The 229,683-nt window shown below is 43.6% G+C and overlaps 3 protein-coding genes across 4 annotated transcripts; 2 read left to right on the top strand and 1 right to left on the bottom strand.

The window, feature by feature from the left end:
- The first annotated feature begins 27,408 nt into the window (after nt 1–27,408).
- Nucleotides 27,409–151,754, top strand: LTBP2 (latent transforming growth factor beta binding protein 2). Its single transcript, XM_033142668.1, has 34 exons — nt 27,409–28,367; nt 35,843–35,913; nt 52,466–52,709; nt 75,999–76,186; nt 78,233–78,403; nt 79,480–79,674; nt 80,510–80,790; nt 83,327–83,429; nt 101,386–101,460; nt 111,056–111,178; nt 112,368–112,532; nt 114,902–115,132; nt 117,912–117,931; nt 121,369–121,408; nt 123,182–123,280; nt 125,834–125,959; nt 126,213–126,341; nt 127,519–127,638; nt 131,382–131,507; nt 132,820–132,945; nt 136,834–136,956; nt 137,880–138,005; nt 138,676–138,798; nt 138,902–139,033; nt 140,386–140,511; nt 141,522–141,665; nt 142,384–142,575; nt 142,780–142,863; nt 145,809–145,937; nt 146,186–146,326; nt 146,414–146,581; nt 148,024–148,299; nt 149,372–149,524; nt 150,514–151,754. The coding sequence occupies exons 1-34, from the start codon at nt 27,844–27,846 to the stop codon at nt 150,678–150,680; spliced, it is 5,241 nt and encodes a 1,746-aa protein (XP_032998559.1). The 5' UTR covers nt 27,409–27,843; the 3' UTR covers nt 150,681–151,754.
- A 767-nt stretch (nt 151,755–152,521) lies between these two features.
- Nucleotides 152,522–160,087, bottom strand: NPC2 (NPC intracellular cholesterol transporter 2). Its single transcript, XM_033142669.1, has 4 exons — nt 159,994–160,087; nt 155,198–155,305; nt 153,944–154,116; nt 152,522–153,292 (listed from the first exon to the last, which is right to left on the bottom strand). The coding sequence occupies exons 1-4, from the start codon at nt 160,070–160,072 to the stop codon at nt 153,206–153,208; spliced, it is 447 nt and encodes a 148-aa protein (XP_032998560.1). The 5' UTR covers nt 160,073–160,087; the 3' UTR covers nt 152,522–153,205.
- A 5,730-nt stretch (nt 160,088–165,817) lies between these two features.
- On the top strand, nt 165,818–171,842 carry ISCA2 (iron-sulfur cluster assembly 2). 2 transcript variants are annotated; one of them, XM_033142670.1, is made up of 4 exons: nt 165,818–165,944; nt 168,769–168,934; nt 169,546–169,661; nt 170,748–171,842. In XM_033142670.1, the coding sequence occupies exons 1-4, from the start codon at nt 165,886–165,888 to the stop codon at nt 170,920–170,922; spliced, it is 516 nt and encodes a 171-aa protein (XP_032998561.1). In that variant the 5' UTR covers nt 165,818–165,885; the 3' UTR covers nt 170,923–171,842. The 2 variants fall into 2 exon arrangements, with proteins under 2 accessions (XP_032998561.1, XP_032998567.1); XM_033142676.1 differs by having other exon boundaries at nt 165,915–166,031.
- Nucleotides 171,843–229,683: the final 57,841 nt, after the last annotated feature.

Below are 229,683 nucleotides of genomic sequence, written 5' to 3' on the forward strand. Positions count from 1 at the left end.
CAAGTTCTCTCTGGGCTGCAGGCTTAAAGTCTCTGTTCTCAGCTGGGGTCCTTGATGCAGTCACTTCCCTTGCCGTTACACAACACCCCATTAGGAGGAATGGCACAAACATGCTTGAAAGGGGGCCCTCCTCCTGCCCAGCAAAGCCACAGCCCCAAGGTTCACAGAATGGAATGGATTTTAAGTTAGGAAGAAAGCTGCTTTCTTAAGCATTTCTGTTCCTTCTCCCATCTCAGTTTTGTCATCGTTTATCAGCAACACGCTGCGGCTCTGTGTCCTTGGGAAGCAACCTGCCTCTCCCTTACCTGCCTAGTCTGTACCAATGCCTAACAGTGATGTGGGGCCTGCAGGAAACATGCCATGAAATTGGGGGTTTCTGTTGGAAGGTAAAATAACAACAACAACAACCAGGATTCTGCTTGAATATTTGGGTATTAAAATACAATTGCAATTTATTACCAGGGTCCATTGTGCTTTATTGGCCACGGCCATGTAAATGTACAGTTTCATGAGCAAGAAAGAAAAAAAGCTTACATTTCTGTCAACAGCAAAAAAGAACACGGGGAGAGAGAAACAAGGGCAGCATTCATTACTAAGGTCATGCCCAGCAGCCCATGTAAAACTGGATTTTTCTCTTAGTCAATGTAGAGTCCAGTGGTTCAGCAGCAGTTGTGGACATTGTGCAACCTGGGTAGCACATTCCTACCCGCATATTTTGTGGTCAGGATGATTCATTATGACGATTATACAGAGGAAACAGCTCTTGGGAGACTTCACTCAATATGATCCCCAGAACTGGCAATGGGTATGCTGTAGCAAAGGCCATAAAGAGCCAGTTCCCTTTTGGAAAATTCAAGTTTCAGACAAAACAAACAGTTTTAGGAGAGTCTGGAGGGGTCATGAATACTACAAAGTGCTGTCATATTTTGCTGGACTGTAGCATTGACAAGACTTGTATGTTTGTGTTGGCTGTCGCTTGATTGAGCTTACAGCAAGCCTAAACATCCATGTGCTAGAATGTTACTGTACAATATTACTTCAACTTCCAAAAATTAGGTGCACTTCCTCCCTCCCCTTTACTCTTGCTTCTCCCATGGTACCTCATCCTATGCAACATCTGTACATGCATTTGGTTCTCTTTCACATTGGTGGTTTGCAGAGTAGACAAATTATGGGGCATGACAATCTCATTTCCAGAAACAAAGACAACCCACAAGTGTGTAGAGTAGAAAGGGGAGCTTTTGGTCCTCCAGCTATTGCTAGACTACAGTTCCTATCATCCCTGATCATTAACCATGGGCCTGACAGGAGTTGGAGTCTAATAGCATGTGGAGTCTAATAGCATGTCTAATAGCATGAGTTTGGCTAAACTGCGGGAGGCAGTGGAGGATAGGGGTGCCTGGCGTGCTCTGGTCCATGGGGTCACGAAGAGTCGGACACAACTGAACAACAACAACAGCATGTGGAGAGCCATAAGTTCTTCAACCCTACTGTAAAGAATCCGGCTAGTTTTTAATATTTCCTACCTTCAAGAATCTCTTTAACATCTGCTGTTGAACCTTTTGTGTGCTGCAGGTGATGGGAGTATGTTCTAGGGTGCTCCCCCCCCCGCCATGTGGATCACTGGCCTCACCATTGCTGCGTATAAGCTGGGAATGTATCCAGAAACACAAACAACATCTTGCAGTAGCTATGCATTGCCGGAAAATTGATAGGTATAGGAAATAAATGTTTCAGGAAGGCTTGTCTGCTTTTGCTGATCTTGTTGAGGTTGATAAACTCAAGGAACTGCAGTGTTCAAAACAGTTTTGAAACCGCCAATTTAAGGCATATGTTGTTCCAGCAGTAGTAGCTAAAGTTGCAGGAAAGCAGTATAAGGGGCCCACAGCCACTATCAAAGTTAATACTGATGCATATGTGCAAGTTCTTAAGTTCTCCCTTTCCATGATTCATCTATTAATCAAGGGTAGTGTGGCAGTGGTTTCAATGATATTTTGATATGTGTTGAGGGGGTTTGTACTTTAAGAGTATGCATGTGGCTTAAACCCTGTGTGCTTCTAGTGCAAATGATTATTAGCAACAGAAATCTCACACTGCTGCCGCCCATGCTATTTTCTGACCTTCAAAAGTGATTTGCTGGGGGAGCACTCCTCCTCTGCATACAAGCCCATTTGTTGGCATCTGTTTTGTCTCGAGAGACAATGGACAAGTGTGCCTTCAGGGGTAAAGTCAAACCATTGGAGAGTTACAGCTGTAGAGGCCACATGCAAACATATGTGCATGGCGTGCACAAGCTGTCATGGTCAGTAGTAGCGTTCTGTGCTTCATCCAGTGCACAATCTCCCATGGCTTATGCACCCCGGTTCTCTGTCAATGGAGCACAGCCCTACAGCTTGTTTGAAAGAGTGTGGATTGTCCTTTTGTTGCATGGCTACTTCCCCCACCTCATGTGCAGGCTGAATACTGTGCAATTAAGGGCTTAACTACTACGTTACAACTTGTAAAATGTGGTCAGGCATGCATTGATTCCTCATGTAGTCTTAAGTCAGGCTCCCCATGTATCTATCTTATTTCCTTGTACTGTATGTAGCACAGATTGAGACCAAGGCCTTTTGGGGTGCTGGAGGCTAATCCCTGAAGGAGAATGGAGGCAACTGATAATGATGTGGATATTATTTTAAAGTCGAGTGGTCTTTCCATGTACAGGGAAGCAGGTTTGGAAAAGTTTACTGGATTTAACAGGGATGCTACCCTCGCATAGGATTCTTTGCCACCAACCTCCTTTCCTCATTGGTTTCTCTTTTGTGTGAAGGGAAGCTGTGCAAGCAGGAGGCCTGCACATACCCAGTGATACAAGTATGCCACAGATGGGATCATATCAATGTTTTTGCAAGTGAAGGCAAGCCTGACTGAGGTTTGTTTGGACATACAATTCTTTCTGGCTTCACAAAAATCTGGACACGCTCCATCCATAATCTCATGTTTACTTTTAATGGACAAAGCTCCCAAAATATGAACAAAGCTGAATGGGTGACAAACCTAGCCAGTACCCTGAATATTATTTTAGCGACAGTGCCAGGCACAGATGTTCTCTCTTTTGATGGGATCTGCAGCTAGAAGAGGAAACGAGGGTATCAGCTACGATGAATTCTTGGACATTCCATTCTGCTCTTGGGAAGAAGGAAAAAAGTCCCAAATTAACCAGCACTGACTCATGTGGTGGGTGTTTCTCTTACTTGCCATTATGATAATGGCTCTTAATTGACATTGTTGCTGTGAGGGATGGGGGTGAATATTTGGATTGTATTGAATGTCTGAAATGCAAAAGACAACTCTGGTTTTGCAACTACCTCTGGAAGCGAATTAATATGTCAAGGATCTGATCGCATTGATTCTTGCATTTGTTTAATCAGGAAAGAATGAAAGTCCATGCAGCCAGATGATCATTATACTTCCCACCACACATTTGCACAGTGTCTGCTGCTTCGTAGAGCAATAGACCCTTAAGTCCTTTGGCCTCGTGGTCACATCCACACCATATATTTAAGGCACTCTTAAACCAATTGTAACAGTCATGACTTCCCCCAAATAATTCTGAGAACTGTGGTTTGTTAAAGGTGCTGAGAGTTATTAGGAGACCTCTCACAGAGCTAAAATTCTCAAGAGTGCCTTAACTGTATGGGACTAGAGTGTACGGGTATCAGAGCTGCTTGGCAGTGGAACAGTTGCCCACGAGAGGTGGTGGACTCTCCTTCCTTGGAGGTTTTTAAACAGAGATTGGATTGCCATCTGTCTTGGATGTTTTAGTTAAGATTCCTGCATTGCAGGGGGGTGGCTTAGATGACCCTTGGGTCCCTTCCCACTCTATGATTCTAAGAGTGGCTTAAATGTATGGGGAGGATGGGTCCTGTATGTTGACGTAGATAGTATTAAGAAGAGGCAGTGTTAGGTTTGAGTCATTGCATATCCCTCAACTGTCGAGATTTGAGCAGAACATCCCAGAATTACAGAAGCCACCCTGGCTTCTGATTGGATCCTGGAACGTCTCTCTTTTTGGTCTTGTGCAAATCAGCTGGCTCCCACTAGAGCTCAGGACCAAAAAAATGAACATCCTGATTTTGATCAGTGGGATGTTGGAGCGTATATCATTGTTCTTGAAAGAGAAGATATATGATGCTATGCCTGCCACATCCATGTATAATACTTACCCGGTACTCTGCCAGCAGTATCTAAGACTGGGCGTCCTTTAAGCTTTTCTAGATGTATTGATTAATTGCTAGGGAAACTGACTGCACAATTAAGAATTACAAAATGCAAAACTTCCTGACAAGAAAATTAGATAAGGTAGCAATGCATGTAAACAGATTTTTATAAGGGACTTAACAGGATATTTGAACAAAGAGGGAAGCAAATGCAGCATTTCAAAGTCTCTTTTTGTTTAAATTCCATAAGCAGCATCCAATAACTATTTTAAGACCCACACAGCTCATAGATTTATGTCAGTAAAACACATTGATACGTTTATAATTTTTTTCACATGGACCGCAATCAGTCTTCACTCATGCTAAATTTGTGAGTTCGGAGGTCGAATAATGCCCCCCCCCCTCCGAGTTGTAATTTTGTGAGACTCTTCTGGACCAGTTTCCCATCAGGCCCAGCTGTCATTTCCCCACAGTCTTTGTGGGATCCTGACAAAGTGGGTTCACATATGGGTTTTCTGTGGTCCATTGAGGCTACAGTGGCCTTCATCATTCGGTTGCCACTTGTTGTTAGGGTCAGGCCTCTCTTTCTGCACATGAAAGGGAACTACAATCGTGCATTGTGTGAGACTCTATTGTATTAAATATGGTCTCCCCTTTCCCAGCAGCATAGTGGGATAGAACTTCTTTCGAAGCCAGGAGGGGAGTTGCTCCCAGGGCCACCTAGATTTAAAAAAAAAAGTGTACAGAAAATAAATCCATACAAAAGCTCTCAGGAGCCCACATTCCTCTCATAACCTCTTCAGGATGGATTGTTTTCAGGGTTTTCCCCAGCAGACAGACAGTTTCCTAGGACAATACACTTTCCAACAGTGTAGGCAGCTTTTTCCTTACAAGAGGAGACGTGTCCCTACGGTTTGCTGCATTGTCTCCGAGGGGCTCAGTACTCCACCCCCTTCTTTGTATTCTTCTCCATGCCCCAGGCACAGAACACGGAGGCCCTTTGTCCCAGGGAACAGAACTGGGAAAACTTGCACAACCTTGGAAATAGCTATTTTCTATAATTTTAAACAGAGATAGGTTGGTGGAAATGCCAGCTCAAAATAAATCAGCGCCTTTGGAGATGGAACAAGATCTCATCAAATTCACTCCCCCTACCCCCCCAAAAGCAGGAGGAATATTGTTTATAATCTAGTTACTACTACTATTACTACTACTACTACTACTACTACTATTTTATTATTTTCTTTATTTCTTTCCCTACCACATCTCTGCTAACTCTTCTTTCCAGGCTGCTTAGGCAGGATTCACAGTATTATTATTATTGTTTTAAAAAAGCTTTATCAGAAACAAATCCGCTTCACTTTCTAATAATTGGGTAGGCTTCTTTCTTATCCCAAAGCATCTGGAAGTGTGGAAAAGATTACATATCTCACCAGTGGTTATACAACTGTCCACTGTGTCAAAGATGGACCACCTTGAAACTCTATATTTATCTCATGTGTTTTAAGCAAATGTCTGCGTGGTTTATATTCTGCTACTGGTCTGCAGATTTCAACCTCCTTTACTGACGATCCAAGAATTGTTTTATGTAGTATACAGCCATTGCCACTTTGATCTTTATTGTTAAAACACACAAAAAATGGCAGCTCTGTGAGGGGAATAGGGGTCTCCTAACACCCAGTATTCTTAAAAGGCTGCACTTCCAGGATTCTTTGAGAGAAGCCATGGCAGCTTTAAATGTATGCAAATGGGGCCTGTGTAACATACTTCTGAGGGGAAATGCCAGCAGAGAAAAGGAGGCCTCCACAAAACACGCAGTGGGCATGAAAAAGAAGGTGATCTGAGATGGTGGTGATGTTTTGGGGGCAGATTTTGCCATTCACCATTTGCCAGACCTTCCTCACAGATCAGCCTTATAAGTTCAACACCAAAACAACTGGCAAAAAAAAATGGCAACAATTTTTTTTTTTAAAGGCTCCTGCCATCCACCTGCCTTGCTACACGCGCCCTAATAGCCCTAGATTTAAAGCTCATTGTGTTCTTGGGTCAACACGCAGACATGCTCTGTAATATTGATCAATTCCCTTCTCCACAAAAATACGAATGAACCCTAAAGAACGCAAGTAATCTTCAAGAGTGATTTCTGGTAACTGCTTTGATTCTGAATTACAGGTCTGGAAATAAAGAGATAATTCAGGGTTTCCTTTAACTGTGATATATAGTGTGTGTACTGTTTAATCTTTGTAGCCATAGAACCAAAGGCTAGTTACTGACACCAAACCACACCCTAATAGGTCCTTTGAGGAAGGTTGTCATTAAGTAATATTTAGAAGTTGTTACAAATGCCCAGATCCATTCCTTACTGCTTTCGTGTGCTTCTAAAGTGTACAAAGCACAGGCATGGTTATTAAAATTTGAATCCACTCTGTATGAATACAGTGGTGCTTCAGGTTACAGACTCCACTAACCCAGAAATAACGCTTCAGATTAAGAACTTTGCTTCAGGATAAGAACAGAAATTGTGCTCTGGCGGCGCAGCGGCAGTGGGAGGCCCCATTAGCTAAAGTGGTTCTTCAGGTTAAGAACAGTTTCAGGTTAAGAACGGACCTCCAGAATGAATTAAATTCTTAACCTGAGGTACCACTATACTCCTTATGCAGGTCTTTACATGTGAAAGTATAAAAAATAGCTTGAATGGATAGGTTTGATTTTCTTGCAGTCCATGGGACTCTCAAGAGTCTCCTCCAGCACCATAATTCAAAAGCATCAATTCTTCGGCAATCAGCCTTCTTTATGGTCCAGCTATCACTTCCATACATTACTACTGGGAAAACCATAGCTTTAACTATACGGACCTTTGTCGGCAAGGTGATGTCTTTGCTTTTTAAGATGCTGTCTAGGTTTGTCATTGCTTTTCTCCCAAGAAGCAGGCGTCTTCTAATTTCGTGACTGCTGTCACCATCTGCAGTGATCATGGAACCCAAGAAAGTAAAATCTCACACTGCCTCCATTTCGTCCCCTTCTATTTGCCAGGAGGTGAATCCCCTTCATGGATCACTGCCTTGTCGTGGCGAAGGGGCTTGAATAACTCAGGGAAGCTATGGACAGGTCAAGATGGACAGGTCATAGTGGAGAGTTTTGACCAAATGTGATCCACCTGGAGGAGGAACTGGAAGCCACTCCAGTATCCCTGCCAAGAAAGCTCCATGGACAAAGACAACTCTGGGGCCTACCTTACCTAATGTTCTTCTGCTTAATACATTATTTTAAGGGAATACCCAAACTGGTAAGCTTTTACATTCACCGAATTCCTGGATTCTTAAAGAAGGTGGCACAATTTCTTCTTGTTTAGATCTACACTTCCAGATTTTTTTTAAAGATACATGTCATTAAAAAGTTCCCAAGCTTGATCTGTGGGTTGGAGTTCTGTGGTACTCCTCTTTCTTGCAATTATCTAATGCCTTCTTCATTACTGGGGCCACAGGACTCTTGTTTTCATTACTGGAATTTCAGTATTACCATTGCATCCTTGCACACATCAGCAGTAGACGTCTCACTGTTTTTTCCTGCTAAAAGTTGAGTAAAGCTATAACTGGAAGCCTCATTATGGTTTTTAATATTTGGGGCCCCTTTTACTAGTTTTGGCTTTGCCATTTGCTTTTTATTGTTTCTGCTGTTTTTCTGCTGTTTTATAGTTTTCATTATTACTGCTTTTATTATTTTTGTTTTTAATTTTAGGTACGGTAGGCTGCCTTGAGGCTACAGTGTACGTGACACAGCAGAGTTTATATATGATTCTGGAACCTTGTTAATCCTGAACACACTAAAACTTCATTTAAATGTATCATAGGTATTAAAGTTATAATACTCTTAAGAATGGTTCTTAATTGGATTTAAGATTTTGGTTGAGGCGGTATGTAAATAAGCAAGCAATTCCTACTGGAAGAACAAATGGTACACAAATGATTAATTTTAGTTTGTGTGTTTGTGTGTGTGTGTGGTGTGTGTGTGTGTGTGTGTAAACTGCTCAGAACAGTTGCTGAGTGCCTCCTCCGCAGCTGTATGTTTTCTTATCTCCCTATGATACATTTAACGTTTGGTTTTCCAATTTAACAAGACACCATTGGTCGAGACAATTGATAAGTGTGCCTTTGGAGATATAGTCATACCATTGGAAAGTAAGAGTGTCTCCTGTGGCTGTAGCACTGGAAGAGGAAGAGGGGGGCAGGGGGAGAGCACCCCCCTGCCACCACGATCCCAGTGGGATGCCATCATAGCTGCCCCCCGCGCTGGGCGCCACACCCCCAGGACGTGTGCCACACCCCCACCTACTCTCCACCCCCAGTGCCAGAACATGAAGCTCCGCCACTGGGCTGTAGAGACCAATACAGGAGAGACATGTTTTGTTGCTGCTGGGGCAGATGAAGGCATCTAATTGTGTTTATTCAGGTGTACCATGATGTTCCTTTATTTCTGCGCTCCTCCCAGCAGTCATGATGACATCAACTGCCATCCTATATTCCTCACAGCTTTCTTATTCGCAAATGAAGAAAATAAATTCCCTATGCTATTCAAGTATTGTCATGTTATGATTTTCAGCCTGAGGCATTTTTTATACATACTGTCTCTAACTTCTGTGTTGCTTGTGGACCTTGAGAGAGCTCAGTTGGTAAAGCACGAGACTCTTAATCTCAGTGTTATGGGTTTGAGCCCCGTGTTGGGCAAAAAGTTTCATGCATTGCAGGGGATTGGACTATGTGACCCTCATAGTTCCTTACAATTCTACAATTCTATTATTCTTAATGGCACAAGCAATTAGTCACAATTGCTTTTGACTCAGTTTGTAGTATGAAGTCTACAGTTGCTTAGTGTATTTCAGTCATTCATTGACCAGTTATTTCATACTTCCATCAGATCTCCTTGTCAAAGGCTTCAGCAGGAACACAACACTCATTTAGGTAAACAAGGTGCATGTAATTACAAAGAAAATGAACTAGTCAAAAACGTGTGCTTTGTTCCACCATTCATGGGAATTGAATAAAAGGAGAGAATTCTTCCTTCTGAAAATTGCAGAGAGATTTTAGATAATCCATTTTCTTTGAAAAGGTTGTGTGGGAACTGTGTTACATATTGAAAGGATGCTGACAACTTGCTAGATCAGAGGTGGATAAACTATGCCTTGTGGGCTGGCTCCAGCACAAAGCCTGCCTATCTAGGTGATGCCTAGATGCATGGAGAACGGCCACGGATCCTGTACCAGGTACTCCTTGCTTTCTCCCCCTGTGTGGACTGCTCCAGGTCTAATTTGAATGGAGGGAAAACTGCTAAATAATGTTCGAATGTGGACAAATTCTCAGTGACGAGATAGCCTATCCTTTGACATTTGTATGCATATTTTTAGGACCCTCCTATTTTCGTGATTGTATTTTAAATTCTTGTGACCTTAGGATGAAGGATGAGTAATAAATTATTATTCTTATTTAATAATAAGAATAGGCTGCAGCCGCATGTCAAATCCTGCTTCTCTTTCCCCACCTGAGATCTTGGAGCTGTAAGAAGTAACTGGCAGTGGAAGCAATGATGAGCTCAGGTTCCCTTCTCACTTCAGGTGTCCTGGTATATTTCAGCATCAATTCTTTTCTTTCCCTCACACTTTCATTATTGGGGGCAAAAGTGCGGAAGCTTTAGGATCTGGAGAAATTTTCCTCCTGGGATTTTGTTGTTGTTGTTGAGATGAGCAGATATTGCTTTTCACTCTGTCTTATATGTAGTTTGCCCTCTGACACCAGAACTTGGAAGGGACAATACAAGTGAGAAGAATGGCCTTTTCAGCCACAACTGCAGGGGCTACCCTGTCCTTTGACTTTGACGCCAGATGGACAGAGGTGTAAAAAGAGTTAGAGTAACTGCTGGCACCACTTCCCTGCAGCTCACTGTCCAGGAACTGCTGTCCTTGCTAAGGTTCTGCAGCTGGTCTAAGATGCTGAAAAAGTGAATAATAGAAAACGACAGAATCAAGTGGTAGACACAGCTAAATTATTCCCAGTGAGTTCCAGCTTCATAATGTGTGTTTGACAAGGGCAGTCAGGTGTCAATAGTAATGGCTGGGGTTGGAAAATAAACTCCCCCTTCTTGACTCCTGATGCTGTAGCCTACACCAAATTGGGGAGTGCTTCAGATTATACTGTCTGTTACAATATTTTACCTTGAGCTCTAAGGACCGTTAATTCTGAAATGGGGAATCATAAATCAACATCTAACTTGCATGGGATTTATTTATTGATAAGTAAGCCTTTTTTTGCTCATATAAACCTAATGGAACAAAGAAAGTGGAGTCTGTGAGCAAACAGAGTTGATTTTCTCCCTGGCCCACTTCACCAAATTATCTGTAGACGCATTTAATCTGCTGGACTGCTAAGTATAGAAGTTTGCAGCAAAGGATAACCTGTGGATGAGTTAGTGTTGCTACTTCACATCACTGTGGTTGGGCTGTTTTGTTTTTATAAAACAACATCATGTGGCCCCAGTGCACAGCTTTGTTATTAAGTCCATTGCATTAGGACTTGTATCCATCCATTCCACAAACTCTAGCCTGTGGCTCCTCTTGTTGATGTGTGCCACATGCCCAGTATGTTTTTGCCACTTGTAGCATCTATGCTTGCTGCAGATTGATCAGAACTAGAAATGGGAGTGGCTGGAAATGCCTGAGAGGTGCTTTTGTGCCAGTTATTAATATACTGTAAAGACTATGCACCTTGAGGCAAAGTGATGAGAGAGAGTTCAATTTAGCCCTCTGTTATCAGATATATTGTTTCTATGACTGAATTTTCCCAGACATTACTGGAATTTCAAAGGCAGAATTGACGTCCGTGGGGAAATTTCCAAAAGGTGGTGCTTTGTCCTGGATCTTAGGCAAGTGAATTGAAAAATCATGGGGGGTTTGGGGCTTTTTTTTCCTTTAAAAAGTTCAACTTTTATTCCTTTAAAAAGTTCAACAATTTCTGTGGGGTGTCCTGGTTTTTACTTTTTGAAATATGGCAATCCTATTTTTAGTTAGGCTGCATGTGCACCATGTATTTAAATGATGATTAAGTCATGGCTTCCTTCAAAGTATCCTGGGAATGATGACTTGATAAGTAAGGGTGCTAAGAGTTGTTAAGAGTTCCCTCATAGAGCTACAATTCTCAGAGCAGTTTAACAATCCATCCCTTTCCCCAGGAAACCAGATGTTGTAGCTCTGTGAGAGAGAAAGGGGTCTCTTAACAATTCTTAGCACCCTTAACATACTGCAGTTCACAATATCCTTTTAGAGTAGTCATGACTGTTAAAGTGGTATAATAGTGCTTTAAACACAAGAGGTGGAAGTGGCTTAGAACTGAAATACCTTGTTGGGATCTAAGCGCCCTTGTCCCTTAGTTTTCTGATGTTTGCTCCTGACTTCCAAAAGCAACGCAGGAAAGCAAAATTATTATTACTGTATTGTGTTTATTCAGATTTCCAGTGTGTTTTGGCCAAGATATTCTGAGCATATGCACTGTAATCCTATATTAAAAACAAATAACAAAATAATAAAATATGGTTTTTTAAAGTGTTAAAATCCCAGCCCACCCATAAATCTGAAGCATCAAATTAATTCTATAAGGTCTGTAGGGACTCATATTACAATTTGGGCACATGTACCTGAAAACAAAATATACAGTACACACATTTTATTGAATCTGAAGGGTGGGTTCATATAAAACCTGGACACATGCCACCTTGAAATTCTTGGAAAGGGTGAACAGGAAAGGACTGCACCCTTGCTTTCAAATTGTTTAAAGGGATACAAGCTAAAGTTTACACCCACGCACCCTTCACAAAAGGGCAAATGTGTGTGTGTGTGTGTGTGTGTGCGTGCGTGCGTGTGCATGCATACACACATGCATATATATATATGAAGAAAAATGCAAAGTGAAAATCACTTCAGAAAAATGCCTTGAGTTTACTTTGGAGAATCCCTAAGAATAGATGGGGCAGCCACAAAAATGCCTCTGTACATATTTTCAAAAAATGTAGCTTGGCACACTAATGGTATTGCTAGTTACAGGTAGGTAGCGTGTTGGTCTGCCATAGTCAAAACAAAATAAAAAATAAAAAAATTCCTTCCAGTAGTACCTTAGAGACCAACTAAGTTGTTCTTGGTATGAGCTTTCGTGTGCATGCACACTTCTTCAGATACACTGAAACAGAAGTCACCAGACCCTTATATATAGTGAGAGGGTGGGGAGGGGTATGACTCAAAAGGGTGGTGGGAATGGGTGATAGGTTGATAGCTAAGAGCCCAAATAGATGTGATCAATGAACAAAGAACAGCTTGAAAGTGCTGTTCAGAAACACTGAGCTCCCTTCAGTCCCAATGCTTCATACAGCTTTTGCATTCTCAGTCATAAATGTTTTCAAAAAAAGGTTTCCACTTTTATGCACCTGGGTTTCTCTCTAATTTGTATGCACCTGTTTACATGTAGAGTTGTGTGCCAACCTTCACAGTGTGTGGTCTGGGCCATTGTTAATATGAATGTACATGTTTAGACACCATCACCCCCATAGCGTCTGGCCTTGAGACACCCACAGGGCTGGCCTTTGCCTCTGTCCCTCCCCCTGTCTCAGAGGTGTTCTGTTTAAGTGAAAGCAGAAGAAATATTAAAGTAAACAAACACCAACTTGTAAACTGGGAGTTGCTGGACAGCTTTCTGCACTCCTTGTTTTGACAGCAGACCATCACTGACACACGTCTGGTTTTCTGGCTGAGCTACTTCCAAGGCTGGGGTTGTTGCCTCTGAGGATTTGTGCTGGATCTCACAGCGCTGATGAAGGTGGCCCGACATGAATGGATTGTCTGTGGAAACGTCTGTTGAATGCTATCCTGAGACTCTTCTGTGAATACGCCTTTGTTTTCAGCAGAAGAGTCTCAAATAACTACAAGTTCTTCCAGCCATGTATTTAACGACAAAGCTCAAGGTACGCATCATCTCCAGGATTTTTCCTTGCTGTCTTCTTGACTCTGCTTCTACTAATATACTGGCTCCCAGGGTCTTTTATCTTTCCATTTGGTTGTTCATCTTTTCCTAGTTTGTCGTCCTACTTGAAAGCCTGTGGCCAGTTCTGTTCCTCCCATTTCTAAAATATGATAGGGCTAGAGGGAATATAGAAAATGACAAATGATCAAGTGACAGAAGAACTTCATAGAAAGGCTGAAGTTTTGGGTGCTTTTTGTTGTTTTAAAAGGAGAGACTTGAGACAGATGATCATGAAAAATGTTGAGCTAGCAGAGAAGGATTTTTCACCCTTTCCAGGATTCAGCCACTAAATTTGGTTGCAAGTAGATTCAGAACAAACAAATGAAGTACTTCTTCACACAATGCACAATTAACTGATGGAATCCATTGCCATAAGATGGGTAAGATAGATTTGTTCTATTTTATTATATTTTTTACAAATTCACAAAATTAACAGTGAAATATTGTCCTAATGATAATAATAAACTGCCAAAAGAAGTTAATATGCATATTCCTGAAGAGCCCAAAATACCTGCCCCACCTCTTTCTGTCCCATCTCTACAGCCCCAACATTGGATAGATTTCCAACTAGCACCCTATGCTGCTGATCCTACCCAATATAACATTCCTGCCAACTCTGCCCCCCCAGCTCTACACATTTGGCAATAGGACTGAACAGAGAGCCTATATCTGAATGTACATGCATAGGCTCTCATTCAGACCCTCTAGTGAATGTTTGGAAGTGAATGAGGACCTGACAGCTCTGCTCTCCTATCCATGTGTTCAGTTAATGCATGGGGGCCTTTTTGTACAGAGCTGAACTATGCAGCAACCAGCACTTCAGCAATGTGTATCTCAAATAACAGGGTAGGCACTGCCGGGAATATCGCTCTGTCACCTTAGAGCACATAGGTGAGATCCTGGTTGATGAGATTGCTAGAAAAAAGGTGCTATGAACAAAAAGAGATCACTTGCCCATGCAAAAAGGTTTTATCCCTTTTGTTCATGGCTGTTGTGACTCCATGTTGTGTCTGTGTCTGTCAGTATCCTTGCGTCATCCTTTACTTGATCCTTTGGTGCTTGGAGTGCAGTTGGACATTTCTCCCAACAAGATGGCTGACAAGCAAACCACAGTCATGCTTCATTGGAACAACCCTCTTAACCTGGCATGAAACCCTGGGATGTCTGGATACTGACGAGAAAGGAAATGTGAGCCACACAGTAGAGTGAGTCATGTGGCTTTTATAGAATACAGAACCTCACCAGAATAGGAAACAAAAATTTGTCAGCTAAATTGGATTGTTTGATTGCATATTTTTATTATGGATGTTCATTTTTATTAAAGCTTAGGTCACTGGGTTTTTTGTTTTTTACTTCTAAGCAGCTTAGAAGGCCATTTTTTGGCATTAAATGATATTATTAACAGTATTGTTGTATTTGTTTGATTTATATTAAAATGTAATGATAAAACAACAAAGAACCACTTAGACACTCCTTAGTCAATACCATTAACAACTGAGAGCAAGGGTGCAGAACTTCCAACCCATAGGGCAAACTTAGCCTGCCAGGGGTTTAAATTTGGCCTGCAATAGCATTTTTTCCTAACCACACCCACCTGTCCCACACCTGATCTCACCTGTGATGCAAATAAAGATGTGGCTGCCAATGCACAATGGTGTCTTAAAGTGTGTTGCCAGTTGTGTGCAAGGGAAAGCAGGCTCCTCCTCTTTAAAGTGGCTCTTTTAAAGCTTCATGCACTTTAAAGCACCTATTTGCAAGCCTTGTGTGGCGCTTGAAGTCCCAACTTGGGACTTCAAAGTGCATAATTACCTGATCTCATTATTGTTGGCCTCACCCACCAGTCAAATTTGGCCCAAAAGGCCTGTGATCTGATAAAGATCTAGCTCAGAACCAAAAAGGTTCCCCAACAACTGCTGAAGGGGATCAAGTACAGCCTTTGATCCATGAGCTTCAAATTCATGGCTTCACCTCCTGGATACAGAGAAATGCCCCCCCCCACCCCCCTGGTCAGCGTCTCCCTTGCAGCAATCAGTTCCTAACGTCATGGAATGCATCCCATCTGCAGTGTATTAGGGAATGCGCTCAGTGACAGAGAGAAGCATATGTGGGGTTCTGAACCTTTTTTTAAGAGGGAAAAAAGGCTAATTAGCCGAAGGAACATGGCGCCAGGAGCCACATCTGGGAAGCAACTGCCATGCACACATGGAGTACTATCGTTTTAGCATGCTTGATATTACACAGTTTATGCTGTCACCAAAATGAGGAAGTAATGGGTAACGATTTATGACTAGTTCTCATGTCAAAAAAGACTTGAACCAGCTCTTGCCTGCAGAGCTTCTTTCCTCAGGTTAAAGAGAGAGAGATTAAAATCTCCAACTTATTGTGACTGAGTGTCTTGGATAGCAGAAGCTCTTGTCCACTGAAATGGGAACTTAGTGACGGTGCTTGAGTTCATACAAATACCTTCAAATGGGCAAGCCACATTTTTCAATCAAATTCGTGATAATTTCCCCCCATAGTGACAAAGTGGACATAGTCAACAAAAGAGTGGTGAAAGCTGTACTGGGATGCAATCTCAAAAATGATAGAATGATCTCAATACGAATCCAAGGCAGACCTTTTAAACATCACAGTAATCCAAGTTTATGCACCAACTACCGGTGCTGAAGAACTGAAATTGACCAATTCTATGAAGACTTACAACAACCGTATATAAATGACACCAAAGAGGATGTTCTCTCATTATAGGGGATGGAATGCTAAAGTAGGGAGTCAAGAGATAAAAGGAACAACTGGCAAGTTTGGCCTTGGAGTTCAAAACGAAGCAGGGCAAAGGCTAAATGGAGTTCTGTCAAGAGAACAAGCTGGTCATCATAAACACTCTTTCCAACAACACAAGAGACGACTCTACACATGGACACAGGGCCGTCTTAGAGGGATCGGCCGCTGTGGCATGGTGATCCCTTGGCGCCCCGGCGTGCCGCCTCTCCGCCCGCCTCCCTCCGCGCGTGGCTGCCCCTCGAGAGGGGGGTGGGCGAGGCGGGGGGTGAGGGGCGTGGTGCTGGAGCGGTGTGGGGCTTTGTGCGCCCTTCCAGCGCTCCAGCTGGGGCTCCGGGAGGCGAGGGCGGCTGGCTTGTAGGCCTGCGGGCACGCAAGCGCCCCGCCCGCCCGCCCGCGGGGCAGGGGCGGGTTGGGGAGGGGCGCCTGGCATGCCGGCGGGCTCGCGGGGCGCCCCTGGGGGGCCCGGCGCCCTGGTGTAGCGCGCCACCAGCCCCTATGGAGTGAGATGGCCCTTTATGGACATCACCAGATGGGCAGCATTGAAATCAGATTGATTATATTCTCTGCAGCCAAAGATGGAGAAGCTATATACAGTCAGCAAATAAGTATTATAGTATTTAGTGTTGCCTTAGGAAGTAGCTATAGCTTTTTGCTATTTCTTTTTTAAGATTTAGGTTTAAGAAGATGTTTATATGAAGTTTAATGGTTAAGTTATTGATATATTGTAACTGCTTGACAATGATATGATCCTGATATTCAGCTGGGGAGACTGAGGGAAGTCACCTAAATAATGTAAAAACAATTTATGAATGTAAGAACTTATTGTTCTTTTTTCTTTTCTTCTTTTTTTTCTCCCCCTAAAATTATCTTTTGTTTAAATGGTTTATGAAATTATCTTTGTTATAAATCTTACAAAACTAATAAAAATCACACACACACACACAATCAGCAAAAACAAGACCTGGAGCTGACTGTTGTGGCTCAGATCATCAGTTCTTATAGCAAAATTCCAGCTTAAACTGAAGAAAATAGGAAAAACCAATGGGCCAGTAAGACACAATCTAAATCAAATCCCTTATGAATACACAGTGGAAGTGAGGAACAGGTTTAAGGATTTAGATTTGGTGGACAAAGTGCCTGAAGAACTATGGATGGAGGCAGCAACAAAAACCATCCCAAAGAAAAGGAAATGCAAGAAAGCAAAGTGGCTGTCAATGAGGCCTTACAAATAGCAGGGGAGAGAAGGCAAACAAATGCGAGGGAGATCATGAAAGATACAGGAAACTGAATGCAGATTTCCAAAAAATAGCAAGGAGAGACAAGAGGGCCTTCTTAAATGAGCAATGCAAAGAAATAGAGGGAAACAACTGAATGGGAAAAACCAGAGATCTGTTTCAAGAAAATTGGAGATATGAAGGAACATTACGTACAAAGATTACCATATAAAGGACAAAAGTGGGAAAGGACCTAACAGAAGCAAGAAGACATCAAGAAGAGGTGGCAAGATACATAGAGGAATTATACCAGAAAGATATGGATGTCTTGTACACCCCAGGTAGTGTGGTTGCTGACCTTCAGCCAGACATCCTGGAGAGTGAAGTCAAATGGGCCTTAGAAAGCACTGCTAAAAACAAGGCCAGTGGAAGTGATGATATTACAGCTGAACTATTTAAATTTTAAAAGATGATGCTGTTAAGGTGCTACACTCAATATGCCAACAAGTTTGGAAAACTCAGCAGTGGCCAGAGGATTGGAGAAGATCAGTCTACATCCCAATACCAAAGAAGGGCAGTGCCAAAGAATGCTCCAACTACCGCACAATCGTGCTCATTTCACACTCTAGCAAGGTTATGCTTAAAATCCTACAAGGCAGGCTTAAGCAGTATGTGGACCGAGAACTCCCAGAAGTGCAAGCTGGATTTTCGAAGGGGCAGAGGAACCAGAGACCAAATTGCAAACATGTGCTGGATTATGGAGAAAGCTAGAGAATTCCAGAAAAACATCTACTTCTGCTTCATTGACTACGCAAAAGCATTTGACTGTGTCAACCACAGCAAACTATGGCAAGTTCTTAAAGAAATGGGAGTGCCTGATCATTTCATCTGTCTCATGAGAAATCTCTATGTGGGATAAGAAGCTACAGTTAGAACTGGATATGGAATAACTGATTGGTTCAAAATTGGGAAAGGAATACGACAAGGCTGTATATTGTCTCCCTGCTTATTTAACTTATATGCAGAATTCATCATGTGAAAGGCTGGACCGGATGAATCCCAAGCCGGAATTAAGATTGCCGGAAGAAATATCAACAACCTCAGATATGCTGATGACACAACCTTGATGACAGAAAGTAAGGAGGAATTAAAGAACCTTTTAATGAGGGTGAAAGAGGAGAGCACAAAATATGGTCTGAAGCTCAACATCAAAAAAACTAAGATCATGGCCACTGGTCCCATCACCTCCTGGCAAATAGAAGGGGAAGAAATGGAGGGCAGTGAGAGATTTTACTTTCTTGGGCTCAATGATCACTGCAGATGTTGACAGCAGTCACGAAATTAAAAGACGCCTGCTTCTTGGGAGAAAAGCAATGACAAACCTAGACAGCATCTTAAAAGCAGAGACATCACCTTGCCGACAAAGGTCTGTATAGTTAAAGCTATGGTTTCCCAGTAATGATGTATGGAAGTGAAAGCTGGACCATAAAGAAGGCTGATCGCCGTAGAATTGATGCTTTTGAATTATGGTGCTGGAGGAGACTCTTGAGAGTCCCATGGACTGCAAGAAGATCAAACCTATCCATTCTCAAAGAAATCAGCCTGAGTGCTCACTAGAAAGGACAGATCCTGAAGTTGAGGCTCCAGTACTTTGGCCACCTCATGAGAAGAGAAGACTCCCTGGAAAAGACCGTTATGTTGGGAAAGATGGAGGGCACAAGGAGAAGGGGACTACAGAGGATGAGATGGTTGGACAGTGTTCTCAAAGCTACTAACATGAGTTTGGCCAAACTGCAAGAGGCAGTGAAAGACAGGAGTGCCTGGCATGCTCTGGTCCATGGGTTACGAAGAGTCGGACAGGACTAACAACTAAACAACAACAACAACATAGTGACAAAATAATAACAGAGCATGCTTGCATAGATAATTTGGGGTTTTGTTGTTTGTTTTGCATTACACCAATAAATCAGTGTCTTTAAAATTAGCCGCCTCTTGTAGCTTACCCGTAACTAAGGTATTTGGAAATAATGTTGGCCATTTTAGAAGTTTTTTGAGCTATTTTTTTTTCCTTTGAAGATTCCTTAATAGCTGCAGATCTTGCCACAGACATCTCAGCTGATGCCAAGCAGGATTGTCCAATTTCCAAGCATATAAATTGTCAGGCTGTATAACACTCTCATCACAGATAATTTATTTTATTCTAGTGACGTTGGCTTCTTTCTTTCAACCCTCTGTAGTTAATCTCTTTTGGATGAAGTCTTGATTTTATAGTAGATTGTTCAACCTCTGCTTTATGTGTGAGTTCCAAAGAAATGAGATATTCTGTGCTTATCTACAGGACCTCTGCTGAGCAGTTTGTTGAAATCCAACTTGTATCACAGTCTCCCACAAACATTGCACTTCCTTATTTTGTGACAGATTTATTTCAAAGACTGATAAATATGGAATGAGATCCTGGATCTTGATTAACTTTAGGCATCTAAATACAACACATAGATCCCCCTGCTGAAAATTAGCTTGTCCTGGCAGTGCCATTTAAATATCTGGTGCCAGGAAGGATTTGTTTTAGGGGCAGGAAGGGGCTCATGCCAAGGTTCAAAGGTCAGGAACTTTCCACTGCTACAGAACAGATGCCTCCATTCCCTGGGTGGACTACCAGCTCTGCCCACAGAGGACGATGATGGGAAATGTAACACTTTCACCTGCACTGGGTGCTGAGCTGAAAGGGAGCTGCAGCGGGGGCACCGAATTTTGCTGTTGCACACCATTGAAATTTGAAAGCCCAAAATCTGTTCAGCTTCTTTTGGGAAGAGTTGTTGACTTATCAAATTGACAGCATGTCATGGATCTGATGAGCTGGATTCAGCCCAGTATACCTGAAGGAGCGTCTGTCTCCACCCCCATTGTTCAGCCCAGACACTGAGGTCCAGTGCCGAGCGCCTTCTGGCGGTTCCCTCACTGCAAGAAGTGAGGTTACAGGGAACCAGGCAGAGGGCCTTCTCAGTAGTGATAACGCCCTGCCATCAGATGTCAAGGAAATAAACAACTATCTGACTTTTAGAAGACATCTGAAAGTTTAGGGAAGTTTTTAATGTTTGATGTTTTATTGTGTTTTTAATATTCTGCTGGGAGCCGGCCAGAGTGGCTGGGGAAACCCAGCCAGATGGGCGGGGTACAAATAAATGATTATGATTATGATTATTATCTGGCTTATGAAGTTTTTTGCCACATTTGTTCATTGCTAAGGTGCCACAGGACTCTTTATTGTATAATGCACACTGATAATTATTATGACAAAAATGTATTCAGTTTTAAACTCAGTGTAAACTCAGACAAGAATATTTGGAACAGGATAGTGTTATAATATTATTAGGGACTTTCAATATGAGTTTAAATTATTAGAGCAGTTAGCTGGAGTTGTGATTGGGGTAATGTTCTTTTTGGAGGCAATGTTCCATTATACGTGACAGGATTAACTGATAATGTGACAGGATTAACTGAGATGAAAAGAGTCCATATTCTTGGAACTCTTTTCAAAAACTAGAAGAACAACGTTATCAAGAATATTGACAAGACCAGAAAAGACAGCTTTAAACTGTAAAACAGAGTTGGTTAACTTCTGGCCTGTTTCCCTTCCCCAAAGATTTTTGTGCGCCCCCTCAGTCCTCCCAAATTTATCATTTTAAAAAGATATTGTTTTTAGTCACTTTTTCAAAAATTGAGGGTTCCCATTGTTCCCCCTGTTTGGGGCGCCCTCAAAGTCCCCCCTATGCTGTTTATTTTTATTTTTTTAAAAAAAATATGACTGGCTACTCATGGGTGTTCCCCGCTTTTATAGAGTGATGCCAAAGGCTTTTGGTTGCCTCTCAAGACCCCTCCCCCAACATTTGTCCATTTAAAAAATAAGTTAGTTTAAAACCATTTTTTAAATGTAAAACTAAATTGCCAGCTGATCTTATGGGTACTTTATGATGCCAAAAGGTTTTTGTGACACCCCTCAAGACCCCCAAATTTGTCCCTTTAATTTTTAAAAACAAAAATCAATAAAGAATAATGGTTGATAAAAGTGATTTAAAATAGAATAGTTGATGGGAAAGCTTTTTGGGAGGCAGTCTGGAGTATCATGGTTCTCATCACACCAACGCTTTCACTTTGGCTGCAACTATGTTTACACTTTGGCCGCACTCACTTTGACATGCAGCCCTTTATCCCAAAAATGTTTCGCCACAAAGGGATTCAGACGACAAGGTTAAAAATGCTAGAGAGGTTTCAGGAGTGAACAAAGGAGAAATACTGGTAGCTTTTTCTCCAGCTCTGGCAAATCCCATCCTCCTTTTATATTTTTAGATTTTACACTGTTTTAGTTTTTAATTTTAGTTTTTAATGTATGTGTTGGAGAGCCAGTGTGGTGTAGTGGTTAAGAGTGGTAGACTCGTAATCTGGGGAACCGGGTTCGTGTCTCCACTCCTCCACATGCAGCTGCTGGGTGACCTTGGGCTAGTCACACTTCTTTGAGGTCTCTCAGCCCCACTCACCTCACAGAGTGTTTGTTGTGGGGGAGGAAGGGAAAGGAGAATGTTAGCCGCTTTGAGACTCCTTCGGGTAGTGAAAAGCGGGATATCAAATCCAAACTCTTCTTCTTCTTCTTGTTTCTTTTTTGTTTTAAGTCTCTTTGAGTTACTTTTTGTAAAAGAGCAACAAATAAGTTTAATAATAATAATAATAATAATAATAATAATAATAATACATTAGTTCTCCACACTGAGAGAATAGGTCCTTTTGTCTTGTAAATTGTGATCTGTGACATCTTGTTTTATCCAATGTTAGATCCATTGAAATCAATGAACATAGTGAACTTTTAATGGACCTACTCTGAGTAGAATTTAATTGGCAGTACCTGCTTTCTGTTTTACAAAATCTTCTTTGTATAATTTCTCATATTTGTTATATACAACTGTGCTGAAGCTTGGCAATGAAATATTATTTTTGTTGTGAGCCCATACCCCAGAAAATCCATAGCTTTCATTTGCACCGGTATTCTGCCATCACGCAACATGACCAATGTAAAATACTGTATCCAAGTTCCTCCAATAAAAATGGAATGGTCGTGTGGATTTTCATGTGACTGCATGTAATGGGGACAGAAAAGTATGGTTCCAGTTACAGGTAGGTAGCCGTGTTGGTCTGCTATACGGTAGTAAAATAATTTTTTTTAAAAAAAATCCTTCCTGTAGCACCTTAGAGACCAACTAAGTTTGTTCTTGGTATGAGCTTTCGTGTGCATGAACTTGTAAAGAGCCAATGATTTAAAACTTCCTGGGTCTCCCCCTCTGTTGATCTGAGTACCGGTAAGTTGCAGGTGCCACTGGCAAGTTTAGGGTGTTGGGAGGGCATTTCATTAATCCCTTACATTGTGGATTCTTTGCATTCTTTTCCTATGTTCTAAAGGAAAATTATATCCTTCCTCTTTCTCAGGCTCTTGCAGTCTCAATTATTGCTCCAAGAGCTAATTGGTTCTCGCTGTGTGTGGTTATCCAAAGAGGTTTAATTGGCTGTGTAGACAGCCAACTTCGTATTTGTTGCAAATAAGTGAAACAGTACCTCCTGTGAGGAAAATCTTCCACAGACGTAAGTAAATATTGTGTAATACAGAAAAATGCATAAAATAATTTCGGGGGGGGGGGGGGTCAGCAAAGTCTAGGCCTCTTGAGTGTTGGGTTTAGATACCAAATATTTTTTTTTGTTTTGTTCCAGGGCTACATAAGAAAGTAATTAAGAGGAGACTGGGAGGACATTTTGCTTTAGAACAAAACAAAAACAAAAATCAGTGATGACTTTTATCGAGCCACACTCTCTGGATTCAATAGCTATGCACATGCTATCACAAACTGATCTCTAGAAGGAGATGAGGACCGCATAGAGAATGGAGTGCTTAGCATGCAAACTTGGAATCCTAATGCACCCACTTAGAAGTGCCAAGCAAAAACCCTTCAATGGCAAATCAGCAACAGGATAGATAAAGCACAAAGCACCAGTTTGGCCACATCTTTCAGGGCTTATTCATTACACATGGTTAGTTACAGGTGTTTGCTTGTTTGCCTGTATAAAAAATGTTCGTATGCTACTTTTCCGTTTGAGGGTGGCTCACTATAATAATGTTAATTTCTTCAAAACTTAGCATGTCCCGTACTGTCACCCCACCCCACCTCATCTAGTCCCAAATGCACAACGTGATGTTCCACACTCAATCCTGTCTTACGAGAACCCAAGAGGAGATGTTCCAATTGGCACCTGTTCCCCTTTCCCACAACCAATTGCTGTTTACACAACCAATTGCTGTTAAGCTTATACCACCCTTTTCAGCCGTACTGTATCCACAGCTGCATTTGAATGGCTTGTGTTGCATGACTTTGAATTACTCTTTGCAGAAACAGATGTATTGGCTATAGGTCAGAAATCTATGAGTTCCCAAGGTTCCCACTACTGCTTATATGCATCCATCAAATTTTGCTATTCTGTATGACCTAAAAAATGGCAAAGTTTTATGGATAAAAAAAGAAAAGAAATGTCTCCCATGACCCTCGTTACATTCCATGGTTCACCTCTGGTAGTTTATAATTGTTAAAAACCTTCAAGAAATTAAGATGAAATTTCCAAAGCTTGGCTACTACTTGGATTTCACTTGAGCCCAATTAAACAGACTAATCTTGGGCTTCACATTTGTATCGTTTGTCCCTTCATGAAGATTCCATGGGTGGAAGTTTGGATTTAGAACAGGCCTAGCTCATACTGTAAAACTTCCAGTGCGTTCAGCAGGAAGCCCTGTGGAAGAATGTGCCAAGATGGCATTAGGTCAATAACTTACTTGTATTAAAATCTTTATTTATGTCAACTATTTATATACTGCTTAATATTGTAGTTTCTAAGCAGAGTACAATGAGGTTATAGAAGAGATGCAAAATATAAAATCAGTCAAAATTAATTAGAAAAGCTTACTAAAATGGCCTGCTTATTAAAAAAATGTCTTTACCGTGCATCTGAAGCTCAACAGGGACACTAGGCAAAAAGATTCCCCCTGCATTGGAGGGGATTGCACTAGATGACCCTTATGGTCCCTTCCAACTCTACAGTTCCATGATTCTATGATTCTAGTCTGATCACAGCTGGGAGGAGGTTCCACAGCATTGGACCCACAATACTGAACACACAGTTCCTGGTAGGTGTGAGCTGTGTATCTAAGCCATGAGGGAACAGTAATAGGTATTTCCTTGAAGACTTTTGTGATCAGACATATCAAGTGGTCCTGAAGGTATCCCAACAGAGCACCAGCATTTTGCATGAGGTAGAGCTGGAGCTTCTGGACCAGGCTTTGCAATATCGATGTCTTGTGGTTTCCAATGCATGAATCACTATGGCCCAGCTATCCCTGTCAAAGAATGGCAATAGTTGGTGTGTTGTTGTTGTTCAGTCGTTCAGTCGTGTCCGACTCTTCGTGACCCCATGGACCAGAGCACGCCAGGCACGCCTATCCTTCACTGCCTCTCGCAGTTTGGCCAAACTCATGTTAGTAGCTTCAAGAACACTGTCCAACCATCTCTTCCTCTGTCGTCCCCTTCTCCTTGTGCCCTCCATCTTTCCCAACATCAGGGTCTTTTCTAGGGAGTCTTCTCTTCTCATGAGGTGGCCAAAGTACTGGAGCCTCAACTTCAGGATCTGTCCTTCTAGTGAGCACTCAGGGCTGATTTCCTTGAGAATGGATAGGTTTGATCTTCTTGCAGTCCATGGGACTCTCAAGAGTCTCCTCCAGCACCATAATAGTTGGTGTACCAATTGAAATTGGTAAAAAGGCATTCCTAGCTACTGAGGCTACTTGATACTTCAGTAACAAAAAATGGGTGCAGAATCACTTCCCAATTACTTTCAGAGGGAGTGCAACCCCATTCAGAACAGACGACTGCCCAATATCTCAAACACAGGAACCACCTACCCAGTACCCACACTGCCTCCATCTTCCCGGGGTTCAGTTTATTGGCTCTCATATAATCCACTGTGTCCAGACATTGATCCAAATCATGCATAGCCTCTCCTGGCTCAGATGTTATGGAGAAATAGAGCTGTGTGTCACCAGTACACGGATAACACCTTGCCCCAGTACTCCCGGTGACTGCTCCCTATGGATAAAGATGCATTAAGGACAAGATCATGCCTGTGGCACACCATAGCACAAGGACCATGGGGCCAAAGCCTGAGGTGATCTGTTTCTCCCCCGATGGTGCCAAATGAACTCTACTTTTACCTGTATAGGTGTCAGAATACTGATCCTGTTCCATTTGAGCAGCAAGCAGGGCCAAATTAGATGTGACATTATTTACATATTTTGCCTTTGCATGATTTAAAATAAATAAATACATGCCGTATTCCAACCACACAAGAGCTAAAGACATGACTAATGCTCGAAGCTCAGTCTATTGGGTATTAGTATTAGTCTATTGGGTATTAGTCAGAAAAGTGTCAGATTCTTTAACATAAGGGAGCCCAAGCATTCAGTGAGCCTGGTTTGCATGTCATGCTAAGCCACAGTTAATGTTTTTCACTATGTTTTAACATAAGTGAGCAGCATGCTAGTTCATGCTGCCCAAAAGTCGCCACTGTACTCCTTCTCTGCTCCTGTCCTCTTTGTGCTGGCAGCAACCAACCCAAAAGCCTTGACTTCTCCTATCATCCAAACCTGGCTCACGGTTTGCTTCTCTGCTTATAGCTCATGGCTTATTTGGAAGAAACAAAGCAGATGTGGTTTGTTGCTCCCAGCAAGACATGGCCAGGAGCAGATGAAGCCTGAAGCAGGAATTTCAGAGCAGCATGCACTAGCATGCTGGTCATTCATGTTAAACCACAGTTTAACATTAGCTACAGTTCAATCGGATGTGCAAACATAGCCAGAGGCTAATTGCCCTCTGTCAAACATTCCTTAAAGCCAATATTAGAACCTTTAGCAAAAAAGAAATCAAAGTAATAATTAGGAGTTAGGTAAACCCAAAGCAGCACTGATGAAAAATAAATTAAAAGGTCCCTGTAGCTTCCACATACTAATTGCCATCTTCTTAACCCTTTTTGTCACTCACAGCCATTGTATGTACATTGTATGTGCTAGTCTGAGAAAAAGAAAATAATTCAAACTCGAATCTATTTGATGGAGACATGAGAATTGCAAATAGTACTGTATAAAGAAAGCACACACACGGATGCATGCCAGTGGTTCTTGTGCTTTGAGCTCTGCACTGAAATGGACATAGTATAGGCTATGTAGCTCAGTGCTTTACACATGGGCCAGGTTCATTCATTGGTATATGCAGTTAAAGGATCTCTGGGCCAAACAATATGTTATGTTAAATGTGTGGTTTGTTCTTGCGACTTTCTTTTTTTAAGGAGCTGTGGGATTGAGGTTTGATTCAGACTGGAGTGATGGCATTGTTGGGATTTAAGCACTTCCTCCTGTGCCACAGTCCCGATGAGACTCCTCACTACTTGCACAAAAGGAAGAACAGCGTACCTCCCAGTGCAAATAACCTTGGGGTGTTTTGATTGGGACCGTGGCACAGAGGATACTTCCCCCGCACGCACGCACCAGCTGCTCCTATTCAGAAAGAAAGGAAGCAAGTGAAACCACACAAAACATACTGTATAGTTCGGCCTTCATTAAACAGTGCTATTCCGGAGAGCAGAGAGACCCTGTGATCTGGGGATTCCTGTCACTTGTGTCTTGCATCTATTCATACCCACCTTTGCTCCACCTTCAGTAAAGAATTACAACTGCGCAGGAATTTTAGCTTGTGCTGCAAATTCAGGAAGCCGACTTGCAGATTTGTTCAGTATGATGGGTGTGTGTGTGTGTGTGAGAGAGAGCGTGTATGTGTGTTACACACACACACACACACACACACACACACACGCTTTAAGAGCAAACTTTTTTTTTGCATAAGCTTTGAATGGGCCTCTCCGGTTGCTCATGGGTTAATAGTTCTGTCTTGTAAATTGTTTCCCTTTGCCAAAGTGGGTGTTGCTGGAATGTCTCTTGTAAGGAGGGGGGCTGAGCTGTGTCCTCTGGAGAGGGGCGATGTCAGCATCAAAAAGGCACAAAAGGGGGAGGTTTCCAAAAATAAAACTGTCCATCCCCTCCAGAGCCAGCCAGTGCCAGAGGCAAGTGAGAAGGTGCTTGGAGCTGTCTTCAAGGAACACACGCTCTGACAGCCAGAGGGAGAGGGGACGGGGAGAGGAAAGACGGGGCGTTCTCATTCTTTCTAAGGTATGAGGACTGCAGCTGCAGCTTTGGGAAACCTGCACCGTTGGGCTTTCTCTGTGCTCCTGCCCCTCTGAGCATTCCTTCCCCTCCAGACAGCAGGTACTGATTAAGCCCTTTGCATACATGTACCTGAAGATGTGAATGGCTCCGAAACGTGCCTGAGGAATTTAGTCCAGCTGCCCTTTCTTCCTCCTCCTCCTCCTCTTCTTTTTTCTAAACTCCAGTTGCACTCTGAGTTATATGAAACTTCCAGTCCAACAACTGAGTTCTTTCCCTCTTGGACGGAAACCATGAAGGGATCCTGGAGGAGCCTTCTCCCATTTACTGTAGCTCTTTTTGTAGGGGTTGGCGAATGTCAGAGAGACTTTGCTGGGCAATTTGACCCAAGTCCTTCCTTCAGAGCTAACTCTGGAAGCAGAGAGACGACTCAGCTGAGATTCCGGAGCCAAGGGAGTTCAGGACCCGCAAACAAAGTGTTCAGTTTGTTCCAGGTACACAGTTCCCCTTCTCCCTTGGATCATGTTCCTGCCACCCCTAAGACGGATGTAGCCTCTAACGCCTGGGTGAGAAACTTGGCAGCGAGGGAAAACAGAAAGCCGCACACTGCTCCCACAGACCACAAGCTCCCTGCTCCCACCAATGTCAGATCCCAACCCATCAATCCCGGGACAAGAGCTGATGCTCCCGGCAGAAGCCCAAGCTGGACTCCACAGAGACAGAGAGTGGACACCTCGCACCAGTGGCTACGGAATGGGCCGAGGCCACAGACAGCGACACAGCCGAGGATGCAAAATTCCCGAAGCCGAATGGTAGGGTAAGTGCAGAAACCGCTTTCAAACTGTCAGGCAAGGTACTTGCAAGATTTGACAGCTGCTTCCTCACAGTCAGAGCAGAGCTATGATGGCAGTTTTGCCCTCAAACTTTAGTTTTCAGGGCATGGCAACTCACCCAGAATCTAGTTGCAATGATGTTGTCCCAGAAAATGCCCACCTTTTTAAAAGAAAGAGCGAACTAGCCAGATCTTGTATCACAAAAGAATCTTAAGACTGTGCAATGTACAGCAACAATGCACAGCACTGTCCCATGCCTAGCAACAATATGATCCATGGTCTGCTTAAGCTGTTCTGTCATCTGTACCTGAGGGAGATGTACCTAAAGGTGATTAGAAACGTCGCAACTGATAGTTTCAGTGTGGTATATATACACCGTATGCGTGCCTAAGGCCTATTCACTGTCTGTGCAATATGCATACACATTGAGACACTGAGTGCATTTAACACTCCCACCCACTGTCATTGTGGTGGATGTGCTTTTGCTCAAGATCTGCACAAAGTATTCATATGCCATTCGTGTGTACAAAAATAATAATATCCACTTTGATTTCCAGGCTGTGGGGTTTGCTGCATATGTCAAGGACTGTTTTCTGTGCATTATGATGCGTCTTTGTTACTGCCCTTTTGTTAATGATATGGATCTGTTGATTTTTTAAGAAGAGGGTGTTAAGTAACATGACCACCTATGTAAAACGAATGTAAACAAAGTACAGTTCCCACACATCTTTTTCTTGCATAAAAATCATGGTTCTGTGATGTCTACTTTATTAGTATTATTGCTTGCTTAACTGTGTTGATCTTACAGCCCCATGGAATATATCAGGCCATTTAGAATGTACTTGTAATATATTAAACGGGACTACTGGGGTTGCATTCTTTTTTCATTGGTGGTAGTGGGAATGTTATTTCAGTTGTCTGCATTATGTTCTTCATCAAGGTGTTCTCCAAGGAGCTTGTATAGTGCAGATGTTCTCGGTCTGTGGATCACTGATGGTCTGCAAGCTCCTTTCAGGTGGTTCATAGAAATGGTGCAGAGCAGGTGAGAATACCTGTATATGTATTTGGCGCTTTTTCTCTGAGAACAGAACCGGAGACTGCTTTAAACAGAATCAGATTTATCAAAATGGCTAACAAGGCTCTGGTCTAGGGCCTGTGATGTTCATGAGATTATTTTCGTTTTATTTTCACACTTTTATTATATTTTTCAAAAATCTTTTAAATGTTATAAACCACTTGGATATATTTTTGTGATATAGTTGCATATAAATATTTTTATATCAACAAATAAATAATATGGCACTGTTTTTTTAATGATGATGCCAGTAGGGAACAGATAATTAAATGGTTCACCAAGACCCCCAGCAATGTTCAAGTTGTCCACACACGCAAAGTTTGAGAACTGCTGTAGTAATGAATAGGGAGGCTTTTATGAACATCCCTCAAGCTGTGTTGCTATATTAAAATCTGCTCCTAGGGAGCGCTCTCTGTCTGAGTTAGGCTGGGTCCCTCTGCTGCTTTTAAGAGACTCTGGTGATTCATTGTGCTGCTATCATCCCAGCACTTGAACTTGTCTCCAGCATTTTGTGAGGTGCTGATGTCCCACATGTGCCCTTCCCAGTATTTCCTGTGTAGAAATGACAGGGCAGATATGGATCACGGCTAATGCCATGTGTACACTGATTCCCAAACTAGTGGTGAGAGTGCACTGGATGCAGAGTAAATGGGAGTGTGTATACAGCCCCCATTTACATCCGAGCAAGTCTTATTCCATATTTTCTAGTGCTTTTCCTTGTCACTTTCCTTATCACAAAACATATGACTTTGGGGGGAAGTGAATTTGTTGTGCAAGACCTCCCAATCAACTACAGTGGTACCTCAGTTTAAGAACTTAATTCGTTCTGGAGGTCCGTTCTTAACCTGATACTGTTCTTAACCTGAGGTACCACTTTAGCTAATGGGGCCTCCCACTGCCACCACACGATTTCTGTTCTCATTCTGAGGTAAAGTTCTTAACCCGAGGTACTATTTCTGCGCTAGTGGAGTCTGTAACCTGAAGCGTCTGTAACCTGAGGTACCACTGTATAACGGTGCAACCTGAATTTGCCAGCAATATGTGATTGAATCCCACCCAAAATAGTGACACTCTGGAAAAGGACTCTAGTGTAGGGAGAGAGGGTTAGCTCCTTCCTCCTCACATGTTTGGACTCTTTAATGTCCTCTGGCTCCGCTGGCTGCAAGAGAAGCAGACCTCAGGAAGGTCTTAGCTTGTACTACACTGCTTAAGGGTCAGACCAGATAAATTCACCCCAGCAAAGAGCTCTTACATGGACACTGGCCTAGAGAATGTCAACTTTACAGATGTCAAATATACGCTTCATTTTTTAAAAACTGAGTATTTGGCAATCCTTACTCTTGCTTCTACCTATATTCCCATGTAAATAAGGTTTCAAAAGGAGTGCAGTCAGCAAACTACTTTGCTGATGCACGCTGGATATTGACCTGCATGCAGAATTGGGTCTGTTGTTGAATCACTATAAAGCAGCTCCCAGGAGTGTAGGAATATCGGAAACTGATTAGTATGGCTTCCACTGGCTGGCAGAGTCTATTCAGGATTTAAGATAGGGAGTCTATTCCAGCCTTACCTGGAAATGCCAGGGATTGAAACTGGGGTCTTCTGCTGGAAAGCAGATGCTCTACCACTGAGCTATGGGCAATTTAATGTGCACTGTGGGTTGAGATGAGGGAGAAATTCAGTTCAGTTTGCAATTTATGTTAACAAGATGCAAACTGAAACACATGCACACTTCGGAATTTGCACTTCTCTGAATTTTGGCATGCAGCTCTCCAGCTACAGATTGTGTGTAAAAATGCATATGCTACTCAGTGTGTGTCTATAAATGTATATATTAGGGAACATAACACGGAAAAATGCATTCTGTTAGGAAAAGTTACTTTGCAAAAATGTGTACATTAGGTAAAATTGTGCGCACACAATGTGCATATTAGGAAAATTTTGCACTAAAATGCTGATCAACTTGCACAAGGACTTAAAAATAAATGAAAAATCCAAACTGGTGTGGAAATATGAACAACTGAACGTATGGTTGGGAAAAAAATGAGAAAGTGAGAGATATTGAAATTAACATATCCACCCATCCTTAACCAGGGGTCCTCAAACTAAGGCCCAGGGGCCAGATGCCGCCCAATCTAAATCCGGCCCACGGACGGTCAGGGAATCAGTGTGTTTTTACATGAGTAGAATGTGTCCTTTTATTTAAAATGCATCTCTGGGTTATTTGTGGGGCCTGCCTGGTGTTTTTACATGAGTAGAATGTGTGCTTTTATTTAAAATGCATCTCTGGGTTATTTGGGGGCATAGGAGTTCGTTCATTTTTTTCTTCAAAATATAGTCCGGCCCCCCACAAGGTCTGAGGGAGTTTGCTGACCCCTGTCCTTAAAAATGGGGTGGGGGGTTGAGAGAGGAGCAGAGCTCTTCCTCTGCCTATTTCCCCTGAAACCAAGGGTCTGTGGTTGGAAATTTCCCTTTCTGGAAAGAGAGAAAGAGATAGAGACAGTTTGAACTGGAAAACCATAGCTGGGGCATCGTTTCCCCTGCTTCAGCCCCTGCTTTGTAGGGAATCCACGGGCTGACTGGGCATTGCTAGTTGAGCATGCCACAAAGCCAGCACAGCACAAGTGGGTGGGGAGTCTGCTTTCCTGCTCACTTGTAGGAAGCTGGCTTCTCCTTGGTGCACCATCCTTCTCCCTCCTATAAACATGCTGTGGTCCTCAAAGCTGCAGGCATTTATTTTGAATTCTTTATGAGGCAAGGAAAACCACACCACATTCAAGTCACTCAAATGCTGAGTAAATTGTTTAAATATAACCAGATGCTTGGGTGTGTGTGTGTGCTTGCTTATTGTGCAAGGGGAAAGTAACTGCCCCTTTAGTCATCTCCGTAGCCCAAAGCCACTGCCAGAACCCACAAAGCATGTAGTTTACCCATTAAAATGCTCTTTAATAGGAAGTTGAGAAGACTGTGTCCCTTTCTTTACTCCAGCCTTTCCAAATGTGGCACCCTCCAGATGTTTTGTACCCATCACCCCTGACCATTGGCCATACTGGCTGGGACTGATGGGAAATGTAGTTCAAAACTCTGGAGAAAGCTTTCTCCATCCTCAGTGCAACGTGCTTTTGCTGCTGCCCCTGCCAATGATGGCTGTTCACATGCATTTTTCTAATTCTGGGGATAGTTTTGGAGCCGTACCCCATATAATGTTTTTTGGTTGCACACCTAAGATTCTTAACATGTACGCTTATTTGGACAGTCATGTACCACACGTGTCCATTGACTGAAGATCCAGGATCAATTGCAACTCTCCATCAAGTGCATTCTTGGTCACAATAGCCAGATGTGCTGCCATATAATGCATGGGATTGCCCTGTTGCATCACATTTGCTTGGGGGTCTGAAGAACAAATTTATTTCATAATCTGTGGTTCTACCTTACCTTTTATAGCAGGGTTGGAAAACCTACAGGCCACAAGTCAGTCTTGGCCCACCAGGGAGTCCAATTTGGTCCATGAGGCCGTTTCCCCCCAAACCACACCAAACTGTAAATTAGCTGATGTCACTCCAATAGGCAGGTCATGTCAGCTGATGGGTGGAAGACGAGGTTCAACTCTGTGTTGGGAGCTGGTGTGTGTAGCCAAAGAAGCTGGGTTTAACTTTCACTCATAAGCTGATGGGGCATGGTTTAAATCTTGCTCAGACCCATGTAGGATGAACACATAGTTCCATCCTGCTCTGTGCTGCTTTGCCAGTGTGCTCCCTGCAGAACCCCCCCCCCCACTTTGTGGGTCAACTTTGACAAGTGGATAGCTGCAGGGAGGGGCTCACATGATAATACCCCTTCATAAATTTTAAAACATATGAGATATGAATAGGATCATGCCTGCCTGCTATGTTCTGTGTAGGTTTGACATCAGTGTGAAGAGGCTGCATGCAAACGGAGGTTTGTCTCCATGTGAGAGTGAACCCTGATTGTCTCAGGGTCCCCCACTTGTATGGAGAAGCTCTAGATGAGTACATCTGCATGTTCACTTGGCCCCTTTGCACTGAAGCCAAATGTCTGGATGGTGGAGGGTGTAGCTGATAGATGTGATCCTGGTGTTCCACCGTGTTCATCAGCATGTGAGGGGTATCCAGATCCAGAGGGCACCAGGTTCGTGGCGAAGGCAGCTGTATCCTAACAGAACAGGCACTAGGACCTGAAACCTTTCTAGCCTCCCTCTGAAGAAGGGCTGCCACATTTCCAGATGGGCCTTCAAAGAAATGAATGGAAAGAACCAGCGATTTCCTCAAAACCTCTATAACCCTGGTGCCAAACCCAACAAGTGTCCATCTGTACTTCAGTGCTTATGAATTGTTAGTATCATAAAAGAAGAGGAACAGTTATTTTAAGGTTCTGAAGCTATTGCCTACTTATAATGAACACCTTCCTTACCCTCGCTGAAAAATCCACTGTGTAAACAATGCATCGCTCTGAGTTTAATGCAGGGGCCCACAGCCTCCCCCCTTGCTCTCCTATGCATCAGTTAACCTTTAAAGAGGGGGAGAGAGAAGGAGGGAGGGAGGGAGAGAACGAACACCCATGCCATACATTTAAAGCACTCCTTAGCCCCTTTAACAGTCAGGGCTTCCCCCAGAAAATCCTAGAAAGTGTAGTTTGTTAAGGGTGCTGAGAATTGTATGACCCTTAACAGAACAGCTGTTTGCCTGTATGATGCTAACTTTGCAGCTCTTCGCCTCCAACACTGCTGGTGTACAATGCCCAGCTGTAAAGTGTACAGTCTCCCCCTCCCTTTGACCACCTGGATGGACATAGGGCTTCTTCCCTTTACCCATTTACTAGTCAGTGGTTACTGCATTATCAGGTAGTAATTCTGCTGTGTGTCTACATCAGCTGTGATTTGATCATTCAGCTGTTCCCAATGCAGAGATGTAGCAGAACTACTGTTCCTCATAGGAGACTGTTGTTTCTCTGCATGAATCACTGGCCAAGGTTTCCAAACATGAAGCACAGTCAGAAGAATGACAGGGTCCTCAGGGGGAAGACACTTCTTCCTTATACATTTGTAGAACTAAACTGATTTGGATGTAAGAAAGAAGTATGCTTCCGGCATTAATTGTGTTAAAGTGTTACGTGGTTATTGGAAGTTTGTGACATGCTGCTGTAAGGTGTATGTGTGTGTTTAAGCAGCTTTTTTACCCTAAGGCAGGTAGCCAGGTGTGGGCAACATAACTTGTTTTTAACGTGAACAAGCTGTGCATGTCAAAACAAAATAAAATATTAAAAAAATCATTCCAGTAGCACCTTAGAGACCAACTAAGTTTGTTCTTGGTATGAGCTTTCGTGTGCTACTGGAAGGAATTTTTTAATTTTTAATTTTTTTTTGACTATGGCAGACCAACATGGCTACCTACCTGTAACTAAAGCTGTGCATGTGTACTAGATTGCAATGGGACTTACTATATGCCAAGGTTCTGGAGCTTATTCCATCAGGAATTGCTGGTTTGGTTTACAGCCAGAGCTTTCCTCGTAGCATGGTGAGTCGTCCTGCCTACAGGAATCGCTGCCAGGTTGTGCCAATAAGTTGAGGAAAGTATTGGAAATGTTTTCCTACTTTGCACTCCTCTCCATCAGTTTTGCAAGATCCCAGTTTACAAATCCTTGAGCAGGAATAGGAAGCTATGCTACTGCCTTCTTTGCCGTAACACGGTTGGCCTGGGGAAAACATAAGCTGAGGTTGTCAGTAGCTTAGAAAAAAACACTTAAACAAATTGCACAAGCTGCAGATATCAGTCTTCTCAATTTTTAATGGAAGCACCCATTAGATTCTGCTACATGCTCAAGAGTACACAGCAATGCTACATAATGGCTTGGAGTAGTTTAGCATAACCTTCCCTAACCCTCCATATGCTTTGGACTACAACTCCCAGCAGCCCTATCCAGCATTACCAGTGGTCAGGAATTATAGAGTTTGTAGTCCACAATATCTTGAGGGCATCACATTTACTACCCTGCTCTAGAACAGCGATAGGGGACCTGAGACCTTCTAGATGTTTGCTGGACTACAAGTCCTTTTAATTCCTGATCTTGGACCATGCTGGATGAGGCTGAGGTGTGTTGAAATCCAACAAGATCTGGAATGCCCCAGTTCTCTATCCATGCTCTAAAATCATATGTATCACAAATGTCATTCTTGTCACTAGTACCAGTAGATGATGGAATCTCTCCTTTTTAAATTTCAACCGTGCAGGTGTCAGCTGAGGTTTCTTAATGGAAGTTCAGGCACTTTAGGAAGGAGATAACAATAGCTAAATAAAGGAAGGGGGGTTTCAAGGTGCACTCAATGTACCATTCCTAAATTATTATTATTTTGCAACTTTCTAGGCCAAATGTCTGTGGGGGTCAGTGCTGCTCAGGGTGGACAACAGCTCCTGGGACCAATCGGTGTATTAAACGTGAGTATAAAGAATAAAATCATCTTCTCGGTGATTATTATATTAGGAAGTGCTATATTATACAGTCTCAGTTCCCATAGTAAGGGGCACAGGTGCACCTAAGCCCTGTTCAGGCATTTAAGAAGTGTGGTCAACAAGCTTTGGGGTGGGGGATGATGGTCATAGAAACATACTGTATCTCTCCCGTTCACTTCTGGAATGAACCAGCTGAATAGAAAGTGACCACAAAATTGGGCCTGAAGGGAGCCCAGCCCACACACGAATAGATGTGTTCAGGCATTCAAATGAACATGTGTGTTGACTAAAGTTTTCTTGGGGTGTATTAAAACACAGGTTTGATGCAAAAGGATGGATTTGTAGGATGAGAAGGGTGTGTCACCACATAAGGTGTCATGGGAGGGATTCCTACCTAGACCTACCTCAGTTATTGATAGTGATTTAAGAGGGTAGCCATTTCTGCTCCAACCTGTATTTGTCATAATCAGCGATGCAATTCCATTTCTGCCAAATGCTATGTTACTTGTCTTGCTGTCCTCTATTTAACACAAGTTTTGAAACTATATAACTTACATAGCTTACATTCATTTCAATGTAATGGAAATGCCAAAACAATGTAAAAAGAAATCTTTAATTGCGTATTGATTGCGATCTTAAAGAACAACAAAAAAATGAATGAATACCAATAATATTGGGTTGATTGGTTTCTTTTCCTGGCTACAGACAAACATACAGAAGTAGTCAAAAGTAGCTGAATGGGGGAATCATGGGGATAGTGCAGATGGTGCAGTCCACATAGAGCAGGGGTAGGCAGCCTAAGGCCCGTGGGCCAGATGCGGCCCAATTGCCTTCCTGGATGGTTCGGGAATCAGCGTGTTTTTACATGAGTAGAATGTGTGCTTTTATTTAAAATGAATCTCTGGGTTATTTATGGGGCATAGGAATTTGTTCATCCCCCCCCCCCAAAATGTAGTCTGGCCCACCACATGGTCTGAGAGACGGCGGACAGCTGAAAAAGGTTGCTGACGCCTGACATAGAGGGAGAGAGATACATAAACCCACACATAGGGCAGTACCTTTTCTGTATGTGGGTACTTGCTCCTGTGTTTCTGGTTTTGAACCACAATAATAGGAACTGGAAGCCATAAGGGAGTGAAGAAAGCCTCACAGTCAAGTTTCTGGATGAGGTTACACGATTACAAGGACAACCTTTGCATGAAGTGATGGTTCTGATTGGTTCCAGAACAAGAGCAAGTTTAACCACTTGCTCATTAAAATTGGTTAAAAGGCTGCACTGGGAGAGACAGGGATGTGATAATCTGTCTTTCATGGGGCATGACTGCACTCAAGGGAGATATTAGGGAGAGATCATAGGTCTTTGTTTGGTTGCCAATCAGTTACTTTCCTGAGAGCTGGTCTATTAAAGAGGTCCGAGCAGAAGGGTTTAATCTGAAACTGGGTGATTCTGAAAAGCTCTGCCTCCACTTTATAGCTTCCCTGAAACTATCCTAGTGGGAATCCCCACCCCCCCACCCCACCAGCTTAGGCTATTGCTTCAGCAATTCCTCTCTAATTTTAAACATGAGATCTTGTAAGCTGGGGCCTTCCACCAGGGCTGTTTTACTTTCAGTATGTTCATAGGTACAGGGACAGAGTGGAGTGATTTACAAGGAAAAAGGCTCATGGGGATGCGATGATGACATCATTAACCATATGAGCTGGAAACTTGGGGATGCAGTTCATTACATTGTAAATCAGGGCAGCCCATTGGTTACTGGTCCATTATGCTTACCTTTGTATAAAGGTGTGCTTTTAAACTTCCAAACATGGCAATCCCCTAAAACCCCATATTTAGCACTCGCTGCTCCTGATATCACAGTTCTCCACACAACAATCTGCCTGAACAATTTCAACATGCTGCCCAGAACAAAACTTGAGAGTTTTGTTTGAAATAGGGAGGGATCAATCTATTTCTAATCTGTCTCGTTTGGAGGTTCTAGCAGGGGAGCGCAGCTATCGTATACCCTTGACCGAAGAACGGTACACTCCTTCTATCTGGGATGGTCGTCCTCTTCCACCGAGCGCGCAGCTTCGGGAGGGACGCACATGGAGCGGTGAGGGAGGAAGGGGACACCCACCTAGCCAGCCAGATCAGCCGAATCAACCCTGGTGATCAATGGGGTGACAGATGTCGCAGCCAGATCGCCCTCACATCCACGTCCCCAAATGCGTATCCAACGCATGGATCAGACTCGAAACGGGAATGATGAGTGTGGAGGCTTCAATACGCCTAACATCAATTTATAAATGGCTGGCTCTAAATCTGAAACCCCAAGGGATTGCACCACTGATCCTTTGCGATCAGTTTCAGTCCGGGTGGCAGTTAGCGGTCCTGAATTCTCTCCAGAATATGGGCCTTTTCCCCCAAGCCCTCTTAAAGATGGATCCAAGGCAAGCTAAAGTAACAGTCAGACAACGACTCAGTGACATTGAAAGACAACAGGACTGTTCAAGATGCCCTGAATACAGAACCGGAGAAATCGAGAGATACATAGCTGCCCCGGCACCTTACCTCTCCTTTCTCCTGTCAAAAAACTCAAGAAGGGCGTTTACTCTTGCCAGAAGCGCGGCATTGCCCACGCCAGTGCTGGAGGGGCTCTATAAAAAAATCCCATACGCCCAAAGACTCTGCGTATGCCCACTAGGGGAAATAGGAAGCCCTGAACACTCGTTCTTCAGATGCCCTCTATATGAAGAAGCTCGAAGGGAGATCATGGACCCCATACTGGTGAGGTTTGCAAGCCTCCCAGAAAAGCAGTTATACAACCTGCTCTTGTTAGGTAAAGACCCGATGATTACCAGGGCGGTTGCCAGATTTTGTGTCCAAATTTGCAGATATAGACCTTCTTCTCAGCCCATCTAAGTTTCTCCTCAATGGAATCTCGAGCGAGCCGGGCTCAGCCTTCTGCAGCCACTATTTTAAATCCTTAACATTGTAATGCAATTAATAATTTTCTTTTAAATCTTGTTCAAAGAGTTTTATATATGCAACATCCCCGGAAAATGTTTTGTCAAAGGGATCCGTTGTATTTATTTTAATTTTTACTTTACCTCCTTTTTAAGAGCTGGTCTTTGACCGTAATAAAGAATAATGAGTACGTCTAATCTGTCTCTGTTCTGTCCTACTTCCGCATTAATCTATGAAGTGTTTTTTAAAAAAATATCCATACTGTATTTAAATTCGTGAGTTTTATGATTAGTATTTACTGCATTTACGAATCGCTTCCCACGAGGCATCCTGAACCAATTGACAATATAATAAGAACATATAGGAAAATAGTTAAAACAGCTGCACATATAAAAATAATTATATATGTTAAAGTAACAACAGAACTTCTCAGTGTATGCATGTCTAAGCATATTTTTATTTCAATGTATCCATGTCTAAGCATATTTTATCCTAAGATATTCATTTTAATGCATGTTTCTACAATTTTTGAGCTGCGGACATTATCACAAAGCATTTGGAGAAATGCAAAATCCAGATTTAAATTTCATTCAAATCCATGCATTAATCTGGGAGGTGTGAATTAAGTTGGTTCACTTTTAAAATGCAGACCAAATGGAGTTCTTCCCCATGCCAATTTGAAATCATCATTTCATTCTTTCACGTTACAACACTTTCTGTGCCCAGCTTACTATGGAGGTCTGGGCTCTAAGACTGACTATTCACCACTGAATGCCCAGGAATGCCTTTTTTCATGTTACATTTTTCATATGACATTTTCACTGTTGGGGAAAATAATCATAGACCAGGACAAAACTACTCTTCTGTTTAATTCTGTAATTTGGTGGTGAGGAAATTGTGTTCCACGAGATGTTTTGGGACTCCAACTCCCATCAGCTCCAGCCAGCATGGCTAATTGTCAGAAATATGGGAATTGTGCCTCCAGATATCTGAAGAACCACAAGTTTCCCATCGCTGCTGTAAACCAATCTTCTTTCATTAGAAATAATGAAGACTCATGAGAAATAATAAAGGCAATAGTGAAAAAGAAATTAATGTCTCCTTGAGAAACATGTCATGGCTCTGGGCTAGCTTTGTGGTATCTAAACAAAATGAAAAATAAAGTTTGTTATTGGTATGAGCTTTCGTGTGCTTTGCTAAACTTGGAGTGGGCATTCCTTATATTCTGTGAAGGGTGGTGCTCTTTGGCTGAGATATAGGTTGCATGTCGAGACCCCAAAGCCGCCCTCCCGGGAATGAAATAAAAACACCAGGACACAGAATATAAGGTTAATGTTATTGGGCAAAATTCGGCCACAACTTTATTGGTTACAGCATGTGAGCGGTATTGGCTTAGGCATTGAGTGGACCTGACTATATCTGACTCCTGCCCGCAGAGCAGGAAGTCCAGTAAGGGTAAACCACTGATAAGGGGAGCCCCGTCGATTCAGACCAACTCGAGTTCCCCTTGGGTTCCAATGGGGTCGTGGCATGGCCCTAGCCCCGCCCCGGGCTTCGGACAAGATCCCACACCCCCGGATTCCTTTAATGGACTACCCTTAAGCTTGGAGGGGCAGGCGATGGCCAGGCCTCCCCTCCCCCAACATTAGGTCACTCAATGCCTAACCGCCACCTTACAAAGTTGTGACGATTGCTAAGTGGTAGGCGAAAACCAAATGGCCCAGCCAATCTGCCAAGTGGAAAAATTCCTACCAGGCCCCCGACAAGGGCAGGCGACCAACCGAAGTCCAAAGCTTTGGACTTCGGTTGGTCGCCTGCCCTTGTCGGGGGCCTGGTGAAACCTGCCTACATAGGGTGAAACCTGCCTACAGGGAAGGGAGGGAGGGTGGGAGATCCGAGGAAGCGAGCCGAAAGGAAGTCTCTCGGCTCGCGCCTCTCCTTTTGAAAGGGAGCCCCCGGCCATGCCCCCAGCCAGCTGATTGGCCGGTTGCCTGCTGACGCGGCCGGGGCCTCCTCCGAGCTGCGAGGGACAAAGTCCCCTGCCCACAGGAAGTGGGGAGAGCAGCTCTGCGGTCCACCGCAACTCCTCCCCACGAGGAAGTGGAGTGGATAAAGCATTTGCAAAATGGAAGTAGCATTAGCTGGGTTCAAAGCTCCAGGACATTGCATTAGGTCCAGGTTACTCTGAGTATTCAAAATGCTAGTTTGTGTGGCTTTGTCTTGTACCAGAATCATTTCACCAAACACAAATGAAGAAAAATTAAGAGTGTGTGCTTGCAATTTTAGCAGTCAGAAAGCATCAAAACACAGCTGTATCAGATCAAAGGCCTATTTTAGCATCCAGCTTCCCATGGTGGTCAGTCTATGGGAAGCCCAGAAGCAGGACAGGAACACAATAGCACTTCCCTGATCATGATTCCCAGCAACGAGTCTTCAGAGGCATAGTGGCTCTGAACCTTGAGGGTAGCATATAGTCAACTGGAATAGCTGCCATTGATAGCCTAATCCTTTGTGAATTTACAGGTAGGTAGCTGTGTTGGTCTGCCATAGTCAAAACAAAATAAAAAATAAAAAATTTCTTCCAGTAGCACCTTAGAGACCAACTAAGTTTGTTCTTGGTATGAGCTTGGTATGAGCATGCACACGAAAGCTCATACCAAGAACAAACTTAGTTGGTCTCTAAGGTGCTACTGGAAGAAATTTTTTATTTTCCTTTGTGAATTTGTCCATCTAAGTAGTACACGGGGCTGAAGTTGCATGAACAAGTTTTTCTTAATGCAGAAGAAAGTGGATCAGCAGTACAGACAGCGATGTTAAGAGCAAGGGCAGAAGCAGTAAAAGGGCACTCTTTATTTTCTGCAGAGCAAGGGGAAAGTGTGACTAAGCTGAATTGAATAATGATGGCTATGATTTGTGGCATGGACTGTGAACAAACCAGTAGCTAATGGCAGCAAAGTAGATGATGATCAGTCACAAAAATAATGGCCTGTATTCAGATGTAGAGTCGTTTTCAAGTCCATCCCCTTCCTTTGATTTAAAGTAAAGAAACAGGTGCTTACAGGCTTTAAAAAAATTGGCGCTAAGCACGTATAGCAAGGGTGTGAAATCTGAAAGATCTGGCAGCTATTAGATGCCTGGCCGGTGGGGTTGGAGTTGTCTATCTGCCAATGTGCTGAATAGGACTTGTCGTTGCATAATGAAAATAGAACTTGTCATTGCATTACATCCCTTAGCATGCTGTCAGTTTGAACAACTTCCCTAATACACATCAACACGAGAAGACTCTTGGATGATAAAGATTTGGAGGGAGAGGCAAGTAAAAGTGAAAAGGTTGTACCAACAGAAAGAGATTAAATGGTACTTGTTTTATAGTTATTTCTTCTATAATAGCAGAACCCTTTATTAGCTGCAGCCAGATTACCAGTACTTACTCTTAAATTTTATTATTGACCACCTGTAAAATTGTGTTTTGGCTACCAGTGTTATTTGTGTTAAACATTTTAAAAAAACATATTAAAAAGATTCAGCTGAGTCCCAATATAACTTCAATAATACTTCTTTGAACCATTGCGTACTGAGTAGGTGTGATTGGGAGCCATGTTTAAAAAGTTAGCATAGCATTATTACATCATGCTATACAGGCGGAATTCATAACAATCACATTTAACTGAGAATGGCCAGATATAATGGCTAAAAGTGGAATAGCTAATCTGAGACTTTCCAGATGTTGAATTCCAACTCTAGCATGGCAAGGGGTGGTGAGAATTACAATCCAACAAAATCTGGAGGGCCACAGGTCAGCCATCTCTGGGTTAAAATAGAAAGAAACTTGAGAAAGGAAGGCTCTTTGCTTCAGCTTTCTTTTCCTGAATGCTTTCCTAGAAAGGTTCGTTGTTGCCTAGATGATCCCATATTGTTTCTCGCAGAAAACTTAAGTGTTTAATTTGGATGTGTGTGAGATGGGTGGGTGGGTGAAACAAAAAGAGAAAGAGAAATTATCCTGGCTGCTATACTAAATGCATGGTGGTTGACTAAGTAAACCACAGCAGTGATGCACACATGCCATTGCCTTGTTTCTGCTAGAGCCTCTCACACATTGCAACCATGATGTTTACTAATTGGATTTTCTCTTGATGACTCTGCCATTGTGCTAATGACACAAGGATATTGAAAACATATTTCTGAAGCTTTGAATAAAATGAGCATTGAGAATGCATTGCGTTTGAATGAGAACCTGGCAGGACAGATGCAATAATATGAACTGAATTACCACCCTCATATTCTTGCTGTACTTAACGCTGTCATCATCCATCCTTTGATATTCCTGCTGTAGTCCTCCTGCCTTGTGCCTTTACTGCTGTTGCCCAGATTTTAAGAAGCATAAATGGGTAGCTGCCATCATGTGGTGACCTTTCTCATTATATATTATCACTATGGCTGCATTCTGTTTGCATGAAATTTAGACTTGTTTCCATTGAGCTCATTTGCATTCCTTGAAGTCAGACACTGCCACGCTGTTACTTGTCCGTGCTAGGATGTCACACCAACTCCTTGCCTTGCTAGTTATCCTTTGTGTGTGAAATGGATGATAAGACAGAAGGGGAACAAGACTCGAAGAAGGTGTTACAGATTCCCAAATCTCTGCTGCCAGGACTTCAGTATAGTGAGCTAGGGATGAAGTCTGCCTTCTCCCAAAAGCCTGCAAGTGCTGAAACGATAATTTACCAAGTGGTTCCCACGGATCTGCATATGTCCTGTGTTTCTAAGCAATTAATTCAGGTACACTCTGATCATGTGCTGGACTGCTCATTAACAGCGTGTTGGACAATTTGTTTTGACAGAATGCAAAAGAGTGGATTGAGGTTGCTCAAGCTCAGCCAAGAAAATTAAACCCTTTTCAGATCTCTCTCCCTGCCCCCAAAGATATCAGTACTTATCTCCTAGCTTCTTCTGTTTTGTGGTTTGATTCCGCTTTCACGTGTTGCATGTCAATATCCTGACCCCTCCCGTGGTGAAATGAATACACAGCACTCAATAAGTAAGGTTAATGGGCATGAAAAGGCCACAACTTTATTGGTCTGAAATAATAAGGGGCAAATACTGCTAAGGCAACCAAGTTGTGGGATCTGGCCACGAGGAAACACATTACAGTGTACAGCATGCATTTTGTGTGCACAAGGTCCCAAATTCAACACCCTCCCCACTGTAACTCTAACTAAAAGGTAGCAGACTAGAAAAAAAATGGTTTTGGACTGAAATTTTGGAGAGATACTGCAAGTCAGAGTAGATGGCAGCAGATCAGACATATGAAAAATCTGACTTGGTATATGACAGCTTTGTATATTACACAATGAGAAATTCATAGAGAATTTCCAGGCAGAAGACAATGCTGTGGAACTGTTACAAATATGACTAATTGGCTGACTCCAAGGGCTACAGTGTTACATGAGCACATGCTGTCCATCAGAATGTTGAGTCATGAACCTTCGCCACATGGTCACACACCACACATAACTGGAAGGATCTGAATGCTCATGTGCACACACTGAGTGCGGTGAGGGAGATCAGAACACTGTCCCACTCTGGGTGGGTCCACAAATGCACCCACAGAAGGAAGGATTATTCCCTGTGAAATGAGCTTGCTTTCCAGAACTGCAGAGTATTCAGTACTAGCATTCTAGTGTATTGTGGAAGTTGGTAGTTTTTGCCATAACCAGTGGACCAGGAATAATTAATAAACTACGTTGTTGTTTGTTGTTGTTGTCATCAGCCTTCTGTAGGAATACATTCAAAGTGGCATATAAAAGTGAACATAATATGGAAATACTAACTCTAAAGTGGTACAATTAAAACAGTTAGAAATGAAATGCTAAAAGCAATGAGCCAGATTCTAATCAGACCTGCTAGCAGAAGCTTGTGCAAACTTCTCCCCTTTCCTCCCCCTGCAAACCTCCACATTCCAGAACAGTACACAGGGAGAGGAGAGGAGAAATCCTTGTACCGGTACTTACTGATGGAGCACTCTCCTTAGTGCTACAGTATGTTGAATTTCACCCAGTATATCATGGGTGGGATTCAACTAAGTTTGTGTTTGTGCAGAATGAGGTCCAGTCATAAAACAGGACTTCCCTTTCCTCTTTACTCCCTGTGTACTCCCTGCAGTCCCAAAATGTGGTTGGGGGGGGGACCAGAGCCATAGCTACAGGGGTGCCAGAGGGGCATCATTGAGCCTCCCAGCATGTGTGTGTGTGTGTATGCAAATACACATGAGGGGTGCCAAACTGGGTCCTTTACCTGGGTGAAATAAAGCCTAGTTTTGCCCCGACAGTAACTCCCATAATAGGTTTGGGTGGGTGTGTGCAAGGGGAGGACAGGGAGGAAAAGTCCTGTTATGCAAGCATTTCCCATGTGGATGCCCCAGATAACACTATGTTGAATTCCACCCTCTGTTTTCAGGGACATGCGGCCTGAAAATGTTATAACAGTATCCTATAAGTAGGCTAAAAGTGCGAAGTGGCACAAGCATTTGAACTGCTTAGATTTGTCTGAAAAAAATGGAGCTCCTGGATCTGACAGTTCAAAACCATGTCCAGGACTGTATTCAGCGCCTACTTACACAGCTGGGAGTCTCCTACCACTTAAATCTCTTCCCATTCTTCTTAGGGTAGTGTCATACTTTCTCCGCCTGCCTTTTTATAACCTTATCTTTTCGGCTGTGTCACATCCGAGCTCTTAGTTTTCAAAGCTGCTGGCTGATTAAAGCCTTCCACTCACTCAAGTGCTCCTGCTGTTAGTCTGAACGTGCCAAGGCTTGTGCTGGAGTGGAGATGGAGGCTGCGTCTGCTTTGTCGAAATCCATTTGCACGATGTGGAAGTGCAGGATTCATCAGCATGCCCAGGGAGAGAGAGAGAGAGAGAGAGAGAGAGAGAGAGAGAGAGAGAGAGAGCATGCCCTACCAGGCAGCAACATTGCTCTGAAAGTGGGAGGGTCAGAGGCAAGTTAAAGTTAGCACAGGGAGGTGGTGAAACTGCAGGGAGTGGAGGAAACTTTACTGTTTGGTTATTCTTATGTACCAGTTTTGGCTTAAGGTTCTCCATAAGGATAGTGACTAATAGGGGAAATTGCAAATATGCAAGTAGCAAAGAGTCCAATTGCCTCTCTGTCCCCAGCAGCCCTTTGGCAAAACTTTGTGTAAAGCCAAAGGTTTGCCAAAGCCTTGGGAAACCAGCATAGAACCATAGAACTGTAGAGTTGGAAAAAACTCTAAGGGTCTTCTAGTCCAACTCTCCTGCAATGCAGGAATTTCAGGTAAAGCATCCCTGATGGATGGCCATCAAACCTCTGTTTTAAAACCTCCAAGGAAGAAGAGTCCACAACCTCCCAAGAGAGTCCATTCCACTGTTAAACAGCTCTTACTGCCAGAAAGTTCTTACTGATGTTTAGTCAAAATCTCCTTTCTTGCAACTTGAACCCTCCAGAGTAGGAGAAAACAAGCTTGCTCCATCTTCCCTGTGACAGCCCTTTAGATATTTGAAGGTGGCTATCATATCTCCTCTCAGTCTCCTCTTTACCAGGCTAAACATACACAATTCCTTCAACCATTCCTCCTAAGGCTTCGTTTCCAGACCTTTGATCATCTTGGTCACCCTCCTCTACACACATTCTAGCTTGTCAACATTCTTCTTAAATTGCGGTGCCCAGAATTGGACACAATATTCCAGGTGTGGTCTGACCAAGGCAGAATAGAGCGGTACTATGACTTTTCTTGATCTGGACACTATACTTCCTTTGGCCTAAGTGTAGAACCTTATGTTTGTCCCTATAGAAATTCAGTTTTCCAACCTGTTAAGATAATCTTGAATGCTGAGCATCCATGCTCAGGGCTGAGTCCAGGAGCATTCCCAAACTGTGAACATGTGTCTTCAGGGGGAGTGTTACCCTATCCAACACAGGCTGGATCCTTATTCCTTGCCCTGCCTTCTGACTGACCAAGAGCCAAAAACTAGGCAGGATGTCTTACAGTGTGAATGTGACCTTTGAGCTCATTCAGACTTCTTTTGTGCCATGCTTCTAGGCAGAGGACAAAGCTTTAAACCTCTGTGACCGATCGTTGTTGTTTTTTGTCCCGACGCTTTACTGCTGAATTAGAGCAAATAGCAACCGGGTTTTCTGCAGATTGCCATTTGCTTTGATTCAGTGGTAAAATGTGGAGAAAGTGTTGGGACAAAAAACAACCCTTGGGCATGGAGCTTTAAAGTGCAGACCTGTGTCTGGAAAGCTCAGCACAAAAGCAAGTCTGGATGAGCCCTTTGTTGCATGCAGTTAGTTGCACATTTGGAGCTTTCCAAGGTGCTGTAGCCAACCACTGAACTGTCTTGTTGTAGGTTCTTGCTATAGGGAAGTCTGAACATGGTGGTGCCGAGTTGTCTGGACTGAGTGTGAGGAACAGGGGCAAGAAGAAGAGCAAGAAGCGGTGGTTTGGTTCTGACGGAGATGCTAAAACAGGGATAGCCAATGTGCCCTCTAGATGAAGTTGAGGCTACAACTCCCATCAATCCCAGCCAGCATCGGCAACAGTCAAGGATTATTGTTCTGATTTAGCAAGATCTAGAGGGCGCCACATTGGATACCCCCTGTCCTAAGAGGTATGGGATGGAAGGGAGATGGTTTTGTGGACAGAGGGCTGGATTTTTGTGAATCTAGCGCTGCCTACTTATTCTGTATGTTTGTAAATAAAGAAGTTATTATGAAAACACCTTGAGTCTTCAGCATGCTGTTGTTCCAAGTGTCAAAGACTGCTCAGAAAGCCCCACTGTTCAAGGGAAGGAAAATGAAAATGTTAAAACAGTATATTCCTCAGCTAGATGTATATTTAAAAATCACTGGGCATCTAATACATTATTAGAACCAACTTTGGTATTTAATGCCAGCCAGTGATAGAAAGCGGAACTCAGGAGTAAGACATAGATTGCAATCCTAATACTACTTATCTGGGAGTAAGCGCCAATGAATTAAATAGGACTTACTCATGAGTAAACATGGCTAGAATTGCACTGTACAAACTTTGAACCATAGTTCCTCATAGTTGGGACTCCTATAAGGTGTGATATTTTCTCTGCAAGCTAACTAGAAATGAGAAAGTGTATCAGAATCACTACACAGTGTTTTTTCCTCACCAGGTGGTGATCATCAGGTGTTCAGTTAAGAAGGACAATTGCCCTTGAATAATAATAATAATAATACCCCAGCCACTCTGGATGGCTTCCAGCAAAAGTACAGAGGGAAAGGAAGAAGAAGAAACCATCAAACATTAAAAGTTTTCCAAAACAGGGCTGCCTTCAGATGTCTTAACTCTTTGACACCTGCTGGGAGGGTATTCTATAGGGTGGGTGTGACTACCGAAAAGGCCCTCTGCCTGGTTCACTGTAATTTCACTTCTCGCAGTGAGGGAACCAAGGAAACAGCTTTCACCTCTGGCCCTAGAGATCATTGACCAGCACAACAAAGGCCATTTTACTCCCATAATGGGGCCTGAATCCCAACTGGAAGGGGTCCAAATAGTTTGCATCATCCAGACATGCCTGGAGTTGTTCAGCAACCACCCACTCAATCACCTTGCTTGAGAATGGAAGGTTTGAGACTGGGTGATAACTGGCCTAGGATGTTCCAGAACATGAGATTGTTCCTCAGCAGTACTTTTATCTTTGGTTATTTTGAGGCATGAAAAATAGCCACAACTATTGCACACTCTCAAATGGTCAGAAGGTTTAGGGGCAGTGCTACCAGGTTCAGTTTTCTTTGGATGAGAGCACTGAACTTAAAGTATCTCAATATATAATTGTTTTATTTACATATGGTACTCCCCTCCATGCCCAGCACTTTCCCCAAATCTGTTGCAGAGGGTTGGGGGAAAGCCCTAAAACAAATTTAGGGGTGCACAGGAGGAGGAGAGAGGGGAAAGTTTGGTAGTGCAAACAGAAATCCTTTCACTGGTGGGACTACTTACTCAGCACTATGTTGAATGCAATTCTAAGTATATTGATGGCAGTACGCTGGAAAATGGGTACCAGGAACTTCCAATATGTTCAATAGCAATCAGGCTGTCTCAGCATGTTTACTGTAGGCCAGGTTCTACAGTTGTTAATGCGATTACTCCTGAGAAGCTGACTAACTCTGTGCTCTGGAATACAGGGCCAAGGATTGACTCACTGTCTCAGAAGCTGAACAGTAGAGAGCATGCTGAGCTGCCAGACAGTGTCTGAAAACATCCCGCCAGGCCAGGAATGGCAGCATCTTTCTCTCATTAAAGGTTTTTCTGGGAACGAAAGAAATGCTTTTTTCAGACCTGGGCTCTTGGCCATCGGGACTCCTGGTGACTTTTCAAGTGGTAGGCTGTTGTTTGTGTGGATTAATTAAAAGGGTCATGTCAAAAGACCCTTTAAAAAACAACAACCCTTTCCTGACAGGGGATGGTAAATTTCAGCTGGGCCTTAAGGTCAAGATATTCTCTCTTTCTTTCAAGCAAGAGGCTAATAATTTATGAGTGTAAATACTCTTTGGTTCCCCTAGCAGCACACCCCTCCCACTTTTCTTTTTAGGCCTTTTAGGTTGCAGGCAGCACTGTGACTGGAATCATTGCAGCTACACAAGGGAGAAGGATGTCTAAATCTTATTCCTTTCAATATGAGCTGAATATCCAACCACTTCAAATGGCTTTGTGAATCCCAGTCACAGAATGCTCATTTTAGTTTAGCTAAAGTAACAATGTTGCTTGGATATGGGGACAACTTGAGAGTCTTTGAATTTGAGCTCAGGTTTTGAAGGACTCGGCATTAAGACAGGGGAAAGAGTTTAGCTCCAAAACTGAATTTGTGCCTCAAAAACTGCATTCCATGTTCTAATTTAATTTCTGTGTTGTGCTCTACATTTCTTTCTCTCACACACTGCCGGGGTTTTCCAGTGCTGGCTGGATCTCTCATTTCTGTTCTCATACCACATCATAAGTAGAATTCTTTAGTCTTTTTATGAATTATTTGTAATGTGGGAACTGAAGTACAATGACCAATAACTATTAGCTTGTTTCCTGAGGGTCAATATGCATATAGCAACATTTGAGTGTTAGTCAAAGCTATGGGCTCTAGCTTTAAAAGATACATGGTATGTGCCCTAACTTCTGCTAAGCTCATTCCATGACACTAACACACACTAAATACACCAAAGTATATTTCAGGTAGATATTTATTTTATTAAAAAGAATATTTTGTTGATTTTTTGAGATGCATTCCTATCTAGAAAATGACATGAGCCAACAGTAACAAAGAAGCTAAAACCAACAAACAATAAACGGAAAAGTTCCTGCTTCACATAATAAAAGTTACCTCAGGATATGGCTGGATGCTCCTATCACAACCACCAATTTTAGGATGTCCTTCCAGGATGTCTACTGGTTTGCTGGTGGCTGGAGGTTTTCTGTCCCCTATTTATGTATTGAAAAACCAGAATTGACCTCCACAGCCACTTACTGACACACTGTTAAAACCACATTCATGGAAGACTATCTTATTTGGCTATGAGTGATCACCAAAGAAGAATTGAAAAACCAAGAACCGTGTCTCCATAAAATCATTATGCTTGGAAGCTCCCCTTTTTTGTCTGCAGTGGTGTTTTAATTGTTCCCTCAACACTTTTTCATACCTTCTTTATCCACCTGTGGACAGGGAAACCTGATTGCAGCTTCCAGTTTCTGCATGTGTGTTTATTGTGGGATCCTCATGCATACAAATTAATCTCAGTGCCCACACAGTGTCATTGGCATCAAAAAGCCAGCCTGTATTTCTCCCAATTTAACCCAGTTTACCCTTTCTGTGGAAAATCTGATTGGTAAAAATCAAACAAACACAGGTGTTGCCTGTGTATACATGGTCAAATATCTTGTTTCTTCCCATATACTTTGGGGGTGGGGTTTCTAAGCTGTCCTATCCAATGAGGGGGGGGATTCTTGTGCTCCTTCCACCAGCTAATTTGGAAGTCACCACACTCAAATTCTTCAGCAATTATTGGAAGCCACAGTTCATTAACTTTGCACCCAAATCCACCCACGGTCTATGTATGCTACTAATTACAGTACATCAACTTCAGCAGTAAATTCTGTGGAGGAAAAGCAGTGCACCACTAATTATTACACACTGGGGGCCCTGTGCTTCTTAAACTATCAGGAGCCAATTTTGTTTTATAATCCAGTCAGGAAACAGCACAAATGTCAGCCTTTTTAAGAGGGGAGCTGAGCTAATTGTTCTCTGCTCAAAAGCAGCCTCGCAGGTGTCCTGGATCAGTGGTGGAGTTGTGTCAGGTGGACTTGTAGCTTGTTGGTCTGCAGCAGTGCCTTGGGGGTTGCAGAGTGTGCCTAGGAGCCACAGGATCCCCACCTGGGACACTGGTGTGGAACCTTTTGCCATCCAGGTGTTGTTAGACCTGGAGGGCCCTGCCCTAGGACCTGGTTATTGCTTAATCTCTGCCTTTGCAAATTTGCAAGTCTTGCGATCCACTGCTACTCCCTTGCTTGTCAACAGGGATATTCAGAGAGCCAGTGTGGTGTAGTGCTTAAGAGCGGTAGACTTGTAATCTGGGGAACCGGGTTCGCGTCTCCACTCCTCCACATGCAGCTGCTGGGTGACCTTGGGCTAGTCACACTTCTTTGAAGTCTCTCAGCCCCACTCACCTCACAGAGTGTTTGTTGTGGGGGAGGAAGGGAAAGGAGAATGTTACCCGCTTTGAGACTCCTTCGGCTAGTGATAAAGTGAGATATCAAATCCAAACTCCTCCTCCTCCTCTTCTTCTTCTGAATAAGGAAGTAGTTTTAACAACTTGTGGCACCTTTAAAGACGAACAAATTGATTGTGGACACAGTTAAGGTGCTGCAAAGTGTTGCCTATTCAGATGCTACATTTGAGGAAACAATTTAACCAAGAAGCAATATAACCTCTTACTTGAGAGTCACTAAATGTCAAGCAGAGCTTTGCTAGCATTATGAAGCATTTGGTGACTGTGTCTACAAATATATTATTTGAGCTACTCATTCCATTCTGGGACCACTCACCACATTTGGTTCAAACAATTTTCTTTACAGGGTTAAACTTAGAAAAAATAGCTTTGTGGATTTGCAGCACTAGTCAGTTGTTCACAGTACCAATTGGTTGATAACCGTGTTGTTATAAACCCGCCTTCATAATTCTGTCATCCCTGATGCAATTTTACTGATGTGATTATCCTTCAAAAGAATAATAATGCAACAAATGATATTTAAATGACAAACTCATATTGGGCAATTTGAAAAAAATAAATCAAAAGTTGGAGAGCCTACCTGAAAGTATGGGGAAAGGGATGAGATTGAACCAGCATTTGATTTGTTACCTTGTATATTTATATTGAAAAGGCAGGAACCAGCCAAGTTCACCCTGAAAGAGAAAGTCTGTTACCTATCTCCATGGGGTGCAGTGAGACAGGGTAAGAGGTTCTTCTGGGGAACACATAGTTTATTGCAAGCTAGGATTGCCTCCATCTGTTCATTCTCTTCTTTGTCGCCTCAGCTGTATGTGACCCTCCATGCCAGAACAAAGGATCCTGCAGCCGCCCCCAGCTTTGTATTTGCCGTTCAGGCTTCAGGGGCTCTCGATGTGAAGAGGTGGTTCCAGAACAAGAGTATCATCCTCCTGGCCCTGTGGCTGCCTTCCAGCCCCCAGGACGCTCCCCTCTCAAAAGAATGGGCAATGCAGAGAGAGAAAGCCCACTAAGAGGAAGACAGATACCTACCATGCAGAAGCTACCGGCTGGGTAAGTTTTATACACCAGAGCTACTGCTCCCCTTGTAAATTAAAGGTAAGAAGTGTGGAAGAGGCTAAAGATATGAGTCACTTTCAGATGACCTGTTTATTTCACATACATCCTGATTTGTTTGCACAAGGTTTGCAGGGAAGATGCGTTTAACCAAGCAGTGGTTATCCCATACTTTCCAGCGCATTTCTGTCCCTTTCCTTACCACTAAAAGTTTGATTTGGAGGAGTGAGAAGGAGAGCGGGCCTGTTGCACAAAAACGTCAAATCCACTTTAACTGTGCAACCTGACTTTGCCAGTATGCAATTGAATCCCACAAGCATAATGGTGACAGGCCATGGTTTGTTTTCATGGCCTTGGTTTATTCTATTTGAGAGCAGATGTGGAAGGGGCAGAAGAGGCAGTGAAGATGCACATAAACTCAAAAGGAATGTTGTGCTTAGAAGTTTCTCCATAGCAAATGCAGAGGCGGAGCTAGTTGCTCCTGCACCCGGAGCGGCATGTATGCTGTGCACCCAGGGACAGGGCGAGTGTCCCATGGGGGTGGAGCGAGCATCCCAGGGGGGTGGGGAGGCAATGTCACCCCTCCCAGGGATGACACCCAGGGTGGAACACCCCCCTGCACCCCCCTTCTCTGGCAGTGAGCAAATCTGGCTTAAATAATTTATATCCTAGGGTTGTTCCTGAATTTACGCAGATCTTTCCTTTCACCACTTTGCCCAGGATCACTTGGAAAAGAAAGGCAGCCTGAGCCCAGGTTCTTTTGTGCTAGGCCCTAGATCGCTGTCCCTTTCTCCTTTATTTATTTTTCTTAAAACACTGCTGTACATGCCCATTACGGTATTGGTGAGACCGCAATCACCAACCATCATAATTTGTTCAGATAACTAAATTTGTACATGTATATATAAATTATTGTTGTTCAGTCGTTCAGTCGTGTCCGACTCTTCGTGACCCCATGGACCAGAGCATGCCAGGCACGCCTATCCTTCACTGCCTCTCGCAGTTTGGCCAAACTCATGTTAGTAGCATATATAAATTAGCATTTATATATACAGTTTGTGGACCTGTGCCCTGAATCTTTTAAGTATCCAGCAACACCCTTTACAGGGTCATATAGTCAGGCACCTTAATACACATCACTGTCATATTCATGAATGACTCTTTGCTGTACTCTGCTAGGCCATGGGCCTTGCAATCATGCAGTTCTGCTGCATGTCCCATGGTTGCATAGTTGAACACATAAATCCAGCAGCTTAAGGCAGAAGCTGGTGACAGTAGCAAAAATACAGATGTTGTTGTTGTTGTTGGCTGTTATTCTGAAAAGAAGAAGCAGAAACAGGTTTGTGGCTCTTTTTGGAGAAAAGTATACAAATATGTTGAATGACTCCTCCTCAATGCCCAAAACCTTTGGCAGCTTTAGATGGTTTCCTTTTCCCTTCACAATTAATGGCTGCCATCCTTTCCAGTCCGATTGCTTAAATCCCATTACATAGAAGTCAGTGGCATTTAAAAAGCCTATGTGCAGGATTGCATCCTGAGTCTTTAATGACTGGTGGAATCTGAGCCACTGAGTAAAACCACTGTGAAACCATAGACTGTGGCCTTCCTGATATGGAACAAGGATGCTTTCAGGCTTTTCATACCCCACCCTTCAACAAATGGGATCCCATTTTCACACCAGCTCTTTCCCCATGTGATGAATTTGCCTCACAAATCTGGGATGGCAGGGCATAAAGGCACTCGGATAGCCTAATGTGACTGACATTAATTCTTAGGCAGCTAGGTGGAGAGAAAGAACATACATTCAAATACTGAATACTCTGTGCAGGCAGCCAGACACAGTGATTAGTAGTGAGCCTTGGGATTTGGGACTGCCCCAGCTGCTCTTCACTGCTTAAGACTTGCTGGCTCTGTCCCAAGGAAATACAACTCCACTAACAAGGGAATTTTTATTTTTAAATTTCAATATGAAAGGCTCAAAATATCCTATTACCCATGCACACCCCTGTCACCTTAAAGTTAGCATTTGACACTTTCCTTAATTTATTTTTTTCTCAATGCAGCTTTCATAAAAAATGGAAATTATATTTTTGGCCAATTTATGACTTAAAACTGCAATCAATTCCTCACAGCATTATACTTTTCATTTCATTTTTTTTAAAAAGATTTTTTATTATTTTACAATAAAACAAAGAAAGAAGAAAAACATTGCATGGACATAAACACAATAAAAACACAATACATAATAAACAATAATCAAAATAGAAATAATCACAATAACAACAAACAAAAAAGAACATATACAAACCTTAACAAACATCTATCTTTGTACTTTTCTTGTTTCTGACTTATCTGTTAGGGGACTTCCCCTGTTCCCTCCACTGCCTTTAAAATCATATATACTCTTTAGGTAGCTTTATATCTTTTTCCAATAACATTTACCAAATCTCTTAGTACTCTTTAAAATTACTTAATCTAGTATAAATCATCACTTATAGTCAATATCTTAAAGTGTTCTTGCACCATTAAATCATTCACATCATAAATTTCTTCTGAACAATTTTCCTAATATTAACCTGCTAAAGCCAATTCTTCTAGTTAGTTCTGCTCAAATATTCAAATGTTCAATTTTACACACTTAAGTAAATAGTCCTTAAATTTCTTCCAATCCTGCGACACCTTCTCCTCCCTCTGGTCTCGGATTCTAGCGGTCAGTTCAGCGAGTTCCATATAGTCCATTAACTTCATCTGCCATTCTTCCACTGTTGGAATCTCTTCACCCTTCCAGGTTCTTGCCAATAAAATTCTAGCAGCTGTTGTGGCATACATGAAAAATACTCTATCCTGACTGGGAATCTCTTCATTGGTCATGCTCAAAAGGAATGCCTCTGGTTTCTTACTAAAGGTAATTTTCATTACCTTCTTTAACTCGTTATAAATCTTATCCCAGAAAGCATTTACCCCAGGACATGACCACCACATATGAAAAAAGGTACCTTTCGTAGATTTACATTTCCAACACACATCAGACATTTTCGAATTCATCTTAGCTATCTTAACTGGTGTCAGATACCATCTATACAGCATTTTCATTATATTCTCTCTTAAACTATTACAAGCAGTAAATTTGATACCTTTCTGCCACAATCTCTCCCAGTCATCCATCATAATATTGTGACCCACATCTTTCGCCCAATCTATCATTGTCGATTTAACCAATTCGTCTTTCGTATGCCACTCTAGCAACAAGTTGTACATCTTGGAAAGGTTTTTAGAGTTCGATTCGATCAGTTCTGTTTCCAGTTTTGATTTTTCCATTTGAAAACCAATTTTCTTGTCTGATTTAAATGTTTCATGAACCTGATGATATTGCAGCCAGTCGGGGACTTGACTTTTGACTTGATCATAGCTTTTTAGCTTAATTGAGTCTCCTTCTCGCTGCAATATATCCACATATCTTAGCCAGCTTGCAGACATGTTCGGTCTCTTATAGGCCTTGGCCTCCACTGGTGAAATCCATCTAGGAGTCTTTCTCTCTAACAAGTCTTTATATCTAATCCAAACCTGATACAAAGCTTTCCTAACTATATGATTCTTAAAAGTTTTGTGGATTTTTGCCTTGTCATACCAAAGGTATGCATGCCAACCAAACATATTGTCATATCCTTCCAAGTCCAACACGTCCACGTTCTCCAATTTAAACCAATCCTTCAACCAGCAAAAGGCCGCTGCTTCAAAATAAATCTTTAAATCCGGCAGGGCAAAGCCTCCTCTCTCTTTAGAGTCTGTCAGAATCTTAAATTTGATTCTAGGCTTTTTTCCCTGCCATATAAACTTCGATAGGTCCCTTTGCCATATCTTAAAACAATCCAATTTGTCCAAAATTGGTATGGCTTGGAATAAAAACAGCATCCTTGGTAGAACATTCATTTTAACAGCTGCTATTCTTCCCATTAACGACAATTTCAGTCTCGTCCATATTTCCATGTCTTTCTTTATCTCTGTCCACAATTTTTCATAATTGTCCTTGTACAGGTTCAGATTTTTTGCTGTGAGATTGACACCTAGATATTTTACATATACTTTTCATTTTAAAATGTTCCGCCGATGATTTTTTTTAGGGGTAGGTAGCTGATTTCATTAAAATACACATGCCGAAATATTTAGAAAAGTTGTTTTGTTGTTGATGTTGTTGGTTGTGGTTCTGCTTACAATTTGAAATACAAAGTGAATTTTTTTCAAGTCACTGGTTTTAATTTGGGCTGGTATTCAACTATACTTCTTTTACCACCCAACTGCAAAAATTTGGCTTTCATGATGTGTTTCGCTGCTTTTATTTTTCTGCATTATCTGCTCTCTATTTGTGTAGAAAATAGAAACTATGTACTGCTGCTAGGTTTCATAACATTGATTATGTTTTCTTTTTTGTTTGTATTTATGGTTTTATGTTAATAAAAATACCCCCCCCCTTTTAAAAGAAGCTATACATTTGAAGTAGCTGGTGTTTCCCCAGGATGTAGAAGCCCTGAATTTATTTTAGGGACTTCAGCACAGAATGTAAGAAGACACTGTTTCCTGCCTATTGTAATGTAGATTATGGAGATGCAATTTTAAAATTTCTTGCCCATCCAAGAAGCTTAGGCTGGTATGTGTGGTTCTCCCCTCTACCCCATTTATTCATTACAACAGCCCTGTGAGGTAGGTTTGAAATAGTGAGGGGCCCAAAGTTGTCCATTAGGCTGGTATATGTGGTTCTCCCCTCTACCCCATTTATTCATTACAACAGCCCTGTGAGGTAGGTTTGAAATAGTGAGGGGCCCAAAGTTGTCCAGTGAGCTTCATAGATGACTTTGGATTTGAACCTTGGTCTCCTCAGTTCTTGTTTGACACCATAACTATTACCCCACCTTCTGGTTCTAAATGGAGCTACAGTGGACCATTGGTTGTCGAATGCCTCTGTAGTTGTACGTTTCGGCTTTTGAACGGCAAAAACCTGGAAGTAACTGCTCCGGTTTTTGAACGATTTTCAGAAGCTGAACGTGCTACGCGGCTTCCGTTTTGAGTTTCCCTATTGTATTGAGGCTTCCACTGCACCTTGTAATCCTAAAGAAAGAGAAGCGGGGAAGACAACTGCAGATCCTCCAAGTGTCCCTATTTTCCAGGGACGGTCCCGGATGTACAGAAGCCGTCCCGGTTTCTGATTTGATCCCGGAATGTCCCGCTTTTCCTTAGAATGTCCCTATTTTCATCAAATAAATATTGGAGGGTATGGAGTTGTGCAACCTGCAAGCCGAGGAGACAAGTAACTATACAACCTTTAGAAGACATCTGAAAGCAGCCTTGTTTTTATATATCTTGTAAGTCGCCCAGAGTGGCTGGGGCAATCCAGTCAGATAGGCATAATAATAATAATAATAATAATAATAATAATAATAATAAATGGAATAGGGCGCCCCTATTTTCATTGGAGAAATGTTGGAGGGTATGCAACTTACTTATCACCCTGAGTGGACCCACATCCTCCTCCTTGTCACTGCTGTTACTACTGCAGGTTTGCCTGCCTCTTCCTCTAGGCCAGGGATGGGAACTTTTTCAGCCTGAGGGCCACACAGTTCAATGACACATTCCAACCTGGCAAAAGAAACCAAGGAGAGTGCAGAGCAGGACCATTGAGGGTTGTGGCCTATGGATGAGGGCATGGCCTGCAAAGGTGTGTGGCCTAGGAAGAGCCCCATGGGGCCAGATAGAGAGGCTGAGGGAGGCATTTGTCCCACAGGGCTGACACTCCCTTCCCCTGCTTGAGACATAGTTGGCACCACTTCCTACAGACAGAGTGGGGAGGGGGGAGAGAGGACACTATGTGTGGAGGTAACTGTATTGAGAGAGAGGACACTATGTGTGGAGGTAACTGAACTGAGAGAAGCCTTGCTTGCTTGGTAAGGGCAGGTGAACAGGCAGCGAGAGCACGAAGAATGAACTGGTCGGGAGGCTCCAAGTACTGGCAGTAGGCCTCCTGTGAGGGTGTTGGCCTTGCCAGGTTCTGGGTGCTGCTGATCATGTTGATTGTGCCCATGCTCTCCTATACACTGAGGCTTTGTACACACCACACATTTAAAGCATATCCCCCCCCCCAAAAAAAAGAATCCTGGAAGCAGGAAAGTACCTTTTATGAATGTGTGGACTATTTTTAAATTGTTTTAATTGCTTATTAGTATCAGGGGACTCATTCAGGGTTTACAGCTTTTTTTTTTTTTGCTTTGGTTTGCGCTTAGCACACTTGCGCGCACACACACACACACACACACACACATGGGTGGTCTTTACCACAGTCATCTATCCTGTTAAATAATGGTGGAAATGAATTTGGCTTCTGTGGTTTTGGAGAACATTTCAAAGAGACACAGTATAGTCTTAGGCTGCCTCTCAAGCTATCCAAACTTTGAAATACCCTCTGTTCCCAAGGGAGACTGAAGTAGGTTTATGCTTGCTTTCCTAACCACTTACTGCCTTAACTGGCCAGGATTGAGGTGAGACCTTAAACAAGGTGCTACATTGGTGGCCTTCACTGTAGGTCTCCAGAAAAAAGTACTTTTTCTTCCTTCAAATGTGATACATCAACAAATGACGATGCTTCCCAAATGTATCTCTTTAAGATGTTCCAGAAGCTTTTGCTTTCATCTTTATGCTGAGTTATTGGTCCTATTGTGGCCTCTGGAAAGATCTTCTCCATCTGTTCCAGAGAGATTTTCAACTGAACATCCTGGCATCTAAGAAGCAGCGAGTGCCCATTTGCTGTCTCTCTGCTTTGTTGGGAAACTTCAGCTGTTAGCTTAAGCAACTCACATGTTTAAGAGAGAAACTTCACCCATCAGAGTCCATGTAGTTGGCACTCCCAAAATCTTGCACTGGTGCTACCAGGTTTGTCTGTTCTGATCGTTCCTTCTGATGCGATGAACCCTTAACTGTGCTTCTGTTGATAACTGGCACCAGCTGGAAAATAGAATCCCTTGCAAATGCCAAGGAGAGACGGCAGCCAACTTTCTGTTGGGCATTTTTGAGAAAGTTAGGACCCAACCAGTTTCTAACGCTGCAGCTGATAGATTAGCTCCATTTCCACACTGTGCCTTGCTTTTAAAAGCCTTTGCTAGCTAGTTTTAATAACCCAATATATACACGATTTGCTGCTGCTTATGAACATTTGCATTGGCTCTCCACTGTAAATGTATCCTGGTGCCCTGTAAATGGAAAGTGGCAATGTCTGTAGTTGTTTATCATTATTATATTATCTTAAACTTTAGGTTTTAAACAACAGCAACACTAAAATGAGCCCTTCATATGTTCATGAAGATTTCACATCAAATAACTAATACTCTTGACAATCAAAAGAGATTTCCTTGGTTTTGGAGCTTACTGGGAATACCAATATGAATGGAAACCAAATTTGCATTGGTGCACACTAATGTTTTCCCCAGAAGCGACTGGTCAGTCAACATGATTATGCCCATGCATGTTTTTTCTGATATAGAATAGTGTTCATTATCCACTTTCTAGCTTCTTATTTCAGCAAAACACAATTTTGATACAGCAGCCAAGAGGTACTTTGGTCATCACAACCATCAGAGAGTGGATATCATATGATACTCTCTGTTGTTGTTTTTCCTTCTTCCTTTCCTTTTTCTAAAATAAGCAAAAAAAACAAAAACAAAGAAACCCCACCCCTAATGCCAGTCAAAGTTAAATTATATAAATAGCAGGTCTACTTAGAACAATGAGAAACTCCTAACTCTCAGCCCATCTTTTGACAGAGTTTCAAATACCTTTGGCAAGCACTTCTGGAAACTTAAAATACGGGAACTCTCCAAGAAAAGTGTTAATGTCTTTTGTTCCTGCACGAAAATACTATTTTTAAATCACAGTGTGTGCATCATAAGTACTGTATTTTGAAAGAGTTGTTCTGGATATTATTCTTAAACATAACTCTTTTTGAACAGTTTACTTAGTGGGGAGAGGGATTTGTATGCACTTCACAAATCATCTCCTGGGGGAGAAGGAACAGATTTCGTGTCAGTAAGACAAACTGATATTTTATACCTTTCCTTAAATACAAACGTTAGAAAGTGTGTGCCTAGTAGGATACAGATACAGCTTATATATGGTATGAGAGAGTGTATATCAAATCCATGTTTCAGCCTTGAAACTGCTTATTTTGGAACAGCCATATGATTTCTGGGGCAACCAAATTCAAGGTCACAGCTTTGTTTGCAGCCAAATGTTATCTTACACAATAGTGATTTTTTTCAATGTAATATGCAACATTTGTTTCTAATAATTCAATTAATTAGAAACAACATTTGTTTCTAATTAATTGAATTTTTAAATTTGTATTTTAATCTGTTATTTTAAATTGATCGTTTTTATGTTTTCTTGCTGTGATTTTAATTGATGTTAGCCGCCCTGAGCCCGATTTTCTGGCTGGGAAGGGCGGGGTATAAATAAAATTATTATTCTTATTCTTATTATTAATAGAATGACTGCTGTCAATCATTCTGTTCAGCCTTCCCCAATGCTGATGTTTTAGGACCTCGTTTCCCATAATCCCTAGCTGGCATGGGCACTTTCAGGGATTATGGGAGATGTAGTCCAACAACCTCTGAAGGAAGACTGTTGTGAATGGTATGATAAGAGTCTTCTTAGGTAAGAGTCAACAGCACTGGTTAAACTGGTTGCCCAGCTACTGTTTCCATTGCACAATATATAAAAGAAAATGCTATCCATGATAAACCATATTCATACATTTTAAAAGAAATGGATTTTGCTGTTGCACTTGTATACATTATCCGTCTTATTTTACTGGAAGCAAAGGGCAGGGAAAGAAGAGATGAAGAATGGAAGTAATTTCCCAAGCGAAGAAGCAACCCTGACCTTGCCCCACCCTGCTACTAAGCACTGAAGATGGAGGCTGAAGTGATGAGAGTGGAGAGAGTTCTTTTTCCATCCTTCTCCATCCATCACTGAGGCCACTGCCATGGGCAGAGCATGGAGTGGGACCAGGTCTGCTTTTTCCCAGATGTTCCTGACCCAGCCATGGCCTTTAAGCCCTGAGAAAGAGATCAACACTACTTCACCTCCTCCTTAAGAGTTAAAAATGGCACCAGAGGATTGCCTGCTGAATTTGGTTCCTGGTATTAAAATCTTATGCATTTTCCGGAGTGACCATGCTATGTGAATACAGCAAGGGGCTCAAAAATGCTTTTCAGACTCCCCTGTAAAAATGGCCTATAAAGTGAACAAGGACAGAGATGAGATACTGGTTCAGACATTGTCTCTAATCCTTTTGCTAATGAGCAACTGGGAGGTTGTAGTTGGGCAGAAGCGCCAGGAGGCTTATTCCCTGTATTCTTGCAATGCCAAAGGTTTGTGGAGAGAACACAATGTAACTTAGCAGAACAGCCCTAATGGGTTCACAAAGCAGGAAAGGGGTCAATAGCACATTAGAAGAAATAAGAGGAAACCTAATTAGAGTAGAACGTATCCAAAGGCCATCCCCACTTTAAGAAATTCTCTCCTGGTGATTGTCATTTTAAATTAGCATGCTTGCAGTTGCTCTAACTCCGTAGAATGTTTCAGATTCTCTGGAGAATTTCCAGTGTTCTTGTCTTTCACATGCAGAAAAGTTCCTTCCCGGTTATGCCAAGGATCAAAATCTGTTTTCTGTTTTGTTTTGTTATTTTGTTATGCAGGAAGCCTCCCTTGTGCTCTTTCTATTGTTAAAAGAGGAAAGTATGTTACTTTTATGACTAGGTATATACGTATGTATGAATGAATGCATAAGAATAGTTGAGTTTCAGTTTTGGCACACTGCAGTAAGCCCAAAACGTATTTACTTACACAATTGCAACTTGCATACAGTACTTTGTTGATAGATAGATAGATAGATAGATAGATAGATAGAGGGTAAGAGAGAAGGGGAAACAATAAGAAGGGGCCATGTGGGATTTCACGAGAGTCTCCAGAGCCCAGAAAGCAGGTAGGGCCTACTGTAGAGGGCTTAAAAAGTTATTTTTGTGCTGGGATTAATAATAATAATAATAATAATAATAATAATAATAATAATAATAATAATAGCAATAAATTTTCCATACCACCCTTCATCTGAGGATCACAGTGTGGTTTGCGATATAAAAACATGAAAATACATAGCATAGTAACAAACAATACCCCTCACCCCCGTTTAAAAGGCCAGATATTGTTTAATTAGCCAGAAGCCTAAGAGAAGAGAAATGTTTTCGCCTGGCATGTAAATATATGTGTTTGGTGGTCACATAACTCTTTTCTGCCATAGAAATAGTTTTAAAGCCCTCTGCCTTGCTTCAGGTCTCTGGGAAGGTTGTGGGAGTGTCCCAGGGCCCTCACATGACTTTCCCAGAACAAGGTAAGCAATGCAATGGGCTTAAAATCTATTTCAGTTGCAGGAAAACCTAGCACAGAAAGAGCTTTTTAAGTCCTCCACCTTGTTTACTAGCTTGTAGGAAGGTTGCTCTGGAAGGCCCTATGAGACTCCCAAGGTTTTCCTTGTTTAATGTGCAGCTTTGAACAGGTAGGGATTGTTATGTGGGTGTAATGTAGCCCCCACATACGTTTTGGGCCTACTGTATAAAGGTTGGACCTGAATGGAATCAAACTGTAGTTTGCTGCTATGTTGAAAATGCAACTACAGGGACCTGGGCTGGATCTAGACACATCCAAACAGTGTTTCAGGAAAACGTGTTGTAAACTTTATTATGGGAAATCACGTTGGTGAAAGATGGGACTCCACAGCGTCATATGGTGTCAAAGTGTTATAACGCATATAAACCGGTTTTTCTTTACTAATGTAGCTGAGCCCTGGTGTTGTGGTATTCAAAATCTCAACATCTGTAGCCTAGCTGAAAATACTTTGCCAATCTAAGCTTTTTAGGCATACAAGTAGCCACCACTAACTTGAGATATCATCTGCCAGCCTCTTTATGGGGTGAATTCTCTGGAAAGATCAGTATGTAATCCATAGACAGTATATATGGTTTTGCACCATCTTTGGCTGCATTATGCATGCATATTAAAAACATATTTTCTGTATCCAGAGTCTACAGGCCAAAGACAAATTAATATATTTCACTGAATATACTCCAGTTGTTCAGGTACTGGCTCAGAACACTGCTTCCATACTGCCTCATTCACACACGTGGAGTGTGCGCATCCAACTGACATAATCATCCATTCGTGATCTTCCAAGATTTTCCCAGTATCTGGTCCATCTTTTTTTACAACTAAAGAAAATCTGACTATTTTAAACAGCTGGAAGAGAAGGGCAACCAAACATTGATTGGAGAACTGCATCACAAATTTCGGCTTAATAGATTTGGCTTTAAGTCTGCACTGCACTGCATTTTTCTTTCATCCGTACTTACAGGTGTTCCTTACATACTATGGCAGCTGCCTGCCTGCCATCTGAGGGGTCAACACTTTGGTTCGTTAGTTCCACAGCCATCCAGTTAGCATAACAACAAAAATCATATAGGCATGGTATGATTACCATTTACTCTGGCTTCAATGTGCTCCAACTGCTAATGTTTGAAGCTGAGCCACAGTTCATATCCACCTTCTTGAGAAATACTGTTGTTTGATGTGTTTTCCCTCAAACCGGCTTCCATCCAGTCTGAAAACTTAAGCCACATTCACTACAGAGTTAAGCTGAGGTGTGTCCATTTGAGACAGCCATTACACATGTGCAGATGACATCTTCTTGAAGAAGTGTTCAGGAGGGTTGCTGGTGTGGGGAAACCAAACACATAAAGCACACCAGGTGATGACATACCGGTATTTGCTCCCTTATTGCGGTGTACAGCAATGTGGAAATGGACTTGAAACACAATGGGGAAAAGCAACCTTGATGATTTTTAAACTGCTAATGTGTGCAAAGACTAAGGATCTCAGCAAAACACAGGGCTACTGGCGGCTCTTGGGTGTGTGTGTGTGTGTGTGTGTGAGAGAGAGAGAGAGAGAGAGAGAGAGTTTTGTGCGGTGCTGTTTCTGGGGACCCAATTCTCCCTGTGGAGTACATTTGAAAGAGCTCTAGATCAGCCTTTCTCAACCTTGGGTCTCCATATGTTTTTGGCCTACAACTCCCATAATCCCTAGGTAGCAGGACCAATGGTTGGGGATGATGGGAGTTGTAGGCCAAAAATATCTGGGGACCCAAGGTTGAGAAAGGCTGCGTCTAGATACTGATGAAATTTGTATAGCTAGTTGCTAAATGCTAAGTTATTTGGCACCTCCCAAGTAGATACAAATACAGGAAACCATCCCTATCTCTTATCCCTTTTTTAAGCCTACAAAAAACCCTAAATTAGTTTTATTAGACATTTCTTTACTTACATGTTTGTACATTAAGTGTGCTGAATGTATTAAGCATGGAGGAAATTACTGGCAGAAAGCTAAATCATGCAGATGATATCTGCTTTTAATTCTGTGCTCATTTCTATTTTTGTATTTTTGCAAACTCCATGGATGAAAATCCAGCTTCCATGAAAGTGCCATCATCTATATTTCACAGTGTCCGCCGACATTTTGAGTCAGAGCCATTTTCTTCATTATGCAGGATGAGATGGTAGATTGAAGTGGTACGATCCAGAATTCTAGCACTGCAGATCTGTTTTTGTTTCCCTGCATGTTGTAGATGATCGTATGAAAAGTTTAGTACAGTATAACCCTCACCCTGGTGTGCTAGTTTACCACATCAGCGAAGACTAGAAAATGTTAATGTGGTAATGTGGTCTCCCACAGTGTTAAGTGGCGCAGGTGAGATTAGAATTCTGCCATCTTATTCTGTGTAATGTGAAGAATGGTTCTAGAATATTGCTATGATATGAGGTTGCATTTTCTCTTGTTGAATTTTCTACAAAGTGGTGGTTTTTGCACATTTTTCCATTCTGAGGTGGATCTAGTGATTGTGAATGCATGGATCCTGATGGCCAAGCCTGCATGAGTTGAGGAACCTGTGGCCCTCTAGATGTGGTTGGACTGCAAATCCCATCACCTGTGACCATTGGCCATGTTGCCTGGAAGGGATTAGAGTCCAACAACATTCAGAGGACGACATCCCTGCTGTATGTGAATGAAGTTGGGTGCTATCACATGTTCATTCACAACAGAATGCTGTGTGCAGAATGCTTAATTTGGGATCTTCCAGTATTAACGACTTATTTCTCCTCCATATAGTCATAGCAGTAACCACAGCAAAGCCTTAGAGAAACAAATCTACAAAAAATACAATAATCTGATGGCAGATACTTTGTGGGCAGGCAGTGATGTTTTCTTCGAAGCACTTTCCCCTTCTATCTTCCCTTTGTTTAATTTGAGAAGGAATATAAAAACTCTGAGACAAACCCATCCATATGTTTAAGGTAACAAAGCTGGGAATTAGTTATGGAGTACTGCTGCTTTGAATTATGTTGCTTCATCCATTTCACCTAATAAATTATTTTTGGAGTTAATCGCTTTAAGAGACTCTAGTAAGTAGAATGTTAGTTTTGCTCTATGGCAGGCAGAGGAGGAGGATGGGCTGGAAAGCTCACGAAAGAGTGGGTGGGGGGCGAAAGAGCTGTGTTTTTTATTTTCTTTTTTGCTGCTATGGAAGTTTTTAAAGGGATTTGTATGATATGACAGTGGGTGGCGCTGTGGGTTAAACCACAGAGCCTAGCGCTTGCCGCTCAGAAGGTCGGCGGTTTGAATCCCCGTGACGGAGTGAGCTCCTGTTGCTCGGTCCCAGCTCCTGCCCACCTAGCAGTTCGAAAGCACGTCAAAGTGCAAGTAGATAAATAGGTACCGCTCCGGTGGGAAGGTAAACGGTGTTTCCGTGCGCTGTTCTGGTTCACCAGAAACGGCTTTGTCATGCTGGCCACATGACCTGGAAGCTGTACGCTGGCTCCCTCAGCCAGTAACGCAAGATGAGCACCACAACCCCAGAGTCGGACATGACTGGACCTAATGGTCAGGGGTCCCTTTACCTTTACCTTATGATACTCAGGCTGGCACTGTTGACAATTCTAGAGAAAAGGTCTGAATAATTTCAGGACATTGCCATTGATTTCTATACTACTTTTGATGGTTGAATGGGAGTATTTATTAACTTATAGCACTGGATATGATCGTTACAACATGAAATTGTATGCCTTTCCAAAGTCAAACAAATATTATTTATAAAAGAGGTCAGCTACCAAGGAAAGTAGGTATTTTTGGCTATCCCACTCCTGTCTGAGAGGGAGAGTGATGAGAGAAGTGTCTGGTGCACTAGAAACAGTTCCCAGCTAGTATTATTGCAAGTGAGAAGAGAAGGGGGAACATTGGGTTTGTGTAGCAGAGTTGAATGTGTTAAGAGGCCTCTTCTGTTGGGAAGCCTTGTAGTCTTGTGTGTTGTGGTTACTGGCTTGCCCTCTCTGATTGTAAGCGAAGTGAGACAAATTCACTTTAGTCGCCTTGTGTAATGTGGATAAGCCGTTTTGTACATTGTCCCACATTTCAAATTAAATCTTAACAGCTACCTTGTATTTCACATGGTTTGTGAGCTGTGCGATATCAGAAACCCCAGTGCTGCTGTTGAAAGCACCTGCACTATGACACAAAGAATGACCCATCCACATTCTGCCTAGATATTTCATGACCACTTAAAAGATTGAAGAGGGAAAGCTTCTAGGTTGTGGCTAGTTTGGGACTTTCCAAGCCTGGCTACTTATTTTTGTCCCTGTAGGCTTGGTTGTCTGTATGGTGTCCATTCTTCTGTAGTGATTCAGTGGAAAATTACATAAGAGAAGGAAGTGAATCATTGATTTATGGTTTAAATGGCTTTAAACAAGGAGGGTTGCTGGCTAATAGGGAAGGTGGATGAATGGGACAGAAACTGAAAAGGGAATTTTAAGATGAAACAAAATGGGCTGGTTATCAGGAGATGACCATGATTTAGTTCTTTGTTTGGAAGTTGCTCACACACCCATTAGACCAATGATGTCTGAATGGAATTGCCAGCACTTTAATTGTGTACATTTGTGAAAAAGCAATTCCTTGTAGCCCTTGACTTTGATGGTCAACAGTTCCTCGAAACGCTGAGGTAATAAGTTGTGGAAGACTTTGTGGAAAGCATGAGGTGGCAACTTAATAACATTTCAGCACCCACTAGCGTACTCTCTGATGACTGATTAAGCTATACTCAGAGTAGACCCATTGAAATCAATAGGATATGGTCAACTTACGGCCGTTAATTTTAGTAATTTGTTAGGGTTTTCCTGTTGCTCAGTAACATGCTCATTTGTTCAAGTTAAATAACTTTATTGTGCTAGTCAAAGACCATGACAAAACCATACAATCAATAAAAAATATATAACAAATTCTCTGCTTAAACCAACAGAACCATGCAATGAGAGAATTGGGGAGCCACCACAACCATACAGCATATTTCAAATTATACCTCGAAACACTCCTTAAAAGTTTACTGCGATTCCTTTTTCATAGTCTTTCTTGCTGCCAGCACAAAAAGGGTCACTTTATGAGTCACTGAGGCATTTGAGTCACTCAGCAGCCACAAAACCCTCCCAAGCAAGGAGAGACTGTTTTCTTGAACAAATGGGATTTAGAAAGTGTCTCCTAGATTCTGTGTATAATGGGCAATGTAACAAATAATAATAAAGTCTTCTTGCAGTTGTCCACATATACAGATTATCTATGTATGGAATCTTGTTATTACGCCCATCCAGCACAGCTGAGGGCATTGCTTGGAAATGCATCTAATAAAGGCAGATCTTAATGGAACAGGCAAGAGTTTAGACAAATAACTGGATCTAAAATGCTCCATTTTAAAGAGTGGAAACCAATAAGAAAATATGGAAGATTGTAGGTCCCTTCCGGATTTTGTCCAGCAGGGCTCCGTTTGTGAGGTGCCCAGTATATCCATGTTTCAATTTTATCTGGGGCAGAGGGCACTTCAAGACTGCCACTGTTCTTGGGTGGGATCCAATTACATGCCAGCAAATTCAGATTGTGCAGCACACCCTCTTCCCCCCAAAACTGGACACTTTGAGATGAGGAGAGGGAAAGTGTGGGATAGCATTAACTTGATGTGGTGTTGTCTAACATCCCTGCAACCAAATTAGAACGAATGCTCAGTACAGTAGCTGGAGGATGGTGGCCTGTTGAGTCAAGTCTCAAACCACTGGTATCTTCATGTGTATAGACATATGGGAATTAGACACTGGGAGCTCCTTTTCTTCAGCAGTTATGTTTATTGAAAAGGGAAGGAACCCTAAACAGCTGTAAGGGTATCCCAGTAATTCATAATTTTTCAGTAAAATAATCAATAAGCTCCTGCTGTAGCCTCCTTTTGTTTTAACAGAACTCTAACATTCTCCACTGCAAGTGTTCCTCAGGTCCCTCTACTGGGATTACTTTCATTATACTGTTGCACGCTACCCCAGTCTCCAAGTAGTGCAAGATTCCAGAGGTTTCAGGCATTTATGGAAGGTTTGTGTTTCCTTTGGAATGATATATAGTTAATTTACACATATATACAACCTGAGCCTAGAGTGGAGGAGTTCTCAGCATTACACTCGAAGAGGGCCTTGCTTCCTCCATAGCTGCAGCCTTGGATTCAAACAGAAATCATACATCACTCAGACTCTCTGGCTTCATAGCCATAACTTTTCTTTTTGTTTCTAGCTCACATCGCTCACCTTTGTTCTTCTAACTGCCTGCAAATTGAGGAAGAGGCCCCTGCCCATTTACCATCTCACACAGAGCCCCTTCCTTTGCTCCCTTTAATGGCCCATCACCTAGGCTATCACCTCACCAGAAAGCTAGCGTGGCTATTCCAAGAATTAGAAAGGAGCCCAGGCATTCAGCCTACCTCCCTCCTAAAACTCACAAAATACTTTCAGAACCTAGCTAAAGGGAAGCAATGAAAAATGGCTTGGGGGGGGCATTTCCAGGGGAGCCCCTCTCGCTTCCACCTGCCAACCCATTGCTGTAAGTACACCCCTGGCCCCATGACAGAAACATGGGGAACCAAGTTTTCCTTGCAGCATCTAGGTCTACTCTGAATGGATGGTTGTGCAGAAATGTTTGTCAACACAGGTCATCTGCTGCTTTCAGACTTTGCATATTTCAGCCTTCTTTTAAACACAATTCTGATTTTTTTTTAAATTCTTTTTTAAGTGTGCTAAAATTGTTTTCTTTGGTATTCAATGGTCTCTAAGAATGGAAGGGGCTGAAACGTGCATGCATGAGCAGCAGCTGAAGCAGTAACCTCAAGAAATAAGAATGTATTGACTGCCAAAATATGTCCCATGGTTATCATAAGAACCAATTAAAATCATGCAAGTAAAAAGTACCAGATTGTTCAGCCATATAACCCAACACTGTTCACCTATGAGTGGTTCTCCAGGGTCTCAAGCAAATTTCTCCTTAGCCCTGTTCCATGATATCCGTTTAGTTGAAGATGGCAAAGATTAGATCTGGAACCTTTTGCAGACACAGCATGCTCTTTAGTGTTAAATTATGGCCCCTTGACTCTTGAAACCTGGCAGGTGAATTCAGCTCTTCATTGCATCCTATCCCATCCCACCCATGACCTCTCATAAGTAATAATAATAATAATAATAATAATAATAATAATAATAATAATTTATTATTTATACCTCGCCCATCTGGCTGGGTCTCCCCGGCCACTCTGGGCGGCCTCCAACAAATATTAAAATACAATACAAAGTCACAGATTAAAAACTAAGTCTACTTAAAAACTCTATTCGGACCTGTTACCAAAGCACACCATATTACTTGTAAGGATTTTTTCAGGACTGTATGAAATTCATCACATTTGTATTATTTCCTGTGCACAGTGGACGCTCCTGAAGTTCAAGCTCCATTTGGCACACAGCAGCACTTTTAGGGGCTAATGATAGGGAGCAGATGTAAGAAGACCTCCAGTCACTTGTTGTAAGTGAGGCTTCCAAAGAGTCTTGCTCACAGTTCTGTGGCCTCCACCTTTGACATCAGCTTGTTTTATTAGAAACATATGAACTAGTTTCAAGGCACTGGTGGAGTAATGGGGAAGTAGAATGGAGGGTGTGGCAGATATACTATGATGATGAGGTGTTGGGTGACCTTGGAAAGGATGAGTTCACTAGATGGGATGCCATCATTTTGTTGCTGCCTACACAATGTCTGAGTCCTTCAAACAAGCTCATCCTGATTCTTTTTGGAGGGCAGTGGTGGGTGGTACAATGAACTCTAGGAAAGAATGAAATGGTTAGAAGAATAAGGAAAATGGATATTTGTGTTCAGTGTATAAAGTAAAAACAAACAGCTGGAGGAGATATTCCAAGAACAGTTTGTGCTTTGTAGGCCAGGACAGTCGTTTCTCAATATAACTTTGGCCTGTGTGTGAGCTTCTGGATAATGTTAACCACTGGAAAGTTACTTTGGCTAGGAAGCTTTTGAGATCCTGATAAAGTTAATGAAAATATTTCCTTTCTTCTGCTGTGCTGATCTTGCTTTGATTCTAGGAGAGGTTCTGGATGTAATTCTCATTATCCCTATGATGTTTTATGCTTCGTAAAATGACCATTGACCTTATCAAAAGTGCAGGGTAGTAAAAGTACCCCAGTGTATCTCATGTATGGTCTGCATTGCAGCACCAGCCATTGCCTAAGCATTATGGGGTGGGGAAAGACCTAACCTGGATCCAGGGGACCTTGTTCTGAGCTGCAAGTCAGTTATCATGGGGTGGGGGTGGGGAATTGAGCCTCATGCTGGAGGATATTTGTACAAAGTTCTTTATATCTGTACAAAGTTCTTTATATCTAAAGCGGGATATCAAATCCAAACTCCTCCTCTTCTTCTTTCAGTTATTTGTGGGGCATTGGAATTCGTTCTAATCCCCCCCCCCCAAATATAGTCCGGCCCACCACATGGTCTGAGGGACGGTGGACCGGCCCATGGCTGAAAAAGGTTGCTGACCCCTGCTCTAGGGTGAACTCCATGAAATCTTAGAACATGTTTCTCTACTATAACAATTCACTCATGTTGTTCTGGACAGCTCAGTTCCTGGTGATGCATCCCTTTCATTGCCTTTTTACTAGTGTAATTTTTTGTTTTTCAAAAAAGTGATTTCTGTGGTTACCACAGGAATGTTAAACAACCATCAATGAGGGATGAAGGAAGGCTGCGTGCAGCTGAATGGAAAGTGTGTGGATGAAACAGAAGCTGAAAAAATCTGAATGAAATGCTAATAGAACAGGCACTAGAATGTTCCCGCCTGGTGCTCAGAGATGGAGATAATTCTTGTGCTCATAATAGTTTTATGAGAACTCCCATTTGTACCTGCCTGGGTATCAGAATGTTCACCTCAGTAACTTTCACCTCAGTACTTAGTTGGTCTCTAAGGTGCTACTGGAAGGGTTTTTTTAAATTTTTAATTTTGTTTTGACTATGGCAGACCAACACGGCTACCTACCTGTAACTCAGTAACTTTATCAGACTTAACTTCATGTCAATCAGATATGTGATGATGAAGCTGATATGCTCAAAGCATCTTGGGCTTCACCAGCATTCCCATGAAGCAAAGGTATCTAAGAAATGCTGGTGAACGCATAGTACCATGCATGGCTCATTTGGAAAGTGGAAAAGATTGTCCTTTGTTGGGCTCAGAGCTGTAGCTGAGCAGTCTAGCCCATTAACTTCCTTTCAGCAATGCACACTCCCTGGACAATACGTAAACTGAAACACGGATTTCCTTCAAAAATTGTATTTCTCCATATTTTGCAATGCAGTTCTTCAGCTGCATGTACAAACCCATGTATCAGGAGACAGTGTGCATATATATATATATATTAGTGAAAATAATTTACAAAAATATGTTATGTTAATGGAACTGCTTGCAAAGTGTGTGTATCAGGAGGAATGCTCACTAAAATGCTAGTGAATTTTTATGACGATGTTTAATTTTAAAAAAATTGCAGGCTGATGTGGAAATTTGGCAAACTGAACTTAAAGATTGGAAAAACGAGAAAATAAGAGAAACTGAGAATTGTAGCTTTGTGTCTCACTAGTGGAGGCTCAAAAACCCTCCTGAACAGTGAAGGCTGCAGTAAAGAGGGCTGAAGTGGGAAGAGAGAATCACCCTGAATCAGAAACACCTTGTGTGAATGGAGCTCTGTTTTGCACCAAGTGCCTGTATCTGACTTGGGGCATTTCTCTCCCTTCTCCAAGAATTCCCTCTGCACTACCCACACTGTTCAAGAGGACCTCAACCCTCCGGAGAGTCTTTCTTGGGTGGGGGGGGGAATATGAGGATGAGATAGTCCCCCCTCTGTGAACTTTCTTCAATTCGCAACTCTCAGGATCGAATCCATTGTCCTTTGTTTCAATATGTACACAAGATTCATGTTGCAAGCAGGTTGAGGACCAGACTTCAAATAATAGTTAATGACTGAGCTACCCAAGTTAACATAGTGGGAATTCTTTTAGAATGAGCTCTCTCTCCAAACCCACCCCCAAGTACAGTACAGTATAAGAAAGAGATGGCTCATGCTGCTCAGACCAATAGTTTGATATAGTTAACCCCTAACCTTGAATCCAAATCTTCAGGGTTTCAGGCAGGACTTCCCCCCAGCCCTGCTTCTTGGAGGTTCTTTGAGCTCTGCATCAAAACTGGGATCTCATGCGTACAAGTCTGTATTGTGCAAATGCACACTGTATATAGATGCTGTGGAAGTAGGAACGTGCAGGGAATCTGATACAACTTGTGGGGCTTATGTGTCTCGCATAAGACCTATTTAATCTCACTGACTCACTTTAGGCTTCTTTGGAGATCTCAGTACTGACTCTGCACTGGCTCATTTAGTATGCTGAAAAATACAGGGTGGGTCAGGGTACTTACAAACAAAGCTGTCTGGAAAGCTTGGCACTGGTCCCCTGAAAGGAAAATGGGAGCCAACAGGGTGGAATGGGTTGAAAAGCCTAGGAAAGAAAGAGGTTTAGAATCTGCTGAGTTAAAACAAGCTTTGCTCTGTTGGGGTGACAACCAGCATGTGTTAAGTGGGCACTGAAGAGTGGCCTTGGGAACTGGGAGTGTATGCGTATTGTTTGCTTGACTGCTGCAAAATGCCAGACCCCATAAATAAAATTACCCAAGGGTGGGGGTGGGGAATGCAAACTCACTCATGGGTGTTCATTCCCTGTAAAAGTTTCTTTCATGACTTTTATGGGTTGCGTGTTCTGTTTATTTTCTTGGCCAGGCTTCTTTTCTGGCTACATCTCTTTCCTTGTCTATGCCAGAGGCAGGAATGGGAATGTGCTTCAGCCCTTACAGAAGATGAGTAGGCTTTTGTGGGATCACTCACGGCTGGAGGAAGATGAGAGGCTTAGGACAACAACAGCACTTTCCTCATAAATACATTATCATCTCGCCCAGTCACAGCAGTGATGGCCCTTTGCTCAGGGCCAATTCACTTAACACGCTTGCATGACTTCTGGGGTGTTGTTGTTTTTATGAGCCCGGATAAATATGAGCTATGGGAAAACTTCTTGAAGTGGTTTTGAACTGGGGATGTGCCAAAATGGTTATGCACAGCTCAAGAGGACCCAACAGATATATATTATTGTTACCCCACAAGCTTTTTGTATTCTTGTGAATGATGGCTAGATTCAGGGCTGTTTTTCAGCCGGAACTTGCCGCAACTCAGTTCCGGCACCTGTCAGATGGGCACCGTTGTCATTCTAAGAGAACGAAGGATGTGTTTGTGGTGAGTTCCAGCATCTCTGTTTCTATAAAAATAGCAGTGGCTAAATTCATTCACAAGGGGCTGAATTCTCTGGAGGCAGCTGTAAAAAAGTAGTCTGGAATGATCCTGGAAGCCATTTAAGCTGGTTGCTTCCACGTGTCTCAGAAAAGGTGAGAGGCTAGGCAGCTTACAATTTTGAATGATGGCTTAAAACCAAAAGATACAAGTCAAAAGAATGGTGGGGGTGGATATGAAGAAAAGAGGGAAATATACATGTCCAGATCCTAAGTCTTTCATAATGTTACATAATAAGGTTGCGTAATGGCAGTGGAGGAGACGGTTCTGAGAGAACCAAATAGCAGCTGGAGGTGTACTGCTGGAAATACTGTGACATATGATGTGGGCATGGCCAATGATACTTCCTTTTTTGGACTGAAGTTGTTGTCCGTATCAGTTTTGTATTGGTGAAACCCTTGATATTTGCAGGTGTCCATTTACTTTTAAATTATATTCTTGTCGTTTGGGGATTAATGAAAGGACAACAGAGGGGATTTCATGAACCTTTATGCTTGCCAAGAGACTTAGACTGTGTACACACTCCTGTTAACTCTACACCCAGTGCATTCCCACGGCTGGTTTGGGAAGCGGCATGCACACAATGTTCGCCAAAATCCATATCTATCCTCTCATTTCCTATTGATACATTTTCCCCAAAACCAGCTTCAATCCCTATTGAGAATAAGCTTGTCGAAACAAAATAAAAAAAAATTCTTTCCAGTAGCACCTTAGAGACCAACTGAGTTTGTTTTTGGTATGAGCTTTCGTGTGAGGTGTGCATGCACACGAAAGCTCATACCAAAAACAAACTCAGTTGGTCTCTAAGGTGCTACTGGAAAGAATTTTTTTTTATTTTGTTTCGACTATGGCAGACCAACACGGCTACCTACCTGTAACGAGAATAAGCTTGTGTGTATCTGAAGAAGTGTGCATGCACACAAAAGCTCATACCAAGAACAAACTTAGTTGGTCTCTAAGGTGCTACTGGAAGGAATTTTTTTATTTTTATTTTTGGGGGAATAAGAACAATTTAGCTGCATTTTAAGCTGTTAATGGGTACACAGCCTTATATTACAAGCCTGGAAGGATAAATGTCCACCGTCTATTATGCAATGGTGTGAGGACTGTACCACCCTAGCTACATTTGTTTCTTACCAACTTCATGTGGATAGCTGTTTCAACATTTGGACATCAATTTATATGTTTAACCTAACATGGATGTATCAGTGGATATTGTATTTTTAATGGGAACTGATTGGAGCTTCTTCCTCCTCTTTTCTTTGTTTTTCTTGCTTCCTTTTCTTTGTTTTTGTATCTCTTTCTTCTTTCTTTGTTGAATTTGGTATGAAAATCAATAAAAGAGAAAGAAAGATTTGTATCACTTTATCCAGCACAGATGTTAGCTCTGCTTTCTTTTCAACAGGTCTCAGAGCCAAAGTCGTTCTGTTGCTACCCCTCAGCTGCACATGGGGCCCTCTCGTACAGTCCGACGCTATCCAGCCACTAATAATGATCAGCTCACATCCAATGCCTTGCCGAATGGGAATGGATTTGAACAGAGCAGTTCTGGGCCACGTATGGCATTTCAAGAGCCACCTTCACCTCTCGGGGGTAAGTTCTGAAGAATGAGCCAGGTTTCTTCAGCAAATGTTTCTAAGCACACACTTCATGCAGTGTGTGTGGGGGGGGGGAAGGGGAGTCCATTAAGGTAGTGGGACACGGGTGGCGCTGTGGTCTAAACCACGGAGCCTTTTGGGCTTGTCAATCAGAAGGTCAGCAGTTCAGATCCCTGTGACGGGGTGAGCTCCCGTGGCTCTGTCCCAGCGCCTACCAACCTAGCAGTTCGAAAGCATGCCAGTTCAAGTAGATAAATAGGTACCTCTGCAGTGGGAAGGTAAACAGTGTTTCTCTGTGCTCTGGTTTCTGTCACAGTGTTCTGTTGTGCCAGAAGTGGTTTAGTCATGCTGGTCACATGATCCGGAAAGCTGTCTGTGGACAAACACTGGCTCTCTCCACCTGAAAGCAAGATGAGCGCTGCTCCCCATATTCGCCTTTGACTGGACTTAACCTTCCAGGGGTCCTTTATCTTTTACCTTTAGAGGGTATAGTAATTGAGAATGCCATAGCCATGTACATGTGCTAGCAATCTGTAGCAATACAGTGAGCAAGGTTTACACAAGCACTCATTTCCGTGGGCCTGATTAGGTGTATAATCCAAAGTACCAGCACAGAGTTTAGCTAGCTACAGGTGGGGGGTGAGAATGTTTCATTATTATTATTATTATTATTATTATTATTATTATTATTATTATTATATTTGCATTTTCATAAGAAACTACCTAATTTACACTTTTCAAACTAATATGCGAGCTGAAACACTGTTATCCTTCAAAATTCACACTTTTCCAAATTTTTCAATTCAGTTCTACACCCAATGAAACAAAATGTACAAAAATGAATATATAAGGGGAGTATGTATACTAAAAATCATTGGTGAAAATAACATACAAAAATGCATTATATTAGGACCATGCCTAATTTTTTTACATACCCATCTTCGTCTCCTCTTACTTGCCTTTTCTCCAAACTAAAAAGCCCCAAATGTTGTTGTTTATTAATTTATATACTGCTTATATACCAGAATGCCTTCTAAGTGGCTTAAAACTATAAAACCAATGCATAATAAAAATACATAACAACAAATCCACTGGGGCATTAAAACATCCTTAATTTAAAAAATACAATAAAACAAATGTTGCACTCATTCCTCATAGTTGCTCCATTGCCTCCATCCTTTTGGTTGCCCTTATCTGAACCCAATCCAGCTCCCCGATATCCTTTTTGAGGTGAGGCATCAAGCTTTTTTCTCTCAACTTTGACATCTCTACCCTCTAACTGATCTACCCAACATTCCTCTACCTTCACTTCAACTAATTGGCTTGGCTGTCTCTCTCTCTCTCTCTCTCTCTCTCTCTCTCTCTCTCTCTCTCTCTCTCTCCCCCCCCCCCCCCCGCGTCTCAGCTGGAGCAGGACTGGAGTAGACTGGAACACAGCCATGTGCTCTGTTCTGGTGGGAGGCATTAATATTGTAGATTATTGTTATTATTACATCCAAGCATTTCCCTTCAGGGTAGCTTTCCCAGTCTCCTTTTCTTCCTTAAAACAGGGCCAAGAAATAAAGGGGGAAAGAATTTGTTGTCATTCTGATACAGAAATGCCTCGTGCTTCTTTCAGTCAATGCATTTTATCCACTTCCCCTAGTTTTATTTAAGTAAACCCTTGAAATGTATTCTGTGGGTTCGCAACGTAATCCAGTAAATCCTCCTGTTCACCCTTTAGTAGTCTGTACTTATTGCTTTTATAGAGTTTGTAATACCAGGGCTTGTAATATAGGCCTTACTATTGCCCACTGTGAGAACAGGATGCTGCGTTATATGGGCCATTGGCCTGGTACAGCAGACTCTTCTTATGTTCTTCCATCCATGCCCTAAGCCACTACAAGTCCCATCATCCCTAGAACCATTGGCCATGCTGGCTGGGCTGATGGGAGTGGGAATCCAACATCTGGAGGACCACAAGTCCCTCATCCCTGTGCTAAACTAAGGTGCTCAGAGACATCTTTCTGCTCTATGATGGTCATTTTCCTTTTCTTTGCAGGTGTCAACCTGACAGAAAAAATCAGGAAGATAAAGATTATCTTCACTCCCACAATCTGTAAACAGACTTGTCGACATGGCCGCTGCTACAACAGCTGTGAGAAAGGAGACACCACCACCCTGTACAGCCAGGGTGGGCATGGCCATGACCCTAAATCTGGCTTCCGTATCTGTGAGTCTCCCCATATGTCTGACCCCTTTCACAAGGTTTATCTATCTTCCTCTGTTGCTTTCATCCACGAGACTAGCAATTCACTGCAGAAGCAGAGTTCAGGGTAGGAGGAGGATGACAGCTCAATTGGCCTGAAAATGAGTCTTCCCTGAGACTGGTCCTGCCCTCTTTGAGACAAGAGGTCGAATACAGTTACCTTTTGTCCTCCTCTCAATACAGCAGTTCAGTCAGAGTCTCAGACAGGCATTGCTGCAATTCTTCTTGTCAGGGCCAATTTTCTGCTTTCATTGGCATTAGCTTTTGGGTCTGACTCCCAACACCTAATTTCTTCCTGTTCTCTCCTTTCGCTTGTGTGGAAACCAGGAGAGTTGGCTGAAGCTTTTATGCCGTTCCTAATTATTATGGCAGCTGAAGCCTTTCTTCTGATCTTGTTTAAACTGTAATTGCACAGGAAATTTCAGTGAGCTGGACAGGTCAGCCCTCTAACCATTGCTCTGGAGCAACTCTCCCCAGCTGGTGCCCTCCAGACGTTTTGGAGTGCAACACCCACCAGCTCCAGATGACTAGAGCTACAAAACATCTAGAGGGCTCCAGGTTGGCGAAGGGCTGCTCTAGAGTTTGACCCTATCTAGTAGTTCTGTGGAATGGCCCTGCACAGGCTCTCATAGAAGAAGAACCCAAATGCTTCTTCTCTGTCGTTGAATTTTAGGGTGTCTTCCCATTCGAGGTTTCAGTCTGTTTTGGCTTAACTTGTTGAATTGGAAAATGAAACCTACCTTGGCCGTATTGCACGTTCCTCCAGCCCATGTTAGTAACATTCTTCCATGGCACAAATAGTGGGGCTGAGGATAGAAGTGTCTTCAAGCACCACAGGTAGAAAGTTCCTTAGTCATCTTTGGAAATAGAGTTAGCTCACATGCTTGGTGTCCTTCATAACTTGGACAGCTTGACATCTTTCTGTGACTGAGGCTTCTTGATAGGACAGATATTGACCTATTTGCTGGCTAGGGTGAGCTTCTGGACATTCATCTGCATTCCATCTCTGGCTTTCACTTACAGATTTCCTTTCTTTACAGATTTCTGCCAGATTCCCTGTCTAAATGGGGGACGCTGTGTGGGCAGGGATGAATGCTGGTGCCCATCTAACTCCACAGGGAAGTTCTGCCACCTACCAGCTTTGAAAGCGGAAAGGAAGAAACATGTGCCAAACAGCCTGGCAAGCAACTCCATGAAACATTCAATGTACACACTTCCTCTGTCCAACCAACTTGGTAAGCAGCACTAGTCTCATCATTGTTTCTTGTAGGTCGCTGGTGTGTGAAGCTTATATTGGGCATGCCTTTGCCCCCCCCCCCCCCGGTCATGAAGTGGGGAAATAATTATGAGATGGTAAGTGCCTTATAGAAGAAGGGATGGTTCTCTACGAAAACATCCCTAACTCTACTTAATTATTCACAATCTTAGTACTGCTCAATTGTGCGTGTTTCAAGATAAATAAATATACAGGATGTTGGCTTAGGACCTGTGCTTAGGACTCTTTTTGGGGGAGCTCTACCTTTTACTGCCATGCAGGTATCTGCTTTGTATTCTAATTAATTATTAGATATGGTTGAGATATATAAATATACACACACACACACACACTCACACTCACACTCACACACATTGAGGACCTAAGTAGAGGTTTCCGAATTTCTTAATTAAAATCCCCATAAAGAAATAGCCACACTCCCTTTACATAGGTAAAACCCCTGGTCTAGAATTCATAATAAGCAACCCATGTAGGCCATAATCTACACATAGCCTAGAAAGAAGCTAATGGATGATGCTCATATTCTTGTCCATATTCTGATACTCACAGGTTTCGTTGTTTTCTCTGGGCTTCATGGCAAGTCAAAGGTTATTTCCCTTGTTTGTACATTTTGGGCCATAAATGAGCAGCAATGGCTGCTTTTCAATCTAACGTTTGTACTGAGAACCAGTGTGGTCCTGCAGATGGAGCAAATGTCAGAGTATATCCACTAACGACTAACCCCTCTAGAAATCTGTAGGTTGCTGCAGAGCAAGAAGCAAAGTCACGTTTCCGTTGACAAACTTTCCTTCCAGCTTCCAGAAACCCTTCCCTTGTGAATGTACATATCAACCACCCTCCGGAAGCTGCGGTGCAGATCCATCAGGTAGCTCGAGTGAAAAGTGATGCAGACCAGTCAGAAGAGAACAGTGTTGAAGCTGTGTTGATGTCTCAGTTTCCATTGGGTTCCCACCAGTACAGTGATAACGCCACCACCATCACCATCAACAACAACAACATTGTCACAGAGAGACATCAGCAGCAGAGGCCTCAGGGCCTAGTGGGAAAGTGTTACATGGAGTCAGTGCATGGAAAGGTCAGAGCTATTCTGTCTTAACTCAATTTTGTTCGCATGTTTGGGGTGTAGGTTATGGAATGTGAGATTAATGGATGCAATGTGTGTGAACCCTAAGCATGCGCATGAAATGTCATTTTGTATTATTTGATTTTATTTATTGAAAACATTTGTATCCCACCTTCTCTTGAAAAACCCAAGGTAACGTCATAAGGTAATGTTGAATGCAATAAAAAATAATAAAATGCAAAAATCATCATCAAGCAAAAGAAGCAGTGGCGGAAAACTAATGGATAAAAGCAGGTCAAAACGATGAAATGGAGGCAGCTACAAACATTTAAAAGATCAAGGACAGTGATTCAGGCATTTTGGTCCACCAGGGAGAATGTACAATTATTTTTAAAATTACCTCAGCCTACAAATGCTCTAGAAAGTCAGACAAAAAAATGCCAGGCAGGGTTCATTCAATTCTGTAGGTAGCACTTTTTCCTTCCCCCAGAAACCCTTTCTCAGAAAGCAGGCAGCTGAGCCTGTGGTCTGAAGCACTTTGTACATCTTCAAAGAGCACATCTAGTCCTGTGAGTCAATAGAAGTGCAGATCAGCTGATTTATTGATGCTACCTTGACCATACATTGTTCTGAGACTTTTTGTTCCAGCCTTTTTAACTGTTTTCCCTCACACACATACACTCAAACAATCTGGGTCCAAAGGACACTCTTTTTATAGCTCGTTACGATTTTAGTAGGAAATGAATATATATATATATATATATATATATATATATATATATATATATATATGGAAACTCTTCTCACAATAAACAAATGCTTGGTATTGATTAAAAATTCATTTCCCTTGAAGCTTCTAGGGAAAGAAAATTCACAAGTGGTGCAATCTAGCCCTACTCTTTTCCTCCCCTCCCCTTCCCTTCCCTTCCCTCTTTCTTGTTTCATCTATGGAATTATACAGGAGTTCAGAATAATGCTTGTGTGTATTTTTAGATTGCTACATTGCATTTTTAACCCAGATTTTCAGGGGACAGTCTGTGTCGTTTGGGATCCATGCCCAAGGCAATCCATTTTGACATTAGTCAGACTCGGCTCCATCCTGATTCCTAGTACTAAGTCTTCTCAGCCAAGCAATTCTACATGGATTCATTCTGAAAATTTGGTATGAAACATTTTGCCTATAATAATAGGGTTGGAAAATCCCAATTCCACTTTATGAGAGTAAATGATCCATGCAGTCGCTGTTTTTCTTAAGTACTTGTTTTCCCCCCAAGTGCTGACTGGCGGATTTAGTGAAAGGCGGAGACACATTTAGGCCTTACTTCATCTCAGGTAGGGTTCTATAGGTAACTTCAGGGGGTGGGCGTGGGGAAACAGCTACCTTCTCTTGTTTCATTCCACTGTAGCAGGGTCTGCAGCAGAGCAGACTAGGTGATGGCTAGGAGCCTGGGCAGGAAGCATTTGTCTCTTCCATTTCAGTCTGTAGCCATACTTATTGGAATGTGAGTGCTGGGCACATGGCCATTTTGGCGATGGATGAGTGCCAGATTGGGCCTGTGGACTACGACAATTCAGCTCTAATGGGGGAGACTGTAATCCAGAGGGCCTTGTTAGGAGGGGGGGGGAATACTCATTAAGTAAATGAAAACGCCTCGCCACAAATGTCCCCACAACGTCTGGAATTGTCTACCCATCCCGCGAGTTAATAGATGCACGTCTGTGAAAAGGCATTTGTTTTATCCAAAGGCTTTGCTTGGAGATATTATCTCTGGGTCATGCTCTGCTGCTCAAACATAATAGTAATACCTTGTATCTAATACTAATACCCTGGCTTTCCGAGAGCCAAAGATACAGGCAGGCTCTCGTTTTCCTGTCTGCGGGACTGTTTACTGTCTTAAAATACACCCCTGGCCCTGCAGGGAGCATGGGTGCCTGTAATAACGCCTAAGAATAATGCAAGAACCATTGTTGGGGATGGAGAAGAAGTTTGTTTGGCTTTGCATCAATGCGAAACTCCTTAACGCGAAGTGAAGGAACAGCTATCCTTCAACATTTGCACGGCTCTGAATTTTGCAATGTAGTTCTCTAACCCCAAAATGTCTGTGTTAGGGCATACATAAAATGTCATATTAGTGAAAATAACATGCAAAATGCTCAGCATGAGGAAAAAATGTGTACATTAAACAAAAATGCATTTGTTAGGAGAAATTTTCCTGGAGATGCATATAATTTTTATGTGGTTGTTTTTTTTAAGCCCATTAAATGATGTGGAACGGAACTTAAAGAATGGAAAAAGTAGAAACTGAGAGAAACCAACATTGACAGATTTATTCATCCCTAACCCCTAGTCTTCCACAGAAAGGCAGGCCTGTACTTCTCCTTCCCATCACTGGCATCTTGGCACCTTTAGCTGTGGTCTACAATGTGCTGCCCCTGAGAGAATGGAATGAAAGATTGGGCATAGGGCTTAACATAGCCTTCCTTCCAAAGTACAAATAGCACAGGATTCTGATGCTGTTCCCCCCCCCCCCCCCATTTCTCTTTCTAGTGTGCTGACCCACTGCCTGGTCTGGCCAACTATGAGGATTGTTGTGGCAGTGTGGGGGCCTTTTGGGGGGTCAGCAGATGCATTCCATGCCCATTGAAACCAGGTAAGTGCTATCTAAGGGGGAAATCATTAGCATTGCCACCTACAAGTCTTATAGGGCCAATGCAGTGCATGAGGCTGAACATAATAAACTGGGTTATTACTGATGCATTTGGACTGACCCATTTGGAACTGGAAAGTAGCACAAGGCATGGCCACTTGTTTCAGCGACACTGTTTCTTCCTGGACATGATCCTGGATGCACTTGGGCAGGAGAAAGCATGTAATATGGTATTCTCATGGATGATTACTTGGCTGCAGTGTCAGTTTAGGTGCCAGCAGGAATTGGTTTGACGCGGTTGCTGGCTCAGAACTTTGTGGTCTGCTTATATACCAGATCTGTAAAACCCAAGGGCAGTCTGGTGTTTGTTCCATGTCAGAGAAATTAGGCAGGAGAAAACTGGAAAACAGTGCCCGTCATTTTAGGAGGTATGCCTGCCTATTGGCTGGTGAGGTTGCATACTCAGCCTTACAGACTTACAGGCCTGCTTTGGATGAAGACTTGGCAGGGGCTCTGGAAATAACACTACATCAAACAATTGGCAGGATTGAATCTAGAGTCCATTCCAGGGGCATACAAATCCAGTTCTGCATTTTCTTTTTCCCAGTACCCAAAGAGATTGATGCAGAACAAATGCAGAGGTTATTCTGAAAGGAGCATGGCACTTCCATTGGCTTATTTCTTGGTGTGCACTGGAAAAACCTAGTGAATGAAGAGGGAGACTGACTGAGAGTTCTTCCAGAGTGGTGGCTGCTAGGTCTACCCATTTATTGCACTTCTCCTGGAATCTGCATGCCCACACTATCGGGTATGCCAGGGCTGTGTTGGTAGGGTAGGGGCAAAGTTTAGTGCCCGGTTTTAAATATTTTTTTTTCTTATCAGTTTTTAAAATAAATACTTTTATTTGTGACAAGCTCCCCTTTAATTAGACACTGTGGCAGGATTACTTTCATCAGGTTCCCCTTCCCCCACCCCGTGGGTAGCATGTGCTGAGAAGTAATTGACAAATAGCTATTGTTCTGTTTTGTATTTATATACTTAAACCTATATTGCTTCTATTTTTTTTTTAGTAATGTTGGATTTATTCTATGTTTGTTAAATTGTTTATTTTGCCATTTTTTAATTCATTGACATCCTCTCTATTTCATACATTTGTATTATGATGTTTTAGATGTTTGTTGTAAGCCACTTTGGGCACAGCTGATGATGGTGGAAAAGTGGCATATAAGTAATCTTAATCAAGTAAGAGAAGGATCAAACTGCTATGATGAAAGTAAAGATGGCATTGTCTTGATCTATGTGTGTCACGCTTGAGGCTACAGCAATTATTATTATTATTATTATTATTATTATTATTATTATTATTATTATTTATTCTTACTTACTTACACACCCCAGCCACTCTGGATGGCTTCCAATATAATAAAAACATAGCAAAACATCAAAAAATTAAAAACTCCCCAATACAGGGCTGCTTTTAGATGTCTAAGTTGTGTGGTTGTTTATCTGTTTGACATCTGATGGGAGTGTGTTCCACAGGGCAGGCACCACTAACCGAGAAGGCTCTCTGCCTGGTTCCCTGTAACTTCACTTTTCACAGTGAGGGTACCACCAGAAGGCCCTCAGAACTGGACCTCAGTGTCTAGGCTGAATGTTGGGGGTGAAGATGCTCTTTCAATTACAGTGGTACCTCAGGTTACATACGCTTCAGGTTACATACGCTTCAGGTTACATACTCCGCTAACCCAGAAATAACGCTTCAGGTTAAGAACTTTGCTTCAGGATAAGAACAGAAATCGTGCTCTGGCGGTGCAGCAGCAGCGGGAGGTCCCATTAGCTAAAGTGGTGCTTCAGGTTAAGAACAGTTTCAGGTTAAGAACGGACCTCCAGAACAAATTAAGTTCTTAACCTGAGGTACCACTGTATACAGAGCCAAGGCTTTAAAGGTCAGCATCAACACTTTGAACTGTGCTCGTACTGGGAGCCAATGTAGATTTTTAGGACCAGTGTTATGTGGTCCTGGCAGCCACTCCCATGTTTCTGTGTCACCTTCAAAAGTAGCCCATTAATTATGTCACACACAAATACCCAGGCATGCCAGTAACGTTCACATAGACATATTCCACACAGCAGTCATAACAACAAACACAACAACAACTATTATTATATATTTATTTATATTCCACGTTTTTTCCTGACAGGATTCTAGGTGGTTTACAGGTAAAAGAGAAGGCCACTAAAAACACTGAAAAATCTATCATTAAATTAGAATTAAACGTTGATAGAATTGAAGCTGTATACATACAAGTATATAAAATCTTTTAAATGAACAAACTACGTTAGGAAAGTAATTCATTTTCTCAGGTGCAAAATAAATAAAGTAAAAATAAAAACATCAGCACAAAAACAGATGTGCAATTTTGAGGTGGTGGTGGGGAACATGACTGTGGGGAAGAAATTAGTAACAAACATATTTAGGGCTCCATAACTGACTGTGCAGAAAGGCCCCCAAACGGCCCTTGCATTCCACAAGTCAAAATCAAGCTTCAGTCTGTTAATGAGCTGCTCCCTAGTGGGACATGTGAAAATCAGCCCACAGCCTCAAGGAGGGATTATTATATCAGAAAGGGCAATCTCATGTGATCAAAGAAATAGTCGCTGTAAGACTGGAAGTGGCCAACCTGTGTTTGCATCACAGATTCTTTCGATCTGGGACACATTTAGCTTGTTTGGGTGTTTGTCAAAGGAACCTGTCCTTGTCAAAGGAACTTGAGTTCATCTTCATCCTTTCTAAGGCTTGCTGGATAAAGGAAATCCATATCTCCTTGCACAAGGATCTCAATGCCAGCTTTAGGTTTGTAGGACTGTCAGAACCTTTTCACACAACCTTCGTGCCCATGGCAACTGCGATTGCTGTTAGCCCAGCCGAATTTCATCTGTGCTGCCATGGACTGAACCAGTTATGCAACAGCTGGTGCAGTGTAACAAACTCAGCATGGATGGGCTTATGGCACTTGTGGCCATAGTCTTTTAACTGGTTGCGTTGAGATGTAGTAAGCTGAACCATGCATTCAGCCCTTAGAAATTGCATGGCTGGGTGGCTGCAAGTGATCAGCTGGAATAAACCATCTTTGCTTACAGATGTATCAGATTGCAGTCCAGGCCTGGCTTCTTGGAGCGCTATGGAAGGGCCCATTCATCCATTCTTGTGTGTGAGAGAGGGAGGGGGGAGGGAGAGAATGAATTCAGTGTCATAGACTGGCTGGGTGCCAAGGAGTGGTGGGAGGCGTCAGCCGGGGAACCCCCAAGGGAAGAAAGCCCAGAACGATGATGAGTGGGCAGAGGGAACAGACTGGAAAGAGGAGGTGTCAGAAGCTGAAGAGGTAACAAGGTTTAGTGAGCAAGAGAGGTTGTGGCAGAGAGCAGTCCAGAAGCAGAGGCAGAAGCAGAGACTGGTGAGGAGGGGGCCCGAGAGGCAGAGTGGAGGTAGGTTGCCGGGGAGTCTCTCCCTCCTGCTGTAATCAGGTTCCTTCCTGTTGGTCTCCCAGAACACAGAGAGGAACGAAGAAGGCAGAGCAAAGAGAGACAAGGCGAAGGAGCCACAGGTTGCTGGGGAAGGACCCAGGGGAGGAGCCTTAGAGAGCAGTGGGAAGGCAGCGGCCTTCAGTTCTTGCAACTACCTCACTGGGGCAAGAACTACTGGGAAGAGTTGTGGAATTGACGTCTGGAGAGAATTTCTGAAAGGCGGTGCTTTGTCCTGGATTGGAAAAAAGCTCAACGTTTTTCGGGGTATCCTGGGTTTTACTTTTTGAAAGATGACAACCCTATCAGTATGGCTGCACTCTTTGGGTTTTTTTTTTTTAATATAGAGTTAACTTCACTGACACCGGCTGTTTTATTGCTGACCTGCTCCTGACTCCCGCTGCTGACACTCATACACCTGTGCATTCCCCCAGCTGCTGCCTTGTAGCCCAACCAGCTCTGTACTTTGATTGCCTCGATTCCTTCTAGAACTGGCAACTTACATATATCATATTTTAAAAAGCTTTTTTTTGTGTGTGTTGTTGTTCTAATGAGGGAAAATGTGTGTTGGAAAGTTGCAATGGGTAGTGTTGAGTATGGTATTCAATGCATTCCCTCAATGGACCTCCCACTGAGTCAGCCAAGGGTTGGCAGATAGGTGGCAGATCGCCCAGATTAAGCCAGAATCACTGAGAAATGCTGAATGATGTTACAAGATGCACACCATTCCTTGAACTAGAATGGAAAAAAAACATTGTTAAAAACCAAATCCTAGCCATCCTCACTGGGATAATGATAAAAGGATGACTCAGATAAAATATTGCAAACAGCTAATGAAGTCTATGAAAATAACTTTGCCAAGCAGAGTGGCTCCATAGCACCCCAGAGGCTGCTCAACTCCCGCTGAGTGTGCTTTGGGGCAATTTTTTTAATGGAAAAAGGGAGTTGATTCCATGGAAATGGAATTTATGTAGTGCTTTTCATTAAGCGTGCATTTCTGTGAGTCTTTTCATCCTGTGGAATTTCAGCATGAGTTACTCATCTCTCTCTCTGGAGCGATCCCCAAAGATTTAGAATAGAGACTCTACTACTTGAAAAGGGCCAGTGCATTGTCTTTGTTGAATGCATACTCTTTTGTTTCAACTTTCTGTTAGCTCACGACTCTTTGCTAGCGGAGTGCAGCTGGAAGTGCTCTGCTAATTGTTCTGCAGCGCATAGGAGGGTAACCAAGCAATTTTAATTGCTTAAATAGATTCAGTGGAATTGCTTGAATGGAAATCTATCCCAGACACCAGAACTGTTGGAGGCTTTATTTTTTTTAAGTGCCCTTGAATTTGTATGATCAGAAATCTATATCCCATGATATAATCATATTGTCAAGAAAGACTAAAAGGACATCCATTCCAAGCCTCTCTTTCTTCAGACTTCCATGCAGTTTACCCTGTTTGAAGCCCCTGGGCATCCAAGCCATTTTAGGCCTGCTGTGAATTTAAAGCTGCAGCTTATTAAGAAGGAATGCAGCTCGCTTGGGCTCAGCAGTCTCCACTTAGGTGTCAGCTGGATGGCTAACTAACTGCCCAGGTGACTCTCCCTCCAAACTCACTCCTCTCACAGCAAGCAAACTGAATTTGCAGTGCACGTACTTGCGCTTACATACTACAATGAGCAGGAAATCCAGAAGCGGGCATTTTCGACTTTTTTTTTTTTTGGACGCTTTACTTAATTCTAACCCCTGGTTGAAGCACATAGACTCAAAGCAATCTTGGCACTTTCAGGAAGCAATTTTAATGCTGCTCTTCTGACTGTAGTTCCTCTTTCAATGCTCTCATGGCTTCTTACGTTTTAATATTAACAATTTAATATTCCTGCTCCAGCGGCTCAGATTTTTCAGTGGCTGGTCTTTTTAATTGTTGTGTTGTTATTTTGCATATGTTGTCCTTGTTTCCTGTCTCTTCATGGGGTGCAGGAGGAGGCAGTGGACGGCCACCCGCTTGGATGACTTTAAAAGAGAATTAGACAAACTCAGTGGCTACCATCCATGATGGCTATGCTCTGACTCTGCAGATGGAGGCAGCAATGCTTCTGAATACCAATTGCTGGAAACCACAGTAGGCGAAAGTGCTCTTATGCTCAGGTCCTGCTTCTGGTTCCCCCCCCCCCCCGGCATCTGGTTGGCCACTGAGACAACAGGATACTGGACCAGATGGACCATTGGCCTGATCCAACAGGCTCCTCTTATGTTCCTGCTTTATAGTGCTAGATTATCGTTGCAACCCACTATGTTAAAGAAGACAAACACAACCTCACCTAAGAAAAATGCATGCAAAGCAAGGGTGTATATCCCTCAGCAATATGACTGCCTTACCCACTCCCGTTGCATTGGAATGGGAGTATTGTGCTAAGGGGTGTCACAGCCAAATAAAACATCGTAGGACAGGTATGTGGTCCAGGACTGGACCTAAATTTGAGGGAGTCCTTGGCAAATGCTCCCTGTACTTGGTGGGACATGGTAGGCAGCAGCACTACCATTTTGTTTTCTCCCAGTGCCCCGATGTAGCATCGCCCTGGGGCATTGTGGGAAATTAAATGGGAAATGGTATCCCCCCTACACACACTGGTGGCTCACATTTGGCTTTGTCATATGGCCCTGGAGTGACACCAGCAGTATTGTGTGCAGTTCAAATGGCAACTCGCTGGCCCAACCACCTGGCAAGGCGAATTCTAAGGTGTTTAAAATGTGGCACGTGTACATGCCACTCCTCAGGAGCCCACAGGGTGCCAAGCTCTCAATCAGAAGAAGAAGAAGAAGAGTTTGGATTTGATATCCCGCTTTTCACTACCCGAAGGAGTCTCAAAGCGGCTCACATTCTCCTTTCCCTTCCTCCCCCACAACAAACACTCTGTGAGGTGAGTGGGGCTGAGAGACTTCAGAGAAGTGTGACTAGCCCAAGGTCACCCAGCAGCTGCATGTGGAGAAGTGGAGACAAGAACCCGGTTCCCCAGATAACGAGTCTACCGCTCTTAACCACTACACCACACTGGAGGAACTTGTTTGCAGATAATGCTTGAAGCTACATGGTCAGGGTTCAGGGCCAGTGTCAGTGCACTGGGATGTACTATTGGGGTGCTGGGACCCAGCAGCTACCCAAAATGCCATGGTCTGATGCTAGGCCTGCTTTGTTCACAGTTCACAGTTCACAGTTACTCTTCTTCAGAGACACTCATGTTAACCTAGATTAAATTACACTAGGCTGAATGTTGAATACCATCTATCTCAGAAGTCAGCATTTTACACTAGCCCCTTCCTTTGTTCCTACGAATTATGAACGGCTTTCTTATCCGCCGCTTTCCTCCTCACTGCTGCACAATCTCATCGAGCAGCTTAGTTCCTTTGCATCATCTACTGCTCCATGTGCTTATTATCCAAGTAGTAATATCTTTTCTTCTTGTTGGAACCTGCCGTCGCTCCTGTCATATAGGCAGTTCACTGTTTTCTGGCCCGGTTCCATCACCTTCCTGTCAGCAATGGCTCACAGCCCCCCCAGCAGCCATGCTGGGCCCCCTGCAGAGATTAACTGTGACTGTTAAAACCGATTTCTACGCAGCTACTTCGACATGCAGCTCAGCAAGTCAGCTTGGCGTTTTGTAGCTAATCACTCATAGCAATGACTCCATTCTGGCTTCTGTTAGCCCTCAGGCTGCCCTCTTTCATATGCAGCTGCCTGCACTGATGTAAGGCATGCTTGGAGCACTGGAGCAGACATGTAGCCTAGAAGTGAGCGCATCAAAGTGTGTGGCCAGCTCCAAGCATTATCTGCAAACAAGTTCCTCTAATCGAGAGCTTGGCACCCTGAGGGCTCCTGAGGAGTGGCATGTACACGTGCCACATTTTAAATACCTTGGAAGTTGGCTAGGGCAGGATTCTTACGCCCAATTTAGAGTTTACACAGAAGCTGTGATTACCCGCCCCTGGCCAAAGCTTTTTCTTGAACTGAAGGTGCTGGAAAAAAAATCCAAATGTATATAAGTCCATAGCCTGCCATGTACTCACAAGTGAATTTCCCTTACTCTGGCGTGTGTCCTAAAATAAGTTACCAGTAATTTTAGGAAGTTCACAGGTGGAAAGTTTCCTGTCCACAATTCCTCCTCTCTGTACCCCCCTGAAAAAGCCCCCATGGAAAGTCAGGAATCCCTCCTGAACAATGCAGTGGGACATAGGAGTTGCTTGGGGAGGTGGGAACCCCCCAAAATTTGTCTAGCTTTGGGATAGTCTTCCTTTCCATCTTACCTTCCCAAGCCCTATCTATTCCCTTGACCCTGTGGAGAGGCTTTTTATGGAGCACAGGTTGGTTTGGGGGCAGGTCAGGTAAAGGAGAGCATTGGAAATATTTCCTTGGAAATTCTCTAAGTTGTCTTAGGATTCAAGCCTCTGCAATCAAAACAAATTAATATATTATTTTGTCCAACTTAGAAAGTCAAGTGGTCCAACATTTAGAACACTGACTTAAAACTGAGAAGCCTGGTGGTAGCATAGACCTGCGACACTGTTTATAAGTTGAGATACTGTTCCTGCCTGCGCATTTTTTTGCCATTTCTCAGTTGGGTTTCTTCATGCAGGAGTTACACAATGGGTCCCTGGTTTAGATGCAGAACCTTTGGTGCAGTTACTGCTACAAGGCAGAGAATAAGGATGAAGAAGTACATTATGACTGGATGATACAGTTTCATTAGTTATCTGAAATAATCAAGATGCCAGTTTTGTTCTTTTTCCTTTTTTGGCGTCGCTACCAACTGGAAGTCTGACAGGAAGCATTTTCAGGGTACAAATTAATTCCAGGCTGTAGGAGATGAGTTTATTTGTTTATTGCTTATAAATTTATTATGTATTAAATTTGTATACTGCCCTTCATCCATAGATCTCAGGGCAGTTCACAACATAAATTTACAATATAAAAAACCAAGATACATAATAAAAATAAGGACAAAAACAAACCAATAATTTCCCCCCTCCCACAACACATTTAATAGGGTATCAGATGTCAATCAACCAAAGGCCTGGGTGAAGAGGAATGTTTTCACCTGGCGCCTATAGGTGTATAATGAAGGCGCCTGCCAAACCTCCATTTGTATTTGTTATTTTGTTTATCTACTGATGCAGCGTATGAAATATATGGAAATGAAATCTTTTCCACAGCTTGAAAGCCAGCACAATGGACTACCTATCCAGTGAACTATCTTTTCTTCATTTTTGTTCATCTTTTATGAATGCCTTTGTGGAGCTCATGTGATGCGTTGCTATGACCACAGGAGTCTCAAGTTTAAGACTCTGAATGGTGTACTTCCTCCCGTGTTTCTAGGCTTCTAATTGTGTCTAATCTCCCAATAAAATGACAAATCTTTCCCCTTCTCTCAGCTTGTTTGCTTGTAGACATAACAGAGACTGACATGGCACTGAATGGACACTAGGGAAATAGGTTACTGTCCCGGCAGTAGGTGGAGGCCCTGACTTTAGCCACCTGCAGAGTGCTGGTCCTTGAAACAAAGCCTACTGTGTGCAGATCTGGCAGTAAAGTAAGGCTTACAGGTTACATCATTTTAACCTTCAGCCAAGTCTTCAGGCAGGGCTGATATCCCACTTTCCCCCAAGGAAGGATCTCTCAGATGCCTGTTAGTCTAAGCCACATTTCCTCTTTCTGGAGAGAATTATAAACACACACACACAGTTGAGAAGCCCTAATCCTTTCTGGCTGCCTCTACAGATGCAGTCACTGGCTGTGCTTAGTCAGAACATCTGACCTGTTTGCTTGAAGTGACTTTGTTCTCCTTCCTTATATCACAATCCAAGTCCAGGAATCCAGAGCCGCAGAATCAGACTATTTGGAATGAAGGGAATGAGAAGGTCAGCTGCAATTCTCCTTCAAACCTGGCTTTTGGTTTTAATGACTTCACTCTTTTTGGACCACCGTTGAGTAAATGGTGACTTCATACGTATGGAAGGAGATGCTTCAGTAGCTGAGTTTGTGTTTGAATGGTGGTGTAGATTATAGGTGTCTAATTTGTGGCATAGATCAGTGTCACAAATTGTGCAAGCAGCAGTGGTTTGTGGCACTTCTGGATGGGAGTAGGCGAATCGGACCTCTCTAGCGCTGTCTAGCACAGGGGTCAGCAAACTTTTTCAGCCATGGGCCAGTCCACTGTCCCTCAGACCTTGTGGGGGGCCGGACTATATTTTGAAAAAAAAAAAAAAGAATGAATTCCTAGGCCCCACAAATAACCCAGAGATGCATTTTAAATAAAAGGACACATTATACTCATGTAGAAACATGCTGATTCCCAGAACGTTCGCGGGCCACATTTAGAAGGTGATTGGGCTGCATCCGGCCCCCGGGCCTTAGTTTGGGGACCCCGGTCTAGCACCTTGGGGTTGTTGTTTTTTACTAAAAGCAAAAGCAATTCAAAGCATGGGGTGGCAAGCACACTGTGGTGTATATTACAGTGGCACCATCTCATACTATGAGCATGATTTGTAGCATGCTTGCATATCCCCCAAAATTTATCCAATGAAAATAGGGGCATCCCTCTTTATGAGGGTGAAAGATGAGAGTGCAAAATATGGTCTGAAGCTTAACATTAAAAAAAACCTAAGATCATGGCCACTGGTCCCATCACCTCCTGGCAAATAGAAGGGGAAGAAATGGAGGCAGTGAGAGATTTTACTTTCTTAGGTTCCCTGATCACTGCAGATGGTGACAGCAGTCACGAAATTAGAAGACGCCTGCTTCTTGGGGAAAAAGCAGTGACAAACCTAGACAGCATCTTAAAAAACAGAGACATCACCTTGCTGACAAAGGTCTGTATAGTTAAAGCTATGGTTTTCCCAGTAGTGATGTATGGAAGTGAGAGCTGGACCATAAAGAAGGCTGATCGCCGAAGAATTGATGCTTTTGAATTATGGTGCTGGAGGAGACTCTTGAGAGTCCCATGGACTGCAAGAAGATCAAACCTATCCATTCTGAAGGAGATGAGCCCTGAGTGCTCACTGGAAGGACAGATCCTGAAGCTAAGGCTCCAATACTTTGGCCACCTCATGAGAAGAGAAGACTCCCTGGAAAAGGACCCTGATGTTGGGAATGATTGAGGGCACAAGGAGAAGGGGACGACAGAGGATGAGATGGACAGTGTTCTCGAAGCTACCAACATGAGTTTGACCAAACTGTTTAAGGCAGTGGAAGACAGGAGTGCCTGGCATGCTCTGGTCCATGGGGTCACAAAGAGTCGGACACACGACTAAACGACTAAACAACAACAACAATGCAAAGTGGGACATTACGAGATGAAATCAGAAACTAGGATGACTTCTGTAAATCCGGGACTGTCCTTGGAAAACAGGGTCCTTGGAGGGTCTGTGTTTGCAAAGAGAGAGAGAGAGAGAGAGAGAATTATTTGCTCACTAACTTAGGGCAAAACTAAAAAAGTTCAACAACCTTTCTGTCCAGATTTTCACTTCCCCTCCCCGCACTCAAATATTATTTTCAGGATGTAGAGATCAAAACTCTACGTAGTGAGACTTGCTTCTCACTGAATAAGCAAGCACGATTGTACTGTGCATTAATAATCCCACCTTTACTCCTGCATCTGTCCTACATTTCTTTTTTTAAAAATCACTTCAGTTCACTCGAAAAACATGGTGCTGGAGTTTTTCTGGAATTTATTGGCTTACTTATACTTGCCTATAAAAAAAGGGTTGAGAGGTTTAATTGTGCATGTTGCCAGCTATTTTTTTTAAAATAAAAAACCTATAGACCTATTTTAAGCAACTATTTAAAATTGACTACAGTGAGTCAGGAAACCATGTGTAGCCAAGACTGTGAGAACCTTGTAAAAAAGCAAGGGAAGGTAATAAATGAGCCCTGGGCTGTTACTCCAGCACCTAATCAGGAGCCTGTGTCATTCCTTCCACTTTCATTTCCCTTATCACGTGCCACCAGGACGAGAGAAAAAAAATCCCACATAAGCAGAGTGCTTTGGAAAGGCAGTCACAGGTGCCGTTACTGCACAGTTTTGGCAACACCTGACATTAACAGTAGTTGGAAACTGGCAGTGTGGACTTTTGAAAATAACCATTTAAGCTGATGGACTCTTCCTGCAGGGCTTGGGCAAGTCTTAGGCTGCATACGCACTATATATTTAAAGCCCGCACACACTTCCTCTAAAATCCTGAAAACGGTTGCTTATCCTTCGCATAGCTACAATGCCAAGCATGCTTAACAAACCCCAGTTCTCAATATATATATTGGGGGGTATTGCCTTTTAAATGTGCTCTAAATGTATTATGTATTATGTGTATATACAACCATAGAGCCCATACTCTATGCATATTGTCATGAACAATGTGCTTTGAAAGAGATAGCAATGGGCGCTTAGGATAGCTTTATCATAATTACTTGCACAGAGTAAGCAGTTATTAGGAGAGCATACCAATAAGCACATAGCAAGAACTAGATTCACAATCTCATCAGTCCGAATGCTCCCCAAATAGCTCACTAGGCTGTTTGCACACTCCCAGAGCAGGCAAAACTTTTTTCCATTTTCCCACCTTGACAGATGGGTGTGGCTCACATTCCAGGTACTTTGAACAGTTAATTACCTATTTTGTCCAAACAGCTTGAGTGGCAAACCATGATTCAAAATAATACTGTTGGTAAGGGTGGAGAGGGCACCCTTTATTAATGTATATTGCAGTGCAGTTTTAAGTCTATTGTACTAATCATTGAGAGCAGGAATCACTCGGCTTTATAATAACTTGCTTTGGTTTTTTAAAATATCCAACTGTGCAATTCAATTGAAAAAAAGATTGAAGGGGGGGAATCACCAAATGCACATTTATGCTTAAATTTGGGGTGTTCCTGTATCCTAAAGTCCACCCCAGAACTAAACCTCCTACTTTATGTGCCCTGTCAGTTATCATGGCAATGAATGAATGGTTTTATACTCCACAAAAAAGTGATATTCTTATTTGTAAGACAAACTGGCACTGCTTCCAAATTAAAAGTCATTACATATCATGGCAACGAATAACCTGTACATGGCCAAACTCTTTGCATGTCAGTTCTCCAAACAGAAAGAGAGGATGTCAAGCTGTCTACTTTAAAAGAGAAATTTGTTTGACTGCTTGAACATGATTTCTTAGTCGAAATTAAATAAATAAATAAATAAATAAATAAATAAATAAATAAATTCCTTCAGTAGCACCTTAGAGACCAACTAAGTTTGTTCTTGGTATGAGCTTTCGTGTGCATGCACACTGACTGATTTATTAGGTCAGAGATGGCCCTCCGTATCTTTTTTGGACTCCAACTCCCATCAGTCTCAGTCAGTGTGATCAGTGGTCATGGATGCTGGGAATTGTAGTCCAGCAACATCTGGAGAGCTGAAAGCTCACTATCCCTGCCTCGTTTAATGAAAATGTAATGGCAACATCTGAAAGTAAGCATCAAACAGTATAATAATAATAATAATCATCATCATCATCATCATCTAAAATTCATTGTGGGGGGTTGTGAGGAGCAGTAAAATCTTACTTCCATGTGTGGCATTGGACTGGAGTGGTGGTGGTGATGTTGGGATTTGTACCCCTCTGCTTGAAAGTAAGTGTTACTGTGTGTGCATAGATTTTTGTAGACTTCAGGCTGCCTGCTGTCCTTTACAGTAGGGATGGGGAACCAATGGCCCTTCAAATGTTGCAGGACTACTGCTCTTATGACTATTGGCCATGCTGAGTGGGGAAGATGGGAGTTGGGAGTCCAATAATATCTGGAAGGCTGAAGATTCCCCATTGCTGATTTACAGATTTATGAGTTTCTCACTCCCCACCCCTGCCCTGCTAATCTGCATAGGATAATACTGCAAATTGCCCTGTCCCTGTGTCTTAATTCTGCACTTGACTGGTTTTTTGGGGGGTCATTCAATTAAGTCAGCTTGCATATATGCTCATGATGTGGCTGGTGCCATTTCCCCCACTGCATGAAGTACCTGTGTGTAGGAAGCAAGGGACATGCTCTTGCAAACCACAGTCATAGGATCATCGATTTGTAGAGTTGGAAGGAAGGGGCCACGAGGGTCATCTAGTCCAACTGCATACAATTGAGGGGCTCGAACCCGCGATCCTGGGATTAAGAGTCATGCTCTACCAGTTGAGCTATCCAGCCTCATGCATATTATATCCTTTTCTCCTTTTGCATATTATCCAGCCATACAGCACCCAGAGACATATATATTTTTAGAATACTGGAGGCCTAATACTGTTTATCACGGGAAAAGTAATAATTCTTTTCTAAAAATCACTCATAACCCCAGAGCTTTTGAATTAATATTAAAACCGTTTGCCATGGGAAATTGGGAGAAATTCAAATAATATTTCTTTACTTTACAATAAAAATCTTTACAACTTTAAAATAATATTTAATAAGGATTTAAAACCATATGAAAAGTCCACATTCACAGTCCTCAGAGTCAAATTGTTGAAGGTTCAGTGAGCTAGGAAGAATAAGAAAGAATGGGAACTTGTCATAATCGCCCCCCCCCCGAAAATTATGCCTCTCGTGATGGTGTCACATAGTCTCACTGTATCTGTATCTCACTGTCTGCTTATCACTGTGACACTTAGAGTGCTGTTATAGAGGAAAAGAATTGAGCTCTTTCCCAAATTCTGGTCCCAGGGCAAACCTTATGTATACCACAGAATTATATTGCTTTTAATAGCCATTTGCTCTGTTAGTGGGAATGTGAGAGAGTTTAAAAGCGAAGATCATCTCCCCTCGTCAAATTACACTCCCCAGCATTCTCTGGGAGCAACCATGCTTGTTAAACTAGCATCAAACCAACATCTTCTGCTATATATCGGTAATTAGGAAAGTGGTCTTTTCACTATGCATTTGGACACCTCTTAATAGTTAAGAACCTTTTTTTTTAATGATGGCTCTTGAGATCTAGGAGCTGGTTTCCATCTGTTTGGATACAGTTAGATGCCATTTTGAATCAAGATGCCAGGCTGAACCTTTCAAAACTGTACTGATTTTAACCATTGATTTCAAAACTCTGCTGACTTTTCTGGGGTTTCTTAGAAATCCTGAGCAACAATGGGTATGAGGCTGCTAGCAGGCTTGTTGTTTAAATAGTTGACTGACAATGGGACCTGGTCAATTAGGGCAAATGAATCAGTGCCCCACCAACCTCAGGGCTCATCCACTCTTACCTTTTGCCAGGTGCGCCAAGACACCCTGTCCCCCTCAATATTTCTTGGAAGGCAGCTGGCCCCCTTAGTGTTGAGGGGGCCCATCGTGCATGACGTGTGCATGATGTGCATTGCAGGTTCAATGGCTGCCTCCTCCAGAGTGCTCGGTCTGTTCCAGACAATGTAGCATTGTGTGCGCATCGTGCACCAGGGGCCCCTGAATTTTGGGGGCAACCTTTTGCCCCACACTTTCTAGGCACAGGTCTGAACATTAAAGCTCTGTATCTGAGTGCTTTTCTTTTGCCCCAGCACTTTCCCCAGGAAAACCTGCTCTTTAACACTGAATTGGAACAAACAACAGTTTGGGTTTTCCGTGGATTGCTATTTGCTCCGATTCAGCAATAAAGAGTGGGTTTTCATGGGGAAAGTACCGGCGGGGTGGGAGAAATGCTCGGAAACTGAGCCTATGCCTAGAAATGCAGCACAAAAGGAAGTCTGTGTGAGGGCTTGGCCTATCCTCAGCCAGCCTCCACCTGCATCCTGTCCTACTTACGATCATTCAGGGAATAGCTCTGCCTCTCATTAACATTGACTCCACCTCTTGTTGGTCTCCCTGCCTTTTGTCCCACCAGTCCCAATGGGCACCAATCACCATTGCTGGCTGATGAGGGCACTGAACAGGAGCACTCCACGCTGCAACACATTGTTGCCGATCCTCCTCATGCTCTTCCATTTCAGCTCTTCTCAAAAATATGAATGGGAAACTGAAAACCAATCTTTCAAATTTAGGGAACCAGTACCTTTAAATGTTGATGAGGGAATTCTGGCAGGTGAAGAAGCTTTTCCAATCCCTTCAGCACAGCAACCTGGCAAGCCGTACCTGCCAACATTCCCTCATCTATAGAACTGTTAAAAGTACAGATGTACTAACGCTGAAATGTCAACCATCGCTGCTTTAATTAAGATATGGTTCATTTTTTAAAAATGTTTTACAGCTCTTTAAGCAGAGAACATATTTAAAAGAGCCAGCTGTCTCATATCCTCTAGACTAGTAATGTCAATCCTCTCAGTTTTGTTACATTATTAAATTCAGAAATAGAAACAATCACAGTGAAATCTGTATTACGGTCCATGGAGAAAATGTACTGTGGTAATCTAAGGGGCAAAGTAAAGTGTTCTGAAATATTATTATTCGTTATTTAGGCACAATCATTCTCAGTGGAGCAAACATTTAGGTCCTCTAATCTCAGCCACAAAATTACTTTCAGGTGAGTGAGAGTAATTTCTGTCACAGAAAGAAAACAGATAATTCAGAGTTGATGTGGGAAGCAATAATAGCTACTTTAAGAGGTTATTTGTTGCCACTTAACTAATCCCCTCACTAAGATCCTATTATTTCTAACCTCTGTGTAAACTTTGCTGTTACTTTTGCCTAATGTAGCTCTATAGTTGGAGCTATGCATAGCCTCTGGAAGCTGTACCTGATGTTCAAACTTCTGCAATTTATTTTTAAGAGCTGCTTCACAACCTGGCTACATTTGTGTTTGTTGAGGTAAACTGTGAAGGAGAGACAAGTCTCCAAATATGGCAGTGAACACATGACAGGAAGACGTAACCAGTTATTACATCATGGGTGCTCCTACGCTTGGGTGGTAACAGCAGGGGACTGCTTAATCCTCAAAGAATAAGGATTATTTTACCTCATTTTTTTTTTAAAAAAAACTTCATTATTTGAACTTTTTTTCCATTGCAAAAGAGCAATTCTCAGGTTGTTTAAGCAGGAGCCATGGAATTTCGTCACTTACCACAAATGACATCACTTGTCACAAATGTTGTCACAGGTGCAATCTCTCCACTCCTCAGTAGGGGAGAGCCCTGCTGTCCCGGCAGGATCACTTGCACAGGCTCCTGCTAGCAAAACTTTCTTAGTTGAATTCAGCCTTGTGTTTGTGTGGCAAACCTTGGACTTGTCCACACTTCTGCTTGTCCTGTGCCTAGAAAGCACAAGTCCGAGCGGTTTTTCTTTTGCCCAGCCACTTCCCCCCAAAACCCCAGTCTTTAGCGCTAAATCAGAGCAAACCTCAATCCGGAGAAAACGATATTGACGTTTGCTCTGATTCAGCGGTAAACAGTGGGTTTTCCCAGGGGGAGAGCAGCAGGGGAAGCGGAAGTGTGTCTGATCCCCTTGTTCCACTGCATATATCAGAGCTTTCATCCTGCAAGATAAACATGCTCATGAGTGTTTGGCCATCGGTTCCAGTTGTTGGAATAGAATACCTGGTCTTTGCCAACAGAGGGCTTACCAGCATTTGGGAATGAGTGCCTTCTTTGTGTGGGGGAGAATCTGTTCCACACTGTTGGGGGGATAACAGTGTTAGAGCATTGCAGTTCAGACCAGACAGAACACAGTATTCACATACTGCACACCAAGGAAGACACGGAAGGCAGTCACAGCAATTGTGCTTTCACGTTGGGTGTTTGTGTTTGGAGTCTCTAAGCAGAATACTTTTTTAGAGTTCTAGGAAGATAGGTTTTAGCAAAGTTCTCAAGTTGCTGGGTGTGTTCTGGAGAAGAGACATTTTGTGCAACGTGCTCCCTCTTCATGCAAAATGCTATTTCTCCCTGTTCCTCCTTGTGAGCTCTTAAAAGTAAGCACTACATGGGATGAGATCAGAGGAAGGGAGAGACTCATACTAGTTGTCCGATCATCTGAGTTGTGGTTCCCCTACGTATGGTTTATATCCTGGGGATGATATGGTGCAATTAGGTGCTGCGTTACATCATACTCTATGCTTTGCCTGTGCAATGTGGGCATGGTGGTCATCAATGCAGCTATTTTAAAATTCCTTCCCTTCTCATTGAAGACATTAGGGGGGGACATCATTTGTCTCAGGTCCAGGGCTAGTTTAAACCTGAGCTGTCAATAGAAGCTTAAGGAGTATAGTATGCTCCTCCCCTATGGCACCCATTTCTTGCCTATGACTCTACCCTGTTTTAGTTGTTCCATCAATCTGTCTGGCCAGGTCGCCTGGTGTCTCTCTTGTGGCAGAAGCATTGCCTGAGTTTCAGCAGTTTAGTGGGGCTTCCAGCCAAATCCCATAACCTTTCAGATTTGACACAACTTGAATATAGCCTTGTACCCTGAATTTTTCACCCTTGATAAGGCTTTATTTTATTTTATTTTATTTTCTCCTCTCCATTTAGCTCACCCAGTGATTGAAAATGGGCAAGTTGAATGCCCACAGGGATATAAAAGGTTGAATCGGAGCCACTGCCAAGGTAAGTGTGAAACTTTTTCTCATCCCCTTTCACAGGTAATGTATGAAGGTACTGGGTGTTATTCAACTGCTGTGTCATGCCAGCACAATGGTTTCTGCTTGTGCAGCAGGATCCTAAGAGCATAAGAAGTCTGCTGAATTAGGCCAATGGTACATCTAGTCCAGCATCCTGTATTCACAATGGCCAACCAGATTCCTGCGGGAAACCCTAGGCAGGACATGAGCACAACAGCATTCTGTCCTCCTGAGATTCGGAGTAACTGGTATTCAGAGGCATAATGACATTAGAGATAGGACATAGCCCCCCTGGCTAATAGCCCCATGCCCTCCCCCAAATCTGTGCCAGAGGGTTGATGGAATCTCTGGAACTGAGTTAGGGGATGCATGGAACAAGAGAATTAGTGCTGTGTTGGATTCCACTCATTATATGCAAAAATGATCTGTCCCATGGTTAGTTGCTTGCTTAATTACAACCCCAAACCCTACAGCTCTACTTACAAAGAGCAGAAACATCTAGTCACATTATAATGTATTCTAATTGATATTTCACTCCTTGAATCTCATCTACATTCAGTTATCAGCAGTGCCAATGCACGAACATTTGCCTTAGTACGTCCTGTGATAAACTCTGCCCTACAACAGATACAGAATCTTCCATTCTGTAGAGAAATATATGCTGATACATATCTTTGCCTTTGATGAGTTTATAATTAATATAACCTCACAACTGCAGGGTGTGTTCTAGGTAAATGTTTTCTGGTGGTTGTTTTGAAAAAGGATTGTGTTTCTTATACCCTAAAGCAATCTTAGCTGTAGCAGTTTTATTTGTGTAGGAGGTGTTGAGAGGAAGGTTTAAAAGTGAAAGTGAACAGGTGTGGGGAAATCTGTTATTAATTTATTTTTTTAATGTACATCCTGCCACATGCTTTGAAAAGCCTCAGGGCAGTTAATGCAACAATTTAAAACAATACCATCTTGTTAGTGCAATAAAATTAGTTAACAATAAGCAGGGTAAATAATAGTTATGAAACACTTACGCTTAAAACAAGTCTGGAATAAAATGCCCGCAAGTCTGGAATAAAATACCCACAAGAAAATTAAGTAACTGATCTCCTAAAAAAGAAAACTCTGCAGGCCTTCTGAATCTCTGTAAAGAAGTAGTTGGATGAGGAAAGTGTCCCCACTAATGATGCTACTGGTACTATGAGCATCTGATTACATAAGTGTATGAGATGGGTCATACAATTTTATATCTGTACCAATGGTTTATACAGTCATACCTCGGTTTGCGCTTGCTGCGGGTTGCGCGTTTTCGGGATATGGATGCACTGAACCCAGAAGTACCAGAACGGGTTACTTCCGGGTTTCGGCACTTGCGCATGCGCAGAAGCGCCAAATTGCATTACACACGGGCACAGATGAATGCAGCGGGTTGCAAACGCGCCTTCCGCATGGATTGCGTTCGCAACCCGAGCACCCACTCTATATGGTTTCAAGAGCTGGAATGTGCTCTGTAGAGTGATGGAGGATTAAGGATGGAGGAGAAAATTGATTTGTTTGCATTTTAATACGAAATGACCTAATTTGCAGTTCTCAAATCAATATACAAACTGAAACACAGCTATCCTTCAAAATTTACACTTCTCTGAATTTTACAGTGTAGTTCTCCCACCAAACAATATGTTAAAAATGCATATATTTGCAGTAAATGTGCATACAAATGCTTGCAAAATTATGTATGTGACCGGATGCACACTGGATGAATGCTGGTTGGTTCTGCTTCAAAGCCAGACCATAGATGGATCCTTCCTTTCAAAATTCCTTTTGCTTTAGGTCAAATGAGGGCCGTATACCTCTTACATTTTTGCTAATGCATCTTGAGATGAAATTGGCATTGGGCTGGGCCTCTCTGGGAATTTTTACTTGTTCTTAGTGCACATTCCAGATGCTGTTCAAAGCGTAAAGCCCAGTGTCTCCTCATAGTGGTGGCAGGAATGTCATCGTTCTTTCTCTATGATCTCCCCCCTTACAATAAGCTGTGAGATTCTACTTGGATGGCGTAATGCAGAGTCTTAGCTTGGATTTGTGCAAGTCCATTGATGGATGTTCTTGTGACATGTTTCCTTTAGCATGGAATTCCTCTCATATTGAACTGATTAGCAAATCACCACAATTCTGTGGGTCTCAACCTTTCTGGCTCATAGCTGATTTGTAAACCATGATTGCCTGTCCTTTCCATTCCACACTGTTACCATTGCTACCACTCCTTCTCTAATTGCCAGGGCTGCATACATTCATTTTGATAAGCCCTGCTGCTGTAGAACCTGTGCTCACAAAGGCCACATTGGCAAACTCTGAGCTATTGAGGCAGGGAGTTTCTTGGGCCCTAACATATTTTTGTTTTAAGCACAAATATCTAAACTTGTGTTTTACAGAAAGTGGGATTGAGGGAACTATGCCCTGATCGGTGATCTTCAGGCCTCACAAATATAGTGCAGGGCAGGTAAAATGTATATAGGTGCTGACACTTTCTGAGAAAGACTTTATAAATAGGTTTCACTCTGTCCATGAGCGGCATAATAAGTTGGCAAACACATACTCCCAAACCTGCTTATTGACGCAACATGAATGTGGGATTGGAGTGGCTGCTTAACTCCATACTTGAACTGACCATATGCGGCTTTCTTATCAGAGATGTATGGGGGACTACATTGCTTGATGGGTTGGTAATTCCGGGGGGGGGGCATTCCCAGGGGAGTTGAAGGAGGCAGTAGTCCGCCCGCTCTTAAGAAAACATCATTAGATCCTTCAGATCTATCCAATTACCACCCAGTTTCGAACCTTTCATACCTGGGTAAGGTAATTGAGAGAGCGGCTGCCAAACAGCTTGGTACGTTTCTGGATGAAACATCGGCCTTGGATCCATTCCAGTCTGGCTTTCGCCCTGGACATGGGACCTAGACGGCCCTAGTTGCCCTAACAGTTGATCTTCATAGGCAGCTGGACTGAGGCAGGTCTGGGCTGCTGATTCTTCTAGATCTGTCAGCAGCCTTCGACATGATTGACCACAAACTATTGGACCACCGCCTTGCAGACTTGGGGATTCAGGGCACAGTCTTACAATGGCTGCACTCTTTCCTGTTAGGTTGGGGACAGAAGGTGGCGCAAGGGGAGGAGTTGTCATCGCGGCACCCCTTGGCGTGTGGAGTGCCACAGGGCGCAATTCTCTCCTCAGTGCTCTTTAACATCTTTATGCGCCCCCTTGCCTGGCTTGTTCAGAGTTTTGGGCTGGGTTGTCATCAATATGCTGATGACACCCAACTTTATCTGTTGATAACCGGCCATCCTGATTCGACCCCAGATACACTGACCAGATGTTTGGAAGCTGTGGTTGGATGGTTGCGTGGGAGCCGGTTGAAGCTAAATCCTTCAAAGACAGAGATCCTCTGGTTGGGTCAACATGGGGTTGGGGGGTAAACTTCCATTCCTTTGCTGGGGTGCAGTTAGGGCCAGCACCTTCTGTCAAGAGTCTGGGTGTAAACCTCGACACCTCCCTCTCTATGGAGGCACAGGTTACAGCTACAGCAAAGGCGGCATTTTTCCACCTCTGCTGTGTTAAGCAGTTGGTTCCTTACCTTTCTTGCCCTGATCTAGCCACTGTGATCCATGCGATGGTCACCTCCAGGCTTGATTATTGTGATTTGCTCTATGCGGGGCTGCCAATGAAGCTGACCCAGAAACTCCAGCAGGTGCGAGACTGCTTACGGGGTCCTCACCACGGGACCACATTCATCTAGTGCTACATCAGCTGCACTGGCTCCTCGTGGAGTACAGGGCCAGGTTTAAGGTGCTGGTTCTAACCTTCAAAGCCCTATACAACCTGGGACCCTTGTACCTGCGTGACCGTCTCTCCTGGTATGTCCCGTGGAGGACTTTACAGTCCACAAACAATAACCTCTTGGAGGTCCCCGGCCTCAATGAGGTTAGACTGGCCTTGACCAGAGCCAGGGCCTTTTTGGCCCTGGCCCCAGCCTGGTGGAATGCTCTGCTGCAAGAGACCAGGGCCCTACGGGACTTGGACATCTTTCCGCAGGGCCTGCAAGACGGAGCTGTTCCACAGCACCTTTGGTCGGGGCCCAGTCTGACCCCTCTCTTCTTACAAAACCCTGCATACAAGAGGCCTCTTTAACTCTTCTCACCGGCTCATATAAATAGCTGAGTCTGGTGAGTACTTAAGGCTCCCAACCCCTATAGTTATAATTTGTGGGTTGTCATCTGATTTTATGTGATTTTAATCTGATTTTAAGCTGTATTTCAGTCGATTGCTGAATTTTATGTTTTAATGTATTTATATTTTGATGTGAGCCACCCTGAGCACTGTTCTGGCTGGGGAGTGTGGGATATAAATAAATTATTATTATTATTATTATTATTATTATTATTATTAAGGGTGATCTTAGCCTTCTTTAATGCAGTGCTCAAAAGCTACACTGCCTCCTCAGTTCCCCTCAGTCCTGCATATAGCATTCTATTTTTAGGAGCTCTTTGTTGTGTTTGCACTTGGTTCACCTTCTGGCAACTGTGGAGTGTGTGCCCGGCAGACCACATTTTGCCCAGAATCTGGATCTGGAGGCCTTGCCTAGGCACTCAGAGCCATTTGGCTCAATGAGCACTGGAATGAGACCACACAGGATGCCTGGGATCCTCCCCAAGTGGGGGAGAAGAGTAAACGAGGTGCTTAAAGCTAATTTTTCAGGGTCTTTAGCTCTGCTTCTGTTGCCAAGCTGGAAAAGAGCCAACAAATGAATGGTTAACCAAGTTTTTCTTCTTCTTCCATTCTTTTGCTAACACAGCCATATAAAGCGGTCTTACACTAAATCAGGTCATTTGTCAATCTGGATCAGTTTTGTCTACGCAGATTGACAAAGACTGTGTGTTTTTAGACAGGATTCTTTCCCGTTTATAACCTGGAGATGCCAGAGATTGATCATTGGCTTTTTAGCATGCATTGTTTTTGCTCGGCCATTGTGCTATTGTCTCATCCACCATGGGCTAAGGAGAAAAAATGCCAGTTCCCTTCAGTAGTGGTAGAGTTCAGACATTACACTATGTGCATATTCTCGTGCTGACAGGGCTTAATTTGGTCCATGTGCAAGGAGTGCCTCATTCTGGAAAATGGGAAGTAAAACAGAAAGATTAGAGCTCCTCTGAGCATGTGCCAAAGATCTTTTCCTCACTACTGATAACCACACACACACATACAGTATTAGCGGGCAAATTTCAAATGTTGGGAGATAAAAATGCTCACAGATCCCATGTGATATTCCTTATGGAAAATGTGTGTCCTTTCACTGCTAAGGACATGGAATATTCGGCAAGAAGAAGGCAGAAAACCCCTGTTTTAGGAGTGACCAATAATGTGTGTGACTGCACACATGTGCATGGCATTGAACCCAGAAGTGACCCGGAAATGTCATAAGAGATATCACTAAAAGGGAAAAACGGGGGCAGGGTGGGGTGGGGTGGGGCAGAGCGGGGGCAGAACAAGGTGTTTCAATTGCACACTATTTCACATAAGCACACAATGACCTGGAACGGAACCCCTGTGCAAATTGAGGGATGCCTGTAATTGCTTTTGTTTTCAATGTAATTTTAAGGAGCACAGTTTTGAATTGCACAGACAGCACAGCTATCTATTCAACAAAGCATTCAGCAATGTTGGATGGGATTCACTTAACAAATCCCATCAGTGGAAGCCCTATGCAAGGAATTCTGCTTGTGCAACATTGCTTCCCCCCCTCCCCCCCCAAAAAAACTGGCTCTAGAGGCGGGAGAGATCACCCAGAACAGTGCATGGGGAGGGGAGAGGGGGGACCGTTGTGTCTGGCAAGCTGAAATGCTTGCTGTTATGGAGCAATCACCTTAACACAACATCAAATTCTACCCATTGTTCTGTGGTTACAATCCTTTCCATCTTGCAACTTGCATTGTCTTGACCAGTAGAGGCTAGTCTACTAATAACTATCTATTCTGTGTTTCTTGTTCCCTTTGGCCATCATGGAAAGAACTCTCCCCAAATCTTTGGAAACCTGGGCCTCTTCTTCCCTTTGGTCTGTTGGGAGCATACCATGTACCTCAGCTGGGCTGTAAGCAAGATCTTTGGGCCCCTTGTTCGTGACACTACTGAGTGATGGGGCTGGAAGAAGCTGTTACCTCTTCCCTCCTGGTGTGTTGTTGATCATAGTTCTTCGCAGGCATCTGCCACTTCTGGGAGCTTTGCCATAATTAGCAAACACTGCCTGACCCTTTCCAGTCCCTGGGGGGTCAGAGGCCATAAAGCCCAATTGTGCTGCTGGCATGGCAAGTGGAAAGAACTTGCCAGAGGTCATGTGGTGGGTTGGTGCAGAGCAATTTAGCACATTCTGTTTCTCTGACAGCTCCTTGAGATCTGGAGCCCTCGCCACCAATCTGTGCTTCCAAATTCTCGTGCAAATCTTTCCCATTATTACAGGGAGATGTTTATTTTATCTAATGCTGTCGTGTGGCCATCCTGTCAATGGATCATGTGCAAATAGTGCCCCCACCTGCTCATGAAAAGGAATGATCTCTTGTGACCCATTTGTGACATTTGCACACATGTGGCTTAAGAGTGTTTTCATATGTCAAGCTTTTTGTTAATGTTTATCTGATGTTGATGCAGAAAAGGAGGCCTAGGAGAAGCATCCACAAGGAGATTAGCATTATGGCTAGGATATGATTCACATTCACATTACAATCCAGATTCAAGCCAAAGCTACTTTAGGGTTCCTTTTAAGTGATTCTTGTTTCAACTGGGATTGTAGTGTGAAGGTATAATGTACATAGGCCAGAAAACTCATTATCATTGCAGATGCCTCTCCTCTTATTTTCTGTATGATGAGACATTCGCATAAATAGCTAAGAGCTCAAAAGTAATTTAAGCTTTGTGTGAAAATGCCTTTAAAGGTCCTGAGAAGTGCAAGAACATGATATGGCATATAGTTTTAAAACTTTAATTATTAAGGTGCGGCCCGTGTTTCGTTAGCCCAAAAATGGAAAACGAGTGAGGTCCTAACTAAAGAAGAATGGCAACTTAAGTTGACAGAATATGCACAACTCGCAGACTTGACATACAGAATAAGAGAACAAGAAGAACATACGTTTAAAGAAGATTGGAAAACGTTTATGGAATATATGGGAAATTATTGTGTACAGCTGAAACACTGGCAGCATTAACATAAATTCAATAGTGTAAACAAGTTTTGATGGATGCAATAATGGAATACTGAATGGTATAGTTTTTGTAAAATATGCAGGGATTTATGATATGTAAAATGAATCATGGAAATAGAAGAAAGGAATATTTTAAATTATGAAACAGAATATCTATCTATCTCCATCCTATAATTATAAAGTTGCCCTAAATTGGAAATCCATACCACATCTTGTGTGACAGATTACTTTGGGAGGAAGAGAATGAAGAGTGATCTGAGCCCTACAGTACAAGATAGAACCTCAAACTAGGCTAGGTAGAACTAATGGCCTGATTCTGTTTATCAGGAATGGGGAACCTCAGGCCTGGGTTCTCTGTCCAGTCCTTGGGACTCTCCTCAGACTATGCCCCCTCTCTCCAAGCCACCTCCTTCACTGTACTGGTCCAACTTCATGCCTCCTCAAATGCTCTGAACTATGATAATACCTCTTCCTTCCTTGAACACAACATTCATTTTTTAAAAGAAACAATAAACAAGATAAAAGACAGGCTAAAGGAAAGAAGAAGACAGTTCCGTCTAAAATTCCATCTATAATGCCTAAACCACAGGAGGAGAGAGTGCTCTTGTGCTCATGTTCCATTCACTTGTTTCCCACAGGCATCTGGTTGGCCACTGTGAGAACAGGATGCTGGACTAGATGGGCCAATGGACTAATCCAGGGATCGCCAGACTCGGCCCTCCAGCTGTTTTGGGACTACAACTCCCATCACCCCTAGCTAACAGGACCAGTGGTCAGGGATGATGGGAATTGTAGTCCCAAAACAGCTGGAGGGTCGAGTTTTGGGATGCCTGGCCTAATCTATCAGGCTCTTCTTATGTTCTTTTGTCCTTAAGGTCTTAACATGGTGTGAAAAAGATTGCATTGCAGCATTGGACAGCACCAGAGGGCATTCCAAAGTTGGGCCAATACCACAGAAAAAAGCTATCTTCTTTGTGACTACATAATGACAGTGTTCTCGAAGCTACTAACATGAGTTTGGCCAAACTGCGAGAGGCAGTGAAGGATAGGCGTGCCTGGCGTGCTCTGGTCCATGGGGTCACGAAGAGTTGGACACGACTGAACGACTGGACAACAACAACAATGTACCTTTGTTGAAGAGGGTACTTGAAGAAGGGCCTCTACAGAAGACACAGGCAGGCTGATAGGAGAAGAGTTGTTCCCTTAGATAAATGCCTTAGGCCATTTAGCACTTGAGAACACCATCACCTTAAATTGGATTCTGAATAGGTAGTCAGTGTAGTAATATGAGCAACCCTGACTGCACCAGGCAAAATTCTGGTAGCCAGATTCTTCAGTAACTGAAGCTTCTAGGTTGTCTTTTAAGGACAACCCCATGTAACACATCACAGTAACCCAGCTGAGAGGCTACCAGAGTGGGAATCACAGTGGCAAGCCTATTTCTGTCTAGGCAAGCCTATTTCTGTCTAGTGTGCATGCACACGAAAGCTCATACCAAGAACAAACTCAGTTGGTCTCTAAGGTGCTACTGGAAAGAATTTTCTATTTTGTTTCGACTATGGCAGACCAACACGGCTACCCACCTGTAATAGGAATCACTAGACTCAGTGAACCAACTGAAGCTGGTAAAAGACATTTGGCTTCAAGTGGAAATGCTTGAACAAGGAGGTGCCCCCTAATGGCTTGCCTGCTCTTTCAGGAAGAGTGAAACCCCACCCAGAACTAACTGACGACCAGGTTCCTGGACACAAGAACTGTTTCATCTCAGTGCTTCCATCTTGTCAGGATTTAGCTTCATGTTACTGGCCCTCACCTAGCCCATTACTGTTCAGTGGTACCTCGGGTTAAGAACATAATTCGTTCTGGAGGTCCGTTCTTGACCTGAAACTGTTCTTAACCTGAGGTACCACTTTAGCTAATGGGGCCTCAGGCCGCCACAGAGCGATTTCTGTTCTCATCATGAAGCTAAGTTCTTAACCTGAGGTACTATTTCTGGGTTAGCAGAGTCTGTAACCTGAAGCGTCTGTAACCTGAAGCATCTGTAATCCGAGGTACCACTGTACTGAACCCAGCTCTTCAGAGTGCTGAATGGATAGCCCTCACGAAGTCACCTGCCTCCCAACCTTTCCTTAACAGCCCTACCTTTTATATCTGTTTTTACATGTGGCCTCCACCCGTGAGCCCGCACCCCCCCTGCCCCCAGCATTCTCTTTTGCTTGGTGATCCCATTGTCTCTGCTCTGTCACACCAGGACTTGTTGCCTTTGCAGATCCTCCTTGCAGTGCCATTTGTGGGCAGCGCCAGAATAGGTTGGCTAATCTTGTTCTCTCTGTTCACCTTTATAGATATCAATGAATGTCTAATATTTGGCATATGCAAAGATGCAGAATGTGTGAACACTCGCGGCAGCTTCCTCTGCACTTGTAAGCCTGGAACCATGCTGGACCCATCCCGCAGTCACTGTATTTGTAAGTGTCCCCAGATAGACCACAACAACTCCAAACCCCCCCCCCCCCTTACTCGTCTTTTTCCCATTAGCACAATAACTGTATAGGTTAGATCATAAGGTGTTTAAAGGAGTGGGCAGTAGCCAAAGGATCAATCCTGGGCAAGTTGCACCATGCACGAGGGATGATTACTCTAGAACAGGCATCCCCAAACTCGGCCCTCCAGATGTTTTGGGACTACAATTCCCATCATCCATAGCTAACAGGCCCAGTGGATGATAGGAATTGTAGTCCCAAAACATCTGGAGGGCAGAGTTTGGGGGTGTCTGCTCTAGAACAAGAGGAAGATGCTTTCCCTTTAGCTTCTGCCCATAATGATGATGTCATCATTATGAACCAAAAGAGACCTGCCAACTGTCCCGCTTTGAGCAAAAGACCCCTTAATTTTTAAAGCTGCTCTGCTTCTCTCTTTTAAAGTGAATTTCCCGGTTTTGCCTTTGTCCTGATCCATTTCACCTTCATTATAGTTTCCTATGACATGTTATAGTCGATTCAGGAAAATTTCCCCAAAGCTGACTCAAATTTGCTAAATCTTAAGCTTAAGCACAAAAGCCACACCACTCTGCTCCCCTCATTAAGAATTTAATTTGAAATCTTAACTGAGATCTAAAGTCTTGCACAGTCTTGTTGCAAAACCTTTGGCATGAGTTACCTAACTCTATGATTTGGCAAAGTTTCTTAACTGTTTGATGGTGAACTTATTAGCTAGCTTCTTTATTAGCAAACTAAGCAAGAGATGATCCATAGATTCAAATCTCAAAGTAAAATAGTGTTTTAATCAACTCTTCATCTTAAAGCATGATGGAATTAAGCATCTGAAATGCTTCTTGACATTGAATTCAATTCAATTAAATGTATATTAAAATAGCTCCACTGTTTTTCTTGCCTTCACTTTCACTATTGGTGAAGGAGTGGACAAATGGGTCCACTTGGAGATCAACAAGAGGAGCCTAACAGTATGGCCCCTATACATGTTTAAGTAAATACCACTGTGTTCAACTGGGCTTCTAGTAAGTGTCATAGGATAATTCCCTTTTGCCGGGGAATAAATCCCATTGCACAGTAGGATTTACTACTCAGTAAACATTCATAGGATTGCACTGAAAATCTTTGCTTTTCAAAGCTGACTAATCAACCATTTGTGTTTCAGCGGATAAAGCAGTTTCCACGGAGCAGGGGCTTTGCTATCGCTCAACTGTCGGGGGAGTGTGTGCCCTGCCACTCAATCAGCACATCACCAAGCAGATCTGCTGCTGTAGTCGTGTTGGCAAAGGGTGGGGAAGAAATTGTGAGACGTGTCCATTACCAGGATCTGGTAAAAACTTTGCTTGTTCTTTTGGACCTTTCCCCCTGCCCTTTCACTTTCTGCAAATTTTAAACCGGTGGCTACTTAGGGTCTTCCTGCTCTTTATCAGACCAGCAATACCATTTGCAATTCTCTGCCTAAAATGGGATTATAAAGCCTTTAACTTAGAGGCATGTGACGAGGGCTTCTCCAGTGATATATTCCTTTTGATCTGATGTTGTTACTTGCCTCAATTTTGTATTAGCAAAAACCATGATATCTGCAGGTGTTTTTTGTCCTTTGAAATTATATCCCTGTAGTATCTTAGTTAACCAATGGACAACAGAAGTGTCCCTGTCCATTGCACAATCTGATGGCCTCCCTGCCCTGACTGCATTCAGACATATTTCATATAGGCATTAGTGTCACACGGATACATACTTGAACATCTAGAAGGCTTATATTAACTTATATGTTTTAATTAAGATTTGTGTACTGATGGTCACAGCATCCACAATGTAAGCTGATGGTGGTCTACTGTTATTATAATAATTATTTGTATATTATTATTGTGTGTTTTTTCCTCTCTCCTTTAATTTTAATTGTTCTTTCCTCCTTAAATTTGTAAATAAAAAATAAGGAAGAATAAAAGAAAGGAAGAAACCCGATTAGTCCTGTGCCACTTGTTGACTTGTTTGTCATGAAGCAGTGTGAACATTTAGCATTAGAAAGAAAATGAATCATTGAGCACCCAAAAGACCATGAGTAGAGCATGGCAAACTGAGAGGAATAGAGAGTTATAAGTATGGACTCTCAGCCCTCATACAACACTGCCTTACTTTGCCCCTTCCTGCACCTTCTTGTAGATACTCTGACAGGCATAGCCAATGTGGTGCCATCCGTATGTTGTTGGACTCCAGTTCCCATCAGCCTTAGCCAGCATGACAAATAGTTTGGGATTATGGGAGTTGTAGTCCAGCGACAACTGGAGGGCACTGTATACTGGTTAGCCCTGCGCTATGAAGTCTTCTGCCTTTCTGCGGTTGCAGTCAGTGAGTGCTCAAGCTGTACCAGACATGAACCAGTTTAGCATTTCTCATTAAGCGCTGGAAAATGGACTCTGTAAGGTCATGCACATTTACAGTAGTACCTCTTGTTACAAACTTAATGCGTTCCGGAGGTCCGTTCTTAACCTGAAACTGTTCTTAACCAGAGGCGTGCTTTCGCTAATGGGGCCTTTTGCTGCCGCTGCGCCGCCGGCACACAATTTCCGTTCTCATCCTGGGGCAAAGTTCTCAACTCGAGGTAACTCTTCCAGGTTAGCGGAGTTTGTAACCTGAAGTGTTTGTAACCTGAGGCGTTTGTAACTCGAGGTACCACTGTACTTCTGAACATTGTGCCAGCCCAAGACACTTTGCCACCTGAAGCAGATTTGAAACACCACCTACTGCCTCTGGGACCAACGCTTTTAAAAATCTTGCTGCACCATTCAGGCACCAGTTCCTGCCTTCATCTAGTCCCCCTGCCCTTTGTGGTGTTGCCTGAAGCAGGCTGATTCACTCTGGATGCTTCCTGTTTTTTATGTGGTTCCAAGCGGCAACGATGTAAACAAAAAGGAAAAAAATGTATCTGAAAGATGCTGGGAAGGATGGATATTTATTATTAAATTAGCTAATTTAATAATAAACATTCATCCTTTCCAACTACTTTAACATACATGGTTTATTTTTTGTTCACATCACTCCGCTGTGAAGCAGGGCAGGGCCTGTGTTGCCAAATGAACTTTGTGGATGGCCCTATCAGATATGCCCAAAATCTACAGTGATGAATTACCGGTAAAAGGAGTTTGGGGCTTGCAAAACTTTGTCTGTTTGTTTGACCTTTGACTCTTATGCAGCCTTAACAAGCAGTAGATCCCTTGGCCTTTTTGTTACAAAGCTGCCTCTCTTACACACACACACACACACACACACACACACACAGTTTCCATGTGGTTATATTTTATTGTCAACTCTGAGAGAAAGGGCAGCCAGTTTCCAGTATCGGTTAACAGTAGTTTGCATTTACTAATAACACACCCAGCCCTGCAAACATCTTTCTTTTTGCTGGCAACTTTCAGCCTTCAGTTCTGGTTCCAAGTGGGTGTAGTCTAAACATGTTTTACCCATGTCAGAGAACTGTGTTTCGATTGTGGCAGATTCCTTAAATAGACTAAAGAAGAGGAAACATGGCCCAGCATGTACGGTATTAACGGGATAGCAGAAAAACAACAGTATCCTTACTAATGGATTAGATTGCGAGAGATGTCTTTGTGCTCTCGGCTATTACTTTTGTAGCTTTTCCTTTTCTCTGCCTCATCATCAGATTGTGTATCTTGTATATCTCTCCTTTCTTTGCAGAAGCCTTTAAGGAGATTTGCCCTGCAGGGCACGGCTACACTTACTCCAGCTCTGACATTCGAATGTCCATGAGAAAAGCAGAAGCAGACGAGCTCCTGCTCAGCTCAGAGGAGCAGAGCAAAAACAGTGGCCGGCTTCCCAGCTGGGCAGTAAGGCAGCAACAGCTGCAGGAGGTCTTACGTGGCGATGTCGTCGACACGATCCCGGGGGCTGACACCTCCGCAGGAAAGGGTAAAGTAATACTCGTGTGAATCCAACTGGTTGGAGTGAATTCCAGGCAGTTCACAAATTTCCAGTGTTGGAATGGTTTCAAGAATCTTCTAAACTTGCACACAAAAGCACATCAGGGCTGCGTTATCTCAGACTAGTTCGTCAGGCCTCCTTCCATGATGAAGCTTCAGTAATACTAGAATGAAAACAAGTACGGCGGAAACAGATAAATAAACAGTAACATTTAATAAAACAAACAAGAACAAAACAAATAGCGCAGCAACAAAAAATAGTGGGGTAGGAGAGCCGAGATAAATTCACATCTGGCAACCAATGTGCTCCTTTGGTTTCAGATAGTACATGGGTAAAGGTAAAGGTATTAGGTATTAGGTCCAGTCGCGGATGACTCTGGGGTTGCAGCGTTCATCTCACTTTACTGGCTGAGGGAGCCGGCGTACAGCTTCCGGGTCATGTGGCCAGCACGACTAAGCCACTTCTGGTGAACCAAAGTAGCACACGGAAACGCTGTTTACATTTCCGCCAGAGCGGTTATTTATCTACTTGCACTTTGACGTGCTTTCAAACTGCTAGGTTGGCAGGAACTGGGACCGAGCAACAGGAGCTCACCCTGTCATGGGGATTCAAGCTACTGACCTTCTGATCAGCAAGCCCTAGGCGCTGTGGTTTAACCCACAGCGTTGCGGGTGTAGGAGGCTTAGTTTGGTCAGAAGTGAGTATACACTTCCAGACTTATCACTAAATACATTGGCTGGGCGCTGGGCAGAGCGAGGGGTGGACCAGAGAGCGAGGGGTGTCACCCCTCCTCGCTGGCCCGCCCCTCACCTCCCCGCCAAGTCGAGCGCTGAAAAAAAGCCCTTTTTAAAGGGCTTTTTTCAGTGGTCGGCTGGCACTGGGCAGAGAGGGAGGGGTCACCTCAAGTGTCACCCCCTCCAGGGTGGTACACGGGGTGGCCCGCCCCCCACCCCTGTTTCTGGTAAATGAGCCACCATAGCTGCTAGAAGGCCATGGAAATTTGTGTCACAGGCTTTCGAGACTCGTCTACCCATGTACTTACCTGAAACCAAAGGGGTGCATTGGTTGCCAGATGTGAAATATATTGGCATTATTTTCAGCTCTCCTACCCCACTATAAAACCCCTTCCCTTTAAATGGCTTAGATTGTGAAGACAAGCGCCCTTCACACACTGCACAGGTTGTGAATGGGGCAGCCATGCTACACTGCTGGCCCCACCCCAAACACCCACACATTGCACTGTGGCATGTGGCAGCACTGCCCCTTTTGGTATGTGGACATGCATAGAACATAAAAAGAGCATACTTTTGCCTACCTATTAAAGCAGAGGCAAACAAATTTATCCATCCTGAGGAGAGGGTAATCCAAGGTTTCCACTATAGAAAAGGCCCTGGTTTGGGTAGAACAGGAGTTGCCAACATGGCACCCTTCAGATGTTTCAGGATGCCAATGCCCATCTTGACTGACCATTTGCCTTGCCTTGTTTGACTGTTCTTGAATCTCGGAAAGGTTCACTTCACACTTTTCATGCATGTAGGATGGTTGTGTAGGGTGCAGTCCCAAGCATATCCAAGCACCTTATATCTGGCTAATGGTCTCAGAAATGAATACTGCCATCATGGATATGCTAATAAAAATACTTACTTTTTATATAGCATATCTAAGTGCTCAATCACTTCACCTGCTTTATCCTATTAATGTTTAAAATGCTGTTTTCAGCATTATAGAACTCCCTACCTATGGGGTTCTAGCATCTAGTTTCATTAGACATCTTCTGTTGTATGCTGAAGATGTACCTTTCTACCCTGGCCTCTTGATAATGAAGGCATTTTTGTGGGCTCCACCTCTTCTTTGTTTTGTTTAATCTAGTTACAGGTGGGTAGCCGTGTTGGTCTGCCATAGTCGAAACAAAATAGAAAATTCTTTCCAGCAGCACCTTAGAGACCAACTGAGTTTGTTCTTGGTATGAGCTTTCGTGTGCATGCACACTTCTTCAGATACGGATGAAATCAGTTGGTCTCTAAGGTGCCAAGAACAAACTCAGTTGGTCTCTAAGGTGCCAAGAACAAACTCAGTTGGTCTCTAAGGTGCCAAGAACAAACTCAGTTGGTCTCTAAGATGCTGCTGGAAAGAATTTTCTATTTTGTTTAATCTAGACCAGGCATCCCCAAACACCTTCCTCTAGCTGTTTTGGGACGACAACTCCCATCATCCCTAGCTAACAGGACCAGTGGTCAGGGATGGTGGGAATTGTAGTCCCAAAACATCTGGAGGGCCAAGTTTGGGGATGCCTGATCTAGACTGTGCTGCTTTTCTTCCTAGAATTGGTTTACTTGTTTTTTTAACCATGTACATTAATTGTTTTATAATTGTATGGTTGGTTATACTGGTCCAAGCTGCCCTAGACCTTAAAAGTGAAGGGTGGGTAAGAAATCTTATAAATAAATACATACATACATGGGAAGCACATGTGTGCCGCCTTGGTTTCCATGACAGAAGAAAGGCAGGATATAAGGGTAAGAAAACAAATAAATAGCATTGCTGGGAGGTGGGGAGGACTGAAGTTAAGGAAGCAGAGGCTTGCCTGAAGCCACCAAACAAGTTCAGGTCTTGAGCAATGGCATTACTGAGTGACACCTCAGTGATAAAGTGTGAAAGCAGCATTTGTGCAAAATCAAACAAGGGAATTTGAATACCAAAGTGAATTCTGACTGCACTTACAAATTTACTTAATTAATGCACTCAATTCTCTTATGTAATTTTACAGGGGATTCTGAAGAAGATCAGGTGAGTAAAATTTCTGCTGCTAGCAACTTATGTTCACGTTAGAGGCTTAAAATGCTGTGTTTCAAACCGCATTTGCACGGTGTTGTTCATGTCGGGGGGATAGGAATACCTTTACCTGGTGTACATGACTTTTTGGGTTTCCCCATTCCCCTCTTGTTCATGATGCTGTCACCTACACATGTGCAACGACTGTCTGAAATATTCACATTACTGTTTACTCCGCATCCAGTTTTCTAGTTGGATTGAAGCTGGTTTCGTGGGGGGGGGGGTGTGCCTCAAACAGCAGTGTTTGTCAGGAAACTACAGGATCAATATGAATTGTGGCTAATGCCATGTGAGTATGGCTTCAGAAGTAGCAGTGGGAGTGTATGGAATACAGAGTAAGCGCAAATGTGAGCATACCCTTAATGTTTGGGGTGTGCATAGCAAATGTGTAGTTTAAAAACTGAATGGATGAAGAATAAACCATTTTCAGTAAATACTTCCTGAAGTTTTAATAAAAAGTGATATGGAAGATCCACCTTAGGGTTAAAAAGATAACCTTGTAAATTCATCCTTGTAAAGTCCTCATTTAAAAATAACTAACTAAAGACTTGAAATACGTTTTTAGAAGTGATATACCAGATCCTAAGGTGCATAGCAGGGAACAATCAAGTCCTACTTTTAGTGGGACATTTGAAAGACAGGAAGAAACAAAGTGTATAATGGATATCCGAGCAGCTGCTAGAATTGCTTTAGGGACATATTGGGAAAGGAAAGAATGCTCCTAAAATGTCTGCCACGTTGCACGGTGAAATTAACTTCATTTTAGAACAACCCTAACTGTAGGTTGAAGAGGGCTAGGAATGAAGGAAAATGAAAGAAGGATTCAGAAACATCTGGCATATTGCATAGAGAAATTAACTTCACCATTCAGCAATTGTTGCTGCTGGTTAAAGGGGGTTGGGATGGAGCAAAGGTGCCTCTTCAGGGCTGGAGAAGAGTTTTTTTTTCTGGTGGAGGGACATGCCATTTAAAGAGACCTCCTCCACTGCCCTGGCAGATACCTCCACAGGCATATATCTCTGTGGAGGGCAGTTCAGACGATAGACACTGAAACAAGCATTCCAGGAGCAGGGCATGGACAGGTTGGCAGCAATTTGAACCCACTGGATCCAAGTCCCCTTCATTCAATAGAAAGAGACACCAGAACCAGTGCCCCCCACCTCAGCCTGGAGCAGCCCCCCCTTTCTCCACTGGAAACCATGTGGATTTAAATGACGTGTGGGGGGAAGGACAATATATCTGCTGCGCACAAACATGCACACAACACACCCCTAACACCTTAGCCAGCAAAAGGTGGCACATCTTTAGAAGTGGCAGTTGATTCACCAGTTTCCCATCCCACTTAAGATTGTACCGTAATAAGTCAAAATATAGACTTATAATTCTTTAATAGCTGTTGGATGGAATTTGTGCTCTGTCAGAATTGAATTAATATCCAAGATAAGTCTCAGAGTATCTCTTTTCAATAGTATGAGCACTCCATCGCTTCTTTTGTGTTTTATTGATACAATGGAGAAAGGTGTGCAACAAAAGCCTGACTATTTAATGTCTTTATGTTGTTGTTAAGATCACCTATCACCAAACGTGTAATTACTGTCGTTAATTTGGAAGACTCTGTCAGCAGCAGATTTAGAGAAGTGTTAACTCTGTTATAGGCAGCGCAACAGAAGTTCAGGTGTTAGCAGGCAAAGGAGTTTGATTGCCTGGTTTTTAAAACACCTTATGCAATTCCATGTCTTCCATGTACCAAAGACTCTTTCGCACTACTGACAACAAGCATTTCAGAGACCTCCCCAAAGGTTATTGAGAACCAGGGAAAGTCGCATTCCGTGTTATCCTTATCTCTCTGTCTTTGACAGAGGCTTCCTCTGTAGCACGAAAAACAACCAAAATGAAAAAAGCACCACAGCAGCTGTATGGGACAACCAAATTTTATTATTTATTAAATCTTAAACCCCCAGCACCCTTTATTACAGATGCAATTTTGGACAAATGCTTTAAAGGCAAGTGGTCTTTGCAATGAAAGAAAGCTATTGGATCTGCTCACCTTCTCAGAAAACTTCATCGGTCATGATTTTGAAGTTGGTTGACTTTTGTCAGAAACCTAAGGTGCCTCCCAGACTGTCAGTATTTTGTGGGAGCGATTCAAGTGTATACCAAAACTTTAGATTTGCTCAATTAAAGTGGATTAAAGGGCTCTGTTGACCTAGCACAGTGTTTCCCAAACTTGGGTCTCCAGCTGTTTTTGGACTACAGCTCCCATTATCTCTAGCTGGCAGGACCAGTGGTCAAGGATGATGGGGATTGTAGTCTGAAAACAGCTGGAGACCCAAGTTTGGGAAACACTGACCTAGCACAACAAGTGCACTTTAAAAAAGCAGTGCAGAATGAACAAATGATTAACAAGAAGACATGTAAATACTCGGCAAACAAATCTGGATGAGTTACAGGTAGGTAGCCGTGTTGGTCTGCCATAGTCGAAACAAACAAACAAACAAAATTCTTTCCAGTAGCACCTTAGAGACCAACTGAGTTTGTTCTTGGTATGAGCTTTCGTGTGCATGCACACTTCTTCAGATACGGATGAAATCTGGATGAATGCAGGATGAATGCTCATTGATCAATAACCACCCCGTAAACAAATCAGAATGTATGTTCAATTAAGAGCAGGCATAGTCTATCCACCATATAAGCTTTGTGCACTGGAATCAGGATAAATGCTAAATAAACAGGTTTTCTGGAGGAAGTTTTCTGGCCGTCAGTACTAAGGCGAGTGAATCCAGCTGTTTTATTTTCAAAGACCACACCCCTTGAGAGAAGATTTCTGTTGAAACACATTGACAATAAAGGTTATTGTCTTCCTTTACAGCTGTTGGTTTTTCCCATTGATTTTTTTTTTTTTTGCAGCTGTTTGATCTCATGTTGCTGCTACTTTCTTTCCAGTGCCTATTTTGGCACCTGCTGAAAATGGATAATCAGTCTGGCTGCAAGATGCTGAAGAATGTAGAATGAGATTAAGAGGGGAAATCAGAGGCCCATTTCAAGCATCTTGTTCCTGATCATGCACCACAGCCCTATCTGTGGTTTGGAGGATGTGGAACTTGACACTTGAATTAAACTAGTGTGTCAAAGAACTGGGAGTGAGATTACTATAGATGAATTTGAGCAAATTTAGGTACCTAGGGTGTGATTGCACTTCACTAAGGATGATATTTTCATCTTAATAAATGGGGGGTGGGGGATTGTAAATCGGCAACAACACCTTTCTCCATTGAAGAGGGAATAGATAAAGAAGAAAGCTCCTATATTGGGGAAATTATTTCTTCCTGATTAGGTGAATCCTGCCTGATTTCTGTACAGCCAATCATTGCATTTGTATTTTTTGTTCACAGGATGCAGAGGATGTTATCGAAGAAACTGATATTAGCCCAGGTAAATTGCAAAGTAACTTCCTGAATCCAGTAACTAAGAATGGGGCCAAAAAATAAAAAATGGATGAAAGATGTCAGGCTGTGCTGATCATTTTGGTGCCTGGGAAAAGGATTTTTATTTTATTTTTTTTGAATGGGCTCTTCTAAATACAGTCTATAGTTTATTGCGTGGTTATTTCTGGGCAGAAGAACTGGGCAGACACAGAGTCTGCTGCGTGGGAGGAGTCTGTGAAATATTGTATCTTTCACAAGATGCTCTGAGAAATGTATTTGTGTTTTAGTTTTAGCTTTACAGGCTGCTGCATAGGCTATTTTTTTTAAAAAAAAAAGTTTTGTTTGATTTACAGTACAATCCTCTGTATGTTTACTCGCAAGTCTGACTGAGTTTAGTGAAACTTGCTCCCACATTAAGTGTGCATAGGATGGCACAATTAGAAGAATTAATAATCAGCATGGGAAGCAATTCTCAGATGGTAATTTACAAAAATGCATCGGGATCACTAAAAAGAATAATATATAAGTATTAATTAAAAGCACACAACTAATACAAAACTCAATACGCATTATGAGGTTTAAGGATGCTGTATATCTGTCAAGTTTCATGGATTATTATATTGCCTCTTTTAACAATTTTATTTTTACTGTTGTGTTGTAAAAGCTTTTGACCTCCCCCAACTCCTTCCCTGCTGTTCCATCTGCAAGGTTTATACATTTTATGTACATTCATTAACAAGTAAGCTGCACTGAATTCATTGCACAGGATTGCATTGTCTAGTGCAGGCACGTCCAACTCCCAAGAGACTGCGATGTACTCACAGTATAAAAAAAACTGGCAGTGATCTACCCATTGTCATTGGAGGATTGACCAGACTTGTTGAGCTTTTTTTTTTTTTGGCTCATTATCTAACATTACTGCAATGCATTGTATTGCATAAGGGGCTGCCTCTGAAGATGGTTTGGAGCCTTCAGCTGGTGCTGAATTTGGCAGCCAGGTTGCTCACAGAGGCAAGACGGTTTGAGCATATTATACTGATCCTGGCCCAACTGCACTGGCTGCCAATTAGCTTCCAGTCCCATTTCAAAGTGCTGGTTTTGACCTATAAAACCTTAAACAGTTCAGGGCCACAGTACCTCATGAATTGCCTCTCCCCATATGACCTGACTTGGATCCTGCAACATGAGAATGGGCCTTTTCTGTGGTGGCTCCCCATTTGTGAAATGCTCCTGCCAACCTAGCAGTTCGAAAGCACGTCAAAGTGCAAGTAGATAAATAGGTACCCCTCCAGTGGGAAGGTAAACGGCGTTTCTGTGCACTGCTCTGGTTTCGCCAGAAGCGGCTTAGTCATGCTGGGCACATGACCCAGAAAATGTGTCTGTGGACAAACGCCGGCTCCCTCGGCCAGTAAAGCAAGATGAGCGCTGCAACCCCAGAGTTGTTCACAACTGGACTTAACTGTCAGGGGTCCTTTACCTTTTTTTTACCTCCCTGGGGAAGCTCACCTGCTGCCTTCATTACGTATCTTTAGGCACCAGGTAAAAACGTGTCCCTAGAACCATGGCTGATTAGCATTCTATGTCCTTTTAAATGTGCTTGTGGGAGGGGGAATTATTGGTTTGTTTTTGTTTTATTACATATTTTGTGTTCTCATTTTGTATTATTATGTTGTGAAACCGCCCTGTGATCTTCGGATAAAGGGCGGCATACAGATTTAATAAATAAATAATGATAAAATTGGGTCATAGTTGGTTACACTTCTCTTTATATCTTTTGCAGTGGATGTAGTAAAGATTTCTCCCCATTTTCCTGCCCAGCCACTTCCAGGATCTATAGGGGAAGATGCTGCTCCAACAGAGGTAGCAACACTATTTACAGGTATGTCAGCAGTGCCCCAGTATTTTTATTATTATTATTATTATTATTATTATTATTATTATTATTATTAATTACATTTCTATACTACCCTTCATAACAAGAATCATGGGAACTGTAATTTGTTAAGGGTACTGGGAATTGTAGCTCTGTGAGGGGGTAAACTACAGTTCCCATTATTCTTTTGGGTGGAGGTGTGCTTAAAATGTATGGCTATGCCAAACTAAGCCTGCTGATGCACAGACCAAAATTTGTGGCTACTTTGTTCTTCCCTCTTTGCCACCACTGCTGCTTTCAGACTATTGAGAGCTAAGTTATGGTTTGGCTTAATATTACATGCAAACTTGGTCTTGTGTTTTGCCTTAACTCCAAACAAGCCACAACTCATGGCTGAGGTTTGTTTTTGGCCAACCGCTCAGGGTTTGTCTGGGCAAGGGAAGTAGAGAGCAGATGAAGCACTTCATGTGGCTCACACAAGAGACCAGGCTGCAGGAGAAAGATATGATTTACTGGTCTTAAAAGGAAATGTAGCAATCTCTTTGCTTTAAGCACATTTTCAAACATGGTAGTTCTTTTAATTTTTGCATTTCTTGACTTCTTTGAATTCCACTGAAAACTTATATTGGCCTGAATTTTAAAACTGAACATGCATTTCCTGCTTCTGCTCTTTGTACTGTATTAATAACACTTATAAATGATGCATTCTAGCCTAATAATAGCTCTTGAGTATTTCTTGTGGAAATAGCCTCCCCACACAGCTTTTTCGATCCCATTCTGGGGCTTTTTCTGCTTTTCCCTGTAGATTTTCAAATCACTGTTATACTTAGCATGTGGTGCTTTTTCAGTGTTCAAAGCACTATGCAGACCTTATCTCAGCAATGTGTACAACAACCCTGTATTATTATTCCCCATACTGTAGAATGAAAGACTTGGGGCTCATCCACACTTGTGTTCATCCCACCACTTTCCCTTGGGAAAACCTGTTCTTTACCACTGAATTGGAGCAAACATCAATCAAGTTTTCTGTGGATTGATGTTTGCTCTGATTCGGCAGTAAAGAGCAGGTTTTCCCTGGAAAAGTGACAAGGCAAACAGAGAACTCCTGAGACCCATGCCTGGAAAGCATGGGACAAACAGAAAACCTCTTGAACCCGAGAGAAGGCTTGCCCAGAACCACCTAGTGGCACAGATGATATTTGAACTAGGTGTTTCCTGGTTCACAGCTCAGCCTCTTAGCTTTTATGCTAGTTCAAAAAGAGGTTTCACACTATCTAGCTTCACTTGGAAAGAACAGCTGGGCCAGTCTTCATATAGTGTGTGTTTTAGTATTTGAAAGACACAGTGAATTTCCCTTTGATCCTTATGACATAGGTAACTAGGCTCCCAATTTGGTCCAGACAAGCATGGTCTTGCCAGATACTCATTTCCATGCTGCACACAGTCTGCAGGGAAAGTGCCTAGAAACCAAACAGCATCAAATAGACTCTTGCTAGCAAACACAGAAGTAAAACCAGAGTCCCTTTTATATAAAAAAGAGCACTTATGGACAATGGAATGGCGAAGATCAGAAGAGTTAGGACCTTCACTGTTGAATAGGCAGGGTAGGAAAATGTGCAAAATGTCTCTTGTCCTTTACAGAGCTGAGTCATGGGGGTTTTCTGATGGAGTGGGAAGTTCTGTGACCTCAAGAGACAATATGTTTACTGCTTAGATAATGGCAGCTGTGTTATTTCAGCATTGTCTAACGTCTGGTAGTTCTACCAATGTCCTTACACTTTGTATTAAACTTTATTGGAAATAACCTCTCTCACAGTCTGGCTCTCAATAGCCTTTTTGTCTGAGTGGGTTTGTTTTTAAGCTGGTTGGGTGACGAGATTGTTTTAAGGGCTCATCCCAACTTCCTTTTGTGTCATGTTTCTAGGTACAGGTTTGGGCTTTAAAGCTCTGTGTCTGAGTGTTGTTGGGGTTTTTTGTCCCAGCGTTTTCCCCCAGGAAAACCTGTGTTTTCCACTGGATGGGAGAAATAGCAATTGGTTTTCTTTGCATTGCTATTTGCTTCAATTCAGCAGTAAATGATGATTTTTTTGTGGGGAAAGCTCTGGGTGAACCGCCCCAAACTCTTGAAAACACAGACCTGTGCCTGGAAAAGCGTGTTCCAAAAGGAAGTCTGGATGAGCCCCAAGGTTGTTTAGAGATGTGGCTGTCATTCATCTCTTGCTTCTACCATTGCTGAGTTGAGTTCCACTGTCCTGATGAGCTTGAGAATGAATTGATGCAATTCAAAGTGGAAACTACTGGAAGCAGAATTTTGTACACTGATCATTCAGTACATGCCATGCTATCCCCTTTTGACACTACTTATTAAACCAATGGCTATTGCCACATCTTGTGGCAGTCAATTATATAAATAAAAAAGAACATAGGAAGAGGTCTTCAGAATCACCTTGACAGCTTACAAGCCTTCCCAGGACCTTGGACAATTCATGTGCTTTAAAAACCGAGAAACCACTGTGTTCCCCTGCTTGTCTCCTGACAATACTCTTTCTTCATCCTCAGAAATGAGTGCATGCTCCTCTTCACCCAACATCTGTGGTCCAGGCAGCTGTGTGAACTTGCCAGGAGGATATGCCTGTTTGTGTTACCCTGGTTACCGACAGCATCCAAGTCACTCCTATTGCATTGGTATTTCATTGACACCTGGTTTTGTTTCTATGGGAGAATTGTATATTTGGGGCAGCGAGATAGCATCCAAAGGACCACTTGAAAGTTCAGAGAATGCAGTTGGGAAGTGCCAGGGCATAGTCAGGATGATGAGGAAACTTCATGCATGGTCTTTAGATTCCAGTCTACAGTTTTACAGCCCTTGGGCTGCCTCTAGAAAGGACAGAGGTGCATAGTAATGCCAGCTGACTTTGATTATCTCCTCTTGTTTCAGATGTTGATGAATGTGAGAGAAATCCATGCAATGGGAAAGGCCACTGCCTCAACAATGAGGGCTCCTATTCTTGTCTCTGTTTCTCTGGGTACACGCTTTTCAGCTCACAGAACACACAAACATGTCAGGGTGAGTTATGTTTTTGTGGCACCCACCAGTAGAAAATAAAGCAAGCTGCCTGACGGAGTATCTCTGCATATATTTGCAGATTAGAGGGAGAGGAGTGTGCTTTTGATCTGTCTTGTAGCTGGAACTTTTCCTCCTCTGTCTCCTTGGAGTGGGACAGCTCTGCTATCTTCTCTGTGTTCAAGAAAACTTCCTCTGGCAACTTTTCCTACCTCTTTCATTAGTGCTTATATATGGGAACATATATAACGTGGATGGCGCTGTGGTTTAAACTACAGAGTCTAGGGCTTGCCGATCAAAAGGTTGGCAGTTCGAATCCCTACGACGGGATGAGCTCCTGTTGCTCGGTCCCTGCTCCTGCCAACCTAGCAGTTCAAAAGCATGTCAAAGTGCAAGTAGATAAATAGGTACCGCTCTGGCGGGAAGGTAAACGGCGTTTCCGTGTGCTGCTCTGGTTTGCCAGAAACGGCTTAGTCATGCTGGCCACATGACCCAGAAGCTGTACGCCGGCTCCCTCGGCCAGTAAAGCGAGATGAGAGCCGCAACCCCAGAGTCATCCGCGACTGGACCTAACAGTCAGGGGTCCCTTTACCTTTACCTTTATGGGAACAGAAACTGGATTAAGTGGTCTGAAAGTCATCATGCTCCTTGTTCTTTTATGGCTTTGCCATTACACTGGATCACTTTCAGTTTTCCTGGGGGTAGGAAAGTGAATAATGCATCAGCAAGGTGGTGATAAACAAATGGAAGAGCAATAGTATGGGCTCATCCACACTTTTGCTTGTCCCTTGCCTAGAAAGTGTGGGTCCGAGTGGTTTCTAGGCAAGTGTTCAAGCGGTTTCCCCCTTGCCCCACTCCCTTCCCAGGTCAAACCTGCTCTTTAGTGCTAAATCTGAGCAAATACCCATCTGATTCAGCAGCTTTCACCAGGGGGAAGCAGCAGGACAAGAGGAAGTGTGGAAAGCCCTAATACGGGCATACAAAAATGTTGTGTTTGCATTTGCTATAATGCTGAATCCTGCACTGAGGAAGGGTGCAAATTAATTAATAGGCTGGGTGGTAATGTATAGGTAATGGAGGAAATTAATTAATAGGCTGGGGTGGTAATGTACAGTATAGGTAATGGAGCTTTTTGGATCCAGTCCTTTTGCTGAAGGGACATATCTCTCTGTGTTAACAGATCTAAATGAGTGTGACCAGCCAGATGTTTGTCGTGGAGGGCATTGTGTCAACACACCTGGCTCTTATCTCTGTGAGTGCAAAATAGGCTACACCATGAGTCACAGGGGACAGTGTGAAGGTGAGTGTGCAAAAACCCTATTTTTTGTTAACTTGACTATTCCGAAGCTACTTTGAAAGGCCTTGTATATTTGCATGCAAAAAAATTATCTCCTTGAATATCTAGTTGGGCTTTACTTTCACTTCTTAATAACATAGCACATCTGCATCCTCAGCAAATGCTTATTGAGAAGGATGGTTTATCTCATTTGCTACACCCGTTGAAATTAGATTTAGCGTTGAGTTCTTACCTCTCGTGGCTACAAGGGGGCAGCAAACACAAACAAAAGCAGCAGAATATAGTATGTGCTGGACAGAGGCTGCCCTCTGCTGGGAAAAAGGAGGAAACGCAACATGCTCTTCCCTTTGCTGCTTCTCCTCTCCTTTTGCAACATGGCTTTGGTTGCTGCACTGAAATATAGCCAGGTTGCTATAAGAGTGACATGCATATGCAGGGAGGTATCCAGAATTCCCTTTTAAGAAACAGTTTAAGAATATTAAAATGTGGTTGTTGGTGTTTTTTTTTTTTTGCAGGCAGGGAATGAAGCCTCCTGGTTTGGGGGTTTAGAAATATTTGGAGGTTTAAAAGATTTCAATATTTTATAGAAATAAAGCTTATCTACAGCAAACCTGATTGCTGTTTGTTCTGGTTCAGCGGTAAACAACAGGTTCTTCTGGGGAAAGCAGCGGGACAAACAAACACACACACACACACACACACACAGACACAAAACTGGAAAGACCTGTGCTGCAAAAGGAAATCTGGATGAGCCCTTATTCATAGTTATACACATATGTTACATTGTTGTCATCCTTACCATTACCTTACAAGACAGACAAATATTGTTATTTTCACTGGCCATTTTGCCTATTCAGATCAAGGGGCTGAGGATGAGAAGTGGTGGATTAAGAACATAGTCTCACCGGGTGTAAGGCAGCTTCCCATGTGTTCATCTAGCTCAATATTGTCTGTTCTGCAACCTGGTCCTTTTATCTGATGGCATCTGGGATTGAATTGCATACACATCATGTGTTCTGCTGCTGAATTTTGGTCCTTTCCCTGCTATTTTAAAGGCACTGTGTGAGTTTGGCAATAGGCCACAGTTTCAAACCAAGGGCTTCCTGATTTGTAGCTAAGGTGTGTGTGTGTGTGTGTGTGTGTGTGTGTGTGTGTGTGTGTGTGTTTTAGCCAACTTAGTTTTCCTCAATCCGTCAAGACTAACTTGAAAATTCTACTTCCCTCCTCTTGCATCAGTGTGTGTTCTGTTTCCTCCTGATCCCCTCAAGCTTCTCCTTTCTCTGCAGGTTTCAGCAAGTCTGAAACTGCGCTGAAGATGGTGCTGTTTGTAGGTTCAGGAGATGGTTCCTGAGGGAGCACTCTTTAAGACCAGAGGTGTTTAACTGCCTCTGTGTGGCGCAGCAATTTCAGCAAAGCTCAATGCCTATTTACATCACTCCGGGGTCTCACAATCTCTTCTTTTGTCAAAATTTGTTGTGAAGATGAAGTGAAAGTGGCTGCGGAGGCCTGGGAGGAACAGATTGAACTCCATTTGTCTTTTCTGGAATCTGAACAAATATGGATCCCTTTGCAGACATTGATAAGTGTGCTAATCCCAGCTCCTTTCCTAACATGCCGGGATGCTGCCGATGTCCTGCACCAGTGAATAGCTAATGCTTATAGATCCTTATTGTTTTGTTTTTGTCTAGGCATAAATTCAGTATGTAATTAGTTTATTTTGTTGTACATCTCCTGATTTTAGCACTGATGCAGGTCAGACTGTGATGGTTTTTATATATATATATATATATATATATATATATATATATATATATATATATATATACCGTAATAAATAGTGTGTAGGTAAAAGCCCTAAGTGCAACCCCCTCATTCAGCTCCTGACTTCTCTTGATTTATGATAGACATTCCTTGTTGGGGTATATGGATGGCCCACACCAGCCCTGTGATTAAAGGACAGTCAGGAACTAATACTGCCAGGGGCGAGTCCCACTCTCTGCCATCTCTTATTTCTTTGCTTAAACACCCACCCACCAGCAGCAGCAGCATAGGTTTGCTTGTTTGGCATAATGCAGATATGCAGCTTGTATATTTATTCTAGACCTGTACAGATTGTCTGTATATATTATCTGTATATTACTTTGGGTCTGTGAATAGGTCCACTCTGGGACCTGCTGCCTGGCTTTTGGCTTTGGCTGACTAACATTCTACATCCTTTTAAATGTGTTTGCAGGGATCATTGCTTTGTTTTTGCACTTGTTTCTGTACTGTGTTTTGTCTTCTCGTTTTGTATTTTTATGTTGCGAACTGCCCTGTGATCTTCGGATGAGGGGCGGTATACAAATTTAATGAATAATAATAAGTATTTAAAAAAAACAAATTTAGTAACGGTAATAACAATAGACTGCAAATCTTTTTTTTCAAATATGTTTTTATTTTGCACCGTAAAAACAAAACAGAAATGAAAAATATATACATTTTTGTCACATTTATAAGCTTTACATTATAATTTAAACTCCGCCGAGTTTTCAGACTTCCTTCCTTCTCTAGTTTCTAGGTTACATCATTCTCCCGCTTTCTCTCAATTTCACATAAATTATTCACATCCTAGTATTGCCACCCTCTATCATTATTCTCTCTGTTGCTTTGCAAGTATTTCACCACACCTGTAAGTGATTACACATTTTTACCATCTTTCAAATATTCCAAAAACTTACTCCAGTCTAATTGGAACTGCTGATCTCTTTGGTTTCTTATTCTACCGGTTAATCTTGCCAATTCCAAATATTCTAATAATTTCTTTCTCCAATCTGCTACCGTTGGTAAACTCGTCCATTTCCAATTTTGTGCCAGCAAGATTCTCGCTGCTGTGGTAGCATATAAGAAAAGCCTTTGATCTCTCCTCTCAATCTCTTCCCCTACCAATCCAAGCAAATCAAGACTGCAAATCAAGATGCAGCTAGGGCATGGTATGCTGGACAATTGCCAGATGACTGAACAGGAGGCGAAGCAGAACCAGGGCTAGAATGCAGCTGGAGGACTTAGAAAAGTGTGAAGGTTGGCAAGCATTGTAATAGCAAGGCAGGAGAACAAGTGTCTGGGTCCAGGGAAGCAAGAGCCAGTAAGATTCAAGAAGAAAACTTTGCTTAAGCAAAAACAACAGCTATACTGAACAGGAAAGGGACACGTGTCTGATCTGAAAATAATAGGAAGAAAGCTTGCAGAAAAACTGACTACCTACTTGCTTGGTGGTAGCTGTAATGCTTCTGCATAGATAGAATCTTCATTAGCTTTCTATGACATCCTGCAGCTCAGTCAGCGGCTAGCAGGTTGCTGAAGGTGTGTCACATGCAGAATTCTAGCTGCTTCCGCCCTCTGTCCTTGCAATCCTATTATCTCTTCATTGCATTGGGTGTCAGATTCTGCACTGAGCTTTGCACATGCTTCTGGAGGCCTTCCTATGGTTCTTAATTTTGATTGCTGGCATTATGTATCAAGCTGGCTCAAAGTGCTCCCAGAGGTTTTTCCATATTGTGTGGTACGGTGTGCAGTGGAAAATGCTGCCAATGTAGCAAGCTCTTGACTCTCGTAGGCTTCCGTGACCACCTTACTTTGCGTGCAATCATTTCGGCGCCTTTCAGTGCACAGAGTTCTTTGTCTTCTCCGACTGTTGATCTATAAGGCTCGGTGTCCATTGCTCATAGATCAAAACTTTGTTCCCTGTCTCTATCATTTGTTTGTTCTAGATATCGATGAGTGTGCAACCAACAATGCCTGCCCTGGAGGACTCTGTCTCAACTCCGAGGGTTCCTTCTCCTGTGTGGCTTGTGGCATTGGCTATATTGCATCAAGGGATGGAAGAACATGCGAAGGTATATTCTATTGCCAGGTGTGGTGAGCAGGGAAGCTTCCTCCTCATGGTACATTGGCCTGAAGCATGTAGCCACAACCTTACTGTGACCATAGGTCAGGGATGATGGGAGTTGTACTCTAGCAACATGAGGACCCCAGTTTTCCTTTCCCAGGCTTAGCTGATAACTATTGGCAATCTGCTTCATTGAAGTGCTTCATATTCTGCACATACATCATATCAGCTATGCTAGCTAAACCTCTTTAGCCACTGACATGTGAGGTGCATATTTTTAGGAATACCACCTTATTTTATTTTAAATTGTTTGTCATGTATTTTGAATTGTTGTACCCTTCGCTGGGAGCTCAGGGTGAAGGGTAGGTAATAAATTAAAACAACAACAACAACAACAACAACAACGGCAACTTCCCTGTACAGAGACAGTGTCTCTTAATACCTGTTGCTAGCGATAAATAACTGGGGTTTTTCATCGCCTTCGTATTATTGCTAGGGAGATTTCAATGGCAACTGGTTGACTCATGTTAGACTCCTGGACTTTGGTCCAAGTTAACAAGGTTTTTCTATCTTATATATTTATTTATTCTGCCCACTTCCTCCACTTCTTTATCAAGTCTGTCCTGCTGTCCTTCCAGATTGGCTCTAAAGTCCCCCCCCCCAGTGGGAACTGCTCTAGGACAACAATATTGAAGCTGTAGGCACATAGCTCCCCTCTGCGAGAATCCCGGGAAGTGTAATTTCTCAAGGGTGCTGGGAACTGTTGATCTGTGAGAGGCAAGCTACAATTCCCCAGATTCTTTGGTAGGGATGTGTGCTTCACATGTACGGTTTGTGTGCAGCCTAGATGGGACTTGCTTAGGAATCTACTTCTCCTCCTCCCCCCCGGGTTTGGTCCCCCTTTATCACATGCACAACTCAACACGACAACAGCAAGAATCCCCCGACAGCATACGAATCAGTCTGGCTAACCTGATTCAAAAATACACACTCACTCATACCCGGCACACACAAAAACAATTCTCTACTTCTGCTTTTCAGTCACAAGGGTGGACAGAACCACCACCAGCTACTTCAAAACGGCAGAGCGCCTACAGAAGAAGCCTTACCTTTGAGCTGAAGAAACTTAAATGAGCTTCTGAAACTTAAATGAGCTTCTGAAATGAGTTTTAGAGGGAGTAACGACAGAACTCTGTCCTTTTAGATAGGTTTCAGAGAGTATGCTGCCAAGGCAGTGTGCAATAGGAAGGAATTTTCCCTTGGGCACACTGTCTTGACCAGTATCCCCCATCACTGACTGCCTGTTCTTTCCTCTCTAGATATTGATGAATGTGTCTCGCACGCATCCTGCCCTCAGGGAATCTGCACTAATACCCAGGGCTCCTTCACTTGCCATGCCTGTGACACTGGCTACGTGCTCTCATCCAACAAGCTCACTTGTGAAGGTAAAGATACTGGACTTCATTCTGCCTGGTTGAATGACTGTAACACTTGCCACAAATTAAACCTGTATGTAGTGTAATAGCTGGACAAGCAGAGATTATGATCAGGATTGATTCTTCCCTTCCCCAGTATGATTTATCACCTGGGACATCTCATGCCACATTGATCTTATCTTACTTCTGTCTCTGGCTATGCCTCCATTCACAAAAGTCGTGGGCACCAGCAACCTAATGTATTTGGGACTCTCTGGGTTGAGAATATCTGGCAGAGATTAATACATTCATTAATGAATTAGTTGCAGCTCCTCGGCTAACTTACATTAACTCAAATTAGAGCAATTCAGAGGAGAAAAAGAAAATGGATCAGGGGAGTGAAAGGAACGAGTGCATAATTATTCAGAAAGATTAAATGAGACAAACCTGCCTAGTGATTTCAAACCACAAATTAGGGGAGGGGGTGAATGGAAGATATTGAATTTTCAGTGTCAAAACAACCAAGGGAGAATAATTAGGCTGGGGTGCAAGGGATATAAATATACCAACATAAAAATAGAAAAAGTACTAACAAAGCCAAAGTGAATGGACAATTAATTAGAGAACATTGTGAAAACGGCTCAGACAACCAACTCAACAAAGCGTTTGCAAATACAGTACAGGTAAACTTTTATCTGGTTAAATAGGCCAGTTGAAATAAATTTGCTACTAGAAAAAAAACAAAAATGAATTAGCAAAGATTAATTGCTTTTTATTGTTGTGAACTGTCTTGAACAATTCATTTTGTAAAGGAGATATGGAAAATGTAAACATACATAAATAAAAGTCTCCTCTTAAGGTGGGGCTGGGATAAGGGTAGTTGCACAATTAAGAGTAACTAAAGTGCCACTTGAAACTCCACCACCACCTCCCTGGAATAGGGCTAAAACGGGGAAGATTCAGAACAATGGGAAAGCAATTATTATAAAAGAATCAAGTCCAACTGTCTTTCCCCCCTTACTGTTCTTTTTGCTTCTCTTACGATGTTCCAGAAACTGATAAAGCAGACATCTGTCTTGCACATGTCAAAAGCATAAAGTACAAAGCTGGACACTGTGTAAGTACTGTAAATAACAAATCACACACCCATGATTCACACTGAAACCGAAGGACATAGCTTCAATAAAATCAACATAACTCAAAATTAGGAACTCGCATGTTTACAAGAACAGGGTCCATGCGATGATATATTTTGTTCTCCAGATGGTCCAAGGGCATCAAAAATATTTGAATAATCTACAGTTTGGATAAACAGGATTCCTACTTGGATGACTACACTTGTCTTCTCTGGAATCTTTTGCAGTTGTTGATGAGTGTGCTATATAAGGATGTATCTAGCAGACCTGCATAACTGTGGTTCACAGCTGGAGGCAGTAATGCTTCCGAATACCATTTGCTGGAATCCTCAGGAAGAGAGCGCTTGGGTCCTGCTTGCAGGTTTCCCACAGGCACCTGGTTGGCCACTGTGAGAACAGGGTGCTGGACCAGATGGGCCACTGGCCTGATCCAGCAGGCTCTTCTCATGTTCTGAAAACTCTACTGTAAAATTTTACAGCAGGCTACTTCACACATTATAGGTCCATGGGAAGCTAGCTGCCTTAGAGTCAGACCATTGGTCCAGCTAGCTCCGTTTCAGGTCTGAGAGGTTTTCCATTTGTCCCCACTTTTCCTAGGAAAACCCACTCTTTACCACTGAATTGGAGCAAACGTCTTGTCGTACAGAAAGGAGGTCAGTCTAATCTTTGAAGGAATTCTCCAGCATATCTCTCCCACACCTGCCTCAGCGTCGGCCTGGCCTGGGTCAGAAAACCTGATTGATGTTTGCTCTGATTCAGCAGTAAAGATCAGGTTTTCCAGTGGGACAAGCAGAAGTGTAGAAGATCCCCTCGCTGATCACAAGGTTTCAGACAGGAGCTCTTCCCAGCCCTTATCTGGAGATGTAAGGAACTGAACCAGAGACCTTCTGCACATAAAACCTGTTGTGCCGCTGAGCTACAGCTCTTGCCCCTTAAAGAGATCGCATTTTTAGGCTTGTGTTTTATTGAATTATGGGAATATACCTTTAAAAAGATAATATGTGAATGAGACAAACACCCTTGGTAGCAAACCTGGCTTTGTTGCCACTTCATATTAGGAATGGCCACAGAATAAAACAAACAAGAAACCAAGAAGAGAGGCTGAACATCAGTGAGATGGGTTGTGTTATCAAAAAGAACTGGAGCTGTTTTTCCTCTAGTGTGCTGACCAATTCACAGGATCCTTGTGTGCTGCGACATGCTGAAATGGGGAACTGCATTTTGTTAGCGTTTTCTCCCCTCTGCAAACGGGCCCCTGCTTTATAAGGGTGCATGTGTTGGGGGGCTATGGAGCAGGGGAGGAGGGAACACATGCCTGCTATCATTCTGTAATTTCTGCTGTTTCCTAGCAATGTGCCAGAGATATATATTCAGTGTGTCTGTATATACAGCTTCAATGCCTTCTTCAAGGAAAATAATTTCCTCCTGAAATTTCAGGGTCCTACAAATAATATCATTGGGCCCCTCAACTCTGCTTTTTTAAAGGGTGTTTTCAGCAATATGTCATCGATGCAACAATAGTGTATTAGTAGTGGGTGTGTTTTGGACTGTCCGTACATCATTCCACTGTATTAATTGTTCTGTGATGCTTCCCCAATGTTATTACATCATGGTTACCTGGAGGTGCACTCTTGCACTAAAGTACAACAAAGGGGAGGCAAAAAAGGAGCCAGAACATTTGTGGTATAAAAAGTTACAGGATTTCAGCAGCACGTTGCAGGACATGCTGCAAAACTTTTGCAGGCATGAACAGTATACCCTCATGGGAACAAATGAACACAATAAAAAAAGAAGTCTGAAGGGGCGGCTAATATCCATCCTAATTCTAGCTCTTTAAGTTCTACAATAGGGAGTAGAACCTTCAGGAGTTGTGCATAAAAGACATTGTTGTGACTGTAATAAACAGGTGTATAATTTTGCCATTTCTCTCCAGCTTGGTAATTGATTGTGTGGGAGTCTTTTTATATATGAGATATGTTTACAGGGGGAAATCTTTTGACGTGATTACCTAAATTGATGTGCACTTAAGGAGCAGTACTGGGTACGAGTGTGATAATTTCTTGGTGTTACTTTACAAGTTGCATTCTTTTAGATGTACACACCTTAAGATGGTTTAAGAGGACATCTACAAATAACACTACATCTGCAAAACCTTTTGTTGTATCACACAGGAACACTAATTGGGGAGCTGTGACCATCTGAATGCATGTAATGGCTTTTAAGTAAGGAAAGGAAGCGAGTCTGTTTAATTAGTTGATGGATTGGTCGGCGCGCGCACGGGGGTGCGGGGGAGATCCAGTTCCTTGAGGAAGTTAAAGTACTGCACGTTCTATTCTTTTACTGGACTAAGATTGTGTTTGCCTTCCCCTGTGACTGACGCCGAGGCAGCTGGGGGAGAGATATGCTGGAGAATTCCTTCAAAGATTAGACTGACCTAGAGAAGAATATCACTCATCAGAATATGGGTCAAAGACAACTGTGTAGAGATAACTGCACAGAGAAAGAAATGTGTGCTTGTTACCTTCCTAAGAATTGAGCTGGGGTTTGACTAACATAAATTACCTCTGCTACAGACTGCACATAGGTGCTCTGTAAATACCTCTTCTTTGCAAAAAAAAAAATGTTTTTGTTTTAAAAAGAGCTTAGGCTTGCATAATTCCTCTACGTTGGACCAATTTTTCTATACACTATGTTCCTCCCCTCCTTGTTTAAGTGCTGCAGCTTCCCATAATGGGTTCAAATTGTTCTCGACCATTAATCATGTCTTCCTTTACTTGGACAGATATTAATGAATGTGAAGACACAAACACTCACTGCCTGGGAGGCGAGTGCTTAAACACACCAGGCTCCTACAGGTGCCATTGCCGGACTGGATTTGAGCTCAGCAATGGAAGCATCTGTGAAGGTATGACAGCTTCTTCCCCGATGGATGTGTCCATTCGTCTCCCATTGAGCCATGTCTTCACCATTAGCTCAGGAAAGGGAAGAAGGAAAACACAAACAGTATCTTTTGGGGCTTCCCATTCCTGACCATGTGGCCCTGGTGCAAGCCAGCCTCCTAGGGTTCAGGAAGAAATTGCCACACAAGCTTGAATATGATAGGCAAAAGGTGCTCCAAGCCAGTGGTTGGGAGAGTGTTCATGTTGGCAACAAAAAAATTGAGAGAATAAATGGAGCATTTGTCAAGATAAGCACCTGTTCCCATCTATATGAATTTCAACTGTGGACTTGGACTCTCCCAGCCCTCTGTGTGAGGAGGTTGGTCAAAGGGCTCATCCCTTCTGGATCAGATGGAGAAACCCTCAGATATTCACATCATCCAGTTTCTTCCCATCCCCGACTCTTTAAGAAATGCCTCAAAGGCACAGATATTTCCACATGCCTGTGACAATTAACTAAGATGTTTGGATTCAGTGGATCTTCCCCTTTCCTTACCCACTTCCTCTTTTCTTTTCCTCATTTGACTGTTCATTTGTATTGTGAGCCCACCACCTGGGCCCTGTTCTCATGCTGTGTTCTTCTTCATTTCATTCTTCATTCTTTCTTAATTCGAGTTCCTCTTAAATAAAGTCATTTCCATGCAATCAAGCAAAACATGCCCAAGTTGCATTTTCCCTTGTGGAAACTCTTGCAAGCTCCTATAGAACAATGTCCCTTCCAGAAACAAAAGATGTGGCTAGCATAAGCATCAGGATTCAGCGAGCGTTGCTGCTGGACTTGAAAGAGCTGTCCTTTCTATAAGGCTATGTATAAGGGCTGACAAATAAGAGTACTCAGTAGCAGCTGGTTCTGAGCGAGTTGTCTGTAACTATCTTTGCTCTCCTGTAGATCTGAATGAGTGCCTGGACAGTGGCATCTGCAGCCCCAATGGCGAATGCCTGAACAGCCATGGATCTTATTTCTGCATTTGCGCTCTTGGCTTTTCAAATGCTGGTGGTGGAGTCAGCTGTCAAGGTAAGATCCTAGATGCTAGAATGGCTTTGGTCTGCTCCTCTGTCCTCTTGGACCCTTCATGCCAATAGTGATGGGAGATCATGCAGGAAAACCCAAGGGTCTCTCTTCCCCTTGCTCATTCCAAATTGGTCCAAGTTCCCTTCAGAATTCAGGCCCAGTTCATAAGAAGCTTGGTTCAGCATCTCCAAACCCACACTGCTAGCCCTCCATTACCCTAGTGAGAGAGGATGGTGGCTTAGAAGCTTTGTGGAACTGGAAGCTTCAGGCTTAAGGCCTAGACCCTCTCATGATACTATTCAGGAACATCCCTAGATCCAAGGAATGTGGTGCTTCCAAGAGTCAGGGGATGCACCCCCTGTCATGTGCCCTCTCTTCTATGGCCCTCACTTGCAAAGGTGAGTTTGGGGCAGGGGTGGTTGGTGGTTTGGAATGAAAGGGCATCAGGGCCCACTTCAAATTGGGCCTGAACCCCAATCTCAATGAGTTAATTTGGGCCCACTTCAAATTCAACTCAAATTCATTTGAACTCGCCCATCACTCATTTTCAACCCTTTCTGCTTCTTTCCTTGGTCTTCTGCCCTCCCACTTCAACCTCTTTGAAGATGGTTTGTTCGAAGTTGCCAAATTTATACTGTGCTTTTTTAATGTCGTATTATATTCCCTTCTCCAGATGTAGATGAATGTGCAGACCAGTCCAGGTGTTTGCATGGCCAGTGCCTCAATACAGAAGGGTCTTACAGATGCTTGTGTCAAACTGGCTTCAAACATTCCCAGGAGACTGATGATTGCATAGGTAAGAAGTGATCTCTAAAGGAGGAGAAATGTCTACATGTTATTCCCTTATTATGTTTGTCTTTCTGACTACTTAATTTGAAATGCTTTGCCTTGGATTGCAGATGTGGATGAGTGTGAAGAATATGGGGATGCTGTGTGTGGCACATGGGAATGCCAGAACACCTTGGGCTCATATCACTGCATTATGGGATGTCCACCTGGCTTCCATCGCACATCATTTGGCGAATGCATTGGTGGGTTCTATGTCTGTAGAAACTCTGGGGCATTCAAAAGACAAGAAAGAGCCTCTGTAATGGAGGACTTCAGCCGATGAAGGAAAGGAGAGGAAAGTCATGACCAACATGAAGGCAAAAGCTTCTGCCTCTCTCTCCATTATTGTGCTCTCATTAGGTCTAGCCATTTGCCTTTTTCGAATGCAATAAGAGAAACCACCTTTTTTCTTTCCCTTTTAGGAAGATTGTTAAGGAGCTGTATGCACGAGATAGGCACTTCAGAACTAGGAGCCTTTAATAAAATATAGCCTGCCAGGATTTATTGCCCAACCCATCTCTCTCTTTCCCTGTCTGTTGCAAACTAGATCAAATAGCCTGGGGCTGGGAGCAGTGTAAATATTGCACTTTGGTCCTATAGTAGTTGTGAAAGGGGAAATGATCTGCAGGAGACAGCACTGTTTTGATGCCTTAAAGATAAGCTCCAGTTCCATAACATTTTGGGAGTGTCAAAATGTAGATATATATTGTTTCCTTAGCTAATACCATGATTATTTTCTGCCCGTCCCAGTAACAGGTGTTACTGCTGTCATCACTTCAGGGCTTCTCCGTAGTGCAGTGCAATCTCTAGCTAATACTGTGACTCTTGCCAGTCACCAAAATGTTTCTTTTAATGTCCAGTATAGAATTAGCACATAAGTGTGTGTGATCTACATAGGAAAAAAACACAACCCCAATGTTAAGTTGTTTCTGAGATGCATTTATGGTGGAGAAGTCCAAAAACCTCCTTGTTGCTCTGCAAGTAAAACAAATAAAGAAGGTTAAGTGCAGTTAGTTGAGCACATTTGCACCATCATACAGCCTGTTTACTTTGACCTGGCTATGCCCAACATCATTGACACAGTCACGTATTTCCTGGATACTTTATAACAAACATACAGAAACCATCTGAATCTCACCTGTGCTTATTTACAGCGCAGTGTTTTAAATTTGTTTTTGTTAACCAAATTCTGCTTATACTCCCTTTCTTTCCTCATTCATTTCCCCACATTCTTCCTTCACCAAATTCCTTACCCCATAAAACAGCCAATTCCTCTTGACATCTTACTTCTTCTACATGTCCGCTTGTTTTGTTTTCTTCTTTTCATCTTTCTGAACACCCTCAGATGGTGTTGCGGTCAAGCTTATTTCAAAATACCGGTAGTTAATTGAATTACTTCCTATTCTTGCGTAAACTTCTGATCAACTAAGGAGCTAGAGATGTCCCTATTGCGAAAGATGGAAGATTGCTAGCCTGTGATTGTGGTGCACAAGTGGGGATGGGCTTGTTAAGAAAATAGACTCTGTGCTGATTCATCTGCCCTTCTTCCCTGCAGATATTGATGAGTGTGCCAACGAGACTCTGTGTGGCAGTCATGGGTTCTGCGCCAACACAGAGGGCTCATTCCATTGTCTGTGTGACCGTGGCTATGAAAACTCACCTTCAGGCCTTGACTGCATTGGTAAGAGTCACTCAGCATTCTAGTTCCATGTTACTTCTTTCTTCTAGATGCTGACAGCTCTCCAAAATACAGGCCCAAGATCTGTTCATGCTTCTGCTCTCGTTGTTGTAAATTCTGCCCTCATAAAAATCCAGCCCCTCATAATCCCTAGTAATAAAAAGTCTTCTGTGATTAGGCCCTTATACTGGAGGGATATGATGGCAGGCAAAAGTAGCCCCAGATGAATCTCCAAGACTCATCAGTTCCTTTTCTAAAGGTGTAACAAGATGTGATGATGGCACAAGCCATGTGTTATGTATAAAGCAAGGGGATGCAAAAGAGCAGAGTGAGGGAGGGGTCTAATCATTCCCCTCTCCATGCTCCCCCCCCCCCCGAAACTGCCTGTTCCCATTTGCTTTGTACCCAAAAGTGGCTTATACATGTATTTGCACTTGGAGCCCAAACTTGAGAAAGTAAAGTTGCGATCCCTGGTTTAAAGCACAGTACAGCTGCCATCACACCTCTGTAAATTAATGAACATGCTGAGAAATGAGAAACATTTCTCAACACCCATTAAATGAGGGGCTACATTTCAGGGCTGGCCCTACCATTAGGCAAAAGCTGATACTGGGTGTTAGGAAGGGCTGCAAATTAATTTATAAAAGTGCAGTCCTAATCATGTCTACTTGGAAGTAGGCCCTGTGGAATTCAGTGGGGCGTACACCCGAGTAAGTGAGGTTAGGACTGCAGCCTTGTTTTTGTGCTTCTACTGCCATGGATGAGGAGGGTTGCTTGTGGAGATTTATTCCTCAAATGCCAAAATAGTTTGACTGGCTTTGGGTACTGTGCCCCTTGACCATAGGGAAGCATTTTCAACTCTGCCTTAGGTAGCAAAATGTCAAGGGTCAGCCCTGCCCAGTTTGTTTATTTATTTTCAAAGTTTAGTTGTGAAGAGAAGGAATGGCAAATCAGAAAGCTTTGGGGCAGATGTATGGCTACTTAATACACTTATAAGATTTTGTATCTTACAGATGTGAACGAATGTGAGATGATGGTTGCCGTGTGTGGGACAGCACTTTGTGAGAATGTGGAAGGCGCTTTTCTGTGCCTGTGTTCCAGTGACCACGAGGACTATGACACGGAAGCAGGGGAATGCCGCCCCCGAGCAGACATGGGTGAGAGTTACTTGCTTGGCAGGGGAATGCAAGACAGAATCCAAGACACTGTTCTAGTAAGAAGAACCAAGAAATCATTTTATGGGTTTGTATAAAAGGAAGCCCTGCAGTAGGTTCTTCACCTTTAGATTTGAGTATCTTGCATAATCCCTGTGAACAGTATGATCTGCTGATCAGACAAGCTCAAAGAGACTTTTGATCTAACCGAGTCACAAAACAATTTATTATGCACATGATGACATCACTTCTGAACGTAGTTCTACCAGTCATCATCTTGTCCAATCAAGGATGCAGTAATTTCTATGTGAAAAGGCATAGCTAAAAATCTTTTGATAAGTGTAAGGATAGTAAACTGAAACTTGAGTTCTTAAGGCTTTCTTGCATGACTCCAAATGCATGCCCTAAATTTTATTCTTACTGAGACTTTTTATAATCCCCAACCTGACACCAGCAGTGTGATATCAAATCCCCACATAATGTATCAGGGAGAGGGCAGCTGTACTGGCTATGCTGCTGTTTGCAACTTTCTTTTCTTTAAAATAGATTGCATTCTAGCATTACTTATATGGTAAAATCCTGAGAATGCCATGCTCTGCCAGATGCTCTTAATCAATGGATATAGTACTCCAGGAGCCTTCCTGGAACTCTAATGAAGACACCCACATTATCAATGGGTGATAACAAAACGAAAACCCCTACATTTTCTCTCTAAACTTAGGAGGACCCGGAAGGCCTGTATCTTTGCATCCCAGAAGCTCAGAGAGGAAGGAGTGCTACTATCATATTGGTGACATCCCACTATGTGACAGTGTCTTGGCCAATAACACCACTAAGGAGGAATGCTGCTGCACAGAAGGAGCAGCCTGGGGAGACAATTGTGAGACACATCCATGCCCAGTCATTGGCTCAGGTGAGACATTTGCTCTGTAGTGTTTTCTTTTCTGTCAGACCCAGTCAAAGAGAGAGGTCACCATGTTCAAGTTGTGTGCTGTAATAATGATATACTTCCTGTGTTTTTTCTCCTCTCTCTCTCTCTCTCTCTCTCTCTCTCTCTCTCTCTCTCTCTCTCTACCTATCCTGGTGAACTTCTTGTTTCTTCCCCTGTTTTTGCCAGTGGAATATACTGACATTTGCCCTAGTGGGAAAGGATATATCCCTGTGGAAGGGACGCTGATTTTTGGACAGACATCTTACACAGGTACCCCTTTCTCTTTTTCTACCCGTTCCACCAAGCATCTGAAGGTCAAAGTTAGGTGTGATGTGGAAGATCTCAATCAATCACTCAGTTAGTTAGTTAGTTAGTTAGATAGATAGTCATTCATTCATTTATTGTACGGTCCTAGACCTGTTAAAACAAAACAGACAGAGTAAAAACATGACCAATAAAACATAGCCATATTTAAAATACAATACAGTGGTACTTCTGGTTATGTATTTAATTCATTCTGGAGGTCCGTTCTTAACCTGAAACTGTTCTTAACCTGAAGCACCACTTTAGCTAATAGGACCTCCCGCTGCTGCTGAGCCGCCAGAGCATGATTTCTGTTCTTATCCTGAAGCAAAGTTCTTAACCTGAAGCATTATTTCTGGGTTAGTGGAGTATGTAACCTGAAGCATATGTAACCTGAGGTACCACTGTATGATACAGTGATAAAACCTGAGGTACAGGATTGCAATTAAAATGAGAGTACCATCTTATGAGACCTTTGAGCAGAGAAGAGGAACTTGGCCACTAACTCTGTTATTAACTTGCCTGCATTAGCCAAGAAATATTCTGGATGCCATTCCAGAAACCTTCCAGGATGTTCCTCAGAAGGGGGCAAGGTTGCTGTTACATTCCTCTCTATGAACATTGCATTCAAAAAAGATATGACCCAAAGTTTTGACTACTTCATTTCCGCAGGGACGCAGACAATCTTCACATGGGATGCCTTGCCAAATGTACTTTCAGAGTGGGAGATCTGTAATCAGAACTCTGAACCATTTTTATCTTGACTTAAAAACTGAAGCATTTTTATCTTGACTTAAAAGCAGCTGGTGGGGGCCTGCAGTGCTGGGACAGCCTCCCCCCACATACCGCTGCCTTCTGCAAGCTACTATTAGTCATGGAATTGGGGAGAAGACAGATACAATCTGGACTAAGGATGGGTTTGTTTGTTTTTTTGTTCCCATGTTAATACAACTTTCACATATTTGCATTTCACAAGCCAATATGTGAACAGAAACACAGCTACCATTCAAATTTCACACTTCTCCAAATATATTGATGCAGTTCTTCAATCAAAAAATGAATATAAGAATGTGTACATTAGGGGAAAGTGTATAGAAAAATGCATACATGACAATAACATACGTGTTAGGGGAAATTGTTTGCAAACATGTTAGTGGATTTTCATGAAGACACCCCCCCAAAAAAAACCACAAACTGATGCTGAAATGGTGTGAACTGAACTTCTTATTGAAAAATGAGAAAAACCTAAATCAACAGATCTGCGATACCCTCCAAAACTTTTGTAATCTTACTTGTGAGAAAGAAAGATTAGTAGGAAACTAATAAATCTGGGGATAGCTCTATACAGAATAAGACTACAAATTGTCAGATAGTTAGAGGTCAGGCCAGAAAATAAAATCTGGCAGCCCCTCGGACTGACCAAGGCAGTCTCTATTGAGTTCTTAATGGAGCCTTAGGAAAGGACCGGGGAGGCGAACTGAGTTTAAAGATAACATTTTGCTGTAAGTGCTCATAAAATGGTCTACTTTCATTTGTGCAAGTCTCGGCCTATAGAGCGAGATGAGCGCCGCAACCCCAGAGTCGGACACGACTGGACCTGATGGTCAGGGGTCCCTTTACCTTTACCTTTAGAATTCATCAGAGTATGTAGAAGATGAAGGAATTAAGTAGAAGGGAGGACTGCAGTTGCCTCTCTCGCTTTTCATACCTTCTGCATTAGACATACAGAGGTGGTTTATGTTTCAAAAAATGATTAGTTTACTCACTTGTATGAATATAATAGAACTCACTGGAACACATTTCCAGCGCCTCTCAGGTGCCATTCTAAGAAAACGAGGGAGGTGTTCATGGTGAGTTCCAGCACCTCTTTTTCTGGAAAAATAGCACCAAATATAATAAACCTTCAGTTTAAAAGGAGTAAGGTTTAAAAGCATAGACTCTTTCCTGTAGCAGGATTAGTAGTACATAGTATTGAACTGAGAATTGAAAACTCATGCTTGATACTTGCCATCTAGAAGAGTTTTTCAGCCTGAATAATCATTTTTTTAATGTGGTCATTTCTTCCATTAACTTTATTATGGGAACAGGAGTTGCTCTTCTGCTACATGCAGAATTGGGAGTAGGTTTTCCACACTGTGGGGTGGGAGTATGACACTTTTCATACTGAAACACTTTTTTATTTAAGCACAAATATTTCAACATTTTGAAAACAAAGATGAAAAGTCATTAACATGTTCTTTTTTTAAAAGAAAGAAAGAAAGAAAGAAAGAAAGAAAGAAAGAAAGAAAGAAAGAAAGAAAGAAAGAAAGAAAGAACCTACTGATAAAATGGTACCAGAAGGAATGGTATCCGTGAAGGGGTGTGTTGGCAGTACAGCCTACCTATTGTGTCTCTGTGCATGTCAAAATATACCCCTCTTAAAAAACAGGGAAGAGTTATCACTAAGGTGATCAACATCTCTAGTTGATTGTGTTATTGTTCCATCCTTTCCCCAAAATTTGGATTTTTTTTGCAGTCTGGAGAACTGCATTTTTTTGGAGTCTGGAGAAAAATAAGAATTCTTTTGGGGAGGGGAATACAGAAGAACTATGATTTGTTGACAGTGTCAAAGAGATGCCCTGTAAAAATAAGGACTGAACAAAGGTTGGCTTTCTAGGGTGAACGTGTTCTAAAAGTCACTCACAACTATGATGAGGCACAACAGGCCTGACCAACACAGCAGCACACATTAAATGAATGCATCCCAGAATCCTCTAAAGCAGGCAGATGTTCAATAGCAAGTTAGATGTGAAATGAGTTCCTTGAAGATAGAAAGCTTGAAAATCACCACCCTTGAGAATAAATAGGTCAGGGTCCCCATTGGTCTCAACTGTCGGGTTTCTAGGTCTGATTAAACCTCTCTCTCCCACTAGATGCTGATGAGTGTAAAATGTTTGGCCACGAGGTTTGCCGTAATGGTCACTGTGTGAACGTAGCGCCAGGGTATGCCTGCTTCTGCCGCGCCGGTTTTATCTATGACTCCAGCAAGCTTGAATGTATTGGTGAGAAATCTCTTTCTAGCTGCTTGATATATTTTCCTGTGCTTTGTAGAATTGCCCACACAATTGTAGGGAATGGTGCTCCCCCCCCCAATATCTTTTTTTAAGCATCATATGGAGTAAGTAAGGTACTCCCTGGAATTCTGTGTACACCTGATCAGGGGAGGGGGAAAAATCTTTTTCTGTGTGAGAGGGTCAAAGAGGTCAGTCTTACTGATGTAAACTTTTCTGCTGAACTTCTGTGGCTGCAGATCTAGATGAATGTGAAAATGAAGATGCCTGCGCAAACGGCAAGTGTCTCAACACAGCTGGTTCCTATCATTGCTTCTGTAGCCTTCCCCTCGTGCTGGATGCAACCCGCAACCGCTGTGTCAACGTTTCCAACAGCGCAGGTGAGTGCAGTTCTGACTACAGTGCAAAATGGTCTCTAAAAGCAGGTTTTGTAGCTCCGATGGCTTTTCTGTTTCTTCCACTGGCAGATGATGAGGATGAACTTGACGTTCACTTAGACATCTGCTGGCAGAGTGTCTCCAACTACATCTGCAATGAGCCACTGCTGGGGCAACGAACCACGTACACAGAATGCTGCTGCCGCTATGGAGATGCCTGGAGTCAGGACTGTGCACTCTGCCCCCCCAGGTCCTCTGGTGAGAATGCACAAATCACTTGGGATTTGGGGAGAAAGGGGTGTGTGTCTTTCAACACCTAAGGCTAGGCCTCAGATAAGATTTCCACTGGGCAAATCCACACATGAGCAGTTGGATTCCCATCACTGACTTAACCCTTCACAGTATCTCCAAGAACTTGAGTCATCATTAGCAAAGTTACCAAGAATGTATTATTAATACATTGTTAATAATATTTAATAATGAATACATCTACTGCTACTTATAACACCTGAGTGTCTGTTGAGCTAATCAACATCAAAGACACACTGTGACCTCAAAGATATGACTTTGTCCCATTTCTATGGGGATCTCTGTTTTCTTCACCAGGGTTGTCTCAGGAGGAGCTTTCAATCCAAAAACTGAAGTTTCCTCCTGGGACCCATGAGAAACCTTTTCATGGATAAATCAAAGAAGTACTAAATAATATTTTTGCATATGGTGCAGCTATTTCTGTCTAGACCAAACTTTAACCTCAACCCCAGCCCACTCTAATGGGTTCATGGTCCTTTGTGCACTCTCTGGCATAAGAACATAGGAAGAGCCTGCTGGATCACACCAATGGCCCATCTGGTTTAGCATCCTCTTCTCAGCGTGGCCAACCAGATGCGAGTAGGACCCGAGCACTTGGTATAAGCACCCAGGTATACTGTTTCCCCAACCACTCTCAGCGGCTTCCAACAAAATATTAAAATACAATAGTCTATTAAACATTAAAAGCTTCCCTAAACACGGCTGCCTTCAGATGTCTTCTAAAAGTCTGGTAGTTGGTTTTCTCTTTGACATCTGGTGGGAGGGTGTTCCACAGGGCGGGTGCCACTACCAAGAAGGCCCTCTGCCTGGTTCCCTGTAACTTGGCTTCTTGCAACAAGGGAACTGCCAGAAGGCCCTCAGCACTGGACCTCAGTGTCCTGGCAGAACGATGAGGGTGGAGACGCTCCTTCTGGTATACTGGACCGAGGCCCTTAACTCACTCTTCAGTTGTAAAACTTTCGGAGTGACTTACAGTGATTAGCACAGGAATTGTAACAATAAACTCAACATAACACTTAGCAGCAACAGCCTTGGTATAAAATAAACAGTGACCATCAGGTGTAAAAACACAACATTTTGAAATCGCCTGGGCAAATAAAAATGTCATTACAGGAGGCTCTTCTTAGGTTCTTAGGCATCAGGCCAAGGGCTCATATAGTCCAGCATCCTGTTCTCACAGTGGCCAGCCAAAGAGCTAGGCAAACCTCATTGGGAAGAGCATTCTATAAATAAGGCACCACCCCAGAAAAGGCCCTGTTCTCCATCACCATTTGACTCATCTCAAAAGGTAGATGGACTTGGAGAAAGGCCTCCAGAGATTATTGCAATACTTGGGCAGGTGGGATATGGTGGTGTGTTTATCTGCCTCTTTTCTCTGTGTCTCCCTCCAGAGGATTTTGCTCAGCTGTGCAATGTTGCCAGAAGTGAGGCTGAACTCCGAGAAATGCCTGGCTATGAATATGGCCCAACTCAGGAAGACCATCAGTATGGACTCTACAGGCCAGATTTAGAACCCTATTACAACCAGTTGGGTCTTGAGTATGGAGCACCTGACATCAGCCTCTCAAACAGAGAACCAAGTCCTGGATTTGATGGTGATTCATCTCTGCAAGCAGCACAGCTCCGCCCAGAACAAACTCAGCCTCGCTATGTGCCTGGCCAAATTGGTAAATGCTAAAAGAAAGAAAAATTGTAGAAAATTCGTCTTATACCCAAGGATGAGCTACAGATACATTAGCAGACTGTAGGCAGACATTTGCTCAATTTCATCTCAGAGATTCTTTGAGCTAATCTCTACCCAGGGAATTCACAAAATATCACTACTGTAATTAGCAAAGCGCCCCATGTACAGATGTACTGGGTGCCCAAAAAACCTAGGGAGAAACCAGGACTGGGTGCATAGCCTTCCAACTGTAAAATCGTCTTGAGGGCTGAATATAGAGCCAAATCTGGGGACACCTATTCAAGCCACTATCTGTGTATGACCATGTGAGGTACTTCACATCTCAAGCAGAGGCCCTGTAATAACTGTCTTCCTGGAGCCAGGTGTGCTAATCCAAGTAAGGAAATATGTGTGTGCATATCACTAGCAGTAGATTGGAAGCACATTCAAATCTCCATTTGGATGGCAGATTTATACCTGGTGTGAATGGGGAAATCTGCTTCCACACACAGATCCTTGTTGTTAGGTCGAGGCGGGATGAAAAGAGAGGGCAAAAGAAGGGAGGGAAATCCTCTTCTTTGCTTGTCCCCTTACCTGCCCTCTTTGTTAGTTCTTAGACCTGTTATTATACTGAATCATAGAATGGTAGAGTTGGAAGAGACCTCAAGAGTCATCTGGTCCAACCCCCTGCAATGCAGGAATCTCAACTAAACCATACATGACAGATGGCCACCCAACTTCTGCTTAAAAACCTCAAAAGAAGGAGAGTCCACCACCTCCCAAGGGAGTTTATATTCCACCATCAAACAGCTCTTACTGTCAGAAAGTTCTTCCTGATGTTTAGTTGGAGTCGAATGTTTAAAACGAAGGGTAAAGCTTTATTTCATTTATAGTTAAAAGCAGGGTTCATGGGAAAGGAAATAGGCCAGAGCAAAGTTACACAAGCCATGACATCTTTTATCTGGCCCACATTTGTCTTTAATACGTTGACCATGTGTGTGTCCCTTGATGCTCTTTCTTCTGGGTAGACACAGAGTCCCTCTCTATACTGGCTTATTGTTCTCTTCTGTCTTCAGGACAACGCTACAGCAGCTTTGAAGGGTTGCGAGCTGAGGAGTGTGGGATCCTGAATGGTTGCGAGAATGGGCGCTGTGTGCGAGTGCAGGAGGGCTACACCTGCGACTGCTTTGATGGCTTCCAGTTAGACTTGATACTCATGGCCTGTGTGGGTAAGTCTTCAGACCTTACAGAAAGGAAGAGCTGGTATACAGTACCAGCTGAAAGGAATCACCTTAAATGAAACCATAGGTTCTTGGGCAAGTGGAGCGCAGAATTAAAGAGAAACATGAGTCATTTGGGCAAAGCCTGCCTTCCCAGGAACTTTTTGTTTTGTTTAAGGTGTGGGGCAGAACTGGCTTACAAACTGGGCTTTGTTTTGTCAGAGAACTGGGGGTAGCGGCAATTTTTTCTTCTTCAACCTTATTACCTCAGCACCTATAAGCAGACTTCATGGCTATAACAGCCAACCATTCATTCATTCATTCATTCATTCATTTTGTTGGTCACTTTAGTTGCCCAAGGCAACCCAAAGCAACTTACAACCATTTTATTGTTTTTCCCCATCCAACCACGCTCAAACTGGTGTGACATCTTGTCCGATGAAGAATTCTGGATAATTTGAAACATGCCACATCTTTGAGACTTTGGTGTGTTTTCCCCCTTTAGGCACCAGCCCAGATACCCTTGTTTTTTATAGATTTGAATAAGAATCTGCTAGTACACATACAAAACACTGAACCATGGCCTTTGCTACCATCAGCCACAGCCAGCATGGTCAAAGGGCAGGTATAATGGGAGTCGTAGTTCAGCTACATCTGGAAGGCCACATCTCTGATCATTACCGGCCATGCTGGTTGTCCTTTGTGAGAGTTGGGGTCCACCCAACATTTGGAGGGCCACAGATTGCCCACTCCAGCTTTCATTTTTTTAATCCATTGGCTCTTGCACCCCCAGCTCCCTCTGGCCCAACAGGAAGCCATGCTTGTATGCAAATAATACATGTGTAGAACACAATCTGGGACTCAAATGTGGTTATTTTTATATGCACTCAGCATATCATTTAAGCCTGGTCTTGTTGTGGATTCTACCAAAAGGGAATAGGAGAGAACATCTGCGCTGCTGGGCCTAATGGATGCACTGTTTTTCTCTCCCCCATCAGATGTTAATGAGTGTGGAGAAGCAAATGCCTCTATGACCTTGTGTGAAGGTAGCACTTGCGAGAACACAGAAGGCTCCTACCGCTGCAACTGCTTGCCTGGTTACGTAGCTTTAGCTGAACCCCACCGCTGTGTGCCAGGGACAGCTCAGAATGCAGAGGCCGCGTGACCCGAAAAGCAGCCATGGAATGAACCCCTACGGACATTTGCTTTGAGAACTGTAGATCTGCTCAGCCAGAAAAGAAACAGCTTTAAAAACCCGCCGATTGTTTCCAAAAGGACAAAAACCTCATTGGGCTCAACTCACAGGGACAAAGGCCAGTGAGAAGCTCCAGGGTTTCCTTCGTCTCTCTTGCTGGCCCGCTCAGCCCAAGCTTCCTGCTTCAGCTGTGGTGCAAACACTCAGGTCCCAGTCGCTTCATCGTGTCCTGTTTTACAGGTTGTCACCCTCGTTTTTATCAACGCCCTTGGCCTCCAAATACTAACTAGCATTGTGTGGGTCACGAGTATGTTCATCCCCATTCACCTATTTTGCCCTCCATGAAGCTGCAGAATTTCATGCCATGGGAATCTCTCTCGCAGGGCCTCATCCATATGACAAGTATTCATTTCCCTCTCACCCCTCCACAAGCTCACATCATGTAGGGTCTTTTTTAACCTGCGCTAAACCACTCCAATGCAATTTTACTCATACTCGTTACTGTGGGTTTCCCAAGTCACTCTGTCACAGTTGGCAAAAGGACAGTAAGGCGCAGGACTCTTCCAGCTCTGTGTGCTAAATGGGCGGCATCCCCCAACAACACAGGTACTTCTTGGACTCCGTAGATTTCCCACAGGGAATGAAACACATTCTTCAGTCCACGGGTGTCACAAACATTGCAGCTTCTCCTGTCCAAGTCTGTCTAACCCTGTCCCAAAGCCCCCCTCGCTAGCAAGAAAAGGGACACAGTCTTTTGTACCTGAGCCAGGGAAAAGGGGTGGTCATGTTCAACGCGTATGGATTCTATTTATATAGTCTGGCACAGATTGGATGCTGCCTCTCTTTATTCATCCAAACCATGGGCAGCCACCCCTGCACTTCCTATGGCTGCTGGAGTATTGGCTCGGGGGGACGGGACGACTACAGCTCTTTAGTTCTGAGAAGTTTTCTTTGTGGTGCTTTTCTATTGGGAAAAATTCAACATGATGTTAAAATAAATGGTTTTTATATTGTGCCTTACAGCTTTTAGGCTGGAGCTGGTCATGAATGTTTCTGCCTTATCCTTTTCCAAGCTTGGCACTGGAAGCCGCTGCAAAGAGTTAGCTAAAAGCCAAGTGGGTAGGGTAAAAGAGAAGAGCTGGTTTGTAAACTGAATTTTAGGCCAGGTGTTCCCAAACAGTGGTATGTGGCCCAAAGGGTTTTTAAAGGTCGTCTGCAGGCATGGCTGAAGAGGGCTGGAACAGCTGCTCTGTCATTCCTAGATACAAAGTGAGCAGGCCATTCACAGAAGGCACATCCATTGCAAATATTAATACTGATTTTTAATTGCATTTTTATTGCTTTTATATTTTACTGTGTTACAATTGGATTTCTATGCAAACAAAAAAGTCAATAAAATACACTTAAAAATCGTGCAGCACAAACAGGCACTGACAGGGAGCATCCCCTTCCAGCCACAATGTTTGCAGACCTGGGAAGTCCCTATATGCAATGTCCTTGAAATGGCACATGTCATTCTCTTAGTAGCATATGATTAAGGCCAGGAAGAGAGCTAAACAGAAACTAACTGCACAAGAAAGAGAGAGAGAACTCTGCAAATTCTTCCAGCATTTAATTCACCCAGTAAAGAGCAAAATGCTAGGTTGTAATCTTACTGTGAGAGTAAGCTCCACTGATCTCATTGCCTTCCTCTGAGTAGGCATGTATCACTTTCAGTTAAACCCAGCCCATGTAACACTTTGCAATGCCAGCACATAATTAGCTCCCATTCAGAAAACACATCGCCATCCCCTAAACAAGACAGGCAGACATTTCCATTATAAGTGTTTATTAAAAGAAAGTTATAAAAAGAGGCTGGGTTTGGAGAGCATCTCCTCCAGCAACTCTAGGCGAGTTACAAGATAGTGCAAAATGGTTAATACAAATGATCTCTACACAGAGACCAAATGCCATTTGGTTTGGCATCTATTGAAAGTTTTCCTTTTCTGCAGCAAGTAGCCACAGAAGGTGGCTGCTCAATCTTCTGGCTCCAGATGATAAATGCAGATCCAAGGAAAGTTTCTGTAAAGGGGCAGGGAACTTGTGGGAAGCACATGGAAGCCTGCAGCCAGCTTCTGACCAGGAGAGGCACTGAAGTATTGGCAAACAGCAATAATCTTGATGTTTGCTGACCTGCTTTTGTTTCAGAAAGTCTTTCTCATGATGCACATTCTATTTCAAGCAGTTAGGATCCACCACCAGTTACAAGAACCTTTGCCATGAGCTACAGCAAAACTTCTCTTAAGCCCCAGTCTCTCTTGGATAGATTCATTCTGACCACTGACCTCCTGCTGCATCCAGAAATTGGCTCTGGGGGAAGAGGAGCAATTGTTGCACAGATGCTACAGGAACTGAAAGAAGAAATGCCTTGTATAGCAAAGCATTTGTTTCCTCTCTATACCCAATTCTCTCTTTTCCCTCCCCCATGAAGCCCTAAGGAGCTAAGCTGGGTTTCCTTAGCTGGAGATCTGGACTGGAATCTTCCAACAGAACATCAGCTGTCCATCGTCATCAACCAGCTCCCACTTCACAACAAGTTTTATCTGGGGGGGAAACAGAGAAAAGAAGTGAGATGGGGTTGGTATTCAGATTTATTTTAGGAGGCATGATATTAAAAATGATGCAACCTGACTAGTCTCAGATTAAGATGGGTTCAAACCCTTTCCTCATCTATGCTGGAATCTGGGAACCCCACCCCAGAAAATAAATTTTACTGCTATAGAATACATAATGTACATTTTCCTCCATATGACCCTCAACACACAATCAGGACACTATGCCTATTAATAAAGAGATTGCTGCAGGTAGGGCCCAGACACGTGACTGAGCATTTCTTCATACAAAAGCATTTCCCTGCACACAGAAAGCTAGATAGTAAGGGAAAAGGTTCTAGTACAGCCTTTGCCCTGATGTGCTAATTTTCTGTATGGATGAAAAGGGTCCCCCCCAATGGGGGAACTTTCCATCATGGCAAACCTAACCCCTGCAGTCTGGAGTGGTATTATCCAAACTTGGGTTTATTGCCTTGTGTGGCCCCTTGTTATCCTGCTATCTCTCCGATTTGGCAAGGGGCAGCCAGATGATGATGATCTGAGTTGCTCCATCACCTCCTGTGAGCACCTTATATCATTAACGTGTTAAAGGGATATGAAAGGCAGTTGTAAGTATTGGAACCAGCCTGGTAAGACACTCACAGATGGATACTCGCTCTTTACTGGTAGTTTGTTCAGGTAGTTGTAGGAGTGGTCCTTCTGGATAGGGCAAATGATTCCACTCTTGCACCCATCAGGCTGATCAAGTGGGAAGGGGATGTCCATGTGAAGCATTTCTCCATATACTTTAGCTTGGCTGCCGTTGCTCGCAATCTCTGCACGAGAAGAAACGGATTGAGAAAACAAGAACCAAGTAGGGAGCTTTATACTGGGGCTGAGAATGGTGGTTCCCAGGACCGCACACAACAGACGGAAGTGCTCTCACTGTTTCATGTCAAAACTACAGTGCGTTACAGACGTTCTTCAACTGCCCTGTGACATTCCCCTGATTGCTGCATGGCAAGTGGGGAGAGGGGGTCAAGATGCTACCCTCACCTGCTAAGAAGAGTCTTCAGTTCCCACCTGAGATTATACAAAAACACTTCCATGAATGGAAACAAAGACATGAAGACTAAGTGCATGCAATTATCCATATATATTTCTCTTTTGCAGCATGTACAGGTGCTGAAAAGCCATAGCCAATTACAACTTTCCAAATGTGTACAGGCAGCAAGCAGGATTCCCCTGCAATTATCACATACCAAGATATACATGTAGTTTTTTTCCTGCACTGAAATGTTTTCCATGTGAGACACTCCAAAGAGCAGAAGCACCCTCATTTTGAATGCTGAACACAATACTCTTAAAAGGTTTCAGTCCCGTAGATCAGGAGTGGGGAACCTTTTTGACTCGGCACACCAGATCGTTATCAGATCCTAACCCTGTGGGCCAACTCTGACAGCAGGCAGGGCAACCCAGCTGTCAACAATGTGATATCAGATGATTGGCATGTGGGCTGTCCCAACCATCCATCAAAGCCCCTTGTGTATTGCTTCACAAGCACCTGACCCAGCTTGGCATTTACCAACCCCATGCTCAGCGATTGGGAAGTGTCAGGAATCACACTACCAATCCTGCAGGCCTCAAGTCACTGCCCATTGGGCCTTCAACCCTCTTTCTGCAGGGATCAGCTGTGCAAAGAAGTTACCGATCCAATTGTACCTCTACCTGCTCCACAGCTGACATAGCGTATGATGTAAGGTGTGGGGCAGAAAAAAGTGGGAGTGATGTGGAGAGAAAAGCCTTGCGGGCCAAAGTGGGACTCAAGCCAAATTTGGCCTGCAGGCCAGAGATGCCCCACCCCTGCCATAGTTATCACTGCCTCAAGGAAGCTAGAGATCAACAGGCTTTACTTACTGCTAGAAAACGTGACATTGACACTGTAAGCGTCTCCTTTGTGGAGAACACAAGGTTGTTCAGGGCAAGGACTCACATTGACCTCCACAATGCTTCCATCTTTGGAACCTGTGAGGGAAACACAGTCATCAGTTCAATGTCCTCGCTATACAGGATGGTAATCTTGGCTACAACACTATGCATTGCTATCATGGGTCCAGGTTTGGAGTATCATACAAGAGCCCATAAACGCTTACACTCAGGAATGAAATGGAATAAATACCAGTGAATGTGTCTCCCTTCTGCACGGTGGTTAGTACTGACAAGACCAGCATAATCATAAAAAGCATTTAAGTGTGAATCAGCCCTGGAAAAATGACTTCTATCCTCACATGACTTGAGATACATCAAACTTTCATAACAGTTTCACACAGTTTCCTCAGATACACATGCAGCTGTGGAAGGACGTTGTGGTTTCATAAAACTGCTGAATCTGAGTTTAAATTGCCAATGAACTGGAAAGCCTGCCTGTCCAAGAATGGGGCAATATAGAATAGTTTCAATAACAGTATGTCTGCTCACAAGTAAACTGTACACAGTTCAGTTGGATTTATGGCCCGTTAAGTGCATTTTGGACAAGAGCCTTATAGTCCCATCCCATACATGTTAACTCAGAAATTAATCTCATTGAGTCAAATGCTGCCTAACCCCAGGAACATGTGCACATGATTGCACTGTTCAAATAAACTCTGAACCCAACAGAAAAAAGAAAGCAGCCACTTGGACATTGGAAAGTCCCATATATAATTTCCTGTGGTATTAGGTACAAAGTGTGCTATTCTGGGGGATTCTCCCAACCACCACCACCACCCACAAAAGCCAATTTCAGGGATTGCGCACCAATGAGCAGCCAGAAGTGCATGCACAGGGCTCATTAGGTGAACCCTGCCCTATAAATTTTATTGCAGGTGAATCCTGCAATAAAAAATGGCAATGCTGCAAAACTGGGCAATATCAGGTTGCATTCCAATTGCTTTGCCCAGCAGTAGAGGAAACCCACTTTCTTCCGATACATTTAAGATACATTCTAGTAGGGCTTCCGATACTGTTAAGATTCATGTTTCTCAGAAGATATCAGGTCAGACCAATTTGAGATACAGTAAGATTGCGCAACAGTAGTAAAATGAATACACTCATCATACCTCATGTTGCGTACGTTCGGGATACGCACTCTCGCACCCCGGAAGTGTTTTCCGGAGCGCGCAGGAGCGACCGCTGGAAGCACAGAACGCTTCTGCGCACTTCACGCATGTGCAAAAGCGCTCAAATCGCGAGACTTCCGGGTTTTTGGGTTGTTGTTTTTACGTGCATTCAAGTTATGCATGCCCGCATTACGCACGGCGACCCGGAATGGATCACGTGCGTAACCCAGGGTTCCACTGTATGGAACAAAACCCAATTAACACCTATGTTGTTTTAAAGCTTTATTTTATTTTTATTTTTTAAGTATGAAAGACATGAACTGAGCCAATCTGCTGTATGTTGTAGGAGGTTCCAGCTCTCAATCAGTGAGCACACATGACTTTGCATTATATTATTTTAGGCACACCTGCAGCCAGAGTTTTATGCCTGAATAAGGCAGCAAGCCTAATCCCACTCACCACCAGCGAGGTTTTGTGGAGAAGTGGAGCCATCATGGCAGCCACATAAGAGGGTAGTGGTGGGGAGAGCAGCACGATCAGGTCTGATGCCCCTCATCAGATGACAGCAAGACCAGCTCAGGAGCCAGAAAACCTCAGGATGGCTCAGCCCTGCCCCACCTCCCCACATCCACAGAACTCACATTCAAACCCCATACAGCCCATTGCAAAGTGAATTGAATTGCTCTGTACACCTACATACTTTACCTCCCAATTAGGGCTTGTCTATGGGGTAGGTATCTGACAAACTTATCTGGGGTCACTCCTAAGCCACCGGGCACCCTTGCAGAGCTCCAAAAGGCTGCACTGACAAGGTTTGTGTGGCTTCTTGCTCCATTATTGCTTCCCACACTGCCAGCTTTGTATTAAGAGCAACAAAGCAGTTACCCTTCAAATATAGAACCATAAAGCTTCTGCACGAGCAGAAGTGTCCTTCATGGCTTCTTGGGCTTGCTGCAGGATCAGCAGCCCCAAGCCACTGCCATCTGCTGAAGGGTGTGGAGAGAGCAGCAACAGGAGTAACTACTGGGCCATGTTGAGGGAAGGGCCATAGTTCAGTGTAAGAGCATCTGGCACTGCTCTTACCAGGCTTGATCTCCTGCATACTCAGGTAAGGCTGAGAAAAGACTCCTGTCTAAAATCCTGGACAGTTGCTGTCGGTCAGTGTAAGACAATACTGAGAGACGGACCAATGCTCTACCTCAGTAGAAGGCACGTTACGTTGCCAGGTGATGTTCCCCGGCCTACCACTCCACAGTGCCTTATCAAAGCAGCCTCTAGTAAAAACCAGTTGCTGACCAGTGGTCTAAGGCTGTAACTAGATATGATGGCATACCCCAACTCCTTACAAAGTTTCCTTACAAAGTGGGGAAGTGAGAGGAATATTAATAGTGCACTGTGGACTCATTGGGGAGGGGACCTGAACTTCCTACTTTCCTCATTGAAAGGACTTCTCTCTAGCTGTTTAGCACCCAGCAGATGTTAACTCTGACTGAGAACACTCATAGCAAACCATCTGGGGAGAAGTAATTTAATGGAGGAAAGCTTAGACCACCAGCTGTCCCTGCTACTTTCATCTCTTCCACACCAATCCCCACACACATTATAGGACCATCGGCCCTCCAGATGTTGCTGAACTACAACTCACATCAGCTCCAGCAAACACAGGAGTTGTAGTTCACCACCTGGAGGGCTAAAGGTTCACCATACCTGTTACAGAAGAGTGAGGGCAACCCAGTTCTAGCCTTCACATCTAAGGGCCAAACTGGAACTGGTGGTTGCTAGCTGGATTTTTATTTGCCCTCAAACAAGGAACAGCCTATGCCACTCAGCTTCCATGTGACACTGGCTAGCCTTCCGACATATGTCATTCCCTCCTCTCTCCATACCTTCCAGAAGCTGGCACCAGCTTGGGGCAGCTGATCCTGTAGCAGGCACAACAAGCCATGGTATACAGACTGTTTCAAGAAGTCTGTGTGACCAAAGCAATGTGTAGGCTGGGTTGATTGTTATGCAGGACAAACATGATCACAAGTGGAACATTCCAGACTCAAAGGAGCCCTCAGCACCACCTATGAAATTGTCTTCTGGAATAAGGGAAAGAGTAGTTAATGTGTGGGATGGGCGCCTGTTGTAGGAGTAGGAAAATGCAGCAGCAGCAGATATATAAACCTGTTGGGAGAGATATGTTTTCCTCTGACAGAGCACCCTTTTTCTCCAGACTGAGCTCCCTGCTTCATAATAATAATATGCTACCCATCTGGTGGGTTGCCCCAGCCACTCTAGGCAGCTCCCAACACATATAAAAACATAATAAAACATCAAACATTAAAAACTTCCTGGTACAAGGCTGCCTTCAGACAATGGAAGAAATACAACGGTGGTCAGTGTTTACATTTCTGACAGTGCAATCCTATAAGATAAATACAAGAGTCCCATCAGTATTGGCATTCTGCGGGCTCCTGAAGACATACCTGTTAAAGCATGGATTACCTTGAACTGAACTTTTAGTTTTATTGTTTCAACTGTTTTTTCACTCTTTTAATTGTTACACATTTTTAATTGTCTATTTAACTAGGGATGCCTTAATGCTCAATGGATTTGTTATGAAATAATAATAATCAACATACATGTCTATCCAGAAGCCCCACTGAATTCAGAATGGGTTACTCTAAAGGTAAGTGAAGAATCTAAGGCTGTAACCCGCTTATCATTAGAATCATAGAATTGTAGAGTTTGAAGGGATCCCAAGGGCACTGCAATGAAGGAATCTCAGTTCTGGGTAACTTTTTCCATGAATTGGAAGATAATTATTTCCTTGACATCTGATGAGAGGGTGCCACTACCAAGAAGGCCCTTTGCCTGGTTCCCTGTAACTTCTTGCAGTGAAAAAAACACCAGAAAGGCCCGCGGAGGTGGACCTCTGTCCAGGCTGCACAATGTGTGTGGAGACGCTCCTTTAGGTATATAGGTCCAAGGCTGTTTAGGGCTTTAAAGGTCAGCACCAACACTTTGATCTGCGCTCGGAAATGTACCAGTAGCCAACGTAAGTCTTTCAGGACCGGTGTTATGTGGCCTCGGCGGCACTCCCAGTCACCAGTCTAGCTGCCGCATTCTGGATTAGTTGTCATTTCCAAGTCACTTTCAAAGGTAGCCCCATGTAGAACACATTGCAGTAGTCTAGACAGGAGAAAAGCAGTGCATGTACCACCCTGGCGAGACAGTGCGCTGCCAGACTTCCGCCCTCCTGAACATGGCAACGTTGCTCCTTGGTGACAGCTGTCTAACCTGACAGAAGCAGGACGTCCCACCAACACCCACCTCTCTACGTTCCCCACGCCTTGGCGGGCAGAGAATGCAATGCAAAAACAGCAACAGCAGCGTGTGACCCGTCGGAGGGGAACACGTCTCTCTGGAGAGTCTCAGGCTGGCTGCGGAAGGGCTGTCCGTCAGAAAGACGGCGCGCATGTTTTGCAAAGCAGGAAGTGCAGGACAAGCCTGTCAGGTCACTACCGAACGCAACCGGAGAAAGGTCTGGACTTGGGTGTTAGACGCCGCGTTTTAAAGGGGCAGGAGGAAGGAAGGCAAGAGCGCCTTGGCAGGGGAAGGGCGACTCACCGCAGTCCACGAACTTGAGCGGCTCGGCCTGCACTGCAGAGCCGGCGGCCAGAAGCAGGAGCAGCGTTGCCGCCAGCATCGTCTCGTCTCGTCTCGTCCCGTCTGCTCTCGAGCCGCCCCGAAGAAACTTCTCCCCGCCGGCTGTGGAGCAAAGGCTGAAGTGCGAGCCTGCGCCTCTGCGGCGGCGTCACATGAGAGGCAGCCCAGGCCGGGCCCGCCCAGGCGCGGTCACCTGACGGGGGCGGGCATGCCTCGCGCGCCGCCCTCGCCTGGCCCGCTGCCTGGCTGGCCCCTCCGAAAGCCCTGAGCCTGCTGCAAGAGAGCCGGGCGCAGAGCCGAAGAACCCGCCATTCGCTCGGCCCTGGCTGCCCCTGTAACCTTGCCGGGCACTGACTTACAACAGGGAACTTGGGTTGCTCCAGGAGCTGTACGACTGCAGCTTCCATCATCCCTGCCAATCAGCTCTGCTCGTAGGGGCTGATGGGAGTTGTAGTCCAACCACACCCTGGAGGGCCCCCCTCCCCCGTCGTCGAGGAAAGCCTACGCTTCCAGCAACAGGCGTTACTTTCAAGCGCACCTGTTTGGGAGGAAGCTCCACTGAAACTTTCCCAGGTGAATGTTGAATTATAGGATTTGTAGAGTTGGAAGGGACCACAAGGATCATCTAATCCAACCCCCTGTAATGCAGGAATCTCTTTGCCTAACATGGGGCTCGAACCCACGACCCTGAGATTTAAGTGCCTTATACTCTAGAATAGCACTGCTTTCCCTGCTTCCGCCTGGTTGCTTCAGGGCTACGGGGAGTCGCTGGAAAGCACCAGGAACCAAATGGATCCAAATGGAGAGCCTTGCAGCAGTCGCACAACACAGACAAATTCATTTTAGCAGTGATTCATTATATCCACTCAATAATGTGTACCTGGCAAAAAGTGTGAGAAGGAAGAGATGGGGGAAGAGGGGAGGAAGGTGTCTGCCGCCACTACCCTGCTGTTATTCATAAATTCCTCAATGGCACCCACACCTACTACTGCTTCTCCTAAATGGGCAGAAGGCCAAGAAATTGAAGTTGTTCTCAGCTGGTTGAGAAACATAATGTTGCACAACACATAGCTGCTGACCTGAGTTACACCTTATGGAGGAGTGAGGGAGCAGAAATAAGCTCTCAGTTCCTCTGAGCCAATGCAGACTACACCATTCTGGTGCCTTCTAGTGTTTTGGACTACACAGCTGTGCTCACTAGGACTGATAGGAGTTGATATCGAAAACATCTGGAGAGCACCAAGTTGGTGAAGGCTGAGGCTGAGCTAATGTGTGAGAAATACCCCATAAAGCAATTTCAACCCCAGTGGAAATATAGTTGGTTTAGATCAGCATGATGAAAGCATGTTCTCCATAAGCCCCTGTCCTGCCATATTTATTTATTTATTTAAGAATATATTTTGCCTGTCCCAGAATTTAAAATAACAGTACTACATCCCCATTTTTTTTAAAAAAAAAAAGCAGGTAAAAATGCACATTTAAAATCACAGTGTTAAACCTAGCAGCAGACTAATAGCAACACTGTGCACAACTAGGTTGCTTGAATCAAAACAAAGTTTGAACCTGCTCCCCCACTTGGTTCACCTGCTGTGCAGTATTGTCTTCATTCCAAATTATGGCCTGGAAGAAGGAGTAATGGGGGTGTTTTTAATATATTCCCCCTCCGTGGTTTTAACTGAATGTATGAGTTGTTTGTTTGCTTGTTTGCTTGTTTGCTTGTTTGCTTGTTTGCTTGTTTGCTTGTTTGCTTGTTGTTCTGTTTCTGTAAAGATGCTTTGAGTTGCTTGCGGCAAGAAACAAGTGTTTAATGAATTTATTAAATAATAATAATAATAATGCACATATAGGCCACAGTTGTGCCATGTTATGCCACTTCATTGGAAATAGCAATACTCCCCATGACTAGCATTCACTGAACCTTCCAAGCCCATCAGAGCCACCAAAGCCAGAGCAAACATCTATCAAAGATGTACGGGTAAGTGGGGGCTAGAGAGAATTTTCTAGTTATACAGTAAAGGCAGAAACAGACAGCTTTAGAGGTGGTGACCTGTCACTCAACTAAAGAAAACCCATAGGAAAAGGCTATATGGCTACTAATTTGCCATCACCTTTACCCATAGCAGTGCACAGCTGCTTATGAGTGATGTGATTTCAGTTCCGGTCTATCCTGAACTACCACTACTGGGTTTGGGCCACATAGTGCTCAGGCTAGAGCTGCCACCTCCACTGCAATGCATCGGTTAACCTCATTCGTTGACTCAGTCTTAAACCATTAAGACTTTATGTAGCTCAACTGAAGTTAAGGAAACTATGCCATATGTCATTTGAGGACTGTTGCTTCTGGAAACCCTTTAGCCCAGTTTTCAAGTTTAGAAACACTCCCTTGTTTGGACAGAGCAACAGCTTTCTGCCTTGTCTTTATCACAAAACTGATAACCAGCTTCCTTGAAATGTCTCTCCTGTCCAATGTCAGATCACCAAAAAAAGAGAGAATCTAGTAGCAGCAAAATTTAAACTTTACCTCAGTTTGCTTGTGCAGCGCATCCCTTTCACCTACATAGAGGGAGCTCAAGGCATGTTCTGAAGATGGAAAAGGAATAACAGAAAAGAGTTGAGGGTGCAGTTGCTGAGAATGGTATGGGTGAGTTCACTGAGTTATGACACAATTCAGGGGCAGATTATCATGGTGACAAGAGTCAGGGCTCGTCCACACTTCTGCTTCCCTTGCCTCTTTCCCCCAGGAAAGCCCACTGTTTACTGCTGAATCGGAACAAATGTCAATCAGTTTTTCTGCAGATTGATCTTTGTTCTGATTCAATGGTAAATGGTGGGGTCTCCCAGGGAAAGTGGAGGGACAAACAAAAAAACTGCTCGGACCTGTGCCTAGGAAGCATGGGACAAGTGGAAAACCTTTTTGGACCCAGGCTTTCTAGTCATGGGGCAAGCAGAAGTGTGGACAAACCCTTACTCAGCACAATAGGGACCAACTACTGGTTACTGCTGGAAATATGAGAGAGAGAGAGAGACATACTGCAAGGACGGGGAACCTGCAACCCTCCAGATTTTGTGCTGCAAATCCCATAATCCTTGGCTATGGCCTATGCTCTCTGAAACTGATGGGATTTAAAGTCTTGCAACATCTGGAGGGCTACAGATGTTCCATATCCAGTTCTAACTGTAGCTTCTTGTCCCACATAGAGATTTCTCAGGAGACAAATGAGGTGATCCGGCACTCCCATTTCTTTAAGAACTTGCCATAGTTTGCTGTGGTCGACACAGTTAAATGCTTTTGCATAGTCAATGAAGCAGAAGATGTTTTTCTGGAACTCTCTAGCTTTCTCCATAATCCAGTGCATGTTTGCAATTTGGTCTCTGGTTCCTCTGCCCCTTCGAAATCCAGCTTGCACTTCTGGGAGTTCTTGGTCCACATACTGCTTAAGCCTGCTTTGTAGAATTTTAAGCATAACCTTGCTAGCGTGTGAAATGAACGCAATTGTGCGGTAGTTGGAGCATTCTTTGGCACTGCCCTTCTTTGGGATTGGGATGTAGACTGATCTTCTCCAGTCCTCTGGCCACTGCTGCGTTTTCCAAACTTGCTGGCATATTGAGTGTAGCACCTTAACAGCATCATCCTTTAAAATTTTAAATAATTCAGCTGGAATAACATCACTTCCACTGGCCTTGTTATTAGCAGTGCTTTCTAAAGCCCATTTGACTTCACTCTCCAGGATGTCTGGCTCAAGGTCAGCAACCACACTACCTAGGGTGTACGAGACCTCCATATCTTTCTGGTATAATTCCTCTGTGTATTCTTGCCACCTCTTCTTGATGTCTTCTGCTTCTGTTAGGTCCTTCCCACTTTTGTCCTTTATTATGGTAATCTTTGGACAAAATGTTCCTTTCATATCTCCAATTTTCTTGAACAGATCTCTGGTTTTTCCCTTTCTGTTGTTTTCCTCTATTTCTTTGCATTGCTCATTTAAGAAGGCCCTCTTGTCTCTCATTGCTATTTTTTGGAAGTCTGCATTCAGTTTCCTATATCTTTCACGATCTCCCTCACATTTTGCTTGCCTTCTCTCCCCCACTATTTGTAAGGCCTCATTGGACAGCCACTTTGCTTTCTTGCATTTCCTTTTCATTGGGATGGTTTTCATTGCAGCCTCCTTCATGGATCACTGCCTTGTCGTGGCAAAGGGGCTTGAATAACTCAGGGAAGCTATGAGCTATGCCATGCAGGGCCACCCAAGATGGACAGGTCATAGCGGAAAGTTTAGACTAAATGTGATCCACCTGGAGAAGGAACTGGCAAGCCACTCCAGTATCCCTGCCAAGAAAACTCCATGGACAAAGACAACAGGGAAGATCATACCTGTATGAAAAAAATTATCATGGGGTGGCTTCCTACAAGCTGGCTATAGGGATGCTTGATAATCAAGCTAGGCCATGCAACCAGTTCATAGACATATATTTTCAAAATTAAACCCCTTTTAATTAGGTGGGATATACCTAATTTCCTGCATCTATATTCCACCTCTCCATCCTCATTTAATCCCTACAACAACCTTGTGGGGTCACAGCAGAGAGGCCCAAGTGAGCTTAATGGATTTGAACCGGGATCTACCAGATCCTAATACCACACTCTTAACCGCAACACCTCAGGCTCTCACCCCAAAGCAACAAAATAAAATAAAAATTCCTTCTAGTAGCACTTTAGATACCAACTAAGTTTGTTACCAAGTGAGAGCTGGACCATAAAGAAGGCTGATCGCCGAAGAATTGATGCTTTTGAATTATGGTGCTGGAGGAGACTCTTGAGAGTCCCATGGACTGCAAGAAGATCAAACCTATCCATTCTTAAGGAAATCAGGCCTGAGTGCTCACTGGAAGGACAGATCCTGAAGCTGAGGCTCCAATACTTTGGCCACCTCATGAGAAGAGAAAACTCCCAGGAAAAGACCCTGATGTTGGGAAAGATGGAGGGCACGAGAAGGGTATGACAGAGGACAATAAGTGTTCTCGAAGCTACCAACGAGTCTGACCAAACTGCGGGAGGCAGTGGAAGACAGGAGTGCCTGGCATGCTCTGCCATGGGGTCAGGAAGAATTGGACACGACTAAACAGCAAGTTGCTACTGGAAAGATTTTTTTTATTTTGTTACACCCGAAGTAACAGTGTGTGTAGGTCGTGGCCATATGTTCACTTGAGCTTACATCCGAGTAAACATGCTGTACCCTAAGGCAGTGTTTTTCAACCACTGTTCCGCGGCACACTAGTGTGCCGCGAGATGTTGCCTGGTGTGCCGTGGGAAAAATTGAAAAATTACTTTATATATAGTCAATATAGGCACAGAGTTAATTTTTTTAACATTTTCTAATGGTGGTGTGCCTCGTGATTTTTTTCATGAAACAAGTGTGCCTTTGCCCAAAAAAGGTTGAAAAACACTGCCCTAAGGAGTGGGAGACTTGTGGCCCCCCAGACGTGGTTGGACTCCCGCCAGCCCCAGTCAGCATGATCAAGGCTCTGAAATTTTGAGAGTTTAAGCCTAGCATTACCTGGAGCGCCCCAGGCTCCTTCCTACGCGCGCCTCAAACTCGATACTCAACCCCAACAGGAGTGGGCGTGGCCGTACGAACGCTTCGACGTCGCAGCGAAGCCCAAAAGAGCTTAAAGGCAATCGTGGGCACTTCCGCCCGGCTTCCCCCGCCTTCACTCGGAGGCACGTGATCTTCCCCTCTCCTCTCCTCCCCTTCCCAGTGGAACCAGCCTCTTTGGTTTCGCGGACGTTCCCGTCGTAGTCTGGGCGGGACATATGGCCACGCCTCCGCCAATAGCAGCGCAGCTAGGCGGATCAAGATGGCGGCGCTGGCGGCGCTCGCTAGCTTCAGGGCGCTGCGGCTTTGCGGGCGGAGCAGGTAGTGGTGGGCCTTTTCCCTTTCCGTGCTTTGCGACGGTCGGTTAAGCGAAGAGGAGCGGTGGTCCCGGCGGCGAACGCGGGCGAGGTGTCACCCCTTGTTGGTTTTCAGTGCACGACACAGCCGGTGTTTCCCTTTCGCAGTCAATGGGAGCTACGCATTCACACACACGCCACCCTCTGGTATTCCTAGGCGCCCTTATTCTCCAGCCCAAACAACGGATCGGGAGATTTCTCCCCCCCCCCCCACTCCCCCGTCCTGTAGGTCCCGACAGCTTGGTTTTTAATTCCAGGGATCCCAGAGAACCCCCATGGCGACACACCGAACAAACACAACCGTCTATCTTACTAGGGCAATTATACGTGGTGTTGCAAACTTTTACAACCGCACCTGCCGCTTCTCGGAGGCAAAGGCTTTTAGAGTGTAATATTCTCTTACTGTGGGAACAAACAAGTAAATGGGCAAAGCGCTGCGACTGGTTGTGGTGGGTCATATCACCGTTCTCGAAACAAAATAAAAAATAAAATTCCTTCCAAACCAACTAAGTTTGTTCTTGGTATGAGCTTTCGTATGCTCATACCAAGAACAAACTTGGTTGGTCTCTAAGGTGCTACTGGAAGGAATTTTATTATTATTATTATTTTGTTTCGACTATGGCAGACCTACACGGCTACCTACTTATTACTGTTCTGGTACTGCAGATGGGGAAAACGAAGGCAAGAGTTTAATTCCAAGACTACTAACAATAAGTCTCTAATAGCACCGCAGGTTAGAGTGCGATGCTGATAATGCCAAGGCTGCAAGGTTCTCTCACCATATGAGGCAGCTGCATATTCCTGCATTGTAGGGGGTTGGACTAGATGATCCTTACCTTAGGGTCCCTCCGACTCTATGATTCTAGCATCATGTAGTTGGAGGATGCAATGTTAATTCAGTGACTGAGCATTTCACTGCTTTGCAGAGGCAGGTTTTGATTCTTATATCTCAAGGCATTTAGATGTTTAACTGGCAAGTCTGTGCAGTATGTGCAGGTTTACATCAGAGATACTGATAACTCTGTGACTTATAAGGTAGCTCTCTATGCCCTGGCAGCTAGGAAGATTAGGAAGAAAGAACTGAATGGGCTAGTGGTTAGTTGCAAAGGGAACTTTGAGATCTAATTTGCACATTTTATTTGAGAAATATTTTTTATTCTGTGTAGTAATTTTTTTGGTGGATTTGATATTGGTTTTACCACATATGTAGCGACTGCTGGGGTTTTTTTGTTTTTCTTCTTTGGATGTTGCCATGGCCTTTGGCTCTTGCAATAAAAATATTAAATTTAAATTGGCTCATAAAAAACACACTTGTGCCTTAAGTTGTAAACTCTATCTGTACATCTAAAAGTCTTGAAATGTCAAGAACTACGTTCTGTGGGGGGTACATAGTGCATTTAGGACTGTAGGCTAAATCTGTTTCTGTGTTTGTTTTTTAAAATAAAGTTGAAGTCAGTGGTTCTCTTGTTAGTATAAATGCTTGTTCTTTAATGCTCTGGGGGCTGAAACAATTGTGCAGAAAGTCTATATATTGAGCTCAAGAGTTCTGAGCTGTAGTAATGTTATATCACTGAGAGAAAGATTCATGGAACAAAACAGTAAATGGTCCAGGGAAGAACAAAGGGATTGTTAAGAAAAACTGAAAGAAAATGAAATGAAGCGCTCTTTTTGTACTGTACAGTATAATTACCCTGTGCCTGTCAACAGTTAGAAGATTGTATTGAGGCCAGCAGCTTAGCAGGGTTCAGGCAAGGTTCAGGCATATGGATAATGACAGCAGTACAGTGGGAAAAATAACTACAGATGATGGTTTGGTTTCTAATGTATCTATGGCCATCCAGGACCGGATGAAAATAAGCAGTGCTAATTTCAGTCAAAGGTTTTACCATTTCTGCTCTATAATGTGTGTGTATGGGCATCTGCTTCTTTGTTTCTAAAACAATTAAAATTGTTATAAGGTTGTTATAGATAACAGCTCCTCCCTCCTGATCAAGGAATAGCCAGCTCTGTTGCAGCAAATCTCCTATAGCTATAAGGAGGAAAGACAGTTATTATGACTTCAGCACCAAAGTAAACTCATGAATAGCAAGCTAGAAAAAGCTTTCTTTGTAAAATGAAGAAAGGAAGGAAAGTGTTCACATGACAGATGATGACTAACCGAGAGCAGGAAACACACGACTTAGAACAATTGGTGTATGTTCAGCCCTTTGTGAACTTAGTCCCAACCTAACAGTAAATGCTTAAACACCATATCATAGGAATCGGTTGTTTAGGATTCAGACAGGGATTCAGACGTATTCCACAGGGTGCAGTATTTTTTCTCTCGCCTCCCGCCCGCCCTCCAGTATTCAAGGTCACATCACTTATTCTCTCTTGCCTAGAGTGAAAAGGTCCAAAACAACAAGCATTCTGTGGAAGATCCTCACTTTTGTGCGCTGGATTCTGTTTTCTGTCCGAGAGGATACTTCTTACTATGGGTCTCTTCTCCCTTGCTTAATGAGTAGAGCATTAAGAGACAGAGTATCAGACATATTGCCCTTATCCACCATATATATGCTGTAAATGCTTTCTTTAGTTCCACAGTTTTGCTATTGAAACTCATAGTTAGGAAGTATAGAGTCAAAGTTACCAGCCTTTGTGTGTTCAGGTTTGATGGGGGGTGGGGTGGGTATATTTCTGACCCTTAGCTTAAAAGTGCCTCAATCTGTCTGTAGTTGTTTCCCTCATTTATTGCTTTTACACTACCTCCATTCCTTGGATCTTATTTGTTCCTTAACTTTCCCACACAGCCATTCTCTTCCTCACTGGCATCTGATGAAAGCCCCATCCTGCACCACACAGAATGGTGCCTCCATGCCAACGATAAGAGCGCAGTGGGTCGCATCCTCTGCCTCTGGAGAGACCTTGACTGATTCCAACGAGGGGCAGATTTACCTCAGCGAGAACTGTGTGAAGGTATAGCTTCTTGGAAATCACCTGCTGTATGTACCATCTGTAGTGTCTTGATTCCTCCTGAGCTGCAGTATGATGTGGTGTTCGGTGCGAAAATGTCATAAAAGAATGTATATGTGTAGCTGAGTGTACGGTTGCTTTATTCCAAAAAGCATATATATTATTAGCCATTTCCATGGCCTGTCCACGTCACAGAGGCCTAATTTGATGTGGCTGCATGTGAGGGTTGGTAATTTGCAGTAGCATACAAATTGTGATGACAGCTAGTGGTGGGGTGCTCAATTCAGGCTTGGCAAAAAAAGAAAAGGCCAGGCATGTTTTTGGTAGTGTCAAAGACTGGATGCGAATCAGCCCTTACCATTTGCAGCAATGGCAGCACTTTCACCTAAGGCACTCCCAAGTGTTCTCTTTGAGTACATGTGGAAAGAATGTGCTGCCAGGTTGATTGGTGCTACGTGCCTCTCCCGTGTATGTTTTGCTTTAGGTTGCTCTGTATCTGGCACTTACCATCTCTTTGAGGGATCTTGCTAGTTTGATGTTGGATTTCAAGTGGTTGTTAAATATTTTTGTATGAATGTGACCCACCACTTAGCATTCTTTTTCTGTTTCAACAGAGACTTTTGGAGATTGCAGAAGCATCTGAGTTTCTGAGGCTGCAGGTAGAAGGAGGTGGCTGTTCTGGTTTCCAGTACAAATTTTCTTTGGATACAGTTTTGAATTCTGATGACAGGTAAGGGCATAGGTTCCTGTGTGGTGGAGGAGAGAGAACTTTAGGGGAGGGGTGAGAGGGAGAGAGCGAGCAAATGATTGAATGAGGGATGAATATCCTATTATATAGTGCAGATAATTCCATTGTACTGTTTTCCACTGCTATACTTGTGCATATCATTTCCAAGCCTCATGGCAGCACAATGCATTCATTGTTACAATTACCTATCAATGTTTGCATTCTGCTTTTCTTTTTCACTTAAAGATTCAGGGTAACTAATACCACAATGCAAAATACATATAATAATCATCTAATCAACATGGTAAACTAAAACAACAAAGTGTCTTATGGCACCTTAAAGATTAATAAATGTATCATGGCATAAGTATTCATAGACCAGAGTTCATTTCATCAGATACACAAAATGCTACAATAAATGTGTTTGTATCTAAGGCTCTGTTCCAGTTACAGGTGGGTAGCCGTGTTGGTCTGCCATAGTCGAAACAAAATAGGAAATTCTTTCCAGTAGCACCTTAGAGACCAACTGAGTTTGTTCTTGGTATGAGCTTTCGTGTGCATGCACGAAAGAAGTGTGCATGCACGAAAGCTCATACCAAGAACAAACTCAGTTGGTCTCTAAGGTGCTACTGGAAAAAAATTTCCTATTTTGTTAAGGCTCTGTTGTTTTTGTTGCAACAGACTAATTAAGCTACTCATCTGGAAAAGATAAAGCTAAGAGAGGTGCTTAGGCCAAATCAAAAGCTTCTTGAAGAAGCAGGATTTTCATCCTCCTCCTCCTGAAAAGCTGGCCAGACAAAGGCAGGCCTTTCTTGAAAGGGAGTTCAAGAGGTGTGGAGATCACAATCAAGAAAACCCTGCTTATAGGTGTCTCCTTTTTTACCAGTGAGAAAGGTGGAGTGTTGGCAAAGGGCTCACCTGCCAGCCTTAAAAGATAAGGTGGCTTGTGAAGGAGTGGGCATTCTCTAAGGTCTTGCTGATTGTAACGCCTATGTTTGGGTGTGACCTGGAAGCAGGGCCAAATAAGATCTTGGATATGTATCTATTGCATTTCAAAATCACTGCAACTATCTGTATCTCCTCCTCCAGGATTTTTGAACAAGGTGGTGCCCGAGTGGTTGTGGACTTGGACAGTCTGAGCTTTGTGAAAGGGGCCATGGTGGACTTCAACCAGGAGCTAATTCGCAGCTCATTTCAGGTGGTCAACAATCCACAGGCAGAACAAGGCTGCTCTTGTGGATCATCCTTCTCAGTTAAGCTGTGAACAACCATCTCCATGCGGACCCTAGCAGCTGGTGTAATCTGTTGTATGTTACCATGCAAATAGTCTGGACTGAGTCTCGGATAAGAACTGATCTCTCCAGGATTAGGTGTGAAGTGGGCTGGGCACCTATGTTTTCCTTAATCCCAAATGCATTTTCTCAGTAGGATCCCTGATGACTCGCTGCATAGCACTTGATCACCTTGGGAGATAATGTGTACATACTTCTGTAATTTAACATATTTTGGTTTTTTTAAAGTGATTTTCCACTGCATGTAATTTTCATGTATGTTAATAGGCATTTTTTTCCTGTATTTTCATTTGTACCCTGATGAATGCATGGCTGAGTTATTGGGGCCCACAACTGCTCCCCAACCTCCACACATTCACGCAGGATCCTGTACGGATGATCTGGATCCCTGGGAAAAGGAGCGTTGCTATGTACAAAGTTTTTAAGGATTGTCTTGCAAGGGAATTTTGTTGTGAGGATGTTGTGAGTGCCAAATGGGGAGAAAGTTATGTTGTATATGTTCCATAACTTAAAAGTTTCCTTTCTCCTTTTGCCTTCTCTGAATGGTAAACAAGAGGCATTAAAAAAAACCCTACTTGTTTCATCTTTTGCCCAAGAAGTTCAGTATTGTTGTTGTTTTAAAGGAAGTGTTGCGTAATTACAGTGCTAAATAATTAATGCCTTGACTCTGTTTCTCCTTTAAAATCAGCTGGGAATTGAAAGCTTCATTTTTGGAATAGAACTGGACTGAGTAGCACTGCATGCCTCTAGATAATTTTTTGTTTTTTTGGCCACAAAGGAAATCCTGTATCTAATTAGTGGACTTTTGGAAGGCTCTTTGGAGGTATTTATCTGTGAAGGACGTGCAACTGAGTATTGGTCATAACCTTTTATAAAGTGCCTACATTAGTGACCTTTGTTGTTGCTCAGCTGGGACTGGTCCCCCTGCCCCGCCCCCCAGGAACCTCAGCTGCCTTTTGGATTAGAGAGTTCCTCCTATTGCTGGGTTTAATTTCTTACAAGTAACAAAATGTAAGCTGTATGTTTCCACATGAGAGCATAAACCATATAGATGAATTATCAGTTCATTTGTTGCTTTCAGAAAAACTAAGGTAATTAATTATGTGGTTTGCCTGTTCCTAAAAAAACAACAACACCCATGTAGCTCATATTTGGTTATTTTCTTTTATATCTGCCACCTGTTCAGTTTTAAGGAAGCAGACATGCTTGTATGAAGAGCGCAACTCCTTTTCCAGCAGGTCTGACACATCTACCCCAAGAAGGAATCAAATTCTAAAGTGAAGGGCATGCTCTCTTTGAGGAATAGTGGGGCTTTGGGGAGCTGTTTCTGGAGGAGGAAGCCTTGACAGTAGTAGAGAAACTTGATCTCCTGCTAACCTGGAGGATTTGGGGGTGTAGGGGGGAGGGGTGTTAATTTTCCCACAGTATAGGGAAATGGTAAGTTAGAATATAAGTCCCAGATCCATTTACCTGTTATCTATAGCCATTTCTACATAAATGTCAATTAAGCCACCTCTTTTTCTTGCTCCTCGGCACTCGGCTACAACTGATAGGGTGCAGATTTGGATTGCCTGTCTACTAGAATTTATAGCATTACTTCACTAGGGGGCATCCTTATACTTGGAGATGCAAATGTCTGAAGAAATTGCTTGTAGAAAATGATGGCTTGCTTGGTTGTGCTGTGGTTGGATCTGAGGCTGAGAAGTAGTGCATAAGTGCTGCTTTGTTTAGAAAATCTCATATTCAGGAGTATGCTAGGCAATTGGTTTAGTTTATGCAAAATTCAAAAGCCTTGACTGCTGACTGCTGCTTAAAAGGGTTGTTTCTTGTAGTCCAAAATGTCCAGCATAGGGAGGTGGTGGTGTCAAGGTAGAGCAATGCAAAGGAGTGGCGAAGAGGGAGGGCCATGGGGTTGTTAGAGCCATTAACAAAGGAACACAAATGCAGTTGAGAAAGAGTCTGATCACAAATTATTTCAGATTCCCTAGGCTATCTGAGCATGATGCAGATTTGCTTCTGCTCCAAAGCATTCATGCCCTTAAAAACTTGAGAGCTTCCTGAATCCCCACTTACTAAGTGAGAAGGAAGGCAGAGAGATGGTGTAATTTTTTAATTATGTTGAGAACATAAAATTTTCACTAAATGTTTTGCTGAGAGCTGTTGCGTTTTCAAAATTGCAGACAAATCAGGTGTCTGACACATCTGACCATACATGACATTTTCACTATATTGGGTATATTGGTGCAAACCAATTCACCTGAATTGTCGATTGCATGTATGCCTATTTTACCATATTTATACATTTTGGGCAAAGAAAACAATCCTGTTTGCGACCTTCACCCCTTACAGCAAAAGCATTATGAGTGGTGGATGACCTTGGATATGGATTTTCACACTCTAGAATTTCTTTCAAGTTGGCTTTGGTATTCAAGACTTATTCTATTTGACTTAAAATACACAATTTCCTGTTGTGAGTGTAGCGATCTTTTTTAGCTTCAAAGTATCTCCCAACCCTCCAGCACCAACTTGGTCCAAGGAAATCATTGACTCCTACTGCATCTGTGTTCAGCACTGATGTAGGCATGAGAAGAGTAAGTTCTGTTCTATGGTCCAAATTGAGGTGCTCTCGATGTGGAACCCTCCCAGTGTTGTTGGACTCTGATTCCCATGAACCCCAGCTGATGGTTAAGGATGAAGGGAATTATAGTCCAGCATCTGAATGGCATCATGTTGGCTACCCCTGATCTGAATGGTTTGTTTGGTCCTTACAATGCCAGCATTCTTAACGCTCTCAATGTGTAAGTGGTGAATCTTGGAGAATTAAATACAAAACTTAATTTATTGGCCTTGTGTTCCACTTATCATATGTGGGGCATTTGACATTTGATACATCAACTTTCGCTTGGGATTCTTTCAGCTGAAAGAATATGCCTGGGATGGGGCAGTTTAAATGTATTAGTGCAAGAGCTCACACCAGAATTCTGCTAGGGGAGATGTTTGAGATTATTTTTTGGTATGCCACCCTTCACGTTAAAAATAATCAGATAGCTAACAACATTAAATTAAAATAATGTTGCAGATTGACTCAGATATATATGGAGTTTTGTTTTGTATTGTAGGGCGGTGTTGTATCAGAGCTAAATATAGGTCACAACCCATATACTTTTAAAGTAAAGTTCCAAACACAGTACTTTACAAACTGCAATATTCAAATATGTTTGGTACAAAATTCATTTTCCATATAATATGTGAAATAGACTGTTATATATCATGAACACATTCTGTGTGTTCAGGCCTTCCTGCTAAACCTTTACTCCTAGATGTAAATGGAGCTTCCTTAAGTTTATGCACCTGATTGTACCTCTACATACATAAACACACACACACACACACACACAAACACAAACACAGACACATTTATGTTTGAATGCCAAAGTCGGGCAAGACCTTCTAGTGCCAAGAAGTGGTCTGCAAATACAGGTTGTCTTTGAGTATGTTCTGCAGCAGGTCTTCTGCTTGTGGTCTCTGCTTCTTGGGGGGCACAGTTCCCTCATTCCCAGCCCAACACCTCCTTCAAACTGCTCTGAAGTCTCCAATGCTGAACCCAAACCAGAAGTGATAATCAGTAGTCTTGACAGTAGTATCCGGGCACAATCATCGTAACAAACCCACCTCCGTAGGCTCAGTCCCATCCCACAGATACTTGCAACGATAGGATGTACAACTGAAATGGAAAACGAAACTTAGGGTAGCTCTTTATCTGCCCTTAGCTATGAAGAACATGGGTAAGAAGATAGTGTTATCATTAGCATGCATGCATTCCTTATTTGAAGGGCTTTAAAATTAGGCCTTTTTATACAGCCCTCCCCTTGCTTTTGGGTAGTTTATTTTTAATGACAAGAGTTCCTGCTTTCAGCCTTTGTAGCCTATCAGCTTTTTGACTCATGTCCCCGTTTGGCTAATCAGGTCTCATTTACCTTTGACATCTTTTAGAGGAATAGAATGGGCCATTACAGTTGCCTTGGAAACAGTGAGATTAAATGCACATTGCCATGGCAACCTGCCATGATCTTCAGCTTCTATCTGTGGGACTCGTTTCTTCAATGTGGGGTGGGGGGTGGTAGCGATAAGGGATCTTCCATTGCAGAGACGCAGTGTTTTGGCCATGGCACAAACACAGATGGATTGTAGTAGTCAGGAGTCCATGAGGAATACAGATGAGAATTGGTAAGTTGCAGTCTTGATAGGACTATCTGAGTGCACTCACCTTATAAAACTTGCCTTAGTCCCAGTGGTCCACATGGCAAGCTTTTGAGTTATCCCGAACTCTTATTCAGGCAAGGTGAAAGCAAGAGGTGTTGGGGGGAAGAGAAGGGCAGGGGGGGGGGAGTCTGGATGTTGCAGGTATGAGGTCAACTTTTAAACTCTACAAAGATGGGAGATTGCAGACTGAATAAGTCTCTACTAGGTGCTACATTGATAATCAGGTTATGTGTCTAGAATAAAGAAGCAATGGTTGCTCCTCATTTTTAAAGAACGAAGGCCAGTGTTACTAAGGTCTGTTCCACACCATAAGTGAAAACACAGATTCCTGATCAGGTAGAGAACATGAATAAAGAGAAACATGGCAGTCTTTGTATTAGGAAAGCCAGATATTGATTTTAGGTGATGTACTAGGTAAAAGAATCAATTCAAGCCAAATTGTGTAGCTGGAAGGGATGTAACCTCACAATGTTATAGCCATCTTCAGGTGGTAGAAAATTATCTCCCTGTAGATCCATCCCTGAACAGAATGTTTGAACCAACGTCATTAGCAATGACTTGGACCTCTTCCACCAACACTGCCTCCTCAGTGGGTGACTTGAATTAAAAGTCTGGGCATCAGCAATCTCTGAGCGTGCTCCAAAGAGCTTGCAGGATGAAAATATTTTGCTGCAGTGATAGGAAAGAGAGGAGATGAATGAACTAAATTCCAGGGCTGTCTATTAAGAATCCATTTCTCAATATGGCGATGCATGAAGACAATAGAGGCAACCAACCTGATAATTCAAGATCAATGTTATGGTAAGACAGAGCTTTCCAAACTTTTTGTGTTGGTGACACGCTTTTTAGACACGCATCATTTTGTGACACAGTAATTAAGCTTTACTAGCAAACAAGGTTAAACTTTCCAGCCCTGGGAGGAGCACAAGGAGCGTTTGCGCAACACACCTACACACTGCAGCCAACACACTAACGTGTCATGGCACACAGTTTGGAAAGTTCTGTAGTAAGATTTTGTTTTTGTTTTTTAAAAATCACACACATCAAGTGCAGGTAAAGGTAAAGGGACCCCTGGCCATTAGGTCCAGTCGTGTCCGACTCTGGGGTTGCGGTGCTCATCTCGCATTACTGGCCGAGCGAGCCAGCGTACAGCTTCCAGGTCATGTGGCCAGCATGACAAAGCCACTTCTGGCGAACCAGAGCAGCGCACGGAAACGGCGTTTACCTTCCCGCTGGAGCGGTACCTATTTATCTACTTGCACTTTGACGTGCTTTCTAACTGCTAGGTTGGCAGGAGCTGGGACCGAGCAACGGGAGCTCACCCTGCTGTGGGGATTTGAACTGCCAACCTTCTGATCAGCAAGCCCTAGGCTCTGTGGTTTAACCCACGGCGCCACCCGCGTCCCCTTCAAGTGCACGTAGATGCTCATAAATGACTGCTAACCAACGGGTGTTTTGACATACATAGCATTACATCCCATAGGAAGAGTGGATTGTATTGCAAATAGATAAATGGATAGCCGCCTAAAAATTGTGAGAACCTATTGCGTTTAAAATGGTTTCTGTTCTCAAATCACAAGGTCAAATGAAACAAAAGCCTCAAGCTTTTTTTAATGTTATTTTTTTAAGCAGCTCCATATTTTTAGCTCATGCTGAATATGGGAATTGACTTTGATTATTCTTAGCTGATTGCCTCACAGCATTGGATGCTATAAACATGTTACAAACATCCAGTCCCTTCCGCAGTATTTGAATAAATAACATAATTTTAAAATATGTCTTGTGCAGTGGATTTTGAAACATACCTTGAAAAGATGCAAGGGGGTGGTCCATCCAGAAATATACAGAAAGTTGTTAAAAAGCAACATTTAAAACCACAGTAAGTTTATGGTGTTGTGTAATAAATACCTTATTTCTGAAAGAGGCACCATTTAAGCTGTGCATAAAAAGCTCCTTAATTGTGCCCATTTGGAGCAGCCAGACAATCCTGCTAAAAAAGCAGAGATATCACCTTGCTGACAAAGGTCCATATAGTTAAAGGTATGGTTTTCCCAGTAGTGATGATGTATGGAAGTGGGAGCTGGACCATAAAGAAGACTGATCGCTGAAGAATTGATGCTTTTGAATTATGGTGCTGGAGGAGACTTGAGAATCCCATGGACTGCAAGAAGATCAAACCTATCCATTCTTAAGGAAATCAGCCCTGAGTGCTCACTGGAAGGACAGATCCTGAAGCTGAGGCTCCAATACTTTGGCCACCTCATGAGAAGAGAAGACTCCCCTTCATCACACACACAGCCCAACAAGACAATGGCAAAAATCTACTAACAGCATACAAATCAATATGGCTAACCTGATCAAAAACACTTATCCACCCCAATCACACAGGAAACCAAAGACCACCACAGCCAACCACAAATGAACAATCACACCCTACGCCAACCCCGACTTCTCTTACCACCAAAGGAGCACAAGCAAACAACAAAAAACCTGCACAAACACCGCTGACACCAAACCTTACATGTACTAAGTAAAATAGAAACATCGTCACCCCACCCCACCCATCTCCCCATCCTGCCCACCTCTTCCCCCTTTTCTTTCTAATGTCTCAACAAACGAAACTGATTTGTAAAAATGTTACATGTAAAAAATACGAGAGAGACATTACACATACCTTTGTAAATCAAGAAAATCTTTAATAAAAAATATTTTTAAAAAAGAAGAAGAGAAGACTCCCTGGAAAACACCCTGATGCTGGGAAAGATTGAGGGCACAAGGAGAAGGTGACAACAGAGGACGAGATGGTTGGACAGTGTTCTCGAAGCTACCAACATGAGTCTGACCAAACTGCGGGAGGCAGTGGAAGACAGGAGTGCCTGGCGTGCTCTGGTCCATGGGGTCACGAAGAGTCGGATACGACTAAACGACTAAACAACAACATGGATAAATTTGGTAAAAGTAATAGAGCCGGGGTCCCCGACCTTTTGGGACCTGGAGAAACACCTGGAAATCTAAGAAACTTGCAGACGTATCAAACTGCCCATTTCACGGAAGAAAACCTGGCAGTGCTCAGAACTCAACCCACCCCAGCACAAGAGGCAAACTGCCTACCCCTGCAACAAATAAAATAGACCAAAAAAGATATTAAAAAATAGATCTAAAAAAAAACCCAGACACATGCCTCCACAAAAAAATGGCTGGATTGCTGCAATGTGCTCTGTGTTGGAATACTATTAAGGTTAGCCTGGAGGCTGCAGCTGGTGCAGAATGTGGCAGGTGGTTTTCTTGTGGGAGCCAGCACATAACACCTTGCTTGCAGGTCTTGCACTGGTTGCCAGTTTGCTACCAGGCCAAGTTCAATATGTTGGTCCTAACATCTAAGGCCCTATATAACTCGGGACCAGGTTACTTGAGAGACCGCCTTCTCCCTTAAACACCCAGTAGAGCAAAGCAGACTGTGGGAGAGTTTCTTCTGTAAGTTCCAAAGATTACTGAGGCCTATTCTGCAGTAACTCAGAGCAGAGCTTTTAATGTGCTTGCCCTGTTCTGTGGAATAGCATTCCTGTCAAAATATGACAGGTGCCAACTATCTGCACTTTCCAAGAACAGTGAAAGACATGTTTATTATGACAAGGCTTTCCTAGCTGGATAAATGGGTGCCCACTTGTTAGGGTTTTGGTCTTGTTTAAAATGTTTTTGTTGCTTTTGTGTTTTTAACTTTTTTACATGTTTTTAATCACCTCAAGGTGGTAGTTTAGGTGATTAACAAATTAATTGTAATAATAATAAACAACCCCTCAATTATTATTTTTTTAATAGGGTAGTCAACAAAGAGAGCATCTTTGGGAACCATAGTTCTCATGTGTGTCACACTGGAGACACGAGTAATAGAGCATCTTGGAAATGAGCACATTTTAAGTTTCATCCATCATGCCCAACGTTCTTCCAGCCGCCTGCAGAACAAAATTGACCCTGGAAACTAAGAGGTTGGGCTGAGTTTTGTGAAGTGTGAAAGTACATTTAGAAATATTAAATCCGGTTCTTAGGATTATGCACAGAAACAAATGAGAAGCTGCTGTCACTCACTGAGCACAAAGCTACAGAGCAGGTCTTAAGAGGGAGTCTGCCAGCTGGAGGGTTTTATGATGGGATGTGAGTTTTAGAAGCGTACAGGATGAAACAGCATCTGGCTGATACTTAAAACAAACTGACACCCGTGCCTTGAACCAGCTAAATTTCCCCATGTACAAAACATGATTCTTTGGTGGTAATTGTGAGGTGACAAGGTTCAGACCCTTACCCAGCTGGTTGACGCTTTCCTGGAATGAGGGAGAGGGGGCACACTTTGCCAAACCCTAGAGTAACAGGTAACACAACCCACACATCCACCCCAAGCCCGTGCACATTAGGATCCAATACTGTAAGTTATTTAGTTTTCTGAGTGGGGAGGGGGGATAAAATCAAACCAATCCAAGAATCCTAGAATCTGAGAGTTGAAATGTTTGGTTTTTAATTTTATTTCCCAAATACAAATTTTCTTCATTTTGATAGCTTTATTATGTGGATAGCTGAATTCTCCCTTGGATATGTTCTTCAGCCCAAAACACTTCTGCAAATGGAGCTGGACTGGATGGGGTTCGAGCAACAGAACTCAGGGAAGTAAGGTGGGTTCAACTCCTCCCATCCATGTGCCTGTGGAACGCAGGTGGCGCTGTGGTCTAAACCACTGAGCCTCTTGGGCTTGCCAATCAGAAGGTCAGTAGTTTGAATCCCCATGACGGGGTGAGCTCCCATTGCTCTGTCCCAGCTCCTGCCAACCTAGCAGTTCAAAAGCATGCCAGTGCAAGTAGATAAATAGGTACCACTGTGGCAGGAAGGTAAACAGTGTTTCCGTGCATTCTGGTTTCTGTCACGGTGTTCCATTACGCCGGAAGCGGTTTAGTCATGCTGGCCATATGACCCGGAAAGCTGTCTGTGGACAAACGCCGGCTCCCTTGGCCTGAAAGCGAGATGAGCGCTGCGACCCAATAGTCGCCTTTGACTGGACTTAACCATCCAGGGAACTTTTTACCTCTCCGTGTTCCTAGACTCTCAGTATGCTCTAAATACAACCAGACATGGCTGCTATTGCATCTAATTAGGCTTTAGGAAACCCTGGCTTTGTTGCTTGTCCCCAATAATGATGCCAAAGCAAGCAGCAAAGGCAGGATTAAAATGCAAACATATTTTACAGTATAAGCTTTTTCTTCTTTTTACCAGCTTGCCTTCACCCTCCAGCTTTCTCTTTCACCCCTCTTTTCACCCTAAGCACAGTGGGAAGTCTAGTCCTGATTGCTGGCCTACTGGAACTCTAGGGACAAACGTCTAAACGCAAACATAATGAATTGCAGTAATTTGAGTACAGCACCTCGGAATTGAATTTCTGTGAGAAAGCTGAGATCTGTACCATGGAGAAGAACGGCCAGCACTTTCATAAAACTGTAATTTCCGAAGTACTTTATGGAAAGCTATTAACAGTTTAAAGTGATGATGGCCTTGTTTATATTTTGTGAAAATGTGCAAGATCAGCAGGCCTGCTTTAATATATATTTGGCCTGTCTCAGAATACTTACTGAGGCGCCATGGAATCAATAAGCTGGTTTGTTCCCTTGTGTTTCCTCACAGGCTACAGTCTTCTTTGAGGGTGGAGCAAAATGTAGGACGCAGCATTCCTGCATTGCCCCTTATGGGAGCAGTAAAAACTTTTGTGTCTAGGAAAAACTGAGGCAGTCTTCATTCTCTCTCTCTCTCTCTCCCCACAATTCTTATCTGCCTCTTAAAAATACCAAACCATCACTACTAGATTAATGCCTATTGTGTAGGTTTCACACTAAAAAGCAGGGGAACAGTAATAATGTTTAGAATGGGAAAAGGAGTTTTAGAGAGAAAATTCAGCAGCTGTCTTTGGCGACAAAGGGAGAAATAACAGAGATACTCCCCATTGTGAGGAGAACTTTATCTCCTTGCAGCCAGGGAGAGGAGGCAAGGGGGCTGCATGGCAGATCTCTGTGCCTGTTAACAACGCTCTTCTCACGCCACCCCTGTCCTATATTGCCAGATAACAGGCAGAGGCCAGAAATAGGACTGACACAGTAAAAGAAGTTTCTTAATCCTTACTGAGCCAAACAGAAATGCACGAGTGAAAAGCCAATTCATAGGGCAGAGAAGAATTACACAGGGGGAAATTGGGTCCACAAATCAAAGGCAGTTTCTCCACTAAGGGGAAATGGAGAGAATCAAATATGAGAATGGAGAGAAGTCTGAAAAAAAAATCCTGTTAGCAATGGAGCCCTGGCTAAAGAGAGCTTGAAAATGAGCTTGCTTGGGCTGAAGAAGGGCTAGCTAGGATAAAAATGAGGGTCTGCACAGCACTGCAAGAGTTTGAGCAAACACCAATAGGCACCCCCACTTCCCCTTCATGCTATGGAAGGGGTCCCTGCTCTGCTTACAATACTCTTGCCTTCCTTTTCCTCCCCAGCCATGAATTGGCAGTTCACGGACAAAAGCAAATAGATCTGTGGTGTGTTTTCGGGATTTGTCTGCTTGTCTCACGATTAAAACAAATCAATTTCCTATAAAGCTCCACATTTTGCATTCTCCCACTAAAGTGGAAAGGAGGGAATTTGGCCTGATTAAATTTCCTGATTTGAAATATGGTTCTGGTATGCACCGTGGAGCAAGAAGAAGAAGAAGAAGAAGAAGAGAGAAAAATCACACTTTTATTTCATAACAGCATGTTGAGCTACATTCCATAAGGTACAGAGCCTGAAAAACGCTCACAGGGAAAGCTCATGACACCATGTGAAGCCGCTGAATATAAATAGATTTCACGGGGGATATGTGACTATCGTATATCAGCAGCTTAATTTATGTCCCTGCAGCATCAAGTGGGTGGGAGTGGAGGGAGCAAGCCCTTGTGGAAAAGTCAAGAGATGGCACTAACATTGATAAACCTGCTGCAAAGTCTGTACATCTCATTATCTCCCAAGCTCCTTTCCCCTGGTGTGACCAGCACCTTCTCACCTGTTTCTTTCCCCACCCACACAACCTTCCTCTTTGTTTTGGTTCATAACTCTTTCACCAACAGAGCATGGAGAAAGATCTTGTGGTAAAGAGCTGGATGAGCTTGTCATTTATCTTCCTTGTTTCATTAAGTGAATTAAATCTTCACCACTGAAGCAAGCGTGTGGCATCCACACCAGACATTTAAAGCACATCTAGCACACATTTGAAGTACATGACTACCCCCAAAGAATCCTGGCAACTGTAGTTTTCTGAGAGTGCTGGGAATTGAAGCTCTGTGAGGAGGAAACCAGGGTTCTTTAGGGGGTAGTAATGTATAGTGTGGGTTAGAGAAAAGGGGGAAAAGTGGAAGAACATAGAACACCCATGACCCCTTCTTTGGTGTGTACTGTATATACGTGAGTATAAGCCAACTTTTTCAGCCCATTTTTTGGGCTGAAAAAGCCGCCCTCGGCTTATACTCAGGTGAAGCGGGCGGCTGCAAAGGGACAAGCGGCAAGAAAGGGATCCTTTCTTGCTGCTTGTCTCCCCTGCCCTGCCGATCCCCCATCTGTGCCTGCTCTCTGATCCCTCCTCGTGTGCCTGCTCTGCGCGAGGATCGCCTCCTCCTCCTCCTCCCGTCCCTTCTCCCCGAAGGGGAACAGAGGTAGCGACGGGGGCAGCGGGAGCAGGAGGAGGACAAGTATCGAGCAGGCGCGCGAGCTGGCTCAGTCCCAGAGAGCCTGTTGCTTTTGCCCCCATCCCATCCCAGCTCAGTCCGCCATAGAAACTGCCCACCCTGAAACTACCCACCCCTGAAACCTTCCCAGAATCTGCTCCCTTAATTCCTCCCTGAATATGCCCCCTCCCCCTGAGCCCTCCCTGTAAAGAGACCCTTTCTTTCCAAGCCTTCCCTCTTAACCTCTGCCCACTGTAGAAACTGCGCTGAGACTCTATGATCCTGTGCCTGCTCTACCCCTGCCCATCCCAGCTCTGCCCACTGTAGAAACTGCGCTGAGACTCTATGATCCTGTGCCTGCTCTACCCCTGCCCATCCCAGCTCTGCCCACTGTAGAAACTGCGCTGAGACTCTATGATCCTGTGCCTACTCTGCGGAAGGCATCGGGGAGGGAAAAGTGGGGAGAAAGTGCTCCTCGATGCTTTTCCTCTCCGATGCCTTGCACAGAGCAGTCACTGCTCTGCGCGAGGATCGCCTCCTCCCCCTCCTCCCGTCCCTTCTCCCCGAAGGGGAACAGAGGTAGCGACAGGGGCAGCGGGAGCAGGAGGCAGGCGCGCGAGCCGACTCAGCCCCAGAGAGCCTGTTGCTTTTGCCCCCATCCCATCCCAGCTCAGTCCGCCATAGAAACTGCCCACCCTGAAACTATCAACCCCTGAAACCTTCCCAGAATCTGCTCCCTTAATTCCTCCCTGAATATGCCCCCTCCCCCTGAGCCCTCCCTGTAAAGAGACCCTTTCTTTCCAAGCCTTCCCTCTTAACCCCTTCCCCCATCCCAGCTCTGCCCACCCTAGAAACTACCCACCCTGAAACTTTCCCAGAATATGCCCTCTTGCCCTTGATGCCCTCCCTAAATATGCCCCAACCACCCCTGAAACATTCCCAGAATCAACCCCCTTCCCCCTTAATCCATTCCAGAATCTCCCCCCTTAATTCCTCCCTGAATATGCCCCCTCCCCCTGAGCCCTCCCTGTAAAGAGACCCTTTCTTTCCAAGCCTTTTATTGGTATTTATTTTTATTTTTGAAATTTACCAGTAGCTGCTGCATTTCCCACCCTCGGCTTATACTTAAGTCAATAAGTTTTCCCAGTTTTTTGTGGTCAAATTAGGTGCCTCGGCTTATATTTGCGTCGGCTTATACTCACGTATATACGGTACTTGAAATGCAGTGAGGAAAATGACCTCACTGTGTTTTAAGCTGCTAACGTGCACACACTGGCGGAGGAAGAGGAATGTGGGCGGCGCACCCCGCCTCTGGGACGTGCGCCAGCCCCGCCCCCACCTGCTCTCCGCCCCCTGGTGCCAGAGCATGAAACTCCGCCACTGCGGCCACATACCTTTATTCTGCATTTCAAAGGTTATGAGCGGTGTTCATCCATTTAAATGTACCGGTATTTGTTTTCAATTGGAAAACCAGGAGTTCCTTCCAGCCAAAGGGAATCACTGTTAAGTTGAATCAATTTTGTTCAGATAATGTTCAGCATTTATATAATTCTCCCATAAAGTTGCTTTAGCTGGATTGTGTCCATTGTTTTTACACCATTTACTATTTATGGCAAGGGTACAGGTGGGGGGAGCTGTGGGGAACAGGAGCAGAGCCATGAAGTGATAGTAGCAGAACAATATGCATTTTTCTTCTTCTTGGGAATGTTAAGCTATCAAGCTTCTTCTTCTTCCTCCTCCTCCTCCTCCTCCTCCTCCTCCTCCTCCTCCTCCTCTTCTTCTTCTTCTTCTTCTTATTCTTCTTCTGTTGGAAAACTGGCCACATTTTGGTTTAGGTAGGAAGGCAGAAAGCAGAATTAAAACAAATGCCCCAAGATGACGGCAGACTTGCTTTTAGGGGTGGTAGGGTGGTATGAGGAAATTAGAAAATCTCAGTAGTGTATACATATTCTGTGCTAGTTTATCATTTCTAACACACATACCTGGATCACATGGAGGCGACACGTGCTACAACACTCACAAATAACCAGGTGGGTGCAACCGATACATCTAAAAAAAGAAGAAATTATGCTTTAGGAGTGAGAGTTCCAGCTTCTAAGGTTAATAGCTATTTCATGTTTCAGGTAGTGTCCTCTCTTCCTTCCCTGCAAACTCGGTTGAAACAGATTTCACATCTCGTCTGGTGATTCTAGATAAAGTGTTAAAAGGACGAATCAGATCAGAAGGGAAAAAGAAGGCACAAATAATGCCATTAGACAGAAAACTCCCAGGACATTGTGGGAAATGGGGAGTAGCACTTTCTTGAGCTGGCTCTGCTGTTGCCTACTTGTAAAGGAGACGCTGCTGCTCCTTGACAATGGTCTCAGCTCTATTAAGTGGTCTACTACTGCTTCATCCTAAATAGGTTCCTCAAGACAAGGATCTACAGTGAGTCATCATGTTACGACTGAAGTTATCACTGTGGAAGTGTGAACTCGCCCTGAGTCACTTGAGGAGGGCAAGATCATGGCCTCTCTTTTGTCCTATTTCCTGTGGAGGAGGAGATGACATGCCTTTTCCCACCGAAATATAGTGTGATTTGCCGCAGATGGGCAGATGGACTGTAAATACCAGGGTTGCTATATATATATTCCCCCTTTTGTGCTCGACAGAAGCTCTGCGCCTTTGACAGGTACCTTAAGTGCAGTGTTTCTTAGCCCAGAGATGCAGTGATAGGCTGGGAAAACTTCCACTGCTGAACGCTGGCCTTTTGTTATCTGTTCAAAAGCAACTAGGAGCCTTTGTAGGGAAAGTGGTTATGAATAACTAAGCTTTTGATTTATGGCTATTGAATTTCAGTATGTTTTTCTGCTGTTCTGACCTTGCAGGAAATTTTTGTGAACTTACTAGGAGAAAATTATCTCCTCTTGCCAATATAAGGCATCTTTTTTGGCAATGACTCATGGAATCATAGAACTATCGAGTTGGAATTTGGAAGGAATCCCTAGGGGCATCTAATCCAACCTCCTGCAATGCAGGAATCTCAACTAAAGCCTCTATGACAGATAGTCATCCAATCTCTGCTTTAAAATACCATTTCTGTGACTGCCCTTATGTTCAGGTTCTTCCTTCCTGGGAGGCCCATGTAGCCCCTTCATTGACATTCCACCGAGAAAATAATGTCCTTTTTATTATGGGTGTCTTGTTTTTTGTTGTGTAAATAACCTTTTAATGAGGGTGAAAGAGGAGAGCGCAAAATATGGTCTGAAGCTCAACATCAAAAAAACTAAGATCATGGCCACTGGTCCCATCACCTCCTGGCAAATAGAAGGGGAAGAAATGGAGGCAGTGAGAGATTTCACTTTCTTGGGTTCCATGATCACTGCAGATGGTGACAGCAGTCACGAAATTAGAAGACGCCTGCTTCTTGGGAGAAAAGCAATGACAAACCTAGACAGCATCTTAAAAAGCAAAGACATCACCTTGCCGACAAAGGTCCGTATAGTTAAAGCTATGGTTTTCCCAGTAGTAATGTACGGAAGTGAGAGCTGGACCATCAAGAAGGCTGATTGCCGAAGAATTGATGCTTTTGAATTATGGTGCTGGAGGAGACTCTTGAGAGTCCCATGGACTGCAAGAAGATCAAACCTATCCATTCTCAAGGAAATCAGCCCTGAGTGCTCACAAGAAGGACAGATCCTGAAGTTGAGGCTCCAGTACTTTGGCCACCTCATGAGAAGAGAAGACTCCCTAGAAAAGACCCTGATGTTGGGAAAGATGGAGGGCACAAGGAGAAGGGGACGACAGAGGATGAGATGGCTGGACAGTGTTCTCGAAGCTACTAACATGAGTTTGGCCAAACTGCGAGAGGCAGTGAAGGATAGGCGTGCCTGGCGTGCTCTGGTCCATGGGGTCACGAAGAGTCGGACACGACTGAATGACTGAACAACAACATTTTGCCTTGTGTTGGTTTTACCGAACATTGTTTTTAAATCTCTGGTTATATATTGTGATGTATTTCATATTGTTGTCCCTTTGGGTTGTATCCAGTAGCTGCCCTGTTATCCCAAAGACTTCCACTTGTGCAACGGCGCTTCCCTTCCGTCTCCTCTCCCTGTTCACCCCCAACAGTTCTGGGGTTTTCCCCAACACTCTGGGGCAGATCTGGGGTGTGTTCGCAGAGAGAGGAGCGAGCGGGCAAGTTCCATTGCAGAAGCTGAAGTTACTGTGCTAACAGGACTTCACCGGATACAACCCTTTGCATTTATTGTATCCTTGTTAGCTGCTTTTGGCTCATTCCTGTGGAAAGGTGGGATATAAATTTAACAGATACAAACAAAATTACAGACTCAAATATATCATCTGGAACTGCTGACCCTCCTTGGACCAAATGTGATAGCCCAGCCATATGAAAGTGTTAACCCCATATATTCCAGAAACAGGAAAGAAATGGAAAACAAGCAGACCTTTAGAGGGTTCTCTCTCATCAGTCCATTGTGGTTCAAGGCCATGGTCTTTGTTGCAGTAAGAGCATTCTGTTCTTCCTAGCATGCATTTTGTCCTCATTCAGTCTCCCCTATTCCTTTCTGTGTGGGTGGATAATGTCATTCCATAGTTTAGTCTCTAGGTGGTACTGGATGTGGTTGTACCTGAGCAAATGTGAGCATTGCCTGTTGCTATTCTATCTTGTTTGATAGGCATTGGAGACAATAAAGTTCTCATCTAGGTTTATGTTTCCTCTAAGGAAAGGGTCAGCAACATTTTTCAGCCGTGGGCTGGTCCACCGTCCCTCAGACTGTGTGGTGGGCCGGACTATATTTTGGGAAAAATAATGAATGAATTCCTATGCCCCACAAATAACCCAGAGGCGCTGATTCCCGGACCGTCTGTGGGCCGGATTTAGAAGGCGATTGGGTCACATCTGGTCCACAGGCCTTAGGCATAGCTGTCAACCTTTCCCTTTTTTGTGGGAAATTCCCTTATTATAGCATTGGGAAACAGCAGGGAGGGTTGACAGCTATGGCCTTAGGTTGCCTACCCCTGCTCTAAGGCTTCCATGACACCCTCTGAGCTGCCTAACCCCTGTGTATTAAAGTCTCTTTATAATATGACATTTGAACATCCAGTATGTTGGATGTACTTTTTTATCAGCAGATTCCTGAATGATCGTTGTTGTGTCTGGAACGGCTGCCTGTAATAGATGATGCTGTTCTTCTGAAGAGACTGCCTGTTCCTGCAGAGGAAAAACATAAATAAGTGAAAAATTATGTACGTTGGGGCAATAAATTCCAACTTCACATACACACTGACAAAAGGATCAAGATAAGCTGTAATCACCCAGGAAAGAAATGTTGGGATCATAACAGAAAGCTCTGAAAATGTCAGAACAGAGTTCTAGAGCAATGAAAAAGTCCATCTCGTTGGGAATGTAAGTACAGCAAATATCACACACTTCATAAATCTATGGTATGCCCACACTTAGACTATTTCCCAGCCTCATTTAACTGCATTAACAATATAATCCTATGCAGGATGAATACCAATTGTGGGGAATCATAACTGGGAAGAGTTCAGTTGCACTGGGATCCTGCTTGCAGGGTTTTCATAAGCATCTGGCTGGCCACTGTAAGAAAGGGACACTGGATTAGATGGGCCTTTGTCCTGATCCATCAAAGCTTTTCTTATGTTCCTATGAAATATCTAAGAGATTCTAGCTTTCTTACTTAGGGAGTAGGGGAAACCTTGAACTTAGGAGAGAACGTGATCTAGGTGTATGCAATTAGAAAATGTGTTTTGGGGCACTGCAATCTTGCCCCCCTAAGAAGTGCTTTTGGGGGGGTGTGATCTTGTGCGGCACCCCAAAACATGGGCATACCCAGGGGGGCAGGGGGGCAGGTGCCCCCCTAGATGCAAGCTGCCCCCTCCAGAACAAAAAATGATCGGTGTTCAAAGCATTCTTTTCCCTAATTTTTTCCCCCAGGAGCATTTGTTTTCCTGGCTGGGCACAATTTCCCCCCCTCTCCCTCACTGCATCCTCCCTCCTCCGCCTCCCCTAGAAGCAAGCTGCCCCCCCCCCAAGCAAAAATGATTTCCATGCTGAAATGTCACAACCTGAACGACCATGGCTTGCCCCGCCCCCTAGTTTTGATCCTGGGTATGCCCCTGCCCCAAAACACATGTTTTGGGTGCTGCAAGAGCATGGCCCTCCAAAAGTGATTATTTCAAGGGTGCAATCTCACACATATCACATAACTCACACAATAGCATGGCCCCAGAAGATGCGCACCCCGCTTTTTCGCTTCACCATGTTGGAGGGTATGTGATAGCCAGGAAACCAGACTCAAATTTATGGAGGATAGGCCCACCAATAGCTATTAACTATTAACCATGGCTAGTAAAAGTGGAACCTCTGTATTCAGAAGTCATATCTTTCAGCATAAGCCAGGATAAGCAGGAGCAGTTATTTCTGTTTCCAGGACGTGAGAGGGTGTCCACTGAAGGTTTACTTTCCCCCTTTGTTATGTTTTTAACTGTGGCTACTGCTGAAAACAGAGCGCTGGACTAAATGGGCCTTGAGTATGATCTAACAAGGCAATTATGGGCCTTGAGTATGATCTAACAAGGCAATTCTGGTGTCTTTAAATGCGCTCTCTTGTCTCCGCTATCCAGCTCCTGGAAGGAGAATGGCAGAATCAGCAGCTGGTTTTTCTCAGTCCCTCTTTTGAAGCCCCCATTAAAGTCTTTTAGACACGCATATGCACATAATCAGCAGGAATCCCTGAAAAGACAAGGAAAGAAAAGGTCTTAAGTAGCTTACTTCAGTCTCTACATTGAGCTTATCACACAATTGACTTCTGGTGTGTGTTGTAAGAGGAACCTCAAACCGGCAGCAGGTGATTTCTAAAATGTCTGCATTTTTCAGGAGAATTAGCTGGTTTTTCTGCCCAGGCTTCTTGTTGTGTGCAATTTATAAAAGAGACGGAGTCTGGAGGATCATTTGTAGCTGTTAATTGGTACTAGGCTTTGCAGCATGTGCGCATTCACCCATGACATCTCCGTTCAGGAGGGAGCATGAAATAGCTTGCACCTTCCTGTACTTGACAAACCTTGAGGACAGTACCAGGGGGCCTGGCATGCCATCCAGTTCATATGCCTTGTATATATTATATGCCTTGGGGACCTGTTCCATACATTATTTCTATCACACATCATATGCAGCAAATAAATAAAAAAAGATAATGAATTACTCCTGTTCTGGCAAAGGCCACAAAGCTGCAGTGTTTCCTTACCGGTCCCATGGTTCTGGAAAAAAAAATTACTGAATTAAAACTGGGATGCTCTCTTAAGACTTCTGTTTTGTCGTAATCATCTGAATAATTATGGGAGATGTGATGATGGATGAGGTACAGGTATACTCCGTGTTTGGTGGAACTGCCTTAAAGTCATTCAACATGGGGGAAATTAAACATGGTCTTCAACACAATAATCTCATTGAGAAAAAGTTATCCATACCAAGTCCTGCTGAAGCCAATAGAGCAATGTAGTTTGATTTTATAAAAGCAGTGGTTGCATGGTTGTGAAGAAGAACAATTCCTGAATGAAAAGCAGAAAGCTCTAGCCTTTATTAGTAACCCCTACAGTAAACTGACCAGATGTCCTTTTTACAACTCTTAAGCACTAGAATTTTTTATTTCATTTCCTAATTGCCCATCCTAAGAGCCCTACTAAACCAATGTGTTGTGTTCATGACTACAAGTTGGAAGGCACCTTGAGGGTCATCTAGTCCAGTGTTTCCCAACCTTGTGCCTCCAGATGTTTTTGGACTACAACTCCCATCATCCCTAGCTAGCAAGACCAGTGGTCAGGGATGATGGGAATTGTAGTCTGAAAACATCTGGAGGCACAAGGTTGGGAAACACTGATCTAGTCCAACCCCCTGCATTGCAGGAATCCAACCACAGCTGTCCCTGGGTGGACTTGAACCACTAACCTTCTGGTTAACAACCAGATGCACTGATCCATTGGGCCGCATGTAATTACTGGGCTTAAAAAAGCCACAAGATTACCACCTGCTACCAGGCTGAACCACTAACAGGTCCTACAAAGTTTCTTACATGGGTGTTAATGAATCTCCAACAGCAAGGAGTTCCACAGTTGCATGGCAGATACTGAAAATGAATCTCTGCATTTCTATTTTCTCTCGCGCGAATTTTGTATTTGGATTGGGGTGCATCGTGGCATTCTGTTGCTTTATAAAGACGGCAATCAAACATAAGCAAGAACTCCACAAGTGCAAAGGGGCAAGTAATTTAGTGCTTTGTATGTTAATATGGCAACATTAATTGTTGTCTGGAAGGCAACATGCAATCAGGAGTCTTACCATATTCTGCAGGTTTCAAAAGAGTAACCAAAGCCCCAGTTAGAGATGTAGAGACCAGCCACACATACTATGAAGGCAAGAACGATAGTAGCTAGGTCTGACATTATTAAGAAGGTGTGCATACTCTTGATATAAAAGTTTGGAAAACATTGCCAGAGAGGTACTTTTCTCCCTCTCCTAATACTAGAACCTGGGGTAATCCAATGAAGTTGAAGAGGAGGGTGTTTCAGGACAGACAAAAGGAAACATTTCTTCGCACATAGTTAAAATATGGAGTTTGCTACTATGAGACTCGGCTACCAGTTTAGATGACTTCAGAACTGGGATAGCTATATTAATGGGTATTAGTCACGATGGTGCTGTAATCAGAGGCTGCATACCTCTGAATACCAGTTGATGGGGAACGTGAATGGGACAGTGATGTTGCACTCATGTTTTGCTTGTGGCCTTCTTATAGGCACCTGGGAAATGGGATGCTGGATCACTCTGGTTTGATCAAGCAGGGCTTTCCTTATGTTCTTACCAGGGCAGTTGGTGAAAGGCATTCCTTACCATATAGCCATAATCTATACAGCAACAGAGCCAGAAACATATGATCACTGTGTGAGTAGCAGAGACTGGATAACTCAGTTGTTTATAGTATGGTGCTGATAACACCAAGGTTGCAGGTTTGACCCCTGTAGGGGACAGCTGCATATTCCAGCATTGCAGGTACAGGGCCGTCTTAAGCATCTCCGGCATTGTGGTGCAAAGATCCCTCCAGCGCACCCACCCCCACCCCCCGTTTCCCAGAGTTGTCAACCTTTTCCCAAGCCTCTGCAGGGATCACTCTCCTCCCGCAGGGGCTTGGGAAGGATGCTGCATGCCCGCCAGCCATATAGTTGGCGGGGCGCAGCTTCAATCCTAAGCCTCTGCCGGGATCGCTCTCTTCCCGCGGAGGCTTGGGAGGCAAGCTGCACGCCTGTCAGCCATATGGTTGACGGTGCACAGCTGGCGGGCATGCAGGAGGGAAAGGGGAGGCTGCTGGCAAAGCCATGCAGCTCCCCCACTCAATGGGTTAGCGGACTCTCAGGAGCAGTTTTTGAGGGTACACAGGGAGAGGAAGGAGAAGGCCCCATTGCGTAAACAGAACTTGACATGCACAGCACTGGATGCAACCCACAGATTTGCAGAAAAATTGCATATGCCAATTTATATGTGTAGATGAAAAATTAAAAATAACTGCAATAATTTATATTGAAATACACTACATTATCAGTGGGGAAGACTGATCAGGCAACATGTGAACCTACTCTGTCACATGGGGAAAATTGCTGTCCAACCACTAATGGCTGATGGATGACTTTATACTTTTTCATCTTTAAACCAGCCCCTCAAATAGAAGACCATTCTCTGCAAAGTACAGTAGGATTACATTGCCTCCCTATTTCTGCAGACAGTCACAAGTCTTCTCATTTATCGTTTTCCCTGTCTTGCTTGGTTTGCATTCCAGTTGGATCCTCAATTCTAGTCCTCAGTGATAGCCAGAGATAGCCAGAGAGGAATTCTGCTCAAAATTCCCCACCATAGCTGCCTTTTGGCCCATGCGGCTCCAGACATTTGCCATGGGAGAGGAAGCAATATGAGATGTTCTTCAGAAAAGGAGTAAGAAATAAAGCAGGGGTAGGCAACCTAAGGCCCATGGGCCACGAGCGGCCCATGGGGGTCATTTAATCGGCCCAAGAGCTGCCCCCGAACTGAGCCGCCCGCTTGGCGAGTCTCCATGCTCTGCTCTAAACCAGCGCAGTGCGGCACGGGGACTCACTTCTGCGGCGCCGGATATCGCGCCTGCACATGCGCAGACGCCGGAAATCGTGTCTGCACAGATGCCAGAAATCATGGGGGCACACACTCAATCCGGCCCATGGAGGGATCCCCGCTGGAGTGAACTGGCCCAGGCGAGGTAAACCTTGCTGACCCCTGAAATAAAGGGTTAACTCCCTCCTGTCTCCAGCCCTCTCTCCATTCCAAATCTGCTCCTTCTAAAGCTAATGATACCTACAAGATACCTACAAGAAGTCATCACCAAACTACAAGATGTGGTCATGAATGCTTTGTTACAGGTTACGTAACATATAGGTAAAAAAAGGTAAAACATGACATATAATTCTACCCTTAATGCCACAAATGCACGGCAGTTTGTAAAAAAAAGAGAGATACAGAACAGTGGCAGCTCTGTGGATATATATATATATATATATATATATATATATATATATATATAGTCTGACCCTTGTAAGAAAAGGAAGACAAAGAGACAGGGTGGTTGTATGTGTCTAATTGATGCATCTCTTTTCAGAAAACTAGGCATGAAGTTCATTTTTTAATATTCTAGATGTGTTCATCCGTGTGTGTCTGAAAATATGCTTGCTTAAAATTTCCACAAACAAATTATTCTATTGAAATATGTTCTCACATCTCGTTTTGTCCCTCATTGTGTGGAAACAAACCAGCAGCGATATCATGTCAGTTTTCTTCCAGGTCTGAAGACCTCCTATGATAGCAATAAGTGTTAGAATCAGTATGAGTGTGAGCAATTCTCTGGGTTTCTACATGACAAGGATCATTGTGGTGCCATGACGTGACTCCTTTTCTAAGGCCTTCCTGGAGGTAACATGGACAAAACTGTGGTGAAGAAACTAAGTTCCCCTTTCTTGCCCTAATAGTTTCCATAGCAACAAGCAGGTATTAGTGATGAAATGTAAGGGCTATGGTTATGGAGAAACGTGTGACTAATGTGCTTCCATACTTTACTATTCCCAGCTGCTGGATAAATTATTCTATTGTGATTCAGAGCACTGACAACTGGGTGTATATCAAGTTGGCTGCTATAGCTTCTTCCAGGAATCAAACATTCATGTCTCCAGTCCACAGCTGGGTATCAAAAGAAAGCACCTTCTTCAAACCACACCATGGAAGCCACAAAGGGAATATATTCCCTTCAGGCATATATTCAGCATCATGTTGTTGTTGTTGTTGTTGTTGTTGTTGTTGTTGTTGTTGTTGTTACAACACTTATTCAAAGGTTACAATACAGCTTGGTCCATTGCCATAATATCACAAAACAATCACTCCAATGCTCAGTCCCACATCACTGTCATGTTGGCTCACCAAATATCCTCAATAGGAACCCAACTACCGATCTGGTTGGCTAGACATTTTCAATCAATATATCCCCTCCACAGACACCTCTGTGATGACGATGGCGTTAAAATATCCTATTGTTCTTCAATAAAAGAGAAAAAGGGAGACCAGATTGTGTCAACGGTATTCCCCCCCCTTACATTCTGGAGACGTTGCTTAACTTATATGAAAATAATTAGGATAAAGTGAAGCTATTTTCAAGACAAAAAAAGGAGAGACCTGGGCAGAGCTGAGTGTGTGGCTAAGCTTTTGCTGTCTTCAGTAGTAGCTTCAAGTGATTCTGTTTCCCATTCAACCATTATGTTGTATTCAGGAAGTCCCAGGCAGCGTCTATTGCTCAGGTGCCTGCTCCCGTGCTTACTGAAGAGGACTCTTTGACCCAGTTTACCTTTGTCTATGGTTAATTTAGGATGCCTTTCCAAAGAAAGCATCTTTATCAATGTTGTGTATACTATCATAGGTAACGTGTCAGGCTGAATTGCCCACAAATTCATGGTAGGAGTCGTAGCGGATGTGTAACCTACAACTGGTCAAGACACAAAAATGCAAACACACAAGATGGCGCCCTTTTACTCTGTATTGTTAAATATGGAAGATTACTATACCATTCCTTCTGCAATATCAATTACAAATACCACTTAGATCGTCCCACTTTACCAGTCAACTTGGATTGCAAGATGGTTCACTGGGGCAACTGCCTCGTTCCTGCACTGTTGGCAGGCCAGCCATCAGGTCAATTGCTCACCAATTACTGCGCTCTTCCTTGCTCATGACAAGGCAGGTGCACCTCTGCCATCTCTGCAGTTTTACATAATAATGATGATAATAGACTAGAATTGATATAGTTGTACAATTATCAAAGCACTTCGGGAACAGTTCATTATCTCGAAAAAAGCCACTTTAGGGGTCTCTCTTGGCCAGGAAGCAGAGTATACATTTAAGTAATAAGAGATCTGTATCATCACCATATTGAAGACAGAAAGGCTGTGCATGTGTGTGAGAGAGAGTCTTGCCTAAGGCCATCTAGCGAATTCGTTGCATGGGTTAAATTTGAACCAGGGACTTCTTGACCTGTAGATAGCTCAGTTGGTTAGATCAGCTTCCTAGCTGGAACACTAAACCAATGGTGTCTGGAAAACCTAGAATGAAATGAATCCCATTTTCCATTCCTCCCTAGTGCAACGGATTGACAGGCTGTGCACTAACTTTTCATGAAATGCATTACAGTCATTGTAAAAAGAATGCTCCACCACCCTTGATCTGTGGGGCTCGTCATCTGGGAGGGAGGATGGTTTAGGGAACTGGGCAGGAGGCAACAGTGCTCTCTTCTTTCTCTCCCACCATAGTCTTGTGATGGCTGGAATTTCCCAAAATTGTGAAGTAAAATGGTTTTCTGCTGAATAGGGTGCACTGGGCTCATGTACTGCAGGTGACTTTAGCCTAGTGAGCACAGCTCGAGGGGCACAAGCAGTATGGGCCAGTTCCTTGCGTGCCAAGAGTAGAGTGATTGGATCTCCCCTTCACACCCCAATTTTAACTCCTCCCAGTTGAATTCAACTGAGCTGCCGGTTTGTACAGCAGCTGCCGGTTTGTACAGCCTTTCCTGTGACTGTAACCTCTCTTTTTTGGGGTGTTTGGGGAGAAGTACCGGTAAGTGTGATGAAAAGCAAAGAACAGCAAATCTTGGGGATTTTCCTAGGCCAGGCCTTTTGCTGCTGTTCTGACCCTCTTCTGTCACACTCCTCATACATCTACCAAGGCTGTTCCCTTCGGAGGCTTTGGTTGTGATTATAGGGATTGAGTCTCAGCAAGGCCACAAGAGGGAAATGAAAATGTTCTTTGCCTTACCGGTAATCGCTGTTTCTTCATGGCCTGTGCTGCCTTGTGTGGCCATCAGAAGCTGCTGTTTTGCCAAAGTCAAACATTCTGAAGGGGATGAGCTTCGGAGCTCCTTGGTCAGTTGCTTTTTTGTTGTTTTTCAGCTCAGTTTTTGCTCCTTGGGCTTTCCATCAGCACAATGTCTGCCCTAGCCTCCAGTAAAGCCTGTTTGTGAACTGTGTCTCTCAAGCCCGCCTTTGCCGGGTAGTGGAACAAGAGAAAGCCACTTGAGAGGATTTTTTCTATTAAGGGCTTGCACACCTTCCAACATTTCTCTGATGAAAATAGGGGTGTCCTATTCCATTATTATTATTATTATTATTATTATTATTATTATTATTATTATTACCCCACACATCTGATTGGGTTGCCCCAGCCACCCTGGGTGGCTTCCAACATATATTAAAAACATAATAAAACAGTAAACATTACAGATTTACAGGGCTGCCTTCACATGTCTTCTAAAAGTTGTATAGTTACTTATCTCCTCAGCTTGGGGGGGGGGTCACATACCCTCCAACATTTCTCCAATGAAAATAGGAACTTCCTAAGGAAAAGCAGGACATTCTGTCAGCAAATCAGAAACCAGGATGGCACCTGTAAATCTGGAACTATCCCTGGAAAATAGGGACACTTGAAGAGTCTGGGGTTGGGGGTTGGGGAGTACTGTTGGTGAACACCAGTGTGGTGTAGTGGTTAAGAGTGGTAGACTCGTAATCTGGTGAACCGGGTTCATGTCTCTGCTCCTCCACATGCAGCTGCTGGGTGACCTTGGGCTAGTCACACTTCTCTGAAGTCTCTCAGCCCCACTCACCTCACAGAGTGTTTGTTGTGGGGGAGGAAGGGAAAGGAGAATGTTAGCCGCTTTGAAACTCCTTTGGGATAAAGCAGGGTATCAAATCCAAACACTTCTCTTCTTCTTCTTCTTCTTCTTCTTCTTCTTCTTCTTCTTCTTCTTCTTCTTCTTCTTCTTCTTTTCTTCTTCTCCATCTCCTTCTTCTCCTTCTCCTTCTCCTTCTCTGAAGCAAGAGAATTCCTGGTTAAGGCAGTGAAATGGGAAGACTGGGTGGGGGTGGGGAACCTACCAAGGAAAGGAAACAACATTTTCTTGAAGCCGCTAAAAGATGTTGTTTGGCTCTCTCTAAAATCCCAGCCACAGGACGAGGGAGGCAGCTACTGGCAAAGTGAGACATGATTTATGAAAACAGTGAAAGGACTTGGAGAGGCCTGGTTCATGCAGCTAGCATTTTGCCAGATAATTTGAGCCTTCGTGTAGGATGGCAGCCTGGAATGAGCTGGATTCCGTTCCAATCTGCTTGAAGCTTTAAGTGCAAGTATATGAGCCATTGCCCTGCACCCCATCTGGCTTGGTGACGGACTGCCAGATTGCCTGGTGGTTTGCTCTCATTATAATACTGCACAAGACAAACAGGTTTGAGCCAGTATGTAGTGGGACACTTCCAAGGAACGTACAACCAAGGAAAGAAAAGGTCTCTGCATTACATGTTTAGCTTTCAGACATCTGATACATTGTCCACCCTGCATCTGCCCTATAGTGATGACACATCACTGTATTATTATTATAATAGCTGATCTTTACAGCCTGCATTGTCCATATAGCCGGAACAGCTAGCAATCTTCTAAAAGCAGAATGGCAGCATAAAATATTGCAATACACTGACATCAAAATATAAGGCTCCTACATTAAAAAACATATTGCTTAAAATAATCCACAATGCTCTTTAAAACTTACTTTTTTAAAAAAGTGAAGAGAATGAATCCCTTTGTGTTTATCTTTTATGAACAAGGAAGGGGTGAAATTGTGCTATAGGATGTTATCCAAGTTCAGGGATCTCATGAGCACTTCCCCCCAACGGAGACAGTGAGATTTCATAGATGTGCTGTTCTTAAGCCGTCAAAAAGGCAAGCCGAGCTGTTTGCATCCTTATGGGAGAGAAATGATTGGGGGCAGACAGCACACTCTATCCTTGCCTGGTTTTTTGACAAGTCCACTTTACACTTGAGCAGTAAGATTGAGATCAAATGGAAAAAGGAAATTGGTCTTTCTCATGCTGCTGTCTGACCGCCACTTGGAACGCCTGCACAAAAACCTGCAGCTAACTTCCTGCCCGACTGTTTCTCTGTTTGAGGCCTCTCCATAGTTACAGTTCCCAGTTGCAACAAGTCCATCCTTGTCCATGCCTTTCCAGATCCATTTGAATTTCTTAAGGGCATCACACTGTGCCTGGTCACACGTCCATCAAAATCACCCACCCAGGCTAAAGCTACTGCCAGTCACTTTGGGGTTGCTTAGCCTGATGGATGGGAACTGTTTGCACCTTCTGCCTTCCTTCAATCTTCTAAATGGCTTTGCACTTGACGATTATGCCAGATGGTGTCCTCAGAGGTCTGAATTCTCTCTGTGTGTAAGGGATGGGGGCATCTCCAAGATGATCTGCTTCAGCAAAGTCATTATTTCCAAATCCCCACCACTTCTACTTCCTGTGGTTCAATGGGCTGGAGGAAATGCCAGGCAAAGGCACCGCAAGCAAAATGTATTAGAAATAGCAGGAGATTAAAAAAAGGCCCCCTGAGATGTGAATCTAACAATGTCTGCACATCTTCCCCTCTCACGACAAGAAAATGTGCAGGATGAATCTTAACTCCTATGAAGCTACCTGCTTTTGAGAATATAGTTACCACCTGTGCATCAAACATGTGACATTCCTGCAAATCTGAGACCCGCTCTAAAAATTATGTTTGCAGACCCTCCAAGTGTCCCTCTTTTCCAGGGACAGTCCCAGATTTACACAAGCTGTCCCGGTTTCTGATTTGATCCCAGAATGTCCCGCTTTCCTTTAGGATGTCCCTATTTTCAATGGAGAAATGTTGGAGTGTATGGTAAGTCATCCCTATTCTTGTCAGAGAAGGGTTGGAGAGTATGTGTTTAGAGTTTGATGCCTTCTAATAAAACCAACAGAAGACAATGCCATGAGGCCTGCATGATGTTCAGAATTCAGAGCTGGAAAAGAGGAGACTGAGGAGATGTGGTAGCCATCTTCAAATATCTCAAGGGCTATCACATGGAAGATAGCAAGCTTGTTTTCTCCTGTTCTGGGTGGTAAGACTCGAACCGATGCCTTCAAGTGACACTTCACTCCAGCACTGCACATAACAAAATGTTTTGCATGTCACTCTAAATACTTGAAAATGAAATTTGCGGGGGCAGGCAATAAGATTAAACTTCCATATAGCTGGTATGGCATGTATGTGGCAGAGAACTGGCATGAACAGAACTTTCAAATGACTATCAGTCTATCACAAACCTGGTAGCCCTTTAAATCATCTCTTGGCATCTCCTTGTAGGGAAATGTTATTTGGTGCTTCAATTATTTTCCATAACAAGTTCTAGTAACGCTAGCAAAGTGACAATAACACCACAGGAAGCCTGGCATGTGGGCTTGTTTCTCTGTAATGCAAGAACAAGGAAAGCATATTATATGCACTCATAAGCTATTCCATAAATTTTGGAATGCTTCTCAATATCTTTACATCTTTTCACATAATATTTTTCAATGCCAAATACATTTTAAGTATGCTACTGAAATGGAACAAACTTGTTTGCAAAACGTGACATGCAAATATACTCATCACGACTTCAGCATCTAGGTTTGTCTTGCGTAATATGTGAAACACTCTATGTAATGTTGCAATTTCACCAACTCCAGCTTGGATGTCCAGTTTGTGCCCTTCTCCATGTTTTCACAAATCAACACAAATCTTGTTTTTTGTTTTTGTTTTTTGCAAACCTACCCGTCTTAATTTTGTGTGTTATTGGTTCCAAATGGAGGTGAAACTATTCTCAAGAACATTCTCCAGCTCACATGTTGACTATTTTGCAATCTATAATAATTTGTTTGAGCGTGTTTTTTTACTGTGCTAAACCTATGGCTAATTATAGAAACTGCTGATTTGGGGGTTTTTAAGCAGAGGTTAAAAGAACTGCATTTCGCAACATGAAATGTACTGCCTTAAAAAAACTTATCAGTAATACTTAAAAGTATGCAGGCATTATTTGTGTTATACTCAGAACCTTTCCTTGGGTTAGTTAAAATGATTGGTGCTGGAGACTGGACTGCTGTTTTTTGCATTTCCAAAGTGAGATTCCTAGAGCCCACTTACCTGAGAGTAAGCCCTGTTCAAATGAATTTTTGAGTAGACATGCATATGATTGTGCTCTAAATTTACTTCTCTGGCGCAGCATGCTCCAATGTAGCAATAATTTGTGACCCCTTATATGAACATTTGTCTTCACATTTATTATACCGTTCATTGGAATAGAACAATAAATCTTTATTGTAAGGAGAACCCGCACTGACAAAAAGCTGCTCAGAAATGGTTTAAATAAATAAATACTTCACAGTTCTTCTTCAGGGAAGTTTTTAATGTTTGATGTTTTATTGTGTTTTTAATATTCTGTTGGGAGCTGCCCAGAGTGGCTGGGGCAACCCAGTCAGATGGGTGGCATGTTGTTGTTGTTGTTGTTGTTGTTGTTGTTGTTGTTGTTGTTTATTACCGAAGTATCACACATCCACCCCATGGACTCCAGAATTTACCAGCAGCTTTTGCTACTTTCCTACTGTGTGCCCATTTGGCCTACACACAAGTAATGTCTGCACATTCCCAACAACAACAACAACAACAACAACAACAACAACAACAACAACAGAGATAGGAGTGTCAGAGTAACAAGGGAAGGCTGTGTGATTGTATCAGAGTTAAATCTCCCCCAGATAGGTTCCTGCTGAGGCAAAGAGAGATGCCTGCCGTATGGGCGTCTGTTGTTTTGGACGGTGTCAACTTATGGGGAAGGATATTAAAGCAACATGGTTGCTGTTTGCAGTCCACCAACTTTCTCCACATATCAGCAGAAGTGAAATGAAATTGCCTCAGCTGCTGGCTATGGAGAGCTTGGTATCTCAGGGCCTCTAATCAGGGAAGATATGAAATTTCTTATCTGTTAAGTAAAATGGTGCCGCGCTTCAATCCATCCAATTATTTTTTCCAATAAGGGTAAGTGAAAGTGCTGTCTGGGAGGGGTAGCTGACAGAGCAGGGCTGGGCAAACTTATTAGAGTCGGGAACAAGCTGGCAATGGAAGGAGGTGCTGCACCTGCCTTCGCGTCAAACGCGTAACCTATTAGCTAGATAACTCGCCTTGAGCACTTAATTCTTTGGAACGAGTCAGAGAGCCCATTTCAAATCAAAGCTCGCCTGGCTAACTAGTCACATCAGAGACTGGGCTTTAGCACCACCAGGGACTTGAATAAACACGGATGAGAGAAAAGGGCTGGTAAGGTCACGAGAGCCCTCTTCAGGATGGCTCGAGCCTTGCCAGAACCGGATGACCTCATCAAAATAATACAGAGATGATAAAGGAAGATGCTGCCAGGAAGATTTTTAAGTAAAAGAAGTTGGAGTTCTGATTGCCAAATACACTAAAAAGAATCCAAATAAGAACTCTGGCCAAAAGTTTTAACCAAACAACATACGTTTACTCGTAAGTAAATCAAAATGTAATATCAATTCTGTAAAATTCAGTTTAAAATTCTGTTTAAAATTCTGTTTAAAATTCTGTTTAAAACTTTGATATGACCCGCTTGATGCTGCTTAATAATGATTTTGTAAAATCTTAAATACTGAAACTTAAAATACTGAAATCTGATGTACTCTGAACTATGTAATATTATTTGATATTATTTGATACTGCCAGCTGAAGAAGGCATCCATGCCGAAACGGGGCCCTGTCGTAATTCTTTACAGAATTCATATTACATTTTGATTTACTTACGAGTAAACGTATGTTGTTTGGTTAAAACTTTTGGCCAGAGTTCTTATTTGGATTCTTTTTAGGAAGATTTTTAAGGGCATCGCATATTATGGAGATGTCTTAGGATTTGCTGAGGATATATTCCCAAGTTTTAAACCTTGGTTCTCATCAGCCTGTCTGCTTACAGGGCAAAACCAGAGAATGGATATCACTCGTAAGTTATGAATCCCAGGCCTATATTTCTAGATGTTTGTGGACTCCTGTGCTGTGGACCTCTGCTGCAAGAGGAGGGCAAGAGCAAAGAGAAAGGAAGGCATGTGGTTAAAACAAATGGGTTAAATGGAGGCCGGAGGAATGCCCCAATTCTACAGTTCTATGATTTTAACACTTTTTTGAGAACTACTATGAAATCCACTAGAATTCCCCATTTACCGGTATATTCTATCTTCAAATCCACAACATTTTCAATACTTAATTCTTGTTGCTTGTAAATTGGTTCCCATGTATTTATTTATTTAGCAGGGTGTATATAGCGCTGAAACAAAGTATCTCTAAGTGGCTTACAGAAAGTAGTATAGAATATTGGTTCTCTTTCATTACGAACAAGTCTTTCTCTTTTGCTGCCCTTATTCACTTAAGACTTTAAACAAAGTATACCTGGCTTTTGCAATCAGCTTTTTGAAAGCCAGTGTTTTGGGGAGCAGATCTCTGGAATGAATCGCCCTGCAATTCACTGGCTTACCATAAGCATTCCAAGAAATGATACCCAATGATGTATCCAAAACAGGAGTTGCGTGTCTTTCAGTCGTCTTATTTGGTGTTTCTCCAGCTTTGACTTTCAGTGGCATCGGCCATCTCTACTCTTTTCAGCCCCACTTCAAGCAAGGCTAAAGATAGAATTGGGGACAGCGCTATTAGCCACTGGAGACTTAAGAACTCATTAGTGTTTCAAGTAGGCAAATCAGCCTCACTTCCTTTTTGCCTTATATTACATTTCTCATCCTCTTAACGCAGCACCCTTGCTCTGTGTCAGGAGGATGCTAACCTCTAGTGAGATGTAACCCTCCTGGCTGAGAAGATAGCAAGAGTCCTCCTCACCTTCCCTGCCCTTTCATGTGCTTGGCTGTTTGTGTCACTCTGGCAACCTAGTGAGTGATGTGGGAAAGGATGTCATCATAAGCTTCTCTGTGCTGCTGAAATTTCTTTGCACACTGTAGGATTCTTCTGTGCTACACCCACAGGCCTGGTGCCTGACTTGCCCAAAATACTTCCACTTAATAAATCACCCCCTCCCCATCTTTCAGTAAGCACTTGGAACAACCGAGACAAGTTATATTGCCAGCACTTCACAACAATGATTTTATTTTTATTGCAAAGTGAACCTGACCTGTTTTTAGCTATCTGAGGCCAAAGGATTAGAGGCAGGGCTTGGGCAGAATCTCTGAAGATTCATAAAATCTCTGGTGGAAAATGTCAGAACAAGGTATCATATACCTTGAGAGCCAGTGTGGTGTAGTGGTTAAGAGCGGTAGACTCGTAATCTGGGGAACCGGGTTCGTGTCTCCACTCCTCCACATGCAGCTGCTGGGTGACCTTGAGCTAGTCACACTTCTTTGAAGTCTCTCAGCCCCACTCACCTCACAGAGTGTTTGTTGTGGGGGAGGAAGGGAAAAGGAGAATGTTAGCCGCTTTGAGACTCCTTCGGGTAGTGAAAAGCGGGATATCAAATCCAAACTCTTCTTCTTCTTCTTCTTCTTCTTCTTCTTCTTCTTCTTCTTCTTCTTCGTCATAATTCACTTTTTTTTTTACTTTATTTTGTCTGTCCTGAATGTTGATTCATCTTCATTGGATGTCCACAAATTCCAGTGTTTTGAGAGAGGGAGAAAAACTTTTCTCTCTCCACTTCTTTCAGACCATGCATAAATTTATACATCTCTGTCATGTCTCCTTTTTCTGGCATTTTTTTTCTAAACTAAAAAGCGGGATATCAAATCCAAACTCCTCCTCCTCCTCCTCCTCCTCCTCCTCCTCCTCCTCCTCCTCTTCTTCTTCTTCTTCTTCTTCTTCTTCTTCTTCTTCTTCTTCTTCTTCTTCTTCTTTTGCTCTATCCTCCAGCGCTTTTCGCCAAGCCCTCAAGCCAAGCATCTCCTTCTCTCCTATTTCTGACTCTTATGCTTCTCCAACCATACCAGTTCCAGAAATGATGTCTTGCTTTCTAATAATGCAATTAAGTTTGTGAAGCAACAACAAACTTTTCAGTCCAGTCCTAGATCTGCATTGGCAGTGGCTGCTGCTGTGTAACAGCAACTCGTGCAACTGCAGTGCTAAGGCACACAGAACAAATGCATTATGTGGAGTATATTCTTTACACTACTAGGCAACAACAGTGCATGGATGCTGCTACTATATCTTGCTTCTGGGCAATGAACAGCCCATAGCATATGATGTAAGATGGAGAGGGCTGGCCTTATCCCACCTTGCTGTGCTGGAGCTGTGTGGTGGCTCATGGAAGGGTTGCTGATGCTGATGTTGCTGCCCCAACATATCATCATCCATTACCAGCAGGAGAGGACAAGTTGTCCCTTTGCATTTGTGCTCGGACCCATACACCTAGTGATTCGGTGGATCAGGTGGTCCCTACAAATTTCATTAATCTAATATGCTACATGAGGGATTTCAGGGTGATGCTGGTGAGCCAAATGGCAGTGACTGGCAGAGTTAATTTAATGTCACACAGAACCAGGGGCAATAGAGCATTTCCGACTGCCAATGGCTTGAGATACTTAGACCCTGGAGAACAGTGTGGCCATCAAAAGGATGGAGCCTTGGAAAGGAAAAGGTCATGAGAAAGCATGCAAAGGAGACAGCCTCATGCAGTTGCTCAAATTGTGGTGGGTTGCCAAATTAATAATTAGGGCTTAGCAGGCATCCATTCTGAAGGAAATCAGCCCTGAGTGCTCACTGGAAGGACAGATCCTGAAGCTCAGGCTCCAGTACTTTGGCCACCTCATGAGAAGAGAAGACTCCCTTGAAAAGACCCTGATGTTGGGAAAGATGGAGAGCACAAGGAGAAGGGGACGACAGAGGACGAGATGGTTGGACAGTGTTCTCGAAGCTACCAACATGAGCCAGACCAAACTGTGGGAGGCAGTGGAAGACAGGAGTGCCTGGCGTGCTCTGGTCCATGGGGTCACGAAGAGTCGGATACGACTAAACAACAACAAGGTATCTCCAAGTGAATTTGTCCCTCTAGTTGCAATAACGAGAGTCCACAATCCACTAGCGCTCTCTACTGGATAGTGGAGGAAGTGACAGGCTAAGAAATCTTATTTGATTATAAGCCAATGAGCAGTGGATCCCTCTCTGACCTCAGGTGCTCATTCAGATGTTGCAAACAAGTAACGGACAAACTTAACAGATTCTCTCTCTCTCTCTCTCTCTCTCTCTCTCTCTCACACACACACACACACACACACACACACACCCCAAAAGTAAATCCAGATTAAATGGGGTGGGGGAAGGGATATAGGCTGGCATTTTGATGCCAATGTGAAAAATCTGCATGCATGAGGAACACCCCATCTAACAATACACCCCTTTCTGGAAGCAGCCCTCAAGATGAAGGTTAAAAAACCCTCCGTGGATGGAGGGTTGAGGCACTCCCACAAAACAGAAACATTTTACTGTGGAGCATTATCACCCAGGCTGACTTTGGGTAAAGTAGACTTGTAACAGGGCCTTCCCTGCCCCCTGCCCCCTCCCGCTGCCCATATTCCCAGGGTCTCAATAAATATTTTCTTCGGTTTTTTTAGGCTTAAAAAAAGTGTCTTTGTAAGACTTGCTCCCTCTGTCTTACATAAGAACTCAGGGTTGCATCCCCCAAAACATGAATGGGAAACCTTTTTCTGGTTGCATTCACAGAGTGGGGGGGTTGTGTGTTGACAATGAAAGATCCCTGGGAAGGTGGATTGGTGGTTAAACCACTTCAAGAATTGTAGCTCTGTGAGGGGAATAGGAGCCTCCTGACAGCTGTTGGCACCCTCAAACCACGATTCCCAGAATTATTTGGGTGAAGTTGTGACTGTTTAAAATGATGCCATAGTGTGTTAAATGTATGGTGTGAATGTGGTCCTAGTTTGTTGATTTAAAGCTACACAATCAATTGGCACCCCAGACAAATGAAAGTTTTCACATTTAGTTGCTGCCTTAATTCTATATATCTGAAGGAGCGTCTCTCCACCCTTTGTTCAACCCGCACACTGAGGTCCAGCTCCGAGGGCCTTCTGGCGGTTCCCTCACTGTGAGAAGAGAAGTTACAGGGGACCAGATATCTGAAAGCAGCCCTGTATAGGGAAGTTTTTAATGTTTGATGTTTTACTGTGTTTTTATATTCTGTTGGAAGTGGACCAGAGTGGCTGGGGCAACCCAGTCAGATGAGCAGTATACTTTCTTCTTCTTCTTCTTCTTCTTCTTCTTCTTCTTCTTCTTCTTCTTCTTCTTCTTCTTCTTCTTCTTCTTCTTCTTCTCACAGTATATAAATTCAATAAATAAATAAATAAATAAACAAACAAATAAACAAATAAATAAAATTCTAAACCCCCCCTTTAATGCTTATTGAAATTACCCATTTTCCTCTGGACTAATGTTATTACTGAATACACCACCTTTCTCTCTCCTCTGTAAATACATGGCTCCCATTCACTCCCACGGGGAAAAACAGGAAAACCACAGCACCCTGGCAGTGTGTGCAAAACCACACACACACTGCCCCACACTCATGATACTTGATGCCATGCACAGGGAATCCATAGGCCTGTGTCGGCTGCCATTTATCTTAAAATCACTTGTTTTGCTCAATGTTAAACAAAGAGAGAATGGGCTGGTTATTGATGCCTCTCCACAAACTTCCAGGATATCATTTAAACATGAATTCAGAGCTGTGCAGTGATTCTGCAGCAATTGCCCAACCAATATATTACTCACAGCTGCTAATGGAGTTTGGATTTGACTGTAGGTAACTTCGTTAGAAAGATTGTTTTATTTTTCTCCTAAGGGAGCTGGTGTTTGTTTCAGTCACAGAAAGTTATCCTCCAAGTCTACTGACAGAATGATATGGGCTTCAACCATCAAATCACTTAATCCAAAGTAGTTCCAATGAAACCACTGGCTCCATTTCAAAGGATTTGGTTCAAGGACTGCAGTCTCATGGAGTCGGAGCATTTTTCCTTTCTGACAAGCACTGCTGACAATTGCTCAGAGGGAAGGTTGGACTGAGCAAAAATCTAATTTTGGGTTGCTGAAGCCCAGTTCCTGTGATGAGACTTCGACTATCTGGTAGAAAGGGTCATATGCCATTTCCTGCCTCTTTCATATTTTGGGACGTTTCACCCTGGCAGGGAGGGGCAACATCTACTAAATGTGAGAGCTAAGGGCTAAAAATGTTATTCAGTGAAATGATCTATTTACCAGCATTTGTAGAGTTAATTATCCTCCCTTTTAAATACCTTTTTTATAATTAAAAAATGGCTTTATTTAGCACATGCCTGCACAGGTGGCTGTGTACTAATTCAGAATGGGGGGGGGGAGATGAACCTATTTGTAATTGTTCACAAAACATATTTATAGGGTTCTGACTATGCAGACGGACATGGATAACATGACAGCATGTGACTTTTAAAAAATGGCAAAGGAATGAACTGTGAAAAGACTGTGCAGATGTATTTTTGATATAAGGACGAGCAACCGTTCTGGCTTCCTGTTTGCACAGTGGTCATCTAAATGCTTGTGGGAAACCTACAAAGAGGACCAGTCCACTGCAGCACTTTCTCTTCCTGTGGTTTTCCAGCAACTGGTATTCAGAGACATTACTGCCTCAAGCTATGGTGGCAGAACATAACCATCATGACTAGTAGCCATTGATAACCTTACCCTCCATCTCCTTTGTTGTGTACATATATCCCTCATGATATTTCTTTATATGGTCGCCCATCTGTTGCAGGGTTATTGCATTTTCCTAGCATTAAACTGCAGTAATGCGTTCTGTACCTGAGAAAATGCGTGGTTCGTAGAAATCTATCCATTTCTTCTTTACCAACAAGGGCCAGAGAAATGAAAAGCATGGTTTAAAGCAGGAAGGGGGAAACTCTGGCCTTGTAGATTTTGTGGGCCTTCAGTTCCTATCACCCTTGACCATTGTAAAGCCTAGCTAGGGCTGATGGGAGTCCCAACAATATCTGCAGAACCACACATTGTCCATCCTTCCTTTAAAATAAGAAAAGAAAATCCAAAGAAGTCTATTTAAATCAGTCTCTGTGCTGGCTACAAAATGGAGACTTGGCAAAGGTACACATTGTGTGTTCTTAATAATTATCAAGAGGGAAAGCAGTGAGAAAATCCATATCACATTCACCCTCTTGTGAAACCTTAAGCATCTCTGGCAACTGGTCCTGCTGGCTGGGACTGATGGAACTTTTTGTCCAAAACATCTGGAAGGTACTGTACCAGTTTGGGGAAGCTTTGCCATTCCTCTATGAATCATAGAATCATAGAGTTGGAAGAGACCACAAGGGCCATCCAGTCCAACCCCCTGCCAAGCAGGAAACACCATCAAAGCATTCCTGACAGATGGCTGTCAAGCCTCTGCTTAAAGACCTCCAAAGAAGGAGACTCCACCACACTCCTTGGCAGCAAATTCCACTGCCGAACAGCTCTCACTGTCAGGACTTTGCCTGGACTTTACTAAAAAGTCCAGGCAAAGTCTGGACTTTACTAAAAAAACATCTTACAGACCATTGGCAAAGGGACAAGACTCAGTTTAAAAACAAACAGGTTAAAATGACAATGGAAAATGGCAGGTTCCTGTTTTCTCCACTGCATGATGGGAGTGGAGAGCATTCCTTGGCAAACGAAGAGTTTGTGTTCTTCAGATCCTTGCTATGCTTGACTCCCCGAAGTGCAACGCTTCTCGTCTTGGTGCTGCTGCTGCAGTTTCTAGGCAAGAAAGAGTTGGGAGGCATGTTTACAGCGGCTTTGTCAGTTTGACAGTAGTGTTTTTGTGATGGCCTGTCAGCTCCAGATAACGGTAGCATCCTCACGCTTTGGAGCACAAGCCCCAGCATAACAAATCCCAAGCTGTTGTCTAACGTTGACTGGGGAAGGGAGATGAAATCAGTCCGTTGCTGCAGTGGTTTTACAGGTGAACCACGACAGGCAGCCTGGAGAAAGTTGGTGGCTTGTCAGAAGCCACTTTATATGGGACTCTCTATTGCCCCCTATAAAGCATGCCACCCAAGGTGGGTTGCCTCAGGTTGCCTCACTGATGTGCCAGCTTTGCTAGGGCAGAAAGCTAGCTTAGGGGCTGCAGGGCAGACCACACGGCACACCTTTCTAGCCACTTTCCACCCCTCAAAATTTGTCACCTGAGGCAGCTGCCTCACTTTGCCTCATGACAGGGCTTGCCCTGTCCAACACATTTTACTGCATTTCCCAATCACTTTCCTAACAGCAAAAAGTCCACAACAGCTCTGTTGGGCTAGGGCAACAGACCACTTTAATAATAATAGCATGTTTATTTGTGGTGGTGGTGGTGGTGGTGGTGGTGGTGGTGGTGGTTTTGCCTGCCCTTCAGCCCAAGGTCCAAGGGCATGTTACAACAATTTTAAATACCCTTAGGAACATTTTTAAAACTTACAATTAAAAAAAAAATACAATCTCAAAAAATAGGATGGGTTCTGAAAATATACTTCTCTGTATCCACTTTAATTGTACCAACCTGACTAGCTGGTATGTGCTTGAATCCCTCCTGCAAAACACTGACAGTCTGCAGGTGACCTGTCATTCTAGTCATGGTCCTAGGAAAGACTGGTAACTTATAAAGGTAGAAAACTTCATGGGAAGAAACCAACCTGCCTTCTTTAGCAGCCAAGTTGGAAAAGAAAGAGCCTTATCTGTTTTCACTGTGTTGGGGACTTTTCAGGGATTCTGAGTGTCTGCTGTGGGAAGAACAATGACTCTAAATAGAAATAAATGGGCATACATACAGTGCACGATCTTATTTGAATTAAAACTGGAACTTGGCAAGCAGGAACATTCTCCCCTGCTAGCCATTAGAATAATTTGCAGAGGAACACTGCAACTATGATTAGTGTTGCCAGTCCTCTCAGGGAAAGCCTCCAGTTATTGCCCATTTACATATATTAATTAATTTAAAAGATTTAATTTAATTTGTATGCAAATTTAAAATTGCCCAATGCCTAATGCTGGGGTTATGAAAAAAAAATGGCCGGAAGGCAAGCAAAACACACACACTCACCTCAAATCAATCATGTTGGTTTTAAATTGTCTATGTGGCAATTCCAAGATATGAAGAAAACATTACATGGCCGTGTGTGTGTGTGTGTGTGTGTGTGCACCTGCAGTTCTAATCAGGGATTGGCTGCAAGCTTAGGTCTCTGCAGGCAGGTAGACCAGTCAGGAGTGGAACAGAATAGAGGTCCAATGCTACCATCTCAGACAGGGCACTGCAGAAACCTGGGACAAAGGCTGCTTCTGTATGAAGCATTTGTTCACTTGCTTTTTATAAGGCATCTCCATGACATTGTGACCAAACTTCCCACTCCTGTGTTTTCTTGATTGGCTTTTGTACTGTTGCTTTTTTATCACTTTAACCCAGGGGTGAGCAAACATTTACAGCAGGGGGGGGCGGTCCACTGTCCCTCAGACCTTGTGGTGGGCCAGACTATATATTTTTTTTTGGGGGGGGGAATGAATGAAGTCCTAGGCCCCACAAATAACCCGGAGATGCATATTAAATAAAAGGACATATTCTACTCATGTAAAAACACGCTGATTCCCGGACTGTCCACGGGCCGGATTTAGAAGGCGATTGGGCCAGATCCGGCCCCCGGGCCCTAGTTTGCCTACCCATGCTTTAACCCTTCCCTTTGCATGTGTTTCTTGCCATCTTTCCTGAAGTGAGCTGAGGAAGGGTGGAGATCATGATCAGGAGTGCAGCAGGGTGGGGAGGGCAGGAGAGTATTTAACCTCTCCCCACCCCCAACTACTGTCTAAATAAAAACCACCCCTTTCCACCACTTGTTAATAATAATAATAATAATAATAATAATAATAATTTATACCCCGCCCTTCCCAGCCAGAGAACCGGGCTCAGGGCGGCTAACATCAATTAAAATCACAACAAAAAACATAAAAACGGTCAATTTAAAATAACAGATTAAAATACAAATTTAAAATTCAATTAAAACTGCAGGTCTCAATTTCAATAACCCACCAATAAAAGATGAAGCATAAATATTAAACAGAAACCAACCCAAAGGCCAGGTGGAACAGCTCCGTCTTGCAGGCCCTGCGGAAAGATGGCAAATCCCGCAGGGCCCTGGTCTCTCGTGATAGGCTGTTCCACCAAGTCGGGGCCAATATTGAGAAGGCCCTGGCCCTAGTTGAGGCCAACCTAATGTCTTTGTTGCTCGGGACCTCCAAAAGATTATCACTTGAGGACCTTAAGGTCCTACATGGGACATACCAGGAGAGGCGGTCCCTTAAATACGAGGGTCCCAAACCGCATAGGGCTTTAAAGGTCAAAACCAGCACCTTAAACCTGATCCTGTACTCCACCGGGAGCCAGTGCAGCTGGTAAAGCACTGGATGAATGTGGTCCCGCGGCAAAGACCCGGTAAGGAGCCTCGCCGCGGCATTCTGCACCCGCTGGAGTTTCTGGGTCAGCTTTAGGGGCAGCCCCGCGTAGAGCGAGTTACAATAGTCAAGTCTGGAGGTGACCGTCGCATGGATCACTGTGGCCAGATCAGGGCGAGCGAGGTAGGGGGCCAACTGCTTAATACGGCGGAGATGGAAAAATGCCACCTTTGCTGTGATTGCAACCTGTGCCTCCATAGAAAGAGAGGCATCAAAGGTTACGCCCAAACTCTTGACGGAAGGCGCTGGCACTAGTTGGGCCCCCGCAAGAGATGGGAGTTGGCCTCCCAACCCCATGTCGTCCCGACCCAGCCAGAGGACCTCTGTCTTCGAAGGGTTTAACTTCAACCGGCTCCCACGCATCCATGCAGCCACAGCCTCCAAGCACCTGGTCAGTGTGTCTGGGACCGAGTCAGGGCGGCCGTCCATCAACAGAAAAAGCTGGGTGTCATCAGCATATTGATGACAGCCCAGCCCGAAACTCCGGACAATCTGGGCAAGAGGGCGCATAAAGATATTAAAAAGCATCGGGGAAAGGATTGTGCCCTGCGGAACTCCACACACCAAGGAGTGTCGCGGCGACAATTCCCTCCCTAGCACCACTCTCTGTCCCCGACCTGAGATAAAGGAGCGCAGCCATTGTCGGACTGTGCCCTGAATCCCCACGTCGGCAAGGCGGTGGTCTAAAAGATCGTGGTCGACCATATCGAAGGCTGCTGACAAATCTAAAAGAATCAGCAAGCCCGAACCGCCTCGATCCAGCTGTCTACAAAGATCATCTGTTAGCGCCACCAAGGCTGTCTCGGTCCCATAACCAGGGCGGAAGCCGGACTGAAACGGATCCAGAGCCAATGTTTCATCCAGAAATCCGCTAAGCTGTTCAGCAACCGCTCTCTCAATTACCTTACCCAGGTACGGAAGATTCGAAACTGGGCGGTAATTGGATAGATCTAAAGGATCTAAGGATGTTTTCTTTAAGAGCGGACGCACCACTGCCTCCTTCAATTCCTGTGGGAAAGTCCCCGTGCCAAGGGACAAATTTATGATCTCACCCAGAGGGGCCCGTACCTCGTCTGGACACGCTCTAATCAGCCAAGACGGGCACGGGTCAAGGGGGCAAGTGGTGGGCCTTCCAGCTTGGAGGAATCTGTCTACATCGGCAGGGAGTATCCGATCAAAGTGGTCCAATACTGGACCCGAGGACAGTCGAGGGGCCTCCAGTTCCATTATTGTATCCAAATTGGCAGGGAGGTCACGGCGGAGCAGCAAGACTTTCTCCGCAAAAAAGCTCGCAAATGCCTCACAGCTATGAGTCGAATTTGTATTTAAATTTGGTTGTCCCTCTAGGGTTGTTAAAGACCTAATTATTCTAAAGAGTTGTGCTGGGCGAGAGCTAGCAGATGCAATGGAAGCTGAGAAGTAAGACTTCTTTGCCGCCTTCATTGCCATCTCATAGGTTTTCATAAACATCCTATAAGATGTTCTTGAGGCTCCGTCGCGAGCACGCTGCCATACTCGCTCTAGCCGTCTGAGCTCCCGCTTCATTTTCCGGAGCTCCTCAGTAAACCAAGGGGTCCGGTTTCGGCGGGGTCGCAGAGGGCGCTTAGGTGCGATCTCATCAATGGCCGTCAAGAGTCGGTTATTCCAGTCTTTGACAAGGTCATCTAATGAGTCGCCAGGGGGGGCAGGGTCCCGCAAAGCCTGACGGAATCTATCTGAATCCATCAGCCTTCGCGGGCGAGCCAAAATAGGCTCGCCACCCGAGCAGGGGAGGAGCGGAAAGTCAATCTTGGCTCTCAGAGCGTAGTGATCAGACCATGGCACTTCCACAGAGGGGAGCATTTGTTGGGAAAAGGGAGACTGCCCACCTGACTTCAGGATGTTATTTGGATTTCAGAAATCTGAAAGCAGTTGTTTTTGTTAAGTACAATTGTTTAATTGACACTGAAATGGACAATGCCTGAATGTGTATTGCTAACATTGGGGATTTCCCATGGCAGCATACTGAGAGGACTACAGTACTCCTCTTCCTCAGGGGATGGAGTTGCGGGGCAGGCATCGGGGACCTCCCTGTGACCTGGCAGGGGGCGGAGTGATGCCGCCAGGATCATTGGAACTCCCAGCCACATCACACACCCCGGCTGACAAATCAGGTTAGCCAGGGGTGTGGCTGCTGCCGTTTAAATTGCGGCGCGGCGGCCTCCTTTTTGCTTCCTTCATCAGATCACCCAGCCCACCCACCCTCTTTTTTATGCATTGCTTGACTTTGGCCTTGCTATGGACTAATGTTGGCCGCCTTATTGTTGGGGCCAGGTAGGAATTTTCCCCACTTGGCAAATTGGCACCAGCCATTTGATTTTCGCCTACCTTGTAGCAATCGTCACAACTTTGTAAGGTTAGGCAGTTAGGCATTGGGTAGGCCTGGTTTATGGGAGGGGAGGTTGTTGCCTCCGCCTGCCCCTCCATGCTAAGGGTATCCCATTAAAGGGATCCGGGGGTGTGGATCCTGTCCGAAGTCTGGGCATGGGCTAGGGCCATGCCACTACCCCATCGGGGACCCTGGAGGTGCTCTTAATTGATGTATATCGGTGGTTGACCCTAAAGAGACTTCCTGCAGGCATGCAGGAGTCAATATATAGTCAGTTTCACCCAATGCCTAAGCCAAACTGCTCACATCAATAAAGTTGTGGCCTAAGTAACCATTAACTCAAAATGTTTGTGCCCGTGTGTTTTATTATCTAAGGTGAATGGTGGGGTCCTGGGGCCTTCCCATGCAACTCTCTGAGCTCTAACTAGTTGATAATTAACTGGGATGTTCTCTGCTCTTTCCTGCCAACCTAGCAGTTCAAAAGCATGTCAAAATCAAGTAGATAAATAGGTAGTGAAGGGGACAGTTCAAATAGCTAAATATCCCATATTGATTATAAATGCCTTAATTGCTTTTTCTAACCTGTTTAAAATCTGTATTGCTGAATATTAAGAGAGACAGTCTCTTAGAGGCAGAGACCTTGGAAAAGGAATGTGCCTAATGTTGCTTCTTCAACTATTTCTGGGAAATCAGCCAAAACTAGCCAGCAGCTTCAAAGTTTTGATAACGGTGTACGGTCTGGAATTAAACAATGGCCTGTTAATACAGAAATAGCACCTTGGCTGTTACCATAGAAACACCATCACGAGAGAGGGGGACGGAAAGCCCCTTTTAAGGAATGTGCCGTTAATTGTGGTTAGCCTTTAATGGGCTTAAGAGCTGGTCTTGTTGATTGATCATACTGGAGGCATCAGGCTTGTTGGAGTTGTGTATCCTTACCCTTACATGTATTGGTATGTATTGATTTATATTTGTGTATTGTTCCTATGGGTCTTTGGGAGAGGGGCAGCTCTGAGTTGTGTGAGCAAGGGGGGGCTCTCAGCCTTGGACGGGATGCATGCGCTTTCTGAGCAGACAGGAGGAATGCAGCTGGAGTTGGCTCCTGCCAACTGTATTAATATTATGTTCAGTCCATTAAGATGTAAGGTATTTCCTAGTTAGTAGACTCATCCCCCTGCATGGGTATTATTGATTTATGCTTTTGTATTTCCTATCTAATGCAATAAGTATTATTGCCGGTTAACTGAAGTTATGCTTTCTTGCTGATTAGGCACACACACATGCCTTATGAATAGGTTCAACCTTCAGCATACAATAGCGGATCTGTGTGCTCACAAGCTAGGTGATGTTGCTATATTTCTGGGAAGCCTGCCAAGTATATTCAAAGCTCGCCAGGTACACATTCCCAGACTGGGGAGGCTAGGGAGGTTACCCTCCTAGGGAACATGTGAACCTTGAGCCAATTTTCGGTTTCTATTTTCGGTTTCTGTATTGCCTTTATAATGAGTACGCGCCAGTCTCTCAGTGCTCAGTCCAACTTTTGGATTGTGCCTTTTGCTTTACATATGTAACTCAAAATAAATCCTGCTGAACCCTGCATGGTGTTTTGCCTCTTCGTGTTCCTGAATCCACCGCTCAAGAGCTCAAGAGCCCATTATGGTCTTACATTTGGCGTCCCTGGGTGGGCCAGGGCTCTTTGAGTGTTGAATGCTGACACGAAGGCAGGTCTGTGCCTTTTCTGGTCTGGCTTGTGGTCGCTGTAAACACTTGAAAGTTTCTGTGCACGCCAGGCTACCTTTGACTGGGAAACTGAAAGCCGTTTCTGTGGCCACCACCTTGCCGCAAAGGAACAGACGCAAGGAACAGGAGAAGGAGCAGCGCTGAAGGGCAACCCGTGGGAAGGGTAAGTAAGGAATCCCCCTGGGAGAGGGGATAAGGAAAAGAAGAATTGATCATTCTTCTGGGAGGTGGTATAGGTTTGTACGAGTGGACCCGATCAGTCCATAAGACAACTGAAAGCCGCTCCCTAGGGTAAGGGTGGACGTCTTGAACGTCTATAAGGGAACTAGGACGTCTTGGATGTCTTAGAAACTGGGAGAGGGCTAGTGGGCACGCACAGGTATAAGACGTGACCCAACGCTGCTCTCAAAAGAGGAAAGGGAACTAGGACGTCTTGGATGTCTTAGAAACTGGGAGAGGGCTAGTGGGCACGCACAGGTATAAGACGTGACCCAACGCTGCTCCCAAAGGAGGAAAAAGGGTTGGACGTAGGTGAAACGTCCAGAAGGGAACCAGAGATAGGTTGGGAAGGTGGTGTGTGAGGCGCCTGTGTGGTTGTAAAGAGTGTATGAGTGGGGGACCGTAGAGGAAACCCAAAACTGAGTGTGGATCTCTGCCTAGACAGAGACGGGACTGGCAAGTAGTGAGATTCCTGTGTGCAGGAGACTGCCCAGGCCACGAACCCCGGGTGCGAGTGTGTGTGTGCAAGCACGTTTGAAGGCGCGGGAAATGGGGGGAGGTTCTTCAACCCCACTGACCCCGCTCCAGTGCATTTTGAACAACTGGAAGTTAGCTAACAAAGGCAATGACTATGATATCAAGCTAGACAAGGAAAAGATGAGAAGTCTTTGTGAAGTGGATTGGCCAACACTAGACACCGGATGGCCATCTGAAGGATCCTTTGATCCTGTGAAAGTGAACCCACTGTGGGCAGCAGTAATCCAAACACGTTTGGATCAGATTCCATATGTAAATATATGGAAAGGGTGCATAGACCAGAACCCGAAGGAACAATGCAAAAAGAAGATAATGCCATGCTCTGGAGAGAAAGCACAGTTGCAAGTAGCAAGTGATCTCGACAGAACAGATGTAGACATTGTTCAGCAGACAACCCCTTATGTTCCCAGTGCTCCATTCCAACCCCCACCGAGTCAATCGCCGCGAGGCCAGGCTCCAAGGGCAGTAGAGGAACAAGGAGGAGAGACAGAGGCTACAGACCCCAAGGCAGTTCTTCAAATGCCTAAGAGAAGTGTGTATCCCACCCATGAGTTAAACCAACAACCAGAGGATTTGCCATGTACCCCTGACATCCATGCCAGAACCCCAGAGAACACTGCAGTAAATTACCAAAGGGCTAGGCAGATCATGAAGAGGTGGCAGGCTGCTGCAGGTGTGTCTGATGGGCTTTTGAAGCTGGCTCAGATCAAAAGTAAAGACTCTGAGGAGTATTTAAGAGCCTTCCTGAGTACATATGAGCGGGCGCTAAAACATGAGGAGCATCAGATGCTAAAAGAAGAAATGGAAAGAGTGAAAGGAATAACTTCTAAGGACCCTGAAAAGGTGATCACGTTGATCACTTCTTTGATGAAAACACTTACCCCTACTTGGGAAGATTGCCAGCAGACATTGCAAACAAGCGAAGAAGTGCAGAGAGTACGTACTGAGGCTCGTCGCCTTCTGGCAGACGACAAAGTAGACGAGGGAGAAAGATTGCTTCAATATCCCCCCACAGATCCCAACTGGGATTACAATGAGGCAGATGACAGGCAGAAGCTCAAATCTTATAGGAGCACTTTGATCCAAGGGCTCATTAGGGATGCGCGAAAGCCCACCAATATGGCAAAAGTTTCTGAAATTATCCAGAAGCCTGATGAAAGTCCTGCCATGTTCTTGGAAAGACTGAAGGAGGCATTTCGAATCTGGACACCCCTAAACCCAGAGGAGGGGAATAATGAGATATTATTAAAAACTACCTTCATAGCCCAATCAACCCCAGATATCCGCAAGAAAATACTGAAGAAGGGTGGTTTAGAAGGCCATTCATTGGAGTGGACGATAGCAACTGCTCAGCGTTTATATGATAATAGAGATGAGGAAAAGGAAAGGAAACGAGAGAAGTACAGAGAGAAGAGGACGTGCAACTGAAGGAAGAGGACGTGCAACTGAAGGAAGAGGCAGAGAGCGCGGAAACTGGTATAGGGAGAAACCAGTGTGCGTTGTGCAGCCGAGAAGGCCATTGGATTGGAAAAGGGATGGCCCGAACAGGAGAACGGGCGAAGGCTGGAACCAAGGGGAACCAAGCCGAGGAAGAAGAGGAACCGGTGAAAATCGCTACTCTTATCATACAGACCGATGGAATAGCGGACAAGGAGGTCCAGGACTCATTGGGCTGGCAAAGTTTTGAGAATCAGCAATAGGGAGGACCAGGTTCACTTTAGGGTTCCCCTGAACTCATGGCCCAGATGTAAATAGGGAACCAAGTGGTCAATTTTATGGAGAATTCAGTAGTTCCAGTGGCAACTACAGCAATCAGCATGCAGTCAATCAAAGTTACAGGGGCAACAGGGACCAGTCAAGGAAAACCTTTTCTACAACCCATGGAATGCGTGATTGGGGGCAAACGCTGACCCATCAATTCCTATATATGTCAGAGTGTCCCATCCCTTTGTTGGGTCGAGATCTCCTACAAAGCTGCAAGCCTAAATTTCATTCTCCGATAAAAGCAGCTTTGTTCAGAATTGGAGGAGATTAGCGAGATATGCAACAGTTGAAGCAGGTCCATTGGATCCGGGAACGTCAGCTCAGACAGCTGAATTAGTGGCCCTCACCCAAGTACTATGGTTGGCCAATGTACGAACTGTAAACATCTATACAGACCCTAAGTATGCTTTCCTCACACTACGCGAGCACGAAGCTATATGGAAAGAATGTTGGTGGCTGGAATCAGATGGGCGCAATGTGAAACGCCGAAACCAGCTAGCAGAACTGTTGGGAGCCGTTTGGACCCCTGAGATGATAGCCGTGAGGCACTACAAAGGGCACCAGAGAGGAAAGGAACCTGTGACCCGAGGGAATAGGGCGGCCGATGGGGCAGCAAAGGAAGCTGAGCCTTCCTGTGCCGAAGTTTTTGTGTTTGAGGCACCTATCCGGAGCAAGATAACTGCAGTTCCAGTGCAGAATGCAGCAACTGAAGTCAGTGACCTAGGTATGGCCGAACATGCCGCACTTGGCTTACTACCAGAAAGCACAGAGAATGTTGTAGTTGAAATCAGAAACCAGTATTTCCAAAGGCAAAGGCAAAGGCAAAGGCAATGGCAAGGCAAAGGCAAAGGCAAAGGAAAGGCAAAGGCAAAGGCAAAGGCAAAGGCAAAGGCAAAGGCAAAGGCAAAGGCAAAGGCAAGGCAAAGGCAAAGGCAAAAGAAAGGCAAAGGCAAAGGCAAAGGCAAAGGCAAGGCAATGGTAAATGAAAAACTTGAACCTCTCCGTGCTGAGACGGTAGAAGAAGACTTGCCCACAAGAAAGGTGGAAGTGCAGGTCTACAAGCAGAATGCAGAGACTGAGATCCATGTGTGGAGAATAGAAACGGATGGCCGTGTCAAAGAGGTGGAAATAAAGTTCCTCCCAGGGAGTGTGGAAGCTGGGACAGCAGACTTAAAGGAGAATTTGGAGCCTTTCACAAAGGCAGAAGAATCAAATGCATCTGTTTGTGTGGAGGCCATCACAGTGAAGCCAGATGTGAAGGTGGAAGCAGAAGTTCTTGCAGAGAAGGAGAGAAGGAGGGCGCAATGTGGAAATGCAATTTCCTCCTGAGAAGGTGTATAAGGAAATCTTTTCAAGGCAGTCAGAAGAATTATGGAAGCGGAAGCCGCAGCCACCGTACAGCCAGGACTAAAGGAGATCCTGCAGAATGTGGAGAATGAGGTCGGTTTCAACTCTGAGGTAGAAGATACTTCAGATTCCCTTGCGACATGTGTTGAGGTAAATTCTGATAAGGCCTCTGTAATTGGTGACAGGACTGAAGCTCCTGAGCAGAGGGAAATGCAAGATGTTTATGCAGTTGTTATTGAGGGGCCTTCAATGAATGAAGTAGAAGATGATCCTGCCCTAAAAACATCAACAGAGCAAGCTGCAACTGTGAGACCTATGGAGAGGGGAGTAGCTGAAGTCTCGGCACCTGATCAAAAGGTAGTGAATGTCATCCAAATGGATGTAGCAGATACCAGCCATACCTTGAGATGGGCAGGCACGGAAGAAAGTTGAAGTTGATGTTCCGGAAAGTAATGAACCGAAGGATTTCACGCTTGTAACTGCAACTGAAGGATCTTTGCAGAATGACAAGGAAGATGCACTTACTTTGGGATCAAAACGCACTAAGGCCGAGTTAACAGAGGATGACACTGTGAAAAGTGAGTCAACTGTGGATCCCCCGAGAAGAAGAAAAAAAAAAAAAAGAAGAAGAAGAAGAAGAAGAAGAAGAAAAGAGGTTGGAAGCATAGAGCTAGCAACTGAAGCGAAATTCACAGGAATGGTAGCAACTGCAGCAGTAAAGACCAAAGGTGGAGGCACCCTCATCTCGGACTCTGGTGCCTTATCAGAGGAAGGAAAGAGTTCTGTCACAGAAGGCAGTGAAGCAGGTGCTAGTAGCAGAAACAGAAAAAATCAACAGGAAAATGTACTTTGTGCAGCTCCAGCGCAGCAAGAAGTAACCACAGAAGCAATTACAGCTAGAGAAGAAACTTCAGGAGTTGAAGAAGCAGCTGAAGTATCCTGTGCTGAAGAGACAACGGAAATGGTTTCAGCTGTTTCAAGAAATGTTATAGATATTGAGCATGATGTGCAATCACTGTCTCAGATTTTTGTCTTTGAACAGGTGGACCCAGGCTAGAACGCCTTGTGTGCTGGTGGAACCGTTGCCGCTATCGAACCAGGAGCCGAGTGTGGGTCAACATACCGCCCCATTCTGCGAGGCCTGGCGAGGGCAGCGTACTGTTCTCCTGTCTATTCCAACGACAGTGAAAGTTTCCGGTACCATCCCGTGGGTCCACCGTCCGCGTGTGAAGGAAGTTGAAGCAGATTGGACAGTGACACCTGATTATTTCTCGATGTCCGCGAGACGACAGCCCTGCTGGTGCCACACCCGGGAAGCTGGCACCTCTACGCACGGCAGAAGAAACTGGGAAACATCAGCAGCTGAACGGTATCAGGACAGTTGGACAGCAGGACAGTGCTTCCATTGGTTTGTCCAACCAGTCAAAGCAGGGCCTATAGGGCCACTGGGGAACAGGAGTGGGTCCATAGACCGTTCCTCCTAATCCGGAAGGTGGGCATCACACACGAGGTGTATTGCTCTACAGTAATCGCTATAGCCACAGGGGCCAAGTGATATACCAGAACCATCTGAGTCAGGAATTAGAAAGGAGGTGTGTACGGTGCAAGTCAGTTTTCCCCCGTCAATAAATGGAAGGGTCACTCCCTCAGGTGGAGGTTCCAGGAACCCAGGGTCAGGAAGAAACAGTAGTTAAGCTGCTTGGAATACTTCCAACAGCAGGAAATCTTCCTGTGGTACGTGTGGCCTATACGTTGATCCCCAAAGGTGGAGAGCAGAGGAATGATGCCCCACGAGAACACCACGCAAAGAGAGAATACACTGAGTTTTCTAGGTGTTAGCATCATGTTAACTATACTTTACATGGTGGTGGTATTTCTTTTCCTATTGAGGCACCTACAGGAGCGTAGGTTGTGGGGAGGAACCAGAAGGGAAATTGCTTGGTACGCATGTCAGGCCCCATAGATGCAAAAGGTGGAAAAATGCCTTTGCTACCCATCCCATTGAACCTGACTGCTTTTAAAATACAAACATGCATACCATTGCGGAAGAGTTAATGATGTTACTACCCCTATAAATGGAGAGAAGGTGCTACATGATAGTGGCTCACAGTTGGTCTCCTGGCAATGTCCATTATACCTATGGCCGAGGACCATATCTGTTTGTTATTTTGTTATCAATTTACATGGCCCCTTGTTTAGCCCAATGTGTCCAAAAGTGTATTTCTGATTCTGTGCAAAGGATAACTGATCCCTATAAAATGACCCTGTATCGCAGTTTGGCTCAGGAGGATCCGTCAGACGAACTCGTACTTGGAAAGTCCGAGTTGTCTGAAGAGAAAAGGAGGGAATGAAGGGGACAGTTCAAATAGCTAAATATCCCATATTGATTATAAATGCCTTAATTGCTTTTTCTAACCTGTTTAAAATCTGTATTGCTGAATATTAAGAGAGACAGTCTCTTAGAGGCAGAGACCTTGGAAAAGGAATGTGCCTAATGTTGCTTCTTCAACTATTTCTGGGAAATCAGCCAAAACTAGCCAGCAGCTTCAAAGTTTTGATAACGGTGTACGGTCTGGAATTAAACAATGGCCTGTTAATACAGAAATAGCACCTTGGCTGTTACCATAGAAACACCATCACGAGAGAGGGGGACGGAAAGCCCCTTTTAAGGAATGTGCCGTTAATTGTGGTTAGCCTTTAATGGGCTTAAGAGCTGGTCTTGTTGATTGATCATACTGGAGGCATCAGGCTTGTTGGAGTTGTGTATCCTTACCCTTACATGTATTGGTATGTATTGATTTATATTTGTGTATTGTTCCTATGGGTCTTTGGGAGAGGGGCAGCTCTGAGTTGTGTGAGCAAGGGGGGGCTCTCAGCCTTGGACGGGATGCATGCGCTTTCTGAGCAGACAGGAGGAATGCAGCTGGAGTTGGCTCCTGCCAACTGTATTAATATTATGTTCAGTCCATTAAGATGTAAGGTATTTCCTAGTTAGTAAACTCATCCCCCTGCATGGGTATTATTGATTTATGCTTTTGTATTTCCTATCTAATGCAATAAGTATTATTGCCGGTTAACTGAAGTTATGCTTTCTTGCTGATTAGGCACACACACATGCCTTATGAATAGGTTCAACCTTCAGCATACAATAGCGGATCTGTGTGCTCACAAGCTAGGTGATGTTGCTATATTTCTGGGAAGCCTGCCAAGTATATTCAAAGCTCGCCAGGTACACATTCCCAGACTGGGGAGGCTAGGGAGGTTACCCTCCTAGGGAACATGTGAACCTTGAGCCAATTTTCGGTTTCTATTTTCGGTTTCTGTATTGCCTTTATAATGAGTACGCGCCAGTCTCTCAGTGCTCAGTCCAACTTTTGGATTGTGCCTTTTGCTTTACATATGTAACTCAAAATAAATCCTGCTGAACCCTGCATGGTGTTTTGCCTCTTCGTGTTCCTGAATCCACCGCTCAAGAGCTCAAGAGCCCATTATGGTCTTACAGTAGGAAGGTAAATGGCAAATGGCATTTCTGTGCGCTGTTCTGGTTTGCCAGAAGCGGCTTAGTCATGTTGGCCACATGACCCGGAAGCTGTTCGCCAGCTCCCTCGGCCTGTAAAGCGAGATGAGCGCTGCAACCCCAGAGTCATCCGTGACTGGACCTAATGGTCAGGGGTCCCTTTACCTTTTCTCTGCTCTTAAACTGAGTGTTTAGCTTTATACCATGTGATGAAGGTATTCAGTTGCAGATTTGGCATCATGGAAAGGGGGGGGGGCGCTGTTTTCTTTGTTTTCCCCAGGCTCCATGGGAGAAGGATGTGTAAATGATTCTCTCCAGGAACTCACAGTCTTGGGCTGAAATGCAGGCTCATGGAGCCTGTGTGTGTGTGAGAGAGAGCTACCAGTATGTTTGTCAGCTGTGATTATAAGTCATTTTATTTCTAAGAAGATGAACCTATGTCTTGGACAGGCATATGTCTCACAGAATTATTTGGATGTATCATTTTGAACATTTTGGAACTGTTTTTGAAGAGGTTGAGGTTAGTAAAGCTTTGAACAATACTTAAGGGTCTGGACAATGTTTTCTTCCAAAAGGAGTCAGTTTTTATGGATCCAGTTGAATGTCTGCAATAATTTTTACATTTGCAGCTTAAAACAGGACAGTAATGTTTGGGCTCCAATACTTTGGCCACCTCATGATAAGAGAAGACTCCCTGGAAAAGACCCTGATGTTGGGAAAGATGGAGGGCACAAGGAGAAGGGGACGACAGAGGATGAGATGGTTGGACAGTGTTCTCGAAGCGACTGGCATGAGTTTGGCCAAACTGCGGGAGGCAGTGGAGGATAGGGGTGCCTCGCGTGCTCTGGTCCATGGGGTCACGAAGAGCCGGACACGACTGAACGACAACAACAATGTTTGGGCTCTGGCTGCTGCTACGTCCACATTTGGAAGCACCCAAGACCAGGTTGATGAGCAACTTGACAAATAGTTTCCACTAGCAATGAGGGTTTATACTATCCTGCACTGATGTGTGTACCCTAGGCTACAACTTCCTGGAGGAAGGTTAAAGGGATAGTGTTCTGTTTTGCTCCAAAGGGACTGTGATTTCTCTTTTTTCGGGGACTGCTGAACCCAGATCTCCTGCACTGAGGGGGTTTGGGGTGGAGGTGTGGGACCATAGAATCATAGAGTTGTAGAGTTGGAAGGGGCACCAAGGGTTTTCTAGTCCAACCCCCTGCAATGCAGGAATCTCAGCTAAAGCATCCATGATAGATGCCCATCCAACCTCTGCTTAAAGGTAAAGGACCCCTGACAGTTAAGTCCAGTCGCAGACAACTCTGAGGTTGCGGCGCTCATCTCGCTTTACAGGCTGAGGGAGCTGGCATTTGTTGACAGACAGTTTTTCTGGGTCATGTGGCCAGCATGACTAAGCCGCTGCTGGCGCAACGGAACACCGAAACCAGAGCAATGCACACAGGGCTGTCTCATCCATAGGGCCTACTGGCGCACCATGCCAGGGCGCCAGCTCCCCAGGGGCACCCCCGCGAGCCCGCCGGCATACCGGACACCCCCCTCCCCAACCCACCCCGCCCCCACGGCCGGGCTGGCAGCCGGGCGCTCGCGCACCTCCCGGGCGGGCTGCGAGCCGGCTGCCCTCGCCTCCCATCCCAGGACCACTGGAAGGGCGTGCAGAGCCCCGCGCCGCTCCAGCGCCATGCCCCTCACCCCCCCTTCGCCCACCCCTATTTATCTACTTGCACTTTTGGGCATGCTTTCGAACTGCTAGGTTGGCAGGAGCTGGAACTGAGCAATGGGAGCTCACCACCGCCGACCTTCTGATCAGCAAGCCTGAGGCTCAGTTGTTTAGACCACAGTGCCATCTGTGTCCCAATAACCTCTGCTTAGAAACCTCCAATGAAGGAGAGTCCACAACTTTCTGAGGGAGACCGTTCCACTGTTGAACAGACCTTGCTGTCAGAAAGTTCAGAAAGAATCTCATTTCTTGTCACTTGAAGCCATTGCTTTGAGTCCTACTCTCCAGAGCAGGAGAAAACAAACTTGTTCCCTCTTCCATGTGACAGCCCTTGAGATATTTGAAGATGGCTATCTTATCTCCTTTTTGTGTCCTCTTTTCCAGGCTAAACATACACAATGCCCTCAAGCGTTTCTCATAAGGCTTGGTTTTGAGCCTCTTGCTCATCTCTGTTACCCTCCTCTGCACACATTCCAGCTTGTCAACATCTTAAATTGTGGTGCCCAGAATTGGACACAATACTCCAGGTATGGTCTGACCAAGGCAGAGGAAGGCACCACTATGGCCTCTGGCTTGTGCTTCCTTGTCCTCCTTACCTGAATTAACCAAAGCAATTTCTCCAAATATCTGCCATAAACTTCCTGCAGCTTGAGCAGCAGAACAGGGAAATACCCCAATGTTTATTGCAGATGCAGGCTGATGTATGGCAGCAGTTCCTTTCCCCACTCCCCACTTTATTTATTAATTATAATTTTAAAAAATGCAAGCCCACCCTTCACCGATACGGATGTGTGGATGGTCACAAGGCTGACATAATAACAGATGCTGGCTGATGGACGGCAGCTCTTGTTTTACTTTATTTATTTATTATTTCAAATATTTATGGCTCATCCTTCATCTATATGGATACCTGGACAAGTAGAAAATAAATCATAAAACACACAACAGTAAGGCAATAAAATACATCATTCAGAACAAATAAAGGCAGCTAAAAGCAGCAGAGCAGGCCAGCAGGGAAAGAGGCCTCCTGTCTCCCAGGTTGTAGTTTTCATACACCTGAGCAGATGCATCTTGTGTCCACTGCTGCCCAGAGTAATTGTTCTTCCTGCCATAGTCATTTGGGCATTCAGACTGTACAGTGAACGTGAATGGGTAGAAATGGATGCACCTTCAGTTGAAAGTCTAGCATGGAGGTGCGTAGGGCTCTCCTCCAAACAACTGAGAAGGAATCCTTAAAAACATTCCGCTCAAAAAGCCTACTTAGAGCAGGACCTCTGGTACTGTAATTCCTACCATGACCACCACATGCATCCACTTGGACATTCAAGGCACACTGTTTGAAATTCTTGCACATGGCTGCGTGGGAACCTGATAAAGCCATTCCATAGTGTGGGAGGTGGTGAGGAGGGCTCACTATACCTGCCCTCCTTAGCTAGGGCTTAGGCTTGAAAGAGCAGGGATTTGAAGAAGCTGTTGCCCTCGTCTTTCCTCAAGCTTTCAACAATTTGTGCATCCAGAGAGTTCGGCACTGATATTCACAGGCTGGTGCCTGGCTGGCTTACAAGCTGCCCATTACAGGCCTGACAGAAACTACATCCCTGTCAGAGCTACACATTATGGGTTCCTAGAAGTGTCTCCATCCTCGTGACAATGGAGCTGTGCTTTCTGTCACCTTGCTCTCCCTCTCAGCTAGCTCTGACTTTGGCTCTATTACCAAGGTGGCACTGTGGCACTAGCAGGCATCAGTCTGTGTCCTGTATCCTGGTGGGTTGTGAGGGCAGCCTTCTCCCTGACCATTGTATCAGATTGGTATGCAGACATAGGACTCTCAACAAGGGGTTTTTTCCACTCTGGAAAAATGAGCCCACCCAACATTCTTTGGTCTCTATTTTGTGACCTACATAAGGTGAAGATGTCCACGCCAATTTCTCTTTTTCAGACAGGGTGCAAACTTTGCCTCTTTTACATGCCCCATGGCTGCCGAGTAGACCCTGCAGCCTTGCCCCCCTCCCCCTGGCTATTAATTGTATTGCATTTGATTATTGCTTTAAATTTGTTTTTATAGTTTCATTGAATTTAGAGATTAGGAAATTAGGAGAAGCTGAGTCCAATTTCTAACACAAGAAATAAATATAGTGGGAGTCTATCTGGGGAAATGTCATGGAAAAGGATAGCAGTCCTCGATTTATTCCAGTGTTGTATGTTGGTAATTAAAAGTAGCATCATATCAAAAGTCCCCAAACCAGGAATTGTTTTATGGGAAATGTGCATCTCAAAGTTAATACTTTCCATTGGGCATTATCCAGAATGAGCAATCTCTGAGAAGCCTCATTCGTGTGAGAAGACACATTGAAAATAAATCTAATTGCTGGGCCATGTCCTGTATATTTTGTAGTATGAGAGATTTTCAGGAGGGATGCGAAGAAGGAAAAGGCAGTCACCTTATGAACCAAGTAAATGAGTTTTCTGCTACTCCCACGAATATGCTGGCTGGAAGAGGTGGTACATGATGTTCATCTGTCATGTTTCACCAGAGCCGCTAGTAAGTGACAACAAGCCTCAGTTTGTCTCTCTTGGGCTTAAAACTTTTATGAAGATGAATGGTGTGCGTCACATCAAATCAGCACCATCACAGCTAGCAACAGCTTAGGTGAAAGATTTGTTCAAACAACAAAACAAGCCCTGCTTTTCTCAGAGGAAAGAGCATCTGTTCATAAACACTTGGCTAATTTCTCATTATCTTATTGAAACAGCTCACACCATTGCAAGAGGGGTCCCCAGCATGGCTAATGCTCCCACTGACAGTTGGGGACCTGCTTTGATTTGCAGAGATCACTGAGTGTGAGCTACATTTGTCCAGGTATATCAACAGGGAAAACAAATGAAAAATAGCAAATTCCAATAACTGCAGGCAGTATTGCTTGCAATTGGACTATGGAGGCAAAGTGGGCTCCTGCCCAAAAAAATGCATAATTTTGCTTTTCCCTCTGGAAACATCAAAAAGCATTGCATGCCGGAGATATGTTGATGAACCTTCATCAAGTATACAGGCCCCTCATTAAATGAATGATCTGTTACCTCTCAGCTTGTTTGGACAGGAGCTTTGCACACTCTGTAAGATGTAAGAGATGCAGGTTACACATATAACAGTGTGAGAGGAGACTTCATGTGTGGAATATCACTGAGAATGCATAAAAAGCTCCTGCAAGGAGAGATTTAGCATATCAAAGATAAATGTAGTTGCCAGCCAGCCATCAGACAAACAAACCACCCTATGAAGGGCATAGCTGCAATCTTTTTCTAATGTAACTTGGGGACATTGGAGAGATGAGAGGGTGAGGCAAGCAAAGATTGCTGCTTCTTTTCATTCCTGTACTGCGGCAGTGGAGAACTTGTTAAGACTCCAACTCCCATCAGCCTCAGCCAGCATGGCCATTGGGCGGGAATGATGGGAGTTGGAGTTCAACAACCTCTGGAGAGTCACAGGTTCCTTGTCTCTGCTCTGCATCCTGGCTTGGCTGAGCTTTCCCACAGAGCAAGTAACTCAGCTGAGTTGATGTTCAGGGAAACGAGGGATAAGTCAGAGTACCATAGCACAAAATGTGCCTGTGTCAGAATAAATGCTGCCCAAACAAAATATGCATTTCAAGACAGTGGGTGAAAAACACAACATGAGAACCATTATTATCATCCTTACTGATCTTCACGATCAATTATAAAAGGATTTCAGAGCCTGATGGTCATTGAGCAAAATAACCAATCTTCTCCATCAGCGTTTTCATTTCTGTAGTAATGCAAATCCTCTCAGTGCATGCATGGCTCATTTGAAGTTGGTTGCTTTTAAAATAGAGAATGGACAAAATGTGAAATAAATTTGGTTTGCGGAGGAGGAAGAGAGGCTTTTTGCTATTTCTCCATGAATATCTTTTTATGGTAATTGTCAATGAAATGAACAGTTCATAAAGAAAAGAAAAAGATAGAGCAAACTGAACAAGAGAGATAGGAGTAAATAAAAAAATATAGATGTAGATTAGTGGAGAGAGAATAAATGAGAGGGCAAGAGGGAATAGTGACCTACTTAGAAAAAAATTAAAGGGGGGGGAACAGGGTGGAAGATGGAGATGTGTGGCATGCTGAGAAGGAAAGAAGATAATGGGGAGGAGAGAGGCATTCTAAATGAGGTGAACAGGCAGGTGCTCACTGAGACGGCTCAGGATTATTGATGGATTATTGATCCAGGGCATGTAGCAAAACTGAATCTACCGAAACACTGCTTTGCTCAAGAATAGCTGCCATTTCAGTGCAATGGTATGATCAGAGAGTAGAGGAGAGCTGGACACATCTCTGAATACCATGGAATTATGAATAATTGCAGGTCAAAGGATGGCACTGTGCGCATAGCTCACGTCCAACATTAGCCTGGCATTCAGTTTTTACATATATGGTGATGCTCCATGGATGAATAGGAATGAAAAGTAGAAGAAATAGTATTGATCTTTTGATAAAATGCTAGAACAAAGACTTTAATCAGCAAACTGAAACAGAAACAGCTGAAGCCTAAAT

This window comes from Lacerta agilis, chromosome 1 (genome assembly GCF_009819535.1).
Source record: "Lacerta agilis isolate rLacAgi1 chromosome 1, rLacAgi1.pri, whole genome shotgun sequence".
In the NCBI taxonomy this organism is placed as follows: domain Eukaryota; kingdom Metazoa; phylum Chordata; class Lepidosauria; order Squamata; family Lacertidae; genus Lacerta; species Lacerta agilis.

Bases quoted from the DNA above. Each gene is read 5' to 3' on its own strand.
- LTBP2 (XM_033142668.1), top strand. From the start codon at position 27,844: ATGAAGGGATCCTGGAGGAGCCTTCTCCCATTTACTGTAGCTCTTTTT. The intron at 83,430-101,385 runs GTAAGTGCTATC...CTCTCCATTTAG, and splicing joins TCCATGCCCATTGAAACCAG to CTCACCCAGTGATTGAAAAT. The intron at 142,576-142,779 runs GTGAGACATTTG...TGTTTTTGCCAG, and splicing joins ATGCCCAGTCATTGGCTCAG to TGGAATATACTGACATTTGC.
- NPC2 (XM_033142669.1), bottom strand. From the start codon at position 160,072: ATGCTGGCGGCAACGCTGCTCCTGCTTCTGGCCGCCGGCTCTGCAGTG. The intron at 155,306-159,993 runs GTGAGTCGCCCT...TTTCCCTCACAG, and splicing joins GCTCAAGTTCGTGGACTGCG to GTTCCAAAGATGGAAGCATT. The intron at 154,117-155,197 runs GTAAGTAAAGCC...CTTCTCGTGCAG, and splicing joins CAATGTCACGTTTTCTAGCA to AGATTGCGAGCAACGGCAGC.
- ISCA2 (XM_033142670.1), top strand. From the start codon at position 165,886: ATGGCGGCGCTGGCGGCGCTCGCTAGCTTCAGGGCGCTGCGGCTTTGC. The intron at 165,945-168,768 runs GTAGTGGTGGGC...TTTCCCACACAG, and splicing joins CGGCTTTGCGGGCGGAGCAG to CCATTCTCTTCCTCACTGGC. The intron at 168,935-169,545 runs GTATAGCTTCTT...CTGTTTCAACAG, and splicing joins TCAGCGAGAACTGTGTGAAG to AGACTTTTGGAGATTGCAGA.